Source organism: Melanotaenia boesemani, chromosome 16 (assembly GCF_017639745.1).
Source record: "Melanotaenia boesemani isolate fMelBoe1 chromosome 16, fMelBoe1.pri, whole genome shotgun sequence".
NCBI lineage: Eukaryota > Metazoa > Chordata > Actinopteri > Atheriniformes > Melanotaeniidae > Melanotaenia > Melanotaenia boesemani.
Window position 1 is genome coordinate 7,952,697 of NC_055697.1, and position 240,387 is coordinate 8,193,083.

General features: G+C 39.0%; 1 protein-coding gene and 1 long non-coding RNA gene across 3 annotated transcripts; both read left to right on the plus strand.

Moving 5' to 3' along the window:
* The first annotated feature begins 21,250 nt into the window (after positions 1–21,250).
* LOC121655127 (adhesion G protein-coupled receptor A3) lies at positions 21,251–225,783 on the plus strand. Of its 2 annotated transcripts, none has more exons than XM_042009561.1 (19): positions 21,251–21,902; positions 46,185–46,256; positions 57,137–57,208; positions 62,436–62,507; positions 62,693–62,764; positions 63,572–63,735; positions 71,707–71,920; positions 85,954–86,118; positions 92,713–92,932; positions 93,904–94,053; positions 96,843–97,004; positions 97,333–97,566; positions 152,888–153,095; positions 153,498–153,706; positions 176,622–176,749; positions 186,219–186,342; positions 199,638–199,783; positions 221,108–221,203; positions 224,001–225,783. In XM_042009561.1, the coding sequence occupies exons 1-19, from the start codon at positions 21,685–21,687 to the stop codon at positions 225,412–225,414; spliced, it is 4,140 nt and encodes a 1,379-aa protein (XP_041865495.1). In that variant the 5' UTR covers positions 21,251–21,684; the 3' UTR covers positions 225,415–225,783. The 2 variants fall into 2 exon arrangements, with proteins under 2 accessions (XP_041865495.1, XP_041865496.1); XM_042009562.1 differs by lacking the exon at positions 21,251–21,902 and adding an exon at positions 23,311–23,326.
* LOC121655142 lies at positions 130,065–140,874 on the plus strand. The gene is made up of 3 exons (XR_006013080.1): positions 130,065–130,075; positions 140,486–140,611; positions 140,664–140,874. It is a non-coding gene; the product is annotated as an uncharacterized LOC121655142 (long non-coding RNA).
* Positions 225,784–240,387: the final 14,604 nt, after the last annotated feature.

Sequence of the window (240,387 nt, forward strand, 5' to 3'; positions counted from 1 at the left end):
ACGTATTCTGTGTATATACGCCCCTTGGTTTTCAGTTGTCTTTGTCAGATCCTTATGTGGCTCATCCTCTGTAATGTGTGTTTCCCTGTTCCTGAGTTTTGAGAGAATAAACCCTTTTGCCTGCATCAATTCTGCCTCCTGCTTGATCTGCCTGCATTTTGGGTCCTCACCTCTGCCGCTCACATGTGACAGAAGGATCTGACCAGACGTGGACCCAGCAGACAGTTGGGACTGGCCACATGTGGACTCAGATGGCCATCCCTTTACCACGTCATCAGAGTTGGTGAGTTGGATGAATTGGTATGCCACTCTGACGGATAATGATCCCAAGGTTTCACCGTTCTGGAGATCCAGACTGGCGAGGCGACCATTGCCGTTTGGTTGCTATTTGTCCCAGAGGGCTGCCTGGACAGCAGGGATGGCTAGGAGAAGGCGAGCTCCAAGGTCCATGTCACGAGTGTCGCCACTAGCTCCACAGTCAAAGTTTCCGGAGTCCATGCTGGCTCCCAGGTCTTCTCCAGTGCTTCAGTACCCTACGCTGGCTCCCAGGTCTGCTCCAGTGCTGTAGTGCCCCACGCCGGCTCCCAGGTCTGCTCCAGTGCTTCAGCGTCTGACGCCTGCGCCCAGGTCCGTTTTGCTTCTGGCTCCTGTCCATGAGGGGGACCCTGGTCAAGACGCCTTTCTTCTGTTTCCTGTTCCTGAGGGGTTCTATGGTCAAGACGCTCCTCACCCGCTCTTGGTTTACGACTCCAAGGAGATCGCTCCTCCTCGGGCACCTGGGCTTGCCATAATGTGGATGCTACAGAGCCCCCTAAAGATTAAGCTCCTGTCTGTGCAACCTTCTGGTCACCCTCCAGACATCATGTTAATGCTTGTTTGTGTTCGAGAGATCCGGCTCCTGTCTGTCAGCCTGTGCAACCCTCTGGCCATCTGCCAGGGCAGACGGGATCTGCCAGAGATCTGGTCCGTTCTTTGGTGACGCTTATTGCCGCATAACCTATGATCGGCTAAATATTGCCTATCCAGTCTACTGATTTCTTGTCCCTGACACACTGCAACCCATTGATTGGTTAAAAAAAATCACTTCTTGTGCGACCTGGCAAAAAAACAAAACAGGAACGGCTCTTTGCTTAGAGCAACAGATTTTCTTTTTGTTGATTAAATCTCTGTTTAAAATGGATCAGTGATCAGATCAGTGACGTGCAGTGGAGTTCATGGCTGGTGAACCACTGACTCTTCTGCAGTCAGATTTACGATTGTAAGAACCGAAAAGAGCATCTTATTTCACTATTCATCCAAAAGCATGCAATTATGCCCCCTTGAGGTGAGGTAGAGTACTGCCTGCCTCGCCTGCTGACTTTTCTCTGCACTTTATTGGACAATAAGCAGGAATAATTCTCTCACAAATACATTAAAGACAATACATGACATTACTGCGGAGAGTCATGGTGTAAAACAAATATTTCGGTAACATTCATAATGGCGATATGCTGAGGAAATGCTGCGTCATGCAATCCAGTTTTTATTGGATCACGCAGTCAGAGGAGAGGCGCAGCTCACCAGCTGATCGGGAAATCCTCAAATTCTGCGATTTTTGTGTAGAGTCGTACTGAAAATGCATTTTTAACACAGATCAGTAGAAAATAATATTTATTTTATGTACTTTTTCTTTCTTTTCTTTTTTATCATGACACCTTTCCTGACCGCACGTCACTGCTGTCAATTGTTGATTTCACTGTCCTCATTATGGGCTCCTCTTGTGTTATAAATCTCTTTACATATAGCAGCTGAATTGTCTCTGTATGTACTGGCCCTGTCCAATTTATTAATAACAAAATAATCAATATGCCCTACCTTTGTGATTATCGTGTGTGTGTGTGTGCGTGCGTGTGCGACCTACATTAATTCTGCACAGACGCAATCTTAACAGCCAAAGCGTACCTGCAGCAGGTGAAAATAAAGTACAACAACATATTTCAGAGTGGGAGGTAGTCTTTGAAGAAATGTATTTGTTCAACACGTGTTGAGCTGTAAATATGTTGCACTGTAGATACCAAGACAACGTCAGAGACCACTGCTATTGGTGTCCTGAATGCGCTTTGGATTAAGCGCACGCCCTCTGCAGGGTCATTAATAAAAGGCCAAGCCATGGTAACCAAAAAAGAACTCTGTCTTTATTTATATCTTTCTCCGTCCATCTCTGTAGATTAGCTTTCTCTTTCTCTATCTCGTTCTTTAAATACCCTCGGCCTGTATGGACAGGTCTCAGCTGATCCCAGTTTTACTATTAGCCACATAGAGGCAGTGGAGGTTGGACGTTGAAATTGGGGAGGGGGGTTAATAAGGTATTAATTAGTTTCAATGAATACCATGATCTTTTTCATTTAATTTCGTGTTCAGTGCGTGTATAGTTGCGTTTCTTTAGTTACATTGGCACTGACAGATTTATTGATTATTCAAGACAGTCAAAGTAGTCATGTTTTTTTTATTTGTTTGTTTTTTTACTTTTATGCAAGAATGAGTGGCAGGAGTGCAGCATTCTAACAGGTGGAACTTTTCTTTTGAGACACAGCTAAGCTTGAACGTTAGCCCGCCCCCGCAGGCTAGTTCTGGTGCATAGGTTACCATGGTTACTCAGCAGGCATTCAAATAAGCCACGTTGATGGAATGGAACTCTGGTTTAAATGAGCCAGACTTATCAAAATAAGCCTGGCTTTCCCTTAATCCAGCTTCATGGAATACTCCCCTGGGGTAAGACCTACAACAAATAAAAACTGTTTCCACCTCATGTTGCTATGAGACAGTGAAACTGATCCATCAGCCTAATTTGACTGTGGCTTATCACCAGAGTTCAGTTTCTTCAGCCACACCCCGGCCTAATTATTGCCACCTGTTCTCAGTCAAGAACTCACTTAAATAGGACCTGCCTGACACAGTGAAGTAGACCAAAAGAGTCTCAAAAGCTAGACATCATGCAGACACCACCACCAAATACCAAAGAAATCCAAATGAGAAAGCATGACAAATGAAAAAAATGCAGCATCATTGTAAGTTGAAGCTAGCCAGCAATAAGAGACCAGATATTTTTGTAAATGACACATTTTCATCATGTGTCTCATGACATCATGACAGCAGAATGATGGTCTGGCTGCTGTGATGAAATGTCATCATTTTCAGATCTTAGAGGTCTCCAACAAAATATCACAGTTGTGTTTTCTCTTAGTTTTTGATTTCATGGTGACTTCAGACACCCAAATATGTGCTCTTCAACACACATAAAAGTAAAGTTTCTACGTGTCCAAATGTCAGTTACATTTTTGGAATATGACTTTTAGAACATTATTTCTTGTGAGCTGTACTGATTCGCTGTTAAAGGGTCTGATGATGAGACTTTGAGCTGTGAAAGATGCCCTGAGGCCTCAGACCCTTTTGCATTAATTCATCTAGGAATATGCACCACTGTAGAACACTGAGAGCCAAAAAAAAGGTAAAAGCCTACATAAATCCCTTTCCCTGAAGACATTGTCAAATAAACTTTAAATCAGTCATCTGTATTTTGGGTTAATTAACTCATTTAATAAAATTGAGAGTGGAGCAAACAAGATATTTATATACATTTTTTGTTTTTATATTGGAAATAAATTTCTAGGCAATTTGAGTACAAATGTTTAATGATATATTAATATATTATTCAAATATTTGAATAATATATAGTGAAAAGATGCATTTTCTTTCAGAGTATTCAGCTCATTAGAAAAGTACTTGGCAGTTGTTTATCTTTTATAAAGCATATGTCTGGGCTTACAACTGTTTTTCTTCTTCCTCTAATTGTGAACTCTGTTTTCTTTGTTGGACTGAAGGCGATAAAAGACTTGATTGGGATGTTACTGGCCGCCCTCTCATCTGCTTAGCTCTGCGTTCTCAACACAATGACAGGATGTGATGAAACACAGTGCTGTGTTGCCAAGTCTGCTTATTTCAAGCGACAATGGGCTTGTTTTTCTGTAAAGTCACTTGGAAATATCATCAGTCGCGGGTTGTGGTTTTTGAGTTTGTATTTTTTCTTTTGTGTGTGTGTGTACTCACTTATTTGGGCTTGTTTGCTTCCTTAATTTCTTTTTTTTTTTTTTTGCCTTTCCTGTCTAGTATCATGACAGCAGAATGATGGTCTGGCCGCCGTGTTGTGCTAAACAACTTTAGTCTGCCAAGAGGAGCCTTTTGGATATGGGGCTCTATCTATCTATCTATCTATCTATCTATCTATCTATCTATCTATCTATCTATCTATCTGTCTATCTGTCTATCTGTCTATCTGTCTGTCTGTCTGTCTGTCTGTCTGTCTGTCTCTCTCTCTCTCTCTCTCTCTCTCTCTCTCTCTCTCTCTCTCTCTCTCTCTCTCTCTCATCCAATGGCTCTCTGGACCGTCCACAAAGCCTCTTAATACAGGGCTAAAATGCTAAAGAACTAACCAATGTTTTTAAATATGGATAAAATAACAAATACAGGTTTTTAGCTTTGTTTTCAGTTTTTGTCATAGAAAAATTTGTTTGAATTTCCAAAATATAATGACACTATTATTGTTTTTTTAATCTTTTGTTAATTTTATTTATTTATTTATTTATTTATTGTCATTGGGCTTTCTTGTCATTGCTATGTTTTATTTGTTTGTTTGTTTACATTTATTTTCACAAGAAAGAAAGTCTGTCTACTGCAAAAAGTTTTATGTTTTACTCTATTTTAAAACCTAAAAATTTAAATAAAAATGTGGTTCTTCAAAAATTACAACAAATTTCCCATAGTAGATATTTACCAGAGTAAGTTGTCATTTGTCAAAAGGTCTCATAACATTTGCAGCTCTAAATGAGTTTTATTTAGCCGGCTGAGAAAAATGGCTCTTTGGATTGGAAAGGCTGCAGACCCCTGCACTAAACACATAAACAGATTTAGCAGCAGTTTTCTCTTTAAACAGCAACAGTTAAAATATTTCTTAATATTTATAAAATCAAATATTTATGACAAAGAAGGACATTTTCAGGATTTACATACTAATTCAAAGGTATAAAGTCAGCAGGATGAATTTAAAGCTGTGAAGCTGCTTCCTTCTAAACAGAAGGAATAATATGTGATGAATATCAGCATCAGGTGAACAGACAGGAAGCAGGATTAGAATCTCACAGCTTCTAGATGGTGAGGAGAGAGAAATATTCACAATATGCACAATAACTTCCATCCATGCACCTTCAGTGCTTCATTATCCAGATTTCTGGCCTATAAATTCTTTAAACTTTGCATTGTTAGCTTGACTGTTTTAACTTAAACTCATGCGCCTGCAGCCTCCACTACCAGGAGTTAAGGGGTTAACATCTCATTTCCGGGTGTAGCGTCAGGTCTGTTGATGTAACTGTAAACATGTGTGGTATCCACAGAATGTCCGGAATCTCATCTAACAGCTCAGTAAAACCATTTCTATCACCAACAAACACAGTTAAGACAACAACTGAAATACCAGGTACACAAAGTCCAAAAAATATGTAAACACAGATGATGTCTTCCCATGAAAACGAACAAACGACTCCTCTACTGAGAGTTTCATCTCACTATGACCAAGATTCACCAAACCAGAGGCAGAAGAAGGCTCAATTTATGCTTTATGTTTGTAAAAGTCAGAAAGCATGTCTTACCTTTGCTGTTTTGTCTAAATTGAAGCCGCATTTATTTTAAAAAAATTCACAAATAAATAAAAAGTTTCTCGTTGTCTTTTGGGAGCAGTTTCCTGTCCAAAAATCATGATGTTCTGCCATCTGCATGGGTTTAGACAAAGAGAAAGTTGGTTCTTCTTCTTCTTTCTTAAGTTCCAGACAGAAAATATCTCTTCATTTTAATAAACCTGCTCTCTCCTGATACATCAGATGCACCTCTGCAGCACAGAAGGGAGATGGGGACGCCATGTTTCTCTCATCAAAACCACTACCAGCAAAAAAAAAAAAAAAAACTTAATGCGCGATTAAAAAAATTTACGTTGTTGATTAATCTTTGCGTTAATGCGCGGTTAATGCCTTAACGTACCCAGCCCTAATATAAATATATATGTGTGTGTGTGTATATATATATATATATATATATATATATATATATATATATATCATTCATATTATGATTGGTGGCTGCTGATATGATTCATAGACGATATGGATTAATTTAGAACGATGCAATCGGAAATGATTCAGTGACTTGATTTCAATTCAATACATCTTTAGCCAAAAATTCAACGAGTGTGACTGAAATAAATACCTGATTACTGGACAGTGCAGGTAAAGTTGCGTAGATTTCTGTTGTTTCTAGGAAGGGAATCAAGTATAAATTAAATATGGGTATAAACAAACAAGTAAACATGAACTAATGGTAGATGCATTCACATTTTATTTTAATTAGGTTCAGCAAACACTCCAGGTTGAACAGAGGCTTAACCTTTTCTAGTATTATTTTCAATATTTAACAAATTTGTAATAAAAGTACAGTCAGTGTAAACAATATTTAAACAGCAGGTTTACCTGTTACTTCCATTATTTTCTCAACATAGAACATTACAATTTTAATATAAAAATAAAGTGCAACTAATATCTCTTCAGATTGAATTAAATGTAGGTTTACCTGCTACTTCCACTGCTGTTTTTCAACATAAAAATATTACAAATGAAACATTAATATAAAAAATAAGTGCAACTGACATTGCTTCAGGTTGAATGAGCAGTGGTTGGACATGCTACTACTGTCATTTTAATAAACTAACAGCAGTGTGCTAACATTTAACTCAAGATCAAGAGGTACCTGGATGTTCAGCATTGTGAGAAATTCCACGGCACCTAAGAAGACAAAAGCCAAAATGTTTCCATACACTGAACCGCAAATAGTGGCTTGATAATTTCTCGCTCGGTGGCTTCTCCTCTGCCATCCGCCATGTTGTTTTGTTGTCAGCTCTGCTGGCGCTTGGTTATGACGTCAAGGCAGATGTGACAAGGTAGACTAAATGGAGTCATGTTTAACATTTTTATCATTTAAAGTGCAAAAAGGCAACACATCTAAATAAAATCTACCGTGCTTCAATCCAATGTGTTATTTCCTAATATTGATAGAATTGATAGATTACCTTTTGTTAGATTGTTACGTCATTTTAATTATATATATATATATATATATATATATATATATATATCTCAATATTATTATTTTATTCATTTTTTCTTTTTTTCTTCTTGTTCTTTTTGGGCTTGTTTTCATTGAGCTGGTCACTTGTTTTTCTCCTGAGATCTGGCAACACTGGTCATGAGGCTGCAGGCGGCCTGAGCCGGGGGCCTGCTGGCATCGAGCGTGCAGTGATCAGTGATCCAAAAATGAAGAACACAAAGTTCAGTTTCACATAAAACCATTTTAGAAAAAAAACATGTAAGAGCACGTGAACATGCCTGTGAAAACTGAGCAGATTGTTTATATTTAAGCATCTTGTGAAATGTTTCTTGTCTGAAAGGAGATTGTGTGTGCTCATTTGTCTTTAATGTTGATTTTTTTGCGGGAGGTTCTGAGAATAGCTTGACCTCTCGGTGCCTGACTAGCAGACTCTTTAGACATGTGACATAGACAAGCTTTTTTAAAACGAATTGTGATTGATTATCTCCTTTGAGACACAAAAACAATAATTGAAAAGTTATTTCATCACTGTTCTGGTCACTCTCAAGCAACAAGCTCTCTCTTAGTGGATGAGAAAACGTGTGCTACCTGTCGGCTCCTGACTGCCAAACATCGCTCCATGCTGCCTCTGGTCTGGGTTTGGACCCTGCAGAACCAGCTTCGTAAGTGACGCCAGGGAATCGGCATCAACATTTTGCTTGGCTTGCTTCCAGTGTCATGAACTGTGGGGAGTGCAAGGGAAGGGAATGGAATGAGGAGAAAAAAAAAAGAGACCAGGAAAGAAAGCAAATATTTTTAACTTCTGCAGTGCGTCATGGAGATGTATGGGTCCATCTGCTGAGGATGAAGGCATCCAGAAAGAGAAATGTATCCTCTGCCAGGGTCAGCTCATTATGTCATTTACAGCAAACATTTTGCCTCGCTTTGTGATTTCATGTTGTTAATAAAATGAAGGAAATATCTCCTTCGCTGTTTTTCTAACAATTTTGTATTGTTTTTCTTTTTTACAATGAAAAAACCAAAAGGCTGACATGCGGTGCGTGTGTGTGTGTGTGTGTGTGTGTGTGTGTGTGTGTGTGTGTGTGTGTGTGTGTGTGTGTGTGTGTGTGTGTGTGTGTGTGTGTGTGCGTTTGTCTAAATGAGCCGTTCTCCATTGAGACTGTTGATTCAGCTGGAGTCTCCTGAATGCCCGACAGCCAACTGACATCCTCTGTCAGTGGACGCCTCTGTGCTATCATGACTCAATAAGCCCAGGAAATAGGAGGGGGGAGCAAGAGAGTATATAAAAACAGAGAAAGCAAACACCACATACATTGGGGCAGAGTAGGATGGAGAGCAGCTGAGAAGACATTAACCTGCCTCAGGAGTTTATGGGCTTCAACTTACACTCAAGACCTCCCTGGAGAGTTTGTGAGATTATAAGAAACGTTTTGGGGTGAATGGATTTTAATCGGGGTTAATCTGTTCTACGTTACAACATTCTGCTGCACAATATCCAAAAACAAGACAGTATTTTGTTAAGAATAACTCAAGACTGACATCTAGTATCTTGTTTTATATGTAAAAATATGGCCTGTTTATAATGACAAAGATTAGGGCTAAAGTTTAGCAAGGTTAGGTTAAGATTTACTCTTTTTTTTTTTTTGTTAAAGTTGTAAATCTCTTACTTAATCCACATAACCTGCGCAGCAGCTGAAAGCTGTCATTACAGGGAAATGTTGACCGGTATTCTATTAAATCTTTAAAAACATTTAGCCTAAAAGAGGAAGTAACTAATAAATTACAACTCTAGGAGCTTGAATAGAAAGCGACAACTTCTGAACAACTGATTTGCACCAGAGTAGTTCAGGGAGTTCAGTTCGATTGGGTGGGGATTGCCAAAAGATGTCACATCCTCATTTGGTTTGATCCAATTTTACAATGCACTTAACTCAAGCAGATCAAACCACCAAGACAACATCATGGGGTTAAAACAACGGCTCATTTGGGACCGAAAAAGATGAAAAGCAGAAGCTCAGGCAGAGCAGGTCATCCAATAACTGGAAGGTTGGCGGTTCAAATCCTGTTTCATCTCAGTCAATCTGTAGTGTCCTTGGTACACTTTAGCCACCTTGTCTCCAGTACTGCTGGTGTATGAATGGATAAGAATGTTCAGCAGTGGTTGTAAAGGCCATTGATGCGGACTCGGTCTGCCCCAGAGCAGCTGTGGCTACACATGTAGCTGAATGAATAATGGATTCAAAGTAAACCATTTTGGGTGTCTTGAAAAGAGCCATAGAAATCTAATCAATTGTTATTGTTAAGAAAACCTGACCTATCAGTAGGCCAGGATGGAAATTCAAAATCCTTCCCTTAATACAGTTTTGACACATAGCAGAAAGAGATGCACTGTACATCGATTCCTCTCTCACTGGATTTTTCTTTTTTCTTTTACAATATAAGCCAGACGTTCACTTATTTGGTCTGCACTAGAGGGCAAATGAGTGCCCTTCTCCAAACTAAACAATACTATCCATGGATTGGACTAGGATTCATACCACATACAGTAAGTTTGGACACACCAGCTCGACCTGAATCAATAACTGTGCCCAAACATTTCATTGATATTTCATGTAGCAAAGCATTAGCCATCAGATGCATGGCCTCATGTCCTGGAAACTAAAAGTGTTGTTTATCCAGAGACCTCAATCTGTACCCATGTATTTAAGTAATTCATACTTTTGTTGCTTCATTAGAGCAGGAGCAAGTAGCAATATTTTTGGCATGATTGAATAAATATTCCATGATAGCCTATCAGCCTATCATGTTGTAATTTAAGAGGTGTGAGAGGAAACCAAACTGCTGCCTCTCCTTTCAGGGCTGTACCATTGGCTGTTCCTCAAACACAGGTACATGCATATCCTTGAAGATGGTGGAAAGAATAATTCAGCATCAGAAAATACTGCAGAACAAAGATTTATTCCATTTCTGGCAATCTAAGTATAAGCAAAGGATTCATTCAGCAACTTTTCTGTTCCAAACTTACTGTTCTTTTGGGTCTTTGTGAAGCAAATCTTAATTTTCTTGTGCTATCTATTCGTGTTGTTGATTAGGTGATGTAGGTAGCTTAACCATGTTGTAAATATTATAGCCTTCTGTTAAGTTTACTGCTATTACTACTTATATGACGGATGGATGCACGCTGAGAGCAGCTCAGGACAGATGAAGAGACGAAAGAGCTGCAGTTTTTTTGTTTTTGTTTTTTTTTTTTTTTTGTTTTTTGTTTTTTTTTTCCTGGCAAAAATAGCTGCGAGATTAAAAATCATGTTGCATGACCCTGACCTCAACCATCAAAAGCAACAGATCAATCTGGGCAGCTATTTGTAATAAATCCAGGGAAAATCAGTCCTAAATGTCATGCAGTTGCTGTGATGCCCTCTGTTGCCCCAGAAAATAAGATTGGTAAAGTGAGCTCTTTAATTTCATCATAACTGTTGTGTAGTAAAGGCAGTAAATTCCCCAGTTGCTCATGCACTACATTGATGTTGGTAATCTAGTAAACCCAGTCCATATTCTTTACCTTCTGTGGAATATGTTGCTGAAATCCTACCTATATTTTGCAGAGTGAAGGAAACTACCTGACAGGGATAATAAAAGAAGTTGGCTTTATTTCTTGTTATCCAGCCAGTAAAAGGTCTCAGTGATCCAATAAGCGAAAAATTAAGCACTGTAGTCCAGACAAGGTCACTACAAAATATACATAGAGAGATTTGGGTGGAGAGCAAAAGATGTTTGCATGACATTGGTGTTTTGCAGGTAACAGGATCCTTAACACTGTGGATAATTATTAATCTCATGTTAAAACCAGGTCATAAAACTTGGAAATACCACCTCAGGTAAACAACAACAAATATGATTTTTTTTTTGGGAAATATTTTGTTTTAACAAAAACCAAGAAAAAAATGCAGAAGCAGTGAGTAAAAAGTTATTAAATAACTTAACTCTTCCATAGGAATTAAACACATAATCAGCAGCCGAGTGCTGACTAACACTCCCACATTTAACATCAGTGTGTGAAAAAGTCTATCAATCTCAGAAGAGATATTAGGCCATTTCCAAACTATCATTTTACAATATATTAGCTTGTTTAATGCAACAGGTTCTGAAAATTAGTACAACACTGAACACGTATGGTTGTTTGTAATGGTTACCAAGAAAAAGCTTATTTTTTCTGAAAAGAACATGGCAATGCAGCTAAGTTGCATCTTAACAAAACACAAGACTTGGAACAATGTCCTTCAGATGGGTTGGATAAAGTGCAGATGTTTCATAATGCACTGCACAACATTTAAAAAAAACTAAACACAACATATCAACACAAACACCTCATAACAACTGTTAAGCACAGTAGTGGAGGGTTGATGGTCAGGGCTTGTTCTGGAACCTCAGGATCTGGATAGCTTGAAGTCACTGAATTGTCAACAAACTTCTTTGAATACCAAAGTATTCCAGAGTCAAATATAAGAGTCATCTGTCTAATAGCTAAAGATTAGGCTAAAACTAGATCATGTAACAGGACAAGGATTCCAAACACAGCAGCACATCTACAAAAGAATGAGTGAAACAAAAATAATGATGTTGCAATGACCTAGTTTAAAGCCAGAACTCAACTAATTGAAATGCTGTGGTGGGATGTGAAGAGAGCTGCAAACCTACTGCCTGCAAACCTCAATGAGCTGAAGCAACAGTGCAAAGAAGAGAAAAAGTCAGAAGATATGAGAAGCTGATAACATACAGATAATGATTACGTGATCATATTTATCCTAAATGTGGTTCCACAAGCTATTTATTTATTTATTTATTTTCTACACACTTCTTAGGCTGAGTTTTGTTAAATAATGGCACAATGTAATATGTTGTGTCACAGTTTCTCTCAGATAATATACACAAGACCTTGCAGAGGAAAACATTAAAACTCAAGTACAGATTTTTCCAAACTTAGCTCTCAAATACATCCATCCACTACTGAAATTCATCTAGAAATGCATCTTTCATGTCTTTTTGCTTTTGGGGATGCCAGACATGGTCCAGCTCCTTGTCCCTGCAGGGCTGCTGCATCCTCTTTAGCTGTGGCAGAGAGACAGTGGAACATTCTGTGGGGAGCTGAATCACAGGAGCCAAAGAAGTGGCTTTGAAAGAGTTTCAAGCTCAGGGTTTTGGGTTTTCGATGGCAGACTTAGGGGTCCTCAAAAGTGTGAAGGCAGTGATGCAGGTGGGGAGGGGGAAGGCCATCAAAGGATCCTGACCACAAAGCCCTGATGAGAATCTGTTATTAAAAAGTTCAGAGTTGATTTTCTCTCGCTCTCCTCTGACAAACCAACCTTTGGTGAGGCAGGGCTTAGCAGGCGGTTTCTGTGGCTGGCAACATATGCTTTCTTGATTTCCTCCAATCCATCTACTCTGATGAAGCCAGGAAACAGAAAGAGATGTGCTTGAAGGCCATGTCAAGGATGAGTAGATTTGCAATGAATTAAGGATGGTTAAAAAAAGAAAGCAGGCTGTCTTGCAGCAAGGATGGAGTCGGGCCTCATTTGCTCCTAAGTGTCCTACTGTAATCCACTCTCAGTCATAAAGTAGACATCTCCTCGACGAACTAAAGCGTGTCTTTTTAATAGTGGAGTAGACAGAGAGATAAAGAAAGATCCACTGACAGGCGTGAAATATCTGCCGTGGGAGAGCTTCAGCTCTAAGATGACCTATCGCACCACAGAGAACAAGTAGCAATTATTCTACAGAAAGGGGCATGATAGGGCAGGATATGGGAGCCCTGCTTGTTAACCCTTGCTATTCTAAGTTTATAGCCATTGACGGTAGTGTTCGCATGAAAGCCACCCTTTAGGGCCGTTTTTGGATTCATATTTTATCTTTACACAATGCATCTTTGTTTGAAACATGTCCAGATTGGAAATTTGGAACTGCATGTTCACATGAAACATGTAGTTTTCTACCTTTTGTTCATTGTAAAGGGGACAGCCATAGAAGCCATCTATGAAACCAGTCCTTACTGCTTTCTCCAAACAGGACACACTACTGTCACTTAATTCCCATATCCAGAATTAGACCTCACTAGTGGGACTGTTTGTGGCTTGCAGCCCATGCCCAGCTCTGTGAAAGAAACCTCAAGCAACAAGAAAAAGGCTCATTTTCATTTTGCAATAGCTTTAAAGAAATGTCCCCAGAAATAAATCTGTTTTTCTAAAGTCGAGAAGACACAGAAAGGCATAACTCCTTAGAATCAGCATGTTTTGAAATATTTTTTAAAAAAGCTCAAAGGTGTTCAGAGTTTTCTTATATGTTAGAACTAAAATATGTGTTATAAGACTGAAGACATGATAGAAAGGACGTGTTGAAGATGTTCTTTTTGCTTACTTTCCTTTTTTTTTCCTCACAGTGCTATCCCCCCTCCTCCTTCTCTGCAATGAGACCTTCATATGGAGCCTCATTTCCTCATTGGGTCCCTGCTCACGCAGCCTAGATAATGGAGGCAGGCAGGAATACTTATAAAGCTGGGTTCAGTGCTGCACCAGCTGGACATATCCTGCCCCCGTCTCAGAATAAAAGCTGCATCATATCTGACCCATTAGGACTTGGTGTTGAGAATTGGCAGATGGGAGCAGAGCGACTTCCATCAGCACTAATGATGACAAATGAGTGGACTGATGAAATATCGGGATGATCATATTGAGATGTGAAAACAAGAGCGGAGTTTCTGTACGGCACATTTATGAGACTCAAGGGAAAACAGTGATTAACAGATGAGTGTACACTCCTGTTTGTCTGCTGTCGCCCTTGAAAACAAGAAGCTGTCATGTGACCAGTTTGTAAATGAGCTGAAAACAGCTGCATCTCATCTGGTTTGTGATATGGTTGTATTCTCAGACAAGGGAAAATGGAAGGGAGGCTGTGGAGGCTAAAACAAATCCACACTCTCATAAAAGATTCATTGCAGTCTCTGTTTAGATCATTACACATGCTCCAAACCTTTACTGAAGTCTTTGTGCCGTAACGTGGTGGTTGGTGGTCAGTGGGTCCACCCAGTCGCTGGAGCACTAACATGCCAGCTCACGCCACAACATCCTCCGTTCTCAATTTAAAAGTAGCACCAGTTTCCCAAATCCTCTAGGCACCTTATTATTGTCAGGCTCTATTTTATTGGTGGTACATTCATCCCAGGGCCTTTTTCACCTTGAAAAGTAGCCAGATTGTTGAGTTCATAACACGTAATTACTCTTTTATACTGTTTTGTACTTCTGCTGTAGGCCTCTTGTTGGAATTAGCATCATTACTTGGTAGTTTACAGGGCAACCAGAATAAGAAATCTTTCACATGCACTCAAGTAACACCTTTCCTTTTTGTTTTCGTTAAGGTGATGAAACACTTTGCAAATTCCTTATGAGTCCTTATGGGAAAAAGTCTGATTGATTTGACTTGACTTTTCTTGACCAAAATCCTTATAACACCCATGGGCTCATGTTGCTACTAGTTGTGTCACAACACAACATGTCACAGGTGCCCAGTGCCCACTCACATTTCATCACATTTCCACAGGCACACATAGATATGCTAAAGATGATTCTCTTTGTATTTGTACTGATCTATTGGCTGATTCAATATTTGATGATAAAATCAAAACTGGGTGAAAATACTGTATCACATTTCATTTTTAAAACATACCCAAATGTATAAAAGAAATGCCAAAAACTGTCCTCCACAGGGTGTCTGAGCTCTACCTTGGAGAAACTGGATCATCTAGGAGCCAAGCATCAAGAGAAGCCAGATGAAGGGGCTCGGGCATCTAGTTAGGATGCCTTCTGGACTGGCATCCAGGAGGGGAACATAACAGACATGCTGAAGAGACTATGTCTCTCGGCTGGCCTGGGAATGCCTTCGGATTTCACTTGATGAGCTGAGAGAAGTGGGAGAGGAAAGAAAAGTCTGGGTAAATATCGAACATCAAGTTTCTGTGAGGGTTATGTTGAATATTTAGCTTGACCATAACTGAATACCCTCAAAATATTAATTAATTGATGTTATTAGACCATCTGAGTCAGTTAGGATAATAGTGGTGAGAAAAGAAAGTTTGGATAAAGGTAATAGTTGTGACTATAAAGACAAAGATTGTGAAGCATCTGAGGATGCAGGAAAACCAGACGCTGATAAAGCTGAATATGTATCACCCGATAGATAAGGGCAGAAAAAAGGTACAAGTTTTCCACCAAACTGAACATGTACTGAAAATGTGTGTCCTAAAACTGACCTTTTTCTTTCTAACGAAATACAAATAAATTCACTTTGCAGATGAAATACTGTTCATGCTCTTCATCTCTTATGTGTGAAAGAATTCTATGATGAGCCCAGCAGTGGACTCAGTAACATGTTCAAAATATGTGAAAGAAAAACCAGAATTACCATTATCCTATATATATATATATATATATATATATATATATATATATATATATGTGTGTGTGTGTGTGTGTGTGTGTGTGTGTGTGTCATAGCCAACTTCTGTTGACATTTTGATGATGATTGCTGCTTGTAGCCTCTTTTTGTCAAACAAAAAAATAGTTTGTGTGACTAAACTCATTGGATGGACAATGAGAAAGTTAAGGGAAACTTCCAAGGAGACATAAAACAAGAGGATTATACATATCCACAAATTCAAGAATGTCTCTTGGAGTAATTTATTTTTCTTTTCTTTTCATTTTCAAAAAGCTGCAGATTCCAATATGAATGTACCTCAGCACAATTTTATGTTAAAAACATTGAGATAGTGAGACGACTACACCCAGATGTAGAAGAAGTCTATGTCTCAGTGACATAGAATATATATACTGTGGTAAGGAACCACCAAGGCACAAGCCTGGAGTGTCTGGTACTGGAATGTTAGTAACAGGTCCTTGATGAACTAGACTTGTTCCCACAGATACTACCAGATCCCATCAGATTAATTTAGGAAGTTTGGAAGCTGGGTGAGCACCTTAGAGTCTTAATTGTGTTCTTGGTTCCTTATTAAGCAGCTTCTGCAAGGCCTACGTTTGACCTGCTGCTGTGGGACACTGCTGTGTGGCGTGCGACTTGTCTGTGAACAAAAGGATGCAGGTTTTCCCAGCAAAACATCGATCAGTAACAAGAAGACCAGTGTTGCTCGGGTTGTCTGACAGTAGTTGCAGTCTTGTATCTGATTGGTGTACATCTCCACGGCCTGAGAGGCTACTATCCAGAGATAACCCTGCTCCAAAATCAACACCTTTAAAGTTTGAAGCTGACCACAGGAAAAAAGAAAGAGGAGAGTTTTATGGCCATGATGAAAAAAAAGATTGAGCTGTTAGACCACATTGACCAGAAGTCTGTTTGGAGGAATGATGGTAAAGTAATTAACTCCATAAACACTGAACCAGCTGTTAAGTATAGTAGTAAGTAGCCGTAGTATCAAGCCCTGAGGCTGGTAGACTGCACAAAGTAAATGGATGGAGTTTTTGTTTCCTAATATTATCGTATGTTTTAGTTTCCAGTTTCAGTTAAACAGCATGTGGACATCTCCATATGTTCTTAAATTATAATATTCACTTTCCACATCTGCTGCTGTTCATATGGCCACAAACCTTCACGAAGAGGACAAAGGAAATGTGATAAATTTCTTTCTCTACATGGCCACAGTTAGAATGAAGGGACATGCTTAGGTCTACTTGTTTACACACTTATGAAAGTTAACATACATAAGTTTACATTCAGTGATTAGATCCAATACTTACAGACCCATTGAACAGTGCTACAATTCCTATAGCAGCAACACCTGTAAACTATTTTTCCATTAAACCACATAGTTTATCGAAAAATTAGGTAAAATGTCACTCTGGCACCAGTTTATTGTTATCTGGGGCGGGTCATGGCAAAGCCAACAGTTTGTGCAAACAACTCACTCATTCTTCTTTTCAACCCATTCACTTAATGCAAATCTACCTGGATTAATATTATTTTCATTCAAGGGATGTAACAAGCTAATGTTTACGCTGCTGTGGCGCTAAGGTCGTTAGCATATATAAGTGACTAATCTCTCCAGGTGTGTTTTAAGGCAGTGGATGAAGTTGGGTGTGTGGGATACAGCAACCTGTATTTTAATGTCATAGATGTGGCAGCTGGTTGCCATGGTTTTATTGTTTTAATGTGCGAACACATCTGTGTTTTTGTGATGTTAAGTCAGTGACACGTCGGGGGAAATCAATCACATACAGGAGACAGGCGATCAGACAGAGAGATCATAAAGAAAACATTAAAAATCTAAGATTGTTTACAAGTCTCATATTGTGAGTCCAGTTCAAGTCTGAAGTCAGCGTATATGCAACTTAAATCCAAGTCCCAAACTCAAGTTCCCATCTCTGGCATTTAGACACAGTCACCTCTGAAAAACTTTACTGTTCACAGGTCTAAATCCTTCTTTCTTTAAGGGAAAAACTGAGACTAGAGGTGCTGAAACAGCTGCTGTGGTGTGAATCAAATCAAACTGAAATCATATCATGCCAGACTTTGTGACACTGGCAACCATTAAATCATCATATCGTACAGTAATGAAATTTGTGATTTGCATCTGCTGTTTGAATCCATTCACATTGCAAGTGATCATTAGGCAGCTTATCTCTGGAACTGGTAAATAAATCAATACATTAAGAATAAAAAAATATAAAATGGGACATGGTCATTGTAGATATACTTTTGTTGGATAGTTTGATAAAATGTAGGCGACCTCAGCACTTAAAATCCTCAGTATGACCCTGAATACAGGCCTCATAGGTTTATTCTGTAAATCATACGAAGGTTAATGCTAAGCACTCAGATGCAGGATTGTTTTATTTATTTGACAAACATACGGACCTTCCAAACTCAGCTGTCTTTCTCCAGGCCAAGACACAGAGGGAGTATTATGGTATCTTTTTTTACAATTTCACACCCTTCAGATAACACAAGTATTAATGATTGAGCTACAAAGCCACAAACCACCTGTCGCATTTGCCAAAAGCCAAAACAACAGCTCTCAGCTTCTTTTACACCCCATCAGTAACTCAATAAAACTAGAATAAGTTAATCTGCCAAGGGCTTCCTTCCCAGAAGTCATGGAGTCATAATGAGTCTGTTAGTCTGGCCCCTGAAAGAAAAGCAGGTAAATATTTAGTGAGGACGGTGATGGCCGGCGGCCGTGGCCTATTCATCTCTGTCACTGAGTAATAATGGAGAGCTCTAATGTTAGAGAAGGAGCACACTCTGCAGTGCATCAGTTCAACTGACTCCATCCCTCAACGGCGCTTTGATGAGGCTTTATTTTCAGTTGACAATTCAATCTGGAAATGTTTTCACGATAATCTCAACCAATACCAAGTTCTTTTTATTGTTTGAATAATGTTGTTTGTGCTGATTAGTGATCCAATTCAAAGCAGGGTGCTGTGTGTGAAAATACAGCCCCTACCAGACAGAAAACCTTTACAGAACCGACTCGTGTGCACGGGTCTGTTTTTCATTAAGAGCGTACAAGTAGCTCAGTGAACAGCTGTGGCTCGTGTCCAAGAAAGAAATGTTTCAGTAAGGTCCATAAAAGATGGATCATTTCAAATAGTGATGTCAGCCACATCGGGTGACTTTTCCTTGAGGCTTCCCAGGGGTCAGCTGGCTGGATGATCCTCCCATGCACTTACAAGGTACAAGATAAATATACATCTGTGTAAACAAGCATGACTGACAGTCTGAGGGAGCGTCGTGGGAGCACAATAAGGGGAAAAAAGGCCTCCATATGTGGATAAACACAGAGGGGAGGGATGTGTCCTGCCCTGTGATGTCTGTTCCTATAGTGAGAAAGGAGTGTGTTTAACTGTCAGACAGGAGAATAGGAAACACGGGCTGCTTGCGGGGTCACTGGGAGAGGCTTCAAATCCTGCTTTGGGCTCTTGGGCCTGCGTTGGAGACAATGTGGATAGTAAGGGAGGATTTCAGCAGAGTGCTGCTCACACACAAAAGGGAAGCACCTCACCCTGGCCCAGGGGAAACCAACCAGCCAGCTGTCTCAGCTTGTCTTCTGAGGGAGCAATCCCTTTCCACAGATGATCCACCATCAACAGATAAGATAGATGTCACCAGATACTTTCTTCAGGCTGCGCAAACTCCTCATCCTCTGATGGGAATGTGTATAAAGTTGGATTATGGGATAAATGATAATCCCAGTTGTTGTTATATGTTTTCTAAAGCATCAAGCAGCTCAAACTGGGCTGGATTTTAACAAACTGTTAATAACAGATAAAATGCTGCTCAGGCAGATACATTAACTTTCAAGTCATATTTTCTTTCTCTGGCAATGAACAAACAGTAAAACAACAAAAGCATTTTATTTAGCTATATAAAAAGCAGAAAAAAAATCATTAATCATGCCCATGAGTCTAATATTGTGTTATTGGTTCAAGCTGGTCTACTGCCAACTCGTATTGCTCTTTTATATTATATTCATTAATTGAAATGAATGTCAGGTTTACAAGCGTGTCCTTTGCTTGTAAAATACTCAATGATAGCAGCAGCTAATCAAAGCCTTGCATTATGGATCTGGGCACATTAACAGCACAGCTGCTGAGCATAAAAAAAATGGTCTTACTCGGAAGGAAATGTATATCCAAAAGCATGCAAACGTTTTAGGGAATGTGAAGAACAATTTATGAGAATATAAGATGATTGTTATGCCTGATCGCACATATGCAGCAGTATGCAAAAGTCTGAAGTCATTCCATGAGCCAGAGTTTTCTGAGGGTCTTTAAGAGTTTTTATCTAACCATTTATAAGGGAATCCATGTTTTTAAGAGGTTAAACACTTGGCATTAAGTCATCCAAAAATTATTTTTAAAAGCATTTAACTCAAAGGATTAATAGTGTGGTCACATAAGAGATGACTTATGTTTAGCCACTTTTTTCACTAGCGCCTTATGACTAAGATATTGGTCATTTCTTTAGATGCATCTATGAAAAATGCCAAGATAACACAGTTTGACATAATGAAAGATGATGCTTTTTTCCCAAAAGGGTTATTAGTTGAAAACCCAGCATATTTCAGCCTGATGTGCAATGTGTCCTGAAGAAGAAATAAGAAAACTGGACAACTGAGGAAGAAAAATCTTGTCTAAAAGAAACTATCTATAAACAGTATCTGAAAGTGATGTCCTGAAGAAAAACTCTAAGAAAACAAGACCTGATACATGACCTTAGAGATGCATAGACCTTCAACTGATCCATCTATTGTTGCCAGAAGCCTTGTCAGAAATGGTCTCCCTGGGATCAAGAAGCCATTATTTAAGGAAGGGAAACAGGGAGAAAAGGTTAAGGTATGCCAAAAGGCACAAGAACGTAACTAAAAAATGAGTGACATCAGAAGCCTGGAAAAGAAAGTTAGTCTAAGAAGGTACCTGCTGTGCTGCTGCATAAAGGTACTCAGAGAAATACTGACTTTTAAGCTCCTTTTGAGCTACATATCCCGTGTTTGCATTTATGTTTGCACCTTTCAGTAAACTGCTGCACCCATTTCCTGTTCGTTATAAAGAAATAAGGAGCATCTCAAGATTTTTACAGGGTTTAAAAACTTTTTTTTTAGCTTGAGTGGCTGCAGACTATGAGAAACGGATACAAACGGTTCATTTTCAGCTGTCCCAGAGTTACTGAAGAGACTATAACAAACAGTTATGGTTTCATCACAATCATCTGTGTTTGAGAAAATCACTGGTCTCAGGGACTTGGTTGTGGCAAAGATAGTGCAATGGGTTTTCATCCTTTAGTAACAGTTTATTCCCTCTTCCTGTTTTTCTGGGTGAAATAACAGGCGAAAGAGCAAGAAGTATAATTTAGAGACATCGCATGTCATTAAATGCTTGTCTATGGCCTCAGCCTTGAGAAGTTTAGAAACTTCAGTTCTCTCTGGAGCCTGTCTGAACTCAGCGGGGAGGGACTATCCGGACACTACATGCGCAACAAGGCCAAGGGCGCACAAAGTGCACGGTGACAGTGAATGACAGCCCCGCGTGCAGTCATTCATATGGAGAAGGGCTTTTAACTGGATAATGAAGGGAGGGTTTTTACTTGCTGATCTGGGCTCAATGACGCGTCACGCAACCTTGCTCGGAACTTTGGTGTCGACTCATTGTAAAAGTTTTTATTTACGCATGCAGTTGCTCGGCGGGACAGTTTGGAGGAGCTGAGGCAACATGGGGAGGATACAGCCGCTCACACACGTGATAATGAACTTTAGTCATGGTTTTAAAGGCAAACGTAGCGCGGAAAGTGTAAACGCGTGATATTCAGACTTGGACTCGCTCCTTCGCTGTTTTCTTTTTCTTTTTCTTTTTTTTTTTTTTTGTAACGGAAGGCAATGTGAGATGGTCCCGACTTGTCACAGAGGCTGGGATGACATAACCTGAAACAGCGTGTATTATTTCCACGATGAGAGCTGTGAGTTTACTTTGTCTAACAGCTCTGCTGTGGGAGTCGAGCCTGAGCAGCAGAAACTGTCCGGATCTGATCGTTGACAGCTGTCACTGCTCGGCTGAGAGGTCCAAAGAGCTGAGCAGACAGCACGTCCGAGTCAAAGTGGTCTGTGATGATTTGGACCTGATGGACACCCTGCCGCCCAGCTTCTTACCCAACAGAACAATTTCCCTGTAAGTAGAAGAGTTAAATGTCATTGTCAGGGGGGGGCACGCATTAATGGTGAGAAGTAAGGGGATGGTTTCATGTCAGATTCTTATAAAGGATGGAAATTGAATGAGGGGTCCTTTAAGAGCTCCCGAGGACCCAGGAGGCTTTAAATACCAGTGAGGGGGCCAGAACATCAAAAGTTAACTTATTCCTCAAGCTCAAGTTTAACCAGCTTTGACAATATGCACCAGTGAGTCAGTTATTCAGGTTTACAGAGGATAGGCTACCTCACAGGAAAAACAGAGAAATAAACAAAATCATGCAATATATTGGATGTTCTATGTTTTAAACATTCATCTATCAGAAAGGTAATCAGGTCATTTAACTCAACACTTTTCAACTCAAAGCACTTGCCATGACAACTGAAATCCTTCCTTTATCGAAAAGAAATAATCTTGAAAAGGCAGAAAAAAATAAGGGGATAAGGACATGAGCACAGGGAAAGGAAATCAATAAATTTATCAAGAAAATAGACTTAATTAGCAAAATCTCAGACCAAATAATCTATTTTCATTTAAAAAAAATAACGTAGCAGAGGGAAAATAGAAAATTGACTCAATTTGTTGTCATTAGTGAGAGATTAACTGCTTATTTAAGCTGATTAGTTGCTGTTTTTAGATAATAAATTCTATGGCTGGTTAGTTTTACACAGCAAGTAAACAATCAGTAGTCTTGTAACTACAGCTGATGGGCAATAGTTTTGTTATTTATTTTATTCTGGGCAAAAGGAAAAAGGCACAAATGAGGTAAACATGCAGATATAATGCGCTATATGGTAAAAATGTTCTTTTAAGTTCAGAAAATTTCTGTCTCATGTCATTAGATCACATGCAAAGAATATACAATATGAACATTTTAGGCAAAATGAATGAATGAAGCATTAGGCTCTGAAAAATATTGTCAATATATAAAAAAAAAACATATATAAAATATGTTTTTATTTAAAAATGTTATATATTTTATTTTTTTTAAAAAAGAAAAATATCATTTTTATTTCTGTATTTTCTTAATAATCCCTTTCAAGACCTCAGATGAATCTGGCTGCAGCTCAGGGACAACACAGGCGGAATAAAACAAGGCCCATTATATTTTCATTATACAGTGAATGTAATACACATTCAGTCTGATATCAGTCTCATATTTGCCAGTTAAAGATTGATTGGTTCATTAATTAGAGAAGAAAAATGAATTAGCAGCTTTTGGATTTTTTTGGACAAGTTAATTAAAAAAATGACCCCATGTTTACTGCAATCAGCAGCGAAACAAGGAGAAGAATAATTAGATCTTATTTTAATCAGGTAACGTTGGAGAGTTGAAGAACTCTTTTACATGAATTTAGCAGCATAATGATGAAGATGTAAAACAATAACAGCAAACTGAATCTAAGGTAAGTCAATACAAATATTACAGTTACATCCACGTGTCTAAATGTACAAGATTTAAAGAAGGAAAAGGCCTTTTAGATCTAAAGTACTGTCTATTTATTCACTACATGTAATTTTCTGATTATTTCCAGCCTTTTCTGGCCTCATATCCAGAATAATGCAGAACTGGTATCTGCACTTATCAATAGTTTATATTAGATTAGTTTTAAAAAGTTTAGTTAGTTTTTTAAAAAGAAGTAAAGTTTCAACAGGACACATCATGTTCTCCTCATGTTCCAGCCTCTTTTCACATAGCAGGAGAGAAGAAGCCTTAATGTAAGGAGAAATTATAAATATTTGAATCTCTACTACTGTAAAATATATAGTAGCTACAACTCGTCATTGTAAAATCCTCCTTAAGTGGAACATCCTTCATAGTTTCTGCTCCTTTAACTGCCCCAGAGCCCACTTTTAGAGCCACAGCCCCCTGAGTGAGCTACATTTAGCCTTGTGATGTTACACGTACCACATCTTCATGAATCATTTGCCTTTCCTCTGGTGCTCTTTATGGATATTATTTGCATTATATTCAAAGTTATTCAAACACACATTTCGTACAACTTTGAGAAGCTCTTTTTAGTATTCACTTGAGCCTCCCCCAATGTATGAAAAAGCACTTCAAACACTTAAAGGTTGATAACTTTCTGCACATGCCCCCCCTCCATCTCTCTGTGCAGGTGTACAGATTGACTGCTGGATTAATAGGCTGCTTTATTCTTGGAAACTTGGAATCTGTCTTTGAGGTGTAAAAGTGAATGGTAAATGTAAAGGCCCTTGACAAGTTAGCGCCGGCTACCACTCATTCTGAGCTACAAGCATGGCTGATTAATGGTAGCACTTTGCCTACTGCAATTTATTTGGAGTGGTGTTTGCCTTTCGTGTAGGCAGGGGTGCTTTTGTTCCTTTAAGTGGAGAATGGTTAAAGGTTTTGTTTTAGTTTCAACATTTGTCAAAATGGGGCTGTTTTGCAGTCTGTGGGTACAAAAAAAAATATATTTAAAGTTGTATGCATCGATAAATATAGCAAATACTTAAATTATTCTTTAATTAGTAAAGCAACTGGATGCAGCTTGAAACAGCTCTCTTCTTGCAGTTTTTCTTGTGATTTGATGTAGTTTGTGTGTGTGTGTGTGTGTGTGTCATGATAAAACCAACACAAATGTCTGCACCTTTGCTATGGTGGACTAAATCCTACAGCAACACTCCGGCTGGCCAGGAAGGAGTTTTCCTGAGTTAGGAAATGTGACCTTTGTCAGGCTGAAGTGGCCTCCCTGTTCACTCTTTTGTTTAGATGTGCTGTGCAAATAAACAGATATATCAAGGGAAGTATGTACATGCCGATGTCTCCCTGTAGACTGCTAACAAATCCCAAAAAAATGTCTCCCCTTCCCCCTGTTTGCAATTTTCTCCCAATCTCTCCACCTGGCGCTCCTTGTGAAGCCTTTTCTCGTTGATAATTTAAACACAGATGTGTAACTGTTAAACAGACTCACCCAGAGCCAAATGCCACCTCTTATGAAAGGCACAGATTTGGATATGTTATTTAGCCTTTTACTATTGCATCCATAAAATGTTTATGAGGAACAAACCCTCACAATATTCCAGCACTCTGCTAGTGCCAAAGGAAAACCATTTAAAGAGCAAATGAAAGAGCATTAGCATAAATAAGAGAGATGGAAATCCACTGTATGCAAGAGTGTATCAGTGACTTTATGCAATGCAGCGCCCTCGATTAACACCTGCGCCTGTGTTCCTTATCGTCCATGCCACGGGGGGGAGTGGGAGTTGTGGAGTTTGGAGCTCAGCCTGACAGCTCTGTTGACCTTGGGACCTATCTTTTGTAATCGCTCCAGCAGTGCCGAGCAGCACGGGCAGCGTCTCCCTGCAGAGAGCAGCAGCTGAGATTGTAGCTGACACCTGTCTCAGGCAGCGCTCTAACAGGAGGACACACTGCTCATCCCAAAATGTGTGGGAGAAGCAGATAGTTGAAGACACAAGGGATAGACTGAAGGCAGGAGGAAGACTTGGAGACGCAAGGCAGCAAAGGAGCCACAGGAGGACTGGAAGGCGTGACAGAAAGGATGCTGGGAGAGGGAGTTTGGGAAGTTTCAGGTAAAATTCCACAAGATATTTGAGACTTCTTCAAGCAAGCTGAGTGGGTTTTAATTACATTTCTAAGTGCTGTTGGAAACTAGATCCAAAACACATTTCACTTGTGTAAGGAAAAATGTGTAAAGTCTGCACGACTGCTGCTGTTGTCTCCCTCCTCAGTGAGTGTCCTTGGTCACAGAATGCAGCGTTTGTGGCATTTCATGGTTTAGTGTAGCACAGATTGTAGAGATTTATTTTGACTCTCACATGTTCACGTTTAAACAGTTTGCATGGAAGTGATGTGTTAGCTTGCTCTTATACAAATTTTAATTTTAATTTTTTGCATGTTCCACTCAAAAGAAACGTAGGCGCAGACCCATGACTTGCTGGAGAGATTATTTCTCTCAGCTGACTTGTGAACTCCTCAGTTACACCTCCATGGATGAATGGATTGATCCAATAGGCTTCCTTTCAAAATGCATCACCATTTCTCATGAAATTCTAAATTATTGGCATTTACACACATCATCATGATGTTATTACTGCGTTCATCCCTTGGGATCAGCATTCTGGTAGCCATTTCCTGTAATTATTCCATAGTCAAATAGATCTTGAGTGTCAAAGATTCACTGACCAGCTCAACATTCTTGTCCAAATATATCCACTTATGGCTCCAAGCCAAGCTTTTAAAGTTGTGGGTGACAATTAGTGAGCCATTAAGCTACATAAGGTTTTAGCTGTGTTATGACAATAATTGCTAATAACAGTGCACTTGTTGCTGGACATTGACATCTTCTAGCTATAATTATTATCAGCCGCAATCAATTAGTTGTTTGACGTAATGAAGAATGCTTTATAGACTAGTTTTGTTTGGTCTATTAACACTTAAGATTCATGTTTTTCTTCAAAATAAAGGTTTGAAATCAACCCAAACAAACTTAGCTACAGTTTCATTAAGAAGATCATATAGATGTGTTTAGTATACTATGGCATATGTTATAGATATGGCAAATGTGCCAACAAAGCCAAAAAGTACTGTTTTGTATTAATTTAGACAGCTAAACAGCTTAGAACCCCACAAGAAGGCTTGCTACAGCTTTGAAAGGTTATGCTTTGTTTATTGGAAACAATTATAATTTGTACAGCCTAAGCAAAGTTTTTATAAGAGTTGATATTTGGTTTATGTAAATCCACCCATCCATCTATTGGCTATACCATGTCAGGGCTTATGGGTTCTTGCATGTCGCAACACTTCACTTTTTAAATATTTTTGTCCACACTCTTTCTTAATAGACATTACTCTGACGCAAAGCCAGCGCAGGATCATTCAGCAGCAGCTTTGTACGTTTTATTTTCAGCCTGGTCATGAAACAGAGGTGAATGTCATCTGCTCTGAATACAGCTGGCAGCTGCTGCTCCGAGAAGACCAAGTAAACTACATTCTTTACGTCAGTCTCCAAAAGTCTCCAATAATACCAGAAAAAGTTGGTAGATTTGTGGCTAGTCGCTTTTTTAAAAAAATAATAAAAAAAAACAAAAAGTCACTAGAGGGGTCTGAAAACTCGCCAACTTAGCGATTTTGTCACTATATTAAGCAACATTGAGGAATAATAAATTCCCCCAAGACCCGTCTCTTTTCACACATAAACCAGTCACAGTGGTCGTTGGTCGCCGTTCACACACACATTGGCTGTCACCTTCTTCAATGGCGTTCGTCTGTGGTTTCTCGTATTGAAGTTAGTTTAAGTCGGCAAACCAGCAGCTAATTTGCACATTACTGTGAACTACTGGGCTGAAGAGGGGAGCAGAAGTTTGTTAGCGGCAAAATAATTTTAGTTATAACTACTACAAGAAAAAGATCGGCAAATGTATTGGTCGCCATTGTGCGAGCAGATGAAAAATTTACTCGCACTGTCGCACATTTAAGTTGCAAAATGGAACCATTTGGTCGCAGCCTGGAGCCCTGAGAATCCACAGTTAGCCAGCAGGCTAAGTCCTTTAGCTCCCTAAGCTAATTTTCTCCTGAGGTCACTGTTCGGTAATGTGTTTTCTGCCTAAACAAATGTTACTTTATATAAATAGTTATCAAGACTAATAAAAGAAACTGTAGCAGACAACATCAGCAAATAGCAGTCTTTATCACTGAATATTTATTTCTAGCTTACTGGAGTTTTAGCTGCTGAATAACTGTCATGATTTGTACATGCCTTTTGACACCAAGACTGAATCCCATTTCTACCCCTTAGCCCTGCGCTAACTGCTCATCAATGATGTTCATTAGCATTAACGTTAGCTAATTTGCTAATTTCACTGAAGTTCAACAGCATAGCCTCCTGAATATGTATAGTAACATTATAACAAAACATAATGTTTTATTTAGTTTTTTCTTCTTATTGAAGACAAATGCAAAAATATACGCACAGCCCAGGCAATTGAAACGATAAGCTCTAGACATCTTTGTTGTCATCAGATTGTTGTCATTTGGTTCGTCAGATTTGTCTGATTTACCAATTAGCAACAACTTCTGACGATGTATAAGAGTAAACTAGGAGTATTTCGTTTCCTAGGGGAATATTTTCACCCCTACCCCCTTACCATGTTGTTTTAAGACATTAGGGGTAGAGGAAGGGGTCAAACAGATGAATGAGATTGGGCCCAAATTTGTCAGTAGTCTGATTTGTCATCTTTTTAGGGGAGACAAAATCGAGAGCCAAATCTATAGTATCCTGTTCTATGGCTCTTCCCTATTGTCATCATCATCTTCCTTTAAGAGACATATTACAATTGTGAGGTATTTAGATGAAAGTGATCAGAATCAGGAAAAAAATGGCTCCAACCCACTTCAAGAACATGCACAGAAAAAAAAACTAAAAGTGTGGCTGTAATATAGCAAATAAATATTTGGATCATACCGTGCAGTACTATGGAGGGAAAGTTTCTGATCAAAGAAATTGAAAGGTAATATTAATCGTTGTTTATCTTAAACAAATATGGCATGTCAAGCCATCCTTTTCTTTTTTTCTTTTTTTGTACTACCATAAATAAAATTCCCTGTCTTCTTTCCACTGCTCCTCTGTTATTCACCCCAACTCTCTTATTCTACTTTGCTGTTATTCCTTGGGGGCTTTTTTTCTCTTCAGAGTTCTGAGTACTTATGTATGAATATTTGATAGCACACACAGTCTGTCTGTATGCACCTGTGCATTATCTCATTGAAAAACCCTGTGAAATCATGGCAGATCAAGACATTCAGAGTATAAAATACATAAATGGATATGGCGCAAATGCATATAGAGAGTCGGTTGTTAATCTACAGAGACGTGACCAAAGTGACCCTGATAAAAAAATGTTGCATCTGTTGTGAGAAGAGTCGTGCCAATCTTTCTGCTTCTCTTGCTCTGTTTGCTTCTTCTGTGCTTCTGTCTGGTAAAGTGGATGGTTTAAAAAAAGCAAAAGGTTTATCTTTAGATGAGTGCACTTTCCAATATCAGTCATCTCAGCTCCAGAGGGTGGAATACTTTTAGATCCTCACTGGTTTTTCCCTCTGCGATAGCTAAAGCCAAGAACATCTGCCCTTGTGTTAACTCTGTGTTAAAGAGAAGTGAGGTCAGGACTGAGGTGCAAGTCTTTTTAATAGTTAGCAACTGATTCATCTATATGTAAGTTGTTTGTATTTTATCACTTTTTCTTCCAGTATGCAATATAAATACATTACTATATCACTCAAAATACTCCAATCATCCAGTCTTTCATCTTTGCTTTAGAAAGTAATGATTCAGTGATCCAGAGTTCATGACCCTTGTGAGAGAGACTTGTCTGTAAAATGTGCTTGAAAAACCAAGAATGTGTCGAAACTCAGATTTAGCATGTGAAAATATTTGGTAAAGATTAATCCAGTGTTTGCAGTGGATGCTTCACAGTGCTTCTATACTTACCCTTTTTCTACCACTGAATCAACACTGAAGTTACTTAAAAAGTCATAAATTTGAGGAAGCAGAGGACGCCAGCTTAGGAGCATGCTGTCTTTTCCCTGTGTTCTGACTCACAGTAAAACACACTGATTAAAACCCTGATGTGGCTGCTTCTGCTGCCGGGTGTGATCTCAGTGGGGAGTGTATTAATTCTCTTGTCTTTCTCACTGGAGCCTTGGGAGGCCTTTATCAGCGTTGTGTGGCAGTCTGTGAGCATGTCTCTGTCTGCATGTGTGAATCAGAGAGTCACAGTTTTTCAGTTTGTGTGCGTATGTGCAAAAGCCTTGGTGTGTGCTAGCTTTCATATTTGTCCCTTTACCTCATCCTTGAGTGTCTGACTCAGTCAGTGCCATTCATTGATGCTACATGGATGTTTTCACCTGTCTGCACAAGGCTTAGGCCTCCAGCCAAGGAGATAACAGGTTTTATGGTGCTGATTTTCACCAAAACACCTTCCAGAATATGTCCTATATGAATTCAGTATATTTTAAACTTCTACTATATAGCTTCAGTTATAATTTATTTTATTTTCCAAATGGGCATTTATAAACACAATAATGCTGAATTAAAATGGAATGAATTAGATTTAAATGCAAACTAACTTGATTTAACTCTACAAAAAAGTTGATAGTATACCTTTGTTCTGCAGAAACAACCCATCAACCTCTTACCATCCTGGCATTGACAATAAGTAATTTTTTGAGGTTTGCAGTAGGCAGCTGTCAGTTTGGAGAATCAGAAAATAGCTGAGCTGATCAAACAACTGCACAGTATGTGAAGAGACAAGCAAATATTTGGCATAGATTCTCAGTCATCCAGGCCATGGCAATCCTAAAAGTTGAGTAAACTGGAAGAGAAAGTTTCACGTCTTAACCGAAAGGAATTAAAGAAGCGTTTTGGTTGAGAGGTGAAATATATTGAAGAACGAAAAAAAAAGGGGGAAGTTCAGTTGTCTGTATTCAAACCTAAAGGAGTATTTTTTTTGCCATCTCAAATAAATTTCATAATAGTTTAAACAAATGCTATATTGTGTCTTTTCACACTGTATAACCTTTGCATGAAACAGTTATTTGCTGCAACGTCTCATTGCATCCATGCTGGGCACTATATCCTATATCCTGCCGCTGATCAGCCGTAGCTCAAAAATTATCTGCTGATCTAATCCAGTAATAAATAACACTAATAATAAGTGCACGAGTGAAAACACTAACAATCTTTTAAATCTTAGCTAAAGTAAAGTTCTGTATTAAGCTATAAATAAATGCAATACAATTTCTGATAGACTCAACTGATCAGAAATTATTTGATCTTAATACTTTTTTAGATTTTTAATTTTGAAAAACTGGGTACAGATGTTCTTTTCACAAATTAATATAAATTTGACACTATCCGTGGGAGATAACAGCATCATTGGCAGATGTGCATGACTGTCCTCTAGGAATCCTATAAAGTTTGGTTAAAAACCCTTGAAGCAATAAGCCCTTTTTTCTTGAGGTTAGTGTTTGCAGATTTTGGTTAACTTTTATCTCCTCAACTTTGCTGACCCCGGATAAGCCGCAAGAAAATGGATGGATGGATGGACGGATGGATGGATGGATGGATGGATGGATGGATGGATGGATGGAACGTATTTGCTTTTAATCGCACATTTGCATATTTTCAATGACTACCTCAGGTATCTTGCGTTTGTGTAAAACATTTGTTACATACATATTTAGAGCTGAATGGTACGTATGAAGAGGGACTATAGACATGACCATTTGGGGCCGTATGGGGGCTAATGTGGTTAGATATCACTCTGTAGTTGTTGTGATGTTAATATCAATACTAAGCTCCTTTATTGTGGCCATGTTCAATGCAAATATCCTTCAAGTCTTAAATCTCTGCTCAGTCTGAGTTTGCTGGTATGCTCCCTAGTGGAATCTTCCTGAAATGGGCCTCATGTCTGTAGAAGTATGTGAATAATGCACTATTTTGCTAAGTTCAAGCTTAAAAAGTATGTATAATCTCCAAATAATTTGATTGTAAAAATAAATTTAAACTCTTTAAATAAAGAGTCTTGAAACCTTGAGCCAATAAAAGTCCTAAATGTACGTAATAGTTTGCATTGTGACATTTACTGTCCTTATGATTGATGCAGTGAATGGGATCTGTGGGATTTATTCTTTGTTTATGTTCTCTTATAATAATATACTGTGCATGGTAGCCAGTCTGGTTTCTAGAGTTTTCAGTTGGGCCTCACAAAAATATCCCATCTGCAGTGTGGAGGAAGAATGGAAATCAGAGCTTTTCTTTTAGGGAAGAATTGAAATGAATATCATCAGCATCAGTCTGAGACTCACTGCCGAAAGATTGCAGCAAACTTCAGCTTTGAAATAATGGCATTTAGGCCAATGGTCAAAGATTGTTTTCATTGCAGAAATATTTTAAAAGTTCACCTTCACAAGTCCTTTTTAGTTAAGCTCAACCAACATTCTCAGTTCTAAACAGTTTAGTACAAAACCAAGAAATGTGGATAAACAGGAATTTGCTAAATTAAAAAAATAAACTCAGAAATTATACTGTCAAATGTTTTAAAAAAATACATCAAAATAAAAAAAATAAAGCCGTTTGTGAGAACTGTGAAATTTAAACATGTCTGCCTGTGGCTGGAACACAGTAAGCAATGACATAGACCATTTGCTACACATACAGAAACAGACACAATAGTGAATCTTTCTTTCCTCATTGAAGGCAGCTTATCTACACAAAACATAATTGCTAATGTAAATAGACAGCTGGATGACTCCTCCACAAGTTTGTCATGTGCTGTTTACATAATGTTCAATTCTGTTTTTCCTGTGATTTCCTGGACGTTACGCAGAGGCCTGAGATAGGCACGTAGGGGTCGTCCTGCAAACACACACACATGCACACACATTCCATAGATCACGCTTGACTTTGCACAAACAGAAGCTGCCTGTCCCTGAGTGGTAGGTCTGTCCGCAGAGAAAAGTGGAGAACAGAGGGGAAACGTGGGACAAAACACAGCAGCAGCGTTGGTATCTAAGGATCGCAGTGACCGCTATCTTCACTCACACACCACCCACATGTAGCTTCAGACCAGCTGCAGTTTTTTAACAATTTGATGTGTTAAATTTAGAAATGAAAAAACATAGACTGCATTTGGCCTCTGTAAGTGAAACTCTTTTGAAGACTTTGGGTCTTTCTTCAGTAATTCATTGTGTGAAATATTGTGAAATTGACCTCCTCAGCTTTCCAAACCATGTCTAAAAGACTACACGCTGGTTTTCATCAGCTGCAATCTGTTGCTTTCAAAAAGCTGTTTGTCAGGGTGAATTTGAACTGACAGAATAGCAGCAGTATATTGATGTTTGGGTTAATAAAAATCTATACAAATAGCTTATGGATTACATTTGCTGACCTAAATATCCATGTGTTCATAATTTAAGGATATTTATTGATTTATGAAGAAAAAATCTTTTCCAAATCCGGACTCCCAAACCCAGAGGCAATGCTACAAAACATGTAAAAGAAACATCAACTTCTAGAATGCATTTTCCTACTTTTATTCATGATTCAATAATTATTACATTTGTTTAGCAGAAGAAAATGAATAAGGAAAATCTCTTTTCAGCACTGTATATTCCTACTGAATAATTTTCAACATACTGTTGACAGATAAGAGCAGAACAAAATATATCAAACCTCTCCCGTGTGTGTGTGTGCGAGTACATGTGTGTGTTTGGGAGTGACAGACAGAGATTACACTAGTGTGGCACTAGGGTCTCCAGACAGAGGACACATTTCAGGCAATCATGGCCATTTTTCTGTGTGGCTGTAAAGCCATACCTAATGTATGCTGCATCATATTTTAGGATTTTAGTTGGCCATGAGTTCTTAGGCAGAGTCCTCCATGGTATGGCTTTTGTTCTGCTCCTTTGGTCTATTTGTTGTCTAAAACCTGTTCATTTTATGATAGCTACAAGTCATCTTGAGGAGCAGAACAGCCTGATAACCGCCAGGTCTACACAGATGATGACATCGTCATGCAGAACTTGTTGTTGAAATTTTTTCTTCCTTCTAACTTTTTGAGGCCCTCCTAGATCACCCCTTGGCAGCCCCCACTTTAAAAATCACTGAGCTAGAACACGCTGGAAAATTCTGTCCGCTTATGATAAATAGTACCTTCATTGCCTGTAATACATCCAGGGGCTTTGTGTTCTTTGTAATGCACAACACTTTCCCTCCTTATCCATTGCGGCACATTGTTTTGCTATGCTACAGTACTTGGTTCTACACATGTGGGACTAGACCACTAGGTCTTGCCTTTCCAGGCCCTTCTTAGGACCAATTAGAAAATCTGGAACTTTGGGCTGCCCTCATAGCAGCTTTTTATGAAAGTAATTAAGGCATTAATGTGCATAGGGTCAAGTTTGAGACAAATATCCCCATGAGGACAATAAAGTAAATCACTTTGTTTAATATTGTATCGTACCATCGTATTATACTGTAACGAAACTTAACATAACCTATCGTATTGTACTTAATGTGTTGCATCATATCAGATTATAATCGTACAGTAACGTTTTTTTTAGTAACCCTAATTGTACAGTAACGTAATGTAACACAAGATATCGTACCGTATCTTATCATACTGCATCCTATCGTATCGTACCGCACCATACCACAACGTAACGTAGCACAACGTAACATAGCACAACGTATCATATTGTACTTTATCTTATCGTATTGTACCAACATCAACTTTTAAAGATTAAGCTATTTAACACATTTATAATTTATAACAAATAGCTTTAGCCTCAACACTCTATTATTAAATTCAGTAGCTATTAATCATTACTTATTATAATTTTCAAGAACTTTACATAATTCATGATTTTGGGATTAGTATGAACGTAATTAGCTCAAGTGGTGTGACGCTGTGAGCTACATTCTCCTTGGAAGCCTGAACTGAAAGCACATTGATGTTGGTATTCTTTAAAGTAGTGGATTCTACTCAGGACAATAAATGTTGTAAATAAAAAATATTTAAAGATAACAATCCCCATATCTGATAAAGTAACTTTTGGATGTACTGAAATAAAAATATGCAAGCAGACCCCACAACTTACAGAACTAAAGGGATGTGCGTCAACTGTCTTACTGTTCATAGTAAAAGGACACATTAAGGGCTTTTCAGTCCATGTCTGACTGGTTCAGAGCACCTTCGGTGAAAAGAATTTATAGCAGATACTTCTGTCCTATTGGCAACATGTGAAACAAAGGAACGCTTAGCAGGAGCATCGGCATTTTTCTTTTTTTACCTTTTGGACTTTACTGGATTTTTGCATTTGGAAAAAGCTGGAATGTAAATACTGGGTGATCAGAAACTTGCTGACACTAGCTTGTGTCCATCCTGGTGTGGAGAGGGGACTTCCTGTTTCTAACTCTGCTTTCCCTGCCAAAATCACTGTTATGCCTCCAGGGAGGAAAAGGCACTTACCTCTAAAGAATATATATAAGCAAGATTGTTAAAGCATTTAATGAAATACAGAAAATGGATAAGTTATTCAAACATTAATATTGCTTTTTATTCTCCCAAGTAACTCCCATATTTTATATGTATTCTTGTGACCAAATTAGACAAATATTTTGCTTATTTTATGTGTGCAGTGTAAATCTTCACCTCCACCTTTTTTAGTGGATAAACTTCCACTCTGCTCACCCAGCAATTTGTCCTTTCAGCACAACTCATTGTGTAATTCCACTTCCTAATCCTAAGGTTAAAATTGAGCATACATTTGCTTCTGCAATAATGAGTGCACTGTTGTCACGGAGACTAGCAACACATCCCAGTTACCTCTTGCTCTCTCCTCCACTTGAAAAGATGGTGGAGGTGGATGATGGAGGTATTTGACCTTATGCACATCTGAGAGTGTGTCCCCCAGGTGTGGTTGAGGGAGTTGGGATGGCCATTTGTTGACAGAAGATAAGCAACATCACACATGCAAAGAAGTGTGAAGGAAAAGTTGACATGAGTCACAAGGAGAGAGCAGCCCTGCAGTGGATGATTTAAGAGCTGCCTGGATCAATCAATATTTGAGCTGATATAAAATCCAGAATCACCATCTAGTGTGTATTTAAAATGATGTGAATCTGAGCTGCAGAATAAGCACAATGTATATCATCAGCCGTTGCTCAGTAAAACTATAGTTTACAGGTCTCTGAGAAATTAGGTCCCTTTGTATCAAACAAAACAAAATCAGCACACATTTTGATCTAGTATTAGTACTTATATAACTACTGTCTCTAAATAAGATTGTGTATTTAAATCTAAATTTTCAGTAAATGTGTGAAAGACATTTTTTGTGTGATTGATGGCAAAGTTCCACTATTTCATGTTTTATTGCTTTGTGAGAAATTTGTTTTCTGTATGATGTAATCAGTCTGGCACAACGTTGTGGAGAAATTTTTTGGCTAATTCTTCTTAACAGTTTTGCTTCTTCGTATTGAAGTTTGTGGTCACGTGTTTATGCAGAGCCCACCACAACATTGAGGTTGAGGTTGGTCAAGCTGAGGACTGGATTTTGACCCTGCAACACATCAGTCACATTGGTCCTGCAAAACAAGAAGAGTTCACTGTGGGTTATTTTTTACAATTTCTATGGGTCTTGCTTAGTTTGGTTGCCTCTTGTAAATTATTTTTCTCATTGTAAAATGATAGACATCAGATGAGCTTATAACTCTCCTCAGATTGACATCAACATGATCATTGCTGATGTCTGTCCTCAGTGGGATTGTGCTAATACATCTGAATGTTCCCGAGCAACAAACAGCCAACACTTCTACTGTTATAGAGATGCTCACATTTGCTAATAATCCATTATTCAAGTCCATCGGATAAGCAGCACCTAGTTCCTACCAAACGGCAACCTCCACCTGTAAAATGTGAAGCCTATGCGGAAGTGCAAAAAATTGCGGTTAACCCCTCATCCGCTAGGAGCTGGCTCCAAAACAGAGCAAATCCCCATAGACTCGCATGTGAAAAAGACCAAATTCACAGCAGAAATAAATATGTTTCAAGCCTGGTACAAAAATCCATTTTAGGATTAATAGGTCAAGTTTACCTTAAGACAACTGTGAGGGGGTGAATTTTTTTCTAACTCATCCATTTAAGATGTTATTTAATTTTGAAATTTGGCATAATTAGGGGCGTGTCCTTTTGATTGACAGGAATCCAACATCTGTGGAAATAAGGGAGAGTGCAGCACAACCTCGGTTTTTAGTCGGCTAACAGCACGCCTTAGCTTTAGCCCGCCTACTTCCTACCTCCGTTAGCTGTTTAGCTACCGTTGCTCAGGGTTAGCTCGGTTAGCTCTTAGCTACAGGCAGCTCGGAGTTTGATGGTTGTCAATCATCCACCCCCTTCACAGCCCCCTCTCAGCTCCACCTCTTTGCCCATTTTTGGATTTTCCAGGACTAACCATTCACGTGACGCTACCAAGATGGCGACGGTAGGAACGCCCAACGAGCTTCACTTTTGCTGTTCAGAAACCTACGAGTGACGTCACGGAGGCTCCGTCCATCTTTTATATACAGTTTAAGGTTCCTGCTTACTGTCTTACTTTATTTGAAAGGGTGTATGAGTGTGTAGGCTGCTTAGTTTTAAAAACATTGCTTCTGCATTTTGGCTTTGTTTTATTAAGTATAATGCCATTGTGTTGTATATCATATGTTGTTAATCTCAAGGGAGAATTTCTACTGTGCTAAGAACTCAACCAGATAATTAAGCATGGCTATTTAAGGCAGGGCAAAGGCCTATTTGATCAGTTGCACTTATAATTTTCATGCCAAATGAACTGCATAATTAGAGGTCTAAACATACATATGAATTTTTGCTTACATTCCCAAAACAGTGAGGGAAAATATCAAATTTTAGAGATAAAGCATATTTAATCCTTTCATGCATAGTGTTCACTGCAGTGCACACATATTTAAAGGCTGCTTTCCTACTTCAGTGGACATTAGTGAGTCATCCAATACACTGCAACCCACTGAAAAATAAAAAAATATATCATAAAGTTTCGTATATATATATATATATATATATATTTTAGTATTTTAGTATTTTTAGTATTTACTTTATATCCACTCTGTACCAGTTTGCATTTTAATCATTAAGAAGTAGAAAATATATTCAGCTGCATTCTTTCTCAATGTGTGTGCTCGGGAATCAAGGCCGAACCACGATAAGAAGAAAAGAAGATCACCGTGCCCCTGACTCCCTATATCTTAGCTTAGTAGAAAACACTGAAGCCTGTCAATCCTGAAATTGTGCAGTTCTGTACTGTTTTATGTACATGGGAAGGACTTTGTGAACCTCCCCTATAAATGCCTTGTAATATGTGAAACAACTCAGTGGTGTATCATACTCGTATGGTGCATACACTCCTTGCAAGTAAAATGGTAGACATGAAGTAATACTTCTTGTGTTCTTCTTGTGTTGAAGATATATATATATATATATATATATATATATATATATATATATATATATATATATATATATATATATATATATATATATATAAATATATATATATATATAAATATACACACAGTGATTCCTCGCTATAACGCAGTTCATCTTTCGCGGCCTTGCAATTTTGCATGTTTTTTTTTTTTTTACAGCACATTGTTCTGTGTCCTGATTTTGCTGTAAACCATTGTCAGTCAATCTCCTCTGTGCCGTGTCTCTGGTGTCTTTGGTTTTATTCTATAATACTGGACATATTTTTCTACAAAGGTTTGAACTTTGACGGGGAAAAGCGTGAAAATGTTAATGCCTGTCTGAGAAAAGTGTATAAAGCAGGGGTGCCCAAGTCCGGTCCTCGAGATCTACCATCCTGCAACTTTTAGATGCAACCCTTCTCCATCACACCTGAATCAAATGACTGGCTCGTTACCAGGCCTCTGCAAAGCTGAATGACATGCAGATGACATCTGATTCGAGGACCGAACCTGGGTACCCCTGGTATAAAGTGTGTAGTGAGGGGTTTTACAGCCTTACAGCCTCTATAATAATAATAAAAAAAAAATAAAGCTGACTTGCGGATTTTACCTGTTGCGGGTTATTTTTTAGAACATAACTCCCACAATTAACAAGAGACCACTGCTGATGTAATCAGGAAAGAGCGGGTTTATTAAAATGAAGATATTTTTTTCTGTCACTTAAAAAAGAAGAAAAAGAACCAATATTTGTCTTTGTCTATCAAAACCCCAAAAATGTGACTTTTGAATGGGAAACTGCTCCCCAAGGACACTGAGAAACATATTATTATTTTATTTATTTAATTTTTTTTTAATTAATTGTGGTTTTATCAAATATAAGTTTTAAAGCAAGACAGCAAAGGTAAGACCTTTTATGACTATGTTTTACTAACTTGAATACGTTTGGCCTTCTTTTGCCTTTGGTTTGGTGAGTCTTGGTCATAGCGAGATTAAACTTACAGTTGTAAAATCAGTGAGATGTGAGCTTTCAGTATAAGAGTCGTTTGTCCGTGTTTATGCCACCGGGGGGACACGGGGGGCCATAGTTTGTGTGTACATATTTCTTTAGACTTTGTGTACCTGGTCTTTTAATTGTTTGTTGTCTTAACTGTGTTTGGTGGTCATAGAAATGGTTTTACTGAGCTGGTAGTTGAGATTCTAGACTTTCTGTGGATACCAAACATGTTTATGTAACATTTATAGAGATGACATTACATCCATAAAACCGTATGTTAAACTCCTGGTAGCAGAAGGTGCAGGTGCAAGAGGTTAAGCTAAACAGTCAAGCTAAGAATGCAAAGTTAGACAATTTATAGGCAAGATATCTGGATAACAAACCACTAAAGGTGCATGGATGGAAGTTATTGCGCATATTGTGAATAATTCTCTCTCCTCACATAGCAAATGTTACTAGACCTTTTGAAAAAAGACAACTTATAATTTTTAATAAATATCTACAATAGGAAATTTGCCGTCATTTTTGAAGAATCACATTTTTATTTCTATTTTTGGGTTTTAAAATAAAGAAAAACATAAAACTTTAGCAGAAAGAGGATAGACAGACTTTCTTCTATGGGATGTAGATATGTGTGGAAAATAATGTTTAAAAAAAAAAAAAAAAGCCCATAGTTCCCATAGAGCTGCAGGTTGCAGACCCTTGATGTAGTGTTAGTAAATTTACTGCATTTTTCATATAGCAGTAGGTTTTCTTTTAAAAGAAAAGGACATTTTGTGCATAACTATTCTACTCTATTCGACAATCATTTAGCAGACGCATTTATCCAAAGCGACTAACATTTGAAAGTAAGAACAACACAAGCAAGAATTCAAACAAGATGGGACGTCATAATTAAGTTGTAGACAGACTGCTGTGAGTCCAGCTGGACCCAGGTAGTGCATATATATATACATATATATATATATATATATATATATATATATATATATAAATATGTGTGTGTGTGTGTGTGTGTGTGTGTGTGTGTGTGTGTGTGTGTGTGTGTGTGTCTTTAGCTTGAACTTAAAAGTGGATAAGGACTCTGCGGATTGGATGGAGTTAGGTAGATCGTTCCACCACCGGGGGACAACAGAGGAAAAGAGTCTAGCTCAGGGGTCTCCAACTCCAGTCCTCTTGAGCTACTGTCCTGCAGGTTTTAGGTTAATTTTGAGTGTGACTCCAAATCCTGACCTCCATGGGTTAATAAATTTGATTTTCATTGATCATTTTTGTGTAATTTTGTTTGTGTTTCATAAGAATATTTCTTTCATTCAGATCTAGGATATGTTATTTTAGTGTTACCTTTATTTTCTGAGGAGTGTATATCCACTGATGAAGTGTACCACTACTGGTCTACAGTGAACATCCAGTGCATGTTCTATTGTGGTCAAATTCAAATAAATCAGTTAGTCGTGTGTTTATCTGATTTTTATTTTTTCATTTGTTGATTATCTGCAGCATTGCCTTGATTGTTTTAAATAAAGTCTTGAACTCTTGGCCTCATGATTTCTTCAGCTTTGATTCATGGCATGCAATGGTTAATGATTTGTCCCGTTGAACATCCACACCCTTAAATGTGCAGAGTGTAAAACTGGTCAATGACAAAAAAATGTAATATATCAGTACAAACAGTTTCTATTAGTATCTAATCATTTTACTAACTTTATTTGTATGTTTGTTCTCTTAGAAAGATCTGCTTATGTCTACTTGCCATTAGTCTGCAGACATGGCAGCTACCATATTTGTGCCACCAATTTTCCTACTGTGTCTTTGAATGGACAAACAACTCTGTATGTGAAGTGAAAACTCTCTGAGCTTTAAAACTACAGTACCGGCATTGTTGGATAGGTTCCCGAGCACCGTTTGGGATAAATAATACCCTAAAAAGGCACATACAGAAAGATAATGCACACCAGTTACCTGTAGTGCAGTCATTGCTGCACTTGAGCCAGAGATTATTTCTGAACAAATTTTTTGCACCATCCATTCTGTGGACTGTGGACAGTATTTGAAGTTATTTTTATATTCACCTTCACTACCATCCATCCATTGAACCAGTGATTTTCTTGCTGTGAGGCAGCGATGATAACCACCCTCACCACTGTTCAGCCCTCTTTACTACTAGATGTCAGTCATTTCTACACACTGTATCTTTTAATCATGAACAATATTCATCTTAAACACAATTTACAGCAGCAGTGTGCAAAACTTGGTGCCACAAGCTTAGAACCAAATGGAAACCACAGATGTAACACTTATGAAAGTAACTAGAACGGCTGCTTTGCATGTAATTTTTGAGATTCTCTGCTTTCATTTTTTCACCACTTCTTGAATGAAAACAGTAAATGTGTGAGCCATTGCCACCATATTCGTCATAGATTTCAATATAAACTGTTGATCACCGCAGCTTTAAAGTTGGAGGGGGAAATGTTTTTTTTTTTTACTTGGCTAAGCTGCTTTGGATGAAATGTGCAGTGAGACGGCAAATTGAAAAGCAGTTCCCTGTTATCACATTTTTGGCTTGAAAACAAAAATGTAAATAGTAGGGCTGTGAAAGTTAACGCGTTAGCCATGCATTAACACAGTCACATTTAAAATAATTAGTGCAGCTGACGTTCAGTGACTGTTTTATCCCTGATTTGTGCTACATTTCAGCTGGCAGTGATGCTGCACCAGAGCTTTGTTAAACAACCAGCGCAAAAATCAAAAAATCAAAATCAAAGTCATTGCTGTTGCTTTGAATTACATAGTTTGGGTTTCATGAGGTTTCATCCAGCCTTTAATATGTCATACACACCATGCACACGTCTATCATCATCCAGCACTAAATGGAAGAAAGAAAAGTTTCAAACTAATTAGTGTAATGATGGTTTCAGGAACTACAATTTTTCCAGATCTAGAGTTGTTTAACCTGCAGCTGATAACTTTTTACTGTCTGGATCAACACTGCAGTAAAGAGGGAAACTTTTAAGTGTGTTTCTGCCTCTGAGACACTGAACACAGTGTATAAGATTGGGACAATTGTTACCCTGGAAGCTGGACTCGTCTCTACACTTTCTGTCTGATTATGAGTAATTGAATTCCATGTGTCAGCATGTGTTTCTCTGTAGCATCTGGTTTCCTCTGCTTCATCCCTCCTGTTGATTCAACATACAGTTGGATACTATCCACTTACATTTGATCAGATACTACAACATATTTCACTATTACACCTGTAAATACTAATTGTTGAATCGCAGAAAGAAAGAAATGTCCTGCAACTAGAAACCTAAAAAAATCTTAACTTTTGAAAATATATTGTGTTTTATGGATGTCCCCAACCATCCCAGGCTTTTTTTTTTCACCTCAATGTGGAGTGTTCCTCTATCACTGTCTGTGTCTGGCTCTAAGGTGCTAATGACTTGGTGTTGTCAGGTAAAACTGGACAAAGATGGTGGAAGTTATTAGCTGTCTGGATGAGGTGAATTGAGTCCGCATCCAGACAGCCCTTAACACTGACTGCATGTGGTCTAATTACTCGCTGTGGGTTTTCTTTTTTTTTTTTTGGATTGTATGCACTGCTGGTCTATCCGTGTTCCTGCAAAGTTTAATTCTCCTCACTCTGCGAATGGGCAACTTACATTTTGTTTTGTTTTGCATTTGTGGTTATTTAACTTCAGGTTATAGTTTAAAGTTATGATGCCCTTGGGGAATTGAGGAAGTCAGGTATAGAAAAGAAAATACTTCAACAGAAATACAATCACAAGTGTGTTTACAGTAGATGTGATTGTATTCTCTGTCTTTTTGGTGTGCTTTAAAGGGGCAAAAAGCAAATTTGTTTTACCACGTGGCTTGCTGTTGTGCACTGCCTGTAAGGCAAGGCAAATTTATATAGCACATTTCATTTACAAGACAATTCATAGTGTTTTATATAAAACATTAAAAGCATTACAGCAGGGTGCAGGAAGCAATAAAAACAAACTTTAAAAGAAATAAAAGAAATTAAATAAGAACAGTAAGAAAGAACCTAAAATAAAATAGATAAAATGCAAGAAATAAAGTTCCAGTGTGGTGAATATAACAGTTTTGATAATAGGCAGCAAAAAGAAATGTTTTTAACCCTGATTCAAAACTGCTGAGAGTTTCAACAGACTAGGGCTGCAACTATTAAAAGGACTAGTCGACTAATCAGATTGTGTGTCTGATAATTATTAAATGGCTCTTATTTCATTTTCAGCTTTTAAATCTTGTGTGAGGTTGTTATGTAAGTCCGATGTGCCTCCTATTTAAATGTCCGAGCATTGCAGACATACTTCCGTGGTACGCAAGGTCCGCTTTACAAATCTGACATGTATTTAATTTATTTTGTAAGTGTAATGTGAAGTAGTCCCAGACTTTTGATGTCCTCTGCCACCGTTTTGTTCCCTGGTCCGCCACCATAGTTTTCCCCCGGCGGACTTTATTGCACATGTGCAACTCTTAGCAGAGATAAGAAAAGAAGACGATGTCTCACTCTGTAGGTTTTTTTTTTCCGACAAAAGTTGACGGTTAAAGTCGTTGTCGATTATTTTTATTGTCGACTATTGTCGACAATGTTGACTAATCGTTGCAGCCCTACAACAGAACAGCAGTTTTCTGTGAGTTTGTTCCACATGTGAGGAGCATAAAAGCTGAATGCTGTCTCTCATTTAGTTCTGACCCTGGGAACAGAACGTAGACTTGGCCCTGATGACCTGAGGGATCTGGTTGGTTCATAACGAACCAGAAGATCCTGAATGTATTTTGGTCCTAAACCATTCAGGTCCTTGTAAACTATGAGCAGGATTTTAAAGTCAATTCTTTGACAGACAGGAAACCAGTGTAAAAATATAATCTACCTTCTTGGTCTTAGTGAGGACTCAAGCAGCAGTGTTCTGGACTAACTGCAGCTGTCTGACGGACTTTGTAGGGAGACCTGTGAGGACAGCATTACAATAGTCCAGTCTACTAAAGATAAATACATGGACAAGTTTTTCTAAATCCTGCTGAGTCATCAGTCCTTTAATCTGCAATATGTTCTTTAAGTAATAATATACTGACTTCACAACTGTCTTAATATAACTACTAAAATTAAGGTCTGAGTCCATGACAGTTCCCTCCATGACAGTTCCCTCCATGACAGTTCCCTCCATGACAGCTCCCTCCATGACAGCTCCCTCCATGACAGCTCCCAGATTTCTGGCATAGTTGTTAGTTTTGAACTTAGATGTTTGAAGCTGAGTGCTGACTTTTAATCTTTCTTCCTTGGCTCTAAAATCTGTTATTGCAGGTTTGTCGTCATTTATTTAAAGAAGTTCTGGCGCATCCAGTCTTTAATTTGATCGATGCAGTTGAGGAGTTTGGATTGGACTGTAGTCTCCTGGTGAGATGGTTATATAGATTTGTGTGTCATTAGCATAACTGTGGAAACATGTTTTGTTGTTTTTTATAATACAAGTGAGTGGCAGTATGTAGATGTTGAATAGCAGTGGCCCCAGGATGGACCCTTGGGGAACCCCAGAGGTTATTTTGGTTAGCTCAGATTTATAGTTACCTATAGACACAAAATAGCCAGAAAGTCCAACCCAATTTTTCTGTTCTAGTTCTAGGTCTAGTAAGATGGTTGACCGTGTCAAATGCAGCACTGAGATCTAGTAGTACCAGGACTGAAATGTTTCCGCTATCTGTGCTCAGGCGGATGTCATTATGGATCTTAACTAGATCAGTCTCAGTGCTGCGGTGTGGCTAAAACATGACTGGCAGACATCAAAACAGTTATTTAGTGTCAGGAATTTATGCAGCTGTTGAAAGACAGCTTTTTCTATAATCTTACTAAGAAAGTGGAGGTTTGATATTGGCCTGTAGCTGCTCATGAGTGACGAGGTAGGTTTTTCTTTTTCAGTAGAGGTTTGAAAACAACTGTTTTTAAGGGTTTGTAGAAAGACACCTGAAAGCAGAGACGTGTTTACAATCTGTAAAATATTCAAGGCCATGCATCCTGAAACATTAAAAAAAAAACGGTTAGCAGGGCATCAAGACAGTTTTTTAGATACCCAATAATCTCATCCAAGTTTTTAGAACTGATTAGAGAAAAATGTGTCATGGTGTTCATGTCTCTGAGTGGACACAGGGACATATGTCCTGCCCCTGGCATGGACGCACTGACTGACTGCCTGATATTTTAAATTGTATCAGTAAAAAAAGAAGCAAACTCAATACAGGCCCAGTTAGACAGAAGTTCTGGTGTTACTGACACAGGAGGATTAGTTAGCCTGTTAACAGTAGCGAACAGCAGTAGACTGCTCACCTCGTCTGCGAACCAATGTTAATCCGGGATGAACGTACATGAACGCACAGCCAGACCGGCTGGTAAACACGGGGCTGGAGATCAACACAAAGAGACAGAGTGTGATGTCATGCTATACTCTTGATTAAATTACACCTCTTTTTCCCCACATAGCGATTTTTTATAATTCCTTCAATCTAGAGATGATGAATTTGCGCTTATTGCTCCTTTAAGGTCAGAGGAAAATCTTTAGAAAATCTTTAAAAGTCCCAAGGCTCCATGTGTTGAATAATGTGAAGATTGCTCGTGCATTTGTGTGTGCCAGTAAGCTCTGTTTTTCTAGTTTTGTCAGACTAATACATCATTCAGAGAAATATAGTTTCTCATTTTATATTCATTACTGTCATAATTTATCCAAAAATGTAGGGGAGAAAAAAAGGAGTTGTGGTGACGGCTTACACAGAAATAATCAAAATGGAGGCACCGCTTCTCCTCTGAATATTAATTCATCACTTAAAGATCCCTGTGGTGCATTTCATTGATTTGTGTGGCGTTGTGATGTGTGCAACGGATGATTGAATTGTGCTGAAACAGCGTTTCTTCAAGCTCTTCCATTATGCTGATATTTTGACATGGAAGAGTGGAGGAGGGTTTGCGACTTGGATCATTACCCATCTTAAACACAAACGGCAATAAACAAGATAGAAACGTGGCCTGGATGACTAATTTACAACCCCAATCTCATCAGACCTAAATCCTTATCTCTTGCCAACATATTGACAGTCAGCGGATAAACAATTTATCAGCCATTTGAATAAGTAATTTCCCGCAGCTCTCTTTTTGTGATATTTACAATTGTACCTCTGCTCAGTTGTTCGTTTGGCTCACTTCATCTTCTCTCCCTTGTATCTTTTGTCCGTAAACAGAAACCTGAGCAACAACAAGATCTCTCTGCTGAGGAATGGCTCCTTCTATGGCTTGGCTGCTCTGGAAAAGCTGTAAGTACTTAAATCAAATACTCTTAACTTTTTTTTTTTTACTCCCCAGAGTCCTAATAGTTGTCATCACAGCATCAGTATTGTGATTTAGCTGGGAAAGGCAAACAGGGACATGATGGGATTTAGGAGATATTTGTCCGTTTTTACCCTTCAGGAGGCTCCCTACTGTTTTTTTTTTTTTTTTTTTTTGTAAATTCTCAGGCCAGTGCTTAACTTCAGCTGCCACAGTAAATGTCTTAAAAGGGATAATAAATAGCATCATATAAAAGACTAATGCAGCCCAAGATCGGGGGAGATTTGACAGCATGACTGACGAGCCCCGGTCCGTGTCGATGAATGTCGCTCCATATGCGACGTCCCGGAGGGTTGAATTCATGGAGCCTGATTAGAAGCTCTGTGATGGCTACCCCCAGGCTCTGGCCCCCTGAAGTCAGCTATTGATTGCTTTCACCTCCGTCCAGTCCGGTGATCACTGCTTTTCTACCTGATGGTGACACCGCCGTCGGCTGATGATTAGGAAATCAGACTGGGACTGAAATCACACAGAGCAGCTTGATAACTCGGCTCCATGCACTCACCCATCCCCACATGTCTGCATGCACATTTAAAGGCTCTCTAACACACACATAAGTTACATCAACGGCTGCTGTGAAATTATTACAGACAGTTTGGCTGCCGTCTCCTTGACGACTTGACAGTTAAACTCATACTGGGTTATTGTCACTGGAATACTCCTGACCCTGGTCCCATCCTTTTTTGTGTGGTTGGTGGACCTACAAGGATGATGTCACCTGTCTGCTTGTGTCTTATTAGCGCCATTAAAAATGTCTGCTTTTATCTTTCCAGCTCATCTGGAGTGATGATTGTGTGGCTTTTAAGGACATTCAGTCAAAGGTTTGTCGTGTCTGCCCTTTAAGGGGCTGCAGCAGATCTGGAGGCATTTCCCTTTTTTTCACCTCACTCCCTGGATACAGTCTGTCCACATGCAGCGTTTGGCAGAGATGCAGCTGTCATTAGCAGTTGATGCAAATCCAGGTAGTCTCATTGAGTTGAAACTGGCAGCCAGATGTTCCCTTGTCTGTGGCCCTGCTGACCGACTTCCTGCCTGCACGGCTGGCTGGCTGACTGAATCTGAGGGTTGGGCTGAATTGGGAGCTGATTGACAAGCTTAATAAGGCATGTGTGTGTTTGCTCTACTCATGCTGCAGCTGTGGTCCCAATGAACATTAACAGATTTTCTAAGGCAGCAATGGAAATGTGGTGATCCCAAAGCATATTATTCTATTTACCACTGGTGTTATCTAGACATGCAGACAGTCTTTTTTTTTTTTCCCCCCCCTCTCTTTCTTGGTTCTTTTAATTAGTCCTGCTTATGAGACCTTTGTTCCCCTTTCCAATACAATAGAGGCAATATGAATTCCATTACTTGCAGGAGTTAATAGAAGCCTTTAATCAATAGTTTACAACCATTTTCTGAAATTATTCACAGGACAGTCATGATTTGAGAAACACTAAACACAGCGTTCAGCTAGCTAACATGCTTAGATATAAAATATGGCATCATAACTGATAACACATTTCATGTTGACATTATTCACTTACTTATAGCCGGCTGTGATGCCAACTTTTTCTTGTTGGAAAGATGTTTGGTAAAAATCTCTGATTTGAAAAACGATATGAATGCTAGGTGAAGATGGCTAACACTATAGGTCACAGCTAGAAGGTTCCTGGTTTGAACCTCGTGTTTTCCATGTCCATGTGTGTGTTCTTTTTAACTTATTCCAGTTTCTTTCCACAATCCAAACATGCATGTTAGCTTAATTGGCGATTGTAAATGGACCCAAAGAGTGAGATTAGGCATGAATATTGTAGTGAGATGGACTGGTGACCCATCCAGAGTATGCCGAGCTGCTCAACAGCTGGGATTCCAAAGCTACTTCAGTGTTACTACAATCCACAGTTGTATAACTTTACTGGACAAATGAAGAGTCAAAGTATTTGTGGGTCAAGGACAATTGGAAATGAGGTCATTCTGCGTCAGGAGGTCATTGTCCTGGGTCAACTGTGAACCCCCCAGATGATACGTGGAAAAAGAGGGGAGTTACTGGAAGAAAAACAGATGAATGACTATTTTTCTGTACATTATCAGATGTTGTTCTTTGGACGTATGTAGTGACGTAACTTGCTATTTCAATACATCTGGATATTTTAGTTCGTTTATACTCGGGCGTCCTGCTGATGCACATTACGTTGTTTTTTTTATTGTGTTCCTCTCATGCTGTAATAGCAGCGCTGTATATATATAAAAAAAAAAAAAGTAATAGCAGCGCTGTAACAGAAGGTGCTGAAAAGATGGAAGAAACACAGTTTTTTGCACATTCACATATTTAAAAAATACTAAATAAATCCGATATATGGGTCCACATGCAAAGACATTGGAGTATTGGGTTGAAATCTTGGTGTGGTAATCTGATTTCTCATAATCAGATAATTCTCATGCTGTTTACATGACCACCTTAAATTATCTGACTCTAGAACTCAGGTAATGATTAGAGCATTGGTGTGCATGTAAACAGGCTCATTGTTATGAATCACTGTGGCATTTCTTCATTCAGGGATGTACAATTTCTCTATGTTCCAGATAATGTCCTCTTAATAGAAGGTCCCTGTATGTTGGATGATGGCCTGAATCCCCCCATATGGACACTGGCCCATTACTGTCGGCCAAACTGGGTCCCACGGGAGCAAGAGAAACAAAGCCCATCACTGTTCTCTGTTCAGGACACAGAATCTCACTCTATCATGGGTTCCCACTGCAGAAAGCCTCACAGTTCTGGCATAATTTCCACTTCTCATGCTGATGATGCTGCTTTTTGAAACTATGAAGATAATATGTTTAATAGTTTGGACTAAAACTAAACTTTTGTGCAATTTTATTTGATCTGCAGAAAATGTACTGTGGTCAGCAGATCCTTTTGAAATCCTTTAAAACATCATTGCTTTTAAATTAAACTCTTATGAATATAAACACTTTGGCTATATGCAGATTGCCACTGAAACCTACAAGAAACAAAGTATATTACAGGAGCAGTAATTTATTTATTCTTGGTTAGCATTACTTATTTTTCATCCACTGGACTAAACGCAGTTTGTCTAGCCAGAAGTATTTGGAGGCAGGCTGAATGGACGGCGTAGCCCTCTTAGACAGTATCAGAATTCAAAGGGCATCTGTGATTAGTCACTCTGAGAACCAGACGTCAGAGGTGCGAGGAGGCGTCCGTTTTAAAAGTTTTGCACCTCCTGTTGTTCCTACAAAGTGACGTTTATTCAGTCTTCCTCATGAGCTCGTCTCCTTGCTGGGTGGTGATTGATGAGGGAGTGGCAGACTGCTGAAGGACACATCCTCCGGCTGGCTGTGCATGAGTATGTACAGCAGGGTGAAGTTCAGAGTGCAGGCGTGAAATGGGTAGTGATGATGTGTTTGTAAACCGACCAGACCCTGAGTTATTGTTACTGGGTAGCACGAGGAAAAAAAGACAATAATTGGTTTAGTTGGGCCAATAAGATTTGATTAAAAAAGAAAAAAAAATATACATGCCTGTAAATCATTTAGTCAATATGCTTGTATTCAGATCATTTGTCGAAATGGAAAAAATAATTAGCCCTTTCAGTTAAATTAGACCATTTCATTTCAGTGATATTAACAAACGCTTTTTGCATCTTTCTTTCCTCATATGTTGAACATTGAGTAATTAATTTATTTCATTAAACATTTAAACAAATTAGTACCTATTATCAAACCCTCTTTTCAATTTCTTTTTAATTAGTAAACCATTAATTTGCAATTATCGCCTGATTGAGTCACATTTAAATGAATTCTGCTTCAGCATTTGCACTATAACTTATGCTGAGGAGGGTTTATCTGAATCTGAACTTAGATTTGCTTCTGCAGTAACATACCGTATATTTTCCTGCATTTCCTCTCCTCCTCCTCCTTCACCTCAAAGAGGAACTAAATTGAGATTGAGCCTTAAATGGATCAAAGTGTGGGCTTGAAATATGAATAGTTTTATTGTTGTTTTACAGGAGATCATTGCTGGGTCACAGCTGAGAAGAAACATGTGAGCATGATGGGTGCGACCCATTCACTGACCAAGTTTGGAGAAGCGGGAGATGAATTCTTCCTCGCTCTCCGTTACACTTCTTTGCGTTGATGATTACAGATTGTTAAATAGCAGCTGAAACATGTCAACTATTCCTCAGTTTAATAGAAATATTTAACATATTTATTTCCATCTCAGGAGTATTGGGAGTTTCTTTTTAGCGTTATGCTGTTTAAAAGAATACAACGAAAAACAAAGAGAGCAAAAGGGCTTGCATTAAAAGCGTGCCTTAGATGAATTTGCTTCACATTCTTCTTGACCTTTTTTTCTTGTTCTGGTAGAAATATCTCACACTGATGAGAGCAGTAGCTCCAAAATAGGAAGCAGTTGACAAAAGAAATCTTCCTCACACATCAGATGATTCTTGGAGCATCTGCTCTGAAATTGGCTGCAATGAATTGAGCTTCTTTTTTTTTTGGTACTCTAACTATTTTGACTGTGTGGTAAAGTGAAGTTGAATGCTTATTATTTTTTAGATATTTATTAATTTATTCTTTTTACTACTTTTTGTTCCTCTGAGTCAGAAGTGAAATCTGAGAAAATCACAGCATTTAATATGCACTACTTGTCAGTGGGAATAAATTGCACTGCAGCGATATTTGAGAAATGTTTACTTATTACTGGGAATGGATTCAGACAGCACAGACTTTAGGAGGCAAACACATTTAAAAAAGGGGAAAAAAAACACTTAACTACTGTAGAAACAAATGCCATCTCAGTTTATACTGATAATAGGGACTGGCTCAGGATGGAAGTTTGCTTGTGTAGTTTGTCTCAATGAGAAGAATGACTGACTAAAATGTGTCTGATGGTGATTTAGGTTTAATATCTTTACTATGCAAACACACACAGAAGAGTCCATTGGTATTTGATGCTTTGGCTGCTACTACAAGCTTGTCACAATGCAAACACATTGACTGAGTTTAACTGGACTGAACTGTTTGAGTGCCTGTTTCTCAGTAAGCTTTCAGCACATATTTACCCACAATTAATTAGGTGTTAACTCAGTCAGTGCTTCAAAATGTGGCCAAACCATTAATCAAAGTATCTGCAAAGTGACCCATGGATATCTAGCATATGAATATCTAGTTTAGATGGGTCTTTGTGTGCTTTTTGGGATATTATAATTTTACACAGAGTTTCAGTCTTTTTGTGTCCATAAAGCTGTAAAAAATGGACTCTTACTTTTATGTCAGTGCTACAGTATGATCCTAAGGTATTGCATGTGTTTTAAGCTTTATTTAGTTTGTTGGTTAATGAAATAAAGCTAAAAAAAAAGGTCAAAAAGAAAAAGGGTCATGAAATATTACCCTTAAAAGACATTCTGGCATGAAGAATACAAAGAAATGAATTGTTCCAGCTTTTATTTGCAACAATACAGGTCCATTGTATTTTTTCATTTCCTAGCTCTTCATTTCTTTTGGGGACAGTTCAGCAATGCAGGCAGGTCTGTCCTCCACCCGTAAGGCGTGCAACATGAGGTTTTTGAGAAATTAAAGATATTGCCTCAAAGATGCCGTATATTGCTCTGAAATTTAATTCTGTGCATTAATGCTACCATCACAAAAGTGTACAAGAACTTTGCCAGAAAATACTGATATGCTGTACACTCACAGAGACTGGTTTCAAAAAGCTGAGTTGTCCTTTTCAGCTTTGGGCTGAAGTACACTGCTTCCATTTCTTCCAGAAAAGGTTTAGAACAGTGATTGGTCTGTCCAGCATGTATACTTCCACCATGGGATGGTCCATCCCAGACAACTTTGAGCTCAGACATCTATGCCATCTCGGGATGAGGCTAGCATACTTCTTTTTTAGTTTTTATATGCTGTTATTCCAGTTCTATTTTGATTTTTGTTTCAGACTTGTGATGAAAAGCTGATAGTTAATAAATTAAGTTGATGGAACAAACAAGACATATCTTGAGTTATTAGAAAGTCCAAGAATAACCTATGTTATTATTTTTTTTTTTACCTGAAATTTGAATTCACTCATATTGCCAGTGTTTTTTTTTTCCTATTTAAGTTTGCAAAAAGCCTTAAAGGCCTGTATGGTCATCATAAGCGCAAAGAAATTAGTTCCTTCTCCCAGGGCTGCGAGCAAACTCACATTTTCCTTGCAGCCCTGGTTTGGTAGTTGTTGCAACGTGTTCTCCATGCATCATTTGGGCAGAGCTTGTTTCTGGTGTTGTGTCTGACAGCTGTGGTATGAGTGGTCAGAAATTCAAAGTGGGGGTGATTAAAAACTGTCATTTCCACTTTTCTGATGATGCATAAAGGTTCAACCAGGCTGAATAGTTTTGAGGAACAGCTGGTTGGAATGTAGACAACACATCATGTAAAGCATATAAACATATGGACACCACTCTGTGCAAAACCTCACCTGGTAACAAGCTGCAGACGAAGTATGAACATTTCTTGGACTTCCCAAAAAACAAACTAATATCTTCATGCTCACAAAGTATATGGATTAAATCTTAGTGTTAACATGTTAAAGGTGGTGGTGCAAATGTTTTCTATGTCACCATCTAAACATGCTAACCAGTAACATGGACAATAAAATACTCAAAGATATTGGCTGTATGGTAGCATTATCTAGCTTGATTCCCAGTCAGCTGCAAAAAAGCCAAATGCATAATATTGACAAAGGTCAGCACATCCCCACAGTGAAGAATCTTGAACCATCCAGTATTTGCTATTTTTTGCTAGATTAAACCGCTGAAGCTATTTAGAAATTACAAGAAAATATTTTTATTCCTTTTAGCTAATCATATATGTTTCAGCTGCTTGGCTGTACAGTGTGTGTCTTTACTGTATACAGATCTGATTATGAACCCTCTGAGACGAGTGGGATCCTTTTAGAAACAAGGTGCCTTTTTACAGACAGATGTGCAGCTCTCTGCACCAACATGCCAGGAAGGATTATGATGTAAGACGTACTAATGAATGTATCTGCTTGTCTCATTTCATTAAGTAGGCGTACAATCTAATACATCACGTAGCTTCACTTTCCATTTGGTTGAGTGCCCAAGTGGCCCCGGCAAGCTGCAGTTTTATTTGCTTGTGCGCTTCATGTTGAGTTTGACCTTTTAGTGAATCTGATGGTATTCAAATAATTACATCAACACTGAGATTTAGTTAATTAGAATTTACATGATTAAATACAGTTTGCTATTAAAGTGTTGCTTTGCCTGGAGGGTGTACGTGGTGTCTGATCAATTTGTGTGTGTTAATAGTGAGCACATCAGTGTGAATGTGTTGTCATCATTTAGACTCGGGGAGAAATCTTCCCATTAGTGTCAAATTGTGAACAGGCAGCTATCATTAGGGTCATGCGGCTCATGAGGAACCGAGAAGTTTTTAACATACAGAGCAGTTTAAATTAATTGGGAAGCACTTCAGTAGCTTCGCAAATACAAACCACAAATAGTGAAGTTTATACCGTGGGCTGCAGCTGCTCCACAAACATGCAGGACTGCGGGTGTAGAACATGGTTATTGTTTAAACATTCATCTCATCTGAGCTGCTGCAGCTGTATCTACAGTAGATATGTGGGACAAGTCTCTCCATATTATCATTTGTTTGTGTATTCATGTGTGTTCTCATTTATACAATAAAAACTCTAATAGAGGCCACGGATTTAATTTACCTCAATTAAAGAGAGTAATAGTTTTTATTTGAGGCAAGAGATAATTAAAGTCCATTTTCTGTTACATTTTCTTTGCTGTATAATTTATTAAAGCATAGTTATGAAGTACTGTTTTCTGATTCACTGTTTTACATTTTTAATACATTGCTGCTGCGTGGCTTTATCACAGATTAAAGGCTTTCAATTTTCATTCAGACATTTTTATTTTTATAAAATTGTGATTGAAGCCATTGAGATTCATTCATTCAAAATAATTCAAAATTTTACTTAATTTATATGGGAAAACAATCTGTGTTTTTTCTTTGTTAAAGTTTGTTTTACAATTTTTCCTGTTAAAAGATTCATCTACACATGAATTAAACTGCTTTCTGGGGAAACAACAACACTAATAAAACAAACAAAATCAGCAACATAAGTAAAACATGTTAAAAGGCACAGCTTAAAATCAGGAAAAAGCTCCCTGATAATTTATTTTCCAAAGCTTCTTGAAGGAGGGCACCCGGTCAGGCTACCTGGTTTCCTCTGAGACGTTGTTCCAGAATCTCACACTGAAAAAGCCCCCCTTCCCTTACAAGCAATCAATAAGATCTTCCTAAAACATACAGGCAATGATGCTAAAAGCAAGGGTTTCTTCAGTTTTGGTCCTCAGCTACCACTGCCCAGCAAGCTCCAGATGTTTTCCGTGTGTTATCTCACCTGGCTTGGATTAATGGAGGACCAAAGGGTTAGAACCCAGCCTCAGGGCTGGAGAATCTTTCCCAAGGATACTGTTTAGTGTGCAGAGTGGTAGCTGAAGATTGAACAAACAACTTTCCAGTTAAAGGATGACTTGCTCCATGTCTGCAGCCATAAGTGGATAGCTGAAGAAACCACTAAGTGATGAAACCCTATGCTGTTATAAAAGAAATGTGTAGTAAACACTTGATGAAGCTATTGCATTTTTTTCATGGTCTGCACACCATATAACCTCATGTAGCTTATATCATCTAGTGAAAGTAGAAAACCTTCAAACATTGATTTCATTTTATAATGCATATGCTTTTTAAATTATACGACATCCTTTGCTAACATTGTTTGATCCAGTACCAGATGAAGGAGGGGTTACTAAAAGAAGAGATTAAAGACTATTTCTGACAGTAAATCACAGAAAAGGATGCATACAAACATACAAAACTTACTTTCAAATAGCTTCCTCTGATTGTTAAACCTTTGGCATCCATTATGTAGCAGACTCCACCTATCCTGAACCAGGTAATGAAACACAATCATCATTTATACAATTTATTTGCAGATACTTGTTGGCTTGGATTTGTTTATCATTCAAGGTGTGGCCAACAAGGCCATGGTTTGTTTTATATGGCTTGTGATCATTCCTGATATAATTCAGACTCATGAATACCCAGGACCCTCCTCCAAACATTTAAAATTTCTAATCAATTATTTAGATGTTTTATCGACTGTGTGGCATCTGCACTTTATAACAACACTTATACAGTAGTGCAGTCACCATCTGTGGACTCCCTGAGAAGTGACCTTTGCCCCTCGGAAATATAGTCACTCAATAAGCTGCAAAATATTGAGCATTCAGCAAATTGCAGAGTGCAGAGTCGTGAGCTGCAAGATGGTTCAGGATGAAAGGAGGTGCTGCAGGCTTAGCCCCTTGCTCCAGTGGCTGTTTTTGTGATCAAAGAGAACTGCGGGTGGGAGCGGAGATGAGAGCTAGCCGCTGACTGACCCAAATGGGCCAGGGGCTTAGTCTGTCAGCAAGGCAACTTCACTTTTCTCCCCAAAGTGGAATTTGGGAGAAGAACGTTATCTACAAGAAGTCTCAGTAGAGGTTCTGGTTTTGAAAAGTCAGCAGAGATAACTTGGAAAAGTGTTGTTTCCAAATGTTCACTTACTTTTTTTGATGCAGATTACTAAAAAAATTCAGGTGAAAACAACTTGAACTCTGAAACAAGTAGCAGATATGTGCGTCTCAAGAGTTTTTGTCAAGATACAGCCCTACCCGTGCAAATACAACGTGTGTGTGTGTGTGTGTGTGTGTGTGTGTGTGTGTGTGTGTGTGTGTGTGTGTTTCTGTGTGTGTTTCTGTTCTGGACTAAACAAGATCCAGATCATTAACCTTAGAGAGGAGTCATTTTTCTGCTGCTAATAATGATTAGTCTTCTGTCTGAGTAATAATGCTTCACATCCACTAGATTAACATCAATTACTGTAAAACAGGATCAGCTAAGGCTTTTTATACAGCACATCTAGATCGCTACATGGCTCCTATAAATCTTCTGTTCTGTAAGGTGAGTGACTAAGCATCTGCCTTCATTAAGTAACAGAAAGCATCCTTCTGCAAAACGGTCCCCTGTGTGATATATAAGTAGCTGAAGCATTACCTTTATTTTCACTTTGGGACAATAACTGCCTTTGGCTGTGATTTGTTTTATGTTGGGTGACCCAGATCTTTTTTTAATTCATGACTCTTCATTAAGAAGAACAAAAAAAAAAAGAAGCCTAGGCTTATATTGTTACTCATATGGAGAAAAAAACAACCATTCTTCTCATTCTCGTCATACTAGACATCCAGGGCAGAGTTAACAGAAGCAAGGGACACAATTTCAGGAAGTTTTTCTTGGCCTGCCGAGAAAACCAAAGAGGAGATTATTTTGAGATCCATTTTTAGTATTATGAACTTTTAGAGGAGGCGGTGTGGGTGGACAAAGAGTGGCCGGCTGGAAGTTCCACGTGTGTTTTTGCCTTTTTGCTGAATGTAGTCCAGGCCCACAAGCTAGCAGGAAATAGTTTGTGCGGTCCAGCCAAATAAAATCTGTTTGTTTCTTTATTTTATGTATATGCTTGAAAACAAAGTTATTTCAATTTTGCAAGGAAGCATGTTACTACCTGTACTCTGGTGTGAATAATGTAAACATCTTCATGAATCATATGAACAAATTATGTACTCTGCAACCATCAGCTCCTTAAATTTGAAATTAAAATGAATTTGGATGGATGGATCAATGGCTATAGTAAATAGAATTACCATCATTGACTCTATCTGTCTGTCTATCTATTCTCCAGGGACCTGAAGAATAATCTGATAAGTACGGTGGAGCCTGGAGCCTTCCGTGGTCTTCTGGCTTTGAGAAGACTGTAAGTATAATGAAGCCTTAGAATAGCCTTTTCCAATGGGACAATAGAAAAGTGACGACTGTAAGACAACCGCAGAAGACTGGATGGAGGCTGTACATGTGCATTAAAATTTCATGTGTCTGTGTCAGAAGAAAAGGAATCTCAGCAGGGCCACATGGATTAATACAAGGACACTGGTAAAGAAAAACCTAAAATTCCATAATTCTTGAGCTGGCAGCTTTAAAGACATCCGTTTGTACCTTGACTGAACTAAAACGTTACTTATCGGCCACAAGATTATGCCCACCTGCCTAAAACTGACACTGAATTGTAGCCAAAATAGACCTGACCTACAATATCTGAGTGTGGACTCCACTAAACCTCTGAAGTTATGTCGTGACATCTGACACCAAGCCGTCAGCAGCAAATTCTTTAAGTCCTGTAAGTTGCAAAGTTCTACCAACGCAGGTCTGGCTTGTTTGTTTACCAGATCTGACAGACACTCAGCTAAATTGAGATCTGGAAAAGTCTGGAATAGATGTAATATAATGACTTAATCTGTGTTTTTATTTTGTTGTCAGTGGTCATGATGCCATTATTTTCATGGAAAATATTAGTTCATTTTTAATTTGATGGCAGCAACACGTTGCTAAAACGCTGGAAAAGGAGCAACAAAAGTCTGGAAAAGTAATTGGTACAATTCAAAACAAATGAAGAAACATTTGACAACTAATTAGGTTCATTTGCAGCAGTTCAGTAACATGACTGGGTATATAAAGAGCATTTCAAAGAGGCAGAGCCTCTCAGATATAAAGCTGGACAGAGGTTCACCAATCTGTGACAAACTTAATCTAAAAAAATGTGGAACAATTTTAGAAACATGTTACTCAATGTAAAATTGTGAAGACTTTGAAGATTCCACAATCTGTAGGATATAGTTTAATCAAAAGATTAGAATAGAATAGGAAGAAATCTCTGTGTGCACGGGACAACCCGAAGGTTAAACGTGGATGCTTGTGGTCTTCTTCTCAGACAGCAATGCATTAAAACCAGACATGATTCTCCTGGAAATCACTGCATGGGCTCAGGAAGATCTCCAGAAATCACTGTCAACACATTTCACCCTGGAATCCATAAATTCAGATTAATGCTATATCATGCAAAGAAGAAGCCATGTGTGAACATAATATTGAAACGGAAGGTAAAAAAAAATTATCTGCAATCAAATAAAAATGTAAAATGCTTTTTGGCAACCATGGACACAGTGTCCAGAAGAGACTAAAGAGGAGAGGAAGCATCACGCTTGTTATCAGCAGACAGTTCAGTAGCCTGCACCTCTGATGGTATAGAGTTGCATTATTGCCTATGGCTTGGGTATAGTGGGAGTTTCAGAGCAACATCTACTTCCATCCAGACGTCTTTGGGATAAGGTCTTAAATATTTAATTAGGACAATGCTAATCCACATTCTGCATCCATCACAACAGCATGGTTTTGCAGGAGAAGAGTCTGGCTGCTGAACTGGCCTGCCTGCAGTCCAGACCTTTCACCTACAGAAAACATTTGCTACATTAGGAAACAAAAACATCTATCAAGAAAGGTCCAGGGGCCTCATTTATCAAGCTGGCATAGGAACAAAAACCAGCGTACGGCAAATATAGTCAACTTTTGGAATTCATGAAAACCAAACTTGATGGGATAATGTTCCTACCTTCTCACAACTCTGACCCAGGTGTACGCACATAATCTGGAAAAACTGGAAACGGCGACGCCAACGGTACAGAATAAATTCAAGGAGATGATGTGAAATGTAAGACATTTGTGCACAATCAAATATTACCTTTCAGACCACATGTTAGATATTAAAGCTGTTTGCAGAAATTAATAAAGAGACACATTTGATATTAATTCTCCTAAGAGTGCATACTCGGGAAGGAAAAAAACAAAAAACAGGATTTTCAAGAAAAAGGGAGATGGTATTAATAAGAACCTCAACCACTAAAATATGTTCTGTCATTGTGAAACAAAACTTACATGTTATAAAAATCTATCCAGCGAAATAAGGTGGACAGTCTGCTGCATGTTGCAGTCAGTGAGAAAAGTAGCTTTGGTCCTTCATTCCAGCAGAGCGGGACGCAGACTGGAGGCTGGAGGTCTAGAAGTGAAGCAATGCTAATGAAACACACAGATGTGGATTTCCTTTTATTTACTTATTCTTACACAATACTTTTTTTTATTGTTGTCCTAAATTCTGTCCAGACGGTTTTTATTTCCCGAAACTCCTTGACCACCTTGTTAATAGCGGTGATAGTCTCTCTGCATCGCCCACCCTGCTGGAGCTCCCAGCTACTAGAAAGAAATACCAATCTCAGATGTATCTGTACATATTTATTTTATAAATTAAATCAAAGGACTAAACTACCAGCATCAGTACTGTCATTTAGCAGACGCTTTTCTCCAAACACAAATCGATCTCCCGCATGGTCGATGGCAGTGGTGTGCACAGACGTTTTGAGGGGCAGGGGCTCAGTTTTAAAAAAAGGGCTTAGAAAAATGCTGCTTGGAATAAAGAAAAAAACTATTTGTCAAATTATACAATCTGTGACAAAAGAGATGGACAACTGGAGAACACTGTGCAATGTGGTTTATGAATATGTTGTAAAAACTTCACTGAAGAAAAAGCCAAACATACCCGCGTTTGTAGTGACCACTTAACCTAACATTTGGCAAGATACCGCTGATTATGGCTAGTGCCAAGCTTGTTAAGTGGGCAGTCGGCTAATTTAGACTCAGCCGTTCAGGCTGTAATGAGACAGACAGGCTACTTTACAACAGGGACGAATAGTTTGATATCAGGCTTAGTTTGGGAGCAAAAGGTGCCCTCGAAATAGTTAAGCATTACCTGAGTAGTGGCAGGCGGAGTGGTGGGAGGTAACTTCACGGACGGTCTGTTGCAATGCAAAATGCACATGCTTATAATGTACCTCATTGGCGCTCGCTTTGCATGATCACGTTACCAAAGAAACGACAGGAACGAAACATGTGCAAGGGTTGTGTGATCGCATCAACATAGTGGGGCACATACAGTATATAAAAAAAATAATTCTGATAAAAAGGACACTTTTTCAGCCCTGATGGCAAGGGCAAGTGCTTCAGCACCGCCAAGGCTCTATCTGTGCATGCCAGTGGTCGACGGATGCCCTGCTGACTGAGATATCCAGCCGTATGTTTCAGTGCCTCTGCCGTGTCTTCCCTTCTTACACTACGGTGACAGCATCTGCCACCAGCTGTCACTATTCTGCCTTTCTGACACCGTGCCCACCGATAAAACATTCTTACGTTTTTCAACGTGGTCCATAAGGATCTCTGTCTCACACCCAAAAAATTCAACTTCTTCCCTCTTTTCCCCTCCCAAGCCATCATGCAAATGATGTGATGGATATGTACTAATGGTGTTGACCTGACCTTTTATTGCCACCATGTGGGTGTGGGAAGGCATTCCCTCATATGTGCCTGCTTCAAAGTTGATTCTGATTCATAAACGGAAACAGGTGGGGGTCATGCGTGTGCACGCTTTTATAAATCTGAAAGTAGAAGTGCGCCGCATTTCCTTTTTGCGCTGCAGACGCTACCTGTAGTTTGCTTTGCTACACACAGTTTGATAAATGAGGCCCCGGAACTGTTCGAGCAGCTAGAATTCTGCATCAGGCCAGAATGGGACAACATTCCTCTCCTTCAACTCCAGCATCTGGTCTCCTCACTTCCCAGATGTTTACAGACAGTGATGCTACACAATGCTAAACATCACCCTTTCCCAGCTTTTTTTAAAATGTTGGTGACATCAAATATTTCCTTGAAATGTAAAATGTCTGATATGTCATTTATGTTCTGTTGGGAATAAAATATTGCTTTACGAGACTTCACACACTGTTTACATTTTATACAGCATCCCAGCTGTTTGGAATTGATTTTATATTAAGTAAGAAATTTGAGTGGTTAGTCACATTACTTGTTTAGAATTGATAAAAAATGACACACTGCCATACCAAAGTGATAATAGAAATTGGTGTTTGCATTAATTTGATGACACTCATACTAACTAAATGTGCTTTCTTCCTCAAACTGTTGTTTTTCTCAATAGATAGTGTACACAAAACCCGGGAGTGTCTTTTTATAACTCTCCCAACCTCATCATTTTTAGGAGAGTGGATGTACCTGATGAATGAGCAGTTTATTTGTAATATGATTAATAGCTCAAAGCTAACAAAGAGCAGGAGGTTATACAAAAGAAACAGATGAGTATGAGACAGCGTTATGATCTGGTACGGCCAACTACTGCATTACATAAATAGAACATAAATACAGGATAAGAAAAAAAAAAAAAAAAAGACAGGATAAGAAGGTCATCACACCCAGAAACGGGTCATACCAAAACAAGAACAGCTGTGGTGGAAAAGGTGTGCACATTTTTTAATGATTTTTTATTCATTAAAGTTAGTTCGTACTACTTAAAGTTGTATTTTTCAGAGTTGTTCAGATTTGATTTGTTCTCTAAATTTATTTGTCATACAAACATACACAAAGCTGTTGAAGAGTTTACAAAAATACTCAAAGTTCACTTTTCATTTGCTTGTGGTGATTTCTTCTCCTCAAGCAATTTTCTCCATGATTGCTCTGCCTGGTTTTAGAATAAAAAGTTAGGGAGTGAGTTACATGATTGCAGCCTTGATAGTTAGTGGGATCTGGACTGGCAGGGATGCGAACAGTGAGTTAGCCCTGCTGATTCAGGGCGCGTGTGCGCACGGCTTGAGAGAAGCAGAGGGCTAATTTAAGTGCTCCCCAACTGGTGATTATTCAAGTGCTCTGCTTATTTTCCCACAGCTGCTCCAGCGTAGCGGCTCTTTAATTACAGTGTGCAAGGGCACGGTGCTTCGGACACGACAGAGCTCAGCCACTCGCATATGGAAGCCTGCTGCATGCATTTGAATGCGTTTGTTTTGATATGTGTGTGCCAGGAGTGGTTTTATGAGGAGCAAAATGTTAGAGAGGGTCAGGATAAGCTTTCCAGTAAGCTGAATAGATGACAGACACAACCTGTCTTTACAGCTGCTTTATCTTCCTGCAGGAATGCATAAAAACATGCAATACAGACACATTACTCATTTCTATTCTTCTTTTGTTCTGATAACAATATTTGTTAAATTTTTAAAAAGTAAGTTGTGTTTCTCTTTGCCGTTCTGTCCATTTAGGGATTTGTCTAACAACAGAATTGGCTGCCTTTCACCTGAAATGTTTCTTGATCTGGGCAGCCTTTCAAAATTGTGAGTAATTCCTTACTTGGAACATGCATTTTAATTTCTTATGGCCTTAGATTGAATTGTTTCTTTTGGGAATTTCACCTTTTACGTGGCTTTAGTAATGCATGAAAAATGTAGTAGTGTGGGATTATTATGTCTGGGTTGTAACCCCTTTCTGGATGTGTGTGTTTTCTCTTTTCCATAAACAGGAATTTATCTGGAAACATCTTCTCCACTCTGACAGCCAAACTGTTTACTCACCTGGTGGCTCTGAAAGTCCTGTAAGGCAAACACACTTTAACTTGTTAATATTCTAAATAAGTAAGCTGTTGGCTTTTTGCATTGCAGGTACTATTTTCTTCACTTGCCAATAATGCCTTTGTCCTGGGACGGCGTGCCTATATACTATGTTTAAATTGTCCACTCAGCCATTACAATAAGTTACTTTTTTTGTAGCTCTATGTAAATTTTCAACTGAAACTTTTCATGTTTTTTGATGAAGTGTACAGTCTGCAGGGAGGTCAGGAAGCTGTCTGCTCTCTGATTGGATAGTTTGATTTGTCACCATCCAATTAGATAAAAGTTGCACATGCAGTTATGTGCTTTGCATCTGTGAACAGGATTTTCACAAAAGAACTTCATTTTTTTCCACAAATAGAAATCTTTTTTTTTACAACCATGCAAACCCTTTTTTGCACATTTGCAAACTTAAATTTTTCAGACAGGCTGTTTTTACAGGATGACAGGATGATTTACAGATGCAAACTCTGAAATAATGTGCAAGCATTCATTTACAACTGCAAAATATTTATGACTTGATATTGAGCCCATAACTTGTAATTATCAGTATCTGATGCACAATTGTGAAGCTTCGCATTCAAGTAGTGTCTGAAATTCAGGTAACCCTATCTACCGGTCTAGCGAGTGGATAGACACACTATATACTGGGTGAGTGAGTGACAATCTGACCACAGCCAATTAAACCACAATTAGCTTTCATCAGTTGCTTTCCTGAAACATCAAACATGCTAGAACTAAAACCTTTAGAGTGAGTTAAGTGTGGCTTGTGACTGATGCTGGTATTTCAGGCATTTCAGCTCTGAGAGGTTGTTCTGCGACTGTCAGCTGAAGTGGCTGCTCCTCTGGGCTCGACGCAACTCGGTGAGGATTGGTAACGACACAGTCTGTGTTTTCCCCACCCACCTCCATGGCCTGGAGTTTCGCCAACTACGAGAACATCAACTCAAATGCGGTAAGAACACATCCATGATGTTGTGAAGCCCTGCTGATTGTGAATGGATCTTAACTTGGTACCAAACTGGGGTTTTTAGGGCAACGCAATTAACACTAGAAAAACCAAAGCTGAGCCATTTGGCGTTTCTACCTTCCATGCCCAGAGGGCAGCCAAATGGCTGGATTAGTTTTAGCTAATATCCTAACTCAGGTGTGAACGACACTATTGTTCTGTAAATGAGATGTTCTGTGAGCAACCCCCCACAAGTTGGCCAAGGTGTGGGGGGTTGCTCACTCTCACTCTCTTATTCACCTTCTTGGCTCCCAAATAAGAATGTGCAAGCTCACTGGCAAGCTCCACCAGGAAGTCCACCAGCTTCCCCTGCACAGTGGAGATGCTCAGCACAATATTTCTAAGACCAGTGTAAGCACAACCTGTCTAGCAAGCTGCAACGACAAATGACGGAAAAAGTTGTTCATCAATGGTGATGTGCCTGCCTGGGTTGTAGGATGAGATACAGTTGGAAACGAAAGACCTCCAAATATCAGCAACTGCAGCAAACCTGTCAGTCTCAGCTCGTTCACTACGTGTGTCCATGTCATCAAAGCGTAGGTGTTGCATGATGTCTTGGAAGCGGTTTCGAGCCATGATCCTGGTGATCAGTGGGTGGCCCAGTTTTGAAGACCATGTGTCACGCAGTGATGGAAGTCTAATTACCCCTCGCAAGAGAAGAATGGCAACAAACGCCATTAGTTCAGGGACGGCCATGAACCAACTGCTCTCCTCTGTCCGACGTCCATGCTGAACAGTCCACTCCTGAACAGTTCGAAGCATGTCAAGAGTGATGAAGCAGAGGAAGCTCTGTAGGCGACTGGACACCGTTCTTCTGACCAAAGCTGTCGGCTCTCCGTCTGTAGCATATGGTTCTACTGGGCTTTGATTGAAAGGCCTCCCCACCTGTCCTTCACACCATACTGTGCCATCGTTTGCGTTCTCCACTGGCCCAGTGTGGGTCTCCACTCGACCTCTCTTTACTGGGGGCAGTGAAGTCTCCTCATCAGAAGAAACTTCAGAATCTGAGCTCATCTGAAGGACGACATCATCTCCATCTGAGTCGCAAGGGTTGACATGATCCAGGATCATGTCCAAAGCCTGCTGAGCGCTGTAGACTTTTGGCATCTTCACTTCTTGGCTTACCGTTGTTCACCATGAAAATCTTGAAGCTGTGAGTGAGCTACTTATCCACCTCAGTTACCTAGTTTAGTCGTTCACACCGACGCCCACCATTTCACCAATTTGTGAAGCACCCACAACAATCCCACAATGTGGTGAAACCAGTTTTGATTTTGCTTTTCTGTTCCCAGGTCAAAAGGAATGTAATTATCTCTCATTTGAAATACTTGATTATGCTTTCCTTTTGGCCTTTGTGGAAACAGAAACGTGATAATCTCTCACTTGAAAGCAAGCTGGGCGTACAATAGTGTGATGACGATGAAAACTCACATGACCAATGCTCAATAAAGGGTACATGAAAATGTGAGAAATGGTCAAAAGCACATATACCGTTTGTGGTGAGTGAAACTATACAGCACAGTTGAAAGCAGACTACAAGGCTCTTTTCAAGCACACTCCTCCCCCCAAGTAGTATGCTTGAACAGCTAACGGCAGGTAATGGCTGTGTTTACAAATGTAAAGGTGCTAATTGTTGGCCATTGAATTGTTAATTTCAAACCGGGCAGCCTTTTGGCTGTACTCTGGGCATGGTAGAGGGGTAAGAAATCTCTGGGTTTTCTAGTGTTAATTGGTTAATATTTCATTTTACAATGTGATATATGATTTTGATAATGAGAAAGATTAAGGTGGTCTCCAACATTCACTCATCCACTTTGTGACACGTTTTTCACTTAGCTACCTGATGCTAAGCAATAAAGTGTTAGCTAGCTAAATTACACTGTAAAGATTTTTTCATCAACAGTAATGCCATAAAAACTAAAATCAATTTAATTGTAATTCATTTGCATATGTTTATCAACCACAAAAAAACCAGTGTCTGCTTATCAAAATTACAGAAAATGTACGAAGTTAGATCCTAAAGTAACTGGCACTCAGTTACTGGAGGATGTCATGGCTTATGGTGTTTTGTTACAGTTCATTAATTTCTGTTGTCTTTGAGTCTTGTGCTTTTTTTGTCTTATTTTGTAGTCTGTATCTTCTTTTCTCCTTACTTCCTGTGCAGTGTACATCTGGTTTAACTTTGTTGATTGCTCCGCCTGCTCCTCATTTAGTTAGTTTCCCTGGTTTCTTCTGTGTTTTGCCAGATCATCATCATTACTTTGTCTTTCTCCAGTCCAGTTTGTTTCTCTGTTTTTGGTATGCGTTTCCAGTATCCTGCAGTAGCAAAGTTTTTTGTCTATTAAACGTTGACTCCTTCCTGGTACCTCATTTGAGAACAGTGCATGCATGGGCAGATAAAAAGACCACAGATAACATGATTCACCATGGCAATAGGTGAAAAAAAGGGTCACTCCTTGCTCCCTACTGAGAGCATGTCCACGATGTGTCATATGAACAATATGAGGGCTGAGAATGTTGTTCAGCTACATGATCGATTGTGCAGAAAAACGGTAACGCTCAAACAAATTATCACGAGGGAATGATAAAACATCCAGGCGGAGTCTGATCACCCTTTCCCTAAGTAGATATCTGCAGAGTAATTGTGCTTTGATGTCAGCTGGCTCTTCAAGAAAAGGACACGCCATGTCTGACACTTCCTTCAGTCTGCAGACTGCAGCTAAAGAGGACAAACTCGGGGTTAGTTGACGAAAACCTGCCAGCGAGCAGGTTAGCTTCACGGAGTCTGTTGCCACAGTAACTGACTCAGAGTTACACTGAACTCGCTTTGTGAAACCGAAAACCGAGAGTTTCCCTTAATTCGGAGTCAACTAACTCAGCGGTTTCACTAAACCCGCTTTTTGTTCTCAAAACACGATACTGAATTAGAGACAATAGGCTTTTTTATATCCACACTACTTCAATCTAACAACACATTGATATTTAAATTTGAATTTTCAGTTAAAAAGTATTTAATGAATACTTGATTAGTAGAGAGCAAGTTAATAAGATAAACTTAATCTGGAAGGAAAATTTGTGACATCATTTCCTGTAATTGTCAATAACAAGCAAAGTTGTGTTTCTGTATCATTTATACTGCTTGTTCTTATCCTTATGTATATATATATATCAACAATATAAATTAAACCCCCAATGAAAAACAAATATAGTTGAACTACAGGATATATATATTTTTTTTTATTATTTTATTTTTTTAAGGAAATTTGAATATATTAATGAAATAATTTTATACATTTATTTTTTCGGAGCAGGTATTCCATAAGACCACACACCCATTTTACAGTACACATTTTATGTTAGTGAATTTCAGATCTTAAGTCTGTAGTTAATAGTTTCTGAAGATATACAATTTGAATTTGATTAACTTTGATGAAAGGAAAAAAAATGGCATGGAGGCAGGTGAAAATATATGAAATATACTTTTACTACATTTCCAGATTTAGCACCATAATTGGTCCAAATAGATCCAACAATCTATTTTTCCCCATCTGTTATCCTACCTGTTGTAAAGTGTTTGACAAACCTAATATAAAAGCAATGATTTTGTCAAAAATTGTAAGGGAAATTGCCCAATGTTACAATCTGTCCTGCCACTACTCCAGCACTCCACACCTGTTCCTCATCCTCTCATCAGTAATCTAGTCAACCTGCCACACCTGTCTTCCTTTGTTCCCCAGTCCTTTATATACCCCACCAGTTCAGTCACTCCTTGTCGGACCTTAAACCACACACCTCAAGGACTCACTCCCGTTCCGTCTCCAGAGTCCTCACGTCCCTGTTGGTAATTGTATGTGTATCTGCAATATTCCATTCTGTAAATAAATCTGTTAAACATCCCCTTGTCTTCCTGGAGTCCAAGTGTAACACCCAACACTATGATACAATGTCTTTTGGTGTTTTTGCTTTAGGTATATTTTGCCACTTTAGGATGTAGCAGTAGCCTTCAAAGAACCAAATAAATAGCCTGCGCTACAGGAGATGGTATTTCTAATCCTCAGATAAACTGCAGCTCTTGTTGCTGGTAAAATAAATGAGCTGTGCTCCCTTGTGCCTTCTATTTGTTGTCAGAGTGCATTCAATAAAACGTGCAGTATAACACTTGAGCCGGTGGTCAGATTGTTGACTGACTGCTCTGCAACAACCGAATACTGTCTGGATACAGCATGGAGCATTTGTTACCTCAGAACTGTACTTATCTGCACAAAGCATGTCATGTTTTCTGTACAGTTTGTTTTTAGCATGATTAATTAAACAGTTATGGTCTGATTTGCATGGAAATATTACCTGAGGTGGGGCGTGACCTAACTGAAAAGTAATTTGCTTTTGTTCTGAATCCAGTTCCTGTTCTGGATCCAGGATGTTTTCTTTTAGCCTTGGAGGAGCTTTGGTGTGCAGTCTCAGATCTCTTCTTGTTCTTCTGGAAAATGGAAGATCCCTTGTATAAAAACTATGCAGCATGATTCATATTTTCTATTACACCACGAGCAGAAAAGTACAGATGTGTTGAGCTCGACACCCAAATTAAAGAATATAAAAGGGACCTTATCATTTTTATAGAGATTATTCTCAACAAGCAGAAAGATTCCATTTTTAACAAGGATTCATTTTTGTACTCCAATTTATTGTTGTACACACAGTAATGTGGGACAGTTATGGGCAACACTGTATGTTACCTGCCTTTGCACAATGAGATGATATGTGCATGTGTTAATTTTCGTTAACATGTACCAGTGGTTACACTTATGGCCTATCTGTCTTCTCTAAACTACAATAAAAGTTTTACAGGCTATTTGCACCACTGGGAGAGTTAAGTTGCCAACACGAAGGCATAGTCCTACCTGGTTTAAGTTAATATAATCACAGTGTCACTCCAAGCTTCACTATGGTCCAATGTCTCCATGTCTCAGCCTATTATGAAGTACAACCTAATCCCACTTGGTAAATTAGATATTTCTCTGATCTACCTCATGCACAGATGAATACCCTTTATTTTCCACAATTTCACCACAAAATGTATCACGTTATAGTGCAATGCATTGCATGTTTTTACAGTAAAACTTATCAATTTACACGTGAGAGCTCTACATACTCTAGCAAAGCAACAGAGGGAAAGGATGGGGAGGATTGTTTGTAGTTTTTGTGATATATACAAGTATTAAAAAAGCACATTAGTGCAAAGTATCAAAGATTAGTACAGATATGTATTTTTTCGCTGTGACAGTAAAATGGTTTACTCACCAAATGAAACCTGTTGCCAACAGTGAAAAGAAACGTCTTTCTTTCTTTAGCTTGGATTCTTCCACAAACCTTTTTTCACTGTTTTCCTCCATTTCTCTATTTCCTTCTTGCTTTGGTCCATAGAGAAAATGTATCTCATATGTGAAAGCATCATGTTCTATTTCTTCTCACACAGGGACATGGCAGAAGGATGAAAAAATCTTGAAATGTCGGGGTATATCCGTGTGTTTGTGCACATGTGAGGGAAAGGCTCATACATGAAAATGAACTGTGTGCATGATGTAGCACAGCGAGCAAAGAACAAATCAGGAGAAATGTTTTCTGCTGTGTGCCATGTACATTTCCCACTTTACAAGTTTCATTATTCCTTGTAATCCTAACTGGATGGGTTTTTCATTTACACAAAACAATCCAAAGCAATTACAGGGTAATTCTGCACAGTCCACAGACAAAGAGCCAAGAGAGAACCCAGTAGCAGGAGAAAGAGCACTCCTTTCAGACCTTAAAGCATCCATTATGGGATTACAGTGATAACGTTATGGGCTCTCTGCACTTGCCGTACTTGGCTTCCATTCGCTGCTCCACAGTACAAGTCCATATTGCACTACTTTATTTATTCACTTGGCAACAAGCAGTCTCTGGTTGTGGTGACCTGACAACTACATTTTTTTATGTTATTCGGTGGTTATTTTCACATGGCTGCACTTTGTAAAGGAAAGTCATAAAACAGTGCATCCAAAATCTTGTTAGGATTGTGTAGCTATTTCTCAGCAGCTGATACCACATTCCTTTCATGAGAAATGGTACAAAATCCCTCATCAAAACTCACATACCATAGAAAATATTTTCTTTTTCTTTTTTTGACTGGTATTTATTGACTATCGTTTTTATGAAGATGTGCTATGGAAGATCCATCTGTTGCTTTCTGCAGAGTGATGGATAACAGATTTTTGCCCCAAACATTCCTGCTATGAGCCCTCGGCCCTCCCATAATACAGGTCAGGTGCTGCCTGCAAATGAGCGGGAACTGAGGAGCGTGCTGCTTCCTGACAGGATCAGGTGCTTCCTGTGTTTAGCTCAGAGGCATCTGTTTGACTCATCTAGTGATGGCCACATGCTTCTTAAACACTGCTGGCAAGAGAGCAACAGCTCAGGCATGAAGTGCAGAGCAAACATGACATGTCACACGTTACCTGAGAAGGCTCTGCTTTCCATACATGCTTCTACAACACAGTAGCGCCACTGCATGTTCTGGTTATCAAGCATAATTACTTTCATTATTTTGAATTTTATATACAGGTTTGTGTCCTTGGGTATCACATTTATTGATTTAATGATACAGAAAATTAATAAAACATACCTCAACATAGTTTTTTTTTTATAAGTTCTGTCTTGCATCTCTTTAATAACTTTCTTACAGAGCTGGATAATTGGAGGTTGTAGGAACAGGCCTATGTGCAAGAATTAAATAGCTAATTATTTTAATATAAATATAATATTCAAATTTTTAAGCAGATATTTTGTTAATTTATCCTCAAATTGCTCATTGTAATCCTCAGTTATGTTTATTAATTGCATTCTAATTTATTATAGTTCACCTTTGCACCTTCAACCCACCGTGTACTGTGGGTTGTTTTGCTGAAAGAGCAAAAACCTTTACCTCAAACTTACTTTTCTGATACTTGGCAACACACCTCACTGTGAAATGCCTCAACAGTCACCATAACTTTGATTTAGTTGATCTATTAAGTCTCAAAGGCAGCAAAGCAGTCCCTTACCCCACAGGTTGACAGAACCTGCACCATATTTTGTTGCAAACAGATTTTTTGTCCCCACATAGGCTAAATTTTGGCACAAATAAACATAACTCTTGTTGGAGAATATTGTCAGTTTGTGAGACATTCAGGGACCAGCCAATGAATATTCAAGCAACACATAAAGCAACTAGAGCTTTTCATACTAACAGTTTGGATTAACACAAAGATGGCATGAAGAGAAAGTGCTCATTCAAGCTGTCCTTCAGAGCACCTCTAAGGCCATACATGTATTTAAAGAACTTGTAACATGGTATGTGCTGTCAGCAATAACTGGTCATTGCCCATATCGATGCATCAGTTCATGATTATTACATGACATTATAACAACCTTTTTTCTTTTTATCACCTCATTCTGGAGGGGCTTGTGGAATCTACAGTCCGATAGTTGGTAATCTTATCACAGGTGCTGCATTAAGACTTTCATTGTGAGCATAGTAGGAATTCAGGGAGCTGAAGGCTGCACCCTTTTATCACCAGCAGTCATTGCTTGGTTAGAAAAGAACATGTAAATGATGGTGCAGGACTGTGACCATCACTGCATGTGTTTATTCTGCCTATGTGTTGGTATTTTTAAGGGTATGTATGAGTCTGTGTTTATGGATGTGCATGTTGGATTTGATTATGATTCCACCACTGGGAAGGCATCCCAACCCATGCAGATGTGCTGTCCCCTTCTGGGTTTGTCATTTTCTCTCAAAGATGGAGGAAGACTTCCTCATACCTCCACTTTACCTGACCTTTTTTTTCTCATTTTTTTTTTTTGGAAAAAAACAAAAAACAAAACATCCTTTTTATTTTGCAGATGGTCCTCTGGAGATGCCCCTATTCCAGCTCATCCCCTCCCAGAGGCAACTCGTTTTTCGTGGAGACCGGCTCCCACTGCAGTGCACCGCCTCCTACCTCGACCCATCAGTGGAGCTGCGATGGCGTCACAATGGCCACATAGTGACCACTCAGGAAGATCAGGGGATCTATGTGGAGGAGACTCTGCTTCATGACTGCTGCCTGCTCACCAGGTACACAAAGAGGAGAAAGGAGGAGGAGGGTTCAGGAGGATGGATTGGGTTGAGTGCTGATTAGCTTACAACTGGCCTGTTGCTCTGACAGACACACACTCTCCAAAGGATGTTAGTAAGCAATTAAGCTGAAATTTTCTGCTACATAAACAGTTTGATTATGTTGCACAGAAAATCAACCATGTGCGCTTTTGTGGAAGAGCAAGATGAAACTGCACAGGAGTCACAGACACAGATGTAATGTTGTATTTACACACACTGAGACACCCTTCCTCTCTATCTTTCACTCACTCACAGGAGCTGTGATTTACCTTTTGTTATTGGTGCCCTTGATAAAGATCTGAAAGGACAGAGCAGAATTGGCTTGGCAGCACTCCAACACCTCAGAGCAATCTGCAGCTCGTCTCCAGAGATTGGCCGTCCAGCCCCCCGCCCCCCCCCCGAAGCACTGGCGGAGCAATAGCTGATCACATGCTGAGAGGAACATATGCTGAATCATAATTGCTGTGATAAAGTAGACGGACAACACTCGCGTTTGCACATTTTTGTCATGGTGGATGCTGCCACAAGCCTCATCCTGTGTTTGTTTTCGTGGTGGTCTGCGGCACTTGCAGATGTGTGTGTGTGTGTATTTTAGTAAACGCATTTGACATAATGCTGTAGCAGCAGGGTTCAGATGCAGGAGCACATTGTTCAGTTTAACTGCTGCTTGTTCTGACTTGGCCTCTCTTACATAAATATTGATGGAGAGCTGATAGAAATATGTTTCCCTGTGTCATCAGGGTCAGAATGCCTCTTATTGTGTGGTTTATTTGGTAAGAACACCAACTACTTTCCAGCTTAGTTTCTGGATAGGTCCATCAATCCCTTGAAACAAATGCCACAGACACTGTATTTTTTATAATGCACTACCCAAATGGTGATCAGTCCCAGTGTTCCCTGTGGTGCAGCGCAGTGGAAACTGCATTAAAGTTTGTGTAGTGATTTGTTGTTTTTTTTTTTTTTTTTGTTTTGTTTTGTTTGTTCATTTTTCCCCAACTGTGAATGAAGCTGTAAATGTTTGTTTTATTCAAGTTAGCATTGATCAGTGGATTACTTGTTAACTCACTTCTCGGGGCCTACAGTTACAGCAGTGGTGAAAACTGAGGCGTTGTAGTATAATTTTTACAATTTATGGTAATTTTACTGGAATAGTTTAACTTTATACTGCTGTATACTAATGAATTAATTACTAATTCCTTCCATTATCCAGAGATGTGTGTATATTTCGGAGTTTTTAGCTCTAGTAGCCTTTATTCAACAGAGGGGCAGGAAAGTGGGCTTTTAAGAAATTTCAGTGTTTGTACTTGGGGCACCCACCTATCATCTGAGTTACCACATGCCCCAGATTTGTATATTGTAAAAAAAATTATATTTGTGGCCAAATATACTTTCCAAATTATTTATTTTATTATTTTTTTCTTTAGAGGGAAAATAGGCACAAATTAAATTTTACATTTTTTTCATGATAATTGTACCAGTAGATAAATGTCTGATTAGTTATTAATTGGTTTTGTTACTTTTGATAATAATTTTTGCTAAATAATTTAAATTTTCATTGCTGTTTTTGGTGCGTACTGTTGCACTATTATTGCCTAGCAGGGTGAGATCTGATTTGTGCCAATAGAATTTAGAAAAGCTATTGTAAGAAAGGGGAGAAAAAAAGTATAATGTATTTTAAAGGTCCCATATTATGCAAAATTCACTTTTTAATGGTTTTGGAACAGTCATACTGGTCCCCCCGCATGTGTAGGAGACCCGTAAGTGTGAAACTCTTTCAGGCGCTCTCTCTCCCCCCTGCTCCACCTCTAGGGAAGTAAGCGCTGAAATGAGCTTGTTTGAAAGCGTGTACGTTATGACGTCATAAGGGACAATAACCACTCCCCACAGAGCGATGGACCCGTCTACCGGCTCTCAAAGCCCGCCCTCTAAAAATCACCTAGCGCCCAGTGTTTTTCCCTCTTCGGCAACCCTCGTTAGCGGACATGGCTAAGCGACAGAAGCACTGTTCTGTTTGTGGCTGCATAAATGAACACAAAAACGTTTTTTTACTTCCATCCACTGAACCCACGAGGACTGAGTGGATTAATTTTATTTTTGGAGGAAATGTACCCGGAAAACTTCCAAAGGTTTTGCATGTCTGTGGCCAGCATTTCAAAGAGGACTGTTTCCACAACATGGGGGCATGGAAAGCAGGCTTCGCCAACCGTTTGAAGCTGGAGCCAGGTTCAATACCAACTGTCCGTGACACAGCTGGAGAGGTAAGAGCTGGCAGTTATTTTATCGTTTCGGCCTTATTAGTCTGATAGCTTGAAAATATATTAACCTGTCAATCACCTCATGACAGGCGATGCGATGGGCGGAGCCAACAGCTGAGCTGCTCCACCAGGGTTCCGCCCACCATAAACGGCACATTTCTGAAGCTGCTAAAAAGAGGGAGGTGAAGAGAAGCCGCTGCACTCAAACTGAGGGTCGATTTGTCCATACCATGGCGGAAATATTTCATTTAGATATTAATGAATGGTCTCAGATTGGGAATAAAGTGTATAATATGGGACCTTTAAAGTATATTTATATAAGGTTATTTTTATATGACAACATATCCTTTTATCTCTTTGCTCAGCTGGAAAATATGAGTTGATATGTACATAATATCCACAATAAATTCTGTTTTTTATCCGGAGTTGCATAAATCATGTAACAAACCAGACACTCAACAAGTAAAGCCTCGCATATGATCCCTTTACGTATGTCAGGGGTGTCAAACTCTGGTCCTTGAGGGCCAGTATTGTCACGGTTCTAAGCTTTTGTGTTCATGTTTTTGGGTTTCTGGTTATGTTTAGTTAGTTTTCCCTTGTGTTCTGTGGTTTTCTGTTCCTGCCTCGTTAGTTCACCTGGTCTGATTAGTCATCCACTTCACCTGTGTCTTGTTACTCCCTCAGTGTATAAGTACCCCTGGTTTTCTGTTGTCCCCTGTCGGATCCCCATCATTCACCCTTCACGTTTGCCAGTTCCCTCTGGTTTAAGTATTCTGTTTTGTCCTATTTTGGATCCTGGAAATAAACCTGCACCGATTCTGCCTCCTGTCTACCTGCAATTGGGTCCTCATCTCCTCTGACGCCCGCCATTCGTGACAGGTATCCTACAGGTTTTTATTGTTTCCCTGATTTAACACACCTGAATAAAATCAAATGGATCCAACAGCTTCTTGTCAACTTCTTCACAATAGCCCATTAATTTTAGTCATGTGTGTTAGATCAGGGAAACAATGAAAACCTGCAGGATACCGGACCTCGAGGACCGGAGTTTGACACCTGTGACGTATGTGAGTGGGTACGTCTATACGTTCTTAGCATGGTTGTTAGGCAATGCATCCACTAGAGGGCAGTGCAGAGTTGAGAGTTCGCCTTCAAGTTCCACCATCAGTTTCAGACAATGGCAAACATGGCAGAAGGTGGAAGAGTTCATCCTTAGAAAGAGATACTGCAGTAGTCAGTAGTTTGCGCAGCCATTAAATTTAATATCAAGTTTTCTTCCTTCCTTTTGCTGGTCACATGTGAGGTATACTGCGCCACACTGCCCCCATATTGTTATGGCTGGCCATAACAACATAACATCCAGAAGCTCTCGAAAAAAGGACCAAAATCACGTGCATTTAAAAGGTACAGAAGATGGACAGAAGGCTCTGACTGCATGCATATGGATGTTACCCATGCATCATAAATAAGCCATCAGTTCCATAATCAACTTCATTTAACCACCAGTACAGGTTTTCTGGCCTTCCACGTTGGGTCACTAGATTTTAATGTGCTTAGTTTTATCTGGGAACTGGGACACAACTATAGTTGCTCGGGTACTACACGCTGTACTAACAACACTGTGTAACTCAGACTAGATAGTTGCTGAATTTGTAAGTAAAACAAAACAAAACAAAAACAATAAACATTAAGACAATAGAGTTTAGTATTTTGGTTAATTTTAAGATCATGGCAGAAAACAATTACAGCAGCTATATGAGGCCAATAACGTGTCATTTCTTGTCAGAAAATTTCTGTTATCTTTACCACTGTCAGTACTGTGACCTTATATCTAGTTAAATTGGTCTCTATGCTGCCCAACTACAGGGGGATCACACTCCTCAGCCTCCCTGGTAAGGTCTATTCAGGGGTGCTGGAGAGGAGGGTCCTCTGATTGGGGAGGAGCTGTGTGGTTTTCGTCCCGGTCGTGGAACAGTGGACCAGCTCTACACCCTCTTCAGGTTCTTTGAGGGGGCATGGGAGTTTGCCCAACCAATCTACATGTGCTTTGTGGACTTGGAGAAGGCATTAAACCGTGTCCCCCGGGGACTCTTGAGGGCGGTACTTCGGGAGTATGGAGTGCCGGACCCGCTTGTACGAGCTGTCCTGTCCCTGTATGACCGGCGTCAGAGCTTGGACTCCACCAAGGCTGCCCTTTGTCATCGATTCTGTTCATAACTTTTATGGACAGAATTTCTAGGCGCAGCCGAGGTGTCGAGGGGATCCGGTTCAATAGCCTCAGGATTGGGTCTCTGCTCTTTGCGGATGATGTGGTTCTGTTGGCTTCATCGGGCCGTGATCTTCAGCTCTCACAGGAGCAATTCGCAGCTGAGTGTGGCTGGGATGCAAATCAGCACACTCCGAGTCCGAGACCATGGTCCTCAGCCGGAAAAGGTTGGAGTGCTCTCTCCGGGTCTGCAATAGGGTCCAACCCCAAGTGGAGGAGTTCACATATCTCGGGGTCTTGTTCATGAGTGAGGGAAGGATGGAGCAGGAGATCGACAGGCGGATCGGTACGGCTCCTCCACATCGAGAGGAGCAAGATGAGGTGGCTCGGGCATCTGGTGAGGATACCTCCTGGACGCCTCCCTGGTGAAGTGTTCCGGGCACGTCCCACCAGAAAGAGGCCCCGAGGAAGACCCGGGACACACTGGACGGACTACATCCCTCCCTCCGGATGAGCTGGTGAATGTGGCCGGGGAGAGGGAAGTCTGGGTTGCCCTGCTTAGGCAGCTGCCCCCGCGACCCGACTCCGGATAAGCAGCAGAAAATAGAAATCGCTGCCCCCACCAATTACTCACATATTTGCAATTTACAAACACGTAGTGTTAATTTCTGAGGACACAAACAAACCCAAAACACATGAGGAAGCCATGATATACACCTGTACATATAATTAAAGCTAGGGTAGGAGATCCCGGAAAAACAATTTGAGCAACCTACATTTTGAAAATACAGAATTCGAAAGTCCAAACTCATTTTTTCAGACTTCCCCCTGAAGCCATGCCTTTAAAGTACAGAAACCAGCAATGCTTGTTCCCAAGGGTTCACGGGCGCTGGGCAGCATCGATTTGCTAACCTTCGCCAACATTTTCCTCATGGTGATGTGTGTATTTTAGTTGAGACAGTAAACCACACACACTACAAGATTCACCTTGAAAAATTCAAACACATTTGAAACAGTGCAAGTGCTGTCGAGCACGGTTTGTTCGCCTCACACATTTGCCAATTTCAGTCTGAACCCCATCAATCTAAATCTAGCAAAAAGTTGTGTAGTGTGTCTCAAACTTTTTTTACTTAACCTGGTAAAAATAAACGCTACAGTATTACTAAGACTGTACTTAATTCAATTCATATTATCCTCTAACTGGATACTTGGTAAAATTACAACATAATACAGGAAACCAATGAATATTCTCTGAAAGTCATAAAGACATAATGATATCTTACCAATCAAGTAGTAGAGCTCTTGCTTGGCTCTCCTTCAGCTTTTTTTCTTGGAAGTAGCCTTCTCCAAAACAGTTTTGCTTTTTCGAACTTGATATAGGCACCTTTTCTTCCATAATGTCCCTTACGTTTAAGTGTGTACCGTAATTTGATGTAGTAAGCTAGTCAAGCTCTGGCTCTGGCTTTGTTGTTGCTGTCGTTGTCATTGAAATGTGAAGCCAATGCGGAAGTGTATAAAATTGCAGTTCACCCCGAAACCTTTAGGGGCTGGCTCCAAAACAGCAAATCCCCCCAGGTTAAGTTTATCTTCATGACAACTGTGAGGGACTGAATTTTTTTTCTAACTCATCTGTTTGGATGTTATTTAATCTTAAAATTCAGCATAATTAGGGGCGTGTCCTTTTGATTGACATGTATCCAATATTTGCAGCAAGACTGGAGAGTGTAGCACAAATGCGGTTTTTAGCCGGCTAACAGTGTGCCTTAGCTTTAGTCCACCTACAATTTTTAGCCGGTTAGCTCACGTTAGATCCGATTTGGCTCAGTTAGCTCTTAGCTACAGGCAGCTCGGAGTTGGATAGACATCAATCATCCACCCCCACGCTCACAGCCCCCCTCTCAGCTCCGCCACTTGCCCATTTTTGTATTTTCAGGGAGTGACGGCAGGCGTAACGCTGCCAAGACGGCGATGGGTAGAAACCGCCCAATGAGTTTCACTTTTGCTCTTCAGAAACCTACGGGTAACGTCACGGAGGCTCCCTCCATCTTTTAGATACAGTCTATGGGTACGAGCAGAGGGGTTGAGGGGGGAGGGACAAATGGCAGTTGAGTCTGATAAAAATATCACCAACCAATCGAACGGGCCGGTTAAAATGATTGGATGGTATTTTCAGTCCTGTCCACAGGTTATTTATTTATTTGTGTGTGTGAGTGTGTGTGTGTTAGAGCATTTAATTGGCTGCAATTGGGGTGTGAAGGGGATTTTAAGCATAAAATAATGCTCCTGGAAAACATTTCCTACCCTACCTTTTTAAAAGCAAGAATATTATCTGCCTTAAAGCCCACATGGTGACACATTGTAATATAAGGCATACCATGTCAAAACCAACATCTAGCACACCACCTGTAGCCTTGATTTCAAATCTCATACCACACTGAAACAGGGAAATTACTTTTTTTTGTTACATGGATTTCTTTGTCATGTAAACATCAAATAAACAAAAATAAATGCTTCCTCATTTTTAGTCATAGGAACAAATGGGGTAAAAAAACAGCCCCAGGATTTCTTTGGCTTTGAATGAAATGAAAAACAAAAAACAAAACTTATTAATCTCAGAAATTAAAGCTTTTATTGAAGAGTGTGTCTGTACATTTTCCACTTAAAAAAAACCAACTCAACTTTTGACATGTGCATTTTACTTTTTTTCTTATGTACATACTGACTGACTGTACTTCATCTTTGAATCTGTCAGAGCTTTGACTTTTATATTCCAGCTCAGTGTCCCAATGAATTTCTTCACACTCATTCCTATTAGGACCCCTCTTTAAATTACCCAGTGGACCAATCTTTGCACACAAATAATGCTGTTTTTCTCCCCAGGTGGAACCTATTTAGGTCATGTTTCTTTTGGCACCTGACAATGTCTCCCTCTTGTAGGAACCTGCAAAGTGTAGACATTATTTCCACAGCCGATGAGTATATAACCGAGTTGGGTCCAAGAACAACAATCTGCTGTGGACAAGCTTAAGTTCACCCTTCACCCTCTGCTGTATCTTATATTGCAGTGTTGAGAGAGCTGTTTGGGGAAAACGAGTGCTCTGACTTTACCAGTCCTGCAGTTGCTTAATAAAATGTAAATGAATAAATGCGCAAAATTTGGACAATTTGTTCAACCACAGTGGACAATATATTGTTACTGTCCATGTTGATGTCATTCACATTGAATAACTGTCCTCTGAGTCAGTCAGCCTTGCCCTGCATGGCCCATCAGAGGGGAAAGACTGAATACACAGGATTTAGCACGTGGCTTAAAGCCTCGCCTGGATTTGTTGCAGTGTTGCAGCAATGTGAGCATAGATACCAAAGCCTCACCGAAGTGACCTCTTTCAAGGTGAAACCCAGATATTTAGTGACTAAATTCAGCTTAAGTGTGAGTCAGGCAAGCAGCCAGTGTAAACACTGCAAAGCATGACATGGTATCTTGCTTATTTAAATAGCTGTAATATTATAAAATATGACTTTTATTTGCATCGTCCAGTTTCCCCCATATTATAACACTGTGCTATGTTATCATAGCTTTTATTGTCTGGCACAGGTGAGCCAAAAACCCCCTCCATTTACATGCTCACAAGGAGCAGCGGCAAAGAAGCAGACCCCACGGGGCCTGATGGTTCTGCAACGTGGGCCAGACTCCTGCTGAGTAATGGTGTCAGGCCAAACTCCCAGTATTAGTGGTGCCGGTGGTAGAGGCAGTGGTGGGACTAGCCTATGATTCATGTTTCATTAATCAAACATTTTAGAGCCCTGTAGCGAACTACAGAAGACACTGTGGATGCATCTTTCTTAATCCTCTCCATTTTTAATCAGGCTAATCTGGTACAAAATGAGGAACCTGCTTTGGAGTTATTACTCAAAGCAAAGAAAAAAGGAAAATATCTTTCTGGATCTTTCTTCATCTTTCCTGTCTTGGTTAGTTCTGTTTTTTTCTTTATATATAAACTCTCTGTTCTTATTTTTTTTCATTTTTTTTTTATTTTAATTTCTTCAGTTGTAGAGAAGGAAAGAAGCTGAGAGGTAATGCTTCTGTTTAAACAGTTAAAATTAACAAACAAATGTTAAAAACACCAAGGTTACAAAAACATGACAAATAATAGTCAGGACCATTAATAAAAGATAAATAATAAAAAATAAGGAAATTAAGAGTCAGATAAAATAGGCTGTGTTGCAAATTGAAACTAATCAAACAGCATTTCAAGTCTTCTTAAATAAAGAGATATTTTTATTCTGCAGTGACTGATGTAGGTTGTTCCAAAGATAAATCCCCTAAATTTTATCAAATACTGATTAATGGAAATGAAAAAGGAAATGCAAATTCAGGTCCATACAGTGTTATATAAATATAAATGAATGCTTGAAGAACATCTTTAAAAAAGGCAAATCATGTTTAGTTTAATGACTTTTTATGCATGACACATCTGATGTGTATGATACCAAAATATTGACATAAATTTAATACATACATTTAAATCTAATAATAAAAGTTTAATTTAGTCCTGCTGTAGATTCTCACTCATCCAGGTAATGGTAAATGTCAAAACTTAAAGTGAACTGAACTTCATTGTGTTGGTTCTTGAAGACGTTTTGTGTAGCTCACCTGAAAGTCATCTCTTAACTCTAACCCAGTGACTTGTCGTCAGGAGAGGCAGATGAGGCAATGCATCACCTATCATGATAAAAATGCAAAAAAGTACATAAAATAAACATTTAATTTTCCACTGTGTTAAAAATGCTTTTCAGTACGACTGTACATGTTTTTGACATTTTATTGAGTAAAAATCGCAGAATTTGAGTATTTCCCAATCAAATACAGAACAGAAACCCCGGAAGAGCAGTGACGAGCTATGCCTCACCTCTGCCTGCACGATCCAGTACAAACTGGGTTGCATGACACGTGACTGTTTCTGTTCCTCAGCACATCGCCAATATGAACTTTACAGAAATTTTTGTTATACGCCATGACTCTCTACAGTCTGTGTAATGTCTTTAATGTATGGTTGAGAGAAATATTCCTGCTGATGAATAGGTGAGGCAGTCAGTACTCTGCCTCACCTCAAGGGGGCACACTCATACACCAACGAAGAGGAATGCTGATGGGATATGATGCTCTTTTCATTTCTTACAATTGTAAATCTGACTCCAGAAGAATCAGTGTCTCACCAGCCATGAACTCCACCGCACGTCACTGCTCTAACCAGTTGGTGGAGAGTTTCACTTTCAGTTTAAGTGTTAGAGGAACATTTATACAACAAAAGAGTCAAATCTGTGTATAGATGCTGGGAAGGTGAGACCTGAAATCACCTCCTCTGTTCAGAGATGGTATTCCAGTTAGACATAGATGATTTCCTTGACACCACTCTCAAACCATCTGTCTTCTCTGTCCAAAATCCGTATGTTGCTGTCCTCAAAAGAGTGTCCTTTGTCCTTGAGAATGCAGATGGACCACTAGGTCTTGAGCTGCAGCTAGAGCTGGCTCTTATAGAATGGCAACATTCTTGCACATGATCTTTCCATCTTCTCTGTTGTGTGGTTTTTCGCAGGTTTTTAGCTCTTACAAATGTTATAGAGATAAATGGGACACGCAGCAGCCCGAACCCAATAAAAAGGGTAAGGGGGTATGGGTAAGAAGCTATGCACTATTAGAAAAAGTTCAAACACAAAAGTGTTATATCTGTTTAAAGAAAGCCTGTTAAAACTATTGTTTTTTTTTTTGTTTTTTGTTTTGTTCTTTTTACTTTATTTTTATTCCTTCTGGCTGTTTTTTTTTTTACCCTGTCTTAAATCTATCAGTCTACAATCATTAATGCAGTAACAGTTGCTAAAGCGACCAGATCTTATTATTTTTACACATTATAAAGAGTTTACTGTACCTCTGGGTTCATCACTTTACTGTTTGCCAGCAAGAGTACTAAGAGTAATACTAATGCTAATATTAACATTCCACATAATACACTGTTTTAGGTGATGGAGGGAGTAAGTTAAACAGGGAACTTATTGAATGGATTCTTCTACAGTTGGAATAGTGTTCTCATTATATTAGAGTGAAAACAAAAGGGCACACATGCCTGAATGTGTGTACTCCTTTTGGGATCTGAATATTTTAGATAAACCTAAGCTGTGTGAAAACACAAATTCATCACTTCAGGTCAGCAAGCTTGAATGAAAATGTCACAGCTTTGGAACATTTTGCTGGATATTGAGGACAGATTGAAAGTTTACAGTCGAATAAGCAACATTATGTAAACAAATTGTTGGAAATCTGAGTGCAAGAATAAATGTTCCTAATGAGTCCTCAGGGAGCTGCTCCACAATGGTGCAGTGTTAACTGTGGATGTAGGCCAGGGCTCTGTGTGGCTTGTGTGTGTCCCTGCCCTTCTGATCTTCACCATTTCTTCGTATTTTTATCACGTGAAAATGACCCCGTTTTTTTTTTTTTGTTTTTTTTTTAAGAAAACTGAACTGGCTGCTCTACTTTTCTTGTTTTGTCCTGTTGTAGCAGCTCAGCGGGGACAATGGCAATCAGGCTGTCTCAAAAAATGTCTTCAGTGGGAGACAGGGAGGAAGTAGCAGGGTTCAGAGGAGAAGGGAGGTGAGCTCAGGGGGTTGGGTGTGTTAGGGTGGGATGGGGAAAGGAGGAGGGTTATTTCCCTGTGCATTTCCCAGCATTTAGACAATTGGCCCATGTTCAACTATGATGTAACCGTCCACCTCTGCAGATAGTTCATGGTTGAAGAGAAGTGCAGCGTGTGAGCTGCATCTGTAACATTGCCGGTCAGGGTGAGCAGTAAAATCATCTATATTGGTAGTACCTTGAAATTGGCCAGTTTTAAAAGCCTTATTTGTAACAGCTCACATAAAACTGATCTGTTTTGGTTTGTTTACTGAACAATGAAGCTTATTGTTGAGTTTTCTACTCATGTGAGGCCCAATCTAATCTCCCAACAAAACACAGTGTACATCACAGCACATTGATCCAGGCTGGATAACTTCACAATTTAACAATAAAGGCTGAATTGTACCGTGATAATGATTTTAATACTTTCATGCTGCAGTCAAGACTGTCTTCCACCAAAAAAAAAAAAATAAATAAAAAACAGTAATATACGGAAATTTAAAAACATGTTCAGATCTATCAGCCTGAAATTTCTGACACCAAAAACAAACGCCTACATTTCTGTTTAATACACAACAATTGAATCATGAATAACTGGTGTTTCTAGCCACTTACATAACATAATATGATGTAACATAATAATAAAACAGACACTGAGGTGTATTCTCTGAATAACAGCAACATCCATATAATATTTATTCTGTACAAATAGTCTTGTAACCTGACTAAGGGATTTAGGCTTCTATCTTGCAATAGAGAGTATATGTATTTTAGCCGTATAGATAAGGTTTTCAGATAGTAAATATTCTCATTGCGTGTTATATCCCAGTTTTGTTGCAGAGACTGTTAGTTGGACTGAACCCAGAAGGTTTCAGTTTAAAGCTGATTCACACTTTAAACTAACTATGCACCCTCTGGATAGGGAAAGATGTTTCAAAGAGGGGTCAGTGATGGAAAGACTGTGACATTGTGTGAGACAGATTCAGCATGTGAAACAGGATAAAGAAGTATTACCTTTCAGGATCACCTTAAACAAGTTCTTGGATTGGATTTGATATAATATTTTTATGCATAGAGCATTAAATTAGTAAAGTATGGTCCTGCAAAGCATGCAGGGTCTTTCATAAAATGTTTGATGACTCAGAAGTCTCCTGTTCAAACTATTAAATGAGGGCTCAAATTGACTTAAAAATGCCCAGTGGTGCTTAAATCTTAGATAAGCTAGCCCATGTATTCAGTCAGTCCACTCGCAAACATATTAAAACACATTTGTTTTGTCCTCATCTCAGTAAAGTGTTCAAATGTGATTTAGGACCTAACAGAAAAGCAATCAGAAAGGCAGATGATGAAATCAGGACTCATTTCATCCATTTTTTTAAAACTCACCCACAGAAAGTCATCAGCGCAAAGTCATCTTTCTGTTTGGTTCTGGGAATGATAACATCATCATCTGATTTGTGCTTTTCCTCTTACTAAACAACAAACAGTAGAGATGAGTTCTCGTGAGAGCATGGCATGGTTTTTTTATGGAGATGTTGTATAAACGAGTTACGTCTCTTGCACTGCAGTCACAGAACAGGATGCGTTCAGTTTTCTCCACTCTGGTTGAATTTCTCTTATTACCTCTACTGAGGTTTTCACCCTGATGTGGAATTCACAACTAGATTAGAATAGAATAGGGAATACCCAGACTGGGATCCGGTGTAATGATGTGGGTTTGGTGCTCCATTTTCTTTCCACACAGAACCGCGGCAGGTAAATAAACCTTGGTTTGAAGGTCAGGACTATTTCATGTCTGTTTTTGTGTTTTTCGTTATTTGGGTTTGTTCTTTTTCGCCGCCCTTTGTAAAATACTTGCTGAAAAAGGCTCAGACCTAAATATTGTGGTTCACATGTGTATTGACACAGAAAATTGGAAGGGAGACAATGAAGCAAAACATTTTTTTCTCATTTTGTAGATGACTTTCACTTTCTGTTAAGTGTTTTCTGGGATTCAAGCCTGCTTTCTTCGAATATTCACAATAATAATCATGTTCATGTTATTGATCCTGATCGCGAAATTGGGATCTGCATCCTTAGGTTATTAAAGAGCCGTGGGCTGCCATGTTTCAGTACCCAGGGAGCAGATGGTGGTTTTAGTAAGTTTTAGTGACATCCATGTTAATGGACAAACATTCCCATTGTTCTCCGGTTGCATTTAAAAGCTTTATAAAGTACTTTGGGATATACTAAAGCTTATACTAAGTTATTAATACATTAAGAAGACATGCAGCTTAATTAAGTCATTAAATAGCTTATATAAAGTTTATAATGATAGTTATTCGTGTTGCTTAGCAATTGCTGATGACTTTTCTTTTTTTGTAAAAGTAAAACCCTCAAGATTTTCCCTGACAAACAATCTGCATTTTTATTGTTTCACCATCCTTTGTTTTATCTGGGTTTTGCCTTTGAGATAGAAATCACTGTGACAAAGTAGGAAAGATAAGCCTAAGTAATGATCAAACATTTTAAGCTGGCACATGTTCATACACACACAAGGTCTATTAAAATCATGTGATGTTGTGAAACACAGATTTATACTTATTATCCATTCCAGGAAAGGACATTATTCTATTTAACTTATTGTCGTACTTTATTCACCAGCCCAAATCAGATTTAATCAATGGCACCCAAAGTATTCCTAAATAAAACTGATCCCAATACTGCAGCATTTTTAACCATCAATGTGTAACCATCTTGTAGTTTAGAACAAAAATGTTCATTTAAACAAAAAAGAAACTCACTAGTGCACATGCCAGACAAATGCACATAACGTGAAATCACACACTCACATATATCCATCTCTGCACTTCTATTACAGTGAGGTTATCCTCTCCAACATCGAAGTGGGCATTGCTGGCAGCTGGGAGTGCCTGGTCACCAGTTCCCGAGGGAACACTTCCCAGCAGATGGAAATAGTTGTAGTGGAGACATCAGCCCCCTACTGCCCAGCTGACAGAGTAAACAACAACAAAGGGGATTTCAGGTGAGTGAACCTGCATCAGCCAAGGATGAATAATATTTATTTCTTTGCTTCTGAGTTTAGTGTGCAGCTGGAATTTAGGTGAAACTGTTTGAAGGATTGTTTAATTAAAATCAGAATCTATGAAGAAATGATCTGTCCGTTTTGTTTAAATACTGCTGATACTTCGTTTTCGGTTGTTCACTGCAGGGGTTGCCACGATTCATCTGCCTCCATCTAACCCTATCCTGTGCATCCTCTTCTCTTACAGCAACTAACTTAAGTCCTCTTTCACTACATCCATAAATCTCCACTTTGGTCTTCCTCTAGACCTCGTACCTAGTAGTTCAAACGTCCGCATCCTTCTACCGATATATCCAATCCCTCCTCTGTACATACCCAAACCATCTTAGTCTGGCCTCACTGCTTTTACCTCCAACACATTTAACAAGTGACCTCTGCTATCTCCAGTTCTGCTTCCTGTCTTTTCCTCAGGTTCACTGTCTCTAAATCATACAACACCGCCGGTCTCACCAGCATCTTTCCTTTCATTCTTGCTGATGCGCTTTTATCCCACATCACACCCGACACTTTTTCTCCACCCATTCCAACCTGGTGTCTCTCCACCTGTCTTTTCACACTCTCAGTTAATCATCCCATACAATTCCTGTAATGTATCTTTTGCTGTGTTGTTTTTCATTTTTTAAAACCATGAAAAGCAGCAACAGATACAGTAGAAAAATATAACAAGGTCAACATGCTACGTCAAAAACTCTATCTGGAAATATTGCTTATGTACTCTCATGGTATTCTGCTGCCAAACATCTTAACAAACAAGCCAGGATGGGGCCATAAATGGAATGAATAGGAGGCAGGTGAAAAAAAAGACTTTAATAACAATTTAAAAGAAATTGAGGCTTAGTATCTATGAAGAATAAAAAATGAATCTAAACTAGCATCCAGGGTAAAGCGGATCAGAGTGAACATGAACCACACTGGCAAGATGGACCTTCCAATAGACAAGACATAATAATGGTAGTTTATATATTACCACCCTTATGCAACCAGATTATTGTACATTTTAAAATTAAATTTACTAGTGCTGGGCAACGATTAAAATTTTTAATCGCGATTAATCACATTGTTACACGCAAAATGTCTCTTTCCTTTAAAAGAAGGCCTACGGCTTTATAAAGAAAATGCAGTAAATTTTGGTTTACAAACACTACATCAGGGGTCTCCAACCTGCAACTCTGGAGCTGCAAGTGTCTCTCTGAAACTTCCACAATGCCTCTAAATACGTGGCTAAAATATTTTTTTTAATCTATCTTTCTGGTCATTAGGTTGGAAACCAGGTACTTTTTTTGTTTAACATAATTTTCCACAAATATCTACATCCCTTAGAAAGTCTGTCTATCTTCTGTTTATAAAGGGTTAATGTTTTTCTTTATTTTAAAACCTAAAAATGGAAATAAAAATGTGATTCTTTAAAAATAACAAATATCTTATGGTGGCTCTTTATTAAAAAAAATATTAAGTTGCCTTTTTGAAAAGTCTTGTAACATTTGCGTCTCTAAAGGAGTTTTATTTAGCTGGCTGAGGGAAAAATGGCTTCTTGGATTGAAAAGGTTGCAGACCCCTGCATCAAACACATAAACAGATTTAGCAGCAGTTTTCTCTTTAAACAGCAACAGTTAAAATTTTTCTTCATATATATTTATAAAATCAAATATTTATGAGAAAGAAGGATGAAATGTTCAGGATTTACTAACTAAAAGGTAAAAAGTCAGCAGGATGAATTTAAAGCCGTGAAGCTGCTTCCTTCTAAACACAGAAGGAACAATATGTGATGAATATCAGCATCAGGTGAACAGACAGAAAGCAGGATTAGAATCTCACAGCTTCTAGATGGTGAGGAGATAGAAATATTTACAATATGCACAATAACTTCCATCCATGCACCTTCAGTGCTTCATTATCAAGATTTTTGGTCTATAAATTCTCTAAATCTGCATTCTTAGCTTGACTGTATTGGCTTCACCTGCAGCCTCCGCTACCAGAAGTTAAGGGGTAACGTCTCATTTCCGGGTTTAGCGTCAGGTCTGTAAATGTAACTATAAACATGTGTGGTATCCACAGAAAGTCCAGAATCTCAGCTACCAGCTCAGTAAAACCATTTTTATCACCAACAAACACAGTTAAGACAACAATAGTTAAAAACCAGGTACACAAAGTCCGAACACACATGTAAACACAGATGATGTCTCCCCATGAACACAAACAAACGGCTGAAAGCTCACATCTCACAGAATCCACAGCTGGAAGTTTCATCTCGCCATGACCAAGATTTACCAAACCAGAGGTAGAAGAAGACCCAATTTATGCTTTACGTTTGTAAAAGTCAGAAAGCATGTCTTACCTTTGCTGTCTTGACTAAATTGAAGCTGCATTTATTTAAAATAAATAAATAAATAAAAAGTTTCTTGTTGTCTTTTGGGAGCAGTTTCCCGTCCAAAAATCACAATGTTTTGCCATCTGCATAGGTTTAGACAAAGAGAAAGTTGGTTCTTCTTCTTTCTTAAGTTGCAGACAGAAAACATCTCTTCGTGTTAATAAACCCGCTCTCTCCTGATTACATCAGACGCACCGCTGCAGCAGGGAAGGCAGACAGAGAGGCCATGATTCTGTGGTCAAAGCCAGCAGCCAGCAAAAAAAACAAAAAAAAAAAACAAACAAACAAAAAAAAGCACGATTAAAAATATTAACAGCATTAATTATTCGTTGCATTAACGCGTGATTAACGCGTTAATGTGCCCAGCACTAATATTTACATTTCTTACCTTAACGGATTGCTTAACGGATTGGTTTGTTCTTTTGTTTAATTGTATGGGTTGTAGGTCACATGGATGGTTTGAAGGATTTTTTCTTTTAAATTTACACCCACTCTAGGTTGATTTACAATGAGGCACAGCTGTGAACACTTAAGAGCTGTGTTGTGTTGGAAATAGTCACTTCTTGTCTGTATATGTTATGAGTTTAAAAATGGATAGGGCTAAAATCATACTAGCTATGTTTATATGAACAAATATTTAATCTATTTGACTGAAATCAATCTGATCAGAGATTCCAGCTGACATGTTTACATGGAGGCTAGATAATGGGGTCCCATCAGTTTTAATGAAAAGGTTTAATAACGCTTTTACATGCACAATGCTTACTAGTACGAATTTTTCAAGTCTTCCCTGAATCTCATCATGACATGTGGTTCAAGTATGCTCAGCAACTTTCGCTCGGATCAAAATTGCTCCGTGTAAAATGAGCTACCTGAGCTACTGAGCTACTAACGCTAACTGAATGCAGCAGTTTTTCATAATTATGTGCCATATATTCACAGTTACCCACACAAGACATCTGAAGTAACACACAATGAGCTACTTTTAGGTACATAATCTTTCCCCTTTGAAATTAACAAAGACTGAGTGTCAATCAATTGTTATTACAAACAAAAACTATCAAATATGTCAAAAAACTGTTGTGTGCCATTGCGTCCACAGCTCACATGCAAACAACTTAAGCTTTAAATAAAACTCCAATAGATTTTATTTAAAATAATTCCTCAAGTTCACCGGCAGAAAATAAAGATGAGCCATTTTGTTGTTGAGAAGTATTATTTGCTTCCAAGAGATTCTTAACAGGTATGAAAATTGTAATGTTAACCTGTAATGAACCTGATAGAAGCTAAGTGAGCATGCTAACACTAGCTACCAAAAAGCAATAGCTACTGTTAGCATGTTCAGTTAGCTCTTGGCTTCAAGGTACAATTCATCGTGATGTCTTTCTGCTGATGTAGTGTAGTGATAATCCTTTTTGTGTACCACATAGCAAAAATGTAGTACTTTATGTAATGAAAACACAAAAATCATAATATCTTTAACAGAATACAAAGCAAAACACAAAACGGAAAACTTTCCAAATTAGTTTGCAGCTTGACTTATGAGTTGGCACAAAAAAACAAAACAAAACAAAAAAAACAGGGTGGCTGTTTATGTCCAAAGGTAACTACTTACCAGTATTTAAATTGTGCAGTGCAGAGTTTTTTTTTTCTTTCTTTCTTTTTTAATTGTATGCACCACATTAATAGGTTTTAATATGGTTTTAATATCAGGCTTCTTTGTTTTTTTAGCATTTAGAGCAGCCTATTAAGGAAAGTGTCAGTGTTTTCTTCATTGGTGTATAAATGCCGAATTGTCATTATCTTAGAGCACTTTATATTCAAAGACAAAGCTGATCGTCATCCTCTACCCTTCATTATATTCCACCTCCATGTTACTGCAGCCTAGAAATGAACAAAAATCAAGCTCTAATTTTTCAGTGGGCCTTTCTTTGTTGTAGGTATCATAAATAATCTTAGAAGGTGCTTTTAGTAACCTCCATCTGAAACATAAAATAGATTTTGTTAAATTCAATAAATAAGTGCCCTAAGGCAATGCTAACCCTTGGTTGGTGTTATCAGTCCCACAAACATGAAATTGTCACTTAGGAAGAAAGTAGATTTTAACAAGCCTCCAATTGTTTTTCAAACAGTTAAGTTTGTCTGGCATTAGTTAGAATATAAGGTTTTAAAAAAGGCTGTAAAAACAAATTATGTCCTTTAATCCCAACTGAACCAAATAGCTCTGTATAATTAAGAGGAATGGACTGACTGTTTTCAGTGCATATATCAGGAGGTCTCCTAAAGTAAGGCTCTAGTTTAACCTGTCTCTGTGTTTTGCCAAAAGCAATAGTTCCAGAAGATATTTGTGGAATTTAATCTTGTGATCTGAACAATGTTGCTATCCCTCCATATACAGTGCACTTGAGGTCTCTTGCTTGTGTCAAGCTATTTTTTGTTGTTCCACCTGATCATCTGGTCTACCTTGCACCAGTTATGGCTCATTTAATGAATAAAACTAGAATTTAATAACTATAGTACAGCATATTCTTTTCAGTTCATCAATTCAGATTATAAATGGATAGAAACTCTTACACACTTGGTGTATGCTGGGTTTTATATTGTGCTCTTGTTTCCATGATTGTGGTTTTAGATCAAAAGAGAAGCAAAGACAACATACCTCCCCTCCATCTGTCCTGTTTTTCCATGTCCTGAGCTCCACCTCCACCACCTTGAAACCTCAAAGTGGTCCACGCACATTCACATCATCCACCTCTCCTCATCCACCAAACCCAGTGGGTTTGTTGTTGTCATGTACGCTCCTTTGTAGCTGCTGTACTTTACAGCCCACTTTCAGCACAGCAAGCACACAGGCTTTGTTTCTCAAAGAGCATCGGAGTAATGGACTGGAAAATGAGCCCCGTTTTTGTTGCAGGCAAAATTAATGTCATTTATTACTAAGTAGCTGCTCCAACAACGTGAATGTAGAGAGAGGGGGAGTAAAACAGAATGGGGAGGGAAGCAGAGAAATGGCAAGTCTCTAACCTTAGAACAGATTACTAACCTCCTGAGTGCTGTATTTTTTATTTTAATTTAGATATTCAGAAGTGTTTTTACTCTAAGCATTAGTTTGACTTTTCTGCCGTTGAATTTTGATGTTGCCATAAGCAGAAAATCACAAAACAAAAGAAGCGTTGTTTCCCTCTGATTGTAGACAGTTTTAATCAATATATAATAAAGCTTTCCTAAAATTTTAGAGGCAAAAAAAAAAAAATTTAATAATAATGAAAAAAAAAAGAAAATCTGTACATAGAATATCTTGGGGAGCCAATCCTCTCAAAGATCCATTCAAAAGACTGGCTTGTTCTGAATTTCTTATTACACTCAAACAAGCTTTATTTTATTCAAACACAAACTTTCCCAGAAATCTAAATTTATCCATTTGCCTGTAAAACCAGTCTGGCACACCTCATAGGTTGGTCAGTAGAGCGGCTCCCAGCGCTGGCACTTGATGACATTATTCAAAAAGCCTAATTTCTTGCTTCACAGGAGACTTCAGTGAACTTTGCATAGTCTTAAAAACAACTCTAATGCTGCATTTCCCAGTTCGAAGGAACAGGCAGGAACAGGTTTCTTCCTCAGATATCTTCACTGACATTTGTCATCTTCCACTTTTATGCACATTAAAGTAGTGTGCAGGCAATGTGATACCGCCCTGTCATGATGGTGAACGCACAGCAACGCTGATGTAACAGAGGTGCAAGTTGCGCTCAAAGGTGTAGATGCTACATTTCCTGTTTTAACCTTACAGTGTGTGTTACGCACAGCTGAGTTTTGAGAGCTCAAGCAGTTGTAACAATCGTCCTTTACATGATTAGAAAGTTAATGTGTTAAACTAATGCACTGCACCAGTGTAATCTCCTATAAATGTGTAATAAGGTATGAAGTGAAAAGACTATGATGGACTTGGAAAACAAAAAAACAAATGGATATTTTTCACAAATTGGCAGCATCTGGCAAACTTCTACAAAATAAAACCGAAAATATATTTTGAAGTCAGTTATGCAAATGTAGGCTTAAGTAAGCAGAAAATGTTAATTGCTATATGGTGTAGTGAGTTAAAATTAATTTAATTCCTGATTTCTTCTGAGTTTTTTTTTTTTTTTGTTTGTTTTTCTTAATGGCAGGTGGCCAAAGACCTTGGCTGGCATCCTGGCCTTCCTCCCCTGTGTTCCTGCAACCTTTGGTTCAGCCCCCCACCCCTCTGGCAATGCTCTTCATCCTGCCAGCCAGAAGGAGAAGAAAGCGTGGCGGCGTTGTGACCGGGCCGGGCGATGGGCTGAAGAGGACTACACTCAGTGTCCATATGCCAGTGAACTGACTCGTGTGCTGCATGAGCTCACCCAGGTATCAGTGCAAAGAAATGGGATTTATGGTGCTTTAAAGGGAGCCAGATCTTGGGGAACTGTTCCTCTCAAAGATCCATTCAAAAGACTTGCTCGCTTTTATTTATTTATTTTTATTTTTATTTTATCTTTTTAAATACAATCAGGGGTAGTCCATATTTTTCAAGGAAATAATCACTGGTAGCTATTCTATAAGGTGGCTCCATATCCCCATGCTTTGACAGTGAGATACCCATTTTGGATTTTCCCTCTCCAAAAAACTTTGTGAGACAACGAAAACTAATCACGGTATAATTAACTTCAATGCAAAACAACTTTACAATTTTCTACACAATAACATTATAGTAATGCCAAAACCTCACAATAAATAAGTACAATATATAACAAAAATATGTACCTATATAAATGCTACTATACTACTATACTATAGAAGAAATAGAATATAAATATACATAAAAAACAGAGAAAAAATACAGAAATACAGGAAAAATATAAATAAAAAAGAAAATATCTGAGTGACATCAATGTACATTTTAGCAAACTTTTTGGATAGAATTGACAGTATTTGTTTCCGAACAATATTTTCTGCCCATAGATGCATTAATGTGGGTGTTGTTGGACATCAGATTTTCATGATGGCTCACGCATGTCATGTGAAGGTAGCGGGGATTATTTGTATATAAAAAATAACTTTTTAGTAAAAGAAAGTGACTCACAAACGAATGGCTCGCAACTGCGACTTGGTTCTCAGCCTTAATTTAAGAGCCGTTCAAAAGAATCGATTCGTTCATGAATGTCACATCTCTGTCAGCGCTCATAAAGAACGTCTGATACGAACTGCTTTGAAACAGTGTGTCGTTTTTTCCTACTGTTTTATGTTATATCTTATTTCTAAGTGTGGCAATATACTATATGATCATCTTCATTAAAATAGTTAAATACCTTTGCTTAATATTGTTTTTTTTATTCTAGATTCCCATTAACACCAGCAATGCTCAGCCTTTAGGCCAGCAGTTAGTGGCATTCACCAGCAGGGCAGCGCACTTCACTGACGTAATGGATGTTATCTTCGTCACACACCTGGTGGAGAGACTGACGAGGCTGGTGGAGAAGCAGAAAGATGTAAGACTGAACAAGGATTCACCACAACTAACGAAGGCAGGCATGAAACACTAAGAACAGTATAATTTTAAAGTTTTTTTTATAGCAGGAATTTGCTATGACTGATGTTCTTATCTTGTAAAACAGCTTTAAGCAGTTCTGCTTCGTTCATCTAACTGGTTGAAACTTTTATAGAAAGATGTTTTAACTAATTACCTGCTAAGTTTTCATTTCTTTTTCTTTTTTGTTAAATGTGCCAACCCTTTTCCAAACAGTTTCTAAAGAAGATTTCTCAGATGCTTCTGTGAAATTTATTTGCATAAAGAAACTTACTACTTGACATTTGTATGTGCAAAGAGCTACACTGGATTGATGTTATGTCAGTATTCACTCAGTGGACAAATTATTAGGTCCATCTTGCTTGTACCAGATTGGACCCCATTTGCCTTCGGAACTACCTACCTAGTTCTTGGTGTCATAGACTCAACAAGGTTGTTACGACCCAACTTTAGGGGTATGTTGAAAGGCGTAACAAAAGAAGCATTGTTACCTATTATACGTGAAAACAAACTGGCTTACTAAGCTAATAACAGTGAGGAAGCAGCTCCAAAACACTTGCAATGGACATCTCTAGCCACCATGAATCACCCATTTACAGACACAGATTAACTAATACACCAACACTGCAATTCCAAAGGCCGGGAGCAGACTGCCTGTGTCAACAGTTGCTCTCTGAATGAACTGGGACTTCGGGCTTTATTCCCTGGAGAGCGCCTTCTGGAGCTGTGATTGGACCAACAGCATCCAATAGGAAGGGAGAAGGTGGCGGTGTGTCCAGTCCAACCAATCCGATGCAGGCACCAAGAGTGGAGATTTGTACCAAGGATTGGAGTCAGGTGGTGGCAATAATCAGCTGGCGTAACAAAGGTGTTGGAAACATTCCTCAGAGATTTTGCTCCACATTGACATGACAGCATCACACAGTTGCTACACATCCATCATAAGAATCTCCCGTTCCACCACATCCCAAAGCTGCTCTGTTGGATGGAGATCTGGTGACTGTGGAGGACATTGGAGTCCAGTGAACTCATCATTTTCAAGAAAGCAGCTGGAGATGATTTCAGCTTTGACATGGTGCATTATCCTGCTGGAAGTAGCCATCAGAAGATGCTGCACTATGAATAGATGAACATGGTCAGCAGCAATACTTAGGTAGGCTGTGGTGTTTAAACCAGGTTAAAGTGATACTACGTGTGCCAAGAATATTACCCACTACCACCAGCCTGAACTGTTGATACAAGGCAAAATAGAACCATGCTTTCACTTTATGTACTCCAAATTCTGACCCTACCATCCTAGTACTGCAGCTGAAAAGGAGACTAATCAGACCAAGCAATGTTTTTCCATCTTCTATTGTCCAATTTTTGTGTAGTCTGCCCATTCTCCTCTGACCTCTGACTTCATCAAGGCATTCTAACCCAGACAACTTCTGGTCACTAGATATTTTCTGTATTTTTTTATTCATTTTCTGTAAACTCTAGAGATGGTTGTGTGTGAAAATCCCAGTACATCAGCAGTTTCTAAAATACTCAGACCAACAACCATGATCAAAGTTACTTAAATCCCCATTAGTAGTCCACTCTGATACTTGGATTGAATGCCAGCAAGTCATCTACATGTTTTAATGTATTTCTTACTTTAATCAACTAATGAATTTACCAGGCATACTTAATAAAATGGTAACTGAGTGTTGTTATCTGGCAGGTTCTTTAGTTTGTCTTTTTTTCTACGGATCTTTGGACATCCATCCTCAGTGGAAATCCCAGATAATTTAATGCTTTAATGCTTAATTTAAAGCTGCTGTAGTCAAACAGTTCAGTGCTCAGTTTGTCATGAGAGGATACTGAGGAGACTGATGTCAAAACCACCACACTTGTTTCCATATATAGCTCGAAGTGGCTATTTTTCTTTCAAACATGAATGTTGCGTGCTTCCTGAAGGCAATGACTCTTCATCACTTAAACAAAGGTATTTTTTGAGAACATCATCTAAAGATAACTACAGCTTTTTGACAGACAGAACTGAGTAAACAGGAAAGGAGTCCTCACTGAGCAGCTGTGAGAAAGAGGAAAAAGGTTGCTATAAAGAGACACAGCAACATGTCGTCATTCTGGCTTTAGTCCTTCAATCGATTGCAGGCAGCTTAACTTTTTACCTCATACGATTTTGTCTTGCCCGTGGCGACACCAGATCTGAGTGCCAGCCATGATTATGAAGATGCATCTCTTTGTGAAGAAGCCATGTTTTTACCCTGAGTGAACTTCTTGGTCCCGGGGCAGTCAGAGGGTTTTGCATCACATCAAAAATCAGCTTTTGCAATTGGAACAGTGTTGAGCCCAGCAAGTAAAAAAGAATCAATATTACCTCTCACTCGCCCAGTTATTCATCATAGGTCACCAGGGAGGAGATATTATTAGGTACTTACAGCTTTATCATTTCTATGACAATACTTATGAGATCACCCTCATTCAGCCAGTGAAGAACAGTCAAATGAAGCAACAATGAATTGTACAGTAAGTAAATAGTGAACTGCTGTCCTAAGGAAGAGATTATGCCCCGCTGGAGCTGCTAATCTAAATTAAATCTCTTTTTAATGAATGAATTCACCATTGTCTCCTTTACAATTCGGACTGGAGATTATAAATGTACTGATGTGCATGATGAATTTGTCCCTCAGTGTGCTTTGTTCGCAGTCTGGTTAATTGTGTGCCCAATTCTATTCGTATATGTGTGCTCTTGTGTTTCCGCAGCTTGGTGACTATATATCAGACATAGCCAGTAACATGATGCTGGTGGAAGAGCATATTTTGTGGATGGCTCAGAATGAGGCCAGGGCATGCACTCGGATCGTCCAGTGCGTGGAGCGCTTTGCTGACCTGGCGCTGACCCAAGACAATCAGGTCATCTCTAAGGTATGACTGGACTACCAAACAGCAACATTCACACTCAGAAGCTGCACTCAGTCAGGGCAAAGGTTGATTATCTTGATAAATGTCCCCTTGCTTTACTTTTAGAAGTTCATTTGGCTCCAGCAAATAACTAGAATGATACAAGAAAAAGATCAATTACTTCGTCTCTGTATTTCATCATGTTTCCACAGTACATTTTTTTTCCTCCCCGTGTCACTGAGGATAAAAGCATCTGCTACATAGCCACTATAAAAAAATATCTTTGCCCTCCCATCTCTTCCACTACCATTATTCCTCCCCGACAGCTAAACTTTCGATATACGTCTCATAGGTGTCTGCTAACATCGCCATGGAGGCCTTTCTCATCAGGCCATCAAACTTCCTCGGTTTATCCTGCACAGTGCTCCAGCGGTCCCCCTCGCCTGTCACCTCGCCTCCATCTCAGAACCATTTCTACCCTGAGAAGGACAAGAGCAGAGAGCGTGATGCAGTGGGACAGTCGTTGCTCAATTTCAGATGCCACACTGTCAACAACAGTGGCTCGCCCGCCAGTCAGCTTAGCAAGGTAAGCCACGAGTAAATCTGTGGTGTGAAGCTTTGTAAAATATGATGGTCAATTATTTTGCTTGTCTGAGTTGGTGAAATCCACAGAATCCAGCCAGAGGTCAGGAACTTTCTTTTTTTTCCCCCACTTTTGTGTTTGTTGACACTGTTCAAATGCAGGAGAGATGGGACGAGTTTCCAACATTGTGATGTCATGCATTTGAGGTGTTTTTGTTTAAGCAAGTGGACAATACATTTGGATTTGTTGGCATATTGTAGATCAGCTTGCATGGTTGAGGAGGTATCGGGGGGTAGGGACTGTAAACAGGTCAGCAATTTGGACATTAGAGAATGAAGATCAATCTCTATTGATGGATATGATGGCCTTGTGTGCTTGTCGCTTTATATCAGCAAATTCCCCACCATGGCCCCAGTTGTTGCTGTCCCAGATGACAAATAGAGAGAGGTACTCTGCATCAGCAAAGAGCAGAAAAACAACAGGTGAAAAAACAGAAACAACTTTTCTTACACGACATTAATTCTGCAGCCATTTAACAATTTGTCCCTTTTTGTCCTTCACCCTGCAGATTAATTAATCTGCGTGCATGTAGGTGAATAAGTGTAAGCACATGACAATGTGCATGTTTTTAGCTTGCATGTTTACTTATTTTGCTCAGGCATCTTTTCAGGTCAGACTGTCAAGCCTCTTGGCTTTTTCCAGTAATCACAGCACTCTGATTTGCTCCAGGCCATGTGCAGCTTGCAAAACATTTTGACCCAAACCTAAGAGGTTTAAAAAAGATGAAACAATGTCCTAAAAAATGTCCACAATCTTGAACATGTTTCTGAAAGGCATCAGGTCAGTTTTTTATTTTTTTATTTTTCCTCTCGAGATTGTGGACTAGTTCTTGGTACCAGTACAGCCACTTCATCTTCTCATGCTTCAGAGATAACCAGCTGGGTATTTCTGTGATGTTACATAACAGTAGATTCCACTTGTTCAACTGTGTGATGTCCCACAATGGACATGAAGTTCTTGGTGTAAAATCGGAGAAGGAGAAATATTAGTTGTCAGATTTTTAGCTGGTTGATGTGTTTTCAGACATGTACTCTCAATCTGCTGGCGGAAGTGTGCAACGGGTCTCTGAGTGTGGCATCAGAGCATCAGTTGTTCCTTATTCCATTTTGGAAATTTCCTGAAAATGTAATCAAAATCTGTCCATTACTTTTTAAGCTATGTTGCTAACAAACAGGCAAACACTGCAGAAAATATTGCCTTCGCCTTGGAGGAGGGAATAAATAAGTATATAAGTGTCATGTTTCAGCAGACTGGACCCAGTGAAAGTCAGAGACCCAAGGATTGGTGTAAAGAGAGTTTTATTGGCACAAGGGAATGTAGTCAAGATGAAAGTGTTTGGTTCCTTTCTGGCGTCTCATCTGTGGACGTATGAGAGCAGGGGTGAGCAGACAGAATTATCAGGGACAAGAATCTGCTGAATGTGACCACGTACCAGAGGAGGTGAAGGAGTCCACACGACAGATTTCTCTATGAGTGAGGACATGAGCAGCCAGAGGAATTCCCACCGAGAAACTGTCAAAGCAACTGAACCAGAGAAAGTTAGCATGGGCCAAGGTTGTCGGTTGATTGGTAAAAGCTCTAGGGTTGAGCCTTCCAAAAGGTGATCCTGAGATCCACAGTGGTTAGGTCCGTAATCCAATATCCAAATCCTGAAGACAATCCAAAGGTCAGAGTTCCAGAAAAATCCAAACGACAGAACAACAGAGTTACCAGACTGGGACAGGCAGAATCAGGAAATCCAAGTCAAAATGGCTCAGAGGTCAAAACGGCTCAGAGGTCAAAACAGGTCGGCAGGCAGAAGATCAGGGCTGGAGGCGTGCATGGATAAACCAAGACAATCAGGCAGAGAGAGGTTGTCACACATAGGTATATAAAGAACACAGTGCAGGTAGAGCGCATCAGTAATCAGAGCAGACAATCAGAACTGGAGGGAGAATGCCTTCAGGGACGGCTGGGAAATCTCAACTCCAGCCAAACCCTGTGACATATAAGTACAAAAAAGTCAATTAAAGGAATAAATTAGGACAAAAAAATTATAAGCTTTTGGAAAAACAAAAACAAGAAATCTACATACAAATAGAAAAAAAGAAAAAGCCAGGTTTATAGGTGAGTGCTTATTTTCATGATTAGATAGCCCCAAATGCCTAAAAATTAGACAAAGGTTTTTAACTTAATTTTAAATATGAAATGTTAATGAACAGAGATTACTTTTTAAGTGTTTAATAACTGCTTAGGGAAAAAAAAATAAAACAGTACCTTCTTCGTTCCTGCAATGTAGATTATTATCAGAAGTAAACCAATCTAGAGCAAAGCTGCCTTGTAGGTGTGTTTTTCTCCACGTGGAGAAATATAAATGTCTGGGCTTATTTCTGATATATTCTAATGGGATATAACAGATACGTTGTAATCACAGAAAATAACATAGATATACATTGCATATGACACTCATGTACACACTGTATTCCCTGTTGTTATAACCTTTGGGGATGGCCAAGACACCATATGATATGAGCCGTCTTCCTCAGGTCTCAAGCAGCCACAGAGACATTAAGTTACATGTGATCAAAAGGTTTAAATGAAATTACATTAACTTCAAAATGAAGGGAAAAAAAAGACAAGAATAAAGGTATTCCATATAAAAATTTCTTACTTTCCTAGTCTAACTAAAACTAAAACTAAAACTGAAGAAAAGGCAGGAAAAGAAAATGGTTGTTATCCTCTAAACTCCAGGTTACCAATGCATTCAGTTCCATCAAACATCTCCTAAGTTGCACCACGTAAAGCTAGCTTGTGAGGAGAGAGGGAAGTGACTGGCTCTTTTGTCATCATCTCAGGTCCCTATAACTGATTTGTTCTCTTAGAGCCAATCCTCTGATTTGCTAAACAGTCTCAACCATAACAGTCCTAACACCTGTATAAAGCTGTGCTGTTATTGTTTCTTCTTAGATCTATACAGTTATAGGTTCAAATTTGGCAAAGGTAACAACTTTCTTTCTTGCGTACATCTTGAAACAAGTTAGTCTGATCAGCCATTGTGAAAATTGATGGCAGTCAATATAAACCTTTCCTGTGGCACTAAACAAAGCTTCCCCTTATTTCTTTTAGTGTTTGCAGTAAAAATGAAGCATCTGGCAGTTTGTTAAAGATCCTGTCTGGAACTTCACTGGAATTTCTTGTTCTGGTACAGAGTTTTCTATATTTTTTATTTTATTTCATTATGCTTTTTTATTAGTTTAAACAAAAAACAACATGAAAGACCACATAACCACCACCCTCCCCCTCTCCATCAATGAGCGCTATCTACCAGAGATGTTCACAAGTCCATTTTTATAAGTCCAAGTCTCAAGTCTTATGGCTCAAGTCCAAGTCAAGTCGCAAATCACTTTTAATTGTACTGAACATGCAACACCCGCCATCTGGCCTGCTTAGAGATTTGCATTATGATTTAAAATCCATACTTGACCCTTATCTACCAGCATTTACTAACAGCACTGATATTTGGCTTAAACTTACAAATGCTCTGTCCCTCTTCTCTGGACATTTTCTTTGCTTTACTGAATTTGGAAAACCCGTAGATTAACATAATTTATTCAGATTAGTAAATATGCTCTTAACATGACTTATCCAAGAGTTTTTAATGTGAACCTGCATCCATCTGGACCCACTGAGAAATTTAAAATAATATTACTGCAGTTCATAGCATTTTTCTCCCTAAATGTAGAGAATGAATGAATATAAATGAATATGCTGCACTCGTTGACAGGATCACCTACTGTGATGATAGATGCTAACATTAGCTTTATATTAAAGTGACTAACCTCTTGGTGTGTTTCAAGGTGGATGTGGTGGAGCCAGCATCATGGATTTTTATACAATAAACTTTCCAGTTTGCTGCTCTGATATTGGTTCCTTCATTTTAAGTTTTTAATATCCAAAAGTTACAATGGTGCTGCTACAACAGCTGAATTTACCAGTGCTGTCAATGCTTTGATTGATTATGCGCGCACTGTGAGCACGTCTGTGACGTTACATCAGTGTTACGTCTGGAGAAATGACAGCCGAGAGAAGATTGGACTGAGAGAAGATCATAAAAAAAAGATTGTTCACGAGTCTCAAATTGCGAGTCTGAATCGAGTATGAACTATATAAGCGTATCAGAGCAACTTCTGGAAGGAAAGCAACGCTGAACCACTTCTGCATGTTTCTGCTTGTGTTGCTTGTTTTGGTTATGTGTTGCAGAGGAGGCTGCCTGAGTGGGACACTATGGCAGGGGAAGAGTTTTTCCCGCCAAGCAAACAGATTCCTCCCAACAACGTGTTGCTTTTTTCTCTGGGGAGTGACCCTATGGCTTGGAGGAGGGCAGCACTCTCTGAGTGCATCTAGTACATATTCACAAACATGTGAAAATGTTCTTTAGCTCTGTAAATTTAACAGTGGTTTATTCATTCATGTCTTGGTTTGATTCACCTGATCTGCTATGATGCAAATGAGGAACACAGAGATTCTTCTTTTCTGGCGGTGACTTGTTCTTCAACCAACCACTGGATTTACAAATGTAGTCAGCTCTACAGTAACAGTTCAGCCATAGTTTAAGAACCACTCCAAGTTTACTTCAACATCAACTTTATCATCTCTGCTGAAGAGTCATTTATTCTCCCTTCATTGTCTGACTTTTATTTTTCCACCTGGCTTGAAATATTTTAGAGATCTTTACACAATCAAAAAGTTCTGTAGCTTAAAGGATTTAAGTATTTTTTAAATAAGGCACTGTATAAAATTCCCTGATTGCACCAGAACATCTAAAGTTAAATCTGCTTGGGAGGGTGAGCTGGGAGTAACTGGGTGATGGATGGTGGGTGGTGGCACTTACCACAACTTATGCCAGCTCCATCTGTGCTCATCTCACCCTCATACAGATGAAAGCTTCCTATAGAATTCACTTTGGTTGAGTTGTTTGAATACAATGTCAAAATGCTTCATATGAATCTACAGTCCTCTTTTCACAAAGCCATATTTGGTATCCCACAAGAATACAACCATCTTCTCTGTCAGATATATGAAGGTTTTACCTTCAGCTAGCTGACAGAGAAGCTGGAGCGACATTTACTTTCTCTCTTTGAAAATGACGCAGTACTTCATCTGTCCATCCAATCTTTGACATTCTTTAGCTTTGTGGAATTTCTTACTTACAATCAAGTCCCTACCCCCTTTGCCCTTCTTTCTTGTTTATTCACATTTTCTCACCTGTTTTGAAAAAAAAAGAAGATGTAAACATGGTCTTTTACATTATGTCACTGTCATAACTTGTTAATGATTCAGGCTGCCCTACTCTGCTTTTATACTTCGTGTCTAATAGGTTATGTATTTAGGGGAAACAAACAAACAAAAACAGTAGTGAAGACCTGCTAAATGAATAAGATGAAGAGTAGTAGATATTGTTTATCAGGTTTTCAGTTTATTGCATTAGGGAAGTGCGTGAAGTTGGATAGAAAGTTATGGATCTGGTTTCAGTCTGTCTCAATGGGTGAATTTGAATCATGCCTTTGAATGACTACAACATAATACTTTAAAGATCTCACAGAAGCTCCAAAAACTTGGCAATTGTCCATCCATCCATCCATTCATCTGTAACCAATGCGTGAGGTTTAACAGACCATTGGCACTGTTCTACTCAAGCTTTACCAAAGTTATAACACAGCACAGTAAGCTGTAGAAAGATAAGCTTGATTTAGACCAGATCTCAGGAAGTCTAGGAACAGCAGGAGGCTTGAGGTAAGTAACTATAATGAAACAGGCATACACAATTTTTATGAAATAACATGTATTGAATGGTGCAGAACTTACAATATAACAGGGCCCAAATACACAGTTTTGAAAAGAATAAAAATAACCTGTGCACACTTGCAATATTGAAAATAACAAACCGTTCCGGATCCTAATAATCTCAGTCCTTCCCACTCCACCAGTGAATCACTCCAACTTCAGTGGATGCTTGTGAATTCAGTCCACCTTTCTGAGCATTGTCGTGCAGTATGTCCTACCGCGCTCCACGTGTGAGGTAGATCAGTTCAGTTCGACACCGGCAGTGGCTCGCCATCCATTAATGGAAAAGTTTCTTGCAGGTCTTCAACCAACAAAGCTTCTTCTCTTGTTCCAAGTCTCTGGTTCTTCAACTCTATATAAAAACCTGACCTATAGACACGGTATAGGTGTAATTTATGCTGATTAGAGAATAAACATAGATGTAATAATTCTCATTCACGATTTCTAATGTAGTTGTACAACTTATTTCACATTTGTCACTCCAAGCTTTTGCCAAATATCATGAAACTAAATTAGTCTCAAAGGCTAACTAAAAGAATATGAAGAAAAGAAAAATTGCATACAGTTTTTCCCATATTAACATGACAAAATTGCAAAGCTATCCAATGCAGAACAATATCAAACTAACAAAGTGCAATAATATTTTAATGTGGAAAAGAAAACCACACCACAGTTTCTCTATATAGATAGCACACCCGATGCTAATACTTTTAGCATAGGTCTATCGGATTTACAATGGTAAAAGCTAGCATAGCGGATAGCGGACTTTTCCGCTTGAAACATCCAGTCACCAATGCGAGGGACGAATGGATCTAAGCTTTCGGTCGGTCCTCCACTCCTCAAGCTGAAGGGAAAACGTAACCATCTGGCCTTTATCAGTATTGCTCTCTTAAAGTTTAACATGAAATATTAAATGAACACATGAAAGTAACAGAATATAAGTCAACTATGCTACAGTTTGGCTCGTAACCTTACCACAAGGTCGGCTTGGCTTTTCCTCTAGTCCTCTGTAATAGTGCAGCTAACCTTTACCAACCCAACCAAACCGGAAGTGAAAGGCGGGATGTGAAACCATTGGTTAGGCAGAAAAAGTATCAAGTTAACTATTGGTTGCACTTCACATCACGGAATGCATAATTTTTTCCTTATTTTCCATCTTGACTCCAAATCCATTAAATCTCTTTTTTCACTTTACCATATTAACCAATGACATGAAATGTTAACAATAAACAATCTTGGTATCTGCTAATCCATTCACTTAAGCAGCTTTTCTACTGTGGGTTACACGTCTATCCATCCATCCATTACTTATCCAAAGTAGGGTCGCAGCTTAGGCAGGGAAGCCCAGGCCTCCCTTTACCTGACCACTTCTTCCAGCTGTGTGTGTGCGGAGTGAGCTTTTTACTTTATCTCTACACGAGAGTCCAGACAGCCTGTTGAGGGAACTCATTTTGGCTACTTTCATCTGCAATCTTGTTCTTTCAGTCACTACCCAGAACTTGTGACCATAGCTGAGAGTAGGAACATACATTAAATAGTAAAGTGAGAGCACTGCCTTTTCAGCTCAGTTCCTCCTTTACCAAGACAGATTATAAAAAAGAGCCCATATTACTGCAGATGCTGCACCAATCTGCCTGTTGAGCTCCCGCTCTATTCTTTCCACATTTGTAAACAAGACCCCAAGATACCCTGCTTGGAGCAGGATCTCATTCCCAGCCTGGAGAGGACACTCAACCCTTTACAGGCTGAGGACTATGGTCTTGGATTCGGAAGTGCCGGACCTCATTTCAGCCACTTCACACTCCGCTTCAAGCCACTCAAGTGTTATGTTAAGCGTTGTAGATCATGGCTTGAAGAAAAAAAGTTCTTTGTGGTTTTGGAAAAGACATTTAAATATTTACTTAAGGTAGCTCTGTGGGGAACGCTTTGAGATGGGGTACCAGAGGTGTTATTTATTGCAAAATAAATAACACCTGTAAGATGCGTAGCAAGACCAGTACCATCATAATTATGCTGTAACCAAATACTGTATGACACTTCCTTTGTTCAGGTGGTAAAGGAACATTTGAGCAGCACTTCTCTTTATATGCATGACCTGTAGGATCCTACTGAAAAGTAATATTTGCCAATTTTAAGATTATCATTAAGATAATCAATTTGTTTATTCCTATAGAACATACAGTAATTCTCTTCCACCAGCTCTGTGAACTTTGTGCAGGATAAGATCATCATTTCTGCTTTATCAGGAGCAGAAGCGTATGAACAAAACACACACAGGCACATGGTCCTGTGTGACTCATCGGTCAGCTTGTGTAACACTTCAGTTTAACAACACACGGAGGGCTGCGGTAGCAACAGCAATACAGCTTGTTATTGAGAAAACACAAAGATGCCAACATTCTAGCATAAATCTTTTTTAGATGCATATTTATAATATTCAATAATTAAATTACTAAAATATTAAAAAATATGTTTAAGAAAGCAGCTGGAGATGGGCTTTGTGACATGGTGCGTTATCGTGCTTTTAAAAGCCATAAGATGATGGTACACTGGTCATAAATGGATGAACATGGTCAGCAGCAATACTCAGGTAGGCTGTGGTGTTTTTAATGATGCTCAGTTGCTACTAATAGACCCAAAGAGTGCCAAAAAAAAAAAACAGCCCTAACATTACATAACCAGCATGAACCGTTGATACAAGGCAGGATGGATCCATACTTTCATGTTGTCATCTGACCAGACAACACTATTTTAATCTTCTGCTGTCCAGTGCTGGTGAGTCTGTGTGAATTGTAGCCTCAGTTTCCTGTTCTTAGCTGACAGGAGACACCAGGTGTGGTCTTCTGCTGCTGTAGCCCATCTGCTTCAAGCTTGGACATGTTGTGTGTTTGGAGATGGGATTCTGCATACCTTGGTCGGATCCAGTGGTGATTTGACTTCTTGTTGCTTTTCACAGTCTCTGGCCAGTCTGTCCATTCTTCTGTAATCAACAAGGCATTTTTGTTAAGACTGCTGCTGCTCACTGGGTATTTTCTCTTTTCAGAATGTTCTCTGTAAACCCTAGAGATGGTGGTGTTGTAAAATCCCAGTAGATCAGCAGTTTCTGAAATACTCAGACCAACACCCATGCCTCATTGAAAGTCACTTAAATCCCCTTTCTTTCTTTCTCATTCTGATACTTAGTTTAAATTTCTGCAAGTCATCTTCACCATGTCTACATGGCTATATGTATTAAGTTGCTGCTGTGTAATTGGCAGATTAGATATTTTTATTTACAAGCAATCGAACAGACGTATGAAGAAACCAGAGTGTACCTTTCCTCTTTAATTTTAGTATGTCAACGAAAAGCTGCATCAAAAGCTACAATGAAGCAAATTAGTCAAAAAGCTATTTTCTTTTCAGCATCTTTCCTGATAACTGCTTAGCTGCCTGTTCACCCTCACTTAGTATCAAACTGTTTACTTCTGGAGTGCTACTGTGACTAGCACAGATTCTGAGCTAATTATCCCTAAATTACATAAACATATGGCATCTTATCTTATTTAACAAGTCAGTGAGTATTATCCTTGTACTGAACTTCAGAGTGTATCGTTCATTGAGATGACAGTTTGGGACAATATTTGCCACTTTAGATCTCCCTCTTTACTGCCATTGACAGTTAATTAGTGGACGCCTTTAGGCTCGCAGGCTGGATTATTTCCATCTCCCTCTGCTCATTCATCTTTTTAATTTACTGCTTTTTAATCATGATCTCTGTATGGTGTGCAACTTTTTTTTGACTGATTTTTTATTTAAGGTCACACATGTGGTTGAGTTTGCTCTCTTTTGTTGGGCGTGTTTGTTGAAGTCGAGGTTACAAATCTATCTGGGGACACTTCTGCAACAGAAAAGATCAAGAGTAAAATTTGCTCTGTCAGCACAGGCCTTAAATACAGCCAAATACAACCCAGTTTATCCCAGTTCACTAAGCATTGTGCTTTATGAGGTGAAAGCCTGGGGTTGTTATAATTCACGTATAAATGCATTGTGTACATTTCTCTAATAAGCAGTAGTGGATTTAAAGTACTTAACTCCAGTATGAGCAGTTCAAGGACTCTATTAGCTCATTGACCTGTCTGTATGTAGAATGAGCAGACTGAGGAAATCTACCTTCCTCCATATTTGAAATTCAAAAGACTGGAGGTTAAGTGTGTGGATGCTGAACTGCAGTTAACTGTCAAGTCAAATGGCAACTGGCATCTACACTTAATACGTATTGAAGTTTTATTAGTTCATGTATGCTTAATAATGAACAGTATCTTGGGTTTTTAAAATTGAAAGCGTTTTTGCTTGTGTGCATTCTTTTACAGGTGAATGCATCATTTTTTGCATGGATTCTTTCAGCTTGCGTTGCTAAGTGTGAACCATAAATATTTGCCGCTTGTGTGCAAGTGCGTGTGGCTACACATCTATGCAGATGCATTATCTTTCAGTTTGAAGGCATATAGAAATTCCCATCCATCCCTGAGGAATCACATCTTTCTCTCGCTTTGCAGCTCGGTGATACAAACAGGCCTGTGATGCAGCAGTGAGAGGCCTTGAATGCTAAACACATCATAAGAGAGGAAGGAAGGGGAGAAGAGGAGGGGAGGGCTGGAGACAAAAAGGGAACCGAAAATTGAGAAAAAAAAAAGAGAATGGATGTAACACAGCTGAAAGTGACAAATGAAGGAATAGAGACAGACTGGTGGACATTCAGGAGAGAGAACAGAGATGAGAAGGCTTAGTGGGAAGAAGACAAGGTGATGCGACGAGCAGCAGGGCTGAGAAACAATTTCCTAATCAATGACTGGGGATCAGAAGGCCTTGGGGATTCCTATTTCCAGTAAATGAAAGGCAAAGATTTATTTCCCTTTCTGGGGAAAACAGGGGAGATGCTTAACTTCCTTTTCAGACTGTTAAACAAGTTGATGCCAAATGAATGAGGTCCCATTACAATTCTGTCCCTCCTTTAAGTCTATACTGAGAGCACCTTTCTTTTCTGCCCCACCCAATTTACTCCAATACTCTATCAAAGAATTTGCTGAATGATACAGGATCTTGTGTTTAGAGTAATGCTTACCAAGCCTCTCTGTTGGCTGTGTTGTCCAGTGCAGTCTTTTACTGCTGCATAACAATGTTCTTTTTGTTTTTTTCCACACTGCACCAGTGTAGAAATAAAATAAATGGAAATATTTGCACATTTCTGATGTCTTAAAAAAAACAAAACAAAAACACAGATAAGCATTATCATAAAAAGCCAGTTATATTCTGACAGCTATATTAGACATCGACAGCTCTGGACTGCTTTGGGAAAAATAAGGTATTAGAAAAAGGTGATTTCCAGTCATACATTGAATCTGGTTTAAATTTGTGTCTTCTATCAAACTGATTAGGTAAAAAGATTGCGTGCACAGTCACCATGATGCCAATAAACATCAACAAAGAATTATTCTTTAATGATGGTCCAAATGAGAGGACAAAAACACACTTCTTTTGTTGTAAGTAATACCAAAATTGGTCATGGATAACTTTTACTTGAACATATAATATCACACATCTGATCAATATTCACTGTTTTAACCAAATTAAGAAAAACATCTAGTGAACTTGGTTATTTATTTTCTTGGGAATGACATGAGGAGACAAGGATTCATTGGAAAATAATTATGGTCGCTTCTGTTTTGATGGGCCCTGCCATAGACTGGTGACCTGGTGTAACCTGCCTCCCTCCAGCTTATTAGTGGGATAGGCTCCAGCCCCACTGCGACCCTGCATTGGAATAAGCTGGTATAGAAAATGAATGGATAGCATGGTCTTGTGGTTTTTACTTAGTTTGTTTTTTGTTTATTTTTTTATTCTTTCAAAGTGTTGAAGTTTCCAGCTTGGTAAATAACACCATAAAGTATAAGAACAGCAGGATATTTAAAGTGAGAGTGATGGACTTTTGCTTGAGCACCCATTACAATTAAGCATTTATATTAAGCAAAAAAAGCTCACACTGTTCTGATTAAACCTACAGTATCAGAGCCTGGCAAATCTTCATATATGCTGCAAAATACTGGGATTTTTAGGCTGACATTTTTAGGCTGACATTTTCCTTTCTTTGTTTCCCCCAACACACACAAGTTAAAGCTTGTAGGACATGTTAATTATGCATTTGTTATTTTCATTCCCAATGTGCGTACACACTGGTGTATCCCTTGAATTTAGTAGCTTTTATATACTCGAATAATTCATAGATCATATATAAGTGTTATATCACTTATAGAACAAAGAACACATTCCTGTCAAAACAGTCAGGTACAAGGACTGGACCGAAAATGCCAAACTGTGATGTGATTGCAAGACAAGATGGGGAATTCATATGTTGGCCTATGAGAAAATACATGGCTCCAAAGCTCAAATTGTCCAGTATGCACATTTAGCTTCCACAGTTCTTTAATGTTATACAACTAATTTCCAACTGATAACTTTTCCACATTTTCACATTCACAACATGATGCTGTCCGGTTTCCACTCCTGTAGGTGGGAGTCAGGTTTAGTTAGCTTAATTTTGGCTTGACTCAAACTAGCTAATTTATTCCTCATTTGCTTTTCTACTTCTGCCATTACTTACTTTCCTGCTTTGCTCTTGCCCACTAATGGTTAAGCTTAGGAAGTAAAAAATGCATTGCTAAGGATAGAAAAATATCCATTGTCCCAGACTATGGAGTTTTATACTCTATGGCCCTGATCTATTAACGCTTTGCGTGTACTAAAACAGGTGCAGACGGCTTTGCTCCGCTAAAATCGGCCCAAGCTTATCTATCAAAGCCGCAAACATGGAACTGCGTCAGTTATCCTGGCAAAACTGCGCCGCTCTCCACTTTGCGTTTCTGAAGCTACTGCATATGCATTATAGGCGTTCCGGCCAGAAAGTGCACATTAGTGGAAGGAGACTATGCAAATAAATCTGGTTTGCGCAGCAGTGGGATTCATGTAGCCCGCAAATAGTTTGCGGTGTTTATGTTTGCTCTAAAAATAGCGTTTCTGAAAAGCAGGTGCTAATTGGCACAACAGTATACGCGCAATGGCTGCAGTAATAATTTTAAGGAGGAGGCACAGACACCATGAAAGGCGACTAAGATAATGCATTTTTTTCTATTATATTAATATATTTAGAATGCCAGAGAAGAGGATTGTGGAGACGATCCAGCGTTGCAATATTAGAATTGCTAGATAAGTTTAAAGACTTTATCATGCCTGTCTTTTATTATTATTATTATTATTATTATTATTTCTTTATAGCTTTTAAACCTTTATTATTTCTTATTTGTTCCTTGCATGTTTTTATATGTACAATACCTTGGTTCCTAAAGGTTGTTGTTAGTGTGCCTTATAAATAAATTGAACTTGAATATGAAACTATATTGCAGCATTTCTGGTGACATTTAGATTTTTTTCCTCGACTTCCGCAATATTTTTATTTGTCTCCTTTATTTGTCTCAACTTCTATCGGATAAAAGTTAATTTTGCGTTTGCGGTTTCCTTGCTCTCCAGAACCTTACATGACAGAGCAAACAGCGCCGCTAAATCCTCATTTAAATACTGCTGTTTGCTCCGCAAATGATAACAGGAGCAGTCTTAATAGATCAGGCGCTAATCGTAGAAACATAACCAGAGCAAAACTGCGCAGCAAATGTTAAATAGCGCAGCAGTTTTGCCCTCGTCATAACTCAGCCCCTATGACTGTAGTTCTTGTCACATAACTGAGCACCACCTGGAACAAAACAATTCCAAAAAGATGTTTAAGCTCATATTTTAAACATGCTACATATGCATGGTACACAAACAAATGTTTAAGTTTTACAATAAAAATTAACAAAATACTTTTAAAGCACCTGGAGGACTATTGATCAATGTTTTAAAGACTGTAAAGAAATCTGGCTCATTGGAAGCAAAATATGAACAAATGAGAACCAACACTTTTGCACAGTTCTTCCTTTTTCTTCCCTTCATTGTCTTTGCTGCCTCAAGAAAGCTTAGACAGTCATTATTGTTTTGCATTTCTCAGTTGACTGGAACTCATGTTTGGGTTCTTGTGAGATCCTTATTTTGTTAAAAGTCATTGGCCACTGCATTTTAGTGGATAAAGATGAATATCTCAAAAGACAACTACAAATGCTTTGCTCATGAGTGTTATCCATTTTATATCCAGTAGCTTAATTTGCTGATATATCATATCAAATCAAATCAAATTTTATTTGTAGAGCACTTTTTCATGCATAAAGCAACACAAACTGCTGTACATAATTAAACCAAATTATGCATATTAAAAACAAAATTTAAAAGCCTTCACACATCAAAGAATAGAACAAAGAATAAAAAGGCACAATCATACAGAAACTCACACACATACAAAGTGCATCACTACTAACTGTCTCTGAAAAAAATAATAAAACGAGAACATCTGGGTTGATGCTGCTGTGAGGAAACGATATCTTGCAGATCCAGTTACACCAGTAGCTAGCCCACCCATGACCACATAGGGCACGACCACAGGAACCACCCAGGTGAGGACAGGCCGGTGTCCACACCACAGGCACAGGGCTGCAATGCAGGACCCCCAGCCACCTAGACAAGTGCAGTCACCATGGCAACAAACCGCAGGCAGAGCTACCAGTGTGACAGATCCCCAGGAGGATTGTGGAAACTTAATTGGTCGAGCTGACAATAAGTTTATTATTGAACAATCAGAAAAATGACTTCAGATGGTTTCTTGCATTTTATTCGTCATGATGGTTGAATGCATGAAGAGAGAGTTTGAATTTCCTCAACCGTCAGCCTTTGAAGCCTCTAGCACTGCTGTACCTGTAAGTATCTTCTTGAATCTGTGCCCATCAGTCAACTAAAATTCATGCTCTCTCAAACTGAATACTGTGACACAGCACCAATAAACAAGTCAGTAACTAATCATGATTAGCAGGAGCATGATGGCCAATTCTTACCATTGTACTATTCAGTAACTGAACAGATTTCAGGTTATAAATTTAAAATGGAATACATGTCCATCTATCAGCTGAAAAAATGCCCAGAAATAACCATTAAAATTTATTTTTCAAATTGAAAGTTGACATAATGGCAAGTTTTTTTTGCCTGAAACCCCTATCCCAGTCATATCCCAGTCATACTGAAAGTAAACAACCAACATATTTCCTCCCCAAATAACAAATGACTGACTAGCAATGGGAGCCCCATATACTGAGCAACTGCCAGCTGTTTGTGTGTCATTCCAAATTTTAGGCAAGAATTTTCTGTTAAAGCATGTGTGTGCTAAGCAAACTTTATTGTGACACATATTGTAGGTCTGAATCTCAATTCAGATAGTTTAAATGGCTTAGTCAACTTGGTGACAGCTGCTGACATTTCATCTCCGAAGCCAATTATCTTGGCCTCCATTCGACATGACATCGGGTCATTATGCTAGTCAGGAGTTTCACTTCCTCCTCCACTACAGTCAAATGGCATTCATCATTATGTGCCCTCTCATTGGCACTTATTTGACCCCCTCTTTCCTATAATAAAGAAGCATGATGTCATCATGGCATTTCAGTCTAAATACCGATAACCATCTCACATTTCAGATTCTCATTTGTTGATCCTTTGCCCGCTTTTTCCTCAAACCCTTTATCACATGAATACATACATATACTCACAAAACTCAATTTAAATGTTCAGTCGCAATCATTTGATTTTACACGAGATTCAAATGTTAGAGGTTAAGGAGCAAGACGTGTTAAGTACTGAACTTCTGAAGTATTAGAAACTGTCTTGAACACTCCAAAATATCTTTGTTCCCTCCAAAGACTCTTATGCCTTTGAAAGGAATTCTTTTATGAGTTCACACATTTTATCTATTCTTCTCACTCCTGCTCTCCATCCCCTTATTCTTCTTCTGGGCTGTTTTTTAATGTGGTTTAAAGCAGCAAATGCTCAGCCGACTAGTTTGGCTCCCATGCGCTGGTTAATCTGCCTGTCCCGCTTTATCTACGACCTTTCCTTCTGGTGGACATATCAAAGCAGAATTGACTCCTATTTGCATCCTCTTTTCTCTCCCTCTGTCCTCCTTTATGTTCTACAGCAGATGCCTCCTAAAAGTTGGGTGCAACCGCAGGGAGTCCTTTGCACTTGATCTCCTTTGTTCCCTGCTTCAGAATTCCACGCCTCACTGCTGCGAATCACTCAGGCTGTTCCAAGCCGCTTTCATGCTCGTGTCTTTGCATCCCGTGCTATACAAGGTGATTAGAGTTAGTTTAATAGAACATTAGGTTGTTGTAAAAGACATGCCCAAGGTCAGAGTGAGTTGGATTATTGTAGACATGCAGAAAACCATAAAAAAATAACTAATAGACTTTGTTGACTTGTTTGGATTTGGTGTCTGATGATGAAAAAAAGCATCCCTGCAAACTGACATTTAACAGCTGGTCTTATGACAGCTTGTATCATTATCCAGATCCCTCATAAATCTCCAGGAAAACAAGTTTAAAAAAATACTGTATATCTTTTGTCATCCACAGATGTAATCTGCATTTTTTTTTGGTCATGTGTTAGGACAACATGCTGCTGTATGGATGTGACAGTTTGTTCCTGCATGTATGGAGGATACAGGTGTGCTCAGCATTCATCCGCTGATTAGCAAACTTTAAAAGCCTCCACACACTCACCACCATTTTAGAATGATCCCCTCCCACTTTTACCCTAGACATCCCCCTCTTTCATCAGCTCCTTCCACATGTTTTGAGGAAACGGTCTCCAGTAAAAAGACTATTTCTAATTACTTTGTAGTGTTTGCATGTTGCACCATCTGTGAAGCTTCTGCTGTTCACTCAATTAAAATTCTTAGATCAACCAGATTGGAGTTGCATTGCACAGTCAGAGTTTTCTCAGATGAAATCTGCTGCAAAAGCACAAGTTATAATTACTGTAACACTGTTCTGCTCTCTACAGTGAGACATCTTTCTGTCTCTCTGTATATATCTCTCTAATTATTGTTATTCCTCGTGTGGAAATGGTCGTTTTCACTCCCTGCTGCATCTGCTACTGCAAAGCTGTAAATTTGGCATAGAAATTACTATTCCTCCCACAGTGTGTCCATGAGTTTGGATTTACTGAAACAATATAAGCTGGTTATATTTAATTTTTCACACACAGATTTAGCAGCACACACAATGTTGAACCCATTTGCTACAGCATGTTAGAAGCTATCCATGACTTGAATTTAGTGGGTGCAGGAGCTGTCAATCATACTGTAATGCAAAATGATCTGACTGTCTAACAGACTAAACTCGAGATTACATAACAGATTATGTTTTAGTATGTACTGAAAAGCTAAACTTCTATAAGGATTGTTAAATTGGTGTGTGTGCCATCTAAAAAAGGTCTTTCCTCTGGGAAACCACAAAACTCCCTTGGTTGTCTTGGTAGTCTTATTGGTACTGGCGTTTTTTTTGTTTCTGCAGACATGTCTTTTCTCATCCAAGATTCATTCTCATTTTAGAATTTAAAAGATGTTTTGGGAGAAAGTTTAATTACCTTCGGAAAAAAATGTCCTCATAAACCTTGAAAACGTTCAGTTACCTCCTTAATCTCAGACAACTCCACCTTTGTGATACTGAAATACACAAATGCTTGTTTTAACTTTTTTTTTCTTTCTGTGAAGTCATTCATGATTTAAATGCAACATCTTCCTAGTAAAGCTTGAATTCATCAAATTATGATTTATGTCAGACGGTCTTGAGGTGCTTCCTACAGCATCTGTGCCTATGATAAGATTGAAGCAGGATTTGTTTTTTGTTTTGTTTTTTTTTTTTTTAACCAGAATCAATATATCACACCTCACCACATCTGGCACATTTTCTATGTCATTTATATATTTATGGTTTACTTGATTTTTATGCCGTAAAAGTGTAAAGCAAATTAGGGGTGGTGAGATTAAAAAAGAAAATCATGTAGCTCTCTCAGTTCCATTCCATCCTTCAGAATGATCATCACCAGGGTCTGTTTCTCCTACATAAAGTTTACAATCCTTACTGCACTGGTGAAAATCCATTAGCTATACCAAACTTGTAGACCTATTGAGATCTCAGCTTGAACTTGGTGTTCAGTTAATAGCTGCATTTCCATTACCTCAAGAATTGTGCAAAACCTAAACATTGTACTTTGTCAAAATTTTAGAAATATTGTTTTTATTTTTTTTCACCCACCAGATAAATCACCAGATAAATAAAGAAAGTTTATTGATACCAAAAGAAATTTGGGTTTCTGCCAAAAGCTGCCAAATGTTTATTAAAAGTCAAACCAGGCTAATTATGATATATATATTTTTTTACTGTCTGTACTTTTAAGTGTTTGTGTCGGTCTTGTCCCACCACCCTCAAAGCTGTGAATCCATGGAAACCCTGCATCACCATCACTGATCGTTGAAGTCATTGCCACTAGAGTTTGATTTCCACATTTTGGTCCAATTTGTACTGAAAGAGGTGGATCCTGGCTTAAGCAGATGACAGGTGGCCCTTTTATTTTTGGGTTTTTTGAGGTTTTCTTACACTCACTCCTTCGTTTAGCTTCATGGTCCATGGGTTGCTGAACATATAAACGTATGAATTGTACTGAAATCACCCAGTCATGGATATCACAACTGTGGTTTACAGTTTTATAGAAAGTATATACTCACCAGCCACTTTGGCACTATAAAGTACACCTGTTGTGTTGCTTGCTGGCACAAATGGCTAATCAGCGATAATTTTGAACTTGGCATGGTTGTTGGTACCAGATGGGCTGCCTGAGTATTTTAGAAACTGATGATCTATTGGAATTTACACACACAAAAATAAGGTTTACAGAATGGTTGGATAAAGAGGAAATTTCCAGTGAGCAGCAGTTGTCTGGACCAGAACTGCCTCCTTGATTTCAGAGAATGGGCAGACTGGCTGGAGATGATAGAAAGGCAACAGGAAGTCAAATAAGCACTGGTTTCAACCAAAGTATGCAGAACAGCATCTCTGAACACACAACTCGTCCAACCTTGAAGCAGATGGGCTACAGCAGCAGAAGACCACACCGGGTGCCTCCTGTCAGCTAAGAACAGGAAACTGAGGCTACAATTCACAGAGACTCACCACAACTGATGAAGTAATGTCTCCAGTCCTTTCTTCACCTCTGTTGCTGCATTTGGGTTCAAATTGAAAAATTAAACTTCTATTTATTCCTTTGTAATGTGTAAAAACCAAAGCTGTTTAGGGGAGGAGTCCACTTATACCACTACTATGCACACTGGATAAACAGTGATGGGCTATTAGTGTAATTTTTTTTTTCTTTTTTTCTTTTAACTTAACAAAACCTTCTGAGGTCTTTTAAATATTGCATCTGTATAACCAATACAAATGTTTATTTAATAAGCCATGCAAGCCATTTTATTCTGGGTCCTATTAAGTAACGTAAGTAAAGTTCCGGATTCACCAGCTGGATAAAAACACTGCTCATGCAGAAGGAAATTTATATTATAAAAAGTAAAGTGATCGACAGTGAGGACACTAATGGGCTGTCGTTGGTTTTTCTTTACCTGTGAGAGCACTGAGAGAAGAAAAAGAACTCAGGATAGACGAGGATGCTCTGCTTTGAGACCGATAGGTGTTAATAAAATACTTTATGTAACATTTTACCTAAATAAATGAAAATGAATGCCTTGAATTATAGACAGTTCTTGGCGTGTTTTGTCACTATTTCTGAACACAAGCCTTGAGTCAGAAGCAAGTGTTCACCTTCATGTCTCTCAGAATAACCAAATTCTAAACCAGGAATAATGAGGATTATGTTAGCTCATTAGCTCTGGACATGGACAAACATTGTAGCCGAATCATCACTGCCTGTCTGCGTAGTGTTTACTGTATATTGTAAACAAAATGGCTTTAAAACCACAAGAACAACATCCCTGTCTGTGGGAAGAGATGGGCACTCTTGTCTCATAATCATTTTGTCTAGTATTTTTCTAAACCTGGGCCATTCAATAGTCGACAGGGGGAGCTCGTCGCCTACAATGAACCCTGCAACTAGCTTGTTAATTTCTATCTGTCTTACCAGCTGCTTAGCTCCAGGAAATGTTGAAAACAGCTTAGCTGTTTAGGCGGGTTGGCTGCTGAAGGACTCCTTCCACTGACCGGCGAGGAGGATCTTTCACCACAAGTTTGGACTGAAACTGGACTGAACTGAAAATAATGTGAATATCACCACTGACCAAAAGCCCCTGTCTCCGATTCTCCAGCTCCATTTTTCTTTCTCTTTAGTTGGCGCACAATCAGCTACGTCACGCAAATCAATCTCTATAGAAACGTGCCGAGACAAGCACACACACAGACAGCAGCATGCGCATATCACTTAAAACAGATCAGAACTTTACACACAGGCAAACACAGCTCGAGTAACGCAGAAAAATGCATTACTGTAGTCCATTTCATCACCAATATTTTAAGTGTAACGCACTACTTTACTTCGTTACCCAAAAAAGTAATATCATTACTCCCAACACTGGTCATGATGTAGGTTCTTATTGTAGGGTCATTATAACGTGATTTTGGCCAAGTGTGGCTAAAAAGTGAAGACAAAAACTGCAGTATTAGCCATAAGGTTAGTTGTGTATTTGTATTCCAGGTTTAATGTTACCCAAAAAGAAATTTCACCAATAATTTTATTTCATTGAATAAAGTTTTATGTAAAATCTGAGCCTTTCAGTCATGTTGGAAATAAAAATGTGGGAATATGACCAATAATGAGATTCTTGGATTTGGATATAATAAATGTTGAAGACTTAAGAAACAAAATAACATTTAGATTGAAGTTACAGAACTGGAGAAAATTTAATTTGAGTTCATGTCTTGATGACAACTCACTTAAATGAGCTACTTCTGAGCCTGTGGACTTCTGTGAGTCTAATTATGACCCTATATTGTACTAAATAAGAAGAACTTCTGCTTCAGGGTTTGGGAAGCAAAATGCCTGGGCACAATTTAAAATGCCTGCTTTCTAAACAGAACTGAACATAATACCTATCAAATATACCTCACTTTTCTAAATGCAGGCTCTTTAATGTTTTCTGCTTAAAGATTTGAACTGTGCTCTCCAAAAGCTGCAGATCTCTGCAGTCAGTATATCTGTATAACAAATCTTTACATTTTGTTTTTCTCCCTTTTTCCATAAGACAGATTTCACCCCTGCAGCATCATACATTATAAAGCGGGTGATTCTGCACCCACTACACACAATACATGTATTTCTCTGTGCCATGATAGCAGATATAAGGAGTCCTTAAAGCTCAATCTTGCTCGCTTCTTGAATTCATTGCTGCATTTGCCCACCTACACTCTCTGGATACTTCTTCACCCACAAACACTTCTTCCTAAACATCCTTTTGTGACTGCAGAATAGAAAGCACATTCGCTTTATTCCACTGCCCTTATGATGACCATTACCTGCCGTGTTATTGTCCGAGTTCTAAATGTCCACAAATACATGCTGTTGGGCTGCATAATTTAGTTAAATTGCTTCTAGAAAGAAGTATAACAATTACTACAATTTTCATTATAGCTGTACCCAAACTGAACGTTGCCCTGTTCAGCTACTTTTATTTATTCTGCTGTTTGTTGTCCATGTCTCTAAGTGAGACATCTTGTTTCTTTTACTCCACCTTTTTGCCATTGTGTATTCTGAAACAGATTCTCATAATGCCTGCACTGAAGTGCCTTGTGTGCTGACTGTGTTCAGTCTAATAGCAACCTGCTGTAAATGCGAAGCAGGAGTGGACTGCATTAATTACAATAGAGGAGACTGATTCTTATCCACAGGCCTGGAATGTTAATGCCTTATCAGGCCCAGTGCAAATGACTGCAGTTAGAGAGAGGTGATGAGGACCTGAGGAAGAGTTGTTTTCTGCTATTTTTTTTTTATTTGTGTGAGAAACAGAATGTATGGGTGATTTACATTGTCTCAACACCTAACTGTTAAAATATCATATAAAGATATATTTAGTTTTACTTCTTGAAACTGAGTGAAACATGATTAAAGGAGAAATATACACTAACTTGCCTCTTCATTAGGTACACCTGTTCATTGGCTAATGGCTAATCAGCTAATTACATGGCAGTAACTCAACAACGTAAATGAGTTTATACATGTAGACATGGTTGAGAAGACTTGTTGGAGTTGAAATTGAACATCAGAATGGGAAATAAAGGGGATTTAAATTACTTTGAATGTGGCATTTTAAAAACTGCTGATCTACTGAGATTTCCACAACCATCTTTAGTGTTTACAGATAGTCTGAAAAAAAGAGAAAGTAGTCAATGAGCAGCAGTTGTCTGGACCATGTTCATTAAGGAAAATAATTTAATTGCTAAGTGTGCAATATCTGCTAACGATCTAAGTCACACTCCGTGTCAAGCTACAGGCCACTGTGATTACATCATGCTCACTGCTAATTAAAACCAAAATTAAAGGCATGGTAATTATAATCTTACAACAAATACACACAAATTAGTCTTGGTGACACTGGATCAGAAACATTGCTTCTACAAACTAGAGGCCAGGGAACTGCTCTTTCTTCAGAGTAAACGGAGCGCAAGTTCAAACGTTGTTCCCCTCAGGTCTATGCAGGAACACCTGTTCGACTGTACAGTCAAAAAGAGGAAAAGTAGATTGTTCTAATTATCCTTGCTGCTTTGAGTTTGCTCTTTCTCTTCCTCTCTCTCATGTGCATTGAAGTGGGTAACCTTTATCCTGCTGTGTAGTCCAGTGTAGTGCTGTTCTTCGTTCTTCTAAAGATCAACTCGCAGCTCCACTAATCTATAGCGGGGTCCTCAACTCTTTTCTGCACAGCTGCTGACACAAATCCTAAGACGATGGATCATATGCATGTATTAGCCAGAAGCTAATCTCGTTAACTTAGTTACCTTGCATGCATACCGCCTCCCGCCATACTGTTTTGCTTCTGTCTGCTGACACACATGCAACCGTGCTGACTGATTACAGTAATGCAAGTTCTGTCGCTGAAATGTTAGATGTATACTGTGCTTTTCACTTTAAGACTCAGTGGCTTAAAATCAGAGGCATGCAGCAATAATAAAACCTCTATTTACCATAAAAAGTAGATATAGAGGACAAGATGAGAAGATTTGTTATCGTTTAGGTACTTTTTCACAAAAACAAGTAGCCTTTTATCTCTTCTGATTTCCATCTGGACCAAAATTAACTTCTTGAGTCTCTTTCATGAGCAGCATGGGAGTTCAACTGTTAGCAAGAGCATTCCTGGTTCAGATCTCTCCACAACTTTTCTACCTGATCTTCCCTGGATTTTCTTTGCAAACTCTGGTTTTCTGCTGTAGTTCAAAAACATGGTTGATAACAAGTAATCCTGTAATGTTCTTCTTTTTCTCTGTGTTAGCCCATGCTACCTGTGCAGGATGTTCTCCTGCCTCTTAACCACTAACAACTTTGGTATACTCTGGCCTCCTTGTGATACTGACCAGGATAAAGCTCGTATAGAGATGCATAGATTCCCTTTCTGACATCTCTTATAATTTATCTGACAGCAATAGGGCTGCAACAATTTGTTGACAGTAGTCAACAATAAAAAAAGTCGACAATGAATTTACTGAGTGAGACATTGTCTTTTTCCCTATCTCTGCTGAGAGTTGCACATGCACAATAAAGTCTGCCCGGGGAAAAAAATGGACCAGGGAACAAAACGGCAGCAGAGGACATCAAAAATCTGGGACAACGTCACATAACTTACAAAATAAATGAAATACATGTGAGATTTGTAAAGCGGACCTTGCGTACCACGGAAGTACGTCTGCAATGCTCGAACATTTCAAGAGGAGGCACATCGAACTTATATAACAACCTCATGCAAGATTTAAAAGCTGAAAATGAAATAAGAGCCATTTAATAATTATGAGCTACATAATCCAATTAGTCAACTAGTCGTTTTAATAGTCGATGACTAATCGACTATCAGAATAGTCATTAGTTGCAGCCCTAGACAGCATCTGATTGGCGTCATGTATATATGAGCACAGTGGTGCTTTTCTGAAACTATTTACATACCCAAATTTACTAATTCAGACTTAACACTGTTATTTTCATCATGGTACAAGCTTGACCTACATGCAGTCATATTAACAGATTAGCACTCAAACTAGTGGTTGATCTGATCTGGTTATAAACCTTGTCCTGTTACTGTTATGAGCTTTTCTAAGTTATGTAAAAATGACCAAATGTCTAAATAAAGCCAATTATACACTCACTGGCCAGTTTATTTGGTTCACATGTTCATTTACTCATTACACAAATACGTGTTAATCGGTCAATCATATGGTAGCAGCTCAGTGCATTTAGACGTGTAGACATGGTCAAGGTGACTTGCCTTGTGTCAATGGTTCAGGTTTCCAGTTCTGTACACTAGCCCTCTCCACTGCAGCCTTGATCCTCTGATTCTGCCCCTTAAAATGGCCAACCTCCAATTAGTATATTATGTTGAATTTGCAGACAGATACATTTTGTTACAGTGCTCATGATATTAATATATAAAGTATTTGTGAATGTCATTATGCCCTGTGTGATCTTTTGGCCTTTAAGACTGCTCTGATCATTACTGGAGTTTACTGTGAATCTGTCTGCACTGCTGTTAAAGTACCTTAGTGAAGGATTGACTGTTTGCAATTGGTCCTGAATCAAAGTGTCAGGGAGGTTTGTCAAAGAGGTCGGAGGAAACTAGCTTGTTTTCACTGCCAGGAAAGGGTGTAGAGGGTGTGAGGTGTTACTTTTGGCCACTCAGCCTGAAAAGCTGGATCCTTTAAGCTTGATTATCTGACCAACAACATTTTTGGAAGCCATGGAACCCAGTCTAATATAGCTTGCTGATATATTACTTGAGCTGCTGAGATTTTCCCAGTTATTTTTTTGTATTATTACACTTTGTTTGCTTGTTTATGTTGCATTGGAAAGGGAATCAAATATTCCTATGTAAGTCATCACACTTAAACTTGTTGCAACAAGTCAAAATGCCTGCCATGAAAAATCATCTGAGTTTATAAGTTTTGTATTTGACAAGTTTAGCCACTAGATGACTGTGAAGTGGAGATTAGCTGGATGCACTGCACACTCACATTGCGCTTCAGTTGTGGTTGTAGATTAGCAAAAAGGGTTAAAAAATTTAATTATTTAGATTATGTTTATTCAAATATTTGAATTGTATTTTAGCATGTAACACTCTGTCTGTATCTTTACATTTGTGTGCTTGCTTTCTTAATTTCTCCATAACTTAACTTAGTTTTTAAGCAGTTTGTTATGATTTATAGTCATGCAACAATAAATTCTAGTAGCCATAGTAACGATAACTAGAGGAAGTAAGCTGATGTGATATCTAGTGAGGGAAAAAAACTGTTTTAAATGTTAAAGTCTACAGCTTTTTATGCATAAGATCCCAACAGGCCTATTGACTGATGCTAACCAATGTAAAGCAGTGACTGTTCTTTGTCTTTTTGGTAAATACAAGTTGGGCTTACATAAGGGTTTTAAATGCATAGATGTTGCCTTCTTTTAAAGTTTTAACCAATGTCGTAGTCACTTACAAGAAATCTATGCTAAGGCCAAAGTATTTTTTCCTACTCCCTTAACACTCTTTAAGCCAGCAATACTTATACACATGCATTTAAAATAAAGCATTTTTGTCTAGTCATTTATGACTACACAGTTTTAGAAATGACTCATATTCAAAGAGCTCAGTTGAAGAGATTTGATAGAAGGGCCAACAAACGTTGCAGTGTGTTTTGACCATCTTTGCACCTCCTCAGCCATGGTTCTTAAAATTAAGATCACTGACCAAAATGTGCTGCTAAATCCTTGTAATCAAAGAGGAAGTAATCCATGGGAGGCTTAAAGTTTTTTTTTCCAGTATTTATTACAAATTTTTTGATCTTTACAAGATAAATGTTTGTAATAAGTTTAGAATGCTGAAGCTCTGGGCCCTCTGGAACTTCCCATACTCGTCTGGTGATGGGATCTCCTCGGAGATTTATTTCTTTTTGCTTGGTCATTGTGCAGATATAATTTGTGATGACATATAAGTTTTCATCTGTGCTCACCCTAACCCATGCAGATTAAGAGTAAGTTGCATGCAGTCATCCAAAAACCTAACAGCAAAGGTCAAAGGTTGGACTAGATGCTACATGTGGGTTGCAGGAAGTTAGCTTCAATTGGGAGGGGCCAACAAGTTTTTTCAACTTTGGGGGACAAAGTCTTTTTGGGCAAAAATAGCATCCATAAACTAAAGTCAACGGTCTCCTACCAGGCTAGCTACTCTGTACGTATATTAGACCTTTAAGCTAAATTCCAGTGTGAGTTTGGGGGCATTAGAGGTAAATTCTACCATTGCCACTGTCACTTTGAGCTCTGACATACCCTGAGAGGTTTTGTGCTAGATCATTGATTCTCAGCTTTTTTTTCAGCCAGTGTCCCCCTATCCCTTATCTAGGTCCACTACTGGTCCCTACCATTTAGATGCAGGCTATGTCTTTTCCCATAATATCAGGCCATATATCATACAATAATAAAGAAGAAAAAAATGTAGTTTTTTATTTTTCTACTACCACTTAGTAATCTAAAAGTCTAACTTTAATTAGGTCTTATTAACAAGCAACATCACAAAGCATCCAATAAAAAGCAGTGGTATGTGACACATTCTTAGGGGAGAGCCAAGGGACGTGCTGTGTTTGTACTATACTGGGGATAGAGTGCAGGTTATCATAGAGAAATGTAAAGGTCTTTTTCTTTTAAATTTTCTATGAAAAACTGAAGGTGACTCTACTAGGTTTTTAACCTTGTCAAGAAATCCTCTTGTACAGGTGGCTGCATGAGGTGTGTACAGTACAGACAATGCTAAAAAAGCACCATCCCTAACATGTAGCATACAGAAATGACAGGGTAAACTCTGGTAAAAGCCTGTATCAAGTAACTACTACGCATTCAAAACACAAATGAAATCAAAATCAACTTCACAGGATCATGAAGCATGTCTTACTTTTACTGTTTTGTGGTCAAACGTAATATTCCAGTGGAAAATCACTGTTAAAGTCTACTACTTTGACTAGATCACAGCGGTTCTGGTTGGATGAAAGGTTATTTTTAGGATCGAGTGTTCCCTCTTCCTACATAAAACTACCGTTTTTACATATTATTTACCTTCTGGATCATCATTGGTTTTTCTAAGGTGACTTTTGGTGCTAGCCCTTGTTTCTTTTGACTCTGATTGGTTGATGGAAGTTTCGAGCACCACCTCCTTTGAGAAACACTGTACTAGATGCTGATTGTTGACGCTGGGTTATCTGGGTTGTAAATAGGAACTTTGTGTATTGGTTAAATGCTTGATCAGAGCCGGACTTGGGACATTTAGAAAATTGAGTCAATAACGTTGATGATTTGTAGTCTTCCTGAGAAGCTTTTGCAGTGTTGCACAATATTCCATTGAGAGCAGATGCTAGTGTCACGTAGTGCCATTGTAGTATGAAGTGTATCATAGCTGGTAGTGTTTGTCAAAGTCTGGCAAGATGATTTATTGTAATGAGATGATCAATGTTATTCACTTCACTTTTTGGTGGTCTTAATGTTGTGGCTTAGTCTTGAGCTTTTACTCTTGTTGCCTAAATCTGTATAAATCAGTTCAAGAAAATATTCTACTCTTTTTGTATGCCACATGGATTCACATCATGGAGTGATGCTAAAAGCTGCCATTCTTCTAGTTGCACTCTCACACCCTGCCATGAATTATTCTGATATACCAAATAGCTCATTTGCAGCATTCTAGCAGAACATCCTGTAAACTGACATTTGAGTTTTATTAAAGTAGACAAAATTCTGATCCCAGTTGAATCTTCATCAGATTCAAAGTTTGACCTGGAGACAGCTTGCAGGCTTTGCTCTTGTCTTGACAAGGTTTTTTTGTGTGTGTGAGAGAACTTGGCTGGGGTTGAGATAGTGGATTGGAAATCATCCTGCATCATACATATTTTTGGGTCGGTAGGGGTCAAAACATTCTAAATAATTAATCTTATAGACCTATATAACAAGGAGTTTGCAACTTCATTACAGTAGCTCTCCTTCCTGGACTGCTTCAACAGAGGAAAGGGCAGACAGTGAGATGTGTTTCTGTCCAGGCCACTAGACAGTGGCTGTCTATAATTCATGAGAGATTGATTGGGAACTAAAAGCCTTATCTTACTTTGACAAAAGCAGGTGGCAGAGATGTAAAGAGAATAGAAGCCAGCCAGATGACAGAGAGAAAAGGGTATATCAGTCAAAGAATTTAAGGTATAGGAAGAAAAGACACTGAAAAGCAGAGAAAAGGTGTGGGTAATTATAAATTACTGAGGGGAAGAGGCACAGTGAGAGGTAGAGTTAGGCATAAATAAAGCATGAGTGAAAGAAGCACAGACAGTAAATTTTGAAATTTCTTTTCCTAAGAATGCAGCTGTTGTCATTCTGACCATTTATCCCAAGATGCTTTTTCACAACAGCATATACGAAGAACAGTCAAACCACTGAGTTGTCCAATATCATAAACTTTATAAATCTAAAATAAATAAATTAAAAAAAAAAAAAAAAAAAAAAATATATATATATATATATATATATATATATCGTCCTCAACATACTCCTGAGAAAATACAGAAATTATGATGTCTGTCATGTCCCCTTAATCCCTCTACTTGTTGCCTGTGGTTCTCTGGCTTTGCATCAGTGACCGTATAGGCAACCATTAGAGCTCTTTGCTCCTGGTTTGCTCCTGCAGCCAAGCAGTGGTCTGAGGATCTAGCTACTGTCTGGAAAGCCCGAAACATGAAGCAGCAGCTAATCCCACTGGACCACAGGAAGAACGGAGGCACAAGTCACCTTGTTTCAAGATACTCACTGCTTGGCAAAGTGATGAAGTGAGATGCATTGAAAATAGTGATTGGAAGGGGAGAAGGTGAGCAGTGAGGGATGGAGGATGACAGAAACTGCCAAAAAAAAAAAAAAAAGAAAAACACACACAAAAAAAACTGAAGAAGCAGGGGCTGGTGGTTGCTGCTCTTTAAGATAAGACATTTTTTTGCAGTTGTGCTTTGAGTTTTAGAGAACAACGAGCTGTGGATGGTTATGTGTGCTGCATTTCCATATATCTCTGGCATTATTATACATATATATATATATATATATATATATATATATATATATATATATATATATATATATATATACATATATATATATATATATATATATATATATAGTGGTGGGCAACGGTTAAAATTTTTAATCGCGATTAATCGCATTGTTACCCACAAATTGGCCTTTTCCTTTTAAAGAAGGTCTACTGCTATATGAATAAAATGCCATAGGTTTTGGTTTACAAACACTAAAACAGGGGTCTGCAACCTGCAGCTCCAGAGCCACAACTTTCTGAACTTTCCAAAATAGCTCTTAATACATGGCTAAAAATGAAAAAGAAGTAACTTTTTAAATATAGATAAAAATTTATATATAGATTTAATAACAAATGCAGGTTTTTCGGCAAATTTTCAATTTTTTACCCCATGGAACAATTGCACTGAATTTCCACAATACAATGGGACTAAAAATTCCAATACAATTTCTTTTTATCTATTTTTCTTGTCATTAGGTTGGAAACTATGTGCTTTTTTTTTCTCTTTTAATTTACATAATTTTTCACAAGTATCTACATCCTATAGAAGTTGTATGTTTTTCTTAATTTTAAAAATAAAATAGAAATAAAAATGTGGTTCTTAAAAAAAATGACAACTTTTTCTATAGCAGATATTTATAAAAATATAAGCTGCCATTTTTCAAAAGGTGTCACAACATTTGCAGCTCTAAATGAGTTTTATTTAGCCGGCTGAGGAAAAAATGGCTCTTTGGATTGGAAAGGCTGCAGACCCCTGCACTAAACACATAAACAGATTTAGCAGCAGTTTTCTCTTTAAACAGCAACACTTAAAATATTTCTTCATATATATTTATAAAATCAAATATTTATGAGAAAGAAGGATGACATGTTCAGGATTTACTAACTAAAAGGTAAAAAGTCAGCAGGATGAATTTAAAGCTGTGAAGCTGCTTCCTTCTAAACAGAAGGAACAATATGTGATGAATATCAGCATCAGGTGAACAGACAGAAAGCAGGATTAGAATCTCACAGCTTCTAGATGGTGAGGAGAGAGAAATATTCACAATATGCACAATAACTTCCATCCATGCACCTTCAGTGCTTCATTATCCAGATTTCTGGCCTATAAATTCTCAAACTTTGCATTCTTAGATTGGCTGTTTAGCTTAAATTCTTAAGTTAAGGGGTTAACATCCGGTTGTACAGGTGTAGCATCAAGTCTGTAAATGTAACTATAAACATGTGTGGCTCAGTAACCAGTAAAACCAGCTCAGTATGACCACCAAACTGTTAAGACAACAATCAATTAAAATACCAGGTACACAAAGACTGAAAAAATATGTAAACACAAATTATGGCTTCCTGTATCCACCCGAAGGCATGGACATGGACACACGTCTCCTCTACTGAAAGCTCACATCTCACAGATTCCACAGCAGGAAGTATTATCTCGCTATATTTGCCAAACCAAAGGCAAAAGAAGTTTATGCTTCACGTTTGTAATACATAGCCATAAAATGTCTTACTTTTGCTGTCATGGGCTGTGTCCGAATGTGCATCCTACACCCTACATAGTGCCCTACATAGTGCCCTATATAGGGGTCACGCCATTTTGTAGGGGTCACAATACATATATATATGTATATATATATATATATGTATATATATATATACATATATATATGAGATGTGTGAAGTTTAAAAGTTTATAAGTGGCACAAAATCAATTCACCAAGCTTCCAATGACCAATTTATTCTGTGACTTTAAATCTCAGAGTGAGTGCACATAATTCTGACCTTCACAGAGCATTTCTGGCTTTTCACAAAACTAATTAACTGTGTGTAACTCCAACACATGCACATCATTAGTTTGGGCAGTAAATCTGATTCTCTAAATCTTCTCCATACACCTCTAGATGCTGTGGTTTGCTTGCCTGAGGGTGTATGCCTATCCTCACTGTAAAGCATAGCCTCTTCGCCTTAGCAATTATTGTCAATGACATATAAGATATTTCCATGCAGATCTGTTAGAATCAAGTATGTTTTTGGCAGAAAAGGAAAAGACACCATGACAACAATAACAAAAATGTTATATTGATATTGTTGTCTGTAATGCTGGTGTACCATAGTCTATGATACGCTATTTCAGCTTTAGCACAATTGCACACTCTGTTTACCCTCTTGTTGGAAGAAGATTTTATAAGGAAATGACACAGTTATGTGACATGGAGATCTCTTATTTCCTTATTCCTTAGGACATGTACTGCCACATCCCATTATGGTGCAGCAGCTCTGGGCATAGAAGAAAGTCTGACAGAATGAGATGAATTTAGATGTAGCGATCTTTCTTGGGATAAGCTTTAACAGATTACATTTTATGGTGATGTGGCCTGTCCCTTACCGCTCAGTGCACTTATCCTCTGAGCTTCACACATGCAAGGTTGTGCACACAAACACAAACCTGTTTGTTCTCATCAATACCCTATCTGTCCCCATCTTTCCCTCACTCTCTATAATAATGTTTCTCACTTGTCACTTCTTCACAGTATTCCACTGCAGTGCTTGGCTTTTGCTCTCTACCTGTGTCTCTTCTTTGATCTGATTTGGAGCCTCCTTGAGTGATGTGTCTGTTTATCTTAACATTAAGGAACCAAATAGGATAATGTTAATGACACCATAATTGCACAGATTTAATATGCTGTTGTTCTAATTTGCCCTCTTCTTTCCATTCTGCTTTTATCAGGACTTGGCCCAGAGTGACAGGCTTGTTAGCAGCTCATAATGAGAAAACCACAAAAAAAAAAAAAAAAAAAATGCATTTGACACTTTGGATTAAATCAGTGGTTACCAATTTGGGGTCCCACATCCTGAAAATACTGTCATGGGGTGTGTGAGGATGAATTTGCACATTTGCAAAATCATAGCACATTAACTGAATTCTTAAAATTTTTTGTGTGTGTGTTAATTAAACGCTGCTGTACACACAAGTCTTTATGTCATGCAGAGAAACGTTTCTGTGTTTTATTGATTTCCAGGAATTACATTTTTTCTTGGAACAGACGACCAATTTGAGTTCAGGCACTAAGTAAATGCACATTCATAAACAAATTAAATGGTGCAAAAAAACTTTGTTCCCACTACTAATAAACAGTACAAAATGAAGAGTGTTGTTCACTTATCTAAACTGATGACACTCTCCACATGACTCAGCTAATGGACATGCTTCAGGGGGAAGTCAAAGAAGCAATACTGAACTAGGACAGGTATTTTTAATGAGACACCTCCTAATGACAGCTAATTCAACATCTATCTTGTATCCTACCTGTACTCTGAGCTTTCTGAAGACAGTAAAAGTCAGTCTGACTTTAACTCTTGTGTTATCTCTTGTTCCTTCCATTTCTCTCTTCCTCTGCTAATCTCCTCTTATGTTTCTTGGATGAATCAGCCACAGTGCACATTCAAAATGGCCAGTGTGTTGATATGCAGTTGCTGGTATGTGACTCGTAAAGTGAAACATAGCTGTAAAGTGATGCTCCAAGCTGGAAAACAAAGATGCAAATTGGGAGGAATGTACATAATAAATCAGAAGCAGGTGAGTTTTAAGGTGAGAAAGTTGCAGTGTTAGTGTAAGTTTAGAAGGAATCATGAGTTTTGGATCCCCATGTTTCCAACCTGAAGGTAAATTCAGCTGTAGATTTACCGATTCAACTTAAAGTAGATTCTATGTCAAAGAAATATTTTTCTGAGAACTCGTACAAAAATAAGTTTCATGTAATTCACCCATTTAGGAGACCAGTGCACCTCCAACTAAACATACTTGTAACAGTGACAACAAATGCTCAAAAAAGGCTGAAACACACACCAAACCTGAACTCTTTGTAGTGATAGGGGAGTGGTTTGTGATTTACAGGATAAATAAATGAATAAAATCTGTTTTACCGGCCACTGTCCACCCATCCGACCAATCACCAACTGTACAGCTAAGACTAATGAAATTTAAACCCTTTAAGTCGTTGGAGAACTTTTTTCTCTACAGCTCCTACCTATAGTTTACATTAAACTTCTTTTGTTTATGTGAAGTATCATCCAATCCCAATTTGACCCACTCTCCAGGTGTTAGCCTCGGCCAGTATTATTACAGAGAATGATTTTATATAAACCCCTCGGTTGGCGACTTCAAATGTCTCTCACTATATATATTATTAAAATTACTTGATTTATGTCACTGTATTTTATAAAGTGGCATTAATATAAATCACATTCAAAGCCAGAAAAAGGGGATAAATTTGGAGGACAAATCTACTCTATATCAGTTCATTGGTTAAAATAAATACTATTGATTCATCATCTATCCCTAGAATGTGCAAAACTTTATAAGCAGCCATTCCAGTCTCTTTTTATGCCAGTTAAAGGGAAATCTGCTTACTCTAGCCAATCATAGTTTATTCCTTAAAAGTGGTTATCTGATTATCTTATTAATCAGCATTGTGTGTTCTTGTAAACAGGGCGTTAGGACAACTAAGAGATCCACCTGAGTTTGTTTCCAGCTGATCTTGCCTGCGGCACAGGAAAACAGCCAGCAAGATTTGGGTTGTGAGTGAGTTGATTAAAAATTCATAATGTGAGAAGTGGGGGTGGATAGGGCCCATGTAGCAGGGGACACTAAACAAAACAAGCCAGAGCTAAACACAGAGCCAAGCCTCTCCTCGAGCCCATGAATAATGTAGCAGAGGGAAACCACAGCAGGAAACAGACAATTAACATAAGACCCACACACAACTATTCAAACTATACAGTGGAAAGGTGAGCCCGCAGTGGCACTAACCAGCATGGTAATGCTCAACATGAGTCAGGAATCAGGTTCTGGTCCAACAAAAACTCAAAATATGTTACAGAAATAAGGTTTTTAGTTTTCTGCAAACTATCAGATTACCCTGCATTTAAAATCTATCCTCCAAAAGTATCTTTGTTCTATATTTATCATCATGCCCTCATTTTTATTCAGTCCAGGCTTTACCTTTACTTCCCCATTCGACACTCATTTTAATGGGACTTTTCAAGGCAGTTCTCCTCCCACTGCAAGTGCAGGAGTTACCTTGGTTATCATCACTCGCTGGTTGTGTGGCATCATTGATTTCTTCTTGTTTATTTTGTCAGTTCAGGCATTGGCTCATTAAGCAGGTTCAAATTTAGGGCAGTGAGGAACCTTTTCACAGTTGTAGAGATTTCTGTGTTTTGTGTTGGAGCAAACCACATATTACCTAAATAGAGCAAGTTTTGTTATTATGTTTTCCACTCTTTTTTTAAAACCCTAAATCCCCAAACTATTTTCACAAATGTAGAAGTTGTATAGCATCTTACATTCTAGCTTAAGCTAACGGGTAGAAATGGGATTCAGCCTTAGCAAACCTTAAAGCCAAACTACTGAACTTTGGCAGATTTTCAAACACTGGCGCCTCCTAATGAAGTCTAGCTCTGCATCTGACTTGCATCCTATCTTTTCTCTGAGTTCTCACCAACCACTGAAAGTCAGTTTGATGTTGACTCTTGTCTTGTGTCTTGCTCTGTCACTTTCACTCTTTCTTTTCCTCGCTTCCTTTGATAATGTCTCCTTGCGTTTCTTTGCCGAAGCTGCCATGGTGTGTGTTCACAATGGCCAGTGTGGTAAGTTGCCGTAAAGCAAAGCACAGCTGACATGTGATGCTCTGGGATGGAAAAAGAAAAGGTGGGAAGCCTCAGAACACCGCAGGGCAACAACGGCATCAGGAAAGTACATAATAAATGTCAGTGCTCCATCACAGAATTTTATTTTCAAAAACTAGTGTAGTGTTACTTAAGCCATTTGCTTAATGTAACAGCTGCAATTATCAGTACAATATTTCTCAAGTAAAAATTTGTGTTGTAATATTAATATCATTTTCAAGAGCAAATTTTTAAACCTGTCTTACATTGCAGATGTAAGCACCTGCTGGAAAGGGCAACGTCTTATTTTGTTATTCACTTATCAAACACCCAACTTTTTTTCTTTTTCTCCCAATTAAAAAGTTCTTAATTTATATTTACAATAAACCGAGGGATGTTTTGAGCAAAATATGCTTCTAACTTCTTTTTTGCGATGTTCAACGCTTCTAAATCTCAGTGAAACTGCCTGATCAAATAAATGCTTTGTGTGAAAGTGCATCTCATACTTAAACGGCTCTTTCGTGAGAACAGTCTGGACTATTTCATGTTTTCAGAAAAAAAAAACACTGTAAATTTATTTTAAATAGAAAGATAACAAAGGTTGTATTTTTTTCTTCTTACTATTTTTAGAAAATACCAAAGAAACTGGTGGTAGAAGCTGCCCCCACCTCCCCTCAGCTCTGAGCAGGGTAATGTGGCTTTAATTGTAGCAGTTTCTTTTTTCCAGCTTATCCTCATCACCTTCCATGGACAGTACTCAGTCCCAGTCCAAGGTAATGGCAGAGAGATAGAGGGGAGAGGGCAAGGAGCACTGAATAACACACTGAATCAACATTTGATGGCAAACACCTCTGACATTTGTCTGCTCCCTGTGGGAACTCCAGCTGATGTCTCTATCTAAAAGACTTAACTCTCCATCCATCTTTTTCCTCATGGCCATGATTTATCACATAGCTTCTTCCAAACTTGCCAATTCAGGCCAAAGAATATTTCATCTGCAGCCTCAAACTCTATATGAGATTGACTTACTGGTGACAAAAGACCCTTAAAGTACAAAACTGCCAGCAGCTGGCTCCAAACCATCTTTCAGGCCATTCAAAAACAAAGTTTTCTCAGAGAATAATTCTTTGCCACAGTTTGCGAGTTTTCATTTTAAGCCAATTCCATGAATAAATTATAACTAGCCCCTCAAAGACTGGCTCTTTCTTGTTATGAAATCAGAATCCAGTCATCATGCTTCAGTCCCACCTTCTTGTTCACACATTGTTACTTATTATTTCAGTTCCTTAAAATGCTTCATTTGATAGATCAAATAGAGCAAAAAGAAAGGGTCGTTGTGCTCTGAGTGGTCAGCTGGTGGGTTAAAAATGTGAAAAGAGTGACAAAAGCCAAGTGAGTAGTTTTAGTAACTCCTTTTGCAGATGTTTTTCATGCACAATAAAGCTGTTTGACACAATCAAGGTGAGGGACAAAACATTTCTATAAAAAAATCAGATATTTAAGTCTCCTCTGAACTTCCTTATTGGTCCTGGGCTTAAATGGCTTTTGAGATCTAAAGGTCAAATTATTGGCCATGTGAAATTAGATTTGATCCTCCAGCATCATATGTGTGTGTCTATATATATATATATATATATATATATATATATTTGTGTGTGTGTGTGTGTGTATATATATTTATATATATGTGTACTTTATGTGGATGTATAGTAGTATAAGTGGGACAAACTGCAGGTGCCCACTATGTGCACGTGCAGGTCTGCATATTCTTTATGCATGTGAGTGTGTCCACAGATTGTCTCACTGTGATTTAATTTCTCGCCTCACGTGTTGCTGTCTGTCTCTGTCTGACTCCCACACTCACGCTTTAATCCAGGATCTGAGGCAAGGAGTTACCTGAGGTGCTTTGGCTGAGTGAAAATTACATTTACACTGACATGGAAAGGCAGGTCCTTCCCTCGAGTGGAACTAAAGTTTGGCTGGAGCTGGCTGCTGCCAACCATTCATTCTCATACAAATCTCCCTGAAGGCTGCAGGTTTGCAGCTCACTTTTTAAGGGCTTGTGCGAGGGAGTTGTGTCACAGTCGTCATGGTTTCACCCAGCTGCTTCCTTAGTGCCTCACCACCGGCTTATATGCCACTATTCTTCTTTGACATAGGTATAGTATACCATTGTGCATACCTTTTAATTGTACTCTATGGAGTGTGTCTTTTGAGAAAATATTGAAGTATCAATAAATATATAAAGTGAGGGTTTCATATCAAATGCAAAGAACACTTACTGAAAACTACAATCATCTGAGCCAATCAGAAACCATCTCATCTTCAAAAAGCTGCCAGACTTAACCATCATATAAAGTTATGACCTGTTTTAAACTCCACTGGGCAGTATTTTTCCTTTTATTTAACATACTTGCACACTCCAGAAGTCTTTGGGGTAAAGGCATGTATGCCATTTTGTTTCATCGCCCTTCCATTTAATCACACTTCAGATGATGGAAACTTAAGATTGTTACAGTTGACAGGAGGAAACTGTGTTCATTCTTTCTTCATAAAAGTGGCCATGCTGCAGTTTCCTTCATGATGCATCACACAGTTTCAGTAGGAAACAGATCTGGACAACAGGCAGGCCAGTCAAGCACAAACACTGAGGGACAGAAATTCAACAGTGCTCCAAATCTGTTGTACTTCTGTCTAGTACCATTGATTTGTACAGCAGTACCATGAGCACTGTTGTACAGCTATAGCATCACAAACACTGGCTTTTTTACCTTTCGATTCAAACAGCCTGGATGGTTTATCTCATGTCTGGCATGTTGAACCAGACAACAGCAAAAGCAGCTGATACGTGAGCTCATCTAACTTCAGCCTAGTTTCCACTAGTTTGTAGATTTTAAAAGACCAAAGTTGTTAGTTATTTTACATTCAGACACATTTTCCTTGAATTGACCGATGATTCTCTGAGGTTTAGGAAAAGGAAGTGAGTCATGCCCCAGCCTGCTTGGAAAGGCTAAACATTTGATGGATGCATCTTTAATACCCAATACTGACACCCCAACCTGCCACCTATTAATTATTTAATTTCCTGTTGCAATGTAGAGAAAATCCGGTCTTTTCTCAAAACAGGTCTGGATTGTCACTTAAGCCTGCATTTATCTAAAGCTTTATCTCTATATAACCAATAAACCAATTTAAACCAAGGGAATCTGACTGGATGGTCAGCATTAGCAGGAACAGCAACAATGGCTTAACAGGCATGAAACCTGCACCACCTACAGAAAAATTCAACCGCCTTGCGGAACTTGGTTCTCAGCAAGAGTTATGTATTTTGCTAACTGGAAAGGGGAGAAAAAAACTTCCCAAAGAGACATTCACACACTGGTTGTTTAAAAAAAAATCTATACCAAATTGCACTGTATTTTATATAAATTCCTTTCAGTCTTTATAGGCCCTCTAAAGCATGCCTTTTCAAGTCAGGACTGATGTGTTTTTTAATTAAACATGCCGTTGCTTGAAAATGCAGAGGTGAAATAGTCAAAGTTGAGCTCCTGCCAATACATCTCTGAGCCAGCAAGGCAAGTGTTAAGAGGAAAAATAGGCATGCTTCATGTGCTTTCTCATATTGAGCTGGCATTGTGGAAGTTAGCTCTCAAACAGGTCGTCATCACGCTGATCCTGTATGTAAGCACACACTGGTGCAGGGCTGAGCTGCATCTGTGAGCAATATGTGAATTACAGGGAAGAACAGTGGTGGGTTGACAGGAATATCTTAGTCTATGATGCTTTTTTTCTTTTCTTTGAAACTTAGTTGAGTTGGAGGAACTATAGCAAAGCAGAGATATTACTGTTTTTATAGTTTGGTGCTGTTAACATGTTGCCGTTTGTCAGTTTGTTTCCCCAAAACTCACCAGAAATCCCTCATTAAGAGCTTATTTGGAGAGTCTTACTCTTTGGGATGATTGCCCCAGACACCTCTAGTTTATTCAGGTTCAGTTATGAGCTTCATATTTTGCTTCAACCATCAGCCACCACTGGCACTCAAATCTGAATCATGAAAGTTGGTTAAAATTCATCAGCTGATGAACGTTTTGGGATTTTTTCTGGATGCTGACAGACCTTGTGGAAGGTTTTGCAAATCTCAGTGCTACTTTAACTGTCACTTGAACTATTGGAAATCAATCAGTGGTTGAAAGGATGGCGGAAATGCTGATCTTAGCTATTTAGAGCATAAAAAATGAGTAGTTAACATAACTTGTGAATCATTATTGAAACTAATTTTAAGCTTAACCACTTTACCCTACCATGACACTGGGCGATTTTCTCCCTCTAATGACACCTTGATAACGGCATTAACCACCTCTAAAGAGGCTACTAGAGACTGACTGTCATTAAGAGACCAATTAGCTCCCACTACAAGAGCCATGTAGCTCAGATGCTGTGACATAGAGATGGTCTCACAGGGCAGGGGGCAAGCTCTTTAATCTGTCACAGTGGTTGCCCTGAGGCCAAAGAATTCCAGGCAAGCATTTAGTCAGCACCTCTGAAGGTGGAACAGGTGGGAGAAAGTTTTACCCTTCCACTCCCTTTAGGCAATGCAAGAGGAAGGCGGGTTTATTTGTATAATACATTTTATGTACAAGACAACTCAAAGAAGTGCTTTACATACTTTAGATGGGGGGAGGGGGGGGGGGGTTATATGTTAGAATATCGATATTTTAGTCATTTGTGGTATATATGTAGTTTATCATGACCTGGAATACAGTAGAAAGTAACTATAATATTAATATTATTGTCTAAATTATACCCTCTTGGTAGGAACTACTTTTTCTTCCGCCTGCCAAAGTTGTGTGAAATAAGGCTAAGCGTAGCGGAGCATTAGCCGCCATGCACTCACTCAGTCCATAGTGGTCATGTGTGGAGCTGAACAGTAGCGGTGCTGTATGAGGTATGTGGGAAGACATGGATATTTCTATAGCAACACCACAAACCTCCTTAAACATCTGAGAGCCAATCAGAATACAGAATATAATGAAATTATGACGAGGAAGAGAAGGAGAGGAGGAAAGGAGAGGGACAGATGTTGCAAGGGAGAGACAGACGTCACTAGTGGATTCCTTTGATGCTGCAGGCAGGTACTATCCGGTACTATCCAGGTACTATTGGGTACTATCTGGTACTATCCAGGTGATATCAGGTACTATCTGGTATTATCTAGGTACTATCCAGGTACTATTTCTTAGTATCCAGGTACTATCCGAGTAATATCTGGTGCATTCCAGGTACTTAATGTGAATCTGATTAGCTCTGATACTTAATTCTGGAAAAGTGATTTTCATCTGTCTGCTAGCTAGCTATAGGTTCAGGCTTTTGTGTTCCCTCAACCTTAAGACCAAAGCATTCAGTTTAGTTATGTACAGTATTAAATGTGGTTATAAAATAAAGAAATATCTGTATGAGTTTAGCTTGGAGTGATATTTGTCCCTGAGATCAGCTCACATCAATTCAGCAGACTTAGAATCAGTCGGTAAGGATGCTGTAGAGGCTGGGTGTCATTACACATTCAGTAAAACGGCCATTGTAGGATTTAAAAAATTAAAAACATGGCTGAAAATGATTTAATAGATAGTATAGATAGATAATAAAGATAAAGATGATCTTTTAACAGATATCACTTGATACACTGATACAATGAAAGATTTTAAAATGTAATTCTGATGCTCAAATGTTGAATTTTTAGAGAAAAAGACCAAAGCTGTAAGAGGTATAACAGGTAAATTATTCACTGCATGGTCCAACTTAAAAAAAAACAAAAAAAAAACAGCAAAAAATCAATCCAAAAAGATTGCCTCAAATCTCTATGGTCTGTCTTTTTAAAGGCTTAAAGCATCATTTCAGTGTGATTGTTGCATTCTCAAACAGGGTAGCAACGAGACAAAGGTCAGCCGCTTGTTAACACCATTAATGCTTGTTTCCTAATTATGTTGAAAACAAATCTGTAATGAATGACTTCTCTTCCTCATTTCCTGTCTCTGTGGTCACTGTTTACACTAAGTGGGATCACTAATAAGTCCCCATAGGGTTGCATAGTTTGATCCCACCTAATCACTTTTTTGGGAGCAGGATCTTCAAAGTGTGGCCTCTTGTCTTATGTTAATCTTGGCCAAGTGGAGGCTTTATACAAGGATAAGCTCAGTAGTTGTTAGTTAGTTTTGCTTCATTCAAATCATCTTTGTATTGGAACCTGTAACCCAACTAAGACCAGTTGGAGAACCTTTTTATTTAAGCCATCCCATAATCCTCTCCACTATCATTTTCCGCTGCCCATATCCAATAAACTCAAAGAATAAAAGAATTGTTTTTCATTTTTTTTTTTTTTTTTTTTTTTTGCCCTGCCAACATGTCACGTATTTGAAAACTCATCTTGTATTTTATCTTGGGTCACTTCAGACCATCTTCATCACCACATGGTGCAGAGCAGCCACCCACTGCAGTTTTACTACATAGGCAGTGGGCTGACACCAGTTTATTACCTCTGTTTAACAGATCAAATGATTGATGAATCCAGAACAGATCCCCAGGGATTTTATTTGTTCAATATAAGTTCAGGTCATTGATTTTTCTTCTCTGTCTTAAGAGAATAACAATTCCCATCATGACAATCACCATCATGCCCTGCCTGACTGTTCTCTGTAGAGTGATGGCCCTGATTGAGAAATACACGCCTCCTATTTCTCTGCTTTTCACCACAGATACAAATCAGTTGGTTCTGGCCCCACTGTAGCTGGGGATGTAGGATGGGACCTTCATTGATCATTGGGGGTCTTAACAGCCAGAGTGAGCTGACTATGGTAATGCTTTAATGGATCGGTTAAAGTGATGTGCATGTGAGGCATGAGGCACAAGAGCGCTCCATTAAATCCTCCATCCTACCCTTGCTTGCGGTCATGTGTGTCATTGATTCTACAGCATGACTCACACAGAATACCCCAGCAAACAGCAGCTATGAAAACACATGGCAAATTAAAGTTTTTTTTTTTTCATTAAAGAAAGTGGAACTTACTTGATGAGTAAGGTTGGATTTAGTTATTTTGGGAGCTAAGGCAAACCTAGTAGTTGTTGCTAGTCTTCAAACAGTCAGACTCCAACTTGTTTTCTGGCCATTAAATACGATATTTGCAATTTGAATCAACTAGGTGGCAACAAAAACACTTCTATTTTATTTATTGATTTTATACACTCTTATTTATGTGTTCAATTCTATACAATTTATTTATTATTAATCTTTATTTAGTGTTATTAATATTACATTGTACTTTATTTTCTTCTAGTCTTTTTCTTTTTGTTATTTTTTTCCAGATTTGTCCCTGTATTTATTTTCTTTTTTTCAAAATTGTATGTAAATTCACACATTGTGGGGTTAAAATATGACATGTTCCTGTTTCTTTACTTTTCCTTGTCTGAAAAGAAGACAGGTTAAAGTTAAATTAAATTTAACCATGGTATCACTGTAGCTTTACACTGCAGGACATCCTTTCTCCTGAAGCTAAAGAATAAAAAAATTCCATTGTGCAATGACAAACTCTAGCAATTGAACCATATTAATGCATATATGTGTATAAAAATTTAAAATCTTGTGCTTACCATTACTGTTTATGTTTGCTTTAAGGTAGTTGGAGCTTATGGAATAAATGAGGAAAAGTAGGAGGATGACATAGCCAGAACCATTCACTGCTGGTACAAGAAATTTCACAAGTAAATTAAGACAACTGGTGAAACTGCTTGGAAGTGATGGTGGATAACATAACCTTTTTAAGGCCAGCATTTTCATTTACTTTTATATTAAGGGAATCCAGGTAGACTTGGGTCCCCCCAGGAAGCCCTTGATCGCCTGGATCCTGTCAGGACCTTTTGTCCCTGTATACATGCCTTCAGGTCCCCCAGGCCTGAAAAGCCATGCGGACAATGTGAGCTTAGCACAGAAATATGGCCAATATACCCGGAGAAGCAGCAACCTCTTAAAGGAACACTACATAGTTTTTACAATATTAAAACTATGTTCCTCTGACTTTTTTTTTTGTGTCAAAGTCAAAGTCACTTTATTTGTCAATTCTGCAGTATGTACAAGACATGCAGAGGATCGAAATTGCTTTTCACTCAGACCCAAGGTGCAGACAATAGACATTTAACATACATCTTTAAGTAAAAGAAAAGGTCTCTGCTTTGCTATGCTATATATAAAAAACTATATTATGCTATATAAAAGGAATAAAAGCAAGAAAATATAAATAATGAAAAAGGCACAAGTAGCAGCAACATATTGGGTAAAGAAAACCGGATAGTGCAAAATGAATACAGTAGTGCAAATGGCATGGCAGTTGTGCAGGTTTAGCTTATATACTGGTAAGTTAAGTGTCCATGAACAGTACAGAGTTGATGGGAGGCGGGTTCAGAGTCTGGAGGTTTTGTGGGCAGGGCAGGGAGAGAGTTCAGCATCCTGACAGCCTGGTGGAAGATGCTGTCCTTCAGTCTGCTGGTCCTGGCGCTGAGACTCCGCAGTCTCCTCCCTGAAGGCAGCAGACTGAAGAGGCTGTGTGACGGGTGGGTGGGGTCACCAGCGATGCCGAGAGCTTTGCGGGTGAGGCGGGTGCAGTAGAGGGAGGGGAGAGGGGCACCGATGATCTTCTCGGCTGTTCTCACAATGCACTGGAGGGTCTTGCGGCAGGACGCGGTGCAGGAGCCGTACCACACTGTGATAGAGCTGGACAGGATGCTCTCCACAGTACCTCTGTAGAAGGTCTGCATGATGGGGACCGGGGCTCTAGCTCGTCTCAGCTTGCAGAGGAAGTAGAGGCGTTGATGGGCTTTCTTGGTCAGTGCTGTTGTGTTGTTGGTCCAGGAGAGGTCCTCTGAGATGTGTACACCCAAGACGTTTTGATGGCACACTGGCATTCATCGTGTACCGTCCAGATCATTGCCCAGCAGCATCCCAAGGCTGTGAAACTGCATTTCTTTCCAGCCTGGGGCATCTTGTGATGGCCATGTTTTGCTTTACGGAACCGCACCACACTCTAGCAACTAGTTATCAACATATTGGCAGTTTTGAAGACAGAATGAGCCAGCAAAGAAATGCAGGAGGACATTATCGCAGAAAGCGAGGAAAAGAAAATGACAAAGGCAAAGATAAGAGCAGAGCCAACATCAGACGGACTTTTACTGGCTGTAAAGAGCTCAGAGAAGACACAGGGTGCAAGACAGGTGCCAAACTAGCATTCATTAGGGGGCACAAAAGTTTGATACCTTCATTGATGTTGCTTAATTCTTGTAACATTAAAAAAGAAATAAATCTTGGAACTGAAAGTAACTTGTTTTATTACATTTTTTATCACTGAACAATATTTTGCCCTTTTTGTGGAGTCATCTTCTGCAAGTTTTCACCTTTTTGTTCTTCATGATAGGAACCACCATGAACTACCTTTGTTCTTTTTGTTCTTCACTTTTGGCTTCGGTTCTTGTCCTTAGAGAACTGTCCCTGACTTCTTGCATGTAGCTGAACAAGATGAGGTTACCGTCACGTTACTTCAGGTTTACAGGACATTCTATGTCCGTTACGAGCTGTCTTATATAAATTTTTTGGGGGCTTTGTATCTGTCTTTTGCCACTACTAAATTTGTCTTTGCACTTGTGTTTAATAAAAAAAATATCATTTTGTTTTCAAAATGTAAATGAGCTTTTTTCATGTAAATTTGAATTTGTTAATGTTATTTTAAATGTAAATATGTTTTGTACTTCTCAACCAGTGTTTATAGAGCCTATTTTCTTTGCCCTCTCATCATATTCTAGTCATAATTTAAACATTTCTATTCACTTTTCCTTTATATGCTTTTTTTTTGAGCTGACTACCTGTAAGTTTCTACCTTACATGTCTGAGGAACAGATGTCCAAGCAAGTTCTTCTGATTGGCTAAAAAGGTCTCTGGACCCCTGGCTTTCCAAATACACATCACTTTCCAATACATGGAGAGATGTGGTGCAAAAGTTATTTGTGAGCAGAGAAACTTGCAGCAGCAAATTGAAGCAGTCAGTTATTGAGTGGTTGTCGAGGGAATATATCCAAGAGAGGAAAAAATATTTGCAATTGGGTACACAGCAAACACGTCTGGGTAGAAATTTCTTCATTTGTAATTTGCAGAATCACTCGAACGGAAGAATCTGACAAGGTGTAACTGCATGGGAGAGAAAAAAAAAAGTATAAAATATGAGTATAAATTCCCCAAAGCTTCTTTCTCTGCGACTTCATGTTTACTGATACATGTGTGACTTTAATAAAACTCCTTTGTCACAGGTGCTCAGATCTTTAGTTCTAATAAAGGCCTCACAAATTTGAACAAACAGCATGAAAGATCTTTTTTCATGTTCTTTTCTCATGTTAGTAACTCTTAGTGACTCATGCAGCAATTCTAAGTCTGAGCTTATCAATCAACTATATCTTTAGATATTTTTCTTAACTACTATTGTTTAAAGCTATGCAGAGGCTGGATTTGAAATTAAACCAATGTAACGAGACTAAACATTGTGGGTAGAGATTTGATGAAAACACCTTTTCAGGTGACATGCTATTGATCTATAACCAGACACCTAGTTACTCTTTTTGTCTTTGTCTTTTTTGGGTGTATTGTGTGTAACTGATTTTTTGAGCTCAAGCAATGAAACTGATGCAATAATTTCACACACAGAAAAAAACAAACAATCAAAGAGAAAAAAATAATGAACTTACCTCTCACCTGGGAATGAGTTATTTTTGTCTGCAAGTTTGTCATAAGCCTGGTGAGAAAAAAAGATGACCACTAAAGCCATTACAGTTTTATTTGATGCGGATACAGGATTAGTGAGAAGGGATTAATCTGGTGAAAGGAGGACATACAGCATTCTCCTGTCCTCTTCTTATGTTTTAATTTCCCCTCCAGATCTGTTAGATTTGCCCTAGCGATTCCCAGGGGGCTGTTTTCCAGCCAAGACGTTTAAATGCAGAATTAGAGAATAGGCCATTAAAGACAATCGCATCCCTAGACAAGTCTAATCGTAGCTTAAATACATTTAAGCTTAATGATCATGTTTGCATGTTCTAATCAAAAAATGCTGTGTTGACTAAGACAATAGGTTTCATTTAGAATAATTATCTATTAAACCACACAGCAACACCTGATTGCTATTAATGTTATAGTGTTTATACTATGTAAAGTCACATGCATGTGTGTGTACTGTATGTTCTCTGCTTTCATGCTGCAGGATTCAGCTGGAGGTGGTTAGTTTGTTGCAGCATCTACTGCACTGATGGAACCGTGGAAGCTCCATTATGCTGTTTAGACATTTGTGCATGCAAATGATTAATCTCCAAAGCTCTACTCTGTTCTCCTCAGTCTGTTTTGTCTTTGTTATGCAGACAGCGACGACCTCACAATCCCTCTAGCATTTCACAGCAGCAGGTGCAATACAAGAATTTAAAGGAGCTGTTACATGTTTTTACATCTTTTCTGCTTCATCCACAGTGTTAAAATGATGCAGTGTCCCCCAAAGGATGAAAAAAGGATGCATGTTTTAGTATTTTTTGTATAAGGAACTGTATTTATCCAGCAGTTTTCAACTCTTAAAGGCTTTTTTTTCTTTCTTAGACACCTGCTAACTTAATGCATCATTATTACTTGTATGGTCAAATACTTCAGGCAGTGAGCCCCAGCTAGAGTGACCACCATGGTTGTTCCAGGAAAGTCTGATCCACCACTATATCTCAGAATGCTCGACTTTGTTTTCATTTCAGATATGTTTCCAAGAATATATGAACCAGGATGTTTGATCAGTAAATGCAGTTTGTTTTTCCCAACAACATGTTTGCTCAAATGTTTGGATTTTTTGCTACAATATTTCATGACCAAACCCAGTATGATACTGGGTTTGTGCAGACTGGAGCTAAAAGGCAAAGCAGTTCCAACTGCTCATGAGTCTGAACCTCAAGTGGTTTCAGATGTCTGTGTTGACTTGATAGCAGGCATATGAATGCTCTTTAGTAAGATCGTGGAAAGGCAGCTAAGGGGGCTGGCAGTACTTTGTGTTATGGGCTGCACCAGGATTTTTTCTCTGCACTAGCTTAATAGTTGCTGTGTGAATGTAAGGGAGTTGCTAATAAGTTTTCAAAATGAACGAGCAAATGATAGTAAAATGACGAGAAACGGCCTGCCCTGAATTCAACCAGTCAGAAAACTCTTCCTCCAAATCATCTTGTTCTCAGGAGAATGCTTCCACCAGAAAAAAAAACAAAAAAAAACAAAACTCTTCATCGTTATAAAATAATTACAATAATTTGGGAGTGTTCATGGGTGAAAAACTAATGAAGAGGTAATAAAGATTAATAATTAAATATAAATGATCATTCTAGGTCCACTTTAAGGTTTATATTCTAATTTAAGGTTAATAAAGTTGATGAGGTTTAATACTTCTTTATCTTTCATTTTAATGCTTTACACTTTAGTGTTTGATAAATAACATGTAGAAATTTAAGCTGTATGTTTAATCTCAAAGAGGCATAAAGATTTATCAAGTCTAGGTCTCCTTCCCAAAGTCCCACTGTAGCATGCTGTACTTTTTCTTTATTTTTCTTTATTTTTTGCAGATGAATTACTTCCAGTTCTCCACTGTCATGCATACGCATGTTGATGAAAAAGCACTTAAAACACACATGACGCGCTACCTAGCCCCCTGACTCTAGTCACTGTGGAGGGAAATAGTCAAGTCAAGTAGATTAATAAGCAGGTTTCCATGGAAACAGACTAGCCATACCTGTTTGGAATAGAATTATAAGAGAGGAGGTCTATGGACTAACATACAGCAGTGGTTCTTAATACAGTAACATCTGATTCACCCTATGCAACCTGGAAATGATATGTGCTAGTTTACATGGCATCTACATGGAGATGCACGTTTACATCACAGCGTTGCATAAACATCAACCATTAAGGTTACATTTTATAGCATAATCATTTCACTCCAATTAATTAGTTAAATCCACTTTAAGCTCTCAAACTGCAAATTGCTTCATGTCATATATTTATTAGATCAATACTTGGCCTTGGCTTGTCAAATCTAAGAGACTGTCATAAACACCACAAGGCCAGAAAATCAAACAGTAACTGAAAAGTAATTGAATGATTCAATCTGCGAAGCACACACACACTAGTTCACATTCATTTCACCCCAGCTCTGAATCTCAAATTGCAATCTGAAAAAGCCCAAGAAACACCACAGTTGTTTTACTCCATACCTCTTCAAATGGAAACCCAGTTTAATCACATTGATCTATTAGAGTGCCACTTAATAGGTAATTCTACATATATGGCCACAGTCAGAAAGATGAAAGAGTTGCGATTTTATTCTGGATTAAAATACAATTATTTTGGAATAATATCACAGGACAGTTGGAAGAAAAGTGAGAAATCTGTTCATAAATAAGTGGGTTAATGTGACCTTGATTGCTGCCAAAATCAATACTGGTTAATTTGGGATTCATTTTAGGAAATATTTTCAACTCAAACTATACATTTAATGAATTATGGAGAACTTGTACAATTATCTACAAGGTCAGTCCAAACACAGGGGACAGGCCCCTGCAGTGTAACCCACCGTTATGACTCAGTTTCACCTCGGGAAGTGATTGCACACCCACTTTGTGTTATAGCCAACTGTTATTGCTGCGCCAAATGACTGTCCATTAATCCTCTTTCTCATCCCTGCAGCTGGATCAAACTTGAGGAGTGTGACACTAAGGGACAAAATGTGAGAGTAAAGCACAGCCAGGACAAATTCCAAAAGAACCACAAAACTGTTTCTTTATTAACATTGTGGATCTAGGACCAACAATAGATGCACACCACCAGCAAGGCTGTTATCCTTTTAATATGTTGTTTTAGTATGTTATAAACATAGTATATAACAGTAAATAACAGACTAAACTTACGCAATAATTAAATAAGACATACAAACAAGGAAATCCACTGGTTACTTTCATAATCTTAATCTAAACTCTGTGCGAATGGGTGCAATGTTTTTCCAAATAAAAACACCTTTGCTTCTGTAATTTCCTGCCACTCAGCACAGCTGGTGGGAAATTGGAGGAGAACACTGAATCACAGCGACTTATTTAAGCAACATCTGAATCTCAAGTACATGCATATTGCTTTTATTCCACTACTTTTCATTAATCTCAATTTAACACCAGATCATACTGTTGACTTTTTCTTTATACATGTATGGAATATAAAATGCTAACCTATATTAATTGTGTTTGATGGGTGAGCTCAAACATAAAGTGAAATTGTGACAAGCCTTTGCAGGTTTGTTTTTTACCAAACAACAATTTAAATTAATTTGATTTATTCTATTAATATTTGCTGTTTTGTTTTTTTATATTTATTGCATTGCTTCTAGTTTTCAAGCAAACCAAAACATAGTAAATTCTTTACCAACCTGGAATTTAATGTAATGTAAATTTCAGATCATCGATGATATTAAATCTCTTGAGGCTGCTGACAGTTGAAATAAAATTTCATCTTCGCCCCCTCCACTGTGTACAACAACATATTTCCTTGCATATTCTTAATTATACCTAGCCATACAGTTTTATTTCTCCAAGAAAAACTACCACTGTTGTAATGAACTGATAAGTTCTGGTACTTTGCTAAAAGCATATAAAATAGATTTATTAGTCAATATTGAGGGGCTTTTCCACGTCATATCCACAGAGCTTCAGAAGCTATACTAAAACCTTCTCAGCAGTTTCAATGATAAAACTGGAAAAATACTATTTAAGACATGGATGAATTCTTAAGTATGTGCATAGCTGACCATTGCTTACTATTGTGAAGTAAATTTTAAAAATGCAAATCCAGTCAGATGGCAAATTAAGAAAGAACATCTAATGCTGGAGTTACTGCCTCATCTCAGTGCAGATTTATAGTTTTTTTTTTTTTTTTTTTTTTAGTTTCATGATGTCATCCAGAGTAGCTGCAGTTTTCTTTGTATGGCTGTAGAACATGCTCTTAGTTCTTTATTAAACATATATTTGTCTGAATAAAGCTAGATATTTTTGTTGCAAACATCTGTTCCTCTCATTGTTATTATGCAAGATCATCACAGACATTTACATGACTTAACAACATCCTGGCATCATGACGTATACCTTCCAAATTTTTTTTTTTTTTTTTTTAACATAGTTTGACTACAAATGATAAAAAAGTCTCCTCATGATATTGCAGCCCTTTTTCTCTCTTAACCAATTGGGAACTAACCATCAGAAAAACAAAAACAGATTAATTTGAATTGCTGAAAAAATAGCAAATGTAGCTAATTACTCGGATAATTCAGGCTAATGTAGTAATGCTCAAAGTAAATTAATTTGTGTTAATTTACATGTTAAAATGTGTCTTCTGAAATTTCAGACCCTAAGCCTTACTTCCAGCAACAACTCTGCATGCCACTCCTGGAGCACTGTGCCATTGCTATCATTACATTAATTAGAAGACCAGAGTTGGAAACTGTAACAAAGATCTTTGCATGAAAATAATCCCTTCATGCCTCTAACTCAAAATCTTTACCTCATTTAGCTGCAGATCTGGTGATCTGCAAATTATTCATCTCCACCACTTGACTGACTGACCCATTGCTTTATGCTTTCATAAGATGTAATAATGGAATATGTTAGGCAAATATGTTCAAACCTGTAAATCCTGAGAGGAGAAAGGAGAGAGAATAGCACAGACTTTTTGTAGGTGTATGTAAAATGATAAGATGTAAATATTGATCATAATCCATACTCTTGCAGAACTATCCAAAAAGCATTTTGTCTTGTCTGTGAGGTTATTTTCCATAAATTATGGGCCTGTTGTGGCAGATAAATCCACACATCTAATTATAAGCAATTTCATTGGCACAACCTTCCCAAAAAACTTGATAAGCAAAGTGATCAACTAAAATATGTGACTTTGTTGTATAAGTGAATTGACCATTTATGTGAAGTGGACTTGTTTTGTTGTGGATTTGTTTTGTTTTGTTTTTTTTTTCATCATCCCAATGTTACGTAGAAATCTGGGCTTGTAGAAGAAATCCTTCACTGAGTCGTGGTTACTTTTACTTTTGCTAACATTTTGTATTATAAGCTATAATGGTGTAAAAACAAGAGAATGGTGAGACAAACTCTGCTTGGCTACTTAAAGTTTTTCTTGCTAGTAAATATATTTTCACCATGTTGAGATGTTTTTTTGTGTTTCAAGACCAACTCAGGTGAATGTAATCAATCCGATGACTGCGGATTTCTGCTTTGAATTCAGGAGGAGGAACACATCCTGACTACTTTTAGGGTGGGGCTGTACAATTATTTTACATGCTCACTGAGTAACTGATTAAATGAGAAGCTAGCAAGCTATAAGTAGAAGTTAATTGAGGGCTAGCTGGGAATATTTGTTGTTTCCAAGGCCAAGCAAGCAGATGCTAGCTAGTGGAACTGAGCTGCTCTCTGTAGGAGCTTGTGGGACCAAACAAGTGGCCATAAGTCACTGGGGCTTGCTCATGAGTTGAGTAAGTCCATGACAAGGCTAATGGCTGAGCAACTGGCTAGCTGCCAGGGCATGCTAGCTCAGCAGAGGGAGAAGACACTATCCTCCAACTAACTGCTCTTTATAGCTTGAGCTAGCATCACATTTCATGATACGCAGAAGTGTTGTTAGGGAATAACAAATTCAACAATCGTCATTCACTGCATGAAGAAGAAGGTATCAAAAGACAGAAGTTCAAAAGTACAAAAATAATGTTGAGTTTTCAGACACACAGATGAGTTTTTTTTTTTTTTGTTTGATTTTTTGGAGATTTATAACTACTACAGTAGTAGCCTACTTTATAAATGTGAATGTGTTAATATCCTATATAAGATCTGCTCTTCCTTAAGGCTTAGATTTATATTAGTCACCCTGCTGCTGATTTATTAGTGACCTTTCAATCAAACCGCGTCCTCTTTCTATTGCAGCCTCCTGTATGTTTTTATGGAGCCACAAACCTGTGATGTGACACTTTGAACCAGAGCTAACTCAGGAGAGGATAGCTGACGTCTAAAGCACAGCTCATTCTCCCTAAAGAGCCCGATTTGCTGCGTCAAATCTGCTAAAATGCTCCCCGATTTGCCCTACCCAAACCAACACAATAACCTGTGTAGTAAAAACAGACTGCTGTTGGCATGGTAACATGGCTGTGTTTAATTTATCTTGACAAGTATTGCTAACAAGGGTAAAGCATATAAATGCTTAAGAGGAGTGCACCTCTTAAGCTGCAGCCGTGGCAATCAGTTTTGTGGAATCACATTTCCATTGTTCAGAATTTTATTTTTAGGTGGTACAAACATGTTCAAACTGTGACATAAAGCTAATGGTTTATGAAGGTTTGTTCTGAGCAAACTGTGATTTCAGACTCTAAAACATCAAAGCCCAAAACAACCCCCCCTGCAGTTTCCTGATGTCTATCTGCCATTGTGCCTTTGACCATGTCTGCACTGACAGGACTGCCAGTGATTATAACAGAAATTATGCAAATCTCCCATAGTGCTTGTCAGCAGTTCTTGGCTGGAACAGAACACAGGAAGCTGGCCTTTGAGTTAAACTCATTTCCTTCATGTGTAATTATATATATATATATATATGTAGACGTATCTACAAAGGCAAAGAGTTTTTTCTATTTCAAATTTTGAATTTGACTCTCTGGTTTAATATGCTTAAGCCCATTCAATCCTCACAAATCAGGGAGCCATATTTAAGTGTAATGTTTATTCAGTGATTTGGTGGCTGCCCCAGGTCAAACACTGCTGCTGTGTTTTTCCCTGCAGACTGTTTACAGCTTGGTGGTTGTATCAAGCAAGGCTGGGCATAAAGTAACAGGTAGGAGGATGGAGGGAGGTGGACAAGAGGGAACAGCCTGAAATGGGAGGTGACCCCTGACATTCACCTGTAATGCCCTGTGTGAAGAAAGGAATAAGAAAAACGAAACAGAAAAGGGAGAAGGAAACTGATCCTGAGGCAAGCGATGGAGAGGGAGTGTGTGATTGTGGTTACTATGGCTACAGCATGCTGCCCTGTTAGACAGGGAGGGGCTTAGAGGAAGGTCATACAGCTCAGGTACAACTAGCTAAATCAACTCTGAAGTGAGAGGTCTCTGGTGATGTTGGGGTTCAGGAAATGTAGCTGCTTAGGTTGCTCAGGAGGAACATAGATTGTTTCTCCGAGTGGGACCTTGCGTATGCTGTGGCTTGTGGAACACCCTCTGGGCTGTAAATCCCTTTGATACGCCACATTAAAGAGGATAAAAGATGTAAAAAGAGATGAGGAGGCAAGGAGATAAGATTTCTTTTGCGTGTTTGTGCGCTTTGCAAGCATTTCCCCAGGGGATGGAGGTCACCTGCATCTGTATTTACTGTGTGAGAGGAGACTCATCGAATGCCAGGGTCACATTTAACTCTTCCCCAAACCGTCACATTTCAAGCTCAGTCCCTGATGTCTGTATCTTGTGACGTCTTGGAAACAGACTGCCAAGTTTAAGCTGTTCAGAGAAAGGAAATGATGCAACATAAATTTCAAGGCAAAGATGGTCCGTCTTTCTTCCTCCCACCCATAGGCGCTCACACAAACACACACATACACACATTCTGCAGGATGGAAATCAATAGCCTTTCAAGAGTGAGTCAATGCAGAAACAAATAGCAAACAAAGCTGATACTGTAAGATCACTGCTGGCTCCTCGGTCATGGTGACTCTAATGAAAAGAAACTGGGTTTAAGCACGACCCAGCTCTTTGTCACTTGCATGAAATTATTTTCAGGACAACAGAGGAGCCAAGTCATCAGATCAGAACAGCACAAGCTTGTGTATCCGAAGGGTCAAGTTTCTCATCATTATGGCTCCCACATTAAACAAACATCCCATCACTGTCGCCGGCGTGACTCAGATATTTTCCCAACTTCCTCCTCAGTACTGACTTTGTAGCTTTCCCATTAACTATAAGGGCACTTAATGGCCACCCACATTCATCTTGGCTAGAAAGCCTCCCTCCTCTTTAAGCTCAAAGTGCTCATCATCTCACTCTGGAGGGTGACATGATGGAAAGCTGAACAAAACAGACGTCATTAGGAAAGCTAGCCCAGTCGTAACACTATCATCATTTTTATTATGACCATGCATCATCACCTCCTTCGTCATTAGCATTATTCTACATTTGGGTCACTTGCTGAATTAATATAAGGGGTCAGAGTTTTTGTTTCTTCCTCAAAATCTCATCATGCTGCACAAATTTGTTTATTTATTCTATCATCTAAATATGTTACAGTACAAGTTATGTCTGCGAATGTATCTCCTTGTCAACATATCTTTGGAAGTAAAACACAGTTCCTTCTCTGTTTGCACGCTTGAAATACTGATTTCATAAGAGCTGATGCATGAAGGTAAATGTGTGGCTACACGTGTGCTGCAGGTCCTTTATGTTGACATTGCTCCTCTGAAAGCCGTTTAATGATTAAGGTTGTTCTTGGTTTTGTGCAGCCTGTCTCGTTCTGAATGCAGTCTGTCACTGCTCCACACACCCTTGTTTAACATTTCTTCAGGCGTGTCAGGTGCGCCAAAGTTCCTGCAGTTGTTATGCAGATCCAAACGGTTAGGTCTGGTTTTTAAGCTAAGTTTCTTGTAACAGGATGAGCAGAGACAATCGACTGTTAATATTCTGTTTGCATCAGAATGAAAATGATCAGCCTCGGGTCAGAACAGATCAGAGGGAGTGACGATCCTGAACGCAGCTCCTGTGGGAATGGGAGAATGGCTGCACAGGGGGGTTGTTTGGTAGCTTTTTTTTTTTTTTTTTTTTTTTTTTTTTTGCTTACTGCCACAACAATTGAAAACAAGTTAGGACAGAATCAATGTATTTTCACCCCTTGTCAAAGCATCAAAGATGGCGATTACCTGCACTTTGACATTGACAATCCGTCATTCTTTCCTGCCTATCACCAAGGATCCTCGTTTCTCCCTCTTCCTCCCAATTAGTCGTTGTAAAGAAGATAAAGTCTAACCGGTTGTCTCTTTAAATCAAGCTGCAGTGTTGATGTGCCCTCAAGCTGAAATGGTAAGAACCATTTCCACCTCTGCGGCAGGGAGCCGGACCAAATAGGCGCACTAGAGCGCTTCAAACGTGAGACTCGTTTCCTTGGTCATTGTGATTTATGGTCGCCTCCTCTTCTGGAAATAAAACAGTTTAACAACCTTTATGTTTTCTTTTTTTAAATGGGAGTTTTAGTTGTATTTTTCGGCAGATTTTGGAGAAACACTCTTTAATTTTTATTTTCATCTCTCCTTTTTTTCTTGTGTGTGTGTGTGTGTGTCTGTGTGTGTGTGTGTGTGTGTGTGTGTTACATCCGCAGAACTCCGTGGCAGTCGCCTCAATCCATTTACCGCTGGCTGGTACGCCTATCTCCTCTGCGTTGCAATCTGTTGATAACTCCACTTGCAGGCTGCAGTTTATTGTGTTTCGCAATGGGAAACTCTTTCCTTGCACCGGGAATTCGTCAAATCTCGCAGATGATGGGAAGCGTAGGAGTGTTTCAACACCAGTTGCTTTCACCAAATTAGGTAAGAGGAAATCCATTTTTATCATCATGCGTGTGATGTCAGCTGAACAGTCTTACCAACATGGAAAACATGCTTACATCCGCAGACACACGCTGTCCGTCTGTTCTGCGCAACATGTGGATCCGCGCATCAGTACTAAAATAAACCTAAACTCTACTGATGTGTTTATTTGAATTAAAGAAATTGCATCTTATTTAAGTCTTGCGTGGTTTCTATGAGGAATTGTTCGGTTTGATTTCATGAAAGTTATCTACAACACTAGCTGTGGCGTGCACGCAGAAGCGTGTGCGCGCTTGCTTTCTTTTCTTTTTCTTTTTCTTTTTTTATCCTCTTTTTTTGTGCCACAGCACTCTCAGACTTTCCACTTGGTTTCCTTTACTGAATGTGTTGCTTTTCTTGCAGATGGGTGCAGCCGCGCGAGAGTCGTGCACTCCGTTACTATAGCTCTAAGGCACTTCGCACTGGGTGTAGACCCCACCGCAGCCTATTGGGATTTTGACCTGCTGGATGGACACGGTGGCTGGAGGGCAGAGGGCTGCCACATAACTGGCTCCGGGGGCAACACGACCACCATTCATTGCACCCATCATAATAACTTTGCTGTGCTAATGGTGAGTAAGTCTGCTGTGTGGTATCAGTGTCATTCATGTTACCATGACCCCACATAACGTGTTTTCCACTGCTTAGGGCCTATTACGGATCAAATGCAACATTTTTTCTCACCATGGAATATACGGAGTCACGTGTTTTAAGAGGCACATCTTACAGGGACCTTTAAAAGCTTCCTTTTATTGTTGCTCCTCAGCAGAGGGAAAAAGGATGGTCAAATGCGCTATGGAGATTTATTGGCTTTGGAATACGCGCTACGCCAGATTTCTCCTTGTATCCTGGAAAAGAGAAGTTGCGTGTGTTGTATAGTCTGCCACCCATTTTCCAAAAAGCAGCACAGCAGCTGAAATAGAAGTGATGCTCAGGAGAAGGAGCGCCCTGTCAGAAGCTATTCGCCTCCAAGCGCAAGTGCTGTGCTAATTGGTTGCAACCATCTCCGGGAAAAAAATGCTGGACTGCAAAGCTTAGCATCGTTTCATCTTCGTCTCTCAAGTTGATCTTGACGCCGCCGAGATGCCTTCCTCTGACGACGTCTTCGTGTTCAAATTGATTTCATGAGGATATCACCAAAAGCGCAATGGCATCGCATCGCCCAGTCGCTCCTTAGAGCCGCTGCGCCTGGTCCGCTTTTTTGGATGAAACGAAATCCTCCGGATGTTTACCGAAGAGTGGGATTCGTTAGACTGGGAGGTCAGTTCTCAGTAGAGCATGAAAAGTGTTGTGCTTGAGATGTCGGTGTTTTCCGAGTTGCCTTTTTTCCCTCTTCTCCCTCTGCATATTTCATGAAGCCGCCGTTCAGTTCGGTTGATTGTGGAGAAAAGCTGGCTGGGAAAAAAAGCCGCATAGGCTTGGGGAAGACTGGTTTACAGAGGAAAAGCGGCATATGATGAAGGCATGGGGTGCTCAGAGGGGAGAGAGTGGGGCGTCTGTGGGGAATACTAAACTGTTGTCAGATGGAGAGCAGATGTGAGATTGTCATTGTGCATGTTTTTCAGTCGAACACGGGCTTGGGGAGGCGCACCATCAATGGGCACCTTGTGGTAGCCAGAATGAGACTAAAAGACATTATTTTGTCAAATTTCCTAGTAACAGATAAGTGATTTGAACTTCAAGACACGTCCGACAACTATAGGGTTGTCATAGCGATGATGGAAAGCCGTGACGAGAATGTCCACATCACTGTCTTGTGTGAGCGTTTGCGCCGGGGATTGCGCGTCTGCTAATGCAGTCACCACACCCGCCTGGTCTCTGCAGTGCCCGACAAAAGGACCTTTATTTACAGACTTGTGACATCATTCTTCTATTAGTCTCATTTGAAATGATCTATATCGCAATAGTGATCTTTATTTCTGCACAGGGCAGCATCTCCAAGTACTGAACCTGTTGCATAATCTTTTCATGTCAAAGAAGAGGAATTACCAATCACCATCTGAGTGCAAGTTGACCATTTACCACAAGGCGCCTCCATCAGTGAAGCTTTAATTTGTAACTCATGCTGGGATGATATCAAAGCCTCTGATTTTAAGAAAGAAAAATCAGGTTTACAGGTTTCAAAGGCTATATGATAAAAGTAAGACAAAGGTGATGTTTGCTTAAAGTGACAACATAGTGGTCACATCAATTTAACTGTACCATCTGTCTCCTCTCTAAAAGAAACACTGAATTCCTCTCAGCTTTCTGCACCACAAATCCATCTGTGATGTTTAGTAAAGGGCTGAAGGTTAGCACCAATACAGGACAGTTTTGATAGATAAATAAGGCAAAAAAAAAAAAAAAAAAATCAAAATCAAACATATGGGTGGAGGTGTGGTGTTCCTATTTATCCAAACTTTTAAGAGTTCTTTGGGGGTTAGAGTGTGTGTTTATCTTTATGTTTGTGCATACACGTCTTCACATGTAGACCAGGATTGGAATAATACAAATACGCCTTTTGACTTGATTTAAAACAACTTGCATATTTGTTTCCTGGCTGACTCTGGACAGGATGTGCATGGAATAACTCAGCTGTAACAACCTTTATACCATTACTTTTGAAAGTTTATATCTGTAAAAAGGCATCAGTCAGATCCTTACATTAAATATGTTGATACAGATTAAGAAATGGCTTGCCTCTAATTTGAATTTGTAGCTGTTGGAAAGCAGATTTCAGCACCAGGGACAGTTCTCAAGCATTTCTCCTTCTCCCTCCTTCTGAAGCGCTTCCTCCTCCCCCCACCTGCCTCTTGCAGGCCTGTCTCAGTCTGAAGGGAGGGCTGACTCACTCGTTTACAGCAATGCAGCTTCATCATTTGTCTTCATCACAGTGACAAGCCTAAACCTCACACCCCAACCACTTTTGAACCCCTCTGCAAAAGACACCCTTCCTTCCTGCAGCCGCACTCTGTGCTGTTTACTGTGTTGGAGGTAGCTCGGTTCGTTTATTTATTAAAGTATTTACTCATGTGGTAATTTCAGCGAAGGAGTTCCTGCATTCTCCTGCTGCAGACTGTTTAAAATGCAGGAGCAGACCTTTTAGAGGGAAATGCATACATGGTGTGTGTGGTTGGCTTTTGTAAGTATCCAATCATAACCAAGGCCCCAAGGCCATGGCCCAATAAGTGAGGACCTGTTCAGAGATGTATTCCTATACATTGTGCTGAATATGATAAAAATGTGAAATTACATTTATTCTCTGAAACATCAGGATCTTTTTGCAGTGGTTCTGTATCACAGTTATAATCAAACAGGTGAACTGTTGAGTCTTATACAGCAGCCATGCAAGGGTAGAGAAGGCTAACTCAGATGTTTTTCAAGGAAAAGTAAAGAGGAATAGAATGTTTGTACTGATGCTAACCTTGTAACTTACTAAGATGGAGAAAGTTATACTTATTTTGCATTACAGAAAGTCTGGTATACTAGCGCTTTATACTGTCTTTCCCAAGTCGTTGAGCTTGGTTGCAATTTGTGGTTAGGAAGTTATAGAAACAGGATCTCCTAGATATTTTTTTCAGATGTATGCATCTTTTTAAACTTGTATGGATTAATCTATTAGAAAGATCCAGCTGAATAAACTTGTTAAAAATCTTCCCTGATGATATACATCCTTGCTTTTTTGGAAGAGGTTAAAAGTTAGACATATCAGGGGACCTCATGATGGATCCTCAGCAGTGTGGTGCATTTTATGAGCTCAATTTATGTTTTTAAACCAATATTTTCTGTGGATTACTCCCATTTTGAGGGTCATAATGGCAGGAGATCATTCCAGCTGACACTGGGCAGGAGATGAGGTCCCAACCTTGGAGAGGTTGCCAGTCCATCACAAAGTCAATAGACAATTTACACTCACATTTACAAGTTAGGATAAAAGTTGCTCTAAATTTAGACATTAAGTGACTTTAACTTCACAGCCTCCCATTTTGAAGCACTTATATGAACAAATTACACAGACAAAGAGAGGAAATAGATGTTTATAACCCAAATCTTCTAAATCTCGTCATTGTGAGCTGTGTGGTTTCAGCAACATGATTCTCCTTTTAAAACAGCCAACAGGCCTAAACTTACTTATCTCTGCTGTTGCACCTCCATCTTAAACCAAACCAACCAAGATAAGACCCCATCCTGATAAATTAGCTCTCAATGGCTACTTCCTCTACAGGCTCATTACCAGAGTGGCATTCTTGCTGACTTCTATTGGTCACCGCCAGGTCCTGTCTCACATACAGAGAAACAAAATACCTGTATGTCAGAGCAATTATCAGAAACCCTCCATCATACAAATATATATTTCTGCCTGGATTATTATCATTGCCTCTTAAATAATAACATGTATGTGCTTTGTCAAAGAGACATAAACTGATTGCATATGAAGAAACAAACATCATCTAGAGCCAGTTGTTTATTGATATTAAGTCCATATTTGCTGTTTTTCCTTTAGCACTAATGGCTAATACACATGTACTGTAAATTGTGATGAATACAAGTTGCTAAATCTGCTTCCCTGCAGTGCTGAGAACTTCTATAGTTCAAAAACAACATTTTCTTGTTTGTGGCCCATTTTATCCGTCTATTTCTCTGCATATAACATTCTCAAAGTTGCATGTCCTCATTAGTCCTTTGTCCACATCTGTGCTCGGGGCCGACATGGTGAGACAACAAGTCAGCTTTCATCGTTCGCCCACAAGCAAACACCAGCTCCAGCATGCTTAACTTTATCCTCACATCATGAACTTCCCTATCTCAGAAACATTTTCATGCTAACAGAGCTTTGGTGTGTTTTAGGAGATGAGGGGATTTGCGGCGATAACGACGATGACCTGTTTAGATATGTTTGGTGTCTCTCAGCACTGTGTTGGCATTTTCTGTTGGTGGGAGGGGAAGAGAGAATACATGATGACAGCCTGTGATATCAACAGAGGCGGGGTGATGCCTTGTGGTTGTGTTAGATGATAGTGGATTTAAAAAGGTTTATGAGAGAAGAACTGGGTATTGTACATTATCCACCCGTTCCCTCTGAAGAACTTTTTTAATACATATACAATAGGGTTGCATATGAAATAGGCTACATTTGAAGTTTACTGATGGAAAAACATATATAATGGGTAAGATCTTCAGAGATTAAGACCATTTTATAGACTAAACATTTTTCTGCTTAAGTAGTGGAGCACTGAAGATAGTAAAGAGCAGTTTTGCTGAAAGCTATGCTTCTATATTTTGATAGAAACATGCTTTTTCGCCCTCTTACAGCGAGTTAAAAGCACACTTGGTTATTTTGAAGTGGGCTTGTGTAAAATACTAGTTGGTATCTTACCTCCAGTGTAGTTCAAAGAATCAGGGTGGAATTGTAAAGATTAAAACCATGATAATTTAGCAGTAAAAACAGCCTTGACTTATTTTTAAGTTCCGAGAGAAATGGCTCAGAGGGCTCGTTTCTGCTGAAAAAGACTTCTGACCCTAGAAGCCGCTATTCAGTCGGGCGAGAACATCTTCATTGAGCCGTTTAGCAAGAACTTTTTGTTCAATTTGAAGATGCTGCAAACCCGACTGTGCTAGTTGCAAATGTTTTAAATGCGCCACAGTTTTACTTGTATTAGGGAAAGCATAGCTAACGCTGTGCTGTGAAATAAGCCCAACACGATCAACAAGCTGCAACGTACGAGCAGAACAACCAGAGTATGGAGATTCCCACATATTCCTTCACCTTCTTCATGTCATTCACATTGTCATGCATAATGTTACAGCAGTTTAGATAGCAGACTTCCAGAACTTTCCTGGCCAGAATGATGAATTAGAGCAACTTTTCTTTGGACTAATTCCTTAAGTCTACTGGAACATTATGACTAATGCTTCAGGAATGTCTGTGGCAATATTTTCTCTTCCCTCCGTAGCCGAACAACGTTTTACCCTGGAAACATTGGCTGTACACATATTTCGTGTTGTTGTCTTGCTTTTTTCCAGACTAAAAGTATATCCAAATTAGTGACATGCTACTTTAGCAAAGGCAGCTCCTTCCCCCACAGATTTGTCATTGTAGTTGTTTGGTAAAACTGCGTATGAACTGGAAAAAAAACAAAATCATATATAATTATTTATATATATATATATGAGTTTTAATGGAAATATTTTATGAACTGATTATACATCAACATATTTTGTTTGGCTTAAACCTGCATAATACATATCATTATGGGACCACAAAATAACGGGACCACAAAAGCTCCTTCTGTGGATCATGAGGTGGATCAGGGAAGTCAGCCCAGTATCCGATCCTTGATTCATGTCAATGTCAGAGCCCGATACCAGTATTGATTTGGATTGGTCCCAACCCTAGCTCAAACTTTAAAAAAAAAATGTTATTGTATTTCAAGTTAACACATGGTTTTCTTAACTGAGTAATGTGATTTAATGCACCCTGCATCAATTATAAGACAGTAAAAATGAGTATAAAATCTGGAAAATCACATATACCACCATTTAGATCTTTGCTAAAGTAAAGATCTCCAATAAGCTATCTAACAAGACGGATACAAGTTCTGACAGACTAAACTGATCAGTATCAGGATACTTTGTCTTGCCACCATATAGCAGTGGTACATGGCAACCTGGGTGTACCCAAGTTGAGTAAAAAAAAAAACAAGTTGTCAAATAGATGCAATTTGTACATACACATCATGCTTTGAGATGTTTTAGATGACAACACTCTTCTTTCCCTAATTGCTAGTTTAGCTCCCATGACCAAATTTCTCCCTGATTCGCCAACGTGAGAGCGTGCTGACGGCTCTCTACTGCAAGTCACTGGCTACTGTTTAAACAACTCAAATAAAAAACAAGATATTCCCTTAAAAGAATAACTATCCTGTGTATAATTACACAAGTAAGTAGTAGCATAGTCATCCATAAATCTATAAACATGTGTTTACACCTTTTTTGTGTAGTGTAACTTAAGAGTATACAAAATGTTTGTAAAGGGCTTTCAATTGTTAGATGGACTTTGCCACTTGTTGCCTTATTAAATCAGCTGTTTTCCCCTTTATTTCCAGGGTATTTCTTGTGTGCAAACTAAGACAAGCTAGCACGATGGAGTCTTAACTAACACTACTGGACAGATTTGTCAGTACAAGCAATCTTCTTATCTAATGTTTGGTGTAATAGGCAGTTAGCATATTTCCAAGGTAGCGTCCTTTAATCATATTTATGCTTTAATATAATGATATGGTTATTGGTAAACCCATGATGTTGCTCACTAAAGACGTACTAGGCCACAACTTACAGAAAGTACAACTTAATTTTACAGCATATCAGAAATGCATAGAGTTTGTTCATGTTGTTGTCATGCTTTGTGAAATGTATGCAGCTTATGCTAATCCTTAGAGTAAATGCTAAATATTTGGAGCCCTGTAAGCATCAGTTACCTTTCACCCTTCACCTCGCCTGTACTGGCTCCAAATGTAGCTCATGACAGACGAGCGCTAATCCATGTGAGAAGGCAGCCGTGCAGCAACCAAACCGTCAGCTGACGTAACCACCTACACTGAGGATTGGTTTTGTGCTACACTGTGTGAACTTACTGCACAGAAATTAGGTTTGGATTTGGTTAATATTTGATAAATGCACACATGTTTCATTTAAAAGCATTAACTAAAATTGACGTTAGCCATGGCTACTTTAACCCACGAGGACTGTTGTGTGTGTGTGTGTGTGTGTGTGTGTGTGTGTGTCCATGTGTGCTCATTCCAGTCACAGCATCACTGCAGACTCTTTATGTTACTATTGCTCTGATTTAACCTCCGTGTTTACTGACTGCAGAGTGCTGATTTGCTTTAGTGTGAAAGAAGAAGGGGACTGGCTCATGCAGCTCTCAGAGCAGAATATTGTTGGCCAATAACCTGACATGTGATGCAGATTGTTTAATCCCTGACTAATGAGTTCAAAGCTCACTGACTACTGTTTATCTCAGACATTAACAGTTTTGCTCTGGCATTGCTGGAGTAAGCCACCGCTTCCTATTGGCACTTTTCTCTGATGCTTTGCATTTAGCATCTATTTAAAATGCTGTGTATATCTTTCTTTTAGCTTGGATACAAACTGCATTGCTTTAACCTATTGTGATTCAAATTATGTATGCTCCTCAGCTAAGAGTATGAAAGATTATAATAACGCTGCTGCCAGCAGAAGGGATTATTGCACCTAATGCGTTTGTGAATGTGTTAAGAAAGTTAATGGGCTATTCGGTGGTCTCATAGTTTTGATGTTGTTTATATGCAGTCACTGATTAATTGGCAGCCAAAACTATGTTAAGGTTTTATACACAAGCAAACCACTTGCTTGAAATGTTAAACAGTCCTTTCCGAGGAGCCGGCTTCATATAAGATAATGATCTAGTTGCATTTTGAAAATCTTTCCAAGTCAATCATTTTGACACATAATTCTCAAGCAATCCAATATGAGTAACCGTTTTTATTTTTGATGGCTTTGTGTTGACTTGCATACATCTGCTGCACAGCTACGCTTAGTCACAAATGATTAAAATGAAAGCAAAGCTGCTTGTCATTTTACATGTGATGGTGACCATCTGACATACATGATTCATCTACAAGAACTGTGTTGGTACACACAGTCATCACCAAACAGTGGGAAAAAAACAAGGAAGTTTTCACATCATAATATGGCATTTGATCTGAAACCCCCCATGCCCAATATCCCCCACCCCCCCTTTTCCACCAGCTGTTCCTTAGTCAACAATGCGACCCTCTTTGAACCCCAGAGACTGCTTGGTAGAAATGAGGGCATGCAGTGTAAACAGCCTGTCTCCATCTCTATCTTTCTCTTTCTTGCCCTCTGCCTCTGTTTGGGTTTTTGTCACTGGCTTCCAGTTGGGTTGCTGTTAGTGCTTTGCCTTTAACTAAACTGGACAGCATCTCATTTGCACAATGCTGTGCAGTCCAGACAAACACATTAAGAGAATATTTTTTAGCCTGTGTACAAGCAATTTGTTCCTGTGGCTGCTGGACATTTTTTTCTGGCTGGTTGTTTGCATGTCCACTTCTATGTCAGCCAAGACAGTGGTTTCTGGAGTCCCCTCACCCCTCCCCGACTTCTTCGTTTAACTGCTGCCAAGCTCTTATTAGCCAGTGCATCACCACTAAAATAGAAAAGGCCAGGGGCTAGAGGTTGCAGCCATGTTCATGATAGATGTAAAAATTAAACTCTTGTGTGGAGTTGTTTCGTGATCATCATGGTCTGTGACATTTGACCTTGAGTTCTTATCCCTTTATGAATGTTCATTCTCTTCCCAGCATTGAAGCATACAGTCATGCCTTGCAGTTGCATCTGGGGTGTAAAGCTGCTGCTGGCTCCAAGGCTTTTAATTAGGCAGCAGCTATTGATGCAATGTGGTCCTGTTTGCATTCCTAGGAGGTAGATAAGGACAGCAGAAAATAAGACTTGTTTATTTGAAGGGGGGACAATAATTTGACAGGAGAAGGCGTCTGTTTTTTGGCAAGGTCTGCTGAGAACTTTTAGTCATACATCTTACAATTTAGATTTTTTTTTTTTTTTTGTCAGAATGATAGAAAAAATTGAGAAACTCACAGTTGTATGATGTATATTGGCTTAAAGTGTACACAGCTTTCATTTCACTGTATTCAATGAAGGGTTTTTGACAGAGTAGTTGAAAAGTGGGACCAGAAGCCGTTTGATGGACAGGTGTGAGATGTTCCTTAGTTATCTCTTCACCAATTAAGCAAGAAGCAGCTCTCGAGTTAATCCAAGTGTGGCATTTGCATTTGGAAGCTATATTCTCAGGGAAAAAAAAACCTCACTGTTGGGTCTGGATATGCAAAATAGATGACAGCAGTGGATAATTGCAGGATCTTTTTGGTTATATATATTTTTTTAAAAAGCCTTTGCTATATCCATTCAAGGGAAGAACAGCCTCCTGGAGGCAGGCACATCATTAGCCAAGTCGTCTAAAAGAACCAACTTCACAAGAGCAGATAAAAAGGGATCACCACAAGGTTCATACCCTCAAAAACTAGATTAACCTGTTTTGAAATGCCAGGGATAAAAAAGACTAATACAGTTTAGAAACATAATCTGTAACACGCATGGAGGCAGTGTGATAGTATGAGCATGCATGACATCTAATGGCACTGAGTTATGATTGTTTAGTGATGTTGAAGTCTGTGGATACACTAGCGGCCCAAATTCATCAAAATGCAGCAAAGCTCCAACCCTTAGGAGCTTCAGTAGAAGGACCCAAAATGCACAGAGAAGGCAACAGGATTGTTTAAGGGGAAATAATAAAGTATACTAAGTGGTTTTAGTGTCATTTATCTGCTCTCAAACTGGTGGAGCCGCATTTCACTTTCCTTATCCAAATCAAAGGCAGATAGATCCACAAACTAACAGCTGAAGATAGACAGCATATCACCAGAGGAGGGTCTAAAAGATTTTGATAGGGGGTCCTGGATAAATCGTGAATGTGTCATACATGTAAGTGAGACCTTCTGAGAAAAGGGTCTGGATTTTAAGTAACAATTAGCGGATTATTTCAACTAAAGTTGTAATCTAATGTAAATGCGAAGCAAAATATGTAGAACAGCCAGTATTTTTTATTAATCAACAGTTCTTTACTAATCAAGATCACATTATATGGCACATTTATACTTAATTGATAACAAAAAGCTTGTTTTGAACCAGTCACCAGTGAATCAGCATTTCTTCAGCATTGTTGTCACACCTCAGAGTTTTATGACTTTTACAACCTCTTTATAAGAAGTAAACAGATTGAACAGACAAGTATTATCACCCATGTAGGCAGGATGATGCTACATCATGATGCAGTGCTGGTAGTGCTGATACAGAGCAACATATAAAAGAACATAAACTTCATTCACTTGTACTTGAGCATCTCCAATTTACCCAAGTAAAAGTCAGTTTACATTTAATGTTTGTTAGAATTTGATTGTCTATTCTTATGCTGGCTCCTTGGGGGCCAGTCAGATTTGAATGATTCCTAAAACAATATTGAAAAAAATAAATTAGTCCAACTAGCATTTAGCCCTGGAAATAAAGGGTTCAGAGCTACAATCTATAGTTTTACACAGGAATGTTTTCTATGGCTACAGTAGAACTACTGAGGGGTTAGCTTTGCTAGCTGTTCATTGTCTGTTTTTTGCTTCATTTTCAATCAGGGGTCATCACCTGTTATATCACCTCCTGCTGATAAGTGGGGACAGACATTTCCACAGACAGAGCAATTCAATCATGCTTTTGCCCTCCTTTCATGCCCTCTGACAGAACACATTAAGAAGTGCTGAAAGCCATACATTAACCGCTTGGAGCAACCTTAAAGGACAAAGCCGGTGACATTCAGTTCTTCCATTTTGTCTGTGAAGTGAAATTTGTCTTTGATCTCAAAAGATTTCATCATTCACTAACATTACGGTAGCTTTATCTCTCAGCTCGGGACAAAGGTTAGAGTATCAAGTTAAATACAAATTGATGTATAACCCAGTATCATTATGCAAATGCAGTAAGTGCAACAGTTGGTCTCAGATGCATGTGTGGATGTTTCCAGGTGTATCTGCTATTTGGTTCATGAAGGAGCAAAGGTACAGACAATAACTGAATATCAAGCAGAGGGTGCAGTGGCTGGTAAATTCAATCTGGAGTTACTTTGAAGCAGCAGAGTGGCATTTGAATCTGATATAATAAAAGTAAATACAATGGACAGTCATGTTTAATGTCAATGTATGTGTGTTCAGATGTGCGCAGGATAAATGAAGTGAGGGAAAAGCTTTTAGTACAGAATAAAGCAGCAACATGTACCCTATGAATTACTTATACTCATTTATATATTCATTTTCCTCCCACAATCACAGCAAACATGAGTTTCTGTGCTAATTTAAACACTGCCTCTCTCTGGAGAGATTTAGACAGTTTTATTTACATTATTCTCTAAATGACCAGGATTTTAAATATATTCCGCTTTCTGGATGTGATGGTGTTTTGCTTCAAACATGGTTTAAAGAGACAAATTCTCCAAAACACCAAGAATTTACTATGCACTGCTTCATTTGAATTATCCTACCTCCTGTGTGCATTTCCCCTCCCACCTGTATGGTATGTGCTCTATGCTTGGCAGATGTGCAAAACAAACGTCAGTATCAACAGTTAGAGTGCTGCTTGCTGCTTTAGTTTCACCAAAAAAAAAAAAAGGTCATCAGAGGACTTCACAGGCTCAAGACCAAGCAACCAGGTAAAGCTCCTCAAATAACTTCAATCCTACCACACTCCTGATAAAAGAAGCCCTCTAATGACATCTAATGATAGTATCCAGTGAAATGACTCTAATCAAATAAGTCTGGGATGGTTCCAATATTATTCCAAGATCCCAGCTTGGCGGGCTCAGTGGGTAATTAGGAAAAGTGTCAGGATAGTTTAAACAGAGATTAAGCTTTTCTGTGTCACAGCAGAGCAACACAGTGTGGGGTTCTTTTACAAAGGAAAACATTTCCAATTGAGTTGATGTGCTGTGGGTTTTCAGATGGGAACATGTGTGGAAGATCATATACGAATGCTACAGCCATGCACAGTCCTTTTGTATTGCTGTGTCTCAACCTCAAATCTCAGTCAAAAACCCCTTCTCTGAAATCCCATTTCCAGCGGGTGAGCGATACACTCTGGTATCAAAGGTGAAAGCTAATCTGGATGCTGAAATTCTCTCCTCTTTCACTGTCCTGACCCTTTGCCTTTGCCTTTCAAATGGCCCTAACGAGATGCAAACATGTAAATTGCCAGCAGCAGTGATGGAGCATTCACTTAGGTCTAAATGGCACAGATAGCACAACTGTCAGATGGCAAAATGGAACTGGGCTGAGATCACCACAAGCAATCTGTAATCAGAAGTGGGAGAAAATTGCATTGCGGTGGTGGGATACAAGGAGAGGAGAAAAATACTGAGGGAGAGATAGTCAGACATACAGTACCTTCCTAGGCTGAAAGGCTCATGATTTACCTATTTGTCCTTCTCCCTCTATCAGTCTGTGGTTTTTGTCCATATAATGCCATCATTCTTCATCTCCTCATTTCCCCCATAACTGTTTTTCAATGTTGTCCCTGCTACAAGCGGTTTAACTTTAAATACATCACATAATATATTCTTCATGCATTCAGTCTTTCCACAGCTGACTGCATTCATTCACCCCTTTCTCTCTCAGCACCCCTGTCTCAGGGGCTAAACGCTGCCACAGTTTGAGTGTGTGGCATCAATAGTGCGGCAATAGTGGCTTTCACTTCCTGACAGCAGCGAGCAGCATCATGACAAGACCATTCATTTTCATAAGGCTTTTGTTTCCATTCCTTAGGGAGATGATGGCAAAACCCCTGTACCTGCAAATATGTAATTTATTCCATAAGAAGATGTGGAAACAAGGTGGTTTCTATGGCGATAGCAATAGAGTCATCAAGCGCCTAGCATTACATGGCTGTTTTTATGTAGTGAGCCAGTGTTCAAAAGGGCAGTTAGAGGTTTGTAGTGGAGAAAGGGAAAGAGTGCTTAAAAATGGTGGCAAGCAACAGACGTGTTTGTGAGGGATCTATATAAATGTGGTGGACATGCACAGCTGAGAACCACACAGGTACTTACCAGCTGAGACCTCCATGGACAGAGAGTGGTGCATTTTATTTGCATTGTGCTGCATACAGAGGTCAGGTTTCCAGTGCATCTTTAAGTAACAGAGCTCAACCTGCGGAGCCTTGACCTGCTCCCATCTCTTGTTGAGAGGAAAACAGTATGTTTTCAGTCGGCGTATCGACCTGGCATTGGAACGAGGTGCGTACTTGTGTAACGTCTGCTCCCACACTGTGTGCACAGCGGCATGCCATCTCAGGGAGCTGAGAGCAGGGCAGGAGCAGTGTGTACAAAAAGGGCTGAGGTGTTTCTGCCATGAGTGTGTATGTGTGTTGCTTTAGAGTGGGCTTTCAAATCTACGCCTGTGGCTCTGAGCGTATGTGTAGGTGCACACGTGTGAGCTAACACAGCCCTCATCTGTTCGGTGTTCTGTAGTGTGTAGCAGCTAGAAGAGATGAGTCACCCTCTGAGACAACACCTATCTGCCCTCCTTCTCACTCACATTCACATCCACCAAAATGAGGAGAGAGAAGGTTAGGCTCGTTGCATTCTCCCAGCTTCAGGTTTTAAAGCAATCTTCTCTCAGATTTATTTTTATTGATTCATGTTCTTGGATGATAGTTTTTTTTTTTTTTTATGAAAGGGCAGGGTTGTGGCTTAAATCTAATGCTGGGAATGAAAAGTCTCCACGTGAATCTAAGGTTAGATTTGAATGGCTGCTACAATTTTCAGTTCAGCTCCCAAGTGGCAAAATATCAGCATTCTTAGAGTATCTTAAGGAATCAGATCCTTTTTTGTTACTTTTTAACCCCATGATGCCTTTTGTAACAAATTTGATACAAATCGCATCTGGTCTTTATTCATTTTTATTTCTTTTACTTTATTCAGTAAATTATCCCCGCCAAGGCAGAGATCTTGTAATCGGGGGCGTTGGCTTGTCTGTCTAATATATATATATATATATATATTTTTTTTTTTTTTTTTTTTTTTCCATTAACAGGCAGAACTTGACACCCATTTTATTTTGAATCAGGTTTGTTGGAGCAGGGAAATATCTAAAACCTGCAGGACAGTGACCCTTGAGGACCAGAAATAGGCACCCCTTGTCATGTGTAGTCAGAGGTGAAGACCCAAAGGCTGATAGATTATGCAGAAGCTGAACTGTGATGAAAACCTCGTTTATTTACCACAAACTCAGGACAGGGAAACAAACACGACAAGGAGTAAACCATAAGGATCTGACAAGGAAGAACTGAAACCATCGGGTATTTGTACACAGAGGAACTAATTGAGAACAGGTGAACTGAATCAAAATCAAACAGGTGAGCTAATGAGCCAGGGACAGAAAACATAGCACATGAGGAAAACTAAGGACTGAAACTAAACCAGAAACCCTAAAGCAAAATCATAACTAAAGACAAAAACCAGAACTAATTCCTGAAATTAAGAAAATACCAAACACAAGAAAAGAACCAAAACCGTGCATCTAGACAACCCTACTATAGCACCTAATATGTTCAAATAGTTATACCATCAAGCCGCTGCCTATAGCTCACAATTGTTCTGTAGTGTGAGCTTGGTGTTCAGTTATCTCATCCATCCGTTTTCTACACCCACTATATTCAATTCAGGGTGAAGGAGGAAGGGTTGGAGCCTATCCCATCAGCCATCAGGGGGTATGTAGGACTGATGGCTGGACAAACTGCTTTTGCACACTCACTTCTAAAACCAACTGAGAATATCCTGTTAACCAAAGTCCTTGGGGAGAATATGCAGAAGGCCTTAACCCAGATTTGAAGAAGGAACCTTCTTGCTGTGAGGTGGCAGTGCTAACCACCACAAGATCATGCAGCCCAACAGAACTACGTCAAAGTATATATGGAAAGGAAGAGTCCCCATATATGGGGAGCCATGAGTCAGATACCATAGCCATTTTCTTTCTTCTGCTCATTGTGTTAAGTTAAAAAACAAAACATAACAAAACAATTAGATTTGAGTGTTGCACTTGAAATGCCTCTAGTGTTTCAATGAGCCACAAGTTGCACATAAACTTGCTAAATTATCCAGTATGAACTTAATCTGAACCAATTACCTACTCCAGCCTACTTGAAGTGATTTACGGGATTAGAAATAAAAGATTGAAATCTGTTGTGAGTGTAGAGGCCTCTGAGAAAAGTGCTCAAATCCCCAGATGTTGTAGCTTCTTTGCTCTGTGTACACCAGTCAGCCATTCTGCAGACTGGGTTGGCCCTCCTGCTGATATGTTTAACTGTAGGAGAGTAAAACTGGGTGTCATGATGAAGGAATCTTTAGTGGATAGAAGTTAAAAAAAAAACCTATACAAGAAGAAAAGGAGATTAGAGCAATTCCACTGTCTGCAATATATTAAATTACAGTATTCTCCCTTCTTTCACATTTGTTCTTATTTATTCTTCTGTATGTTGTAGACTTGACTATTTGTGTCTCTTTGTTCTGACTTGCGGTGGGAGGGGGGGCACAATGAATTATGAGCTTGTCCTCTGTTTGCAAGGTTGAGCAGTGCAAAAGACTCATTCATTTAATAGTCATGCTTTAAATATCTGCACTCAACAGCGATTACAGTAACTTCTCTATAGAAATCTGAATAGCCTTAAGCTAAATCCAACACTTCTGATCTGTGGCTCTAGAGAAATGAATGCTAATGAAACAACACCCCCCCCCCCCATGTTTGAAGAGATAAATACAGCCCGACTGATATGTTTCTGAATCAAATTACAGTGCTCATCCAGAGGGGCTTCATCTTTTATTCTGAGCTTGAGTTTCTCATCAGCTCATAATGCTTGTTGATTTGATGGATGTGTGCTTGATTGCACGTGATCTGATTATTCGTTTGGGGCTTGTTTACCTCCGCTGCTGAACAACCGCTGGCTGAGGTGTTGATTACGAGCATGACCGTATCTTAAAAGTACGAACTAAGTGACAGCCACGAGGTACCGCTGAGACAGCGATGACCTGCAGTAATGGTCTGTGACTGTTGTTTTTTTTTCTTTCTTCTTTTTAATTTTTTTTACTGCCATAATGTCCAGACATTATTCTGTCCCGCCGCTGTCCTGTCTCCCTCTGTTAGCCAGCATGTATGGACAAGCCAGAGTAGGTTTGATTTGCACGTTCACTCCAGTCCTGTTCCAGCGTTGGCACGGCCACTCAAGGATGATAAAATACACTGCTGGATGGGAGCTCGGAGCAGGGAGCCTGCAGGCTGTTCACTAGAGGATTTTAATTTTGTTTTTCTCCCACTCCGCTTCCCCTCCATTCTTTCCCACACTGTTTGTGCATTCTTGCGTGCACCAAAGTGATTACAGCAAGTAAAGGAGAACATTTTCAAGGATATATATCACAGATTGGCAAACAGATTCTACAGTTTCAACAGCACCAATTAAAAACAAAATTCATTAAATTAGCTAGAATCTTACTTGCTTGTGGGTTTTTCACATTACATACTTTATCATTATGATCAATCACCACAGTAAAAACAAGACTCGTGGCCTGTAAGTGCTCACTGAGGGGCGCCGTGCTTGTCCCATTTTACTTTGCTCGCTCTGTGCCTGTGTGAGATTATGGGTCATGTTTAATTGACGCTGGTAATCTGATTTTGGCATGGAGATGGAGTATCCTGGATTAAAGTTGTAACTACAACACAAACAGGGGATCAGGGGCCGGTTTAGCTGCCGAGGCTTGAGGACAATGGAGGCATGTTTAGATGTAACATGCCAGCGCTAATCCAGAATAGGCTAAGCTAAACTGCACTGTGTGCTAATGTAGTAGCCTGGCTGTAATGACTTGCCGGGTTAGAGAACTGGCCACATTATCCTGTCACTCACATGGTAATAAAGTGGCCACAGTGCTGGGATGCAATATGATTGCAATAATGGTAATAACTGGAGTGGAGGAGATACATTTGAAGCTGGCTGCTACTGGGCCGAGCTGGCAATCTGCTTGTGGTTTCGTCAAGGAAGAATCTAACATGGAGGAGATGTTCAGAGCAAGCTGCGGGCTATGCCAATAGCTTATCAGTCATCTTGACAGACAGGACAACAAGGGAAATGCAACTTCAAAGGGTGTATCTTTTCCATTGCTCAGACAAATCTTTACATAACTTCAATATAATGCATGAAAAACACAGGGCACATTTACAGAACAGTAAGCAGAGATTGCAAACTATCAAAGTTGTGCACAAGAGTGTGCCTCTGCAGTTTGACCCACACCACCCCACAAGCATAAACACGGTTTTTGGGAGCCATATTAACAATTTGTTCAATGCAGGCTGTTGTCTGCCTCAACGTTTACCTCTGGGCTGATCTGCTGAGAGGGACAGCTTCCCTTTATCCCTTTTCGATTCATCTGCACCATTTTATCTCCTGCAGCTCTTCCTCCTGTGAGGTCTTTTTCAACTTATATCTGTCCAGGAAAAGGTTCTGCTGATGATGCATGTTCTATTTCAGCTTTGCCCTTTTCTACTTTTATGCTACACTATTGCATGCTGCTCGGTAAAATGGCAGTTCTTCAATTGCTGAACTCTGAGCAGCTGTTCAAGGGTCCATTGTACCTCTACTGGAGCTGCTGAAGAAGGGTTTTTACTCAATGTCTCTAGAGGTCTTTTTTAATAATTTTCCACTTAATTCAAACCAGATTTTGTTGTATTGTCACATCATGATTAATTATGACCGTTTTTGAAGGTGCTCACATTGTGCCACCGCTCAAAGAGAAGTTTAAATGATTTTGCCATCTAGCAGTTAAGTTTTAGATTGCAACAAACTAAATATCTTTTGCCTCATCCTTCCTTTATAAAGGTCTAGAAGAATTAAAAAAATAAATAAATAAATAAAAGACAAAGCAAAAGGTCATCCCTATAGCTGGTATTTGTTTGGTCCATCCCAAGCAACTGAAATATGGCAGACAGAATGGAGGAAAATCAACTGCAGGCTTTTTATGTATAAGGATTTTAGAAGAGAAAGAAGTAAAATAAAGATAAAAAAAATTGTTACCATAAAACTCAAAGTCAGTCAGACTTCTGGGATATCAGTTTGTCCAGTTAGGAAGTAACACTGATTCTGAACAGCTGGAAAAAGAGGCAATTAGCAAGACAAGACAGGGAATGGTCCTGCAGGTGGTGGCCACAAGCTATTTCCCTGATTTTTGGTCACATTTGCTCTCACCAGTAGAGGCAACATGAGGCATGTCTGCAACCTGCAGAGGTTTCTCAGGTAGTGCAGCGCATCCAGGATGGAACATCAATGCCCGCTGTTGCAAGAAGGTTTGCTGTGTGTCCCAGCACAGTGTTGAAAACATAGAGGAGAAATCAAAAGACAATCCAGCAAATATATATATATATATATATATTCACACGCGCACACACAACGGAAATTTAACAGTTTTTTTTTTTTTAGGGTCGCACATGTATGTTTTTTCTATTGTTTTCCCCACATAACCAGTTAAGTATTTGCTCTATCTGTGTAAAAAGCTTTTTATTCATATGACCAGATAATTAATTCTTACTTCTTATTCTGGGTGAATAAATAACTGCAGGTAAAATAGCTGATAGTTGCTGCTTTACTTCTGTCTTCTGTGAACAAAATCAGTTCACAATGGAAATAATTATGCAAGTCTTAAATAATGTGGACTTCAAAAACTTATTCTTTATTTTTATGACTGTAATTTTAAAATATTACTCATTTAGAATATCTCCTGCATCAGTAACTTAAGATGTCAGCACAGTTTGCTAGTGGTTCAGAAGAACTGTCCTGGCGTTATCTTGTGTAACACTTGATTTTAAGCTCCTGTGTGAACAGCTTAGCCTGGATAGTGATGGTAGTCTTTGTACAGCAGGGAGCAGTACATTCTGCACTTAAGGCTTTTGGGCTTTTAATCACTATTCTTTTTGCATGATAGTAATTCTGAATGTTTTTCAATTGTCTACCAGTGTGAAACTGCAACAGATTAAGCTAGCACGTACACTAAAATTCCCAGATTTTAGACTCTGATGTTACAAGGATGGTAGCTGTTGTAGTAAATAAATTTATGAAAAGCTACATAAAATTAAATTCTTCCATTACAATTTCTAAATGGTCTGTAGCTTTTAAAAATGTGTTTAATGTTAGATCAGTGTAAATCCACTGCACTGTCAGTGTTTTCTTTTTACTTTTAGACGTAAAACACTTTAAACAAGATGCTTCTTGAGAAAATCAGTTTAGCACGCAGCTGTGGGAGGCTGAGCTTTATTTGTTGCCTCCAGTACCAGTTTAAGACTTACGATGTGAGACACTGACATTCTCAACCAGCATTATAAGCCCTGTGATGATAAGAATGTGTCCCATGAGTCTGTTCGACTTTCTCCCCCCTCACACCTAAAGCCATTTAACTAGAGCTGCCCTCGCTCACCGTGTTATGCTTTGCATCCCTTCTGGATGCGTTTGGGCTCATGTTTGTTTCTACCAGTGCAGTGACTGATTTCCAAGGAAAGCTTTTCTTCTTTACCCTTTAGTGAAGTCGATTTCAATGTGGGCTTATATTTTGTGGTGTAAACTACTCCTATTGGCTTGAATGCTTGAACCCAGCAGGATATCTGATGACAGATCATGATATTTTAAGCAACACAAATCTATTTATCTCTAATTAAAATCAGTTTTCATTGTTCTTCCATCACTTCACGCTGAGGAAGAAAATCCTACTAAATAATTCCCTGTTAATACTGAGTTATTTAAAGCTGCTTATTGTTTGAATGCATTCAGATTATTGTGTTTCTTCCCAGAAGGACTAATTCCTCTGTTCTTTTGTCAGTGTCCTCATTGTTCCTGTCACTGCTCAGTTAAAATTTGACCTCTGTCCAATTTTTGTCCAAACTTTAAAGTCATGATTTTTTTTAGTTTTTAAAAAATGGTGACCATGTTGGTTGACCTTCCATCACTTTTTAGGGTTAAGCAACAATATTTCTTCAAACATTAAAATGACTTCAGTTAATGTTTTAACATTAGTGACTGATGAGATGGTTGTCTCTGCAGTCCAAACACTCAACCCTAATCCATGAAGGATTATTTTCTTCTTCTATTCTTTCTTCTTCTTCTTCATGAAGGAAGGAGTTTTTTTTTTTCTCTTTCTGATCAATCTACCACACACCACTAGCTATACAGCTTGGGGCAGATGTAGCTCGGGAGTTAAGGCTGCTGTTTGCCAAGCTCGGTGGTTTGATTCCTGGCTTCCTGGTTGATCTCTCCCTGGGCAGCATGCTCAACACCACTTTTCCACTAATATTTAAATCGGTTTTCTGAATGTGTGTATGCTAGAGAAAAGCCACTGTATAGCTTAAAGATCCATTAAGAGAGATTTTATGAACGCAAGTGAGTGAATATGGCCTTGAGTGTAAAAGCTCCTTCAGTGTTCAGCAAGACCAGAAACGTTCTAAGTACGGTCAATTTACTGTTTTAGCACCCACAACATGGACCAAGTTAGCTTTTAGCTAGTGAGCATTGTAAAGGATTTAGCAGCTGAAGATATTTCTTTCTAACTGATTCAACAATGGTTTCCTGTAATACCCATTGCAAGTTTTACAACCTGGCAGGGACGCTGTTCATGCCTTTTGTTTCTTTCTCTGTGTGTGAGTCTGAAGGCTGATTTCCTCTGATCTGCAGTCAATGCTTCACTTTTAAAACCTGTCACCCCAAAAAACAAACAAAAAAAATCTCCAGAATATATATATATATATAATTTAATTTAGTTTGACAAACCCTGCCTTCATTTTTAGAGTGGAAACGTCCATTTTGCTAACTTTAGTAGCCATGGCCATCTAATCAATCAAGTAACAGTAACATTATTACTGGAACATGTCTAAACTTTTTTTTTTTTTTTTCACAGAATGAGCTGTAAAATCCAGAAAACTAATTATTTAATTCACATATAAACAGTTCAGTCCAGTTTTAGAAAACATAACTTGATCTAAATTTACATGTCTTTGCTGTTTAAGGGCACCTAAACAGTTTCAGCTTCAGTTTCAGGTCTCTGTTGCTGTGTGTTTCGGTTAGTAAGAACTATGACTACCATATAACCATAATGATGAAGACATCTGTCTACATTAATTTTCATTCATTCATTTGTGATTTGCTCTTCCTTGTGTGAATACTTCTTTCCATTTCTGTGGCTTCCTTCGGCGATGCTCCTGGTATGTCACTGTATTTGCTTTGTAACAACTGCCAGGTTATGTTTTCTCTCACCATTATCCTCCTCTATTACACTGTCTCAGAAACATCCAGCAGCCTTATTGTCAGCTCAGCCAACTTTCTGCATGTCCGCCCTGACATGCTCATCCCCGTAGTTCATGAGTAACCAAGTGATATCTTTTTGAGGCGCCTTAGTATGAACGGAGGTCATTTCTAAATCTGTGCTGAAAGCACATCTGCATGGAGATTAGTTTACTGTTACAACCATATCATTGTGGATGTAGTTGAGATGGTTGAGTGGTTTTACACACCAGTGAGTCAAATCATTATAATTATTTACTGAAGCATATAACTTTGATGTTTTGGTACAAGCCTGATCCAGGCTGACTCAGACATGAAATCCAGAACTTCATCCAAATGCCACTTTCAATAATTTATGGAGTCTATACCTCAGCAAAAAAAAAAATGCTAAGCAAATTTAAGCATACATATATGGTACGAAGTCAAATATGTGTCAGTTGGAATTAGTTATATTTTCAGCATGAATGCATAACTTTATCTTTTTTATTTTCATGTTTGTTTAAATATTAAGGCAGATGCTATCTCAGAAGACTTTTATATTAGACTCAGTGATGAGGATTTGACTGTACCAAACACTCCACATCCCTCCAGCGTCTTGTCTCTTGAAACATCATTTAAGTTTGTACCGCTAGTTTACAACTGTGCCTCTAAATGCTCAGTTTCAGGTCACAACCCTTTACATGTCCAGACAAGCTCATCAGGCTTCAGATAAACACAGTAGTGAGAATATCCCACCAGGCTACTCTGAAACAATGATAGAGCCAGACATCGTGTATGTGGATCACTCTCACAGACACAAACTCACACTGAGCTGGCGGGGTTATGGAGATAAGGTGTGCTTTATTTAGCAACGTCAACATGATGGAGTCTAAATCGTGACATCACTGTCAGCTCTGCACCTGCCTGCGCCACAGAGCAAGCTCAAGCAAGCACACGAAGAGCGAATGTACAGATTTTTGCAAAGATCTGTTTTTATCTCTGCATACAGCTCTGTAACAAACTGAAGCATGAAAACTTGGTTTTATGTTGTGGTTGAGACAGTGTTGGCTATGCTGCAGAAGCTGAGGAATGAACAACTAAGCAAATCAACTGATGTTGGCCTAATGTTGGTTAAACTGAATTTGGTGGCAGAGAAAGCAAATTTACAGTTTTACTTTGTTTTTTTTTATCCTGACAGACGTGGAGGCTTACTCTTGCTTTCAGTTACTCCGACTAACATCATCAGCTAAATGCCTGAAATGCAAAATGTAAATGCTGGAGGAAGAATATTCAGTTAAGAGGGTTGTTACTCTTTCATGGTGATTTGGACGGGATTTCAGCTCGACATTTCCTCGACATTCATTCGCCTGAACATCTCATTGGTGCAGCATATTGTGGCTTTGCATATGGAGAGCTCATTATCTCTAACTTTTGAGTCAGAAAATGCTTTCAACGTGCTGGCCAAGGATTTCTTTTCCTTCTCTGGTTATTTTCTGTGATCTTGTATTTATGATGACTTTTTTTTTGTCTGATCCTCTCTTTCTTTGTGTGTCTCAGGATCTGAAGAAGGTGCTGTCATTCCCCCCGTACCCTGGGGAGTTTTTGCACCCAGTCGTGTATGCCTGCACGGCGGTCATGTTGCTTTGCCTCTTCGCCTCCATCATCACATACATAGTGCACCACAGGTAAGAGGAAGTTATGAATTGATTCTACCAAAGGAGCAATTTAAGCTTTAATCTTCTTCCTGGCACGCCTTCATTTAAAGTAACAGCCATTAACTTCACCTGAACATTTGGGTATGAAGGCAGATACTTATGTAATCTCGCAACTTCTCATGTTTTTTCACCTTCATGGCTGTTTTCGACTCTCTTGTCAGAAATCCTGAGCTGACTTGGTGTGATGCAGATGCTTTAGGCTGTTGTAAAACATTGCAACCTGTCTGACTAAGAGGATATAAAACGCACACACGTTTGTGTCTGTGTCAGTGCGTGTGTTTCAGGCAGTCACAACAGAAATGTGCACTTCTGAGGGATTTCTAATAAGTACATAGGCCACTCCTTGTTTTCCTTTTGGAGATGAGGACAGAGAATGTAGCGTGCGGCTCTTGTGGTTTTACTCCGTGACATCTGTCTGTGGTTGTCATTATTAAAGCAGGAGGGAGCTTGACTGGCATATTGTTTCAGCATACCAGTTCATCATCTGTCACATTTTATCTGTGGCATTAATGCAGTATTATTACCATAGTCCACATCTGTTTTATTACAAAATAACTAGTAATCTCAAATGTCAATTTTTCAGGGAATATTGTTTTATCCAAAATAACAAAGTTACTAGATATTTACAGGCAGACATTTTTGGTTTATTTATGTTATCTGTCGTTAGTGTGACACAAGTGTAAGCTTGGTGAAAGAGGAAGGAGCAGTTGCAGTTAGCATCAATCTGTGACACCTGGGACTGAGACAAGGTGCGTCCCTCTGTAGTCAGACAGTGATGACAGTGTCTGGAGCTCCAAACAGCAGCACACCTAGCACTGCAGTATTGTTTAAAGGCAAAACTGAAAGTTTAATATCTTGCTTTGTTTACTTCTCTTCATCCTTCAACATTTAAAGTTTAAAGATACTGATGAGGAACAGGTGAAATACAAAAAAAAAAAAAAAAAAAAAAAAAAAAAAAAAAAAAACAAAGACCCACTAAACCAAAAAAATTTGACTTAATCAGGGTGTTAAACGGTTGTGTTGCAAAAAAATGCTTCTAGTTAATATGCAAAATACACAATGAATGAGTTCTTTTAATTTATTTTGATTGTTAAAACCCAAAAATGCTTTTAAATTTATCTGCAGCTTTTATGGAAAGTTGCTGCAAAAGTTGCAAATTTTTATTTTTTTATTTTTAAGAAATACATGTCTTTCAAAAAGCACTTACAATCTATTTTAAATATTGTTTATAATATCCAATATGAATTCCATTTATCCATTTCCTACCACTTATGCGAGAGCAGGGACAACACCGTAAGCAGGCAAGCCCAGACTTTCCTTTGCCTGGCCACTTCTTCCAGCTTGTTTAAAGGGATCCTGAGGTTTACACAGGCTGGGTAGGAGACATAGTCTCTCCAGTGTGCCCTGGGTCTTCCCCGGAGCCTCCTCCCGGTTGGATGTGTCTAGAAAACGTCCCCAGATAAATAACAGATAAATTAATAAAAATAATAATATATATAAAAAAAAAATCTTATTTTTTTTTTCAGCATTTGTAGCTAATCTGGATTTCCTAGAATCCATCATGTGGATTTAAGACATTTTTTTGCACATTTGAGACATCCTCTGGTAGTGTTTTGTGGTAGAAAAATTACGACTTTTATTTGTTTTCCACCACAATGTTGCATGCGGTACAAAACGACTTTCCTCCACTTTCATGCTCTGGAAAGTGTCATGTCATGGATGATGTTAGACAACAGATGCAACACGTCTTGCTGCCATCTACTGATGATATTATCCAGGTCACATTTCTCTCGCGCAGATCGGAATGTTCAAAGTCAGACACACGGAAGCAAAGTTGATGACAAATCAGTCAACATGGAGGAGCGTTGCAATTTGCCAAAGTTGCATTAAAGTTGCAGCATTTGGGCAAATTGGCAACAACGTGCAAAACTCATGAGAATTAGCAGAATTTTTATTAAAAGTTGTAGTCGCAACATCACAAAATTCCTGGAGGGACTGCTACATTAGAGCTGTAAGGTAAAATGTTAACTCACAAATCCAAAAATATTACATTGGATATCGTACTAAATAATGAAATCAAATCAAGGAGAAATTTGTAATTGTTTGGTCATGCTATAAAACCATTCCCATAATTAACCCTTTACGTGTAGGAGCTTTTAAAGTTTTTAGGGCATACTGTAAATTAGAAAAATGATAAATATTAACCAGAGTTTTTGATGGCAGTAAAATTACTCATCTAATTTCATATTCTAGCATCACAGGAAGGCAAAGCAACTTTCCTTTAAAAATGGTTATTTTTCTCATTTATTGTTCTTATTCAGATGTAACTTAGTATGTAATCCCATTCCATGTGGACCAGCTGGACTGGAGATGGATCAGATTTTCTCCTTTCTCTCTCTGGGCCCTGCATGTTTTCCTGTCTCTCACTTTCTCCTTCCTCTTCTTGCAGATATTTTCCCTCTTTAATTACCTCACCACTGTGGTCTCCTGCCACCACTTGATGATGTTCCTCATCATCGTGCCTTGCACTCAGTTGTTTAAGTCTCTGATTCTCTCACATCACTCTGGTGACAATCTTTTAATCACATTACCTTTTCTACCTTGGACAAACCTAACTTCAGACCCACCATTAGGCTACATGTACAGGTAGCAAAACAACATTCTTTCTTTTTCAACTCAAAATCTGCATCACAGCTATAACCAGCTATTAAACTCAACCAGTCATTGTTATTTCATTTCTTAGTATGATGTACTTGTTTCCTCTTTCCTTCCGTGTTGCTGTCCTCTGTCCTTGCAGCTCCTTCCTCGCTTCCTTCCTCTCAGTTTAAAAACAAAGCTGTAGTCGGACATCAGAGGCTCACGTTTGATAAATGCCAGATTTGCCATGATTATTATCTCTTGAATTTAATGCTACCAGCTGAGGTGTTAGCAGGGGTGGCAAGGCTTTGATTTAGGGTGGCAATTGCTGTCCTACACCACCCGATACATCCACCACTGCCTGGGGGATCTCTTCTAAGGAAACATGTTTTTTTTTTTTTGTTGACAACATCTAGGTGTATGTGCCTGTCAAATTAAATGATGATAATCTTCTGCAGCCCTTACTGAACTGTCTCAGTGACCTGGCTGAAGTTGATGTTTTTATCAATTTAAATAAGAATAAGACTGAAGTCATTTGTTAGATTGAACCCGCTTGACAGCACTGGTGGTATTCTTGGCCCTTTGGCTTAAAAAAATCTGGGTGATTCTTGACGGGTCTTGAAATTTGATAAACAGATCAGTGCAGTTGCTGAAGCTAGCTTTTCCAACTTGGTGTGATTACCTGGGTGAAGCATTAACTTCTTTATTTTTTATTTTATTTTATTTTTTTTTACCCTGTCCTGTCCAGCATTCTAACATACAGAACGGTGGTCTGTGTGCCATATTTTGCTTGACAGATTTGCTCTACCAAGGGAGACATGTTATATACATGGCTGCCCTTGATATTTTTATTATTTTTATTGTAATCTTATTTTCTTTCGTCTTATATGTCAGTGCCGAACCTGCAGATGAACATACCATTAACTTCTTTATAAAGAAGTGGAAAAAATTGTTTATGCTTTTACCACCTTCTCCTATACTCCCGTAATGCGTTATTTATTGGTCTGGAATTGTCTCATTTTCATATCTTTTAACTGGTTTGTAAAGGTATGGCCACTTTGCTGGTCCCTGTCAGTTTCCAAATCCATTTTAAGATTTTATTGCTTACTTTTAAAATTTTAAATGAATCTGCTCCATTTTTTAAACATATCTTCCTAATAGCCACATCCCTATAAAACATATATATATATATATATATATATATATATATATATATATATATATATATATATATATATATATATATTATATATATTAGATACTCCAAGATCCAGATTAAAACAAAGAGTGTTGCACTCTGCCCTTTAGGTTTTCCTAAGTATATTGAACAGTTTACTCCTATGTTTTCACACCACCCAGACTGCAGACATATTTAAACCAGTGCTTAAGATTCACTTGTTCTCTTTTGACTCAAGTACTTTATGACAAGTAAATTGGTCATTTGTATTATTCTGTGCTTTCATCCATATATGAATAAACTTGACCTTGATCTCCTCTACATTTACCACTGGGATGGATGTACTATCCATATCTTCCAGACCACAAATTATTAAACATCACAATGATGGTGCACTTTCTAGACACACAACCAAACTTTTTGTTTAGCTGAGTAAGTCTTTGTCCCTTAAGCATGGCAGAGAATTACTACGAGTAATTATAATACAAATATTATGCTGGCATATTCAAATATCTCACTTTTGGGTTCGGGATCTGGTGTTTATGTTAGTAATGCATAACTTAAATGCTCCAGCTAGAATCAGATGAATAGACCATTATCAGTACAAAGCCCTTCTTAGAACAAGAGGACATTAATTCCATTTGGAAAATGAAACAAAGTCCAGTAGAGCTTTTTCTGTGTCTCTTACAGGGTTAGAGGGTTTGCGTTCAACAGTGCTCACATTAACTAACTCTAACACCTCCTCCACACCTCCCGGCAGGCACTCCCCAGCACTAAAACACATCTCAGTTTAGTAACACTCCGGTTGTATAGTATCACTCCAGCTGACTGACGGCATCCAAGCTGTAAAATACTAGGACTGAGTGTTAAATGGGCAGAATGCAAGACAAGGATGTCCAGCGCTAGGCGCGGAGTGCACTGTGTACACAGGCATGAATGAATACATACAGCATGCCCTGCTGGTTCTTTCTCTGCCAACAAGATAATCCAAGACAGAATCCATGATTATGGATGCTGTAGTAATGTATGATGTATGAGCCAAGAAAACTCCACAGTGGTGGGTATCAGTTCTTTGAACCCCATATCTTTTGAAGCCAATTGACACAATTTGCATCAAATGTGTTCACAGCCATGACACAGTGAAAACCAGAAGACCCAAACATCACATAGATACTGCTGGAGTCCCGACCAATCCAATACTTTTTGGTTTACATTCAACCTATCAGATTCACGGAGTATAAATGTCAATACTTTCTGAATAGTTTGGTCATAACTGCAGCTGTTACAGTGAGACTTTCCGTTGTGCTATCTCATCATAGAAGAGCATATACCCTCGTTTTTCTAACCAGGCAAATTAGGGAGCGTTAGCAAATTATTAACACTGACCAGTTCTGCCAGTAGGGTCCCAAAGTATGTGCTGGTCTACAATCAAAAGTCTAACCTGTTCTTTTAAAATTACTAAAGCAATCTGCCATGAGTAGGAGAGTCACAAACAAGCAGCCCTGTTGATATGTTGTCTGGGAGCCTGTGCTTCACCAAAAACACACAGATGAAGACTGTTTCTTGCTGCTTCAGTGAAGGATATAAATTTGTAGGCAGAAATCCAATAACAGGTTTAGTTAAAATATTAAAGATGGGCTCTTTGGCTCAGACTACAATAAAGAGTTTGGAGTCTGAGGGAACGCCCTAGACTCTATGCTGTTCGTTGAGCACTTCATAAGCTGTTTTTGCTGAGGAATGCTGCTATTTAAGTAGTGTGATGTCATCATTTCAAGGGAGGGAATTGACTGCAACAACTTTTACTCATGTTAGAAAATGAATGCCAGGAGGCAGGTTTTCACAGCTGGACATTTTATTAATACTAGGTGAGTGATTTCAAGCTTTCCAGTCTGCTAAAATAGTCTGAAAGGGGTTCTTATCATGCTTTCATTTTAAATGACTTCACACAAATTGAGAATTCCTTTCTTTACACACTTTTCTCTTATCGGTGTTGCACAACACCTGGGTGTCCTCCTTGAAAGAACAATCACAGTCTTGTCAAGTGCAATATTTTAAGACATCCAGTAAATTGCAAGTGCAAAACTGATTTAGTTTATTTAAATACTCTCCTCCCAAAAAATGTTTGTGCCTTCAAAAACATCCATCCATTGTCTTACTGTTTAAATGGCGTTGGGTTGCAGGCGCGGCTGCCTAAGCAGGGAAGCCCAGATTTCTCACTGCCTGGCCACATTTGCCATTTCTTCCCTGGGGTTAGGTCTCCTTCCAGTGGAATGCCGGATGACCAAGCTTCTCACCCTATCTCCAAAGGAAAGCCCAGACACCCTGCGGAGGAAACTCCTTTTGACTGCTTGTATTCGCAGTCTTGTTCTTTCTGGTCACTACAGCTCGTGGTGAAACAAATCAAAAACCAGTCATCATAAATACATATGCAACAGGGTCCAAAGATCTCTGTCCACACCTTCAAAGAGCTACTCTGTTTGCACCACGTACAAAATGTTAGTAAATCTAACTTATAGACATTTCTGGCAGCTGTTTTATGTGTTGCACCATGTTGCAGCAAAGCCATTACAGAGTCCGAATTACCTCATATCTGCTGCTGCCTGTGACATGGATGTTCAACAGTGATCCACGGATGCTGGTTGGGGTAACTTACCTGGCACTCTATTACTTCATTAATGTAAACTACTTCATCTGTCACAAACTGACTTTAGCAAAGGTTGGTAAATTTCTGATTTGTCAGATATCTGACAGTTTTATCATCGCTAGTCTTTAGGCTGCAGTACACCACTGTATGTGGTCTGTCCCACAACCTTTGCATGTGCACATCTCTTAGAAAACCTCCAATACTACAGAAAATTTAGAGCTGCTGTTGCTTTAGAGATTTTTTTTTAAACTGTAATACCAAAGCGTAAATTCATTCAGTTAATTTAGTCTCACTCTGCCTAAGGTCACTTGTAGTATATGTTTACAGCGATTGCTGTCAGTGTTTTGACACCATTTTTTCACACACGTTTATTAAGGTTTAGTTGTTTTTTTTTAGCTCCAGTAGCTTGTAGCTGTGCGATAGATGAAAACACTGATTAAAGCTCTATAAATGTTTAGAAACTAACAAGCTAGTTTTTTTATCTCTCCAAAGTTAATAGAAAAGTAAAAGGGCTCCCAATATTTGGATTTTTTAGTTCTAAAAAAAAATATTCTAACATAATTATGCAGGAGGTCAGTGTTGGTTTGATGTGTGTGTTCAATATTTTTTGTGAGAGATTTGTTCCTTTTAATATGAAAAGAACACACTGAGAGACAGTCGTCATTATGTGGTGGTAATTTTTAGCGATATGATCTCTTACCCTCCTGTTTGCCATTATAATTACATTACCATGTAACCACTTCTGTCTAGGCATGTAATGCGCTGCACCCTCTGCTTTATAGGACATCAGCAGTAGGTTTGGCTTTGTTGTTTATGTCTAATGTGTTATATTACACTGTCCATCACTTTATTGTCTCTTACATTTGTCTGGGCAAGTGGTGAGGGGTGAGAGAGCAGATGCAGAGTCAGGACAGTTTTCCCCCTAACCCTTTGGGAGATAGAAATATGGAGGGTTGCTGGGTTAATGTACTTGACCCAGTGAAACCCTGCAGCTGAACTCATGAAAACCCCTTCCAGGGAGGCCAGAAGCCATCCTGATTTATGGCCTGCTTTGCTGGATGGAGTACAGTACCTGGACCACAGCAGAGGCCTCAAAACACCAGCTTTAATTCTCCCTCCCTTTGTGCAGAGCAGTGAAGCCTGGCCCTGGACACGCCTGGTGGCTCAGTGCTGAGACGATGCTTCATCTACAGTTGGCTCACGTGCAGTCGAAGCTCTGCTCCTCCATTTTGGGGAGCGAAGATTTCCAGCGCAGGGTTATATAATTCCAAATGGGGACAGTGACTGAACAGAGGAAAAAGGATGAAGCTGTCCAACAAATATGTTGATATTGTCTGACCTATTTAGCCTGTTTTTTAGAAACTGGATGGAAAGCAATAATGGTTGAGTGCTTTGCTCAAGGGTGAATGGATTGTGGCTGATGGCATGTTTCACAAAGTGGATATGAGTGCATAGTTTAGATTGTGAAAACTTCAATTGGCTCAGTCAACTGGAAGCAATCGCTTTTTATTTCATCATCAAACCAGCAGAACGACATTAGATGTATTGTGAGTGTGGGTGAAAAAGCTGTGTGGGAAGCTTGTACTCTAATCATACAATGAATTTTGGAAAAATGTCTGCAAATAGTCTTTTTTGCCTGAAGTAATTTATGGTTTTTGGCAAGGAGTTTAATTAATTCTGTCTTTTTATGCTTCAGTGCTGTGTTTGTTCAACATTTGATCTGCTGAAAAGCACATCTCTTAACACATATTATATATATATTTTTTTTAATTCTCTCTTTTTTATTGTGAAAAGGTTTCAAGCAGCATTCCTGTACGCACCATTCTTCTGAAAGTTCAGCCAGAATGAACTTGAAAGAAGCCCTTCTTTGTCACTGAATGGAGCAGATCTTTAACTATTTAGATTTTTTTTAGCTTTCTCAAAGGGAACTTGACAAACTGTTGTTCCTTTGAACAATCAGCCTGTCCACATCGTAGCAGTTTAAAAAGAAAAAAAAAAAAAAACTACAGACAAAAAAGCATTGTTTGATAGTGTCTTCGCTGGTGTCTTTGCTGATTTAAGAAACTTATAGTCTATCGCAATATGCAAAAACTTTGGATTTATTCTTTTTTTTTCCTTTTTTTTTACCTTCAGGATGTATTAAGAAAGAACACCAATGAGATTAATTCAATTAATATTTTCTATATCAGCAAATTCAAGATTATTTGATTTATTCTTCTTAAAGCATCACCCTGCTTCTCTGCCACTTGTGTGCCACCATTTCCAAATTCTCACAATTGAACATACTGATCTTCTACCTTCAAGCTGCCGATGGCAAATTTTAAGGAACATTTGGATCGTGCCGGGGCCAGCTTGGCTCTTTGGCAGAATGTTCAAAAAAGATCTGCAAAGACTAAGTCTGCAGCATTTGCCGGGATGTTCTTGCATGTTTGTCCATCTGTTCTACTAAATCACGCTGCCCCATCGACATCAGTTTACAAGGACGTCTGTGCATCCTGAGCTCAGCTCCTCCTGTCTTTTCCCCCTGTCCCGCAGCTCAGGAGCTGCAGACAGACCATTCTCCACTGTTCCACATATCCATTATTGTAATGCTGTCATTCATTAAAAGTGAATGTTTGTCCACTATTGATGATGCTTTCTGTTTTAATCTCTTTGAATCTTACTTTCATATACCTGAGTAAGAGCAGGGTGAAGCTTTATGCAATACTCTTTACTTGAAGGCAACTAAAAAATAGAGTTTTTTTTAACAATTTTGACCTAAAAAGATTTTGAGTACAGTTTTCTGTAATTCTTAACCACATGGACAGGAAGTGGAGCATGTGATGGCTATTTGGACTACTTAATATCTGAGCTTGTTAATCTAAGCTGCAACACAAAGATAACAAAAAAATGGGGGTAAGACTATAAACTCACCCTGTAACAGACAGTAAAAGCTCAAGTCATTAACTGACTGTAAACTGTTTAATTCTGTCTTTTTGTAGCGCGATCCGCATCAGTCGGAAAGGATGGCATATGCTTCTCAACTTCTGTTTCCACACGGCGCTGACCTTCGCTGTGTTTGCCGGTGGCATCAATCGAATCAAATACCCCATCATCTGTCAAGCAGTAAGTACATTCCCTTTTCATTCATCCCTCTCTCTAAGCTATGCAAAGAATTGATTGTGAATGTCTATTCGAGTGTCAGCCACTAAGCCAGCGAGTGCTGTGCGTGGATGCACAGTAACCTAGCTTTTCATGCTTTCATGCTTCAGCTGCATGTATGGACCGGACACTTCTTTAGTAAAGTACTGGCACAATGAGCACTGATGATTCAGGCTTCCCCATCATAAATGCACTCAGTTCACATCTCCCTGTGTCCTCTTTTCTTGTAAAGGGTTAATGGTGGGTGTTACAGCTTCATATTTTCTGGCCATTTTGAAAAATGGCAGCGTATAAAAGATAAGCTCCTCATAAAGAAAACAAAAAAAGCTGCAGCAAAAGAAGGTTGTGAAGCATTGAAAAAAAAGGGACTTTCTTTGAAAAACAACTCCTGGAGTAGTTTTATTCACATTTAGCTGCAGAACAATCTCTGTATGTTTTGTTACTTTTCTATCTGTAGTTATAGCTGTTAAATAAATGTGACTGAATAAAAAGTAGAAAGTAAAAAAAAAAATTTCCTCTGAAATGCAGTAGAAAGACGAAGCATTAAGTAGCATGAAATGGAAATGCTCATGAAAAGTGCAGTTACCTTAAGATTGTGATTGTGTTGAAGTTTTTTTTTTTTTTTTTGTGCATCCGCTCTACTGGTCGTGAACTTTGCTGTCAGTATGTGATCACATCCTCGGTGCTTGCGTCAGACTTGGATGAGTGAGCTAGATTCACGGAGCAACACAGAGATCTAGGATGCCAGGATAGATTTGGAAACAAAAAATGCATTTGTGCCTGGTAGCAATTCACTATTTTTAGGTTTTTCTGACAGAGGAAATAGAGGAGGAATGAAAAGGAAGACCAAGTGTATCACTGTGTATATTTTAAATAAAGAATCCATGCAGCATTAACTGGAGACACAAACACTTGCTTTGACATGCTCTAGTGGAAAAATATAAAACTCTTTCAAGATATAAAAAAAGCAACTGCATATGTTTAGAGTAGTTGAAGTGTATGTTGAGAAAAGAGTGAATGGAAATAGGAGGACAAAAGGGAAGATTTTTTTCATTGGAACAAAAAAGGCTGTGTGGTAGTAAGAGATCTCATTGTTGTTTGATTGATAGCTAGACCTGCTCAGGTTGTGAGTATAAAGCATCCCCCACTGTCATCTCACCTCAGTTGGGGGGACTGGGGAGGGGGGCATTTACTGTATCTAAGCACAAAGAAATTCACGTTCACCTTTTTTACTTCTTAGTCATAGTTTTCACTTCTTTTTGTCACTCATTGTTTGACTGGAACTTGTTCTCTCTGAGTTTTGTGAGCTGCAGCACATTTGGGACTCAGCTGTCTCCTCAGCTGTCACAGGCACTTTAGGTGGCCTGTTATTCCATCGTGTAAAGCCTCCACCTCTACATGATGGCATGCAGCCAGATCCTCCTGGGCTGTTTTACTGTTGTCATGTCTTCCCCCCATGCTAGTAGCTGTCACTGGAGTTTGTCACTGAATCCAACCACTCACATGCTCTCTGCCAATTAACACCACATAACCTGACTCACTGTATATGTCACTGGTTCAACACACCTTGCTGACCTTTTAAGTGACTACAACTCAATTTAAAGTGGCTCTATTATTCTCATTTCTGGGTTATTAACTTTAATATGTTGAGTCCACAAGGGCAGGAATTAATCCAGCATTTTTCACAAACCCCTTTATTTATTTTATATCAATCCTCTCCGTAAGCTCTTAGATCAGTCTCTGCCAGAAACGAGCAGAATGAGCCCCGCCTCCCCCTGATGTGGGCTGCCTCTGATTGGTCAACGGTCGGAAGCGCACACATCAACTGTGTTCATCGTAGAAACACGGCAGAACTCGTAAACAAACAGAAGTAATACTGTATACTCACCCTAATAGTAAACAATGTCAGCACAAAACATACAGTCGTACATGTTTGAGCCCGAGTAAGACCCCGAAAATGAGAGTGAACATCTCAGCAACCTGCAGCAATTCAGCAACCTGCAGCAAGGAATGCAGCAGCTATAGTCCAATGTAACATTTGCAGTCCTTCACTTGCTTTATATATTTATACATGCCTCTGTTAATAGGTGTATATGTGGCAAATGTACCACAATGCCAACAGAGGTGGAAAACGTCTGCTGCCAAGAAATAGATGAGGCACTGATGCTGTTTGCTAACACTTTTATGTATTTTTAGAATATAGTTAGCTGTATTTCTTGCTACTCTTGCTAAGCCAGTCTCTAGGGTTAAAGAACAGTGAAACATTGCCTACCATGATAATTTGTTGACATGACAATGAAACTACTTTATATGCAAATTTGTTCACACAGTCATAATATTTTACTATAACATAGGAAGTGAAAATAATCTGAGGTAATTAGTTTGCAGTAAGTATTCCAGGGCAGAGCTACACTGGGTTCCAGCCAGGTTGTTACGTTTGTAGCATCTCTACATATACTCAATCTGTTGTTTCACATGGCTAATCAGCTGGGTGTTTTTAGCCTGGTTGTTAGATTTGTAGCATTTTCGTCTGCAGTGTTGATCGCTAACTTTCTGGCTATCATTACATGTGTGTAACCTACTGGTAGTGATCAGGTAAAGTAAGTGTGGGTTCATTCCTTTAGTTCGACCGTTGCTCACATACTAACTATCCAAACAAAAGGGACAACTTATTTGGTTTACTTACAGCTTGTGGCTCAGGATTGATAAACCAAAGTTTTACTAGGAATGGTTGTTGGGAAGAATAGAAAGATTTAACCATGAACAAACAGTCTGAGCTGAATTTATTGTTACAGGCTATGTTTAGTCTGACCTTTGTCAAGCAAACAGAGAGTCCAACTGTGGCCAGAAACTCTCGACCTCACCCACCAGCTCAGGCTCCCTTCCTGCCAGAAAGGTGACATTTACATGAGATCCTGCCCCAAGTGGAGGACTTTGAGTATCTCAGGGTCTTTGTTCACAAATGTGGGAAGAATGGACCCAGAGATCTACAGATGGTTCAGTGGGACACTGGCAGTGATGCAGACTCTGCATAAGTTTGTTGTGGTGAAGAAGAAGAAGCTGAGCAGAAAGAAAAAGCTCTCGATTTACAAATCGATCTACTGTATGCTCCTACCCTCACTATGGTCACAAGCTGTGGGTAATGACTGAAAGAACACCATAGCGCAGGGGTGGCCAACGTCGGTCCTCAAGAGCCACAATCCTACAAGTTTTCCATGCATCCATGCATCCCTGCACCAGCACACCTGACTCAAATTAAATGGCTCCAACAGCCTATAAGGATCTGCATAATGACTCATTAGTTTAAGTCAGGTGTGATAGTGCAGGGATACATGGAAAACCTGCAGGATTGTGGCTCTCGAGGACCGATTAGTTTCTTCTGCAAGGTGTCTGGGCTTTCCATTAAATATAGGGTGAAAACCTTGGTCATCCGGGGCGGCCTCAGAGTAGAACTGTTGCTCCTCTACATCAGGAGGAGCCAAATGAGGGGGGCCAGGCAACTGGTTAGGACACCTTTGGGCACATTCCACTGGAAGGAGGTCCAGCAGAAGACCCAGAACTCGCTATGTCTCTCAGCTGGTCTCCCAATGTCTTGGGATTCGTTTGGGGGAGCTTAAACAAGTGGCCAGACAGAGGGAAGTCAGGGCTTCTTTGCTTAGGTTACTGTCTCTGTGATCTGACCCCAGAAAAACGATTAAGAACGGATAAATCTTGGGACAAGAACTGTATCACAAGAGAAGAGAGAAGAATAATTTATCCATATTTGAAGATTCCTACTTTTGGTTGGAGCAACGCACACATGCCTGGCTGGACTTCTGTGGTGCCTAATGGTATCAATTCCAGAGGGATCTTTCCTCTATTCTGTTGCCTGGTTTTCTCAGTCCCCTGGAAGCCTATCAGCCAGATGATAAGCTTTTTCCTCTCTCCTTTATTGCACTCAAAAGACAGAGATTTCCAGACTAATGCTCCTAGAAGGCATATCAAACAAAGGTGTTCAGTACTCACAAGATTATTTTAAGAAGTTTATCAATAATTGCATGGGCCAGTAAAATGTAAAGGAGCTCTGTGAGTTGGTCTTTGATGCTAAATATAAGTAAGAGGGTGGTTAAAATCCATTGACATTGTGCTCTTTAACTGAGTTTGGACCTGGTTGTCCCCAAAGAAAGATTTGTGGATAAGGTGTGTCGCTCAGTCATCGGATTTTTACTGAATTCAATAATCAATGGTTCATTTACCCTGAGGTTTTTGTTTTCCTTTTTGGGTCCACTAATCTTCTAATCAGCTGTTTTACTTCTGACTGTAAAGTGTATTGATTAACAAAATCTAACAAATAATTTTTAAGTGTGTGCCTCTGTTTGTCTCAACAGGTTCTCTACACTAGAATGAGTAATAAAAAAATATTTTTCTGCTCCTAATGGGATTTTAATATTGCTCTATTTATACCTTCATTTACTCGGGCGTTCGCCGGGACAGTGAGATAAAGCAGCAGGGCATGTTTACAGTTTTTTCTTTCTAGAACACTAAACCCTATTGTCTGAACCAAATGCTCAATTGCTTGAACCCACTGATTGAATCAGTCACTCTTCTTGCAAAACCATAAGCACTTTCACATGTTTAGACACAACTTGCCAACATATCCAACATATTTTTATTGTGATGCACCTGTGCTGCATAATGGTGGGCACAGGTGGCAAAAGTCAAACACAATTAAAGCGCACAGGTGTCACAGGCATGTGAGGCACTGCAATGGACGGAAATCTGAGTGGAGGAAGAGTTTGTCTGATAGGTGGTCGAGGTGATTAGCTAAGACAAAGAACAGTAATATCTGATGAAATCAGAGCTACTGTGATTGACCATGTTCTTGCCCATGGTATGAGCATGAAGGAGGCCGGACAAAAGGTACAGCCAAACATCAGAAGATTCACTGTGTCCATCATAATCAGAAGATTTAGAGAAGAGAACAGGTAATTACCTTTTTTTGACATTACAGTATATAAATGTTGACAGCAATTACTGTATGACTATACTACATACTGTACCACAATATACTGTAACTGTTTCAGTACATCACTGTGCCAGTGTACTGTAGTATTGTAATGGAGGTTTAGGGTAAATGTTTGTTTGTAGGTCTAGTATTCTATCTAAGTTTCTGTAACTGCATGCTCTCTTTTTGTAGAGCTGAAAGACTGCTACATGGGGGCGGGAGGACAGGTATGTTCTCCCCACACCAAGAGACCCTAATTGTTGTTATGGTCCATGAGAACAACACCATTAAACTGTGTGAAATTCAGCAGAAGATCATTGAGGACCATGTAAATTGAGGGTATCAGCAGTGTAGCTTCGCTACTGTTGATCACGTCCTCAAATGCAACAGGGAGCATGAAACAGCTGTACAGATGCCAGTATGTACAGGTTAGTGTACATATTCAGACACTTTTAATGTTTTACTGTAAGTAGTGATTTACTGCAGTGGTCTAAATCACTTTCTATATGACTTCCAAAACTATTTCTACATAGGTTTTCAACTGGATGCAATGGAAAGACCGCATGAAAATGTGAATGAAGCGGGGTTTAATCTCTCTAAAAGGAGAAGGAGAGGCTGTAGTGTGATTGGCCAACGGGATATTGTTGGTGTCCCTGAGCTCGTCCACCGTCATGCCAACCTGGAGCCCTGTAACACTCACCTGCTCTTTATTTTCCTCAATCACATGCAAGATGCTCTGTTAGGGCAACAGGATGAACATTCTGTTGTTGTTGTTTGGGACAATGTAAGTTTTCACAGAGCCCTCCAGGTTAGAGTGGTTCGATCCAAGGTTTTCTCAATCTTTGCCTTCCACTGTACTTTCCTGACCCCCATTGAAGAATTCTTCTCATGTCTGTGGAAGGTATGAATGCCAACCTTACACCAGGGTAAATCTCCTGCAAGCCAAGGAACTAGCCTGTGGTGACATAGGTGTAGAGGGATGCCAAGCCTGGATACGGCATACCAAGGAAGAACATACCAAGAAAAAATGTGGCCTGTGATGTGGATGAAGTCCTGTGCCCTTAACCAGTCCAGAGAAATGATGCTGTGGCTGAGTAATGCACGTCTCATTTGTATATGTTTGGACATTATTTTTAAGTAGGCTTACTGTATACAAGTGCCAAATGCACAGGTTCATTTGCAAAATGCATTTAGCCTACAGTGAACAATAAACATTTATTTCTACAGCTTCATGTTCTGAGCATTGTTCTGTTTTTCTATGTAATGTTTAGTGACTGCTCAGTCGTGTTTTAATTTTGATGACTCGGGGCATGACTTGACAATATAGTTCAGTTTTGGGCACAAATTAAACTGTTTAAGGTGGGTTTCTTTTTGCAAGAAAAGTCTGAGGTTTTTCAAATGTAGCTTAAATTGGGTTTTGTGTTCAGTTTGGATACAAGTTTTCGAGAAATGTGTCTTTGCAATCGAGAAACTGAGTAGACTTAATGTAAAAATGATAAATTTTTAACTATAATTCTTTCAATTGATAAGTGAAAAGTAGACCAAGTTCAGAGTTAAAGAGCCCCGAGATTTGCTCTGGTGTGCAGTGGTTTTAGATTTATGAGCAGTAGTATTGAAATATTTAGTAAGATTCTGCAGGCAAGCTCTTTGAACAAATATGAATCACTGTGGTTCTCCTTTTTAAAACCGCACATCCAGCAGAAACACACTGGGGAAGGGTGGCCATCTGCCTCGACCCTTTGGGGGTGGAGAGGACAGAGGGGTTAACAAGCACCATAATGCAGATTTGCGCTGCTGAACCATGTAAACATTATGTGTTGAACCGGTCAGGGGGTCTCAGTGTTTTTATTTTTTTGTTATCATAGACGGTGAGACGTTTATCCTGGAAGTGGAGACTCACGTGATTCTCCACTTCTCCTGTGATCTCGTAGTGGACAGCACTCATGGGCGCTCCACACCTGACATGCTCCCGAAATAAAATGCCACGCCACGCAGGTCGGAACAAAACCGTGGCGCAGCTGTAACGTGATGCACACATACCCGGTATAATTCCGGCATATAGCTACAGCAGTTTAACTAAAAATGTGGCTAATGGTCCCCCAAGCCAATTCTAGCAATAAGCTTTATCAAAAAGACAGTTGTTTTCGTGATTTAAAATCAAGTTACAGTCCAGGGCCAATAAATAAACACAATCAATCTGGTTTAGGATATAGCACAAGCCTGGGACTATGTGGAGAAGACGGAAGAACACAATAAATCTAATGCGTTAGCCAAACAAGAATGTATGATTGTACATTACTGTAGTTTACACTTACCAAGAGGTATTTGAACATTTGGTTGAAACAAACAACTTCCTAGTTGCTGTCTTACAAACAACTCATTTGGCTGAATTATTTTAGAAAATAAAAACTGATTTTATTACATTTAAAAGGGAAGTTGAATGTAATTAGAGATTGAATGAGTTATTAGTAACGGGTCATGAGGATTTTTTTTCTTTGTTTTTCCATCATAATAATCAATCAGATACCCACAGTTATGAATGTTAATAAGTCCTTGATAAATTCCTCCTCCACTAAAACAATCCATCTGGTTTGGATTTTCTTTTTGTCAAACTGGTTGGATAGTTTGCTGAAGTTCTGATGAATTCAAGATGAAGTACTGTCTAAAGGGCTTGTCACAGCATTGCTAAAGCATTAATAACTGATAATCAATTATTAACGATTAACACATTGGTTATCACAATTAATACAGTTAATCTTTTTATAAATAGGTAGCTATAAATCTAAAAACCTTTCTTAGGAAGGACATTTCTTTGCCTGTAAGCGCTGTAGATGTAGGCATAGCTGGCCCTGTCATTTCTCTTTTAAATCGTCTGGCATGCATTCATTTATCTGACTTTGTCTCGAGGCCTTTGATTTTTTTTTTTCTTCTTCCTTTTTTTTTATTGCTCCTCCGTTATCCAATCACTGCTGACGGAATAACTGTCAGGAGATTTGGGCCAGAGCCCAAATGTCTGCTGTGCGACTAAGATCGAGGAAGGGCCCACCAGACACAATTTGGGATAATTACCCAATTGCTTGAGGAGATGTGTGTTCACATGATACACACACGTCAAATGCACACATAGCCAGAAGCAGTGCCTGCTGGCTTCTGTGCCCCCCCCTCTCTGCACACACATGTAGCCTCTTCTCTCCTCCCAAAGGGAGGTTCATGCTAAATTTTAAGCATCCACTCCCAGCCCACCACCTCCACCTGCATCATGTCCTCATACTCCTGTTCTTTATCTGTATGTCACTCTTCTGTTTGGCACTGTCATGATGCAGCACGATTCCTTGTCTTTCCAGCCTCAAAGTCGTGTCTAATCTCTGTTTCTGTCTTTTCTTCAACAAGACTTTGCTTTATCTTTGACTTGAACAAAACTCCAGCTGTAGCAGAACAACATACAGTATATCCTTGTCTCTCCTGCCCTCATACTATACCTAGGCAGTCCTCAGACCATCAACATTTGGATTGTACATCACAGGTGATTGCTTAGTGAGTGTGTCTGGTGTTAAATAACCTATTAATTAAGCAAATAACTTTGCTAAGGATGTGACCTAAATTTGAGGTTACATCCAGCAGCCAGCTTAAAGATGCTATGCTGAGGACTTCCTCATTAGCGTGCCACTGTGAAATTAGTTGTGACGGCCGCCAATACTGTAAAAAAAAAAAAAAAGATCCCAAGTGAATTCCTTTGTACTTCCATTGGGTCCAATTTCAGAGCTCCCGAGCTCATTTCTTCATTGAAAAAGGCTTCTGCTGGACTGGTTACTTATGCATAAAAAAACCGTTGGAAGCTGATATAATGAATATGGTATGTTGGACATAGTAGAGGAACTTTAAATAAAGCATTATTAGCTTATGCTCAAATTGTTGAAGCAGTTCCTTTGACAATGTTATCTTTGCAGAAAAGCTACAACACTCTCAGGCTGAAAAGTGCTTCTCTAAATCAACATATAGGACAAAGAAGACATCTGAATAAACAAGCATTCAATAAAAGGACTTCTTTTGAAAGATCCCATGGTAACGTTATTCAATATTTGATGCATTTATGTCAGTAAAACTTCCTGCATCGTGACAAATCATGAAATAGCCAAGTTGGTTCAAAGCAAAAACATTACAATTTCACATACAAAGGGTAAAAAATGTAATCATTATTACATTTTTTTTTTTTGTTTTTCCTCAACAAAGAATCATCTTGAGTTAAATTTCATCGGCATGTTAATGTCCTGTGACTCCATATTTGATTAAGTCCTCTTTCCATATGTTGCTAGTGTTTTCCTGGCTGCAAAAGATTATGGCAGGAGTGTCCAATTCCAGTCCTTGAGGGTCATTGTCCTGCAGGTTTTAGATGTTTCTTACTTCAACATTCCTGACTCAAATTAATGGGTTATTAAAAAGGTTGGTTCAGAACTTGACAACAAGCTGATCCTTTTACTTTGAATCAGGTGCGTTGGAGCAGGGACACATCTAAAATCAACAGGATACTGACAGACTTAGACATCCCCGATTTAAGGTCTGTAAATACTCCACAAAAACAAGAAAAAGTTTGTTTCCACATGGTTACAACAACAATGCTCATTCTGACCAGGACCTTTCATACACAATGAGAAATGTCCAGAGCGCGTTGTGCCTTACATGATGTGTTTTATAGAATATAAGAACATAATGCTTACTAGAGATTACTGGGTTGGGTTATCCATACTTGTTTACTGATGGTCCCAGTTAAGTATGTTTTGAGTGCACTTTGTCAAGTAAAACAAGGGCACCCTGATGAAGGTGGTGACGACTTGCTCGGTCATCATTATCTAGTATTCTATTGGCTGGAGGAGGTTTGACAGACAGCTCATTCAGCAACCCAAGAGAGAGGAAAACATATCCAAAAGAGAGCAGAGAATGTGTCTGAGTGCGAGGGAAAGAGACCGAGCTTGAGTGCAGGAGATTTAAGCCTGCAACACTAAAGTTGAGAAGAGGAGCAGAGTTTTGAAAGGAAGAACGATATATTTGAGAGCCAGAAAGGACTTTTTGAGTGTGATTAAGGACATAAAAACAAGAAATCTTGCTGCCAAGTCGAACAATTGCGCTCAGTAAAAAATAGGGAAATACCCTCATACAAATGCACTTGTTTCTGGTAAGACTGTGTTGACATTTTTCTTGTGTTCCTGACTTTTCCGAAGCACTTTGAAAGGGAAGATGAAGAGAGGGACATTATTTTTGCTGTTGTCTGAAAGCTCCCCCACAACACACCTCTGAATTTTACACACTGCACCTTTAAATTAAAGATTCAAGAAAATGAAAAAATGCTGCCTTTATATCTTATCAAGAACAGTTGACTGATGCTGTGTTTTTGAGACATTAACTGTGAGCTGAGTGTATAGTAACACTGTTGGAAATGAAACACAAAGAGACAAAGGCTCTTTTTATGTCTGGAGTATCCCTGCTCTCCGGCTGCTTATGACTCTAACAAACTCCATGAATATGGTAGGGCACCCTGTGAGTAGCCCTCAGGCAAAACCCAGGCCATAAAAAAATAATTGGAGGTGTCCAGATGAGAGTATTAGCATTTTTATCTACTCAGATCAGAGTTGGACAGCTAAGACACCTTCAAAGAAGGCAGGAGGAGGATTTTATTAAAAAGAAAAAAAATCTTACTCTTGCTGCATTTGTATGAAAGAAATATTAGAATATTGGTGAATTTGTTAGGAATGAATTGCAAAAAGATGCATAGCAAGCTTTTTGTGCTGACTCCTCATCAATTTTCCTCCAGTTCTTATTATGCGTTTGCTACCTCTGAATAGTTACCTGGCTAGTGTCAAATATGATAGTCCTCAGCTGTTTTAGTCAGAACAGATGCAATTTTGCACAAATAATCATCAGTGCTGCTGTCTAAGAAGTATCTGATGACAAACACTGAGCACCGATAATACAGAAAGTGTTACTGTTTGTTATAACTTTTTAATTCCATTTGTTTAGGACCCAATGTCATCAGCGGAAGAGATTAAAGAAGGACTTGTTATGAATTGTTTTAATCTGGACACATTGATTAGATTTCCTGGGGCTCTTCCCAGCTCCTGTTTTGCCACCATGATGATTATGCTGCTCATTGATTCTAATCAATGTCTGAAATATTGTATTTACTCAGATTCTCGAACACACACACACACACACAGCAGGTAGAAGTGGTAAAGCATCTGAATATGAAACTAGGACTTGGTTGTTGAGGTATTTGCTTGCATAAATTACCAACTTTTGGGGTTTTCTAAAATGATTTCACTATTATGTTTTTTTTGTTTGTTTTTTAATAACGAGCTGGTTCAAAATAATGTCCTCACATGTTGTTGGAGTCATTATTATGAGCTTGATTTTTCTCTGAGCTGTAAACTGCCTTCTTTTTTTGTTTTTCTGACAGTACAGTTTATGCACAGCTACAGTACAAGACAAGAAACAGTGAAAAAAGGCTGCTTTCAGAACCAAAGAATAACCAGTGTGTTTTTCTCAAAACAGCGGTGTCCGTGGGCCATTCATCTTACATGATGGGCTGGTTTTTTGTTATTGTTCTTGTCTTTTTTATTTATTTATTTTTTCTTGGATTTCCAATTTGTTGCTCAGTTGTTTGAGTTAGAAGGTTGTTTTAGTTGCATTAGCGTTGCAGTGGCAAACTGTCAGACTTCCATTTTCAGATTACTTTCTGCTCAGTGTCTTGATTTGATAAGCTGAACTGGAACTGTGTCAGTGTAGGTGTTAATTTCCTAGCTACAAAGTAGCTTTGAGGAACAAACACATGACAGAATCTTCAACAGAAAGAATAAACTTGGACAATAATTCCAGATTCTTAATAACATCTTATTTTATTTTATTTAGCCTTTTCTTACACAGGTTTCATTTTCAAAAAAGATCTGTTTTAAACAAGCTTGCATTTATAACAAAAGTCATCCTGCATTCAAGAAATGAAACCACTGAGAGTAATTATTACTTATTCTGCACAAAACAGGCTATCTAACTGGTTAATTGCTTATTAGGACTGTGATATGTTTGACAGTTGCTCAGCTAGTTGTAGCTGTGTAATCTGTATTTCAGAAAGCCAGCAGATGGACGGCAATGTTGCTGCCCGTCAGCTGGCTGAAGTAAAATGGTATTTTACATTAGCAGATAGCTGTTTGTTTGATCAAGCAGTTGAAAAGATAAAACAATTTGTTCAGGACATGAATCAGTTCGTTACTGTCCATACTGATCATTTCAGATGCCCTCCTCCTCCCTTATAATCATATTTAAAACGCACTTCCTTTTTGTCTGTTGTTGCCACTAATGAAGCTCTGAAGTGCTCGGACTCCAAAGCGATGATTGACTCGCCACCCGCTCCCTGCTTTCTTGAAGCAGCTCACGGACACTTCCAATTAGAATCTGGTCTGTGGTGCGCTAGCTTCAGTCCCTCGGCCTATCATGCTGGGAAGAAGCTATTTGATTGGATATCTCAGGTTGCCAGTTAATCATGAACAGGCTGAATCTGACTGGGTGGAGAAACTGTATGTAATGTGTAAAATAACTTAAAGTAAGCTAACAGTGGGATAGTTCTTTGTCCTCCATCTTCTTTCTTTCTTTCTTTCTTTCTTTCTTTCTTTCTTTCTTTCTTTCTTTCTGTCTTTCTGTCTTTTTTTCTTAAATAAAGTCTGATTTGTTTCACCACACAAAAATAATTCCTGGATGTTAAAACAAGGAGGGAGATACTGTATGTATGCATTGTGTGCATTGTGTGTGTGTAGTTTGGAAAAACAATCACTCACTGACATTTGTCAACGTGACCATAATTTCTATTCAGATTTATTATTCACAGTGCACACCTCATGTCCTCTAACTCTGCTGATAAAGAGCTGCTCAGTATCCACCTGTATAGCCTCACTATAATGCTGTTATCCCAGACAACCTTGATAGATCAATGGCACTTTTTAACCTGTTTTTTTTTCCATTCGCATACTGTTGTGTTTTAGTGAACGATAACACAAAGCAGTCAGGTCTTAAAGGAAAACGACTGAAGAGACACTCTTGGGGTGACATTGATTTTTTTTTTTTTTTTTTTTTTTTTTTTTAACTGAGAGGCAGCTTATCTTGAACATTTTTTTTCCACTTGAAGGAATACAGTCAAGTTTGACTTTTTCCCCCAGGGGCACACTGTACAATATTGTTAAGTTTAGGAAAGTCAAAGAGGTAATTTGATGCATCTTTGTGCCTCAATCTACAGGTTGGGTTTGTGCTGCACTACTCATCGTTGTCGACGATGCTGTGGCTCGGGGTGACGGCCAGGAATATTTATAAACAGGTGACCAAGAAGCCTCTGCAGAGTCAGGACGGTGACCCTCCTCCACCTTCCAAGCAGACCCTGCTGAGGTGAGCATAAATGTCCTTCTCAAAGCTGGATGCTTCATGATGTGAAATGTGTACACACTTGTGTGTGTGTGTGTGTCTGTGAGTGTGTGACCATTTCTTTTGATCTTTCCTGCACAGGCATTACTGCTTCCTGCATGACTGTGTGTCTGCAGAGGCTGAAGATTGGTTCACTGCACAACCATTTGCTTTTTTATTTCATTTGTGTCAGTGCTGAGGTGACTGGGAGGTGTGTGCGTGCATCCAAAAGCTATTTCTGTCTAGCTGTAAGCTGTAAGCAGGAGTGAGTGAAGCATTCAGATCAATCAAAGCAACAATGTACAGTATAATAAAGCTTCTTCTTTCTAAATTTTATAAGAAAGAAAACTGCAGGTATTGTAACACATCACTAGAAATCGTTAGGAAATGTTCACTTTTAACTCACTGCTAGGCAAGGCAAGGCAAATTTATTTGTATAGCACATTTCATGTACAAGACAATTCAAAGTGTTTACATGAAACATTTCAGCAGGGTGCAGAAAGAAATACATGTGCATTAATAATAATAAAAAAGATTAAAAAGATTAAAAGAAATGCAATTAATGAATTAAAAACAGAATGAAGATGGTAAAATAAAATAGATAAAATGCAAGAAATAAAATTTCAGTGTGGGGAAAAGACAATATTAAAACATGATTCCAGCTCAAAAGAACCAGATGTAGGTTTTGATTTCTAAATAAAAACTAGTTCCATGCAGCAGAGAAGAGGTGGGTCTTTAACCTGGATTTAAATAAACTGAGTGTTTCAGCTGATCTGAGGCTTTCTTGGAGTTTGTTCCAGAAATGTGGAGCATAGAAGCTTCTCCATGTCTGGTTCTGACTCTGGGAACTGATAAGAAACTGGAACCAGATGACCTGAGTGTTCTGGTAGGTTCATACTGGGTCAAGAGGTCACTGATGTATGTTGGTCCTAAACCATTCCGAGTTTTATAGACCGTCAGCAGAACTTTAAAGTCTAAACTCTGACAAACAGGCAGCCAATGTAAAGACCTCAGAGCTGGACTGAGGTGGTCCACTTTCTTGTTGTTAGTGAGGACTCGAGCAGCAGAGTTCTGAATAAGCTGCAGGTGTCTAATTGATTTTTTAGGTAGAACCTGTAAAAACACTGTTACAATAATCAAGCGGACTAAAGATGAATGTATGGACTAGTTTTTCCAGGTCGTGCTGAGACATCAGATCTTTTACCCTTGATATACTCTTAAGGTGATAGTAGGCTGACTTTGTAATTCCCCTAATGTGTTTTTCAAATCTCCTCAATGCATTTACCAAGAGCCTGTATGGGGCCTCGGTCTCCTGGTGACATTGTAATATATAGCTATGTGTCATCTGCATAGCTATGGTAACTAATGTTGTTTTTCTTTATGACCTGTGCCAGTGGGAGCACGTAGATGTTAAACAGAAGAGGCCCCGGGGTGGAACCTTGGGGAACTCCATATGTAATTCTTGTCTGCTCAGATGTAAAATTACCTATTAATATAAAGTACTTTTTATTCTCTAAATAAGATTTAAACCAGTATAGTGCAGTACCAGAGAGGCCCACCCAGTTCTCCAGTTGTTTAAGCAATATATTGTGGTCAACTGTATCAAATGCAGCACTGAGGTCCAGTAAGACTGACACTGACATTTTTCCAACGTCTGTATTCAAACATATGTCATTAATGACTTGGTCAGAGCAGTCTCAGTGCTGTGGTGCTGTCTAAAACCTGACTGGAAGACATCGTAGCAGTTGTTTTGTGTTAAAAAGTTGATGAAAAACGGCTTTTTCGATTATCTTACTTAGAAAAGGAAGATTTGAGATCGGCCTGTAGTTGCTCATTTGTGTCTTCTCTAGATTGTCCCTTTTTAGGAGAGGTTTGATTACAGCTGTTTTTAGAAGTTCTGGGAAGACGCCGGAAATTAAAGACAAGTTCACAATCTGTAACAGATCCGACTCCAGAGTCTTTGAGACCTTTTTGAAGAAACCTGTGGGCAGGATGTCCAAACAGCAAGAGGAGGAGCTCAGCTGACATAAAATGTCGCCCAGATCTTTGCTGTTAACGAGATTAAACTGTGTCATGGTGCTTAAACTGGTTTTCAATGGACACGGTATGTCTGTTGAACCTGCTGTTGATGAACAAACTGCTTGTCTGAAATTCTGGATTTTTTCAGTGAAAAATTTGGCAAACTCATTGCAGGCCTTGGTGGAATAAAGTTCAGGTGCTACTGACACAGGAGGGTTTGTTAACCTGTCAACAATAGCAAATAAGACCCGAGCATTATGATAGTTTTTGCTAATAATGTCAGAGAAATAGGACTTTCTTGCATTCCTTAGTTGTAAATTGTAAGAGTTTCTCTTTAAACATGTCATGATGAACCTGTAGATTTGTTTTTCTCCATCTATGCTCGGCTTTCCGACACTCTTTTTTCATGCTTCACCAGTGTGGAATTTCTTCATGGAGATTTTTCTTTCCAGAGACAACCTTCACCTTAATAGGAGCAATAGCATCCATAATATTTAACATTTTAGCATTAAAACTAGCAACAAGATCATTGGCTGAACCCCCTGATAGGGCAGATGTTAAAGAGAAGATCTGGTTAAACATTCCACTCGTGTTTTCAGTTATCATTTTGTGATGACCTCTGTTGAGACATTTGTGTGAACAGGAACTGTACACTCAAAGAAAACACAATAATGATCAAACAGGCCCACATCACGCACAGTAACCATGGAAACATCCAAACCCTTGGAAATCACTAAGTCTGGAGTGTGTCCTTTAATGTGTGTGGGCTCTGTTATATGCTGAGACAGCCCAAAGTTCTCCAGACTGTTAACCAGATCTTTAGTCGCTTTGTCCTGAGGATTTTCTACATGGATGTTAAAATCGCCAACAATAATTACACAGTCAAAATCCAAACAGATTGTAGCCAGCGGTTCACTAAACTCTTCATAAAATGCTGCGCAGTGCCCTGGTGGTCTATAAAAATTTAGATAAATTATATTATAATAAGCTTTCAACTGATGAGCCACGTATTCAAAAGAAGTAAAACTTCCAAGAGATAACTGCTTACACTTAAATGATTCATTAAATAAAACTGCAACCCCACCTCCTCTCCTGTTCAGTCTGACCTCACTGACAAAACTAAAGTTGGGAGGGATTGATTCTATAAGAGTGGCTGTGTCGTTATCTTGGTTTAACCAGGTTTCAGTTAAAAACATAAATCAAGGTTGTACTCCGTTATAAAATCATTAATTAAAAATGATTTCCCTACTAATGACCTAACATTTAATAAAGCTAACTTGATGGGTTTAGAATTGTTTACTCTATGTTTGGGGGCATGCTGTGGCTCACATGGTATGTTAACTCTACTTGGAAACCTTTTAGAAAGCAGCTCTCTGAGTTCTGACCGAGCTGCATTTCTCCTTCTGTTGCCAAACAGTACAGATATTTTTTAACCTACTAATAAACAGGGGTCCAGCTGGACCTGGGAAAAATCATGACTGCTGTTATCTATGCAGCCTGGACCCTCCACACATCATACATCCGAAACATAAAGCTGTCATGGTGGCACAGGAGGGGCTGGGTGCCCCTCCTACTGATAGTTAACAGCTCGCTGGCATCAGGCATTTTTCCCAAGTCACTAAAGATAGCTGCTATTAAGCCACTCCTAAAGAAAAGGACTCTAGACGCCTCTATAATGAACAACTATAGACCTGTCTCTAACCTCTCTTTTATTTCCAAGATTATTGAAAAATTTGTATTTCACGAGCTTAATGACTTTTTAAATGAAAGTGGAAATCTTGATAAATTTCAGTCCGGCTTCCGACCTCATCACAGCACTGAAACAGTTCTGGTCAAAGTGTTAAATGACATTAGGTTGAATACTGATTCTGGTCAAGTATCAGTCCTGGTTCTGTTGGATCTCAGTGCTGCGTTTGATACTGTAGATCACAGAATCCTGTTGCACAGGCTGGAAAACTGGGTTGGACTTTCTGGAGTGGTCCTTAACTGGTTCAGGTCCTATTTAGAAGGCCGGAGTTATTTTGTTACGATCGGCAGCTATGAATCCGAGCAAGTGGCCATGACTTGTGGAGTCCCCCAGGGGTCAGTCCTTGGACCTCTTCTGTTCAACTTGTATATGCTCCCTTTGGGTAAAATATTACAGAACTATAGCATTAGTTATCAAAGTTATGCAGATGATACACAACTTTATGTGTCTCTGTCACCAGATGACTGCAGTCCAACAGACTTAATGTGTCAGTGTCTGGAGCAAATAAACACCTGGATGAAGGAGAATTTTCTAAAATTAAATGAAGACCAAACTGAGATTATTCTGTTTGGTAGCAAAGAGAAGAGGGTCAGCATTGGCAAACACCTGGAGACTCGGGCTCTTAAAATCGCCAACCAAGTTCATAACCTGGGAGTGTTGATAAACTCAGATCTGACTTTCAGCAGCCACATCAAAGCTGTCACTAAGACTGCTTTTTACCAGCTCAACAACAACATGAAAACATCAACAGAATTAAAAGTTTAGTCTCCCAGAAAGACCAGGAGAAACTCATCCATGCATTCATCTCCAGTAGGCTGGATTACTGTAATGGTCTTTTAACAGGACTTCCTAAAAAGAGCATTAAAATATCTGCAGCTCATCCAGAACGCTGCTGCTAGAGTTTTTAACCAGGACTAAGAGATCTGAACACATCACACCAGTTTTGAAATCTTTACACTGGCTTCCTGTCAGTCACAGAATAGATTTTAAAACCCTTCTGCTTGTTTACAAATCCCAGAATGGTTTAGGCCCAGAATACATCTGTGATATGTTCAGAGAATATAAACCTAGCAGAGCTCTTAGATCCAAAGACTCTGGTCAACTAGTCCAGAAGCAGCATTTAGCTGTTATGCTGCAAAACAAATGGAACAAACTGTCCGTGGAGATTAAACTTTCCCCAAATGTAGACATTTTTAAATCCAGGTTAAAAACATTTCTTTTCTCATGCGCCTATGCATGAAATCTGCATGGTAACTTTTTTTAACTTATCTTGCTTTTAATCATTTTAATGTAATTTATTATTTTATTGTGATTATGTGTTGATGCCTTTTACTATTCTAAATATCTGTAATGTCTTTGTTTTATGTAAAGCACTTTGAATTGTCCTGTACATGAAATGTGCTGTACAAACAAACTGCCTTGCCCTTGCCTTGCCTTTAGCTACTTTTTGTCCCCGGTTTATGGGGGACAAAAGCATACTGGGGCATGAGGTTAGTTTGGTCGCAATAGTGACCAGCTGCTTCATCTGGGAAGTGAAGTCCAGGAGGGATGGGGAGGATGGGGAGAGGGAGGGTGACTTGGATGGAGTATGATGAGATGAAGGTGGTGGGTCCTTGTTGAGAGCTTTGGGGCTTTCTTCAGGAGGGGGCTGAGGTGGTTTTTTCTTAAGGTTTCCTCTAGGCTCTGTCTTATCATGTTGTTTTGGTCTCTCTTGTCTGTTGTCCTTGTCCAAGGGAACAGAGTGTCTGTTCAGAAAATAAAACAGGTTGGAGGCGAACAGCTTCACTCCTGACCTGTTCAGGCAGAATCCATCCGTCTTAAAAAAGTGCCTGCGGTCCCAGAAGAAGTTGAAGTTGTCTATGAAATGAACTGGATATGTGGTACATACAGCCGACAGCCATGCATTTAGACTAAACAGCCTACTGAATCTTTCCATTCCTCCTCCGATGGTAGGGAGAGGGCCACTGATGAATATCCGGGCATCCAGACAGCTGATCGTATCCAGCAGTTCAGTAAAATCCTGCTATAGCACCTCAGATTGTTGTTTCACATCATTCGACCCCACATGCAGGATGAGGTTTTCCACAGTTGGGTGTGCCGCCACAATTTGCGTAATATATGCCTCTCACATCTGATACCATATCCTTGGGAAAGCACAGTACTTTTGTACGTTTTCCACACACATTTCTAACGTCTTTCACACCGAAGTCACCAACAATCAGTCTGAGGCCCAGCCGTTTGCTTTTCTTGTCGCCTTTTACTTTCTGATTTCTTTTTTGGTCTAACCTCGGTGTGTAGGGAGATTTCATTCCGATCATCAGATGTAGTTCCAGAGTCCTGCAGCAGTGGAGCAAACCCGTTGTGTATTTGCATGTCCAGTTGTTGTGGAGAGGATTTGTTAGTTTTCCTTCTGATGACTGGCCATGACTGGGTCTTGCTAATGAGAGGGGTTGAGGATGTGCTTGGTCTGGATGGTAGAGCAGGCCAGCCGGTTGCATCGCTAATCTCAGCAGACTGGGCTCTGCCTGTTACTCGTCCTCCCATTTCCCTGTGAGATGATTTACTCTTTGGCATTTCTCCAAGAGCATTCTAGGGAGGACTATCAGTGAAAGAGTTATTAGCTCGTACACTGTCCTCCTTTTTGTTGTTGGTTGGTTGTCCTCTGATAATGCCCTCTTGTGCATCTTTGATAATTCAGCCATAGTGTACGTTCAGAACTGCCAATGCGTTGTCACCATGTGACAAGTTGGCAAAGCAAAACTCAGCTGTAAAGTGACGCAGCATCCAAGAAGACGATTTCTCAGCCTCGGGATGCTGTTGGCAAAGACAGCTCCAGAAATGTGGATGGGGAATTATACGAGAAATTCACATAGTTTAGTTTGGTTTGGTTTTTTTCACACTTCACAAGCAAGTTCTTTGTCCTCCATATTCAGCAAACTGTAGTGTAGCCTCCTTTCAGGGATGGACTGGGAAGAAGTCTGGGCCCTGGCATTTTGGCCCAGAATGGCCCATATGTGATCATACTCGCTACAAATCTGTGCTCTCTGAAATGTGTATAGCAACTGTGCAACTCCTTGAAAAGCCCACTAAAACCATGCAGTGAGTTTGCAGGAATCAGTGAGATTGGACACATTTAAAAATTCTAGAAAGCTCAATTTGTTAATTAAAGCATCTATACTCCAGCAGTGTGCAGCATTTATCCTAATGTGTATTTGAGGGAGAAATGAAATAGAAAGAACAGACATGAGGAAAGATGAATCAGATAAAAACTGTCCACAAACATCATGTCTGTGTTTGCTGCCTGCTCTTCCTCTTCCTCACAGGCTGTCTCCTCTGATGTTATCTCAACCATGTTCAACAAGAGATTAAATGGAAATCTTTTTTTAACATACTGATGCAGGCAGGTCCAGAAATATTGAATTCTCTGATAGAGACAAATAACTCTAGCAGTATAACATATGGACAAAAATGTCAGTTAACAATCTTAAAAAAAGTGTTTTATGTCTGTATATTGTCCATAAACACTGCAATGGACTGGTGAGCTGTCCAGGGTGTACCCTGCTTCTCACCTGTTAAATGCTGGGTTAGGCTCAGCAACCCTTAATGGATGAAGCGGTACAGATGATGAATTAATGAATGTCCATAAACACCCACACAGAAGCTGACTCTTAACACATTTTGACCAAAAATTTTGACCATCTGACTAACAGCCTACAAGAAATAAAAAATAATGTTCTTACTTTTATAAGATGAATTAGTTCAGGAAGACATGAAAGAACTAAATTTAAGACCTGCTGTTTTACCCAGTGAACATGACCAGTTAACCAGCTGTTCTGCTGGAAACAACATCAACTAATCTTATTAATCAAATCAAATCATGTTATTTTATTTATATAACACTTTTCATTCCAAAGAAAGCAGCTGTGTAAAAGTTACAAAAACAAATAAATAAAAATAAATTTTTGCTAATTAAAAACAAGCTTCACATACCCAAGCATGTAACTTAACCTAATTAAAAACGCACCTAATCATTCATTATCTCTTAAACACTCATACACAAAGCTTATACACCCCACCCCCAAAACAAAAAACTCCCTAATATCTGGCTTGACACTACTGTGAGAAAGCGATCCATCCACACTGGGAGCCCCCCACCCAAGACCACAGAGGCGGCCACCACAGGAGCCGCCCAGATCATAGCGACCATAGGGCTGTAGTTCAGGTCTCCCCAACCACCCAGATCAGGACGATCACCATGGCAACAACCATGCAGACCGAGCAGGCATGTGTCCCTGGCTTGGAGGATACCCATAATGAAAACACTGGGGTTAATAAAAAAGTAAAAACAAAGGAAATAAACCTAGAAGCAATAAGAACAAATAAGAGCAACAGGTATAAAAGTATAAAATAAGATTAAAAAACAATAGAAATAAAAATACATAAAAACAGTACACAGAAAACAAAATAAACTGATTGTGTTAAAAGAAAAGCACATAAAAGGGAAAAATATTGATTTAAAGATTAAATAATAAAATAAAATACAACCTCTTTAATTAAATTAATTTCATAAGACATTAAATTAAAAACCCAGGCTAAACGATCGGTCTTGAGTCTGGTTTTAACCGATTCAGCCACCTTCAGGTCCTCTGTTCCACAGATAAACACTATAAAAGGGCTCACTGTTAGACTTTGTATCAGTGTAACAACGCAAACTATCGTGGCACTTAAACAGCTGTTTTTATGATGTGTCATTACTTCGTCTTAACTTTGTAAACAGCTAGCATGTCCACCACTAAGGCTCAGGTTTACTGGGTCTTTTGACTCAGAACACAAACTCAGTGATGTGAAATCAGCACAACTTGCCACAGCTTCCACCATCATCATCATCATCATCATCCACCACAGCTGATAAAGGCAAACATGTCAATTATTTTTGATGATTCTGACCTGGAGTCAGTAAAGAAAAGAACCAATGTGGTGCAGATCAATGTGTTTCATGGGTCATTGGTAAGGAAAGAAAATTCTCTGCTGACTATTTGTACGTATAAAGACGTATGAAAAGACCAGAGTGAAAGGTGAAAGTGTTTAATTTTAGCCCAGCACTGGGCTGCAGATCTACTGAGTCTGGTAGACAAGTCAGACCAATACATAAAAGGTGTTGGCCCAAAAGGCATGTCAACCCACTGGGTCCAGCATCTTAGAATTTGTACTTGCACGCCTCCATGTAACATGTAACTCTTCCGAATGTGGTTGTATCCACGTTGACTCTAAGAGCTCTAAGGTTTATTTGTGCAAAATCAAAGCTTTATGCACAACTTTGTTTTTTCTTTTCTTTTTTTTTTTCCTCAGTATGATAAATTGCCAGCCGTTTGAAAAAAACCATTAGAAGAAGCAGTGGAATGATTTATTAATTGAAGATATTTTCAAATCCCTTGCCAGGCGCACAGGCGTCCACCTTTTATCTACTTTTATCAGAAGGCTTTTAAGGCTTTCTATCTGAAGGTCCTGGAGAGCTCTTTAGATCTTGGCATGATGGCGCCTCATACTTTAACAGGAGTTAATAAGAGCACCAGTCACAGGTTTAAATAAAGAAGTTTTTACCAGTCAGTCCACGAAAGACTCTAATCAGCTATCCGGAGGCCCTGATTGCAGTTTTATAAATTTGTTTCTGTGATATATGTAAATCAGCGTTATCAGTAAACACTGTTTCAAAGACATCAAAAGCCTACAGTTTCCCTTCACTTGCTCTTTCACACAAATATGTGTGCAGATGTTTGTGCACTCAGTTTTATGTTTGAGCCCTGCATGCTTGTGTCTGATTCCTGCCTGTTCTCGGGTATTTTCTGGCTCGTGTTTTGTTTAGAGGGCAGCTATAGCTTTATACAGATGAGTTATTGCATCGTTTATCTGCAGAGACATCCACAGCTAGTTGGCATGCTTTCAAGCCCCTGGCTTTGTTCACACTGTAGTGAGATAGCTTTCAGTGCTCCTGTACACACCGTTTGGCTCTGCTTGTGAATTCCACTTATGCTCATGGTAATGTCTCAGATTTTTAATGGTAATTATTTAAATAATGTGAAAATTTAGCCGATGCTCGTCGGATATTAAAGGAGTTCCTGAACTGAAGCCTGTTTAGCTGGGTGACATTCAAGTTGCAAACTACAGCTTATTTAAGGCTGACAAGCTGTTAGGCCAAATAACTGTTAAATGTCATTTGTCAGTATTGTTCAATAAAGCTTCATCCGACTTTGATTGCTCATGCAATTCTTTCCAGATGCGTTTGAAAGTTCAAAGAAAGTGTAACTTTTTCCTCTGGGGACTGATAGTCGGCTGTTTGCTGTAATTGTTGTGAGCATTGCTTTCACCATTTACAGTGCATCTGTAAGCTTTAGATGATCACTACCACTCAGCTAGGTGTACTGAAAAGACATAGTCTTGAATTTCCCTCGGGATCAATAAAGTATCTATCTATCTACCTATCTATCTATCTATCTATCTAGTACTTATATGCCTGTAAAAATACACCTTTTTTTTCTTGTGTTCAGAAGAGTAAGCATCCAAACTGTGTTACAAACTGCTGTGCTTCTGATCTGATTAGCACCTTTACACTGCATGAATTCTATTTAGCAAGTGAGCAGGAAGTCACAGTAGTTAACTCAAAGTAATAGATGAGCACTTATAGTAATTAGCCACATTCTTCATTAAAAAAAAATTGTGTGCGAGTAATGAATTAGTTAAGTAGTTAAGATAATTATCTTTGCTGCTAAACTAATTTGATCCTTTTTGTTGAGCAGTGATGTGAACAAATTGTCATATCGCCACATTTTAAGCTGACATGGCAAAACAACTATCACTACTTCTTCATGCAGCTATGAAAGGGTAAACTTCATATTTTGGCCACCTAAAGGAGACAAGTATGCTTGTATATTTCCAGAGCTGCATGGGTGTCAGCCCCTCAATTTATCAGCTTTAACCAGGGGCGGTGGGTGGCTCTCGGGTTTGATTGCAGTTGTTTGTTTTCTACCTTTTGTTTACCTCTCCCCTTTTCTATCTTTTCACTTCCTTTTCTCCTCTGTCCAGCTGTTTTCTTCTGCTGTTCCTCTGCTCCGGGCCAGCAATTATAAGCAAAATTGGCAAGAAACATATTTAAAATAAATAAATATATAAACAAACAAACAAAAAAAATCTAGAATAAAAATAATGAACAACCTTTGAGATTCAAGAGGAGCTCTCATATCCAAAAGGCTCCTCTTGGCAAAATAAATTTATTCGTACGATGCCGTGTTGTGTGAAACAACACCGCGTCATTCTGCTGTCACGATGCTCGAGAGGACAAGTTAATTAAAAAAATTTAAAAAAGAAAAATCTTTGGAATAAGGTAGATATCTTTTTACCTTTTTAGCTTTTAAATACAACACTAGTAAGCAAATCTTGTACCTACCAATTATTATACTGCTAAAAAGTAACTGTGGAGTCATTTTTAGACATTTTCCTCTTCACAAAACTACCTGTTGCTCAACAAAACAGCATTAGAAGCAATCCAGGTCTAAAGCTTATAAGTTGCTTTTAGGAAAGCCAAACAGAAAGGCAAACTTTCTAACACCTGAAATTACCTATAAGAATGGACAAACTGTTGAAATGTTTGGTGTAAAGGACGATTTAAATGCTCACAATTGCCTTGAATTCATTTGAAGAAAACAGAACACACCTGGCAACAATTTCTACTCTGTTGTTGTGTTAATTTTTTCCTTAACCTCTTCTTGACTAGGCCTATTTTTCTTCCTCCTATCTGAAATGACATATCTAGAATAAGTGGGGTATATCTTCACAGCTACAAAGGCTGTATGTCTTGGGCTCATACGTTTTCTGAATTCTGTGTCAGAAACAAGTCAGAGTAAATTCACCTGGAACACAGTGAAAAATCTGCATGTTTATCTCCTCATACAAGAAAAGTACATTATTTTTAGTGAATTCCAGAGAATCTTAAGTCAAATTCATTTAAGAATCAGTAAAGTAATGTACAATAAGCACAAGTCAATATCTCAGGAAACCATCAGCTGATGATGATGGACACCTCTGTTAGTCAGGAGAATTCAGGTATAGCTCCCAAACTCACCTCAGAAACACAAGGATCCAGAAAGAAGTGAAGCCCAAGATAGCATATGAAAGGAAGAGTGAATATTTAACTATAAAACTTCCTCCATCTTCATGAAAACTACCATGACTTTCTGGATTCATTTCAAAGACAGAGTCATAGAACATATTAGCAGAGTTGTTTTTTTAAAGTAAAATAAAGGCTTTCTCCAGAAAACAGCAAACAGGAAGACGTAATATATGACTTACTGATTTTTCTACTTATTTATTTGGCTACTCTTTGGTTGCAAGCTCATGTAATTTTTGTCCTACAGTGATCAACAGTTTCTGCTTTGATATATCTTATCTGAGGTTTGCTTGAAGTGGAGAAATTGGCAGAAGCTCTGAAGTGGACAGTGCTGCTCTCATGTTTTTGTTATATTCCCACAGATATATATATATACTGTATGCTGTTTGGGGTTTGAATTGTGTTTTGTTTGGATGACATTGCTTAAAAGAGTCTTTTAACTTAATCAGTTTTGGTGTGATACATGTTAGGATTGGTGCTTCCTAACATGTGCAAAGATCTTCTGTACTGCACATATCTCATGCTGCACTGTACAGGGCGTTTTCGTTGAGAAGAGGTTTAAATCAGTGGCTGGATTTGACATGACATTATGTCCACCTTTTAAGTTGTGTGTATAACATGAAGTGCTTTGTTTCCCCCACTTCAATCACCAGAAGTCTGTGGGCCTACCAGAAATGACAATAAGCGCTACAAGCTTAACAGTTAAAGGTGATGAAGCATCAGGAGTAACTGAATTGCATGTGCAGAAAATGTTTTGGCTCTTTCTTTCTGTTTTACACTTCCTGCTACACTGAAAGGTTTAGTGAGCAGAAAGGAGGGCTGATGATAGTCAAGGAGAAGAAGAGGGGTGGGGAGGCAAATGACTTTAACAACCTGCTACCACCGCATCCTACCAGTGCTGTAACTAATTACTTCAGTCACCCAGGAGGCTGCTGAGCCAGGAGCTTTATCACAAATCTAAATGTATTTAGTCTTTTAGAGGAACACACATATACTGAATTGAATTTCAGCTTTTTTTGTAATCCCCCCCCCGTTTTCCATTTCATCATTTTCTGCTTACTCCCAACATTTGGCATGTTTAAGAGGATCAGCTTTTGGACACATGCGGTGCTTCTCCTTTGCGGTGAGAAGGGTGCTGTGTGAGCTCTTTTGCACTTTGCAGCTGTGCTGCAGGACTGCAGATGCTTCATTGAGAAATTCAGAGGAGAGCAGAGGTACGGAGGCAAACAGAGAACACACCATAACAAATGTATGTTTGTCCTTTTTGATTTTGTTTTCAGATTTAAAGGGTCTTTTCTTCAAAGCTATTTAAATTGCAGGCTGTTTCAGTCGCTTGCATTTCCTTGAACTTAGGAAATATTTTTCAAAATATGGTGTGTTGCTGCACATTAACTTATTTAAGCATGAGGGTTTGCACTTGATATGAACCCCACTGGAATACAAAGATTTACTCTGACTTGCTTCTTATGGGGTAGTTTAGAAGCTTATTGTGACACATGTAGCACTCTCATGGCCGTTTATAGTCGACATGAGCAGACACACCCAGGGGCTGTTGCTTCAAGTGGAAATGGGAAAATCATCTTAAGCTGACTTATAAGGAATAAGAATAACTTTGTTCACAGAAATTTCTTTTCCCTGCAACTTATATTAACAAAGTAAAAAAAAACTTTTCCTAAGTCCAACAGTTCTAATCACTTCACATACTCATTCTTTAACTTTAATTTCTCACTGTCAAAACTAAACTGCAGCTGAACGGTCATGTGTGCAGCCGGCTGCATTTTCATGGAAGCAATGATAAGACTGACTTTCCTGAAAACCAGGAATTAGACTGGAGCAGGTTTAATCTACTTTCATGTAAAATGGTGCATTGATTTCTGTAATATCTCCTCATGATTCATTACCTGCATTATTTTTATGTTGAAAAGTATTTTCCTTTTAAATTAATTAAAAATAATGTAAAATTCTGAGAATTCTGGCTACAAAAATACATATGTTATAGAATGAGCTTCAGATGAGCTGTTGTATGTTTTAATAAATTTTGTAAAATACAACTAAAAGATCAATAGGACACACATTATCAGGAGGTATAAAAACCTCTATAGCACCAGTAATTAATGGAGGTGAAAGAATTGATTCAGTGATCCATGAATAAGCATAAAAAAGTGAATAGCAACCATCAACCAATCGATCAATCCAAACACTGAAGATATCAGTTAAACATTAGTGCAGTAATCATTCATGAGATGGGCTTAAGACAAGATTATTTTTTTAATTATTTATGTAATCAAACATCCTCACTAATTAGAGCAGTGTCATTTTTTCTACTGACCCTGCAAATTGTGCACTTTTTGCATAAAATGCAACTGTACAAATGCACAAGACTTGGTTCTGGAACATGTTTTGTGCGAACCTTGAACGCATCATCTCACCAGTGAAATACCCATGCAGGAGACTGGTGATTGCTAGCTGCATGAATGACAAGTCATTTACAGACACATGGTACCATGAATACCTGTAGATATGTAAAAATACTGGATGACAAGATGAAGCTCTGTATTGTTACCAGAAGAGAAATATTGATCTGAAGCAAACTGCCAATGTCACCCTAAAGTTTCTATAGATGAAAGAAAAAGGGAAAACTTTGACCTGCCATGATTTGTTTCCTGTCTTGAATCCAGCAGAAATTTTATGATAAATAAAACTTGTGCAGGCACGTAGATATGAACTATAAACTGTAGAATATTTTAATTTTATAACTGATTTAATTATTTATTTAGTTTAACTTCTTTTAGAAAACAGCTTCTTTCATGCAGCTGTCTGTGCAGCCTGCTGCTTGCTAGGTTCATGTAATAGCAGAGTTAATGTTGTTGTTCATGTTTTTCTCAGTTTGTCTTCTTATAGCACTTATAGAAAATCCACATTAGCTTCACATGTGAAGGACATATAGAAACACGTGGTTTAGAGAACTTTCGTGTGGATCACATCTTGAATACATGTGGTTTTTCTGTAAGGGTGGGGCTCCTGATAACTTGCAAGTGAACCCTGGTGCAGTTCGCTTACAGTGTGAAAGCAAACAGACCATCCAGTGAACCAAAGAGAGGAGTTGACATAGAACACATCGTAGCATGACATGCTGGATAGCTCGCTGCCTCTCCTGCTGTTCATATTAAGATTAAACACCAAGTAAAAACAGAAACTTCAAGACTGCATCATTTTAATGTTGCTGCTTTGTTTACTTGCAGTGAACGAGCCATATTTGGTCCTGGCCAATTAATGAGCCGGTTTTTCTTCTTCTTCCTTCTTGGTCAGTAGTCATTCTGGGGGAATGTTGCCCCTAGTGAGCATTTGCTGTAACTGTGTGATATCGTTCAGGTAGTTGAGTAATGTGCAGTGTGAAAGCAAACCAAACGAAATGAAGATGTGAAATTTTTTGCAGTCCCCAGGCCATTCAAACCGAGTCCCACACTATCTTGGCGTGAATAAAACTTTACAGAAGTGTCAAGTTTCTCTGTCTAGTTTTTTTCTGTTTTGGTTGAACAGTTGTAGTGGTTGCCGTTTGTAGCTGTGTCTTTTTCTTCTTCTTTCTCTTTTTCTCTTCTTTTCACACTCTACTTTCCCTTGTTATGTCCATCATTAAAATATTACTTCCAAACTAAAGAATAATAATCAAGTATTAAGTGGGGAGCCTTACTGTCTCTGTTAAGCTCACCTCAGCAAAGCAAATTCATTGCAGCACAACAAAGCAGCCAGACCATTTTTCTGTTCTCATGATGCTGAATAAGACCAGTTATGAAAAAAAAACAAACAAAAAACAAAAGACAAAAGCCCAAAACCCAAAACGGAGGCAATATTGTACAGTGTGATCCACACAGTATATCGTTTGGATGGAAACTGAGATGCTTTCAGTCACAGGGGCATCCACATTTTGTTGTCGATCATTGTCTATGAACTGCAAAAGACCTGGAGTCACTGCGCAGCATCAGCAAGATGCCACCATGTTGCTGCGTTTTTGTTTTCTCTTCCTCCAGGGATGCAGCTTAGCCATAGAGGGCAGATACAGGAAGGTGTAGCTCTGCTTTAGTCCAGCACTGTGAATGTCCTTGTGCTCTACCACCTGACACTAATATCTGTAACAAATCTGTAAAGGAGTGATATCACACGTCTGACATTATTAATACTGAATTCTGTACAGTAATATGATTCTGAAGAGGCACGGAAAGTCTTTGTGGATAAGGACTCGGAGTGATAAGGATCCCCTCTTCAACCTATAATCGACAGCTTCCTTGCAAAGCAAATCCTCTGACACCTGCGTGAATGAGGGGGGTTTAATGTGGAACGTTCCAGAGGCTCTCCCATCATGCACTGCTTGTGAATGAGATAATTTGTCTGGGGGCAGGCGTGGGGTGGGGTGGGGTGGGGTGGGGGAGGGGAGGATTGTGTGGCGCAGCAGTGGAGTTGATCCACAGTGATTGACTGTAATGCTCCCCATCAGACAGGCTCATGCAATGAGACTTAGCAGCTGGAGACAAATCAATTTCTTCCTCCCTCCCAACAGCCGTCCTGGTCCTCCTCATCCAGTTCTCTTCCCATCCTTCCTCTCTGACGGCATTTGATCACATATCCAGTCGACCGGCACGCTGACCTTTGTCAGATATCTGCCACAGTGTGTTGGACCACACACACCTTAAACACCTCCATGCTTGCTATTAATCGCCTGTCATTGGATGTGATGGGTGCGGATCTTTTCTCCAGCGTCGAGTTTTAGCTTCCCTTCCTGTGCAGAATCACCAGCATCTGTTAAATGTCACCAACAGCTTCTCCCTTCATAAGTCAAATATAATAACTTCAAACAGGCAGAAAATTTTACACTTTAAATCACAGAATTAGGTAAAGGTAAAATAACACCATATTATACCGTGGACTGGATTTAGATCATAAAGAAGAGCTACTTTTAGACAAGAGGAAAGGGAAATGAAAAAATAAAATAGCAGAATGAAGAATATCTTTCAATAAATTTTACAAAATGGCCCATTACCAATGAAATGAGAGCTCTGTTATAGGCTGTTACATGTAGCTGTTGATCAAGTGTTAAATGGAAAGACTGATTTCACCCCAATGAGTCCATTAAATATGATCAGCAGCTGATTATCTCGGCTTAGCACAAAGATCGGAAATGGGTCTGAAAGCTCGTCTGGCTTTACCCGACCAGGAAACAGTGTGGCTTATAAACCAGTTCTAGATCAGTGTAGGTGGTTCATGAGCAGCAGTCATCTCTGTAAATGTCATCAGGATCACCTTAAAGAAGTTTTAAATTAGTTCAAGTCAAGAAATGAGCTTGAAGGTCAATGCCTTTAGTTTTTGTTTTATGTTTAGATGATCCCACACTGCTTCAATAATGTTGGGGTCCAGGCTCTGGGGACGATTCATCCTTCCATCAGACCTGTTGCTGCTGATTTTCAGCCCAGTTATTGTGTCATTTGCTATACCGTGGCCTTTTTTCCCTGTTTCCTTATGAATGGCTTCTTGACAGCCTGTGGAGATAGATCAGATGCATTTTTTTAGGCCTGATTTTCCTTCTTCTATCCACTATAGACACAGACACAGTTCTGGTTCTGGCACCGACTCTATTCTCAAGTCTCAGAACCTCAGTGCTTTCTGACTTAGGGGCTTAGGTCAGGCTCCATTATAACCAGATGGTTTACTAAAATGAATAATAAGCTATGTTCAGATGACAATGAATAAGAGGTTAGCATGTCAACATGAGCTTACATAATTTTTCTACTAAAATTTATATTGTTTCCAGGCAACACAACACAGTGACATCCAGGTTTACGCTAAAATGAATGAATGATTTTAGTGTTGATCGACATCCGTTCATCAATCATCCATCTGTAGTCCATCCATCTGTCTGTCTCTAGTCAACCTGCTGCCTTCATCTGTGGAAGACCCTGGTGGGGGAGGTCATACCTGGTCGACTTCCTCGGTTGTATAGTGGCTGTTGCTGTCCAGTTTATCAGGCATTCTTTTTGTTTTAACTTTATTGAAACACGGCATGCAATACTACGAAACACTGACAGCCAGAAATGCTCTTGCATTCAGCTTCGTCTTTCTTTTTGTACTTTATTGAAACGTGAGTAACACAGTGGTATAGGGTTTGGGTGAATGCAGCCTTTGCGATTGGGAAACACAGTTCCCACAGTGATTCTGAACCAACTTTATTTTTTTCGTGTGTGAACGTGCCGGCTGGTTTAAAATTTGGTTCGGGAACCAGCACTGTACCAGTGTGCAGCCCAATGCACAATATGCACAATATGTTGAGAATATGTTGCAAAGTTTTTAGCTAAGCGCTCTTCGAAGAATCACCTTGTTCTTGTCAAACTGTGTTATCTTTGGCATTTTTCACCAAATAAATGAGAACAAATGATGTGCCTTTACAAAAGGCAACAAAGAGCTCAAAGATACAATTTACAGTTGGATCTTTGCTAAGTTGCCTGTTATGTGTAGACACAACACTAGAAGCCAGATCTCTGTTCCTGTTAGAGGGTATTCAGTCCTTCACTATTGCACTTTAAGCTGAACAAGACAGTTGTGTCCTGCTACACCCAGAAGTCTTTGCTCTGCGAAGCTGGAAATGACCATCATTTGTCCCTAGCTGTCCTATGTATATCCTGGACCAGGTCCAGCGAGAGGATGATGCCTCATCCCAAAGCAGAGGACAGTGCATGAGCAGAAGAACAAGGGCGGGAGTGGTTTTCAGTGAATAGCATCTGTCTAAAAGCCACTTCAGGTTCTATTTATATCAGATGATTGCAGCTTCTAAACTCACTCAAAAGCACAGCTCTGCATGCGCTGCCATTTGGACAAAGACCTTCTTCACTGGATTGGCCAAGAAATTAATATATGTGTGCTAAAGCTGGAGAAACAGTGTGTGTTTATGCCAAAGTGAGTTCACTAGCAAGACTTTTAAAGTGATGCATCATCTTTTTGAGTAAAACGGGGATGGCAGTTAGACTGAAATAGTCACACATACTAGACAGAGAATCTGCATGTGTTTTTCATGGGAACAGGTTTCGGAAATACAAGCAGTCGTTCTGAGTGGGGATATGTGGGAATGATGGTAATAAAGCACTTGGCACTTTAACATCCACCAGTTCTTCTCATTTATGCTTATCTAGCTGACGGGTGTGTAAATGGCTTTCTGCTGGAGAAGGGTCCCCTGGGGGAACCATTCCATTCTGAGACAGTGACAGCCCAGTATTACCGCCACCTTCGCCCCTCTTCTTCTCACTGACCAGCTCAGACAAACATCTTGATTGTAATTGAATTCTTTTGGACGGCTGCAGTGTGACGGAGGAAAGATTGTTAAGAGGAGAGGAAAGGGACATAGAGCAGAGGAAACAGAGGGTGACGATGGAGGGAGATGGAGTGGTCGAAAGGTTACAGTATTGTGACAGAGGTTGAGATTGAACAGGACGAAAGAGGAAATAGCATAGTGGTATGTAGGAAAGTGGATGACAGGAAAGAGAGTGAGGACAAGGACAGTGCAGAGCGGGATCTGTTGGGGAGGAGATTTGTGTCTGCAAGGATTTTTATAAAACTTCACTTCCTATGATGCAAGCATTATAGTTTACTTAGAGGCCTGCATGAGGACAAAATAATGTTATAGTAGGTCATATGCTCATATATGTAGGGTCAAAATCAACTTTTATTATTTAAAAGATATCTTCATACTAAGGGTATTTCTCACTCTGGGTAACTAATGCTTTTATTAAAAGCAGGCTGCTCTCCTCTCTGGCCGAGCAAAGAACACAATTAATCAGCTACAGCTAATTAGAAACAGGACAGCTCGAGTACTGACAAAAACCAAAAGGAGAGCAGACATTATTCCCATCTTCGGTCTTTTCACTGGTTGCCTGTTTGTTTTTGTGTAGATTTCATTTTGTATTTCTTTTTTCACCATGTTGTAAGGCATTTAAGTTCTTTCACCAGATAACCTCTCAGAAATTCTCTGTTAGCTGTTTCACAAAGCGGAACAAAAACTTTTGCCAATGTCACTTTCAGCTGTTCTTCAGCAAATTCTTCTGTTTTTCTGAGTTCATTAGATACTTCAAAGTTCCGTAATCATGCCTTGAACTGAAAGAAATAAGGACAGAATCGAAAGCATAATGAACGTCATCCATATCCTACAGAATGGACTCTTTATCCTTTTACCGTAGACCTACAAATCAGTTTTGTAGTAAATGGCCACTAGCCATGTTTCTGCAGTACCAAAGTTTGAACACTGCAGCCATACTCTCAGGATCTTCGTTTTCAACGTCACTTCTGGTGCTTTTCAAATGTTCCTCATAGACAGGGTTAGCATCCTCTCACAGTACATAGCTTGAACTCTTTGTCCCTCTCTTAATAATTTATGCATCTACAAAGTGGCTGTTATGAAAAATGAGGGTTCTGATACTGCAGTCATGGAGCTGCAGCCTCCTGTCCTGCAGATGCCCTCTGCTCATGGTGGATGTCCTTGTCTTCATTCAGTTTACATAAAAGTGTCATATGAATAGTGCAATTTTCCCCCTTTCACCTTCAGTGTCAAATCCACTCCTTCTGAACTGCCTGTAACAATTCATCTGTTCCAGCTTTATGCTTAATTTCTTATGGACTTCATCATGACGGAAAATACTTATTAAACACTTGAATAAAATGAGCAGTGACACAATGAACCTCTTGGCCATTTCGAGATTAAGCAGAGTTTTCAATCCATCTCAACAGCCTGCCAGCCAGGATGTAGATATAGCTCAGGATGTGTATCCACCTGTTTTCACCATATGGATGATGGAAACACAACAGTACTTGCTGATGCCAAGCAGGATGGGCCACTCGAGTCGTCACACTCCACCAACACTTCCTCTTGTGTAATTTAAATGCAGCTCAACTCTCCAGTATGCCTTGACTGAAAGTCCGTTTGTTAGGAGAAAATAAATTAATCTAAAATTCACTTTCCTCCTGAGCCGGAGCGAGCAGCAGATGCTGCTGGCTGGTTCATCACGAGACAGGAAGCAGATTTGTTTACATGATGAAATTTACACAACACGTGTACATGTGATTGCACTCTTTGGGCGTGATGACGCCCAAAGAGTGCAATCACAAACACAGTGACAAGCCCACAGCAGTGAGACTAGGTTTTTTTATTTATTTATTTCATTATAGTTGATTTTTTTTCTGAGATGATGAGATTATCTGTCTCCTGTGTAACAAATGACATCTCTTAGCCTCATCTGTGTCTGTGTTTTTGAAATGAAATTAAAAAGCTAAATTCTTATAACACCAAACATTTTCAAACTCTACTCATGCCATCTGATTCTTTCTGTTTCTCCCTCTGTAACCTCAGGTTTTATTTAGTCAGTGGTGGAGTGCCCCTCATCATCTGTGGGGTCACAGCAGCCATCAATATGGACAACTACGGCAGCGGGGAGCAAGCACCATAGTAAGTTCTGCATTTTCTTCTGCTCTGAAGGTGAAATTATACCTTTTGTTGATAGATCGCACCATTCTGTCTCCACTGTGTTTTCCTCTGTAATTGCTCCTACGAATATAGCTTTATAGATGGATAGTTAGCTGGAGTTTAACAGTGCGTTTATCTACATAGATACATACATTCAGAGATCAATGAGTCATTAGCAGCATGGATAAAATATTTATACAGTAATAATTTGTCAAACATACTTCACTATTTAATAAAAAGCAAGAGGAAAGGTTTCATTGCATTTTTTTTTCCTTTGGACAATACTGTTAACAATCAGTGTTGCTGTTTTTATTAAATGGTTAAGATAACAGTTAATATTAAAGTAAAAAAAGTGAAATGGTTGAAACTTGAAACAACAATGGAATAACACTTACTTTTAGCATTACTCCAAATCAAGTTGTAAAGATAGCTTAGACAGGTTTATTTTCATCTTTATTTTCACCTCACAGCAAGAAGGTCGCTGGTTCGAGCCTCGGCTTGAAGGAGGTTCAGACAGTGGCCTTTCTGTGTGGAGTTTGCATGTTCTCCCCGTGTATCTCTCTGGATACACTGGTTTCATCCCACCATCCTAAGACATGCATGATCACTGTAAATTCTCCCTGTGAGTGTGAGTGGTTGTTTGTCTCTGTGTTGGCCCTGCGATGGACTGGTGACCTGTCCAGGGTGGACCCCGCCTTTCACCTGCTAAGTGGTGGGTTGGGCTCCAGCTTACCTGCATCCCTTAATTGTAGATAATGACTAATGAAAATTCATTATTGTGAAAAAATGTTATTTATTATTTATTAAATCTTTATTTATCCAGGTTGAAGTCAGTGTTGCTTTCGTCAGTGATAAATTTATTTCGTTGACAAACCTTTTTTTTCGTGACGATAACGAGACGGTGACGAGCTACAAATGGCTCTCTGATAGAAACGATTCTGTACCTTAATTCAATTTAAAATGGATTAAGAGAAATGCTTTTTCATTTTCAGCATATAGCTGCATTTTTTGACTCATAAATAGAATGAATAATAAAGAATACAAACTGCATTTTCAATTTCTTCTCTAAGACTGCTCATTTAGTAACTTCATTAAAATGATAAAGAAAAGGACATTTAAGATTTAATTTTCCAAACATGCCCTAGCAAATAGGTACCAAAATTCAATTTGAAATGTCAACTTTGAAAATTAAAATGCACTAGCAGAAAGGCTTTTTCATTTTAAGATCATAGCTGCATTATTTGACTCATAAATAAAATTAATAATAGATCATCCAAACTGCATTTTATTTTCAACTTCAAAACTGCTCTTTTTATGATGCAACTAAAAAGAAAACGTAAAGGACATTGCTTTTTCGTTTTCATGTCTGCCCCGCAAAACATGTTGCCAAATTCATTTTGAATTCGCAATCTCGGGTGGCGCAGGACAGTGACATCAGTGGCCGCTCTTCTTCTTCTTATTCTTCTTCTTCAGCCCCAGTCTGATAGAGCTACGCATCTAATATGGTAGAGGGCGGTGTGCATATCTGACACGGGAACATGAGAGAAAAAAAGAGCTTGAAAGTTGTGTTGGTACCACAGACTGTCAGAAATTCTGTTCTTATTTGTGTTCAACCATGATATGCCTGCCAAAAACAACACTGGTTGAAGTCCCATTTGAGATCGACATCTCATTTTCAAGGGCGACTTGGTCAAAAGGTCAGCAGCACATGTCTTAGAATACAGATTGAAAAATGAAAGGACCATAAATTAACAATCAGTAATACATTTATACATAATTAAGAATTTAGAATCAGGTCAGAAACAATTAAAAACACAGACACTGTTCACAATCTTCTCGCTGTCTGGAAAGTAAAAAAGAACGAACGATGTAAAATGAAATGAGTTCAGACATTTTCATTTCAGATTATAATGAGTTCCAGGCTGCAGGCGGCAACGCTGAAAGCTTGTTTCCCAAATTCAGTCAGGACTCTGGGAATTTTAAAGGGTTAAGAACAGATTAGTCGAATTGATTTTTTTTTAAACATTTTTTATTTAATCTTGTCTAATCTTTACTATCTTTGTAATCTTTACTTGTCTTTTACATGATAAAAAATGGTAAAGCTAAGCAAACAGAATGTGGCTGAGAAAAAAATAAAAATGTAGTTTTTGTACTTTAATGTGAATGAAGGTAACTGTGTTAAATCAGAACGTAATATTGTAAATAATTTTCTCCTAAATCAAATTGAAATTGCATTGTGGCAAACACTGACTCAGTATTCATTGAATCGATCTAATAGCAAACCATAATCAAACTTATGATTTAAACCCCGGCTAGAAAGCCAACACGAGGCCACAGCTTTTCTTCTTTCTCCTCCTCCTCGATGTTTGTAAAGGTCTTACAGAAAATGGCTCAATAATGAAGCCAAGCAGCCATGCTTGCACTTCTTCTGCCTTAAACTCAAGATCACTACTTAATTATTCTGTTTTTACGAAGCTCATTGTCATGTAATATATTTTTTTTATCTCTTTAAATAAAGTAATTGGCCTTTTGCTTTCTCAAGGTAACACCTACTATAACTGTTTATTACTCAATAACAAGTTTGTTTTCTCTTTTACAAGATCAAGGTAAGCCTGAAGTGGTTCTAATGTTAGCACCTAATATAATTATTCATTTTTGCATGGTCATGAGGGGTCACGTTTTTCCAAGCATGACCACACATTTTTATTTTTCAACATTTTTGTTTTTTTTTTAAAGATTAGGATTAACTTTCGTGTGTGTATGTGTGTGTGTGTTGCAGCTGCTGGATGGCGTGGGAGCCCAGCTTGGGAGCCTTCTTTGGCCCTGTGGCTTTCATCGTCCTGGTGACATGCATCTACTTCATCTGCACCTTCATCCAGCTACGGCGTCACCCTGAGAAGAAGTACGAGCTGAAGCAGCTGACGGAGGAGCAGCAGAGGCTAGCTGGTGGCGATGTCCCGACCCTCTGCCACCAGGGAACTGAACCTGGAGCCCTGGGAGCCGCACCCAGTGGGAGCCACTGCCCTGCCGGCTGTCCCGGCGTTCCCATCAATCCTGCGCTGCTGGCCAATGAGCACTCCTTTAAAGCTCAGCTACGCACGGCGGCCTTCACCCTTTTCCTGTTCCTGGCCACCTGGACTTTCGGGGCGCTAGCCGTGTCACAGGGCCACTTCCTGGATATGATCTTCAGCTGCCTTTACGGTGCCTTTTCCGTCACCCTTGGCCTCTTCATCCTAATCCATCACTGTGCCAAGCGTGATGATGTCTGGCATTGCTGGTGCTCCTGTTGTCCCGGACGACAAACCAACTCTTGTTCTGGTGCGCACGGGGCAGCTCAAACCCGGCCCAAGGTCAATGTGAATGGAGATACGCCTGGGCACGGTCACAGTCACACCCACTGCCATCATGACTCCCCGTGTCAGGGTAAGGCCCTGATGAGCTGCAGCCACAGCAGTTTAGGTCACTGTAAGCACGCAGCTCTTCCATCCTCACAAAATCACATGACATGTCTGGCGCCAGTGACACCATGCTGTGCCGCCCTGCACAGCCAGCAGCTAATGGAGGAGGAACCCGCGGCTACCCACGTGCTGCTGCACGCTGACGCCGAGGGTTACCGACCGGGGATCCAGTTGCACCCTTGTCTAAAGAGCAGCACTAGGACTAAAGGCCGACACTTCGGCCGCAGAGCGGGGGCTGCTGCTTGTGGAGCAGGGGGGGAGAGAGAGTACGCCTATCACATCCCTTCCAGCGTGGATGGAGGCAGTATGCACAGCTCACACACTGACAGCCCGCACAGCACACACGAGCGCCACACCCACATCTGTCCACATCTGGCCCATGAGGGCCACACATGCCATGCTGGTGCAGCCACCACGCACGAGTCTCTGGTATGCCATAACCCTTGCCACAGGCACATCTGCTGCGCTAAGGCAGACCTTTTCCCCTCTCTGTGTCCAGCAGAGGCAGGAGACACAGGCGTGTTCCTGTGCGGCTGCGGCAAAGTTGCAGAGGAGGACCCCATGGCAACACATCACCATCTGGAGATGCACGCCCCGCGCAGACAATCCTACCCCCAGAACCCGCCCAATCAGAATGGGATTCTAAAAGGGGGCCTGCATGAAGGACTCCTGTACACCTCAGACAGCACAGGGAATATACGCACCGGACCCTGGAAGAATGAAACTACTGTGTAGTGTGGGAAGGAAAAAACAGGGGATGGAGACAGCGTTCCTGCCTCGTCCTGCCAAAACGAATCCTCGCCTCCCTTTTTAGATTAAAAAAGAAAAAAAGAGAATTGAACATTTGAACATCACAATCAGCGTGAGAAAGTTTTATTTTAATGTCCACATGTTTTTATGTGTGCTGTTTTATTGTACAGAATCTGATATGATGCAAGACAGAACAGAATCTTTTCATCACAGTTTGTGAAACGTATATCGCATCATTACCATCAGATGTAACTGAAGATATTTCCACTGTTCCATATTACTACAGACCTGTCTCTCCCTCTCTCTCTCTCTCTCTCTCTCTCTCTCTCTCTCTCTCTTTCTCTCTCTCGCTCTCTCTCTACATATATATATATATATATATATACACACAAGACAATGAATGGTTGTATGTATGAATATGTGTGTTAGTGCTCAAAGGCAAAAGGCTGCAAGATGTTTTTTACACTGAATCTGAAACTACCAATAGTCTACATCTAAAGTGAGCCTCCAGTACTTTAAAAGACTCCTGGCATCCATGTTTTAGATGACTAAACCAGCAATTTTAGACTTCATATGGGTATTTTTTGCCATTCTGTCAAGCAACTGTGAACATCTTCTAGAGATTTTCTAAATAATATTCAAAGATACTGTTGTTTGTCAGTGGTGGGTGGATGTCGGTGAAGTTGTGGAAAAGCTGTAGAAAAAGAGAAATGAAACACAGCGTCTTCTTATCAAGGTTGGTATTGATCGTGATGTCGATATGATGTCTTCACTGTTTATTCTTTTCCTGAAGGGAATCGAATGACGGCACATCAACAGAAGCAGCCAGGCTGTGGTGGATAGGGAGTTGATGTCTATGAGTTGTTTGATCCAGTGCATTTTTGGCACATGGAGACAGGTTAAGTTTTTAATCTGTTCAACTCAGCTTTTGATTATTTATAAAATTAAACATTTAAACATCACAAGAAAAGAAGAGAATGAATTTTGGAAGGTAAGAAAATAAAAAAAAACATAAATAGATGAACAATGAGCAATGTTTACTGTTTCCTCATAAAAGCTTCAGAAACATTTCAACCTCTCCCAGCACTGGCCAAAGTCAGATAACATGCAAACCAGAGCAAATGCAATCCCTTTAGCTTTTAATTCATTTCTGATTTGTCACCTGACAGCTCCAGAGCGTACATATTTGTATTTGGTTTTGTTTTGTTTTACCAATAACAAAAGGATATCCTTGATCCAAACCCCAAAGTTTATTTCACACCTACAAATTAATCTTACTTCACAGCAAATATTTCTAACATTTCCCACCAGTAACCTGCACTTAACAAGACTTTTATCTCAGATTGTCTTTTAATCTGTCCCAGAAAAAGGCACTGTCTTGTTAGAGTAAATTAACTTGTGTCAGGAGAGGCTAAGGTTGACGTATGGATCGTTGTTTTGTTACAGAGAAGGCCACACAGTCTCTGAAGGATTGGTGCTCAGAAGAGAAGGCAAAGAAGTCTCAGTATTGATTTAGAAGCACTTGTGTCTTATATAAATGATGATACTGAGTGTGATGCTTCAGTCCAAACAAGTCATACATTTTAGCAGAAAAGCCAACACTAAAAAAAAAAAAAAAACGAAGTAGCCAAACAGCACATGAAATCACACCACAAACTCTGCTTTAGCCAAACCACATCAGCATGCACACCAGGTCTTAACTCCATCTTGTGCACTCTTGTCTTTGTATATAGAACTGTTTTCTGATTAATTATTTTATATGAGATTTAAGATATTTAAGAATAAGATATGTCTATATGTAAAGTTGTATGGGGAAAAAAACTGACCTCTCAATGTTATTGCTCAGTATCTGAGTTTAGAAATGTCCTCTTTGTTTTCGGATGGCCTTTTTTCTGTTGACTTCATAAAGTATGCAGACTCGCTATGTGTTGTGAGACTTATTCAGTCATATAAGACAGAGACACGCATCACACTTAACATTCGGCCTGTCAAAAAGGAGTTGGTCGCTTCCAGTCGTGTGACAAAGAAAGAACAACCTCTTTCAATTCAGAGGTTTTATGTGTCAGGTCATTAAAAAAGAAAGAAGAAGAAGAAAAAAAAAAAAAAACAAACACGGGATCCTTATTAGGTTTAAAATTTACGTAAAATACAACCTTAGATGAACACATGACATGTTACACCAAGTTAGTATTTAATAATAAAAAAAATGTAGAAGCAAAGTGTAAATAACTTGCAGAACCACCTTGAGTAATAATTGGAAGTAATGGAAGATTTTTGGCCCAGTTTTCTTTAAAATGTTTCAGTTCATTAAGAACATCTGTTGGTCAGGCATGTTGCTGTGTATCATGGCCAAACATCTCCACTTTGCTCTCATTTGTCCAGAAGAGACTTTGCAAACCTAAACCCAGGCTGCCATGTTCTTTTCAAAGAGAAGAGGTTTTCTCCTGCAGCCCTTCCAAGCAAACCATAATTCTTCTGTCTTTTTTAAATTGTGCTGTCATTATTTAATTATGAATACTTTATTACTCAATATTGGGAAATTAACCACTGCATTTTACCCCTCTCTGATTCACAAGAGGCCAGTAGGCTGCCATGTTTAGGAACTGTATGCCTTAATAGAGGCCTACAGTGGTTTACCATTATTTCCAGTCTAGGGATTTGAACCTGGGTCCTCCAGCCCCAAGTCCACCTTTCTAACCATAACCCCCATGCCAACTGGGGCCTGTAAAGATGTAGCTCTTGGACATCTTAATCTTTTGAATTTTGAATCATTTTACTGATCTTGATATTTAAAGACTTGCACTCCTGGAGAAATTGGTGACTGTCTTGAACAAATTTACATTTGCAAATCCTTTTTCTCCCTGTAGAATGATGGACTTCAAAAAGTTTGGAAATTAAATTTCAGCTCCCCAGATTGATTAGTATTAGCAGTTGTTGATTTAAGATGATCGCTGATGTCTTTCCTCCTAGGCATTGTATTATGCCACCAGAATTCTTCAGAGCAGCCAAAATGTCTGTTTTCAAAGAAGTGCTTGCAGTTGTTGAACATCATTTAATAAAGCGTATTTAATGAGCAGCACCTGGCTGCTGCTTACTCTCTTAATTCCTGTGGAAGCATTAAGGATGTGCTTCGTTTTTCATGCACTGCTTCTTCATCTTGGCTCAGTTTTTGTTTAAATACAATGATAAAATGTAATATGTCATGTGTTGTTCAGCTGGGGCCTTTTTAACTTTATTCTAAGACCTGATGAGGACCAGTGGATTTTGTATTATTGTCCTGATAAGTATAACCGAAGACCTGAAAGAAGTTGTCATTTTATTTTCCCATGACTTTCTACAGTATAAGTGGAACAGTGACTCTCATTCAGGTGAAAACTTGGCTTCATAGTTACTAGAAAAAGATTTGGAATAGAATCACAACAAAATCAAGCCTCCTGCAAAAGCTACATTCAGCTGAGAGAACATTGGTCTAGGTTAACTTTGCTGTACAACATGTGTATTTGCTGGTGGTGTGTCTTAGGAGCAGCCTGAGCTTTTTCAGTGTCTGTGAGATGATGTGTTTGTTATCACAGGCAGCCGTAGGCCTCTTTCTCTGTTGTCATCAGTAGCAGATGTACTGCCCTAAACAAGCTTGCTGGCTTAGTTTCAGCTCACCAGACAGCTGCTGGAATATTCACCTGTGGTACTGTGACAAAACCTAAAGCCAGTTTTCACTTTTTTCTACATTGACACAGATTCCAATAAATGTATTTTTTCACCATGCAACGGGTGAGAGCATCTTTGGCTTTGCGTGTCTGTGTATGTGCATGTAATTAACGTTTATGACGATGACTAACAGTGAAAGCAAATACCTGTTCTTTGTCTCAATTCTCACTATATTGTGTTTATATGTTTTGAAAGCATGATGGAAATTGAGATGTGTTACGGAGTCACCACAGGGGAAGAATTCAAATGATAGCAGTTTTGAATGCTGCAGCACTGCAGTGTGAGTGTGTGTTGTGTAACCCCCACACCTTGCCCACGACCAAGTCCATATATCACACAGGAAATGAGACTGTGTCTTCCGTGCATCACAAATCACACCCAAATTTGACAGACCTTGAAATGCCTAAGTACATTTAATATGCAGCTGGATTTCTTTATGTTTTCCTCTTCAAGGCCACACTGTGCTCTCCTCTTCCTCACCATCATCAGATTACTCATTTGACTGACAGCCATGTTTAATATCAGGCGCCATCTCTTCCTCCTGGTCTGCTGTGGAGACCCAAACTGAACATGAGTACAGCAGGTGAGTCAGAAACATCTTAAGCCAGTTCCTTTCCAAGAAAATTGAATCAAAGCATGCTTTAGCAAAAAATAAAATAAATAATTTAAAAAAGCACATCAGCTTTCAGATCACCAGTCCATAAAGAAAAAGGATGTTCCACCATGTGGTTGCAAGACCAAAGGCCCAAGTGTGGTGATTTGGCAATGAAAGGAGTTATCTGTTTGATTAAAAATTTATCCGATTTTTAGGAACACAAATGTGTGTTTATAATACAATTAAATGTGTTTTAATATCCTGTTGTGACAAGTTTTATGAATGGGAGATTAACCAGCCAGAGAAGGCATTTGTGGAGAGGGGTGGGAGTGAAAGTGTGAGCTTGCAAAATGCTCTTGGAGCTTTACCAAGAAGTGGGTACAACACATCTGATCAGAACTGTTGTTTTCATCCATGGTTTCTTACACTCTCCATGTTATCCTGGCTCTTTAGCCTTTGGCTCTTTTGCTCTCATTTCAGCCCCCATATAAAGTGTTCTCTCTTCCCCCAGTAACCAAGTCTGCTCCTCCAGCTCCAGTCTTAGCAGATAGGACTTGTGATAGAAGGCTGTGATCATCATGCTAATGCTGTCCTTGACTTAAATAATATGCTCGAGACTTGCTGGGTAGGAGAGCGATGCTGAGCAGCAGAAAGAACAGGGGCGGGCGGTAGTGTGGTTGTATGTGTGTGTGTGTGTGTGTGTGTGTGTGTGAGGGAGGGAGGGGGGCAGCATGGATAGTTTGAGGCTTAAGGGATGAAAGTCTAAGAGGGAGGAAGGTGGGGAGATCAAAGAGGAAGAGAAGACAAAAAGAGGTGGGCAAAACTTCTTATTAGATATCGTCATTTGGTTACTAGAAAGCCACAATTCTAATTTGTGTGTGTGTGTGTGAGAGAGAGAGAGCGTGTCCAATAAATTTGGCTGTGCGTGTGAGACTGAATGTTTGTCTCTGCAGTGGAAAATACACATACTAATTTGAAACATGCATATTCATATATTCATCTCAGGGAGTAGGACAAAGAAAACAGCTGTAGAATATTATGTATGAATATGGGGAGATTTATAAAGGAAGAAAAAATTATGTGCCATGATGTTACAATGTTTACGAGCTTTGATAAAACCACATGTGAATTAATTAAAGGCTTAAAGGAGCAGCTTGCAGAATTGGGTGACATCTAGTGGCAAGATTGCAGATTGCATCCACCTAACTCTTATCATTTTCATCTGTGGGTAAAAATTCAAGACATGTTTAAAGGCCATCTCTAGATTTGGTGACGGTGCAGTGAGGTAGGCTTTTGTAGAAGAGGACCTGCTTTGTTTGTGGACACAAACTGTTCCTATTGGAACAACAAAGGTACATTTTTTGGAATATCTGAGTCCATGCTCACAGAAACATGGTTATTTTGCTAAGAAGAGTTTTTATTACAGATGAGCATTAACTGTATATTTATACAGACATATATGTAAAACGTTTTCCTTACAATGGAGAATCTGATGCAGTGAGCCAAAAACACTGGTTATGCTGATTAGAGTTGGGCTGATACCGATACTATCGGAAATCCTCTCTGATCCTGCCAAGGTAAGTGGTAATCCTTTTTTCTCCTGCCAAACACTACCACACACAGACACAGGAAGTTATGCAATCTTGCGTGCCGATCGTTTTGAGTTGGTGAGTTGGTAAGTAGCTACACATGAGTTATTGTTAAGCTAATGTTTAGCATTAGTGTTATGTCAGCAAGTTGGTGTTTTTACTCATTAGAAATCCCATTAGCAAAACAGTAACGTACCTAATATACAGAATGATGTTTCCAGTGGCTGCCACATTTAAAACCAGCAACTGTATAAAGCTTTAGTGGCAGTGGTGCTACTACCACAATCTATATATCTGTCATGATTATGGGATATGTGTGGGTCCTGACATGATTATAGGTCTTATTTTTAAATTAGTTAATACCTTGTTTTGGGATCATGGGGTCTATTAGGCTTTTGTTTATATTATGGCTTTAGGATTATAGGCTGATAATGTGATGATGATCATGATTTTGGTTCTTGTTCTAGGTTGAAGTAAAGTTAACAATTTGTGTTACTCAGGTTACTATGTTTTCAATTAGTATGTAGGTCATGTGTTTCTGTTCAGGCGCCAGGTTTATTAGGACACCTGGGCTGATTACGGATTCCTTTCACCTCTTTGTGTTTGTATGTATGCTCCTGGGTTTGTGTCACTCCTTGTCAGATCATTGCGGTTTCTTCATGGTTTCACCTGGTTTCCCTGTTACGGTTATTTTTTATTTTTTTCCAGCCTTGGTAATGTCATGTCAAGTCATAGTTTGAGTTTTTTTGGAATAAACCATTTGTCACCTGCACTATTCTGCCTCCTGCCTGCATTTAGGTCCTCACCACCTCCAGCATTCATTACAATACCAGTGCAAAGCTGCGCTTCTCAGCTTCCAGAATATGCTAGAATTACGTGGATTGTGTGTAACAGTCTGAGAGTTACTGTGATTCAAAAAATGTTAGTCATTTTCTGTCAAGGCACCGGTTTTTAAACGGTTAAAGGAAAAGCGCAATGAAGCACAAAAACAACACTGGCAAACGCTTTTAAAAGATGTGACAAATGTGTAAAAGAAAGCCAGAAAGCCACCACAATAACAGACAAAGTCTTACAATTCATTGTCCTGGATGTGCTGCTCCTGTTTGTCATGAAAAATGTTCACACAAAGTCCATATCTAAGATTTTTTTAGTATAAATATATATATGTTTTTTATTTGACTTTATTTATTAAATAATTGAAAAAGTTCTGTGACAGTCTTTGTTTTCATGTGTTAATAGATGTTTTAAAGTTTAACCTATGCTTGTCCATTAAATAATAGTCTATAGTAAATATAATTTATTTAAATGATAAATTTTGTAGACCTCTTAATAAAATAACATGGGTATCGAATTGGTACTCTATATCAGCAGATTATTTTCAATGCTCCAAAACTGTGTTTGCATGTGAACAAAAGCCATAAAAAAACTGTCAAAATACCCATATACAAAAGGACATGGCCTAAGGATTTAGTGTCTGGTACCAGGATGTTAGCAGAACATCTTCGAGGTCTTGTTGGTTGTAGGGTGGGGTCACTGGGAGTGAGTTTGCTTCAAACAGAAGCAATCAAATTGGTAAATGGGGAAGCTGGAGGTTATGTGACCATCTCAGACTATTTATTATTTATTACAACAGTTAACCCTAAAACATCCATGTTAGACCTGTGACATAAAAAGCTGAATGTATTATCCTAATCTGACCTTGTTTATAATGTATTTAAGTCTCTTTTACTATCATTGTGGGAAAATTTTACAGCGACCATTTTCACTGTCACACCAAGGAAAATCAGTTCTTCACAATAAAATGGCCAAATTGCTTTAAGCCATATGAGCCCGACATGACATATTTGTCACATACAGTTTCTGAGACATTTTGCTTCAATTTATGGTATAAACTTTGCTCAAAATCCTGTTGAACACAATCTGATAGTTGTCTTCTATCACCTAATAGATACACAGAAGCAGAAAACCACATATTTTTAATATATCACATGGTAATAAATAGTAGATACCCCTGTCCCCCCAAAAATCTTTTGTTATATTTTGTTAAAGGGCCAAGTAAACACTTCATATTAAAAAATTGGACTTTTCTCATCATTTTTGCATGGGTTGCTTTACTCACAAGATCCTAATGTTTTGTGTGCTGGCTCAGTGTCGCACAACCATACAATATGCCAATAATATGCCCATCAAGTTTATTTAATTCTCCCACAAAGTCAACATGCAGAATTAAATAGGAAAACATACAGACTTAACGCAGGCAGACTGACTGCTTTGTGGAGTTTTACTCAACATGTTTTAATGAAACATCCTGTCTCATCTGTCTGTCCTTAAATATCATCTGTTAGCTATCTTAGTGGAGATTATTTGATTTTTTTTTTATCTCTTGTATCTTGTTTCCACAGGTGGGTGGGCGGCTAAATGCTGCTTTCTCAAAAGACACATTCAACAATATATAAAAAAAGACTCTGGGGTTATGGGAGAAAAGCTGCCAGGCGGGAGTAAAAAAGCAGCAGAGGAAAGACAAATAGATACAACTCTTAGTTCAAGTTAACTAAAAGAAAATGGTTCTTTTTCTACAGTCACGATTTACCTGCTGTGTAATATCACTTTTCATTTGTATCCATGCTTGAGCCTGAAATATTGAAGTTGAACACTTGGTGTCTTTTTCCATGCAAAATATATTTTGTTGTATCGGATCAGTTTAAAGTACTTATTTTGTTGTCCAAACATGCCAAAGATGAACAGTTTGCAAATTTAACTGTAGAGGACAAACACTTTGTTGACCTTCAGTGGGTTTTTGTCCATTTTCTACATTTTTTAATCAGTAAGTGACTAATTACAAAGATATATTTGTACTGTTGTACATCTCCCACCATTCTGCTGTGTAAACAAGTAAATAGTGAGGATTCATTGATTATTTTTCTGTTTTTGAAAGAACAACTTATTTTCTCTACACAAACTTGTACTGTGGTTGTTTGCCTCTCAGCCATAGACCAGGGTATGATCTATTTTATTATTTATTAGGTACTGTCCTTCTCTTGGTCACCCTATATGGAGGTTGCCCTCTAGCCAGTTGCTGTCTCTCAGCTTCTTCCCAGAAAAAATATCTATAGACTTGTATCCCCCTCTGAGCACATGAAAGCCATGAACAAAGCCCCCCAACCTATTTTACGTTGCACAGGCCCATTCCCCTCCTTCCCAGCGGCTTACTGTCAACACATCCGCACCTGAATTCAATGATGTGACAATCCCAGGCAGATTCTCATTTGGGAAAGGAAGACCTTGACGTTTCGGTGAGTGACACGTCTGAATATTCCCCTTAACTCATTTTTTTGTCACAGCCATTGGCCCCTGCTGCGCTGTTGAATTTCTTTTTGCATCAAATCCTTTTATGAATTGTGGTGTGTGCCAAAGACTTAGTCAAGTAAGTGTGATTATTACTGTGCTCTAACTTAAAGCTGTGTTCTGAGGGAGCCAATAGCTACCAGTCTGTGTTGTTCTGTGTATGACAGTGCTCCCCAGTTTATCCCCTCCCTCCCCCAAAGCCTCTCTTTGTTATTTATAGCTTCCTCTAATGGTGATGCAACACAGAACAACTGCTAGCAAAGAATCATGTGATGGTTTTAATGCAACAATCCAGTGGATTATGAGAGCCTAAGAGGCTGTCACTGCACTATGTGACATCAAGGCTCGAAGACAACAGCCAGCCAGGCAGGAAGGGCTGAAGCCAGCCAGCCCCCTGCTTCCCTCCCCACTTGTCTGCCTTCTTTCAGTGAAGAGAGAACAGGACAGCTGGGGAAGGCATGGTTCGCCAAGGACCAGGAAAGCAGGAAGGAGAACTGAGAAGATGGAGAGGGAAGAATAAAAACAGATTACGCTGACATGGGGATGTTATATCCCACACAGCTGCTGTTAACCACCTCCGCTTTATCCTGAAAATGATGGCTGATCGTCTGAACTGATGTTTATTAACTTTTAAAGAAATTACTTTTTTGACCCACTAGTGAAAGATATTTGTGATTCTTTCTTTTCGGGGAAGCGTGGCTCAGGGGGTAGAGTGGTCGTCTTGTAGCCAGAGGATTGCCGGTTCGATCCTCGGCTTATCGAGCTCTAATCAAGGTGTCCCTGAGCAAGACACCAACCCCCAAAATTGCTCCCGATGGGTCATGGTAACTTCTGCCATCAGTGTGTGTGAATGGGTGAATATGATATGATGCAAAGTACTTTAGATACAGACCATTTACCATTTTCTAAAGGTCACTAATTACTCATTTTTTACTGGACTGGTTTTAATTAATTATTGTGAGCAACCAAGCGATAATTGGTGAATTTCTAACAAATATATAAGTAATAAGATTTTTTTTCTTAAGTAATTTTTTTCTTTTAAGAGACTTTGAATGTGGCATGGTTGTTGGTCTGAGTATTTTAAAAACTACTGATCGGCTGGGATTTTCACACACAACCATGTCTAGGGTTTACAGGGAATAATCTGAAAAAAAAAAAAAAAATCAGACATATCAAACGCACTTTGTTAATCCCAGACTGGGAAATTTCAGAATATCCAGTGAGCAGCAGTTGTCTGGACCACAACGTATTGATGTCAGAGGAGAATGGGCAGACTGGTTGGAGATAAAAGAAAGATAATAGAAAGAGAACAGAAACTCAAATAACCACTGGTTCCAACCAAGGTACCATCTCTGAACACACACCATGTCAAACCTTGAAGCCGATGAGCTACAGCAGCAGAAGACCACACTAGTGACCTCTGAAGTGGAAGCTTAGATTCTCACAGATTCATCAAAATTGATTGGACAATAGAAGATTATAAAAACGTTGCCTGGTCTGATGAGTCTTGATTTTAGCTGCTACATTCAGGTGGTAGGGTCAGAATTTGTCCGAAGCGACGTGAAAGCATGGATCCATCCTTTCTTGTATCAATGGTTCAGGCTGCTGGTAGCGCAATAACATGGGGGATATTTTCTTGTCACACTTTTGGTCCATTAGTACCAACTTAGCATCTTTTAAACAACACAACCTAGCTGAGTATTGTTGCTGACCATGTCCATCCCTTTATGACCACAGTGTACCATCTTCTGATGGTTACTTCCAGCAGCTTAATGCACCATGTCACAAAGCTCAGATCATCTCCCACTGCTTTCTTGAACATGACAATGAGTTAATGTACTCCAATGGCCTCCACATTCACCAGATCTCAATTCAATAGAGCAGCTTTAGGATGTGATGGAACGGGAGATTCTCATCATGGATGCAGCCGACAAACCTGCAGCAACTGTGTGTTGCTGTCATGTCAATATGGAACAAAATGTCTGAGGAATGTTTCCAACACCTTGTTGTATCTATGAAAAGACAGTTCTGAAGGCAAAAGGCGGTCCATCCAGGTACTAGCAAGGTGACTTCATAAAATGGCTTGTGATATATATATATATATATATATATATATATATATATATATATGAATTTCCCTGCAAAGGGATTAATAAAGTATTTTTCATTCATTTCATTTCATATATGATTAAGCATTACACATACTGTAGGTTCATTGGCAACCATGAACTGACCCTGTATGTGTTTGTCTGGTTTGTCTCTGTTAGCTCAGAGATGGACAGGTTATCCATCTAGGGTGAACCTTGTCTATAAGCTCAAGGCCCCTCATGACCTTGAATTGGTTTAAGCTGGTATAGAACATGGATGTTTTGTATTCTCCACATCCTCAGTGTCCCTCACACTTCAATAATAATGTGATGGGTAGTGCTTGTAGAATATATTTTATAAAACACTTCTTAGAGCATGTTAATCATCCAAATAACATCGTACAGCTGTCGTTTATACTGATGTTTGGGCAATTTATTGAACAAAAATCTTTTATATTACTTCCGGGGCACCAGTGGAAACTTTTCTAACCGTTATCTTTTTGCTCATATCCCCCAACTACTTTCTACTTTAACCCCCTCCAAAATCTGCTGTATAAAAAAATGATTTTTTTTTTCTAGATCTAAGTAGGCAATACACTATGGGGGCCACGTATCATCAGTCTTTTTAAAATCTTGGCCAATTCTCATTTAAAACTCAACATTCCCTTGGAATTCACAGCTCTCTGATTGTCTGCTTCAGAAAATCAATCTGTCACCAGTTTCATTTGTTTTCACCAGATGAGCCCTGGGAGGCTCAGACTGCAAATGCGCACTTGACTTCAAAAGGCTTTGAACATATGGCCAAATGTGGAAGTGTGTGCTCTAAAATGGGGGGAATGTTCAGAAAACTCTTCAGGGTTTTCCTCTCAGTGTGACACAAATTCAAATCTGTGCTATAATGAATGATGTGCAGTGGGAGGAGCTCCTGAGAGGGCTGTTGTCATTCACCTAAGAGATACATACAATGAATAGTGCTAATGGATGATGTAGCATAGCTAGTTGTGTTTTCAAGTGTCAACAATAAAAGCTGAAAGGTTATTTTTACTAGTGCTGGCTTTGGTTTCAGATTTCTGCTTGCTATGCAGGAATGCCATCTAGTGGTTGAAAGTAGACAATTTAATAAGGAACAGAATGGACTATGTGCACAATCTATGAGTATGAAACAGAGGTCAACAAGCAGGTTAATGCATGAGCTGGATTGTGTCTAAGAGGGTTTACTACATAGTTACTGAAAGAGAGATGTGTAATGGACCAACTGTCATGCAAAACATAAAACATTTGAGGTCAAAGCATGTCCATTTAGAGAATTCACGTGTATAGATGCATAATTGCAGACTGTCCTCCATACACAATTCAGAGTTCAGCAGAAAAGGCATTGCATTGCTCCAGACCCTCTAAATCGTGCCCTGCTTCTACTCAGACACCCCATTTAACTGATTTTTATTAAGTGGGAGATCAGTCTGCTATAGTAATTAAGTGTTCGGATGGAGGTGAAAAATGTGGGACCTGACTGAGCAACAGTCCCCAACCAAATGCAAACGTACACAGGAATAACTCCTTCCTTTCTCTCTTCCTGTGACACATTTTCAGGAGGGCGAAGTTCACAAGTATTTGTTCTGCTGTAACATTTCGAGTGCCAGTGCAGCTATTTAACCTGTGCTCGCTACAGAGTTTGTGCCAGTGTTTTGTCTGCAAGGCCTAATGAATATGTATTTTCTTCCCCTCCCAGACTTTTATGCCTGACTGCTTCCCCATCCTCACACACACATTACATATTTGTGCATAATACAAATTCACATGCCACGTGCATGCAGATAAGCTAACAGAGTACTCACTGTAGCATCACATTAGAGTTGTAATGCTTTCTGTAATCCACCCTGCTGGAGGTTTTCATCAGCTGAAACATTTATTTTGAGTTCCAGTAAAGTTTATGTATAAGCTCTTTGTGATGATGAAAACACTGTAATTATGGTTGTAATATCGTATAAACCACAGCTTTAGAATCTCATGATGAAACCTGCAAATCAAGAGTGTGAAAAAAGTGCTATAATTTTAATAAGAAGAATAAAAAGGAAAGTGATAAGAGGGTGGAATTAAAACTGATTTAACCACAGAGACAGTGAGTAAATGTAGGTCTTCAGTTATATGTAGAGTTAGGAAGCATGATTCTAGAGAATGTAAAGATATGTTATGCCAAAATATATTATTCTTGTAAGGATACAGCTAATGCTGCCCAGTAAGGTTTTGGTGTGTTTGACTAAAAAAGTTCAAATCTAGTAGCACGAGATGGAGGGGAAAAATTGGTAAGCAGATGGAACTTAGCAGGAATTACACCTCTGAATACAAAATCTGATAAAGAACAATTGTTCCAAAATTCCATCCACTGCTAAGTCAAACCCAATTTTTCTGGCAAATGTATTAAAGCAAATGAATTACATTTCCATATACATTAATTAATTTCTTTTATGAAGCTATATGTTGTGGATTTTACTAGTCACTATTTGTTCATCATCATTGAAACTTATATAAAATGTACTTTTACATACAATGGACAGATATAGTTAATATTTGATTAGGACTATTAGAAATTAACTGAGATATTATTTTGAAGGCTGAGTGTAAAAATACTATTATAGAGGTAGAATTTAACATCTATGTATACGAGAGACAACCTCAGAGCAAGTAAGAATAGACTATGATGTCCAAACAAACCATTGCGTGATTAACTTTAGATTTCTTTTTTAGGGTTTCATACAAGGGGTAGGGTTCAATAAGTTTTACTTTTACTCACTTCTTTTTGAGCATCAATGCATAATTTTTATTTTGTATAGCCTGATTTAAGTAAATTGTGGACTTAACTGTACAGGTACTGTACCTTCTTCTGTTTAATTTGCTCTGCTATCTGTTTGAATCAACTAATGAATGATGGAAAGAAAAAAAACGAGTACAAGCAAAAGTATATACGAACAGCTTCTAAACACCGGAGCTTCTGGTTTGTTGAACATTAGCTAGTTTATTTACATTAGTTAGCTCCTCTATGTGCTCCCATGGCTTCTTGGAGTAACCAAAAGTCAAAACTCTGGAGGATTATAGCTGGCTGAAAAACTACTGGCTCCAGAACTAATGACTCCCCAGCTGCAAACTTGCTAGCCCAGCCAACTCTTCTCAGCTTCTGTCCACCTACATCACTCATCTGAGAACTAGTTTGGCTCACTCCATAGCTAACTCTCAGTCACTGTGCTCCAAGCTTGGCCAGTTAAGGGCTAGCATGGCTATCTCGTTAGCCATCTCCTGGTTCCTATAGTGAGCAAGCTTCAAGCAACTCATGGCCAAACAAACTCCTCATTTCAAATCTCCCAGCTCATTTGGTTGTTCACAGTTTTCCAGGCTGTTCACTCACCCTATTACTTTCCTCTTGTCTACAATATAGCATGTGCTAGCTTCTCATTTTTATGGCTTCTGTGCATGCAAATGGACAGTTAAACCCCACCCTGTATTGGTTTATCTAACCTTCTGTGTCGATCATACAGGTTGCCTGACTTCAGCCTTCAACATATGACTGATACAATCCTCAGTCATATGTCATAAAACATGTAATAAAAACAAAATAAAAACTTATGTTTAAGGGCTAATATAT

Excerpts from the sequence above, each read along its gene's own strand:
- LOC121655127 (XM_042009561.1), top strand. The coding sequence starts at position 21,685 with ATGAGAGCTGTGAGTTTACTTTGTCTAACAGCTCTGCTGTGGGAGTCG. Across the intron at positions 21,903-46,184 it reads CCCAACAGAACAATTTCCCT|AAACCTGAGCAACAACAAGA; the intron begins GTAAGTAGAAGA and ends GTCCGTAAACAG. Across the intron at positions 221,204-224,000 it reads AGCGGGGAGCAAGCACCATA|CTGCTGGATGGCGTGGGAGC; the intron begins GTAAGTTCTGCA and ends TGTGTGTTGCAG.